The sequence below is a fragment of the Pelobates fuscus genome, chromosome 2 (genome assembly GCF_036172605.1).
Source record: "Pelobates fuscus isolate aPelFus1 chromosome 2, aPelFus1.pri, whole genome shotgun sequence".
In the NCBI taxonomy this organism is placed as follows: Eukaryota; Metazoa; Chordata; class Amphibia; order Anura; family Pelobatidae; genus Pelobates; species Pelobates fuscus.
The window spans coordinates 236,853,811-237,114,972 of record NC_086318.1 but is presented as its reverse complement, the minus strand read 5'-3'; the positions used below and the strand labels follow the sequence as shown (position 1 = coordinate 237,114,972).

The window sequence follows — 261,162 nt, the reverse complement described above, 5'->3', positions numbered from 1 at the left end:
TTCACTGACAGACACACACTCCCTCACTGACAGACACACACAGTCAGACACACACACACACACACACACACAAACACTCAATGACAGACAGACATACACTCACTCACTGACACTCTCACACACACATACACACAGACACTTACTGACATACATACACTCACTTACTGACAGACACTCACTGGCATACACACACACAGACAGACACTGACATACATACATTAACTCACTCATTGAGAGACACACACACACAGGCAGACACTCACTGACACACACACACACACACACACACACTCACTGACACTCAAACACAGTCAAACACTCACACACTCACTGACATACAGACTCAGACATCCAACCTACCAGGGAGTCCAGTGTGGGGCAGTTCCTCACTACTCCAGTGCGCTGTTTAGTATTCCGCTGGAATTACGTCATATTCTGGCTCCCAGTATCACAGAGGGCGCGCGAGGGAGGAATGGGGAGCTGCAAGAAGAGCCTCCCTTGCCGCTCACGCTGCCGCCACCTCCTCTCCTCCAGCATTCATCGGCAGAGCAGACACCTGCAATCAGGGTAAGCAGATGCCTGCTCTGCCATACTGAAGAACAGCTTCGGGGGCTTCCTGAGGTGGCCTCATTTCCTATAGGATCGGCCTGGCGCTGGGGGGGGGGGGGGGGGGGGGAATATAGCCTGGTGTGCGCCCCCAGCAGGCCAGCACCCTAGGCCCTGCATCCAATTCCGAACAATCCAGTGCTTTCTAAAAAATCTGCAATGTGTGTAGGTACAAGTTACATATGAAGAATAGGATCCACATATTAAACACTTAGAATTTAGTGAATTCACTTCAATCTGTTCTAGACGGAAATACAATAAAATAATCTGTGTTTTGCAAATAAACCTGCAGTAACTTACAATATTTACCCAGTAGCAGCAAAAGCACCCAGAGTGCAAATAGGTTAAAAAAAAAAAATAAACTGAATGAAACAATATATTATTTGCCATGGTCTTATTATATGTATATTACAGACATTTTACAAACGATTAAAATCACTATTACACCTCTCTCCCCCTCCTCTCTCAGTGTCAAATTCCTCCCTCTCTCTCCCCTACCCATGTCCCATACCCTCCCTCTCTCCCCCTCCCCTCCATGTGTCCCTTTTCTCCTCTATACCATGGTAGGTACGCCACTGGGTGTAACCATCAGGGGACACAGACGGGGACCAAATGTCCGGGTAATCATCAGGAGGGAAGCGCACACTGCTACTCCTACTGACAGTCACCCCATGTAGCGTGGCCACATGGACTGAGAGAGATGATCTTCTGTATCCTCTTACCGGTTTGACAGGAAGTGCTCCCTGAGTGAATTAAACAGCTTCCTGTCAGACCGGGTAGATGATACAAAAAATCCTTGAATGTGGACCGCATGGCCACGCTACAAAGGGGTGATAATGAGTCACACCAAAAGGGAAGACGGGGAAAGAGATCACAAAGGGACAAGGGGGTGGAAGACACAAACAAAAGGCCCTGTATGGAATTACAGAGAGGTAAAGTGATATAAACGTGTGCAATAAGCACTATATATTATTTTTAATAAATGAATAAAATATCTTTAATATATATTGACTATAAATATCTTGCTGCTACTACATTGTATGTGCAGTCCTCCAAAAAACACTTCAATAGTACAAAATAACATTAAAACACAGTGGAGGCCTATTTAACCATTAAAGTAAAAATTATGCTGGTGGTAAATTATTATTAAAAACACTTAGCTTCTCAGGGAGTTGGGGAGGATGACGTAAGTACACACGCAACTTACGTCCGTTGATGGGGAGAAGCCCGCCGAAAAGACTGAGAGAAGTGCTGCAAATGGTCATAAGCCCTATATGAGATATTCTCTTCCCCCCCCCCCTCGTCACAAGATCTACAAAGATATATATGTATTTATTTATTTATTTTCTCTCTTTCTTTTTTTCTTTTCCCCTTCTCCACTCTCCCTGTTAATATCCTTTCCCGGATCTTGTCAAATTGTAGCCTGCTGGTCTAAGGCAGGGCTTAATCCTCAAGTAACTCCACATTAGATGGAGATTGGTTTCCACATCAGAGGGAATAGGATGTGGAACTCGGTCCCCAACAAGGGAGGTTGGAGACAGGGTGTCTCATGTGTTTTGTTGAGGTTACATGTTTTTAATTGGTGTATAGTTTATGTCTGTTTTTTTGTTGATTGTGCCAAGAAAACTTTTTATGTATATGTTGTTACCCAATGGTTAAGGTCCTGACTCTTAATGTACAGGGGTTAAATAACCCACATAAAAGATCTATGGTATCGACTATATTAAAAGAGAAGGAGCAAAAATTATATTGCAGCAATAGACCCACTGGATAAAGAAAGACATAAAACGCTCTATTCCAAATAGCTTTAATATCAAAATATGCTCTTCATTAGAAGATAAAAAGAAATGTGGGGTTGCACTTCTTGTAACTAATGATTTAGATATACAGATCACATACCAGGACATAGACAAAAATGGAAGATATAGTGTCAGGATCCTATCCTGACAACCAAGATATTGCTTTATTTTATTGCTGCAATACCTGGTTCTCGCCTCTAGTGGCCTCCCTAGCCACTAGACAATTCTCACTTGCTCTCACCTGCCTCATTTGATCTTCCAAGTCTGCTATAAAAGGCCACACCCAACTCTTCTCATGGCCTTTACATTGAAGTCAGTGTTCTGACATAATACTTGTGATCCTGGCTCCTGAAAACCATCCTGGCTCCTGAAAACCATCCTGATCCTCTATTGAGACTCCATGTGTCCGGTCACTGGAATCCTTCTGAAACTTTTTTCCTCAACTACTGCAACTCTGCATAATCCTGTAAGAAAGCTGTACTATTTTATACTGAAAGTACTTACCAGCATTAACCATTTCAACCCTGTATCATTCTACAACTTGGCTGCAGTGTGACATTCCACAGACTATTAATCTACTTGGGAATAACTTCAAATTTACTTGTATAAAAGACTTTATTCATTTACTTCAAGATATCCGTTTTGGGGCATATTGCCTTTATTCTGTTTTAACTCTTGAAGTATCCTTTTTGGGGCATATTGCCTTACTTTCAAGTAAATTGTTATGTCTAAAAAGACAAAGTTTCAACCAATAACCCTGGCAATTGTCTCCTCTTTGATCCTGCTCAGGAACATGACATATAGTAATATGTAAAATACAAAATGAAAAGTTTACAATAGCTAACCTATATGCACATAATTTTTTTTTATCCCATTTGTTTTATACAAAGGGTATTAAATAAAATAGATAACATCAAATAAGGTCCTCGTGGGGACTTCAATTGCATTATGGGTGGAATGCTGGATAGAAATTCCTTGGGAGGGATCCTTCAAGATAAAAAAAAAAGCAAAAAAATTTAAAATCAATTTAAACTTTTAGTACATAAGGATTTATCATCCCCAAGAAAAGGATTTCACTTGCTTTTCTAAAGTACATTATACATATTCTAGGTTAGACTTATTTTTGGGCACAGTAGAGGTATCATAAAGGATAAAGGAGGTTCTGATTCAGGAGGTTACTTGTTCATACCATAACCCGGTTATATTGGACCTTACTATAAGCCCAGATAACAAAGTAAGGAATAGTTGGAGGTTAAATGATCTCCTACTAAAATAAATCTCAAGAAATAGAGAATATAAAAGAATTAACGAAATGCTTCTTTGAAGATAATAAAAACAAAGGTACGTCAGATGTAGTCGTATGAGGCAGTCTTTAGGGGGCATCTTATTAAAATGGGTTCAATCAGAAATAAGAATAGAGGCTCCTCCTTGACAGATTTATTATTATTATATATTATAAATAAAAGCTGTGGACATATTGACCCATACCCTAAAGTGTCAGTGTTTCATTGGTGTGGGTTGGGGAAAAGGTAATGGTCAGTTCCTCCAGCGCATATGGTGACAATGCACCTGTCATGTGCAGTATAACAAACTATTTTATAAGTGTTGTGCAAACTGTTCATTAAAAGCCAGTGGTCTAGCGAGCTATAGAACATTTATTTATTCTTTAAAGCTCTGACCTCAATCGGCAAAGCAATATTGTAATGGTGTCCATTGCAATTTGCTATCTATATACTTGCTGCTCTCAAAAACTCTGAATATGTTCAGAGATTTCTTGGGCAATAATAAATCCCCAAAAAACAACAACTTTGCATTTATACTAAACCTGCCTGTTAAACGGATTCTGTATATTTCTTGTCATAAGTACTTGTACTTAAATCTATTTAACAAAGGTGTGTTTATATTGTGACTGTTTATATTGTGGTAAAAAATAAATATATTTTTTATTATTATTCATTTATTTATTTATTTATTTTTAACATTGCCTAATTTTTAAAGATACCTGCATATTTAATTAAATATCCTTTATATGTCTTTAAGGCATAAAATATCTGCAAATTAAGATTATATACAAAAATGCATGTTCTGGGTGTTCCCGTGATTCTTTTTCTATCATTTATTTTTAAGTCTGGAATCAGATGCCTTTTTGGGATGAGCACCCCTCTCAGCCCCCAGTTTCAGAGGCTGCTTTGGAGGTGACCACAGAAAAGTATAGATTCTATAAAATATATGTGAGGGGGCTTCATATAGCAGATATGTGATATGCAATGTGATTTAATATTTCAGAGTAGTATCACTTTAATTGACACTGCATTTTTTATGCATTATTATTTTTCTTTTTTTCTTAAATTTTAATGTCTGTTTAGAATATTGCAGGCTTTGCAATATCAAATTAATTTTGCAGTATTTCAGCATTAGCACTATCTACCACTGAAATTAGTGTAGAATACACCAATATTTGGGGTACTGTAGAATATGTGGTGGAACTGAATCTCCATATATGAGATTTGAAACTGTATTTTTATTTCTACGCTGTGCCCAGGGCCGGACTGGCCCACCGGGATACCGGGAAATTTCCCGGTGGGCCGTCGGCACCTGGGGCCGGGGAGACATGTGGGTGTCCTGCGGCCACATGGAGGGCTTGGATGGCGGCCGCAGGGGAAGCTCTTCTGGCGGCCGCTGGGGGAGCAGGCTGTTCTGTCTCTGCTCCCCCTCCCTCGCGTGCAGCTTAATGAGACCGGGGCCGGAATATGATGTCATATTCTGGCCACGGTCTATTTCTAGCGTGCGAGGGAGAGGGAGCAGAGACAGAACAGCCTGCTCCCCCAGCGGCCATGTGTCTGTCTGTCATGCTGTGTGTGTGTGTGTGTCTGTCTGTGTCATGGTGTGTGTCTGTTTCATGGTGGGTGGGTGTCTGTCTGTCTGTGTCATTGTGTCGTGTGTGTGTGTGTCGTGTGTGTGTCGTGTGTGTGTGTCGTGTGTGTGTCGTGTGTCTGTGTCGTCTGTGTCGTGTGTGTGTGTGTGTGTCTGTCATGGTGTGTGTTGCGTGTGTGTGTGTGTGTGTGTCAGTCGTGGTGTCTGTGTGTGTTTTTAAAAATAGTGTTTTACTCACTTTTTTTTTTCCAACGTCTTGCTGGTCTCTGCCTCTATGACTGAGATCATCAAGCTTGATGATCTCAGCCAATCCGCACTGACACAGGAAGCGCCTCTAGTGACCGTCTGAGTGTCTGTCACTAGAGGTGTCACTAGGAAGCAATGTAAACACTGCCTTTTCTCTGAAAAGTCAGTGTTTACATTCAAAAGCCTGCAGGGACAGGCTATAGACACCAGAACCACTACATTAAGCTGTGTGCGTCTGCTAGTGAGTGAGCTTGCTTGCATGTGTGTGTGTGCCTGCTAGTGAGTGAGCTTGTGTTTTTATGTCAATGAGCTTATGTACATTAGTGAAATTGTTTGTTTATGAGGCTGTGTATCAATGAGCTTGTGTGTGTCAGTGAGATTGTCTGTGTCTGCATGTGAGTATGCTTACTGTATAATTAAATGTTTTACTCTGAAAGGACCAATATTTTATATTAGAAAAAGGTATGTGTGTGTGTGTGTGTGTGTGTGTGTGTGTGTGTGTAGAAAGGTCATTAGGCCTGAATTTGTGGGAGGAGTAAGTCCCCTACTTAAACACCCAACCCCTACTCACCCTACCTTTGACGTTCAAGTTCAAGTGTTCCTTGTACTACTTCCGGTTCGCGAGTCTTCACGTGCGCGTCATTTCCGGTCCGGACGTCCCCTGTATCAGCTGCATGGCTGAATCCTGCTACCAGCTGTCCTGCCCAAGTGCTACCGGCGGTCCCGCTCAGTACTACCGGCGGTCCGGCAGATTTCCCCGGTCTGCTTCCTGCCTAATCGTGAGTCCTCTCATTCCGGTCCCCTCCACATCGCTCGGTGGTTCAGCAGGGGACCGGAAGACTAATTACATTAAATCTTACCGGGGACCACCCACGCTCCCCTCATACCACGGTTCTTTTTCTAAACACCCGTCTGGGGGGTTCTACCAGCCCCCACCCACCCCCCCCCCCACTCACCCCCTCAGGGTCTTAAAACCAGGGAAACGTTACTTTATGCCAGGGGGATACATACATAAAACATTAAAACTCATACTGTTATAAGAAGCCATGTTTTCACTATGTGGGGAAATAAAGTCTTACCAGTTTCCATATTTTGCATTACTTATGTATTACTACGTTCATTCATTCTTTTTTCTATATATTCTGTGTAGCTGTTCACATACCTAGTTTATTGGTCTGACATCGCCACCTCGTGGTTTTTTATGCTACTTACTGTTCTGTATAAACATACAGCTTCCCTGCTAGTAATTACTATTTACATAGTATTTTTTACTATGCCTTAAACGTGCTAAATAATCTCTGCCCTGTTAAAATAAATCTCTTTGATCTCCACAGATCGCACTTTGCCACATAGTATGGCAAAAACTTGCAATTAAAAAAACTGGGGTTCTTATTCTTAATCCAGTTTCCTTTCTACGCTACTACCAACCGTTCGGTCATACTATATTTCAAACCCTGCTTCTTGTCCTTTAAACCAGGTATAGTATTTATATTTTACTTTTATTCTCTGTTTGAGGTAACTCAGGCAGCCAACAAGTTACACTTGTCAACTCACTCTGCGCTCATGCGTTATGCCCACTCAGATTTACATCTGTCTCAAACCCTTAGGTTCTACTACGATAGCATCTACAACTTGCCCCGTCTAAATTCAGAGGAATCCTCGATAATTGTACCTTATACAGGTATAGTCTTCTTTAAATCTTCAATATATTACTTCAGTTTCTCATGGAAAGGCCTCAGACAGCCTTCACGGCTCCATTAACTCATATGGCACCCTTTCGCCACGCTCACGCAGATCTACATCTGTCTCAAACCCCTTAGGCTCTGCTATGACATCACGAACCACTGGACCTCTCTCATACACTTGAAGAAACAAGTCCACGGGTATAATCTCTATCAAGGTTAGTATCCTACCAGCACATAAAACGCCAATTACCCCATAGTTTTTACGTGAACTGGCTCACAGGGTCTGAACGCCAGACCTAGCTCACTGAGGCATTTACAAATCTCCCAAACCTCAACACGGAGGTACGACCCACGCCCAAATCATAGTTAATCGCCTCATTCGCCCTTCTACAGGGCCGTAGTCAGGGCCTCACTCGTCACGGCCACACGTTTTGAAACCTGTTAAACGTCACCGAGAGGCCAACATCCCGCCACCACATCCGTGGCAACATGATCCACTTCGCCCAAATCATAGAGCCTCTCACCGCCACTTGGCATTAGCAGGGCCTCAACCGTCACTAGTCTAAGTTAAGTTTTTCGCTTCGGCAATAATCCTACAGTCCAGTTCATATAAGCTTCCCCCCCCCCCTTGAAATAGTCCTCAGACGCCCCTACTAAAACCAACTCATTTCATTCATTTCTAGAATATCACAAGACACATCTCCCATGGACGAGGTACCTGATGAGGATATTACATCAACCCCTATCAGACCAGAGTCCCCAGGAGCTTCTCTCGCCCTTTCTACCCCTACGTCTTTGAGAGCATGGACAATACCTAAAATCGTTGCCGAACTTAGGCTCAGGGGCATCCCCTTTCCGGCTACAGCCCGAAAGGCGGAATTATATAGACTGTTAACCAACCAAGCCCCAGAGCCTAGGCGAGGCACAAGCTCTCAAAGCCAAGTTTCTGGCGCTGGCATTGCTACCCAGTACACCCTCGCGGCAATCCTGGCCAACCTGCAGACCCTAAACAGCAGGTTAAGCAAGGTGGAAAGTGCCATAGCCTCCCCAGGTAACCTCCCTGTTCCTATAGCCCCAATCCCGGCTGTACCTATGGCACCAGCACCCGTACCTACACTTCCCCCTCCAGCTCCTGCTCCAGTACCGTCGCCTTTTGTGTCACCAGCTCACTCCGTCCCAGACTCCATTAGGAAAGAAATCCTAGATGGGAAGGATGTGTGTCTGGTGTCACTACTTATTGCCTCCCAAGACGTACTGGAGAACAGGGCTTATAATTTTGGCGACATCTCAGTGGTCCTAAAAACCAGAGATCCAAGGCTCAACAAAAAATTGTCTATCCCCAATTTCGTGTTGGCCTTTGGGATATACCGAGATGTTATCTGCTCGGTATATCCCCACAGGAGAGAGGAACTGGACCTCTATCTCCATAAAGTGGTGGATTTGGGCGTTAAGTACGGGGGCTCATCTTTCTACGACTATCACAAATCGATATCAGCGAAAGCGGCGACCCATCTGAAACAGTTTAATGTCGGAATTAACTGGTGTCAGATGGATACTGAACTATTCTGTCGCCATTTCGCTGGTCTGAGGCCCCCGTCCTGCGCTATATGCAACTCCTCAACCCACTTGGCTGATTTGTGCCCTTCTATGGCTGACCCAGCCACACCCTCTACCACCCCTCAATCCTCTTCCACTCCCCACCTTAAACAGGAAGGCGGCCAGAGGGACAAACTAGGGAGGCCCATCTCCTTTTTGGGGACTTCAATGCAGGTTCCTGCAGCTTTAGCGCTTGTAGATTGTTGCACGTCTGCTCGATCTGTTTCAGGGCACACACGAAGACCATGTGTCCGGCCAGGTTGTCCCCTAACAAATGACTAACCAATGTTAATATCGACAACCTGGCCTTTTACCTTAAAGACCATCCAAGCAAACATCTGGTGGAGTACCTAATAACAGGCTTTACTCAGGGTTCCTTCACGGGTCTCGTAGCCTTCCCCCCTGGGATACTGGAATGCCCTAATCTCCGATCAGCCTGTCTAGACCCAGAGGCCACGGATCTTCTCCTCTCCACTGAAATCACTCAAGGGTTCATGATCGGCCCCTTCACCTCCTCACCATTTTCCTCCTGGCGCACTAACCCTATCGGGATAGCTGTACACAAGTATTCTAATAAAAAACGTATGATTATCGATTTATCTGCACCGCACTCCTCTTTTGTTCCTAGCATCAACGCACTCATCCCCGCACACGAATTTTCACTACAATACGTTAAAATAGACGACGCCATACAATCCATCATGACAACTGGCAGCAACGCTTGGCTTAGCAAAAGAGACATTACCAACGCTTTCAAACTTCTGCCCATGCACCCATCACTTTGGCACTTGCACGGTGTTAAATGGCGAAACAGGTACTATTTTTCCACATGCCTCACTTTCGGTTCCAGAAGCAGCCCCAAACTCTTTGATATTTTCGCGGAAACGCTATGCTGGCTGCTTCTGAACATTATTAGGTGTCACACAGTCATTCACTACTTGGATGACTTCCTCATCATAGAACCAAGCACACGCACACCCACCGATATCCTCAGCACCTCTGCACTTTTCACCACCCTCGGGGTACCTTTGTCCCCCGCCAAAACAATTGGCCCCACCACTAAACTCACTTTTCTGGGCATAGAGCTAGATTCTGCTACCTTCCGCGCCAGCCTTCCCACTGAAAAACTTGTCCGCCTGAGAGGGGAAATAGACATGTTCCTGCGGAGCGATGTATGCACCAGGAAAGAACTTCAGTCCCTATTGGGGTCCCTGAATTTCGCGATGCGCATCGTTCCGCAGGGCAGATCTTTCGTGTCCAGGCTCCTTTGCCTGCTTCACGGGGTACCGGACGACTGCCCAATTGCGTTGGACCAACATGCCAAAGCGGACCTACTCATGTGGAGGCAGTTTTTATCCCTTTGGAACGGTATCTCTATGTTTATCCCCCCCCTCTCAGACTCCTCTCCCTGCATTTACACTGACGCTGCAGCCAACACGGGGTTTGCAGCTATATTTGGTAATCACTGGTTTAGGGGTCACTGGCCAGCTGAGACGGATGCCTTGCTGGGGTTTAGAGAAACTTCAGCTCTGTTTGAGATTTACCCCATTGTGGCAGCCGCACACACTTGGGGTCACCTCTGGTCCGGCAAGGCAGTAAAGTGTTATTCCGTAAGCTCGTCAGCTTGCGATATCATCAATAAAGGGTGCTCATCCTCTCTTACCATCATGCGGTTGATTCGCAAGCTGACCTGGTTGGCAGCAACCGTCCAGTTCCACCTAATTTGCCTTCACATCCCAGGTATTCACAACACGGCTGCTGACGCTTTATCTCGATCTCAATTTCAGGTGTTTTTCCAGGCACTCCCGTCAGCCCACCATCAACCATCCAGAACACCGAATTTTCACGAACTAATCTTGGACTAAACACACTTATGCACCACGCCATGACACTCACGCACCAAGCACTATCACCAAGCACTGCAATCACCTACACTAGGGCACTTAACATTTTCAATAAATTTACTGCTGAATTCGGATTACAAGGTGATTTCTCAAACCAAACCATGGTGGCTTTTGCCTCCTTTTGCCATTTACATTTAAAATTTTCACACAACACCATTAAATTATACCTCACGGGGGTACAGCACCATAGCCTCACAAATTTCCCTAACAACACCCCCTTTTTATCATCATATCCCATAAAGAAAATCTTAAAGGGGATCTCTAAAGTATCAGTTCCATCTATCACCACCAGACTACCTATAGATGGGCCTATCTTTAGATTACTAAGCAACCTCCTCGACGAATCCCAGTTTGATCCCAACACTAACCTGGTGATCAAATCTGCAATCTATTTGGCTTTTTATGGGTTCTTAAGACCTGGGGAATTTACTGTCGTTTGTCAAGGGGATACCACTCACAGCCTAAAAACCTCACAACTCACAAAAATAGACGACTATTACGTTCTCACAATCCCATCTACCAAAACAAATCAGTCCCTACACCCCACCATCATTCCTCTCTTTCCAACAGACGATGCTTGGTGTCCAGTCAAGACACTGGACACATTACGGTCAGCTTATAGCACACACCTACCAGACTCACCGCTATTACAACTACAAGGACACCCACTCACCACAGCAAAATTTACCACGCATGTAAGAAACTTACTGGAAAAATTGGGTTACAACCCAACTTCATTCTCCGGGCATTCCTTCCGTATAGGAGCCGCTTCAGCAGCTTCTAGTACTAACACCCCGGTCCACATCATAAAGAGACTGGGCCGCTGGAAGTCCTCCATTTACAACACGTATATTCCACGACCAGAAAGAGAACTTCGCCAGGCCTTCAGGAACTTGGTTATGTAATCAAATGCAATAAAGTGTTTTTTTTTTTTCGAACTTCTCTTTGCCCTCTTTATTTACAGGCCCACTCGGATGTTGGTTTTCGGCACACCACAACCAACTTTTATCTCTTACACTATCCATTACATATTAAATTCCGAGCACAAGTAGAAAGGCCATTAGGCCTGAATTTGTGGGAGGAGTAAGTCCCCTACTTAAACACCCAACCCCTACTCACCTTTGACGTTCAAGTTCAAGTGTTCCCCACCCACCAGCACCCTTAGAACATACAATTCTCCTTGGTGGGCCCTCTTTTATTTACAGGCCCACTCGGACGTTGGTTTTCGGCATACCACTTTTATCTCTTACACTATCCATTACATATTAAATTCCGAGCACAAGTAGAAAGGCCATTAGGCCTGAATTTGTGGGAGGAGTAAGTCCCCTACTTAAACACCCAACCCCTCTTCGGCAAACCAACTTTTATCTCTTACACTATCCATTACATATTAAATTCCGAGCACAAATATATATATATATATATATATACTCAATCATCTGGGGTGGCAAGACATAGCCTTACATATTACATGCGACAATATATGGCGCAATGACTTATGGGGCTGGCATAGATTTTTTTCTTCCAGGGCTGCTTTGTATCTCCAGTCCGGCCCTGGCTGTGCCCTAATCAGTATTTATATACATAACTGCGGCAGCATATAGCTTTTAAAGAACCAATTATTTCACTCATCATGTGTGGTTGACTGTGGACTTTTTAAAACCTATTTATTTTTTTATTTTTTTTATAAATCCGTTCCTGACTCTGAGACAGCATGTAAATGCTTTTATTGCCTAGTCTTTATATATTTATTTATAAACAACATTGATATATTTATATATAAACAACTTTGATCTTTAATTTTGTATTTTATGAAAACCTAGTTTATGAAATTCACTGAGATTACATGTGTCTGATCCGATTGCAGTCAGTAATACAATATAATTTTTCTAATTTCCTTACTGCTATCACTACAGGTACAGTGCGATAGTACCACTGATTTAAGTAAGCTTTCCTTTTAACAAAATGGTGGACTTTAATCCTGCCATTGCAATCGACTAAAAATTGTACCTGAGTAGTGATGTCGCGAACATAAAATTTTCTGTTTGCGAATAGCGAACTTCCGCAAACGTTCGCGAACCGGGCGAACCGCCATAGACTTCAATGGGCAGGTAAATTTAAAAACCCACAGGGACTCTTTCTGGCCACAATAGTGATGGAAAAGTTCTTTCAAGGGGACTAACACCTGGACTGTGGCATGCCGGAGGGGGATCCATGGCAAAACTCCCATGGAAAATTACACAGTTGATGCAGAGTCTGGTTTTTCTCCATAAAGGGCATAAATCACCTAACATTACTAAATCACAATGGATATGGATTGATACCTGACATAAGACATATTGACACCTTGACATATGGATTGACACTTGTCCTCAGAGACCCTGATACACACTGACACAGAGCAGAATAGGGACTGTTCCCCCCCTACATAGGGTCACTTGACAGATATTTTTAAATTGCGTCGGTTCTTATGGCTTTTTATTTGGCCTTTTTTGGGGCTGAAAAAAGAAGATTTCAGAAAAAAGAAGACGTCAAATGGTAAGTTTAATTTTTCTTTACAGGTTAGTTATTTTATTCCCCCCTCACTAGTTTTTAGGGCGAGGGGGGTAGGTAGGGAGTAACTTATTTTGGGGTGGGGGGGTGATTAGGGGCTTGGGGACCCCTAGTCACCTTTGATTGGGGGGGATTTTTATTTAGGGCCCCCACCCACCACTCAGGGGTGGGGCTGGGGGGGGACAGTAGGTCCCCCCCTTATTGTGTTTTTTTTGGGCCCCCACCCACCGCTCAGGTGTGGGGGCCAGGGGGGGAGGACAGTAGGTCCCCCCTTTATTAATTTTATGGCCCCCACCCACCGCTTAGGGGTGGGGGCCGGGTGGGAGGACAGTATGTCCCCCCCTCATTATTTTTATGGCCCCCACCCACTGCGCAGGGGTGGGGGTGGGGAGAGGACAGTAGGTCCCCCCCATTGTGATTTATGGCCCCCACCCACCGCGTAGGGGTGGAGGCGGGGGGAGGACAGTAGGTCCCCCCCTTCATTATTTTTATGGCCCCCCACCCACCCACCACGCAGGGGTGGAGGCCGGTGGGGGAGGACAGTAGATCCCCCCCCCTCATTATTTTTATGACCCCCACCCACCGCGCAGGGGTGGGGGCGGGGGGAGGACAGTAGGTCCTCCCCCCTTGTGATTTATGGCCCCCACCCACCGTGCAGGGGTGGGGGCCGGGGGGAGGACAGTAGGTCCCCCCTCATTATTTTTATGGCCCCCACACACCACGCAGGGGTGGGGGCGGGGGGAGGACAGTAGGTCCCCCCCCCAGTGTGTATCAGGGTCCCTGAGGACAGGTGTCAATCCATATCTGCCAAGTGACCCTATGTAGGGGGAACAGTCCCTATTCTGCTCTGTGTCAGTGTGGTGGGGCTGGGGGGGACAGTAGGTCCCCCCCCATATTGTTTTTTTTTTGGGGCCCCCACCCACCGCTCAGGTGTGGGGGCCAGGGGGGAGGACAGTAGGTCCCCCCTTCATTAATTTTATGGCCCCCACCCACCGCTTAGGGGTGGGGGCCGGGTGGGAGGACAGTAGGTCCCCCCCTCATTATTTTTATGGCCCCCACCCACTGCGCAGGGGTGGGGGTGGGGAGAGGACAGTAGGTCCCCCCCATTGTGATTTATGGCCCCCACCCACCGCGTAGGGGTGGGGGCGGGGGGAGGACAGTAGGTCCCCCCTTCATTATTTTTATGGCCCCCCACCCACCCACCACGCAGGGGTGGAGGCCGGTGGGGGAGGACAGTAGGTCCCCCCTCATTATTTTTATGACCCCCACCCACCGCGCAGGGGTGGGGGCGGGGGGAGGACAGTAGGTCCTCCCTCATTATTTTTATGGCCCCCACACACCACGCAGGGGTGGGGGCGGGGGGAGGACAGTAGGTCCCCCCCCCCCAGTGTGTATCAGGGTCCCTGAGGACAGGTGTCAATCCATATCTGCCAAGTGACCCTATGTAGGGGGAACAGTCCCTATTCTGCTCTGTGTCAGTGTGTATCAGGGGTTTTGAGGACAGGTGTCAATCCATGTCTGCCAAGTGACCCTATGTAGGGGGAACAGTCCCTATTCTGCTCTGTGTCAGTGTGTATCAGGGATCCTTAGGATAGGTGTCAATCCATGTCTGCCAAGTGACCCTATGTAGGGGACCCTATTCTGCTCTGTGTCAGTGGGTATCAGGGATCCTTAGGATAGGTGTCAATCCATATCTGCCAAGTGACCCTATGTAGGGGGAACAGTCCCTATTCTGCTCTGTGTCAGTGTGTATCAGGGATCCTTAGGATAGGTGTCAATCCATATCTGCCAAGTGACCCTATGTAGGGGGAACAGTCCCTATTCTGCTCTGTGTCAGTGTGTACCAGGGATCCTTAGGATAGGTGTCAATCCATATCTGCCAAGTGACCCTATGTAGGGGGAACAGTCCCTATTCTGCGCTGTGTCAGTGTGTATCAGGGATCCTTAGGATAGGTGTCAATCCATATCTGCCAAGTGACCCTATGTAGGGGGAACAGTCCCTATTCTGCTCTGTGTCAGTGTGTACCAGGGATCCTTAGGATAGGTGTCAATCCATATCTGCCAAGTGACCCTATGTAGGGGGAACAGTCCCTATTCTGCTCTGTGTCAGTGTGTATCAGGTTCTCTGAGGATAGGTGTCAATCCATATCTGCCAAGTGACCCTATGTAGGGGGAACAGTCCCTATTCTGCTCTGTGTCAGTGTGTATCAGGGATCCTTAGGATAGGTGTCAATCCATATCTGCCAAGTGACCCTATGTAGGGGGAATAGTCCCTATTCTGCTCTGTGTCAGTGTGTATCAGGGTCTCTGAGGACAGGTGTCAATCCATATGTCAGGTGTCAATCCATACCAAGCACATGACCCGCCCCAGGTGCCAAATGCTCTAGGTATGCCCCTGAGTACACCCCTAAGTGGAAATTTTCAAATTGGGCCCAATTAGCCATTTTCCCTCCCCAGTGTCATGTGACTTGTTGGTGTTACAAGGTCACAGGTGTGTTAAATGTGGTGTTATCACACTCTCTCATACTGATCACTGGAACGTCAACATGACACCTCATGGCAAATAAGTGCACGTGCTCAGCGCCATATCCAGAGGTTGTCTTAAGGAAATAGACGTATGAGTGCAGCCAGCAGAGGTTGAAGGGGTGGAGGGTCAGCCTGTCAGTGCTCAGACCATACATCGCACACTGCATCAAATTGGTCTGCATTTCTGTCGTCCCAGAAGGAAGCCTCTTCTAAAGATGATGCACAAGAAAGCCCGCAAACTGTTTGCTGAAGACAAGCACATGGATTACTGGAACCATGTCCTGTGATCCGATGAGACCAAGATAAACTTATGGTGGCCACACAAAACATGGACACTTTGGGCCCAATTTGGACATTTCCACTTAGAGGTGTACTCACATTAATGGCTGTGTGTTCAGTTATTCTGAGGGGACAGCAAATTTACACGGTTATACAGGCTTTACACTTACAACTTTACATTGTAGCAGAATGTCATTTCTTCAGTGTTGTCACATGTAAAGGGGTGTACTCACTTTTGTGAAATACTGTAAGAAGTATAGAGATCCTGTAAGAAGTTTACAGCCTAGGACTGTAAAAAGGTCATTTAACTCCTTAATGGCAGAGAATTGAGCCATGAGACTCAAGAGGCAATTTGATCTGTACACCAAAACGTCTTTATTAAGCTAAAGTTGTTTTGGTGCTGTGGCAGAAATGTCTCTGCCACGTGTTCTTGGAGGGGCCTGCTTGCCAGCCTCTTGCCAAAAGACTTTGGGCCCTTTAAAAACTTATGTGATTTATGTACTTTTGTACTCCAGAAAGAGAGACCAACCATTGGCCCTAATTCCCTGAAACTGTTTTGGGTATAGGACCATATGCACCATCAGTCAAAATTATGACTTCCATGGAAAACCCGAACCCCGATCTGGGTGATTTTTGGAAATGTTGGTCATCCAGATCGGGGCTATCAGGAGATATGACTGTTGTGGGGATTCCATGTGTTTCGTGGGTACTTTCGGGTTTTTGTAAAATATGTTTTCTGTGCCTGGACATAACTGAGTTTAGTACAGTTCCAGACTCAATTATCTCTCAGGCACAGGAAAGGGATTATCCTGCTTTGTGCGGGAGTGTCCTGGACCTGAGAGCCAATGTGATTACAGTGTGTACTTTGTCACAGTCCCCTCTCAGGTCCAGTGGGGAATGCCCCTGGAATATATTATGAAAAACCCCTTGCATGGGGACTTGCATATAAGGCCAGTTGTGGCTGCCATTAAACAGGTCAACTTCACCCTCAACACAGAGCCTCATCTCGTGATTGTGTGGAACAGCTATACCAGCTATATCACTATCTCTTGTAAGAGCTATCCTGCTATACTCTCTGGAGTAGGAGAGGTCTACCCACTGGAAGCTGGATCCCTGACTTGGGTGCAGGGTGGGTGGAGGACAGCGAGACTCCAGCCAAGCTGCAGCGGCTAAGGGTCTAAAGTGCTGATGGTGTCTGGTGGAGTGCTTGGAAGTACTCATGAGCACTAGGAAGCATCGAATGGTGGAGGCACCCAATTGGGGTGCCAGGCAGTCCATCACAGGTGCTTAAAGGGAAATTATACTGCCAGGAAAACAAAATTGTTTTCCTGGCCCTATAGCTCCCTATAGTGCCCCATTCCATGCAGAAGGGGTTAAAACAAACTCTGTCTCTTACCTGATTCCAGCATTGATGTCCCTTGGCACTGGTTTAGGCTCCAACTCCGCTCCTCCCCCACGAATGTCAGCTGGCAGGCAGGCCCGGACTGGCCATCGGGCACACCGGGCAAATGCCCGGTGGGCCACGATGGCCATGGGGCCGAGGGCGGCAGGGGAGATCACAGGATCTCCCCTGCCAGCCCCTGCAGGGCCAGCGCTACCCGAGTGCCAGCCCTGCTGTGTGCCTCCATGGGCCGGTAGGGAGATTAAAAATCTCCCTCACTGGCCCACAGGCTTGCATATAAGGCCAGTTGTGGCTGCCATTAAACAGGTCAACTTCACCCTCAACACAGAGCCTCGCTTGGGGAGGGAGGTAGGAAAAGACCCGGCGAGCTCTATCCAGCAGCTCCGCCGGGTCCTCTCGCGGGATTCTGAGCGTTGCCGCGTTTACCGCAGGCTAGAGTTCACTCTCACCACTGGACCACCAGGGAAGGAAGCACCCTCCATGGCAGCACGCCCCTCCTCATGGCAGAATGGACACCCCCCCTCCCAGAATAAAGGTAAGAAGGGAGGGGGGGACACACACAGCACCCAAACACATACAGCACCCCCAGACACACACAGCACCCAGACACACACAGCACCCAGACACACACAGCACCCAGACACACACACAGCACCCCCAGACACACACACAGCACCCCCAGACACACACACAGCACCCCCAGACACACACACAGCACCCCCAGACACACACACAGCACCCAGACACACACAGCACCCCCACACACACACACAGCACCCAGACACACACAGCACCCCCCCACACACACACAGCACCCAAACACACACAGCACCCAAACACACACAGCACCCCCAGACACACACAGCACCCAGACACACACAGCACCCCCAGACACACACAGCACCCAAACACACACAGTACCCCCAGACACACACACAGCACCCCAGACACACACACAGCTCCCCCAGACACACACAGCACCCAGACACACACAGCACCCAGACACACAGTGCATCCCCAGACACACAGCGCACCCCCAGACACACAGCGCACCCCCAGACACACAGCACACCCCCAGACACACACAGCACACCCCCAGACACACACAGCGCACCCAGACACACACAGCGCACCCAAACACACACAGCGCACCCAAACACACACAGCACACCCCCAGACACACAGCACCCAAACACGCACAGCACCCTCACTCACACACAGCACCCTCAGACAGACAGCACACACACACACACACACATATATATATATATATATATATATATATAATGTATAAAATAACCCTCAGTAAGTTAACAGACAAAGACAATTAAAAACCTAGAATGTGACGGCAGATAAAAACACCCTCACACACAGCACCCCTCTTACATACACACACACTGCGCCCCTCAAACATACAATACGTCCATATATATATATATATACACACACACTACAGCACCCCTCACACTGCACCACTACACACATTACGCTCCAGATACACGCTAGATCCCTTACCCTATATGCACTCTTAAGCCCTTACACACACACACACACACACACACACAATCTCCTATACACACTCTGGGTCCTTTACACAGTAGATCTCCTACACACACACACTGCACCACCTACACACACACTACATTCCTTGTCAGCAAACACATACAACATTCTCTAAACACACCCTCTCTACAACCCCTACACACACTACGTCACCTATACACACACACACTACAGCCCGTATGCACACACTCGCTACATCCCCTATAACACTATGCCCCCTATACACACACTCTCTACAGCCCCTAGCCACACATTATACCACAAACACAAATGAAATTGACCTATTTACACAATACCACACCACACTCTACACACACGAAATCCCACAAGCAGGCTCCAAACATATGCACCATGAACTTTCCTGGCCCTTTTGTCCTCTGGTATCCCACTTGTGGAGACACCAAAGACAATTTAAAAGCAAACACAGCGCAAGCATGTTATTACATTTGCTTGTGCTGCGCAGAACAAATTCAGGGCCTTTTTCTAATGCCAGAGCTCTTAAAGTGGGGCTCTGCGCATTGAACCAACATGCTCACTTTGAGAGGGGACGTGCTTGTCATTAGTGATGACAAAACACACCCTCTCTGGCCCCACCCCCTTCTTAGGGGGCCGCTCTGATTGAAAAATGCCCGGGCCTAAATTTTTTCCCAGTCCGGCCCTGCTGGCAGGGGAGACCTAATGCGCATGCATAGTGATGGTGCTCCCATTAGTACTTCCCCCATAGGAAAGCACATATGTTTTCCTATGGGGTTTTACATTACGCTGGATGACCTGGACGTTTCTCTAGTGTCTGTCTGCTAGACAGCCACTAGAGGTGGAGTTAATTCTCAAAGGTAATTATTGCAGTTTACTAAAACTTAAGAGTCCTGGGACACTATACCCAGACCACTTCAATGAGCTAAAGTGGTCTGGGTGCCTATAGTGTCCCTTTAAAGCAGGGGTAGGCAACCTTCGGCTCTACAGATGTTGTGGACTACATCTCCCTTGATGCTTTGCCAGCAATATGGCTGTAAAAGCATTATGGGAGATGTAGTCCAAAACATCTGTAGAGCCGAAGGTTGCCTACCCCTGCTTTAAAGTGTTTCTTTAACCCCTTAAGGACACATGACATGTGTGACATGTCATGATTCCCTTTTATTCCAGAAGTTTGGTCCTTAAGGGGTTAAGGAGGTTGACAATTAGCAGACAATGGATAGAAATGTATCCCAATGTGTCTTACAGACATATTTGCTGTTTCTAGCATGTTAGATATATTGCAGGTTAGCTAAATACTGCATGTGCAATGAAGTGCTGCAAAGACAAAGTCCATTCAACACATTTAAAATATAGATAAACTTTACTTTAATTAGCCTGGCAATAAATATATTGGCACACCTACATTACAGAAACAGATTACTAGTTCCCATCATACAATGACGCAAACTATAACTACTATGGGGATGGGCTAAAGATATTCCAGCTGAAACCCTGTAAGCATAGTTGTAGAGGTTCACCTTTTTTGCAGACAATAATTCCATTCAAATTAGTACAATTAACTGGATTCATGTCAATACAACTGTTCAGAGTAAATTCCTACAAGAATTGAGACGAGAGAGGAGTTTGTTGAAATCATAACACTAGGAAATATATCTAGAAATGTTGTATTTTACACAAGCCACAACCTAGAGGTAAGTTTGAATTGGTGGGTTCCATAGCCAATGAAGAGTGATAGTGTTGTTTCAGTATAGACAGAAATAACTGAGAGTAAAAGAAGAATCAGAGCATAGCAAACAGAACATGCAGATACATGGGAAGCTGGATTTTTGACAGAATACGTAAAGGACTAACCCCCAACATCTTATACATGACCTTGTAAAAAGTGAGCATATATTTATATATAGCACTGCATTTATGATAAGGCGCGTCAGTTTACTTACAATTTATATGTAGCACATCACTTTTTCTTTTGTTGCACAATGGGTATTTAGTCACTTAGAAACTATGGGGGATTTTTACAGACTCCTATTCTAGCAAGTTAGTGGACGTACTGTCGGATATCCTGTGGCTGAACTTGGGGATTTGTAGGGAATGGTAGTGTTTTTACACAGGTGTAAAGGGTGGCAGTAAGAAGCCTCTTTTTCATGCTATCTTTCATTATAGCCAGTGATCTGGCAATTGATATCTCCAATCAGTAGCAATAAATTTCTTTTGCTTGCTATTTTTCATCATAGCCAGTGACCTAGCAACTAATATTTTTCTAATACGCAGCAATAAGTCTCTTTCGACAATTTTTTTTCATTATAGCCAGTGATCTGGTAATTGACACTCTGTCTTCAGCTGTTACAAAGTGTGTTATTTGCAACCTATCCTGTGTAACTTGTCTTTGTAGCATCTCCTAAATGCTACACTATTAAATGGCCAACCATAAATGATATATATAGTTATACTATAGCTATAAGCTTTTTTAGGTGGTAGCCTATAGTTATTACAGGGTAATTTAAATCATTCAATTCAGATTTTCTATTATAGTTGTGTTTTTCTATTAACCTGTCTGAAGTCAATATAACTATCACACAACTATATGACATAAAGTATATTCAATATAACCCACCAGTGGATTTACCAACCCTGTTAGGGTAGCTTATTCCTATTACTACCACCCTCAGTCCACATTCCATCTAGCCCACTTAGGAGTCTGTCCCCATTTGCTATTATAGAGCCCTCTTTATGGCTCTTTTTTAATGGGTCTATGTTATGTATATATTTTTCTCAAAATACCTAATAAAATGTATCTAATTGTTGTATCTTTCGAATAATAGTTATATATTTTACAAGGAACCTTCCCTGCATTTAATGGATTAGTATCCTCTGGACACTTATATACTTCTTTGTTGTTAAATTAAGAGTTACCCCCTCACTGGTTCACTTGTACACACCAATAGTCCCGTTGAGGGACACTCTGTTTTTTCTTATTTTAAATATATACCTAATGAAATATGCATAATTTAATAACTGCATGTTAAATACATACAAAGTTTTTTTTCGGCAGTAGAGTGTCCCTTTAAGGTTCTTATTGTTATCAGGGCCGGCAGCCTTAGTGGTGTGTGAGCTGGCACAGGGGCACCAGGTGACCGCACAGCTCGCAACACTAGGTATAGGGATAATGCAGCCCCTTATGTCACATTTTTATCTAATACATTGCTGGATCAGCAACATATTGAATAAGAATGCTTCCCTGGTGGTTTGGTGGAATACTGCATTGCCTGTACCTGCCACTGCTATAGATTACCATAACCTCTCCCTCATGGTTCTAGACATACACTTAGTGAGTCAGAGTGCTGGCTGACTCAGTGTTATGTGCCGGACCACCAGTGAATGAACAGCAAGCACTAAACCATCAGGGCAGGTGTTGAACACAGACATGATGTAGCCCCACTTAGATCATGTTGAGGCCCATGTGAGGGAGGAGGAAGGCCTCCTCCTTTCAGACACCCGGTGGTAGACCGTTACAGTATGCACCGCAGGAGAAAGAGGTTAAGTGTTTCTATGTGTGTCATTGTATGTATCTGTACTTGTGTCTGTGTGTCAATCTATGTGTATCTGTGTGAATTAATCTATGTAATTTGGTGTATGTGTGTTTCTCTCTATGGCAATGTGCACCTGTGTGTGTGTGTGTATTTGTGAATACACACCTACATGCACTCGCCAATATTACACACAAACACACCACTGCATTCATACATCAACACTGTACAAAAAAGCTGTCCCGCATTTAAACACCAACACTATAACCCTACATTTAGATACCAACATTACACCGAAACACACCCCTGCATTCAAAACATCAACACTAGATAAAATTACATTCAAATACTAACACTACAAACTTCTTTGCATTTAAATGCCAACACTGCACAAAAACACACCCCCTACACAAACATTCACACAAATATACTCCATAGAAAAACACACCTATATTCACAGAAACTGCACACAAGTAAAACCCCGCAAGAATGGTTAAATGGTAGATCCAGAGCTGGCAATTCCCCTCTCCTATATACAGGGGCCCAGAAATCTTTGCAGCACCAAAGCTATCTCTTCATTAGTTCCACCACTACACCAGGGAATCTATATTAGCCAGGAACCAGGTCTGGACCACCAGCATCAGTAGCACAGACACAATACCCCCTATGCACACACTATACACCTGACCTTCTATACACTCTTACATACTATTTGCGCACACTATATGCCCAAACATGCACACTGTTCCCCCTGTACACAAACACTACAGTCCCAGTACACACATGTACACTACATCCCCTATAAACTTGCACACACTACAGCTCCCTATATATCACACACAATGCAACTCCTATACACTTATAACCATACACTAAAGCCCCTACACACAAGCACACTCTACAGTCCTGAAATATCCACACTACAGTCCCTACTGAAACACATACAGACTCTACAACCTCTAGAGACACACACACACTCTCTCTCTACAGCCCTTAGACATGCATGCACACACACACACGCGCAACATAGGCACATTTTTTCTGTATGTAGGACTGCCTTCCCAAGCTTTCAGTCAGCTAGATAGAATGCTATCTGTCTGATTGACAATATCAGTTTTATACTTTTGTGTAAATACATACGGACATACACACATACATACATACTGACATACACACAAGCAAACAAACAAACATACTGACATACACACACATACATACATACATACTGACATACACATAAATACATACTGACATGCATGCATACATACTTACTGACATAAATGCAGAAAGATAAGTCCTGCACTCACTCCCATCACTGGGCGGCAGCAATGACTAAAGTACACATTAGCCCCAATATATAGTAAAAACCAAAGAAAAACAAGTTACCTGCGCTCTCTCCTTAATCCCTATGTATTTTTAAACAAATGGAGGTTTTTAAGTTACATCCAATGGCCATGAGAGGATGAGCCCACCTGCCAACGTCAAGGCAGACCCCCTAGGTGGGTCCTAACTCTAACCATGTCACCTTACTTACTGACATACACACACACACACACCTACAGACACACACACACACCTACAGACACACACACACACCTACAGACACACACACACACCCCTACAGACACACACACACCCTTACAGACACACACACCCCCTTACAGACACACACACACCCCTACAGACACACACACACACCCCTACAGACACACACACACACCCCTACAGACACACACACACACCCCTACAGACACACACACACCCACCTACAGACACACACACACATACATACAGACACACATACATACATACAGACACACATACATACAGACACACATACAGACACACATACAGACATACAGACACACATACAGACATACTGGCATACATACATAGTTACATAGCTGAAAAGAGACTTGTGTCCCTCAAGTTCCGCCTTCCTCACATTTGGTTTTGCTGTTGATCCAAAAGAAGGCAAAAAAAAAACCAGTTTGAAGCACTAGGGGAACAAACTAGGGGAAACAATCGTTCTTGACCCCAGAATGGCAGTCAGATTTATCCTTGGATCAAGCAGCTATTACCCTACATTGAAAAATTATATCCTTGAATATTCTGGTTTTGCAAGTATGCATCTAGTTGCTGTTTGAACATCTGTATGGACTCTGATAAAACCACTTCTTCAGGCAGAGAATTCCACATCCATATTGTTCCAACAGTAAAAAAAACATTTCCTTTACCTTAGACAAAATGTTCTTTCTTCCAGTCTAAACGCATGACCTTGTGTCCTATGTAAAGTCCGGTTTGTGAATAGATTTCCACACAATGGTTTGTATTGGCCCAAATATATTTGTATAATGTTATCATATCCCCTCTCAGGTGACGTTTTTCTAAACTAAAGAGGTTTAAATTTGTTAACCTTTCTTCATAGCTGATATGTTCCATTCCTTTTTGTAGCATACGGACATACATACAGACATAAATACTAACATATATCAATAAATAAGTACATACATACATACTGACATACATAGTCATCTCATAGCAATTTTTAAAGGGGCCGGTTGCGCTATTACATGGCTGCAGAGCTGACCGGGCCCCTGAAGTTATAGGGCTCATCGGGTGGCCCATAATAATTGGGCCACTCAATGGGCCATATCAGCATGCAAACCCTGGTGCAGGTGCACCAGCGGCAGTTCACCCGCTACACATGGGGCCCGGACACATGGGGAGCCGAGACAACAGTAATGGTTGTCACCCCCTGATGGTTATGGTGATGCCAGTTCTGCAGCAAATAAAATAAACATGTTTAAGGGTTACAAAATATTCAAGCTAATTTTTGTAAACACATTTAATATGCATTTGGACATACAATTTCTCTTTTAGAATAGTTTTAGACTATCGTACGACAAAAGGGATTAACACAGTGATCTCTTTTTAGTGTTGTATGGTGAATTTTGTCTATTTTTTTTTAGCTGGGTAAAAGTTAGGAAAGTCTAGGCACTCAAATTCAGTGCAAATTATGGCTCATGAAACATACCGACAAAGTTTTGGTCACACAATGTGTTTTTAGCTGGTGATTTTCATATAATTAATTGATGGCACAGATATTTCTGACTAACTAGCAAGGTATGCATCTTAGTCCTCTGTGTTCCTCTTCTGTTGTTCCTGGATCTTCCTCTTAATTGTCTTAGGGAAAGTTAGGGGGTTAAGCATTACAGTTCCATAAATAAATTCCATTAAGCACCAGAAGTTTTAAAGGAACATTATTGTTTTAGAAATATGAACCTCTATTTGTAGGTTCCTCCCACCCCCTGTGGTGGTTGATTAACCACTTTTATAACATACCTCTCTCCAGTGCCAAGTCTCTTTTTCTCCTCCTGCAACGTCACATTGAATTTGAAGGTGTTAGATATCCTCATGCAAAGCGTGAAGACATCCAGCATTGTTTAATGAAATAAAACTCGGTTAGCAGCCCAGAAGGGCCTCTAGTGGCTGTCTGAAAGAGCCACTAGAGGTGGGTTTAACCGTAAATGCAATTATGCTTACTTGTTTACGTCTTGCAAGTTGGAAATAAGTCTTTCTTAGCATGAAGTGTTATTGAATAATTTAGACAAATAATTTAGTTTTCTTCTTTGTTGAAGATAATATAGTTGCTTAGGCAAAATAAGATAATGTAGTATCAAACAAAATAATGTTGGAGTCGAGCAGGAAAATTGCAACATGAATTGTTAGGCTGGTTGTAACAAGGAAGCACTTAGAAAGCTTAATTAGTCAATTAAATTGGCTTTAAGCAGTAGGCAAGTTAAAGGTTAAAGTCCTTGCTAGACAGCAGGCAAGAAAAGGGTTAAAGTCCTCGCAGAATGTTACTTGCAGAAGGAGAAATAACAGGGGGCAGAGAGATCAGCAGAGTCAGTTCAGGAATGGCAGAGGTTCGGTACTCAGGTAGGTAATTGGCAGGGAGCTTCAAACTCAACTTTGAATGACTCAGCTACAAATTAACTGATTCCCAAGTTTCCGAGGCTTCCCTTAATTGCGACTGAGTCTGACGTCAGACACATGGCCAGAGCTTGATCAGCTAAATCTGGAAATGTTTCTGAAGGAATCGTTGATCGATAAGTATAACACAGGGCCACTGCACCAAGACCAATTAAATAAGATTAAGTGGTCTGGGTGCTTATAGTGTCCCTTTTAAAGGATTGCTAGATGTTTACTAGAATATGCATTGACCAACGACAATATATATCTAGTTACAGTCAATGACATTTGGCAACAAAATATTCAGTTTTCTTCATCCATAATTACAGATTGTAGGAATCCTCAGGTATATCTCCACAAGATATAAAGGAAAATTGGAGATGAAGTGAAAACTATCTATTTTGTCAGCACAGCTCAGTGAAGGCAAAACTTGGTAATTAAAGCCAAAGTTAGGATGGCAAATTGTTAGTTGGCAGCAATTACTTAGAACAGGTAGGGGAGAAAGAGACACACAAAGGGGCAGGGGTAGGGGAGAAAGAGACACACAAAGGGGTAGGGGAGAAAGAGACACACAAAGGGGTAGGGGAGAAAGGGACACACAAGAGGGGCTGGGGTAGAGACACACAGAGGGGCTGGGGTAGAGACACACAGGGGGGCTGTTGGGGGGAAACACACATAGGGGCTGGAGAGCAAGAGACACACAGAGGGGCTGGAAAGGGAATAGACACACAGAGATTTTCTATCGCAGTCCATGCTGCCATGCTACAAGAAGTTAAGCAGGCATGTGGGGGGGGACCACAAAATGATGGGAAGAGAGGAAGAGACTACAAAGGGATGGTGTGACTGGAAGAGACACGCAAAAAGGGTCTGGGGAAAGACACAATGTGCTGGGGGGAAGAGACAAACAGAGGGGCTAGGAAAGTTGAGAAAGAGGCACACAGAGGCTGAGGGTTAGAGACACACAGAGAGGCTGGAGAAGGGGAGACAGACATACATAGCTGCCGGGGGTGGGGTTAAAGAGACACAAAGAGAGGCTGTAAGAGACACACAGAGGGGCTGGGAAGGGACAAGACACACAGCGATCTTCTATGTCAGTCCATGCTGCTACGCTACAAGAAGTTAAGCAGGCACGGGAGGAGGGGGGGGGGGGGGGAGAGACCACAAAAGAATGGGGGAAGAGTAGAAAAGACCTGAAAGGGATGGGGTGATTCAAACAGACACACAGAGGGACAGATAAAGGGGAGAAAGACACACAGAGGCTGGAGAAGGGGAGACAGAGACACACAGAGGCTGGAGAAGGGGAGACAGAGACACACAGAGGCTGGAGAAGGGGAGACAGACACACAGAGATGAGGGGAGGGGAGAAAGAGACACACAGAGGACTGAGAAAGGGGTTAAAGAGACACACAAAAGGGACCTGGGCAAAAGAGACACACAAAGGGGTCTAGGGGGAGAGACACAGAAAACATGCTGGGGTTCAGAGACAAAGTGCTGGGGTGAAGTGACACAAACAGGGATATGGGAAGGGAATAATAGACATACAAAAAGGACTTTGGGAGAGAGGCACATAGAGTGACTGGGGATGGGGAAAAGAAACAAACAGAGGGTCTGGAGAAGGGATAAGAAACAAAAAAGGCAGTAAGAAATTTAAAAGTGATTACAATACACAGGTAAATAAGCATTTTTCAGGGGGGCTGCATCAAAATGCATATTTGCCTGTGTAGCCAAAGATCATTGCACCGTTCCTGCCAGAAAATGTGGGTTTAAATACCCTGCCTAGATATCAGTACTCATGTGCACTGTTTTAAAGGGAATGCACTACATAAAAATTTAAAGTAACATTAAAGGAAAATAGAGTTAAACTAACTATTTAGGTTCCTTTAGATCACAGTTAAAAAGTGTTTAAACTATTCTTTTTTTTCTGTCATATGGTGGCAGTACCAGTGGGTTTTGCTCCTTCCTGTGGACAAGCATCTAACAAGCTTAATTAAATCAACAAAACCCCTCCCCCTTGCCCTATAAGAAGGGCTATCCGGCAAAACCAACCTCAGTTTCCTTTCTTGTCCCGAGAGGGAAGGACACAGCATCTGGAGGGTGAGACACACAGGCTGCTGGTCTGGGGGATTCCGGTCCGAGAGCTGCCCGGGCGGTTAGCTGAGAGACCATGCTACCTCCGTTATGGTTACGGAGCTAATGGATACATTGCCTCTTATGCCGAGAAGGTTCCGGCGAATACTTTCTGGAGGCGGTCTTGATGACCTGCGCACAGCGGTGGAACGCACGCCCGGGAGGTGATGCGTTCCACCAAAAGTTTCCGGTGGTGCGCATGCGCATGCTGAAACTTTATTAAAAAAAAAAAAAAAAAAAAGGGAAGTTTGATGCTCGGCATAGACGAAGCTGTGCAGTACCCACTGACAGCATGGATGCTTGCCAGAAGTGGTACGCCGTGTCACCAACCCCCCACACGGTTCAGAGGCATTTTGAGGTAAGGTGAATTAATCTTTCCTTCAAAATGATCTCTGTAAAAGTTTAGACACTTCATTTGCAAAGTGTGAAGCCACGTGGTAAGAAGAGGACGAAGATGACGGTATATGTTCCCACGATATGCTCTAGGAGGAGTTACTGTGAGCAGTATATGTACCCACTTTATGCACTATGATGAATTGCTGTGAGCAGTATAGGTACTCTCTATATGCTCTATGACGAATTGCTGTGAGCAGTATATGTACTCGCTATATGCACTATGACGAATTGCTGTGAGCAGTATATGTACTCACTATATGCACTATGACGAAGTGCTGTGTGCAGAAGATGTATGCAATATATGCACTACGACGTGTTGCTGTGAACAGTATATGTAATCACTATATGTTCTATGACGAGTTACTATGAGCAGTATATATACTCACTATATGCACTATGATGAATTGCTGTGAGCAGTATATGTACTTGCTATATGCACTATGACGAATTGCTGTGAGCAGTATATGTACTCACTATATGCACTATGACGACTTGCTGTGTGCAGAAGATGTATGCAATATATGCACTACGACGTGTTGCTGTGAACAGTATATGTAATCACTATATGTTCTATGACGAGTTACTATGAGCAGTATATATTCTCACTATATGCACTATGACGTGTTACTATGTGCAGTATATATTCTCACTATATGCACTATGACGTGTTGCTGTGAACAGTATATGTAATCACTATATGTTCTATGACGAGTTACTATGAGCAGTATATATTCTCACAATATGCACTGTTGTGTTGCTGTGAACAGTATATGTTACCACTATTTGTTCTATGACAAGTTACTATGAGCAGTATATGTACTCACTATAGGCACTACGGCGAGTTGATGTGAGCAATTTATGTACTCACTATATGCTATATTACGTGTTGCTGTGAGAGTAAATGTACTCACGTTATGCTCGGACGAGTTCTGTGAGCAGTGTATGCACTCACTATAGGCACTATGACGAGTTGCTGTGCACAGTATATGTACCCACTTTATGCTCTGTGTGTGAGTGTCTAAGATGACTCAGCCTCAGTAGGGGTACACACTATAAAGTCCTTGTATAAGGACAAGAACCTCTTTAGATGTATCCACTAGATGCTCTATGTCGCATTGTTTTGTTATCCACTCGACCTTAGTAGATGCACCCACTATATGCTCTATGCCGAGTTTGAAGTGTGGCCTCCGCTTCATTAGTTGTATGCACTGTATTCGTTAGGAATGAGAACTCAACCTCCGTGCATGCTCTGTTAGGACTTACTTGAGGACTCAGCCTTAGTATATGCATCTACTATATACTCTGTCGAGTTGATGTGTGGTCTCAACTTCAGTAACCACTATAGGCTATTTTAGGAGGGTTCATTTCCTTTTATATACTCTATAAAAAAAATGAAAAAAAAAATGATAAAAAGCCTCACTAGTTTCTGGGATATAGGTATACTCTATATGCCTTATGTATGAGGTACTGGGAAGACAGGGCCTCAGTATATGTCTTCACTAGTTTCTCTATGGATGAGTTACCAGGAGATGTATGCTCATTAGACGGTATAGAGATGGCATCTTCACAGTAGCTCATATATCTATATCTGTATCTATATCATCTCCACAGGAGTTGCGTAACCCTGGTATATGGCATAGGTTGTGTAGGTATGCTTTCTGTTCATACAAGATTCAGTATAGGTTACTGATATCTCTGGCAATTTGGACGGTTAACGAACACACACAATGTAGGTGTTTTTCATCAACACACTGCAGAACAGGATTAACCTCTGCCCCAATCGTTTCAGAAATTGCAGTGGTCTAATAAATTCCGTTACTTGTATCAGGTGATTAGCGTGTAACCTCGGTACTGTCTAAAGAAGTACTGTTGTGTATATTAAGGCGATTATTTTAATTTTTGGAGATCAGACGGAGCGTACAGAGGGAAAAATTTCTGAGACCGACGTTTCCCCAGCAATCCATATATTCTATTGCCTATTCATAAGAGTCCCTAGATCTCGTAACATGTTAAAAAAAAAAAAATCCCCCTGTTTTCTCTCCCCGATCATAGAAGAAGGGGTGTTGGTAGTAGCGGATCCAATTTTCAAATTAGATAGAGTTAATTTCAGGAAGTCTGTCTTCCGTCTAATGTTTTCTGGTTGGGGATCGCTACAGATGCTCTTTTTTAATCCCCTTCATGTTTCGTGGTAATGATTAAGGGAAAATCCGCAGATTCCAGGGGTTTTAAGGTGTATTGCCACCCTTCATCTCTTCATTCCGTAGATACGGCAGAAGGCTGTAAATATTCATGCGCACTCTTGTACAGGGTTGGTACATCAACCGGCAGGGAGGAACCGGTGTAGGCGCTCTCTCTCTCTCCTGCATGCGGTTATCTTGCTGAGGTGCAAATTCATCTAGTAGATATTTCGGTAGTTCCTTTCAGAGGGATTGACATAGCCGTCGAGCTCAGAGAGGGTATTTGGAATTAGGAAGTTTGGTCCTTATGTCCGTGTAATTTGACTCTCTGGAGTGGAAAATTGTTGTTCCGGCCAGGGCTCTGTTGACAAACTTTTCAACGACCAAGTCACTTCCTGTTTCAGTACAGGTCCCTCGGTGATGGATTACTCTCTTTGTAATGTGTCTTACTTCCGCTTACGTTTTTTTCTAGTTGTCTTAGAAAATTAGGTCTATCGGAGCCTTATCCTGGTTCTTATTCCATGCTGAGCATAAAGATTCTGATTCCCAAACGTTCAAAGCTCTATCGGTCTCATGATGTATAGGGATCTACCCTAGTGGTTCTGTAGAGTTTCAGGTTGATAGCCTGACTACGGCTAGGTTTCTTCTTCATCATCTAGGTCTGCGGGAAGATTTGTTTGGTTATGTTGCTTGGCAACTATATATCCTGTTTAAAGGTCTACTTTCTGATAAGGGTTAGAATTTTTTTGGGGGGATTTTGGGAACACCCCTGCTGGTGTGTTTCATTCGTCTAAAAACCCTTGCTTTAATGTCTTCTGTTTTTTTGTTCGGCGGGCTTCGGCGTTTTCTGCTTTGAGGTCCAGGCCTTCAAGCCTGAGAATCCTGCTGTTCTTAGAGCTTACATCCAGATTTTAAGCTTGAGGTTTTTTGTAATCTGCCAGGTCCAGACATCCTCCTAGAGTTCTGTTTTCCCTTCCTGGTATTTTTGTCCTTGAATTTTGATATTTTTTAATTTTTTTTAGGTAACACCCGTTCGATCCTGTTAAAGGGTTTCCCTTACAAGTTTTGTTTCTCCAGGACACCTTCTTGGGGGCCATCTTATCGGCTAATAGGTTCAGAGAGCTTCAGTCGTTTTCATCCCCAGATGATTTTTCAGTATTGCTCATGGACACGGTGGTTCTTCACGCTAAACATTTTTTTTTTTCCCTACGGGTTGGTACTAAGTGTAGCTTGAAGGAGCTTTGTAATGTCTCTTTTCCTAGGACTGAAGAGCTCAGTTATTCTGGTCCTCTGTTTGTTATCCTCCCATAAAAGGTGTAAGGATACAGTGATTCCTGCAACTCTTTTGTTTCATTTGACTCAGGCGAGTATGTTGGTTGGCCATTTTCTCCCGGTGGTCTTCAAGTTCCGGCTTCTCTCAGGACGCTTGGAGTATTGGCTGCCTCTGGGTCAGTAAGAACACTTGTTTTTTCTAGTGGCCATCTGTTAGGCACCATCTTGGGCTTCCATTCCACATTTTCATAAAGCTCTACAGGTTAGAGATGTTCTCATCCTCTGAAACTGCTTTTTAGGCGTATAAGTTGCGACCTACGGTGACATTGAACCCGCCCTAGTTAAGGATCTTGCTATATCCCACTGGTACTGCCACCATATGACAGAAAAAACAGAAATTTTTACTTACCGTAAATTCTTTTTTTCTTAATATGGTGGCAGTACAGCGTCCCTCCCTCTATATTACATTTTCTTGATTCAGTATGAGTTCTGTTTGGGATTTTTCTTGCTACTTACTGAGGTTGGTTTTGCCGGATAGCCCTTCTTATAGGGCAAGGGGGAGGGGTTTTGTTGATTTAATTAAGCTTGTTAGATGCTTGTCCACAGGAAGGAGCAAAACCCACTGGTACTGCCACCATATTAAGAAAAAAAGAATTTACGGTAAGTAAAAATTTCTGTTTTCCTCCTCCATGGCAAAATTGATGATCTCAGCCAATCCAGATAGCAACACTCTGTGCTGTACCAATCTGCATCTATTCATATAGATGCATTGAATCAATGCATTTCATCACACTGTGGTGGTACTCGGTTTCTTGGTAACGAAGAATCTGAGATTTTTTAGTTCGTGTGGAGCTGGCTTGGGCACAGTGGTCTTGTATTGTGAGTCCATAGCAGTACTAAAAGATTCTCAGCTGACAAGGACAGGACTCTTCGTCTGCAACATTTGGTGAGCCCAAACTTTGATGCGTCCAGACAACAGGTTGATAGCCGCTCTGACCCTGATGAATTCTGTGGCATATGTTCGAGGCTTTAAAGAAAACAACACCTCACATTCCATCTCATTGTATCAACAACATCTCAACAAAAACAGTTTTTACTTCAATTGGTGTCTCCAATAGTCACAAAATGTAGAACTGTGGGGGGAAAAGTATTAGGTATGTTACAATAAAATGCAAATCAAAATTTCTAACATAGAATAGGTATAAACTTAAAAATGGGAAATCACACCCAAAACAATGGTGTGATGTCCCCAGGGCCGGCCTTAGGCCTTTAGGCACCCTGTGCGAAAATTCATCACAGCGCCCCCCCCCCCCCCCCCCCCCCCCGCCAGTCATACCCCATCATCCATGTGTAGTGTGTGTCAATATGTGTTATGTTTATATATAATATTTATTAAATTAATAATTATTTAAAAACAAAAATGTATTCCCTCTTCCCTGTTACCTTGCAGGGAGGGGGGCATGATGATCTCTGGTGATTCAGTATGCTAAGAATCTGGTCGGCGCCTCTACCAGGTGCATAATAATATTATGTAGTGTGCGTGGTGTCTGTGTGCGACAGGCGTGTAGGTTGTGTGTAATATTTGTAATGGTTGTATTGTGTCATATATGTGTGTGATATTTGTGCTGCACACAGTCCCAGGGGCACAGTGGATAGGTAAGGGGGAGCAGGGGCACAGTGGGTAGGGGGGAGCAGGAGCCCAGTGGGTCGGTGGGGGGAGCAGGTGCACAGTGGGTAGGTGGGGGGGAGCAGGGGCACTGTGGTTAGGTGGGAGCAGGAGCCCAGTGGGTAGGTAAGGGGGAGCAGAGGCACAGTGGGTAGGTGAGGGGGAGCAGGGGCACAGTGATTAGGTGGGAGCAGGAGCCCAGTGGGTAGGTAAGGGGGAGCAGGGGCACAGTGGGTAGGTGGGAGCAGGAGCCCAGTGGGTAGGTGGGGGGAGCAGGGGCACAGTGGGTAGGTGGGGGGGAGCATGGGGCACTGTGGTTAGGTGGGAGCAGGAGCCCAGTGGGTAGGTAAGGGGGAGCAGGAGCCCAGTGGGTAGGTGGGGGGGAGCAGGAGCCCAGTGGGTAGGTGGGGGGGAGCAGGAGCCCAGTGGGTAGGTGGGGGGGAGCAGGGGCACTGTGGGTAGGTGGGGGGGAGCAGGGGCACTGTGGGTAGGTAAGGGGGAGCAGGGGCCCAGTGGGTAGGTGGGGGGGAGCAGGGGCCCAGTGGGTAGGTGGGGGGGAGCAGGGGCACGGTGGGTAGGTAAGGGGGAGCAGAGGCACGGTGGGTAGGTGGGGGAGCAGGGGTACAGTGGGTAGGTGGGGGGAGCAGGGGCACAGTGGGTAGGTGGGGGGAGCAGGGGCACTGTGGGTAGGTGGGAGCAGGAGCCCAGTGGGTAGGTAAGGGGGAGCAGGGGCACAGTGGGTAGGTAGGGGGGAGCAGGATCACAGTGGGTAGGTAAGGGGGAGCAGGGGCACAGTGGGTAGGTGGGGGGGGAGCAGGAGCCCAGTGGGTAGGTAAGGGGGAGCAGGATCCCAGTGGGTAGCTAAGGGGGAGCAGGGGCACAGTGGGTAGGTGGGGGTGAGCAGGAGCCCAGTGGGTAGGTAAGGGGGAGCATGGGCCCAGTGGGTAGGTGGGGGGGGAGCAGGAGCCCAGTGGGTAGGTAAGGGGGAGCAGGGGCACAGTGGGTAGGTGGGGGCAGGAGCCCAGTGGGTAGGTGGGGGGGAGCAGGGCAGTGTGAAGCTATGTGAGGGAGCAGGCACTACTTCCTGCTTCCCCCTCTCACTTACCAGGCAGAGGGTCCAGTGTGTGTAGCTCCGCCCCCGCCGGTCGTGTAGCTCCGCCCCCACCGGTCGTGTAGCTCCGCCCCCGCCGGTCGTGTAGCTCCGCCCCAGGCTCTCTAATACACTAGAGTGGAGGATAATAAAATCCGGGTGCTGTGTTAGGGGTGCTCAGAGCACTCCTATAATGCTGGTTTTGCTGTGCAGCGTGACCAGCATTAGGGGAGAGCTCTGACTGAGCATTCACTCACAGCTTTCACTGGGGCCATGTGTGAGCTGTGTCAGCAGCATGGCGCCCCCTACTGGCATGGCGCCCTGTGCGGCCGCACAGCTCGCACACCCCAAAGGCCGGCCCTGGATGTCCCAAGTTGATTCATATGAAACCTAAACTAAGCAACTATAGCCACTATTTCACTGAAAAAAACAATAGCTACCACCTTCAGCTATAAATGGAGAAAATAAAAATAAACATTTCTACTGGAAAATACCAATAGGGTGATCAGGAGTAAATGGAAATAGTGAAATAGGAATACAGGAATATAATTAAAACAGTAGGCTTAATGTCAAGAATAGTTAAAAAAAAAATACATAGACCTGGGTTAACCTAGATCTACTAAGTAGTGATATCGCTAAATAGACAAAGAATCTAAAAATCTAAACGCCTATTGCACAAGTTAAAGTCCAAATGGGTAAAACCTAAACGATAAAAATAAATAAAAAATAAATAATGGAGGTGTATCAGCTAGGTGGATCCCAGAACGATTGCCTACTATGGTATAAGTAGGGAAAAATACTGGTAAAGCTGGAGATAATATAGTATCAGTCTAATAACCTTCAATGTAATAAAAACCGATACATAAATGGTGAAATTATACAATCTATGCCAGGATATGTATCAGTTGTGACCGCAGAATGTTTGCAGTATATCAAGTCTGTGCTGGATTCTGTGATGTACAATGCAGAGACAGGGTGCTCTCTGGTAGAAATTTATTAAAAAGAAGAACACTGTTAAAAACAGATAAATAAATATGCATTTATAGAAGGGTTTAAAGTGGTGGCATGAGATGCAAGGTCGGTAGCCTACAGACCAGAAAATCCTCGTAGCTCCCTCCTGCCGGCCGGATCAGGGAAAGTGTGGATCTCTGTGAGGTGTCAGGTACTGGAAACTCGCCGCTTGCATTCCATTGTGGCTCGGGATGCATTCCACTTGGCTGCCTTATTAGAGCTTTGTGTGTGATGCTTGCCTTACGCGTTTTGTGATCGGCTGATAACTTCATCAGAGGCTAGCATCAGTTTGACCGTCCTCGGTTTATAAACCTCCCGGTCTGATTAGTACATATGGTAATTAACCCTTCGTGTTTCAACTACATTAGATTAGGGAGTCCTGATTAGAATTGAATGAAAAATAGAACAAAAAACATCACAAAAAAAAAACATCATAAAACATCAAAAAGCACACAAATCGCAATAGAGGTTGGCATTAAACAATGAGTAATATAAACAAAACAATTACAAAATATGGATTATAAATATCAAATGTATGGGTCATGACATATTGCACAACATTTTAGGGACCATATTACATAAGCTCTAGAACAGAATCATAATGTATCAACATATGTTAAAATCATTCATAGAACCATGCATCTTTAATTAACAAAAATAAACCGTAATGGTTAAAAATGGGGTAGACACATAAAATTCAATGCAAAACAAAAGATATATGAAATAGGCAACATGTAATGCAAAATTAGAAATTAAGAGAAAAATTATGGAGGAGAATCAAGAGAGGAGAGGAGTAACTTCAATATTCATAAAGATCGCCTTGCAGGGAATAGTCTATGTATTAATTAAGAAGTGGATAGATGAATATATCGAAAACCTGTTGGTTCGCTAATAGATTCTCAATTCATTGACATTATATTGACATTGAAAATTGAATGTTATAATTATAATATAAATATAATAAAGTGTAAACACTAGTGTAAACTCCACTAAAAACAAAAATACAAATAAAGATAGAAATAAAAATAAGGACTACACGCTATGAAGAACCACTAATTACTCCACTAGTACCTAATAGTTCTTTAGTAGTGATGTCCTGAACGGTTCGCTGGCGAATAGTTCCTGGCGAACATAGCTTGTTCGCGTTCGCCACAGATGGCGAACATATGCGATGTTCGGTCTGCCCCCTATTCATCATCATTGAGTAAACTTTGACCCTGTACCTCACAGTCAGCAGACACATTCCAGCCAATCAGCAGCAGACCCTCCCTCCCAGACCCTCCCACCTCCTGGACAGCATCCATTATAGATTAATTCTGAAGCTGCATTCTTAGTGAGAGGAGGGACAGTGTGCTGATGATTATTTAATAGGGAAATTGATAGCTAGGCTAGTGTATTCAGTGTCCACTACAGTCCTGAAGGACTCATCTGATCTCTGCTGTAAGGACAGAACCCCAAAAAGCCCTTTTTAGGGCTAGAACATCAGTCTGCTTTTTTTTTTTTCTGTGTAATCTAATTGCAGTTGCCTGCCTGCCAGCGTGTGTGTCAGGCTCACAGCATATACTGTGCCCACTTGCCAAGTGCCACCACTCATATCTGCTGTCACAATAGCTTGCATTTAAAAAAACAAAACTTGTTTGACTGTAATATAATAGCAGTCAGTTTCCTTCACAAGTGTGCGTTTCAGGGCCTGCCAGGGCACAGTGTCACACCAGTGCAACTCATATCTGGTGTAACAGTAGTGTACATTTAAAAAGAAAACTATAAATTTGACTGTGAAATAATAGCAGTCAGTTTCCTTCGCGCGTGTGCATTTCAGGGCCTACCAGGGCACAGTGTCACACCAGTGCAACTTATATCTGGTGTAACAGTAGTGTACATTTAAAAAAAAAACTAGAAATTTGACTGTGAAATAATAGCAGTCAGTTTCCTTCACACGTGTGCGTTTCAGGGCCTGCCAGGCCACCGTGTCACACCAGTGCAACTCATATCTGGTGTAACAGTATTGTACATTTAAAAAAAACAACACTTTTTTGACTGTGAAATAATAGCAGTCAGTTTCCTTCACGCGTGTGCGTTTCAGGGCCTGCCAGGGCACAGTGTCACACCAGTGCAACTCATATCTGGTGTAACAGTAGTGTACATTTAAAAAAAAATGTTTTGACTGTAATAGATTGAATAGCAGTTAGTTGTCTGCAAGCGTGTGTCAGGCCTACAGCGTGTACTCTGCCAACTTCTGCCAGTGCACAGTGCCACTCATATCTGTTGTCACAGTAGTTTGCACGCATAGTGCCACTAATAAAAAAAATGACAGGCAGAGGCAGGCCACCCCGCAGGGGCCGTCGTGGTGCTGTGATTCCCTTTGGCCCTAGAATAATGCCCAGTGTTCAGAGGCCACGTACCCCGAACTCGAAAAGTTCTGAGGACATAGTTGACTGGCTAACACAGGACACCCAATCTTCTACAGCTTCCGCTCAGAACCTTGACGCACCATCCTCCTCCAGCTTAGCTTCGGGCACCTCTCAAGTTACCACTCGCCCGCCTGCCGCCACCACCAACACTAGCACCACAGCCGCTTCACTTGATATGTCAGAGGAGCTATTTACACATCAGTTGGTAGAAACTGATGCATTATTGCCAGAGGTAGATAACAGGGATATGTCTCAGTCAGGCAGCATTACGCACATGGACGTATGGTGTGATGATGATGATGTTGTACCCTCTGCTGCTTACTTTGCTTTTGAGTTGTCAGATACAAGTGAAGCGGTTGACGATGACGATGCGTCCGTGGATGTCACGCCCTCTAGAAGAGAAGAAGAACAGGGGGAAAGTTCAGATGGGGAGACAGAGAGGAGGAGGAGACGAGTTGGAAGCAGGGGGAGGTCGTCGCAAGGAGCTAGTGGCACAGTCAGACAGCATGCATCGGCACCCCGGGGTCAGCCAGACAGAACGCCAATCAATGCCACCACCAGAATGCCGTCATTGCAGAGCTCAGCAGTGTGGCATTTTTTGTGTGTGTCTGCCTCTGACAACAGCGATGCCATTTGCAACCTGTGCCAAAAGAAACTCGTGGGAGTCGTGGGAAGTCCAACACCCACCTAGGTACAACTGCTTTGCGAAGGCACATGATCACACATCACAAACGCCTATGGGATCAACACATGAGTACAAGCAGCACACAAACTCAAAGCCACCATCCTCCTCCTGGTCCAGCATCTTCAGCCACGTCAACCACTGCTGTCCTCCTTGCCCCCTCTCAACCATTCGCCACTCCGTCTTTCGCCTTGAGCAGTTCCTGCTCATCTGCCCACAGTCAGGTGTCTGTCAAGGACATGTTTGAGCATAAGAAGCCAATGTCACAAAGTCACCCCCTTGCCCAGCGTCTGTCAGCTGGCTTGTCTGAACTCTTAGCCCGCCAGCTTTTACCATACAAGCTGGTGGAGTCTGAGGCGTTCCAAAAATTTGTAGCTATTGGGACACCGCAGTGGAAGGTACCCGGACGAAATTTCTTTGCACAAAAGGCAATCCCCAACCTGTACTCGATTGTGCAAAAGGAAGTAATGGCATGTCTGGCACACAGTGTTGGGGCAAGGGTCCATCTCACCACTGATACCTGGTCTGCAAAGCATGGTCAGGGCAGGTATATCACCTACACTGCCCATTGGGTAAACCTGCTGACGACTGCCAAGTATGGAATGCGTGGCTCTGCAGAGGAGTTGGTGACACCTCCACGACTTTCAGGCAGGCCTGCTGCCACCTCCTCTACTCCTCCTACCCCATCCTCTTCCATAACCTCCTCGGCTGAGTCCTCTTCTGCTGCTGCGTCTTGCTACACATCAACGGCACCCCCCCAGCTCCCGAGGTACTATTCCACATCCCGGATACGGCAGTGTCACGCCGTCTTGGGGTTGACTTGCCTGAAAGCAGAGAGTCACACCGGACCAGCACTCCTGTCCGCCCTGAGCGCACAGGTGGGTCAGTGGCTGACTCCGCACCAACTGGAGATCGGCAAAGTGGTTTGTGACAACGGAAGAAATTTGTTGGCGGCATTGAATTTGGGCAAGTTGACACATGTGCCGTGCATGGCACATGTGTGTAATCTGATCGTACGGCGCTTTGTGCATAAGTACCCAGGCTTACAGGACATCCTGAAGCAGGCCAGGAAGGTGTGTGGCCATTTCAGGCGTTCCTACACGGCCATGGCGCACTTTTCAGATATCCAGTGGCGAAAAAACATGCCAGTGAGGCGCTTGATTTGCGACAGCCCGACACGTTGGAATTCAACACTCCTAATGTTCGACCACCTGCTCCAACAATAAAAAGCCGTTAACGAGTATTTGTATGACCGGGGTGCTAGGAGAGCCTCTGCAGAGATGGGAATTTTTTTGCCACGTTACTGGACGCTCATGCGCAATGCCTGTAGGCTTATGCGTCCTTTTGAGGAGGTAACAAACCTAGTCCGTCGCAACGAAGGCACCATCAGCGACATTATACCATTTGTTTTCTTCCTGGAGCATGCCCTGCGAAGAGTGCTGGATCAGGCCGTAGATGAGCGTGAAGAGGAAGAGTTGTGGTCACCATCACCACCAGAAACAGCCTTATCAGCATCGCTTGCTGGACCTGTGGCAACGCTGGAAGAGGATTGTGAGGACGAGGAGTCAGAGGAGGAATGTGGCTTTGAGGAGGAGGAGGAAGACCAACCACAACAGGCAACCCAGGGTGCTCGTTGTCACCTATCTGGTACCCGTGGTGTTGTACGTGGCTGGGGGGAAGAACATACCTTCAGTATGTTTTAGTATAGCCTTGAAGCTTGTTTATGCATTATTGTTATTGTAATTCGTCTGGGACAAAATGGCGCAAACATATTATGCACTGAGGTTATTGCTTAAAGAAACATCTATGAAAAACAATATGTTCCATTTCTAACACCTTGTCAATTTGCAATATCTCTTAAAGACAAAGTACACAGTTTAAGAAATACAACATTTCATTCTAAAACTTGTAATATTTGCATTTGCCCATAACAACAGCTCGCTGCCAGCCTCCCCACTGCACAGCCCATCCACTGGACCACCGGGGATTAACATAGCCCTCCTCCCTGGCCAGGCAACAAGCAGGGAGGGGGGACAAAAACCAATTAAATAAAAAAATAATAATATTAAAATATAATAATAATAATAATATAAAAATAAAATATTAAAATAATATTAAAATATAATAATAAAATAACAATATTAAAATTATAATATAAAAATATAATAATATTAAAATAAAATATTATTAAAATAATAATAATACAGGGGGCGTGTCCGACTTCCAGCGAGCACGGACGCATGGCTTAAGAGCTCCGCTGTATACCCAGCCTGAAAAGCGACAACAATAGCATCAAACTGCAATTTCTCAAAATATTTACGATCCTGGAGAAGGCTCCCTGTGACTATGTCACCCCCTAAACAGCTGAAGCTTACCGACGCGGCGAAAACCCGAAAAAAAGATCGGAGAAAGGAAAATCAAGATGGCGACGAGATGCCTGGCGTGTCGGACGACCATTCAGACAGTGAGTCAATCTCCTCTAAACTCTCAGACACTATGGTTACGGAACGGAGTCTACACAGAATGCTGCAAGACCTCAGAACCACTATCAGAAAGGACTTCCTTCATATAGATAGCGAACTGAAATTTCAACGTTAGGTGACAGAACCAGCCATCTGGAGATCCAATGATCCGATGAATTATTATTCACCTGGACGTGTTGAGCTTGATATTTACTCGTATTACCCATGTGATTGTATGTACGTTATTTTTGTTATTTCTTTTTATGATAATGGTATATTATAATGTTTCCTTTACATACTCCTGATTGCAAGAACAATGTAGTTGTTTATATCTATGCAAATGAATAGATCTACTTATACTTGCATCCACTTGCTCACGCATTCCAATTGTTACGTACTGTTAGACGACTTCTAATGACTTCATTTCTTTATCATATACCTAACTAAAAGTTCTCTGATCTATCTTCCTCATCTCCCTACAAATGGCGTATGTTTCGTCTCATTTTCTCTCTTATAATCATTGAAAATTACATGACAATCCGAACATATTAGTAAAAGCGTATAATCTATTCGGCAGCAGCAACTCTCCCTATCTCCCCATAATAATACAGTATTACTCTTTCAATAGGTTGCTAACATTCCCCCATATCTCATGATACGCACAGGTATCATTCGGACGCCGATCGCACATGGAGCATCTCCTTCACACCTAGTTGTCACGCTGAATAACAACTAATAAATAATAAGGACTAGACGTCAACTGCACCTTCTACTTAATTCAAGGAATCATACAGTTCATATCCCTTTGGGTTACTTTGTAGCCTAATTGCAGCTATCCATTATGACACAACTCATATCAGGTTGTAGGAGCTCTTCCTCGTCCCCCAGGTCACGAATTGAGACACCTATAGTGCTCTCAACATGACCGAGATATATCTTCCTTCTAAAGAAGATAAATATGTACATAGTTACTTATCCCTCGTTACTTTCTTCTTCTTCTCCTTTCTTTACACCTCATACTCACATCCGAATACCTCACTTGGTGGTCTGACCTCACTCCTCTGTGTACACAATAGGACACAATATATCAGTATCCTCATCTCTGTGCTAACAAAAAATCAGCACGCCTCTCCTCTCGCAAAGACAAGGGTCTTATATACACGCATTAGTGCTACACCTAATTACTATGATGGTTAACACGATGAAAATTTTATCTCTCAACGTCAATGGCCTCAATAGCCCGTACAAAAGAAGACAAGTCTTGAAAGACATGCACGACTCCAATGCCGCCATAGTATGCCTTCAAGAAACTCATCTATGTAAAAAAAATCCACCTCAATTGCGCTCCACCAAATACCCCACAGCTTATCATGCTTATGCGCCTAACAAATCAAAAGGTGTAGCTATTCTACTACATGCAGACTGGGTGTTTACCCCTACCACACAATACGCTGATCCGACTGGAAGATTGTTAATAGTAGTGGGAGAACTCAACGGGATCCAGGTGACGATTTCATCTTTATATGCCCCAAATGATGCCCAATTCTCCTTTCTTAATAAGGCCATAAAAAAGATCTCCTCCCTAAAAAAAGGTCATGTTATAATTTGCGGCGACTGTAACTGCACTCTGGACCCTTCATTGGATATCCAACGTACCAACAATCAAAAGCCTAACAAATTAACCATTCATAATAGCAAACTATTTTTTCGCATGATCTCTATGACACATGGAGAAATTTGTTCCCGGCTACCAAGGATTTCACCTATTTTTCCCCGGTCCACTTAACATATACACGAATAGATATCTGCCTGATAGATAAATTTACATTGCCTCACCTACTAGATCAAACGATAGGGAACAGAACATGGTCTGACCATGCCCCAATAGTAATTACAATAGCAGTGCCTTATCCATCGAAAGGCCGAGGCAAATGGAGATTAAATGACTCCATTCTCGACTCACCTTCCGGTTTAGAAAAAACTGTTCGTGAATTACAGAACTATTTTGCAATCAATACTACAGATGACACTTCAATTGAAACCCAATGGCTTGCACATAAAGCAGTGATTAGAGGAGAGCTTATAAAAACAGGATCAGTCAATAAAAAGAAATTTCATAACTTACCGCATATATTGCTCCAAAAACTCACGACTTTGGAAAACTCCAACAAATCATCCCCTTCTCGAACCACGACAAAGCAAATAACAGAAATAAGAGAGGAAATTCTAAAACTTAAAGTCCAAGAATTCACTAAAAATTCAGTGAAACTTCAACAAAAGTATTACGGCTTAGGCAACAAAGCCGGCAGATTACTGGCTAATCAACTGAAATCCAAATACCTACAAACGAAAATCCCATATATTCTCTCGAAGTCACAGGTGAAAATATATAATCCTACCGACATAGTGAATGAACTGGCATCCTTTTATGAAAATCTATATAACCTAGGCAAAGATGAGAACACGCACACCCCAGACAAAAAAGAAATCCTTTCTAGAGCAATAATCATTGCCACGGATCACACAACAACAAAATGATTTACTGTCAGCACCGTTCACGGAATATGAAGTGGCTACGGCCATCAGATCCCTTCCTAAGCACAAAGCCCCTGGCCCAGATGGCCTCCCAAACTATTACTATTTTAAACTAGAACCATACCTAACTCCGCACATTACCAAACTTTTTAATAAAATAAAAGAGACTGTCTGCTTTCCCAAAACAATGTTGGAAGCATACATTATCACCCTACCCAAACCCAACAAACCGCCCACGTCGTGTGGTAATTTGCGACCAATTTCACTGTTAAACTATATGCGAAACTTATAGCCACCAGACTGAAACCCTTGTTACCTACTTTAATTTCAGAAGAACAAGCAGGCTTTGTGCCTGGTAAGCAGGTAGGAGACAACACTAGATTTTGTATGGATCTAATCGATTGGGCAATTCGTCAACGTCAATCTGGGGTCTTAATGGCCTTGGACGCAGAAAAGGCCTTTGATCGATTAAACTGGACATACATGAAGGCCAAAAAACATATAAAATATGGCGTATACTGCGCCCAAGGGTAATACGTACATACACCTCTGAGGGGAAGGTTGGTAAAATACCTCAAAATAAAAACAAAGGAAAATAATCTGGAGAGGCGAAACGCGTCAAGTGGGACCCCCTTTCCTTTTGGACTATTGGACTCATACTTATACTTTTATATGCTTTATATTTTATATAATAAAATAGTGTATTTTATATTGCATTGAGCCACTTATCCTTTATTATTTTACCTGCATTTCGATACCCTGCTGACTACCTGGTTCCATCATATCCTTAGGTGGGGATAGTACCACCCATGCTGTAATCACTAGAGCAGGTCTTGCTCTACAAATTGTAAGTACAATACCTTTATTCAACTATCCCGGATTTACAGTACTTACTACACTATCAGAGTGTCTCTCCCTCTTGTTTTTTATATATTCTCATCTGGAGGATCAAAATCATCTGTACCAGCTTGTATCCTTAGACGGGGATTATACCGTCCACGCTGAATAAAGTAGAGCTCTTTTATAGCTCTACCCTATGTGAGTGATTTTCCTAAAGTTACCCAGCACTAATACTTGCACTGTTACAAACTGTATTGCACTATTATTTTCCTTTGTTTTTATTTTGAGGTATTTTACCAACCTTCCCCTCAGAGGTGTATGTAAGTATTACCCTTGGGCGCAGTATACGCCATATTTTATATGTTTTTTGTCTCACTAATATACAAGGTTTTTGGGAATACTTGTATTGTATACAGCAGCCCTCACTGATTCACCACGTTATAGCGAGCGCCTATACACTCTGTTTTTTTCCTATACATGAAGGCCACCCTGCAAGCCTACGGATTCTCTGAACCCTTTATCACTAGCATAATGGCCCTTTACTCTTCGCCATCAGCGACAGTTTTCAATTCAGGATTTTCATCCAAAAGCTTTGATATTTCTAATGGTACGAGGCAGGGATGCCCCTTGTCCCCTCTCATATTTATTTTGTGTTTAGAGCCACTCATTCATACAATCAAACAAGATCCCTTACTTCCAGGCTTTGCCACACCGGCAGGGGAAAAGAAGCTTGCTTTATTTGCAGACGATGTTATCCTTTTTCTAGCAAACCCGAGTTCTACCATACCCCACCTCATGCATTCTCTAGTTTCATATGGCAATCTGTCATTTTATAAAAATAACATCAGTAAAACCCAAATACTTCCTCTGAACCTTGAGTCCCACGTTGCAACTACCCTAAGGTCGCAATTCCCTTTTGATTGGCGCAAAACTTCCGTTACATATCTGGGCATCAAGCTTGCCCTATCATATTCTCAAGTCATAAAGGAGAACCACGAAGCAGTCATATCGAAAATTTCCAATCAACTGAAATCGTGGGATAAACTGAACACCTCCTGGATAGGCAGAGTGAATTTTATTAAAATGATGGTGCTACCCCATATACTCTATTTATTCAGGACATTGCCCATCACTATCCCCAAATCAATTCTTACAAAATTCCAATCGACGATTAACGCACATATTTGGAAAAGAAAACCTCAGAGGGTTGCTTCTCATTCCCTATGGCGCCCCATCAATCAAGGAGGCCTAAGTGTTCCCAATATCACCAACTAGTGTTGTCGCGAACCTGAAATTTTCGGTTCGCGAACGGCGAACGCGAACTTCCGCAAATGTTCGCGAACCGGCGAACCGCCATTGACTTCAATGGGCAGGCGAATTTTAAAACCAACAGGGACTCTTTCTGGCCACAAAAGTGATGGAAAAGTTGTTTCAAGGGGACTAACACCTGGACTGTGGCATGCCGGAGGGGGATCCATGGCAAAACTCCCATGGAAAATTACACAGTTGATGCAGAGTCTGCTTTTAATCCATAAAGGGCAGAAATCACCTAACATTGACACCTGTCCTCAAAGCCCCTGATACACACTGACACAGAGCAGAATAGAGACTGTTACCCCTACATAGGGTCACTTGGCAGATATGGCGGGGTCGTGGGAGGGGGAGGATGACTTTCACCTCTTCCCCTGTTAGATTCCCGTTGTGCTGTGACATCACCCTTATATGCTGTGTAAAGCATACTATTTAATTTGATCAGCATGGCCACTTGAGTTTTTATAGTTTTCACGCTGCTTGTAGTTTATATATGGTTCACAAAAATCAAACAAACGATAAAGTAAACATGTAAGGATTCAGAATATTCTTTCAAACCCTTACACATTGTGTGTACGTATTTTTTGTCTTAAGTTTGTGGCTTTAAAGAGGTTCACGTTGTTTCTATGATGTGCATAACATGTTCTTGTAAATGTTTGTTAAATTTTTCCTGGAATTGTAATTTTTCAATCTGAATAAAGATAGTCAAATCCCTGATACACACTGACACAGAGCAGAATAGGGACTGTTCCCCCTACATAGGGTCACTTGGCAGATATGGATTGACACCAATCCTAATGATCCCTGATACACACTGACACAGAGCAGAATAGAGACTGTTCCCCCTACATAGGGTCACTTGGCAGATATGGATTGACACCTGTCCTCAAAACCCCTGATACACACTGACACAGAGCAGAATAGGGACTGTTCCCCCTACATAGGGTCACTTGGCAGATATGGATTGACACCTATCCTAATGATCCCTGATACACACTGACACAGAGCAGAATAGAGACTGTTCCCCCTACATAGGGTCACTTGGCAGATATGGATTGACACCTGTCCTCAAAACCCCTGATACACACTGACACAGAGCAGAATAGGGACTGTTCCTCCTACATAGGGTCACTTGGCAGATATGGATTGACACCTGTCCTCAAAACCCCTGATACACACTGACACAGAGCAGAATAGGGACTGTTCCCCCTACATAGGGTCACTTGGCAGGTATGGATTGACACCTGTCCTCAAAGCCCATGATACACACTGGGGGGAGCTACTGTCCTCCCCAACCCCTGCGCGGTGGGTGGGGGCCATAAATCACAATGGGGGGACCTACTGTCCTTCCCCCCTCGGCCCCCACCCCTGCGCGGTGGGTGGGGGCCATAAATCACAATGGGGGGGCCTACTTTCCTCCCCCCTGGCCCCCATCCCTGCGCGGTGGGTGGGGGGCATAAATCACAATGGGACGGACCTACTGATAGGAGTGGAGTATTGTTCATATCAGTTTAATACCTTCCGCGTCTCCTATCAGTGGACGTGTATATGGCAGCCATTTTAGGAACCGCACACCTGGGACCCGAGCAAGGTCACCTCGTTCAAGCTGCTCTGGTTCCTTAATGAGCCAGCTGCCCGTGAGTTAACATGTCCCGTGGAGAAGCACTCTGTCCTGTAAAGCCTCACCACCAAAAAATTAAATAAATAACAGCACTCGGAGTGGTGAGTTTAGTAAATGTTCATATCAGTTTAATACCTTCCGCGTCTCCTATCAGTGGACATGTATATGGCAGCCATTTTAGGAACCGCACACCTGGGACCCGAGCAAGGTCACCTCTTTCAACAGGCGACATGATTTGGCCCTGTAAAACTATCCTGGATATTCTCTACAATTTCTATGGATATGGCATTGATTTATGTAACAGGGAGATGGAAGAAGATGCTTGGTCGGTCCTCTTACTTTAAATTTGGGGCACTGCGCGGGCAAGCTAATGTGCCACCAGATAGGAGTGGTGAGTTTAGTATTGTTCATATCAGTTTAATACCTTCCGCGTCTCCTATCAGTGGATGTGTATATGGCAGCGATTTTTAATTGTGGAATCACCTCCCCTTTTTAGGCCAAGGTGGGAAGATGCTTAGACCACTGGTATATTGGTGCCATCTTGGAGGATTTCAGTCAATTGGTTGGAGCCGGGGGTGGGCTGAACTTCACTGGTGGTAAAGTGACCCATAGTAATTTTTCCCCTTTTAGAAAATGAGGGTGGTGAATTGTATGACTTAATTTACTTTAAAATATAGAGACGGCTACAGTTCTGCGTCTGTTTATTCAGTGTTTTTTGAGTGGTGGTGCTAATGTAACTTGTGAGTTTGCATGTTTCCTCCATCTGCAGTTTTGCCTCATTGACTTGGGTCAGATTACCATACACACCAGGTTTCTAGAATCGAACAAGGGTTTTTTTTTGGTGGGATCTCCTTCTCTAAAACATGGTTAATACTGAAATCCTTAGCTTTAATTAGCCATTTGTACCCTGCTTGTGATTTATTTTTTCACTAATTTTTACTAAAGGTATTACAACATTTTGTCAAATACATCTCTTCTGGAAGGATATCCTGCTGCAAAGCAATCTGACGTTATTATAACATTTAACAGGTTTTTAAATGCAAGCTATTGGGACACCGTTCAAGCTGCTCGTTAAAGCTGTTCTGGTTCCTTGATGAGCCAGCTGCCTGCGAGTTAACATGTCCCGTGGAGAAGCACTCTGTCCTGTAAAGCCTCACCACAAAAAAATTAAATAAATAACAGCACTCAGAGTGGTGAGTTTAGTAAATGTTCATATCAGTTTAATACCTTCCGCGTCTCCTATCAGTGGACGTGTATATGGCAGCCATTTTAGGAACCGCACACCTGGGACCCGAGCAAGGTCACCTCTTTCAACAGGCGACAAGATTTGGCCCTGTAAAACTCTCCTGGATATTATGTACAATTTCTATGGATATGGCATTGATTTATGTAACAGGGAGATGGAAGAAGATGCTTGGTCGGTCCTCTTACTTGAAATTTGGGGCACTGCGCGGGCAAGCTAATGTGCCACCAGATAGGAGTGGTGAGTTTAGTATTGTTCATATCAGTTTAATACCTTCCGCGTCTCCTATCAGTGGACGTGTAAATGGCAGCGATTTTTAATTGTGGAATCACCTCCCCTTTTTAGGCCAAGGTGGGAAGATGCTTAGACCACTGGTATATTGGTGCCATCTTGGAGGATTTTTTTTTGGTTTGGTTTTTGAAGCCACAGTGCTGCACCAGTGGGCCTAAAAATTAGGCATGTACACATGCCTGAAAAATTTGGTATTGTTGCAGCCGCTGCTGTAGCAGCGGCCAGAAAAATTGATGTTTGTTTCACAGGCAGAAAGTGCCCTAAAACATGGTGGCTTGAACCCTAGTTGGTGGCGGATAAGTCACGCAAGTCAAACGTCATTCAGAGCTATATTAGGAATAGGAAGATGGCTATAGAGCTAGAAAGGTCCAGCTCTGGAGCCAAGGCAAGGACTAAATGGGCAACAACTAAAGGGCTTACCCCAACGCAATAAGTATTAGAAAATAGAATAAATCCCAAGAATTTAGGTGTTCGGAGAGGAAAGCAAAATCCATCTACCAGAACACACTCGACTGAGGGTGTGCCCACAATAGGGTATTCACTCCCTTGGTGTGCAGAGTAATAGATGTACAGAGTAAGGAAAATAATAAATCTTTAATAGAAAAACGTACAGAGACTAAAAAAAAATCATGGGTTATAGGAGTGGGGGTTGGTCCATATGGCTGTACTGACGATGGGGGGGTACTGGACAGATCACTGTAGAGAGTACTGTACCACAACCCCTAGAGGCTATTTGCTCATACTAGCATACGGTAAAAGAGTATCTACCTAAATGTATAAAGCACCAGAACACAGATCAACCCTATAGTGTCAGAGTGTCTGCATAAAATGTAGCCCAACTGTATATTCTGGGGGGGATACCCCAGACCCCAGGGTGTCCTTCCCTGGAGTATATGGTAAACCATGGGGATGCTGACTGCACTGGTGAGATAAATCGGGATCAAAGGAATACAGTGTGGTGGAAAAACAATGAAGTTATAATAGAATTGGAAAACTTCCCCCTGTAGGTCGATACCCAAGTAGGTCGATTTAACTGAGTAGTAGTCAGCCCCAAATTACAAAGGTAGTGGATTGCTTATACAAAAATAATGAAGACAAAGTAGCTGGGACGATCTGTTAGTGCTTATTGATAGAATGCTAAGGTACCAGAGTAGTGCTATTAGGGAAAGATACAAAGTTACAATAGTATGAAGTTGCTAGTTTGTGAGCTTTCCCCAGAGACACAGGAGCTGCCCCTGTCTCTCAGATGCAGGGAATGTCTCCCATCCAGCCAGGACTCAGATGCCCACGTATTCCCAACCCCTTGTATTGTAAAAACAAAACAAAATACGAGCTCAGCCTAAGTCTAGGTATTGGTAGAAAAGTGGATGTCTAACTAGGCTGTTAAACTTCGCGAAATAAAAGTGGAAATCAAAAGTTCTATCCCAGCCTAAGTCTAGCTTCTAAGTAACAAAGTAGCAACCTGACTAAGCTAAGCGTCTTCTCATTCAGAACTAAAATACAGCAGCGTGTGGACCATTTTTAGCCCAAGGCCGCTCATCTCATCAGGCCTTTTATAATCGAATGTATCGCCCAGTGACAGTGTCAGTCCATTCGGGATCCATCCCTCATTCATCTTAATAAAGGTGAGGTAATCTAGACTTTTTTGACCTAGGCGACTTCTCTTCTCAGTGACAATACCTCCTGCTGCACTGAAGGTCCTTTCTGACAGGACACTTGAAGCGGGGCAGGCCAGAAGTTCTATCGCAAATTGGGATAGCTCAGGCCACAGGTCAATCCTGCACACCCAGTAGTCAAGGGGTTCATCGCTCCTCAGAGTGTCGATATCTGCAGTTAAGGCGAGGTAGTCTGCTACCTGTCGGTCGAGTCGCTCTCTGAGGGTGGATCCCGAAGGGCTGTGGCGATGCGTAGGACTTAAAAAGGTCCGCATGTCCTCCATCAACAACACGTCCTTGCCGGCGTGGTCGTGGGAGGAGGAGGATGACTTCCACCTCTCCCCCTGTTAGATTCCCGTTGTGCTGTGACATCACCCTTATACGCTGTGTAAAGCATACTTTTTAATTTATTTTGCAAATGCTGCATCCTTTCCGACTTGTTTTGTAATTCGGTAACATTTCCGCCACTTTCTGCTTATACCGGGGGTCTAGTAGCGTGGACACCCAGTACAGGTCGTTCTCCTTCAGCCTTTTTATACGAGGGTCCCTCAACAGGCAGGACAGCATGAAAGACCCCATTTGCACAAGGTTGGATGCCGAGCTACTCATTTCCTGTTCCTCCTCCTCACTGATGTCATTGAAGGTATGTTCTTCCCCCCAGCCACATACAACACCACGGGTACCACCCTGGGATGCCTGTTGTGTTTGGTCTTGCTCCTCCTCCTCCTCCTCCTCCTCAAAGCTACAATCCTCCTCTGACTCCTCTTCCTCACAATCCTCTTCCAGCGTTGCCGCAGGTCCAGCAAGCGATGCTGATAAGGCTGTTTCTGGTGGTGATGGTGACCACAACTCTTCCTCTTCCTCTTCACGCTCATCTACAGCCTGATCCAGCACTCTTCGCAGGGCACGCTCCAGGAAGAAAACAAATGGTATGATGTCGCTGATGGTGCCTTCGGTGCGACTGACTAGGCTTGTCACCTCCTCAAAAGGACGCATGAGCCTACAGGCATTGTGCATGAGCGTCCAGTAACGTGGCAAAAAAATTCCCAGCTCCCCAGAGGCTGTCCTAGCACCCCGGTCATACAAATATTCATTAACAGCTTTTTCTTGTTGAAGCAGGCGGTCGAACATTAGGAGTGTTGAATTCCAACGTGTAGGGCTGTCACAAATCAAGCGCCTCACTGGCATGTTGTTTCGCCGCTGGATATCGGCAAAGTGAACCATGGCCATGTAGGAACGCCTGAAATGGCCACACACCTTCCTGGCCTGCTTCAGGACGTACTGTAAGCCTGTGTACTTATGCACAAAGCGTTGTACGATCAGGTTACACACATGTGCCATGCACGGCACATGTGTCAACTTGCCCAACTTCAATGCCGCTATCAAATTTTTTCCGTTGTCACACACCACTTTGCCGATATCCAGTTGCTGCAGAGTCAGCCACTTTTCCACCTGTGCGTTCAGGGTGGACAGGAGTGCTTGTCCGGTGTGACTCTCTGCTTTCAAGCAAGTCAAACCCAAGACGGCGTGACACTGCCGTATCCGGGATGTGGAATAGTACCTGGGAAGCTGGGGGGGTGCCGTTGATGTGGAGCAAGACGCAGCAGCACAAGAGGACTCAGCCGAGGAGGTTATGGAAGAGGATGGAGTAGGAGGAGTAGAGGAGGTGGCAGCAGGACTGCCTGCAATTCGTGGCGGTGTCACCAACTCCTCTGCAATGCCACGCATTCCTTGCTTGTCAGCCGTCAGCAGGTTTACCCAATGTGCAGTGTAGGTGATATACCTGCCCTGACCATGCTTTGCAGACCAGGTATCAGTGGACAGATGGACCCTTGCCCCAACACTGTGTGCCAGACATGCCATGACTTCCTTTTGCACAATCGAGTACAAGTTAGGGATTGCCTTTTGTGAAAAGAAATTCCGGCCGGGTACCTTCCACTGCGTTGTCCCAATAGCTACAAATTTTTTGAATGCCTCAGACTCAACCAGATTGTATGGTAAAAGCTGGCGGGCTAATAGTTCGGACAAGCCAGCTGTCAGACGCTGGGCAAGGGGGTGACTTGGTGACATTGGCTTCTTACGCTCAAACATGTCCTTGACAGACACATGACTGTGGGCAGATGAGCGGGAACTGCTCAAGGCGGGAGACGGAGTGGCGGATGGTTGAGAGGGGGCAAGGAGGACAGCAGTGGTTGACGTGGCTGAAGATGCTGGACCAGGAGGAGGATGGCGGCTTAGAGTAGGCGTGCTGCTTGTACTCATGTGTTGATCCCATAGGCGTTTGTGATGTGAGATCATGTGCCTACGCAAAGCAGTTGTACCTAGGTGGGTGTTGGACCACCCACGACTCAGTTTCCTTTGGCACAGGTTGCAAATGGCATCGCTGTTGTCAGAGGCAGACACACAAAAAAAATGCCACACTGCTGAGCTCTGCAATGACGGCATTCTGGTGGTGGACACAGCATGCGTTGATTGGCGTGCTGTCGGGCTGACCCCGGGTGCCGATGCATGCTGTCTGACTGTGCCACTAGCTCCTTGCGACGACCCCCCCCCCTGCTTCCAACTCGTCTCCTCCTCCTCTCTGTCTCCCCATCTGAACTTTCGCCCTGTTCTTCTTCTTGCCGAGCGGGTACCCACGTGACATCCATGGACGCATCGTCATCATCAACCGCTTCGCTTGTATCTGACAACTCAGAAAAGGAAGCAGCAGTGGGTACAACATCATCATCATCACACTGTACCTCAATGTGTTTAATGCTGCCTGCCTGAGACATATCCCTGTTATCTACATCCTCTAGCAATAATGGTTGCGCATCACTCATTTCTTCAAACGGGTGTGTGAATAACTCCTCTGACATACCAAGTAAAGCGGCTGTGGTGCTAGTTTTGGTGGTGGCGGCAGGCAGGTGAGTGGTATCTTGAGAGGTGCCTGAAGCTAAGGTGGAGGAGGATGGTGCGTCAAGGTTCCGAGCGGAGTGTCCAAGATTGGGTGTCCTGTGTTAGCCAGTCAACTATGTCCTCAGAACTTTTCAAGTTCAGGGTACGTGGCTTCTGAAAACTGGGCATTATTCTAGGGCAAAAGGGAATCACAGCACCACAACCACGACGGCCCCTGCGGGGTGGCCTGCCTCTGCCTGTCATTTTTTTTTGGGATTAGTGGTACTATGCGTGCAAGCTACTGTGAGACCAGATATGGCAATGTGAACTGTAACAGTTCTGCAGAGCACACACTGTAGGCCTGACACACCCGCTTGAAGACAAGTAACTGCTATTCAATCTATAACAGTGAAAAACAAATTTTGTTTTTAAAAGCACGCTATAGAGACACCAGATATGATTGGCAATGTGCACTTGAACAGTTCTGCAGAGCACACACTGTAGGCCTGACACACCCGCTTGAAGACAAGTAACTGCTATTCAATCTATAACAGTGAAAAACAAATTTTGTTTTTAAAAGCACGCTATAGAGACACCAGATATGATTGGCAATGTGCACTGGAACAGTTCTGGAGAGCACACGCTGAAGGAAGGACTGACAGAGCCGCTTGAAGGACACTGACTGGCTGCTATTAGCTTACACTAGAAACCTTTTTTCTTTGTAAAAGCACGCTATAGAGACACCAGATATGATTGGCAATGTGCACTTGAACAGTTCTGCAGAGCACACACTGTAGGCCTGACACACCCGCTTGAAGACAAGTAACTGCTATTCAATCTATAACAGTGAAAAACAAATTTTGTTTTTAAAAGCACGCTATAGAGACACCAGATATGATTGGCAATGTGCACTGGAACAGTTCTGGAGAGCACACGCTGAAGGAAGGACTGACAGAGCCGCTTGAAGGACAATGACTGGCTGCTATTAGCTTACACTAGAAACCTTTTTTCTTTGTAAAAGCACGCTATAGAGACACCAGATATGATTGGCAATGTGCACTTGAACAGTTCTGCAGAGCACACACTGTAGGCCTGACACACCCGCTTGAAGACAAGTAACTGCTATTCAATCTATAACAGTGAAAAACAAATTTTGTTTTTAAAAGCACGCTATAGAGACACCAGATATGATTGGCAATGTGCACTGGAACAGTTCTGGAGAGCACACGCTGAAGGAAGGACTGACAGAGCCGCTTGAAGGACACTGACTGGCTGCTATTAGCTTACACTAGAAACCTTTTTTCTTTGTAAAAGCATGCTAAAGAGACACCAGATATGATTGGCAACTGTCAAAGCACGCTGGCAGTGTTGTGCAGGGCACACGCTGAAGGAAGGTCTGACAGAGCCGCTTGAAGGACACTGACTGGCTGCTATTAGCTTACACTGGAAACCTTTTCTTTGTAAAAGCACGCTAAAGAGACACCAGATATGATTGGCAACTGTCAAAGCACGCTGGCACAGGTCTGCAGAGCAAACGCTGAAGTAGGCCTGACACCCAGTCGCTTGCAGACAACTAACTGCTCTTCTATTACAGTGAAAAAAAATTATTTATTTTAAATCTAAAGCTTAAGCTATTGTAAAAACAGATATGAGTGGTGGCACTGGGCAAGAGGGCACAGTATCCACTGTGAACCTCAAACAGAAGCTGGCAGGCAGGCAACTGCTCTTCTATTACAGTGGAAACAAAATTTTGGTTTTAAAAGCACGCTATAGAGACACCAGATATGATTGGCAACTGTCAAAGCACGCTGGCACAGGTCTGCAGAGCACACGCTGAAGTAGGCCTGACACCCAGACGCTTGCAGACAACTAACTGCTCTTCTATTACAGTGAAAAAAAATTATTTCTTTTAAATCTAAAGCTTAAGCTATTGTAAAAACAGATATGAGTGGTGGCACTGGGCAAGTGGGCACAGTATCCAATGTGAACCTCACACAGAAGCTGGCAGGCAGGCAACTGCTCTTCTATTACAGTGAAAAAAAAATATTTATTTTAAATCTAAAGCTTAACCTATTGTAAAAACAGATATGAGTGGTGGCACTGACTGTGCAAATGGGCAAGGCATCCAACCTGACACAGAAGCTGGCAGGCAGGCAACTGCTCTTCTATTACAGTGAAATAAAATTATTTATTTTAAATATAAAGCTTAACCTATTGTAAAAACAGATATGAGTGGTGGCACTGACTGTGCAAATGGGCAAGGCATCCAACCTGACACAGAAGCTGGCAGGCAGGCAACTGCTCTTCTATAACAGTGAAAAAAAATTATTTCTTTTAAATCTAAAGCTTAACCTATTGTAAAAACAGATATGAGTGGTGGCACTGGGCAAGTGGGCACAGTATCCAATGTGAACCTCACACAGAAGCTGGCAGGCAGGCACCTGCAATTACATTACACAGGAAAAAACAAAAAAAAGCAGCCTGATGTTCTAGCCCTTAAAAAGGCTTTTTGGGGTGCTGTCCTTACAGCAGAGATCAGATGAGTCCTTCAGGATTGTAGTGGACACTGAATACCCTAGCCTAGCTATCAATTTCCCTATCTAATCAGCAGCAGCTAAACTTTCCCTCCTCTCACTAAGCATGCATCTTCCGAATGAATCGAAAATGGATGCTGGGAGGGAGGTTGGAGGGTGTGGAAGGGAGGGAGTGCTGCTGATTGGCTGGAATGTGTCTGCTGACCGAGAGGCACAGGGTCAAAGTTTGCCCAATGATGATGAATAGGGGGCGGATCGAACTGCGCAAGTGTCCGCCCGCCGCGGCGAACGCGAACACGCTAAGTTTGCCGGGAACTGTTCGGTACATATCACTATCACCAACTATTATAAAGCCTCTACGCTGGCACAAAGCCTGGACATAATGACAGGGAAAACCAGTCCAATTTGGCTCAATCTTGAACAGGCATGCAGTCAACTCCAGTCCCTATCTGATACTATGTGGTCTAAGAAAAGCTGCGCCACACATTCATCATTACCATGCACAAAATTTTTTCTGAACTCTTGGAAGACATGGAGCTCGGATCTTTGTCCCAACCAAGAATTGCTTTACTTAGCTCCACTGCGAGTCCTCTCCACGTTATCTCCTGACTTGTCGATACGGCACTGGCCTAAACAAGGATTAACCCATGTCTATTCCTTGTATGACTCCAATGGCCTTCGTACCTTCCCTGACCTGCAAGTCTCTCACAATTTACCACATAGAGATGTCTTCCTCTACTTGAGAATCAACTATTAAAGAGTTAAAAACATGAAGGGAGATGAGAGTTTCAAAATAAGGACCCAATTGAGTTGCAACACAGTTGGAGTTATCTGTCTTTTAATATGTCCCTGTAAGAAATATTACATAGGGAGAACGAAGATGCCTTTTAAGATAAGATAGGGGACTAATGACCCATAATCTTTCTAAATATTTCTCCACCCACCACTCAAGGGACCCTGGAGGTCTAAAGTCTTTAGCCATAGAAAGAGTCAATATACATTGGAGAGGAGGGGATTTGGAGAAAGCCCTAGATAGGACAGAGGCCACATTAATTTTTAGACTTAATAGTTTGGAACCTACAGTCCTCAATATAGATTTTGAGCTCAATATTTTTCTTTAAGTTCATGGTTTAATGCTATGGTAAGGAAGACATTTCCCCTATTCCTATTTCTATTCTTATTAGTATTTTCATTAAACTTCTACTGGACATCTTAGTCTTTGCATTAGATTTTTCTAGTTGCATCTTGTTGCAAGTTTTTTATTTATTTTTTAATTATTTATTTTTATTTTTATTTTTAGGTTTTTAGTGTGTCCCTGCATAACTCCATATAGTAAGACAAATGGACAATAGACAAAGTTTATACTAGTGTTTGCACTTTATTATATTTATAATTATAACATTCAATTTTCAATGTCAATATAGTAGATTAAATATTGGATGAATTGAGAATCTATTAGCGAACCAACGGGTTTTCGATATATTCATCTATCCACTTCTTAATTAATACATAGAATATTCCCTGCAAGATATTAGGCAATCTTTATGAATATTGCAGTTACTCCTCTCCTCTCCTATCTTGATTCTCCTCCATAATTTTTCTTATTTCTTATTTTGCATTGCTTACATGGCGATATTAACATCACCACTTGTGCCTGGAGAAGACTACTTGCCAGCCTCTTGCCATGTGATTATGGTCCAGGGAGGTTTAGCCCTTTAAATACAGTATTTGGGCATAATAGATTTGTATTGTGCTGCTGCTGGCCCTTTAAGAACCATCTGGGGACATACTGTGACTTTTGGGAACAATGCCCATTTAAGACGGTGTCCCCTGTCCCCTAAAATACTTTGTTTGTGCCCTTTTCCCACTTGGTTCAGTAAATGGGGCTTACTGAACCAAATACTACACAGGCGGACCACCCAGAAGTGGAAACGTGCAGGCAATTTACCTCCCAGGCTGGGAGCCTGTTGTAGGTAAATTGCTGACCGCTGGGGGGGCCGCCGTTCTTACAAACGAACACGTGGCGGTGGCCATCTTTTTCAGCTGAACGCGGTCAGCGCTGTGTGTAGCCAAATTCATGGAACTGAAATCGGCTACACAGTTCCACGAACACCGCTGACCCTTACCTTCTCATACACTGAGTTTGCAGCCTCAGAAACTAAGTCCCGTTCGGCGATGGCACTTAGTCATTTTTTCAGTGTGAAATTGACCGACTGCACAGCCCAAATCCATGGAACTGTTTTGGGCATGAAAATGTGCTTGCAGTCGGTCATAAAGGACTTCCAGCTAACGTTTTATCTACTGGAAGGATTTGGCTGAATTTTGGATATGTGTGTAATTAAAGTATGCTGATTATTAATATGTAACTTTATGAAGATTGAATGAAGATTTTTAAAGTTACAGTGTATGTGTAAAAAGTGTATTTTTCCTGCCTGTGATAATTACTTTAATCCATTGTGTTCAATAATTATATCACTGGCAGAGGGGAGTGTTTGTGTGTAAATGCTGGGAGTGTTTTATTGTAATGTACATATTTTATTGGTTGTTTTACAAAACCCTGTGGGCGGTATATGTTTGTAAAATGGGCATAAAAGCAGAGTGTTTGATTACAACTTCAGTTCTTCTTCACCCTCAATCTGAGTCCTGTCTCTTATTGGGGGAATCTGCTACAAGGGATTGCTATGCTCGTCATACTCTCTTGCTATAGTCACTGAGCTCTTGTAAGAGCTGTTCTGTTCCTATTACGCTCTCTGGGGAAAGAGAGGTTCACCCACTGGAAGCTGGATCCTGACCTTGGGTCCAGGGTGCATCGCTGGAAGTGGGGTCTGCAGTGCTGATGGTGTCGGTTGGAGTGCTTGGAGTCCTCAGCGACCACTAGGAGCATTGATTGGTGGAGGTACTCGGTCGGAGTGCCAGTGGTCCGTCACAGCTTATTTCCTATTTCGTATATATCTTTTATTTTGCATTGCATTTTATGTGTCTACCCTATCTTAACCATTACTGTTTATTTTTGTTAATTAAAGATGCATGGTTCTATGAATGATTTTAACATATGTTGATACATTAGGATTCTGTTCTAGAGATTATTTAATATGGTCCCTAAAATTTTGTGCAATATGTCATGACCCATACATTTGATATTTATAATCCATGTCTTGTAATTGTTTATATTGCTCATTGCACAATGCCAACCTCTATAGCGATTTGTGTGCTTTTTGATGTTTTATGATTTTTTTTGTGATGTTTTTTGTGCTATTTGAATTCAATTCTAATCAGGACTCCCTAATCTAATGTAGTTGAAACACGAAGGGTTAATTACCCTATGTACTAATCAGACCGGGAGGTTTATAAACCGAGGACAGTCGAAATGATACTAGCCTCTGATGAAGTGATCAGCCAAGCACGAAACACGTAAGGTAAGCATCACACACAAAGCTCTTATAAGGCAGCCAAGTGGAACGCATCCTGAGCCGCAGTGGAACACACGCGGCGAGTATCCAGTGACTGACACCTCACATAGATCCACACTTACCCCGATCCGGCTAGCAGGAGGGAGCTACGAGGATTTTCTGGTCTGTAGGGTACCGACCTTGCATCTCATGCCACCACTTTGAACCCTTCTATAAATGCATAAATTTCTACCAGAGAGCACCCTGTCTCTGCATTGTACAACACAGAATCCAGCACAGACTTAATATACTGCAAACACTCTGCAGTCACAACTGATACATATCCTGGCATAGATTGTATCATTTCACCATATATGTATAATTTTTTAGTACATTGAAGGTTATTAGACTGATACTATATTATCTCCAGCTTTACCAGTATTTTTTCCTACTTATACCATAGTAGGCAATTGTTCTGAGATCCACCTGGCGTTCGGGAGTTTCAGAATACCGAACACAGGGAGCATTCTCCATGAACCAGATTGACTTTACCTACTGTTTTTTTCGTACAAAACCCCAAGAACGGAGACCGGCTCTTGCTACATTTCTTCTGGAACTGTTTCTCGACTTCAACCTCGTGGCAGACCAGGCAACTCTCCATGATTTTTTAATATGTTGTTACCACAGAACCAGTCTACCCAAGGATGTGGGCTTCCCATGTATTTTGGGGGTATTTCGGGGTGTTGTGGAAAATGTAACTTTTTCTGACCAGAAGATAATTGAGTTTAGTATTTCCTCTGACTCAAGTATCTCGCTGGCTCAGCGGAGGAGTTTGTACACTGTATAAATTGAATGCCTGTTTTCCATTAAACCATTCTTGTCCCAGCATAAACCTTTGGCTAATGTGTGGGTTATTATGCAACACCAGCGATATTGGAACCTGTGGATTATTGGCGTATTATTCTTATGGGAAAAGGGTATGCAAGACGGTAATACCTTCACTGACCGTTACACTCCTGATCACCCTATTGGTCTTTTCCAGTAGAAATATTTATTTTCTCCATTTATAGCTGAAGGTGGAAGCTATTGTTTTTTTCAGTGAGATAGTGGCTATAGTTGCTTAGTTCAGTTTTCCTACAAATCAACTTGGGTGGGACATCACACCAATGTTTTGGGTGTGATTTCTCATTTTTACGTTTATACCTATTCTATGTTACAATAAAAGATTGATCATTTAAAATTAATACTTAACAGAGAAGTCCTTACCCAACCACAGGCCAAATTGCATTTTTACCATCTACAAAGTTAGATGATGATGATATTTACAGGGTTATTCACGAAAGCCCAAATGGCCTTGAACAAATGGAGCAAAACCATCTGACTACAAACAGGGCCATTCAGACTGCAAATTCAGACATTGTTGATAGAATTCGTCAATGTCCAGAGTTTGTAAAGTAGGTCTGGATTTCAGTCAGACCGAACTAGTTAATTAAATCTGGCTCAGAAGCTTTATATCCAGAACCGGATTAAATAAAAAAAAAAATAACATATATAAAAACATATATATATATAGCTGTTGGCACACTGGCAGTGCTAGCAGTTAGCTGGCAAATAATCTGAATAGTTTGGCAATGTACATGTTAATTATGTGGTGGCTAGTCAGCCCCAACGTTAATAGTAAGTAAATGTAAAAAAACAAAAAAACAAATTCAAATATTATTCCTATGGGTGACGGTAAGAGTCCCATATTACTCTAATTGAGGTATATTATCTCCATAGTCCCCATCTGCCATGAGACAGGTAGAGGCATATCCACTAAATATTTAACCCTAGTTACTGGGCAGCAATTGGGGTGGGCAACGGGGGGAAACCTATTGTCCTCTCTCTTGGCCCCCACCTACAGGTAGCAGGTAGCAGTATTCAGACCCTAATGTATTCAGACCCTAGTGGTGATCTATTGTCCCCTCAGTGACTCCCATAATTAGGGTGGGTGGGGACCTAATTATTGCCATTGTCAACCCCCCAAATAAAAATATGCTCCACAATCCCCTAATGAACCCATTAAAAACAATTCCTACCAACCCCATCACCCAACAATAGTGAGGAGGGGGACAATAAATCTAAAACCTGTTAAAATAAAAATTATACTTACCACCCATTTAATTCTTCTGTTCTTCAACCCCAAAAAAGGCCAAATAAAAATCCATAATAACAGATACCACTAATTAAAATTAAGAAAGGCCCAATCAAAAAAAAAAAAAAAAAAAAAACCTGCTGGGAAAAATAAAACCACGCTGACATTAAAAATAATCCATCTTCACCTATGGAGGGCTTGCTCCAGAATGGGTGCTCATAGTGGTAAAAGGCTTTTTATAGGCTTTCCCACAATAAGACAACTATCGCAAAGTGATGGGGCATTTTTTGACGACACTTTCTGGCTGCCCAGTCGCTAGGGTTAGATATTTAGTAGATATGCAGGGGCATATGGAGGTTTGTCCATTTGGACAAAATCTGATGTTTATTGAATAACCCTGCTAGCCTTTAATTTCCATAAGAATCAACTCACTCAAATAAAATTGTTTTGACTCTGGATCCTGTATCTTGACAGGCTTATTTTTCTTTTTCATCCATCTTGGGGTATGATCGATATTTGCAGTGGGGGAGTGGAATGTAAGGAGGGACCTTTGATATTAGAAGAAACCAAGCGACTTTGGAGGGTCTGAGACAAATTTGATATCTGTTTGTTTCTATTTAAATGGTACATCTGCTACAATTGAAGCTATTTTTTCTAACTATTACAAATGTTAGCTAGAAAGGGGCATATCAAACTTTTAGGAAGAAGACCATTTAGAAATATTCATGGTATGGTTTCCACATTACATGTGTCTATGTGTCTGTCCTCTAAGTGAGCGGTTTTCAACTTTTTTTCAGCCAAGGTATAGTTCAGTGAAATAAATAATTTAGGCACACCTACTTTTTTAAAATTATTTTTTGATTTATTATCAGTACATGAATGAAAATGTAGCTATACTATAGAGATATGCATAATTCTAATCAAATTTACATATTGTTTTATTTGCCAAATGGGAATCGCAATTTTAACGCTGCCACTTAAAAACCAATGCTGAAACTAAAAAATAAAAATACATACAACAATAAGCACAGAGTAAAATCTGTGAATGAATGAATGTTTCCTGTGGTATCTGGCACCAATACATTAGCAGCAGATCCTTTTAAGTTGTGCAAGTTGCGAGGTGGGGCCTAAATGGATCAGATTTATTGTTCCATCACATCCCATAGATGATCAATCAGATTGAGCCCTGGGGAACTTGAAAGCAAAGTCAACACCTTGAAGTCTTTGTTATGTTCCTCAAACCATTCCTGAACATTTTTTTTGCAGTGCTCACAAAAATCAATGAACAGGAAGCAGCTCCATTTTGGGGCCCCTTACACAACTCAAGGTCTGGGCCCCTCTGGCCTGACCGTGAGTATGCCTACAAGGCCCGCCCATAAGTTCACCTACATGGCCCACTGTCAGGATCGTTTCCTGACAGCTATGTTTCATCTTCCTTTTGTTTCTGTTTCTTAAAAAAGAAATTCCAGCTCTCAACCACTAGTGACCTCCCTAGCCACTAGTCACCTCAGTCCTCACCTGCCTAGGACTAATTACTTGCTTCAGCTACATAAGGCTACACCCTGCTCACAACAGGGCCTTTACATTGAAGTTAATGATCTACCTGAAAGACTTCAGTTCCTGGCTCCTGTGAACCTGATCCAAACTTACCTTCTACCCTGCTCCATACCAACCTGCTCCAGATTTACCTTCTACCCTACTCCATAGCAACCTGCTCCAGACTTGCCTTCAAACCTGCTCCACTCTCATGTATGATTTTGACCTCTGCCTCTATTACCAGCCTTCCTGTGTTACAAACCTGCCTCTGTTTACAGCCTTCCTGTGTTACAAACCTGCCTCTGTTACCAGCCTGCCTCTGTAACCAACCTGCCGTTGATACCAAACTGCCTAGTAGACGAAAATTATCTACATGATGAACTACCCTCTGACAAGGAAGATACTGGAGAAGAACTATTCATGGAAGAACCTATTATGGCTACTATGACTACGACTCCCATCATCCAATCGGCAAAGAAGAATACGGCAAAACCACCATTTGGTGCCCCTGGTCTTGAAAAAGCCAGTGATGGTACTATCTTGCCAAAAAGAGAAATCCGGGATTATGAAACCCTTCTGAAATCAATGGGGTATGTGAATAGAAAACCCCCTAAGAACAATTCTAATAAAGTCTCAACCTGCTCTTCCTCCCAACCTGTAACCTTAGGTACACTACGGATAAAAGAAAAAAGTGTAACTGAAGAAATTCCTCCTGAGTGTGTCAAAGTCTCAAATGGTACAATTGTGCGTCTAAAAGATCTCAATATGTTTGAGCAGATGCTTAAAGACAAGGAAAAGAGAAAATCCAAGAGAAAGAAATGATTTTGATTTCTGTTTATTGTGATTTGTACTTTTCTTCATTTAACACCATTTTCAGTTCCTCCACAGACCTTCGCGTCCAGAGTCCGCTCTTGAAGGGAGAGATTGTGTCAGGATCCTATCCTGACAGCTATGTTTTACCTTTTGTTTCTGTTCCTTTAAAAATAAGTTCCAGCTCTCAACCACTAGTGGCCTCCCTAGCCACCTCAGTCCTCACCTGCCTAGGACTAATGACTTACTTCAGTTACATAGGGCTACACCCTGCTCACAACGGGGCATTTACATTGAAGTTAATGATCTACCTGAAAGACTTCAGTTCCTGGCTCCTGTGAACCTGATCCAAAATTACCTTCTACCCTGCTCCATACCAACCTGCTCCAGACTTGCCTTCAAACCTGCTGCACTCTCACGTATGATTTTGACCTCTGCCTCTATTACCAGCCTTCCTGTGTTACAAACCTGCCTCTGTAACCAGCCTGCCGTTGATACCAAACTGCCTTTGTCTCAAACCTACCTGGAGATCAGAGACTTTCTTTATTTGCAAGTATCCTGTTTTGTGGCATATTGCCTAAGGTCTGTTTTTCCTCAATTTGCATAATATGTCTAAAAGCACAAATAAAGTCTCAAATAACAACCCTGGCATAAGTCTCCTATCTGACCTGCACAAGATCATGACACCCACACATGAGTTCGCTCCAGGTAATGGAGTTTATGTGTGTAGGGGATATGTTGTGTAATGTGTTTGTGTTCTTATGGAAAGTAGTGTATTGGCATACTAGTTTGTGTATGGGGTGTAGTGTTTGTGTGTGAGGAATGCATTGTGTGTTTCTGTGTGAGTGTGTGTGTTTCTGTGTATGTAAGGGATGCAGTGTGTGTCTGCAAGGGGTGCATTGAGTGTGTGTAAGATGCATTGTGTTTCTCTGTGTGTGAGGGATGCATTGTTTGTTAGGGTGAGTGTGTAAGGGAAGCATGGTGTGTGTAGGATTCACTGTGTTTTAGTGTGTGAGTAGGGATGTATTGTATGTTTCTGTTTCTCTTTATTGTTGTTATTTTATATATTTTTTGTTAATATAATTGTTTTTGTATATTTTTTTCTTTAAGTTTTTTTTTGTCTTACACCCCCTTTAGTGTATCTCTTACAAGCCCCATGTGTGTCTCTTATCACCCACCTCTCTTTTTATGTCTCCTACATCCTCCCAACCCCTTTGCTTGTCTTACTCCCCTCAGCCCCTTTGTGTTTTTTACTCATCCCAGTTCTTTTGTGTGTCTCTTTTACCCCAGGCTCTACCCCTCTGTTTGTCTTTCCCTTCCCACTCCAAGGTTCCTCTGTGTGTTTCCCTCACAAGCAACTCTGTGTGTCTCTGTCTCCCCTGCCAGCCCCTCTGTGTTTCTCTTTCACCCCTTCCTTAGCCTCTCTGTGTTTCTTACACCCCCCCCCCCGTTCCTAAGTGCTCTCCTCTTCCCCTTGTGTCCCTTAGAGGTCTCCCCCCCCCCGTCCCTTAGTGTTCTCCCCTCCTCTCCTGTCCCTTAGTGATATCCCCTCCTGTCCCTTAGTGCTCTCCCCTGCTTCTTGGTGATCTCCCCTGCCCTCCTGTCCCTTAGTGCTCTGCCATCCCTTAATGACCCCCTTCTGTCCCTTAGTGCTCTCCCCTGCCCCCAATCCCTTAGTGCTCTACCCTGCCCCTCCTGTAACTTAGTGCTCTACCCTGCGCCCATGCTCCTTGGTGATCTCCCCTGTCTCTTAGTGCTCTCCCCTGCCCTCCTGTCTATTAGTGATCTTATCTCTCTGTCTGTCTGTCTCTCTGACTCTGTGTGTGTGTGTCTCTCTCTCTCTCTGTCTCTGTGTCTCTCTCCTTCCCTTGTGTGCCTCCTCTCAATGAGCACTTCCTGTCAGTCCGGCCAGGTACAGGAAACATAAGCTCCTGTACCACAGTCCACGCCACCCGGCCATGCTACACTGAGTGACAGGTAGGAGGGAGAGCTGTGCGCTTCCCTCCTGCCAGTCCCTCAAATCTTGCGCCCCCCATGCTGGTGCACCCTAATGAACATGCCGGCCCTACCTGTGCGCTGGAAGATCAGGCGGCGGAAGCATTTGGGGCACCACCTTCAAAGCTGCACCCTAGGTGACTGCCTAAGTCGCCTATGGGAAGCAGTGGCCCTGTCTATAGGTAGGTGGTATGTGTCAAAGTAACATCCACATCAATGCCAGGATCCAAGTCATCCCAAGAGAACCTTACCCAGAACATAACACTGCCTCCTATGGCCTGCCTTCTTCCCATAGTGCATCCTGCTGCCATCTCTTCCCCTGGTAAATTACTCACATGCACCTCACCATCCACCTGATCTATAACAAAATGTGATATATCAGATCAGGCAACCTTCTTCCATTGCTCCATGCTGCAGTTATAATGCTGACATCCCCACTTTTGCCAGTGGACAGGGGTCATCATGAGCACACTGACCAGTATGCAGCTATGCAGCTCCATACACAGAAAACTGTGATGCACTATGTGTTGACACCTTTCTATCACGGCCAGCATTTGTTTTTTCAGCAATTTGAGCTACAGTAGCTCTTCTGTGAGATCACACCAGAGGTACTAGCCATCAATGAACCTAGGTCACCCTTGACCCTGATGCTGGTTCACCGGTTGTCCATCCTTGCACCACTCTTGGTAGGTACTAACCACTGCATAACAGGAATACTCAACAAGACTTGTTGTTTTGCAGATGCTCTGACCCAGTCATTTAGCCATCACAATTTGGCACTTGTCAAAGTCAGTCAGATCTTTCCACGTAACCATTTTTCCTGCTTCCAACACATGAAATTCAATAACTGACTGTTCACTTACTGTTCACTGTATGATAACATTTTACAGGAACGAGTATCCTTGATCAGTGTCTGTGTACACATGATTTATTCAAAACTAAAATAAGTGGGCGAATTTTAAAACATGGGATTATGCGGACAGTTTAATTACAATTTAATTTAATTACAACCACTACAAAAAGTTGTAATTATCATGGTGTTTGGAATGTCTCTAATATTCTAGATTTCAGTAATGACAATTACTAATGTTAGCAGGGTTATTCACTAAATTGAGAATGGCTTGAAATTCAAACTGACTTCAAAGTAAATTTCATAATTAGATCAAAATAGTCAAATTATAAATATCCTCCAGTCTACTCTGGCTATTTTGGCCTTAAAATTAAGTTTGAATTCACTTTGAACTTCCAGCAGTTCTCTCAATTATATAATTATACATCTGGAAAGGTGTGTCTTACATTCAGTTGCCATAATCTAAAATATTATAATATAATCTAGGTGATGTGCTTTAGTCAAGAATGGTTAAAACAGGAGGATTATGTTTGAAGTTAGCTATGAGTACATTCGTAAACTGACATATATTGTAGAGCATTTTACTTGGTGACTGATAACTATTTGTAAGATTAAGAGCAACCTGGAAAAAATTCCCAACTTCAGTATTGGTGGACACCTGGACATGGGGTTATGGGTTGAAATAACAGTAAGGGTATATATGTTACTTGGTTTAGAGGTCAGGGAGGTTGCATTTTGCAGGTTCATGTGTCGGTGGCTGTGTGGGTATTCATCTATGCAGAGACAAAAAGCATAGGTTGTTACTATGGGTTAATAACGGTGCATTTTTCACAAAACCAGCTCTAAATAGGAATAATTAAAGACATCAATACGTTGTTAAAAAAAAGAGTATCAAGACACTGATTGTTATTGATATTAGGACTGGTGCATTTGCTTAACACAATTATATTAAAGTTTTAGTATGCTTTGTTTAAAAAGATAGAGATTGTATTCATATTAGTCCAGTGAAGTAGATGTAAAAATCAGATACAATTTGTATCTTGTAATACCTTTTTTATTGGACTAACAGAATTTTTTTAATGACAAGCTTTCGGGAGAACCTTTCGGGAGATGACACATAGAATTCAAAGTTGAGTTTTGATACAGGGGTTAAAGCGACATGAGTGCAGATAAAACACAGGTTTGATAGAAAATAGACAACATTGTTGCAAAGGGTCATAAATATCAGAGTGAGTGGGGAGAGGGAGAAAAAGAAAAAACAAACAAGCAGATAGTGCAGAAGATGGTACACTTTATACATACACACACACAAAACTATATATAAATGTATATGCAAACACATATACATATACATACTGTGGCAAGGTCAGAGAGGCTTTCTATGTTAGTAACAGATTGAAGCGCTCTCTATTCCCAGCATGATGGGGTTAATTGGTGGGAGTCACCCCTTGAATGTTATCAACCAGGTGAATGTAATTAACCAGCACTAGGGTTTTAAAATGTTAGCCTCTGAAGACATCAGAGAGTCTAACTGTACAGCTGGGAGAGAGGAGGCAGTTAAGCCTGAGACTCTGAGAAAAAGGTACTGTGTGAAACCTGCTTAACCCTTTAAGACCAGAGGGCATACAATTACGCCCTATTTTAAGCAGCTCTAATTGTACGCCCTCCGGTCTTTTCTTACTTACCCGGTCGCCGGCGATCTCAGTTGGGGGGACTCCCAGGGAGCCCCCTGCGGCAGATCCTCCCTCCTGGGAGCCCCCCGGCCATGTGAGAGTGAGGTCCTTGCGAGGACCTCACAATCACATGGCCGGGATAGCTGGCTGAGGCATTGCTAGCAGGGGGACTAACTGTAACGACAGTTAGTCCCCCTGCTGGCTGGAAATTAAATTACCGTATATACTCGAGTATAAGCCGACCCGAATATAAGCCGAGGCCCCTAATTTTACCCCAAAAAACTGGGAAAACGTATTGACTCAAGTATAAGACTAGGGTGGGAAATGCAGCAGCTACTGGTAAATTTCTAAATAAAATTAGATTCTAAAAAAAATATATTAATTGAATATTTATTTACAGTGTGTGTATAATGAATGCAGTGTGTGTATAATGAATGCAGTGTGTGTATGCGTGCAGTGTGTGTATGTGTATGAGTGCAGTGTGCAGTGTGTGTGTGTGTGTGTGTGTGTTGCAGAGCCTTGGTGGGGGGTGGGCAATTTTATTATTATTTTTAATTATTTTAATTTTTTTATATTATGATTTTTTATATTATTATTGGTGGGGGGTGGGCAATTTTATTATTATTTTATTATATATTTTTTTCATCCCCCCTCCCTGCTTGATATATGGCAGGGAGGGGGGCTCTCCTTCCCTGGTGGTCCAGTGGCATTGGCAGTTCAGTGGGTGGGAGAGGGGGGCTGTCAGAGCTGTAACTTACCTCTCCTGCAGCTCCTGTCAGCTCTCTCCTCCTCCACGCCGTCCGGTCAGCTCTTCTGTCAGCTCCCACTGTAAGTCTCGCGAGAGCCCAGATTTACACTGGGAGCTGACCGAGGTGCTGAACGGATGGCGCGGAGGAGGAGGGAGCTGACAGGAGCTGCAGGAGAGGTAAGTTACAGCTCTGACAGTCCCCACAGCCCCTGTCTGTATTATGGCAATGCAAATTGCCATAATACAGACTATTGACTCGAGTATAAGCCGAGTTGGGGTTTTCAGCACAAAAAATGTGCTGAAAAACTCAGCTTATACTCGAGTATCTACGGTAAATTAAAATAAGTGTAAAAAAAAAAAAATATATATATATATATATATATATATAATTAGATCATATATATATATATATATATATATATATATATATATATACACACACACATACACTGTCTAGGTGTATTTTACTATTAATATATATATATATATATATATATATATATATAATTATATAAAAAACAAAATAATTCCTGCACTCACGCTATTGCATCCCTTAGTGACCGGGTGCCAGCCAAAAATAGCTAGTTTATCCAGAAAATCCAAGTAGTTGGCTGCACTCACGGTTTTGTAAAAGTCCAAAGTTTATTGAAGATTCATTAAAATATCTGCGATCAATGTTTCAGTCCTTCTAGGAGGACTTTCATCAGGATTATAAAACTTTTTATGATCCTGATGAAAGTCCTCCTAGAAGGACTGAAATGTTGATCGCAGATATTTTAATGAATCTTCAATAAACTTTAGACTTTTACAAAACCGTGAGTGCAGCCAACTACTTGGATTTTCTATATAATTATATATAATTTGATATATATATATATATATATCAAATTACACGGTTATAATTATACACAATATAATTATTGTTTTATATATATATATATATATATATATATATATATATATATATAATATAAAAAAATAAATATGTAAATACGTAAAAAAAATAATTACAAATTAATTATTAAATATATAGATGTGTGTTATTTCGTTCTAACTGTATTTTGATATTAATATATATATATTTATATCAAAATACACGTAGAACGAAATAATATATATATCTACATACATAAATATATACGTATATATCACTATATATATATATATATATATATATATATAATTAGGTTATGGTGGGGAAAAATTGTGATTGAAAACCCCTTCCACCTGAAGTCTGTGGATACTTAATACAATGTTAAACAAAAATCTGCACACCAGTCAAGCCATAAGACTTGCTTTTCCCACAGAAATCCCAAAACTGCAGCGATGTTGCAACCGCAAAGGATTCTGGGTGGGCATATGCAAATTAGTTCAACAAAGAATCACATTTTTGCCTCATTCCATTTTAAACATGGATTCCTTTTAATCTGTGTTTGCAGTATACAACTGCTTGGAACACAATTTAGGAAAAGATGCAAAACCAGTGAACCACTCATGGACAGCTGTTTCGTTGTTAATGCAACTCATCAGCATGAGGTTGGTTACTGGTTTGCTTATTGAGGCTTGGTAGTGCTTGGGAAGCAAAATCCAATTAGGTTATGGTGGGGAAAAATTGTGATTGAAAACCCCTTCCACCTGAAGTCTGTGGATACTTAATACAATGTTAAACAAAAATCTGCACACCAGTCAAGCCATAAGACTTGCTTTTCCCACAGAAATCCCAAAACTGCAGCGATGTTGCAACCGCAAAGGATTCTGGGTGGGCATATGTCCACAAAACAGCTGTCCATGAGTGGTTCACTGGTTTTGCATCTTTTCCTAAATTGTGTTCCAAGCAGTTGTATACTGCAAACACAGATTAAAAGGAATCCATGTTTAAAATGGAATGAGGCACAAATGTGATTCTTTGTTGAACTAATTTGCATATGCCCACCCAGAATCCTTTGCGGTTGCAACATCGCTGCAGTTTTGGGATTTCTGTGGGAAAAGCAAGTCTTATGGCTTGACTGGTGTGCAGATTTTTGTTTAACATTGTATTAAGTATATATATATATATATAAAAATATTTTTAAAAAATTATATATATATATATATATACATACATACATATATTAATTCTACACTAATATTTTTACATAATTAGGTATCCTAATTAATTACAATTAGCGGGACCTGCCTGACAACCCATGCCGAAAGTATAGGGAATTTAATTTGCTAGCACTATATTTAACCCTATAACTTTCCAGGACACCATAAAGCCTGTACATGGGGGGTACTGTTTTACTCGGGAGACTTCGCTGAACACAAATATTAGTGTTTCAAAACAGTAAAATGTATTACAACGATCATATCGCCAGTAAAAGTGACGGTTTTTGCATTTTTCACGCACAAACAGCACTTTCACGGACGATATTATTGCTGTGATACTTTTTACTGTTTTGAAACACAAATATTTGTATTCAGCGAAGTCTCCCGAGTACAACAGTACCCCTCATGTACAGGTTTTATGGTGTTTTCAAAAGTTACAGGGTCAAGTATAAGGCTTGTGTTTCATTTTTTTTCACATTAAAATTCGCCAGATTGCTTACATTGCATTTGTGACCCTATGGTAGCCCAAGAATGAAAATTACCCCTATGATGGCATACCATTTGCAATAGTAGAAAACCCAAGGTATTGCAAATGGGGTATGGCCAGTCTTTATAGTAGTCACAAACACTGGCCAAAATTGGCGTTTATTTGGATTTTTCACACACAAACAAATACTAACGCTAAATTTGGCCAGTGTTTGTGACCAAATGGCTACTAAAAAAGACTGGAGATACCCCATTTGCAATACCTTGGGTTGTCTACTATTGCAAATGGTATGCCATTATGGGTGTAAATTTATTTCTTAGGCTACTATACAGTCTCAAAGGCAATGTAACCAATCTGGCGAATTTCAATTTCAAATGTAACACGCTATATTTGACCCTGTAACTTCCCAAAACACCATAAAACCTGTACATAAGGGGTACTGTTTTACACGTGAGACTTTGCTGAATACAAATATGTGTATTTTATTGCAGTAAAAGCAAACAGTATTATGACATTGACAGTTAAAATGTCATGTAGAACTAAGAAAAATAACAACATTTCTTATTGTCTCCCATTGTTTTCATATTAAATTATGTTTCATAGCTAAATATTTGATATTAAATGAAAGCGCTGTTTTCCCTGAATAAAATGATATATAATAAGTGTGGGTGCATTTAATATGAGAGAGGTGAATTACGGTTGGACAGACAAATGCCAGGTTTTGTTTACGTTTTGTTCTGTTCACAACATGTACATTTGGCTCAGTCCTTAAGGGGTTAAAGTGCTGTATTTAATTTTGTTTAAAACTGGGAACCAGATTAGCTGGCCAGTTGGATAGTTAGTAATACTGTTGTTTAGTAAGTCGGAGTAAGTTGGAGTAGGATTTATTTTCTTTTTGTTTTATTTTGTGGGAGAGCACCACCTTGTATATATTGTGGAAAGTGACAATAAACTGCAGTACTATTTTATCCTGACTTGCATTTGAAGTTTATTGTGAAGAGCCTGGCCATCCTGCTACAATACATATAACACATATACATACATGCACATGAACTCATATACAGAAATATAAATGCACACTCACATATATAAGCATCCATGCATACGAGTATGGGGAAGCATATTGATAGAATAAACATATTGGAATGCGTTTTGAAGTGTTTATACATATGACAGAACAGTAAGATAACGTGGGGGAGTGTTCATGTAAAGTGTTGGTAGTGGGACAGGAAACCTAAATCTTATGTATGTATATGTGTTCATGTGTTTATTTGTTTGTGTATACACACACACACACACACACATACATACATATAGAGTAACTCTCACTCTGATCTTCAGAAAGATATTTATGGCCCTCTGCAAGAATGTTGCCTATTTTCTATCAAACCTATGTCTTATCTGCACTCCTGTCACTTTAACCCCTGTATCACAACTCAAATTTGAATTCTATGTGTTGTCTTGCTCAAAAATGCTTCAGACTTGAGAAAGGAAGGTTGTCCCGAAAGCTTGTCATTAAAAAATTCTGTTAGTCCATAGATCTAGATAGACAGAAGATAGATAGATATAGAGAGATAGAAATAGATATTTTTTTAACAAAGTAGGATTTTTTTTTTATTGTTTTTTTTTTTTTTTTAAAGACTCACAAGTACTACTTTGAGCATAATTTTTATGCTCATCAAAAAGTGCCACATCCAAGATATATTCTCTTTCTTGCTCTCTCTTTCTCGGCAGTCCATTTTTTTATTTTTAGCAGAACATTTTGACCTTATTAGTATCAATTAATACATTATACATGTACACATAATTGTTACATTGCCCATATGTAACTGTCTTTAATCAGCAATACATACATATTAACCACAGCAAGACATAATCCATCCCTTCTCCCCTCTGGAATGCTTCTTGTTCACCTGCCCTGGGTGTGAAGGCATGCTCGAGTGTTTCTGAATGCTGTCTCGATATAGCAGCCTTCCATGTAAGTGAATCAGTGTCTGTACCAAACATAGTAAAAGGGAGGGGGGATGTGGGTTGGGAGAGGCGACTGCTACAGTAAACCTTTGATGTATTTGTTGGCAGTGAATTTCCTTCCCTTGTTCAGGCTGTCAGTGTCTCCTTCCAGCGACCTGAGGCTCACTTGGCTCATTTGGAGAAGCAGATAGTGATGGGATAAGTAAATATCTGTACAGATAGAATAATTAAATATATCCGTAAAGTTTCAGGATGTGTCTGTGAAGCAGACTGTTTGTCAGAGTGGATGGTGTCATTCAGATGGTTACATTCTGTCTGTATACAAGGTGTAACTGTGAGCTGGTGAATAAGGATATTTCATTTGAGGAATGTGAATGTATCATATAGTTACATTATAGAGCTGTATATATATTTTTTTAATTCTTTATTTTTCAAGTTTAGGTGGGGTATAGGGTACAGAATAAAGGTAGGGGTAGGGTAGGGTAGTATTCAAATCTAATACATTACAGTTTCATTGAGTTTCAGTCACTAAGTCGTTGTGGTTGTCAGTGAGACCGCACGTTAGTATTCTGGGTTGAGTGGTATGTTTTTGGTTTTGGGGAGGGGATCTGTAGAGGGTTAGGGGAATTGGGGACAGGTGAGTGTGGCCCCAGTGTGTTATTGGTAAGGGATCTTTTTTGTGGGGAGGGGGGAGGGGGGAGGAGAATCACTTCACGTCCCCGGGTCCTCCGTTCATAGTGCTGGTAGGTGGTGTAGGACCCAAGGGTCCCATATCTTATGGTAGTGTTGTGTTGTATCATGTAGTAGGGCTGACAATTTATCCATTTCCATAGTTTCTTGTGTTTTGGTGATCATCCTGGTTAGTTGAGGTGTATTCTGATTGCCCCATTGTTCTGCTATTGTACGTCTGGTGGCCAGCGCTAGTCTAGCCACCAATTTGTTCTGTGCTCTGGTGAGGGGAAGGTGAGGTCTAGAGAGCAGCCAAATCCAAGGATCTCTGGGTATGTCTACTTCTAGTATATCGGATGTGAGTGCGACCACTCCTTCCCACATTTGTGAGATTTGGGGGCACTCCCACCAGAGGTGGATGTAGGTGCCCTTCTGTCCGCATCCTTTCCAGCATGTGTCCGTGGTGGTACAGCCCATTTGTTTTAGTCTAAGGGGTGTGAGGTACCATCTGAGCAAGGTTTTGTAGGCCTGTTCTTTATGGTTTACACATATGGTGAGTGAAGCCGTGGCTTCCCATATGTCCGCCCAGTCTGAGGGGTCTGCAGGGGGGCCTATATCTCTTTCCCATGCCTTGGTATAGAATAAAGCGTCCTCTGGGGGATTGGAGTTTAAGAGTAGGTATATGGTTGAGATTTGCCCTTTCTGTATGGGTGCATGGAGGCATGTTTTTTCAAATTGTATTGGTCTTTTAGTGGCGGTCGCTCTATTATGTGGTTCGTTGAGAAAGCTGCGAATCTGTATGTAGCGAAAGTGGTCGAATGTGGTCAGGGGTGTCTGGTTGGGGAGGTCTTGGAATCGGCGAAGTTGTTGGCCTTGGAAAAAGTGGAGGAATCGGAATAATCCGTTATCTTCAAACCTTGAGAAGTCTTTGGGTGTTAGGCATGGGGGGAATTGATTGTTTCTCAGAATAGGTGTGAGGGGCGATGGTGTGTTCGTTATAGGGTGTTTTGTTGTAATTTTGTCCCAAATGAGGAAAGATGTTGTTAATGTAGGGGTAGTCTGTGGGGTGGGTGGTCTGTCTGTCTTAGGTAGCCAAAAAAGTAGTGATGGGTGGTCTCGTCCCAGGAGGTCGTGCTCCAGGTCTACCCAGAGTTTAAGTCCCGGTGGTGCGTGTAGGTGTTGTATTTGGGCCATTTGGGCCGCTTGGTAATAGTGGTAGAAGTTCGGGAGGCCCAGGCCTCCCGTTTTTGTGGTTTTGTACATTGCGGATCTTTTAATGCGTGGTCTCCTGTTTGACCATATGAATCTGTCTATGTGTACTTGGAGCGTTTTAAAGTCGGAAATGGGTATTGGTAGCGCTTGAAAGAGAGAGAGAAATCGGGGGAGGAGATTCATTTTTATTGAGGCTATGCGCCCTAGCCATGATATGGACATGGGTCCCCATTTTTTGCAGGTCTTGCTGCGCTTGGCGTAGTAACGGTGTGTAGTTCAGAGCATGTTGTGTTCAGATCTGCAGGAAGATATGTTCCTAGGTAGTGTATATTGTTCGAGTTGTATCTAAATGGGTGGGCTGCTTTTAGTTGTTCCAGGGTGTGTTGTGGTGTTGCTATTGGGAGGGCCTCTGTTTTCTCCAGGTTGAGTTTATACCCAGAGAGAGTTGCGTATTGTTGTAGGGGTGGTAGGGATTGGGTGGGGTCCGAGATTGTGAGGAGGATATCGTCAGCGTATGCCGCTATTTTGTATTCCTCAGACCTAATTTTAATGCCCTGTATCGCCTTTACATTTCGTATGTTTTGAAGGAGAGGTTCGAGCGAGAGGGCAAATAAGAGTGGGGAGAGTGGGCATCTTTGTCTCATCCCATTTTTGATTGTGAATTCTGGGTGTTTGGTGTTGGGGAGGAGGAGTGCGGCCGTGGGTTGGTTGTAGAGGGTCCTTAGGGCTTCAAGGATGGGTGTCGGAAACTTGAATTTCCGGAGGGTGGCAAACAGGAATGGCCAGAGTAGGCGGTCGAATGCTTTTTCGGCATCCATTGATAGGAGGAGGGTTGGGGTCTGTCTCCTGTGTGCCACCCATATCAGGTCGAGTGCTCGTCTCGTGTTGTCTGCTGCCTGTCTTGTAGGGATGAAGCCCACTTGGTCAGGGTGTATTAGTTTCAGTAGGAGTGGTTGGATCCGGTTGGCGAGGGTTTTAGTGAAAATTTTAGTGTCTACGTTGAGTAGGGAAATGGGTCTAAAGTGGCCTGGGTCTAGATACGTTTTGTCCGGTTTTGGAATGAGGCAGATGTTTGTCCTGAGCATTTCCTTTGGGAGTGGGTTTCCTTGGAGTAGTGAGTTTCCTAATGCTGTAAGATGTGGTATTAATGTGTTTGCATATGTCTTATAGTAGAGGCCCGTGAATCCATCTGGTCCTGGGCTTTTGTTGGGTTTAATTGTTTTTAGTGTGTTTGCTATTTCCTCCGTCGTGATTGGGGCTGATAGCATTTCTATCGCCGTGTTTGTTAACGAGGGGAGGGGGGTGTTCCGGAGGTATGTTTCGATTCGTGTTTTAGGGTTGGCGTTGGGTCAGGATTGTGGTTATATAGCGTTGCGAAATATTGGGAGAAAATCCTTGCTATGCTATCTGGGCTATTGTGTGTGTTTCCTCCCGGAGAGTTTATTTTGTGAATCCGTTTGTTATATGTTTTTTGGCGTAGTTTGTGGGCTAAGAGGGTATCTGCCTTGTTCGATTTCTCGTAGAAGAGCTGTTTGCTCCATTGGAGTGCTCTTTGTGAGTCTTTAGCCATATAGGATTTGATGGCTTGTCGGTGAGTGTTGATCTGTGCTAGAATTGGTGGGGTGGGGTGTTGTTTATGTTGGATCTCTAGGGCCCTCAGTGAGAGGAGGTGGTCCTTCAGTTCCTCTAATTTTAGTTTTTTGTGTTTTGTGGCTTCTGCTATCAGTTTGCATCTTATAACTGCTTCATGTGCTGCCCACAATATGCCTGTGGATTCTACCGAGTCTATGTTTAGGTCGAAGTTTACTGTGAGCGCCGTTTGGATGGATGCCCTTATTTTAGGGATATGCAGGAGTGTTGGGTTTAGTCGCCATGACCATGTTCTAGCTGTTTGTGGGATTGAGAGTGTAAGGGATATCTCTGCGTGGTCAGACCACGTGATCGAACCTATAGAGGTTGTGATGTCCTGGGTTAGGAGGGAAGGGGATATCAGGAACATGTCGATCCTGGAGTAGGAGAGATGAGGATGGGGGTAAAAAGTGAAGTCTTGGGTTGTGGGGTTTTGCATTCTCCAGATGTCATAGAGACCTGAATGGAGTAGAAAGTTCGAGAGTAATTTGTCAGTTCTGGTCGTTGGGATTGTTTTGCAGTGTGTGTGGTTTGGCGTTGTCGGTCTGTTTGGGGGTTGAGAACCGCGTTAAAGTCTCCCCCAATGATCAGGTGGTGGGAGGGGAACAGCTTGAGGTGTGCCTGGAAGGTTATCCAGAAGGTTGGGTCTGGGTTGTTGGGGGCGTATATCGTGGTGATTGCGTATTTGTGAGTGCCTTGCTGTCCTGTTATAGTAAGGAATCTGCCCTGGGGGTCGGCTATGTTGTTTGTGAAGCTAATGGGGCAAGTGTTCCGGATGAGTATCGCTACCCCGTTATGTTTTCCGGTCGGGGAATTTGCTAGGTGACATTCTTTGTAGTGTCTGTTTTTAAGTGGGAATGGCCTTGAGGTCTCAAAGTGCGTTTCCTGGAGGAGTATTAAATCAGCTCCTGTTCTATTGGCCCATCGCATCAGCTGTTGGCGTTTGGCCGGGTTGTTTAGACCTTTGCAGTTGAGTGAAATACATTTCATTGTTGTCCTGTTAATTACGAGTATGGGCTTGGTTTATGCGTCAGTATGCGGAGGACCTGGGGTTTTACGCTCCTTGGGGTGGGTGGTTTGGGGGTGTGGGTTTGTGGTGGGTAGAGGTGGGGGGTGTGAGGTGTAGGTGCCTAATGGAGGGGAGGAGGGGGTATCGGTCTTACTATAGGATTGCCAGGTGGTGTTAGGGGGGTGTGTGTGGTGCCTTTGGGGTGGGGTGCGTGTAGTGTGGTCCCCTAGTGGGGGTACTGTGGGTTGTGGTGAGGGAGAGAGGAGGAAGGTTTTTCACATTCCCGTCTCCCCCTCTCCCCCTGCACGTATGGCAGTGTATCACTCACGGTTGTTGGGTGATGTCTTTGTCGTTTCGCCATATCTATTGTCGTGGTGGTTTGTGGTTTGTCGGTGCTGGATAGGGTGTTTCGTTTTCTGTCTGTCGTCCTTTTGTGATGTTTGTAGGTTTGTATCGTCTGTTGTGTGATGCGCTGGAAGAAAAAGGAACATTTTAACATATATACAAAAGAAACATTAACATCATTAATTGTCAGCAGTTTTTAACTCGGTTTATCCTGTTTGTGTTTTTTTTTTTTTTCTGGGAAGTTAACTGTCAGGGTTCGGTGACGAGATCTGCCAGAATTAGATCTGCCATTTAAATTCTCCCCCCCCCTTCTTTGTGGTTCTGTCCGTATTGTTCTAGTACATTCTTCCTCTCTCCTTTCCCCTTCCCCCCCTCTTTGTTCTCCGTCCCCTTTGTGAGAGTGGGGTATGTTGGCAGTCTTGTCCGGTGTGTGCTAGGGGCGGTCAGGTGAAGGTGTCGGGGGCGGGTTTGAGTCACTATGATGCCTGTAGGTCATTTGTGAGTGTTTTCAGCACTTCGTGTAAGTGTCGTTTATGTGTCTGTGTCCATCCGTCCATCCGTCCATCCGGTCTGGGGAGTAAACCTCCCTCCTCCCTCTTCCCTGTTGGTTCCGTACCCCCTTTGGTCAGTTTCTCCCCTTCCTCCCCGCGTTTCCCTGTTACCCCTATGGTGATCAGAGTATTCATTTAATAAAATTGTAAGAGTAGTGTCTATTCAGTTCGTATGTGTGTCTCTCTCTTCAGGAGTATTCCAAGACGGTTTCGGAGTGTGGGGTGTCCTTTGTCTTGGATCGAATTAGTCTTGTTAGGGTTGGAGAAATGTGATTGGGGTCAGTCCTGGGGAAGAAGGTGTGGTGCCATTGCTGCCTTCATTCTTTGTGTCGTCTCTCTTCCTTCCTTATATAGACGGGGTCAGGGCTTGCTGGTGTGCGTTGGTGCTTTCCTTTCTGGTGTTGTCTTGAAGTTTGGGTTGTAGCCAGAGTGACGTCGCAGATGTATAAGTCCAGTCAGGTGAACGGGGTCTGTTACTCTTTTGGAGGGTTTGAAATTCCCGGGGAGGTAGTATTTGGTACTCCCTTAACAGTGTGTTGGGGGTTCGTAATCCTTTTGGGTTTAGATCCATCGGGCAGTCTCTTTGTGGTACAGTTTTTATTATTTGTCACCTTTGTTGCGGCTTCTTAGTAGTGTGGGCGGTGCGGTGGGGGTTTTCCCCCTTGACCTCCCGTAATGGTGTCTCCTGTGGGGTGATGGGGTCTTTTTTGTTTAGCCGGGTGAGGGGATTTAGCTCTGTCTCTGGAGCGGTCCCTCCCCCTGTATCCCATTAGAGGAGTGGGGTTCAGGAGCTGGATACCTAGGGAATCAGCCATGGGGCCCATTTCTGCGGCTGTGGTGAGGATATGGGTTTGATCGCCTTGTTTAACCAGCAGTTTAAAGGGATGACCCCATGTGTATTTTATCCCCTGTTCCTGGAGGGCCAAGGTGAGGGGTTTTAAATCTTGTCTCTTCTTTAATGTAGTTGGGGCCAGGTCCTGGAAGAAGGTTAGGCGGGAATCTTTATATTTGGGAGGGTGGTCTCTGGCTAATTGCATTAGCTTTTCTTTGGTTTGAAAGTAGTGGAGGCGAATTATAACGTCTCTCGGGGTAGAGAGATTCAGGTTAGGGGGGCGTAGTGCCCTGTGGGCCCGGTCCATTTCCAGGAGTGGTAGCGGCAGTACGGGCGCCATTGTGGAAAAGATACTTTTCAGGGTGGCGTTTAAGGTATCTGGTTGGACTGTTTCGGGTAGGCCGCGGAGCCTGATATTATTTCTCCGCGACCTATTATTAAGATCCTCCAGGCTGTCCTCCATGGCGGTCAAGCGGCCGTGGAGGTAGGAGATGTCCTGGGACTGTGAGGTGGAGGCTGCTGTCAGTGATGTAAGACGTACCTCCATCTGGTAGGTGCGGGTGTCCAGTGCCTTCACATCCGCCCTGAGGCCTGCTAGGTGTTTGCTGATCTCCTCTGCCACGTGGCATTTGATGTCCGACGTGACTTCCCTCAGCATGTTGCGGAGGATCCCGATAGTGAGGGGAGCTGAGGGGTCTGATGTGGGGTCGGTCCCAGTGCCATGGTCGTCCGTGTGGTTGGAGTAGGTAGGTCTCTGGGTCTCCAGGCATGCGGAACAAGGAGGCTACCGACGGGGTGAGTTCTTCTTTTTTTTTTTTTCGCCGCCCATCTTGTGAAGCCTTGTGTTGGGGACTCGTTTGGAGGCAATTTGGTGAGTGCTGGGGCCGTGAGTGATGTGAGTGGTAGCTGATTTTGTGCTTGGGGGAGAGGGAGCTATGGAACTAGGCGTCCATCTTCCTCCGAGGTTAGGCTCCACCCCATAGAGCTGTATATTTTATAAGCAACGTGTGAGTGAATTCTAGATCTTCACCACAATGTGTAATTTGTACATATAAATATCACAAAGTTCCATAGACTTGTTTAGGTATTATTATATTGTGCAATGAAATTGTAATTTGGAACAAGAACAATGTATCTTCTTTACAAAGACTTATTTTATAAACACATTTATTGTAGTTTCAAGACACATTACTATGAGTATTATTGATGTGGAGCTCTGTTATACACTCAGATACACCAACAGTATGGAGCTTCTAAAAAAGAGGGACATTAGAGGTTGATTGATCACTCACACAACCTGCCTGCACACAACATGAGGGACAGTGTCTGCATGCAGGCTGGTCTGATGGGGACCACGTCACTAAGTCAACCTCATTCTCGTACTTTCTGATTTCGCAGAAGTGATGTGAACCAATGAGTCTGCACACTAGCATATTTAAAAGAGACCCTGTAAGCACCCAGACCACTTCATCTCATTGAAGTTGTCTGGGTGAAGTGTCCCTGTTCCCTTAACCATGAAATGTAAAACATTGCAGTTTCAGAGAAACTGCAATGTTTAAATTGCAGTGTATGTGGGAGCTCTAATGTGTGTGCCTTGCTCTCCTTGCATTCGCGTTAGGTTCTCCATTGGTATGAGATTGCTGGAGGAAGAGACCAAGCCAGTTCCAGGGAAGCCTTGGCACTGGAAAGAGGTAGTTTTTTTAAAAAGGGTTTTAAACCTTTTAATGCTCCCGGGTAAGGAGGACAGGGGTAAACCATAGCATTAGGAATAAAGATTTTAAAGAAACTTCTTTCTTATTGCTCTATCAGGATTTCTGTTCAAGTACCAATACGCGTATAATTATTATTCTTGTTACTTGCTTTTATGGTTTGACCTTGGCTTATTTCTAGATTTTGTGTACCTTTGTAGCCCAGACTAGTTTATATGATATTCTGAATTTCTGTGATCATGACTTGACTAGTTATTCCATTTATCTGTAATGCTAACCTTGGCTTACATACCAACTCCGATTTCTCTCTTTTATGCTTTAAGTACTCATTAAATCCCCCAAAAAGGAATGAGGATGTGCAAGGGGTAAATATATATAGAGATAGATAGATAGATAGATAGATAGATAGATAGATAGATAGATAGAAGCGGGGATAAGATAAGGTGCAAAGATAATAAAATGAATTTCACAGAATACATTTAGTGTTATATAATTAAAAACAAGTAATTTATAAAATCAATCAACAATTAATAAAATAAATGCTGAAACTGTTATTTATGATTGCTGCTGTTTGTGTGTACTGCTATTTCTATTCATTTGTCTATGTATTATCATGTGCACATGTTCTATTGATATGAATTTTATAGATTATTGGTTGTTGTCATGTATTACCTGAATTTGATCGATTATTGATTGATTTTGTCTATTACTTGTTTTTAATTATATAGTCAATTCTATTTTGCAATATCATATTAGTTTTATTATCTTTGCACCTTATCTTATTCCCTCTCCCATATTTTTATTTTTTCCTTTGAACATCATCATTCCTTATTATTTGATATTGTTCTATTGAGTAGGTTTAAGGTTATCCTACTGAGGATTTCTGACACTTTTCACTCCTTTTTTTCTCTTATCTGTGTTCACACCCCATCCACTCTTAAGTCCAGTAATACCGGTACATCAGTTCTGTCTTCTCTGCCTGTTGTTGACATTTCTGCGTTTGTCCTATGCTCACCTTGACAATAGTACAATCAGCCCACATACAACTGCTTAACATCACAAACAGCCCACACACATGCATAACACAACAGACAGTGCACTAACCCATACAAAACCACAAGCAGTCCACATCCATACCAATTTGTCACAAATACACACTACTCCCTGCATGCTTGAGACTCAGTTCTGGTAGTGAAAGGGCTAAAAATCCATATTTGTCTGCATCACGCTTAATTATAATAATATAACTAATATCATAATACTGTCACCACCAAGAAAATATATAAATGGTGTGCCTTGGTCTGCCAAGCACATTAGACTAACAACCCACAAAATGGAATTTTGCACAATATCCGTGCAATTTCAATTTACATTGGTCTCATCAGATAATGTGAGTCTGTACCAGACAAAGGCAGAACCTTTAGCATGGGCGTGGGATGGGGGGACGCATCCCCCCAGCAAATCATGCGGGGGGGACAGGTTATGGGGAAATCCCCCCCAGCTCCACCGGCCCCCCTCATGCTGCAGCCGGCCGAGCGCTCTGTAGAGAGCCTCAGGCGGCTGCAGCTTTGCCAGGGCTGGTGCGTCCATGAGGGCGCACCGCCCGGGCGCAGCATGAGGAGAGGGGCTGACAGGAGGGAAGGGCTCAGCGCTCCCTCCTGTCACTCCCTCACTGTAGCGTGGCCGAGCCCTGTATGGTCCACAGGTACAGGGAGCATCTGTCTCCTGTACCCGGCCGGACTAACAGGAAGTGCACACTGAGTGTGCACTTCCTTTTAGTCCGGCCGGGTACAGAAAACAAAAGCTCCCTGTACCCGCGGACCATACAGGGAGGAAGAGAGGAGGGAGGGAGGGGGGGGGGGGGGGGAGAAAAAAGAGAGTGACAAGGGAGGGAGGGGGGGGGAGAAAAAAGAGAGTAACAAGGGAGGGAGAGGGAGAAAAAAGAGAGTGACAAGGGAGGGAGGGAGAGGGAGAAAAAAGAGAGTGACAAGGGAGGGAGGGAGGGAGGGAGGGAGGGGGAGAAAAAAGAGAGTGACAAGGGAGGGAGGGAGGGAGGGAGGGGGAGAAAGAGAGTGACAAGGGAGGGGGAGAAAGAGAGTGACAAGGGAGGGGGAGAAAGAGAGTGACAAGGGAGGGGGAGAAAGAGAGTGACAAGGGAGGGGGAGAAAGAGAGTGACAAGGGAGGGGGAGATAGAGAGTGACAAGGGAGGGGGAGATAGAGAGTGACAAGGGAGGGGGAGATAGAGAGTGACAAGGGAGGGGGAGATAGAGAGTGACAAGGGAGGGGGAGATAGAGAGTGACAAGGGAGGGGGAGATAGAGAGTGACAAGGGAGGGGGAGATAGAGAGTGACAAGGGAGGGGGAGATAGAGAGTGACAAGGGAGGGGGAGATAGAGAGTGACAAGGGAGGGGGAGATAGAGAGTGACAAGGGAGGGGGAGAAAGAGAGTGACAAGGGAGGGGGAGAAAGAGAGTGACAAGGGAGGGGGAGAAAGAGAGTGACAAGGGAGGGGGAGAAAGAGAGTGACAAGGGAGGGGGAGAAAGAGAGTGACAAGGGAGGGGGAGAAAGAGAGTGACAAGGGAGGGGGAGAAAGAGAGTGACAAGGGAGGGGGAGAAAGAGAGTGACAAGGGAGGGGGAGAAAGAGAGTGACAAGGGAGGGGGAGAAAGAGAGTGACAAGGGAGGGGGAGAAAGAGAGTGACAAGGGAGGGGGAGAAAGAGAGTGACAAGGGAGGGAGAAAAAGAGAGTGACAAGGGAGGGGGAGAAAGAGAGTGACAAGGGAGGGGGAGAAAGAGAGTGACAAGGGAGGGGGAGAAAGAGAGTGACAAGGGAGGGGGAGAAAGAGAGTGACAAGGGAGGGGGAGAAAGAGAGTGACAAGGGAGGGGGAGAAAGAGAGTGACAAGGGAGGGGGAGAAAGAGAGTGACAAGGGAGGGGGAGAAAGAGAGTGACAAGGGAGGGAGAAAAAGAGAGTGACAAGGGAGGGGGAGAAAGAGAGTGACAAGGGAGGGGGAGAAAGAGTGACAAGGGAGGGGGAGAAAGAGTGACAAGGGAGGGGGAGAAAGAGAGTGAAAAGGGAGGGAGGAAGAGGGAGAAAGAGAGTGACAAGGGAGGGAGGGAGGGAGGGAGGGGGAGAAAGAGTGACAAGGGAGGGAGGGAGGGGGAAAAAGAGTGACAAGGGAGGGAGGGAGGGGGAAAAAGAGTGACAAGGGAGGGAGGGAGGGGGAGAAAGAGTGACAAGGGAGGGAGGGAGGGGGAGAAAGAGTGACAAGGGAGGGAGGGAGGGGGAGAAAGAGTGACAAGGGAGGGAGGGAGGGGGAGAAAGAGTGACAAGGGAGGGAGGGAGGGGGAGAAAGAGTGACAAGGGAGGGAGGGAGGGGGAGAAAGAGTGACAAGGGAGGGAGGGAGGGGGAGAAAGAGTGACCAGGGAGGGAGGGAGGGAGGGGGAGAAAGAGTGACCAGGGAGGGAGGGAGGGAGGGAGGGGGAGAAAGAGTGACCAGGGAGGGAGGGAGGGAGGGAGGGGGAGAAAGAGTGACCAGGGAGGGAGGGAGGGAGGGAGGGGGAGAAAGAGTGACCAGGGAGGGAGGGAGGGAGGGAGGGGGAGAAAGAGTGACCAGGGAGGGAGGGAGGGAGGGAGGGGGAGAAAGAGTGACCAGGGAGGGAGGGAGGGAGGGAGGGGGAGAAAGAGTGACCAGGGAGGGAGGGAGGGAGGGAGGGGGAGAAAGAGTGACCAGGGAGGGAGGGAGGGAGGGAGGGGGAGAAAGAGTGACCAGGGAGGGAGGGAGGGAGGGAGGGGGAGAAAGAGTGACCAGGGAGGGAGGGAGGGAGGGAGGGGGAGAAAGAGTGACCAGGGAGGGAGGGAGGGAGGGAGGGGGAGAAAGAGTGACCAGGGAGGGAGGGAGGGAGGGAGGGGGAGAAAGAGTGACCAGGGAGGGAGGGAGGGAGGGAGGGGGAGAAAGAGTGACCAGGGAGGGAGGGAGGGAGGGAGGGGGAGAAAGAGTGACCAGGGAGGGAGGGAGGGAGGGAGGGGGAGAAAGAGTGACCAGGGAGGGAGGGAGGGAGGGAGGGGGAGAAAGAGTGACCAGGGAGGGAGGGAGGGAGGGAGGGGGAGAAAGAGTGACCAGGGAGGGAGGGAGGGAGGGAGGGGGAGAAAGAGTGACCAGGGAGGGAGGGAGGGAGGGAGGGGGAGAAAGAGTGACCAGGGAGGGAGGGAGGGAGGGAGGGGGAGAAAGAGTGACCAGGGAGGGAGGGAGGGAGGGAGGGGGAGAAAGAGTGACCAGGGAGGGAGGGAGGGAGGGAGGGAGGGGGAGAAAGAGTGACCAGGGAGGGAGGGAGGGAGGGAGGGAGGGGGAGAAAGAGTGACCAGGGAGGGAGGGAGGGAGGGAGGGAGGGGGAGAAAGAGTGACCAGGGAGGGAGGGAGGGAGGGAGGGAGGGGGAGAAAGAGTGACCAGGGAGGGAGGGAGGGAGGGAGGGAGGGGGAGAAAGAGTGACCAGGGAGGGAGGGAGGGAGGGAGGGAGGGGGAGAAAGAGTGACCAGGGAGGGAGGGAGGGAGGGAGGGAGGGGGAGAAAGAGTGACCAGGGAGGGAGGGAGGGAGGGAGGGAGGGGGAGAAAGAGTGACCAGGGAGGGAGGGAGGGAGGGAGGGAGGGGGAGAAAGAGTGACCAGGGAGGGAGGGAGGGAGGGAGGGAGGGGGAGAAAGAGTGACCAGGGAGGGAGGGAGGGAGGGAGGGAGGGGGAGAAAGAGTGACCAGGGAGGGAGGGAGGGAGGGAGGGAGGGGGAGAAAGAGTGACCAGGGAGGGAGGGAGGGAGGGAGGGAGGGGGAGAAAGAGTGACCAGGGAGGGAGGGAGGGAGGGAGGGAGGGGGAGAAAGAGTGACCAGGGAGGGAGGGAGGGAGGGAGGGGGAGAAAGAGTGACCAGGGAGGGAGGGAGGGAGGGAGGGGGAGAAAGAGTGACCAGGGAGGGAGGGAGGGAGGGAGGGGGAGAAAGAGTGACCAGGGAGGGAGGGAGGGAGGGAGGGGGAGAAAGAGTGACCAGGGAGGGAGGGAGGGAGGGAGGGGGAGAAAGAGTGACCAGGGAGGGAGGGAGGGAGGGAGGGGGAGAAAGAGTGACCAGGGAGGGAGGGAGGGAGGGAGGGGGAGAAAGAGTGACCAGGGAGGGAGGGAGGGAGGGAGGGGGAGAAAGAGTGACCAGGGAGGGAGGGAGGGAGGGAGGGGGAGAAAGAGTGACCAGGGAGGGAGGGAGGGAGGGAGGGGGAGAAAGAGTGACCAGGGAGGGAGGGAGGGAGGGAGGGGGAGAAAGAGTGACCAGGGAGGGAGGGAGGGAGGGAGGGAGGGGGAGAAAGAGTGACCAGGGAGGGAGGGAGGGAGGGAGGGAGGGGGAGAAAGAGTGACCAGGGAGGGAGGGAGGGAGGGAGGGAGGGGGAGAAAGAGTGACCAGGGAGGGAGGGAGGGAGGGAGGGGGAGAAAGAGTGACCAGGGAGGGAGGGAGGGAGGGAGGGAGGGGGAGAAAGAGTGACCAGGGAGGGAGGGAGGGAGGGAGGGGGAGAAAGAGTGACCAGGGAGGGAGGGAGGGAGGGAGGGGGAGAAAGAGTGACCAGGGAGGGAGGGAGGGAGGGAGGGGGAGAAAGAGTGACCAGGGAGGGAGGGAGGGAGGGAGGGGGAGAAAGAGTGACCAGGGAGGGAGGGAGGGAGGGAGGGGGAGAAAGAGTGACCAGGGAGGGAGGGAGGGAGGGGGAGAAAGAGTGACCAGGGAGGGAGGGAGGGAGGGAGGGGGAGAAAGAGTGACCAGGGAGGGAGGGAGGGAGGGAGGGGGAGAAAGAGTGACCAGGGAGGGAGGGAGGGAGGGAGGGGGAGAAAGAGTGACCAGGGAGGGAGGGAGGGAGGGAGGGGGAGAAAGAGTGACCAGGGAGGGAGGGAGGGAGGGAGGGGGAGAAAGAGTGACCAGGGAGGGAGGGAGGGAGGGAGGGGGAGAAAGAGTGACCAGGGAGGGAGGGAGGGAGGGAGGGGGAGAAAGAGTGACCAGGGAGGGAGGGAGGGAGGGAGGGGGAGAAAGAGTGACCAGGGAGGGAGGGAGGGAGGGAGGGGGAGAAAGAGTGACCAGGGAGGGAGGGAGGGAGGGAGGGGGAGAAAGAGTGACCAGGGAGGGAGGGAGGGAGGGAGGGGGAGAAAGAGTGACCAGGGAGGGAGGGAGGGAGGGAGGGGGAGAAAGAGTGACCAGGGAGGGAGGGAGGGAGGGAGGGGGAGAAAGAGTGACCAGGGAGGGAGGGAGGGAGGGAGGGGGAGAAAGAGTGACCAGGGAGGGAGGGAGGGGGAGAAAGAGTGACCAGGGAGGGAGGGAGGGGGAGAAAGAGTGACCAGGGAGGGAGGGAGGGGGAGAAAGAGTGACCAGGGAGGGAGGGAGGGGGAGAAAGAGTGACCAGGGAGGGAGGGAGGGGGAGAAAGAGTGACCAGGGAGGGAGGGAGGGGGAGAAAGAGTGACCAGGGAGGGAGGGAGGGAGAGAAAGAGTGACCAGGGAGGGAGGGAGGGAGGGAGGGGGAGAAAGAGTGACCAGGGAGGGAGGGAGGGAGGGAGGGGGAGAAAGAGTGACCAGGGAGGGAGGGAGGGAGGGAGGGGGAGAAAGAGAGTGACGAGGGGGGGAGGGGGAGAAAGAGAGTGAGGAGGGAGGGAAGGAGGGGGAGAAAGGGAGGGAGGGGGAGAAAGAGAGTGACGAGGGAGGGGGAGAAAGAGAGTGACGAGGGGGGGAGGGGGAGAAAGAGAGTGAGGAGGGAGGGAAGGAGGGGGAGAAAGAGAGTGACGAGGGAGGGGGAGAAAGAGAGTGAGGAGGGAGGGAGGGGGGGAGGGGGAGAAAGAGAGTGAGGAGGGAGGGAAGGAGGGGGAGAAAGGGAGGGAGGGGGAGAAAGAGAGTGACGAGGGAGGGGGAGAAAGAGAGTGACGAGGGAGGGGGAGAAAGAGAGTGACGAGGGAGGGGGAGAAAGAGAGTGACGAGGGGGGGAGGGGGAGAAAGAGAGTGAGGAGGGAGGGAAGGAGGGGGAGAAAGGGAGGGAGGGGGAGAAAGAGAGTGACAAGGGAGGGGGAGAAAGAGAGTGACGAGGGAGGGTGGGAGGGGGAGAAAGAGGGTGACGAGGGAGGGAGGGGGAGAAAGAGTGACGAGGGAGGGAGGGGGAGAAAGAGAGTGACAAGGGGGGATGGAGGGGGAGAAAGAGATATACAAGGGGGGGCAGCGGGGGAGAAAGAGAGTGACAAGGGAGGGAGGGGGAGAAAGAAAGTGACAAGGGAGGGAGGGGGAGAAAGAAAGTGACAAGGGAGGGAGCGGGAGAAAGAGTGACAAGGGAGGGAGGGAGGGAGGGGGAGAAAGAGTGACAAGGGAGGGGGAGGAAGAGAGTGACACGGGAGGGAGGGAGGGAGGGAGGGGGAGAAAGAGAGTGACAAGGGAGGGAGAGAGATTGACATCCATCACACACTCACACACACACACACAATCACACAATCATGCAACCCTTACACACACAGAAACACACAATGCATTCCTTACACACACTCAATGCACCCTGTACACACACACACACTGCATCCCGTACATACACAGAAACATACCTTGCAGCCCTTACACATACAAACACAGATTCACACAATGCATTCCTTATACACATATCAGGACATCCCCTACACACTCCCTGTGAACAAACTCATTGGTGGAACATGAAGGTGGTCCCTGGGACCCAGACCTTGAGCTGTGTAAAGGGCCCCCCAAAAATGGAGCTGCTTCCCGTTCTCCCAGAACATTGATTTTTGTGACCACCGTTACAAACAGCCTCCAGAGAGCCTGTTCTACACCAGACCAGTGGAGCCAGACTGCAGCTAGAGCCCATCATCATCCTCATCTGGTTGTAAGTAGGCAATCTAGCATATTATTCGTGGCACTAATCTCTAATTTACCTCACATTAAAGAAACACTATAGTCCCCATAACCACTGCAGCTTAAAGGACCACTATAGTGCCAGGAAAACATACGAGTGCACTGAGGGTGAATTAGGGGTGGTTCTAATATTCATGGGAAGGGTAGGGGTGGTTCTAATCAGGAGGATCCCGGCGCTGTATCCGGGTAAGTAAAACCCCTTCCCTGTAGTGACCCTTTAATGTTATTATTTAATCATTTATATAGCGACTGCAAAGTCCGTATTCCTGTACAATGGGATAAACAACTCCTAGTTTACGGAATAAGAATATACCCGACGAGTAAAAATGCTATCCCCCCAGATTTTTTGGGGTTCCTACGCCCATGTTATAAAGGAATATATATTATGAACAAAACAATGGTCACAATGCATACATAAAAACAGATGACAAACAAATATTTATACAAATAGTTGAAAATAAAAATGAAAATTAATAGAAGTCCTAATTACTTTTAAAAGTAATGGCATCCATAAAGCCCCTATACATACACAACCAATTGCAAAGCTTACATATACACAAATAAAACCTCACACAGCAGCCACCACATCCATATAACATAAAATATTCTATGATTTCCTAAAATATGAAACACATGAAACACACAAATAAAAGTGTGTGATTGTTTTGTAACAATTTGTCATTGATGGCCTTCATGGGTATAACATTTCATTCGAAATGTGTTGCTAACAATATTATCAGTAACTGAATTTAGTATTCCTACATAGCATATCTCAGTCAAGATAAAATATAGACATGCATTTAAATAATCAAGAAGTAGAATAAATTCCACAGATGCAAACATTATACCAAGCTCCACGCACACCAGCTGTGAATAGTATTCAAAGTAACATTACGCAAATTATAAGTATTTATTTTTTTTACTGTTACATAAAAATGTATCTCTTAAAAACAGCTTATTTTTCTACTGCTTTTAGTAGCTCTATAAAGCTAATGGAACTGGCAGGTGTGCTGGGTACAGCGCACCTGCCTTCTCCCTTCTCAGTGAGCTGTACTACAACTCATTGAGAAGCCTTGAAAAGCCAAAACAGTATGTACGTGCATTCTCAATGAGAAGCCTCTGATTGGTTAATTCTCCAGCAGGTTACAGATAGTTGGTCTGCAGCATTTGTAAGCAATTACAAAAAAACATATGTAGGAACACTCCTGGCACCATAACAACTTATTATTGTAAATAAGATGTTTTGGTGACAGGAGGTCCACGGCTGTTCTAGGCAGTGGAAGGACAGGGGGCAGGAACCGGATGTTGGACTTTGTTGTAAAACCATTTTTGAATGGTTTAACCCCTAAAGGTAAACCAGCTCCAGGAACCCCTTGGCACCACAACAACTCAATTCCAGTTAGTGTTCATTTAAATAAGATTTTTTTTTTGCAGTTTCCATATTTACTTTGCTGTGTTTAACATTCTTAAAATTGTAGTGACTCGTTGCTGCTTCTTGTCTTATAAATAGTCATACTGACTGCCATTGTTTTAACAGGTGTACCACCACATGTCACACTATGGCAGCGATATGGAATCCATCATTCGTTCCATTAGTTCTAGCTATCGCATTCTTCTTAGGATTGGTTTGGCACCAGAACATACTAAAGGTGAGAATTATGGGGGGGTTACTCTGTAAAGATCTAAATCATATTTTCAGTACAAACTATAGAGATGTCAATTACTAAAAAAAAATAGTAGTAGCAAATGAATCCAAATCTTCATTTAGTATGTCAATTTTAGACATTATCCATTGGCTGAGAGTATTAGCTTTATCATATCATTGCAGATGTAAATAGTAAATAGTTTGACAGTTTGAAAGCAAAGAATGGACAGTTTGTGGTCCGATAGCAGAGGACACCTGACCTGGCACCATAACTACTACAGTGCACTGTCATGGTTATCTTGCTTAGAGTATCCCTTTAACAAACCAAGAATTGAATCCTCTCTTAAAGGGAAATTGTAGTGTTAGGAATACAAAGCTGTATTCCTAACTGTAGACTATTACACACTAACACTGTCTCTCTGCCCCCGCAACCTGTCTAGTCCCCCCAGCCATGTAAGGGATAAAAATAGTTTTTATCAAGTGGAAAATGCACCTCCTCTTTATCAAGTGTTATTCTGACCAGCCGTTGACATTAATAACAGTCTGAGAGTGCGGGGGTGTATTAGAATTCATTAGAGCAGTCGAGAGTCTTTCACTTTCATACTTACATTTTAAAAGCACCTTCCACCTTTATTATGAATTGCAAGCTTTTAGAACACTCAATAAGATCATTGAAGTTACAATTTTGCCAGTTTTTTTTCAGGACAGAAACACCATCACTTCTCTTTTTTTATTTTTTTTATTTTTTTATTTTTTTTTATTATTATTATTATTATTATTTCCATTTATATAGCACCAACAAATTCCATTGCGCTTTGCAATATTATGAGAGGGGGATTTAACTATAAATAGAACAATTACATAAAACTTACAGGAACAATAGGTTGAAGAGGACCCTGCTCAATCCATACTTACATTCTATTGGATTTTTAATTTTCAAAATGCTTTTCACAAACAGTATGTAATAATGAATTTTTTAAATAATTTTTACAAACAGTGTGATTAATGAGAATATAGAAAATAACGTGACAGATATGCATTTAATTCGTGTTACAAATTTCTTTCATCCTCTCTTCTTTTCATTTCTTGGTGTTAAGCGTGCATTTCCGTTCTGGTACCTTATCAATAGTTTTCGTATAGCATAGCCATATATTTAGTATAAGCTCACATACAACATAATCCCATCTTCTACATATACTTGTCAATAGTAATGGTACGTATCCTCATGTAGCTGATATACCATAACAAAATTCTTACACAATTTAGTAACTATATGAGTGCTAAGATTATATTCAGTAATATCTCAAGTTTCTTTTCCTCGTTTATGATACAGTAAGAAACAGCCCCTTGTATGCTATGCTGCATGCTACCTTACAACCTGTCATCCTAGTGGTAGCGTTAAGGGAGCATGCCTAAAACGTAATCTTTCAGAGTCTAAGTGGTTTATTGTCTTAGGGCTCACTCTGAGGTATTGACTTTATCTAAGTTGTGTCTAAAGCCCCTACTTCCTCTGATGTCAGGTTAAGATCATTCGTATCCTCTATTTAATGGTTTAATCGGTTTAATGGTTTGAGAATCTCCCTGCATAAAGGAGTTTGACTAAATGTCATGTAAATTTTCAAAATGGAATAAGATATTTCCTCCATCTGTTTTATCCCCTCTAACAGAAGGAGGATCAGCCTGTTTCCATTTGACTGGGATTAGCTGATTGGCTGCCATAAGTAGTTGTGAGGTCAGGCACCCTTCTATCTTTTTGTGGTTAGGCGTTGGTAGTAGGAAGATCAAATACTCTGGTGAAAATGGAATCTGTGTGTTTGAGATGATCTGTATAAGTCTATGTATACGTATCCAAAATTTCCTTCTAGTTGGGCACAGCCACCAGTTATGCGCTGGATTTGCCTCTGGTTGCTGGCTTCTCCAGCATGTGTCTTGTGCTCCTGTATGTATTTTATGGATTTTAGTTGGGGTATAGTGCCAGCGTGTGAGATGTTTAGAATTACTCTGCTGTGTGATTGTGGACGTGGAAGCTTTGTGCGTCCTAATGAAAATCTGCTGCCACTGGTCGACTGATATGTCGATCTACATTTTGTTCGTCCACTTCATGGCTAACTTAGGAGGATCCACCCCCCACCCCCCACCCCCCACCCCCTGGATTTTTCAGCTTGTGCTGTTATTTTTTTGTTTTAGTGTAATACCGTAATACACTGCAATACCGGCGCCGGCTAGTAGGTGGCGCTGTGAATGGAGAAAGGCAGGGATAGGAAGCTACTACTTATCCCTGATTCTCTCTCCTGACTGCATCCGCAGGGGAGCAGCACAGAGTGCAGCCAGCAACTCCCAGCCTGCAGAGATAGCGTACAGATCAGGTAAGTGAGGGATGGGGGGCAGTCTACAGATCAGGTAAGTGAGGCATGGGGGAGGCAGCCTACAGATCAAGTATGTGAGGCATGGGGGCAGGGGCGGACTGACAGGTCGGGCAGATCGGTCATGGACCGAGGGCCCGAGGCAGTCAGGGGCCCAGCAGCACAACCATGCTCTGGCTGAGGAGATCAGAGATCTCCTCAGCCAGAACAACATGATTTTTTCCTTATTCCAGTGATATGCTGCAGGCCCCCAGTACCCACCTCTGCTCCCACTTCAGCCCCCCTCTACCCACCTTAGCCCCCCAGTACCCACCTCAGTCCCCCTGCTCCTACCTGAACCCCCCTGAACCCACCTCAGCCCCTTAGTACCCACCTCTGCTCCCACCTCAGCCCCCCTGTACCCACCTCAGACCCCCAGCTCCTACCTAAGCCCCCAGTACCCACCTCAGCCCCCAGTACTCACCTCAGCCCCCAGTACTCACCTCAGCCCCCCAGTACCCACCTCAGCCCCCAGTACCCACCTCAGCCCCCCAGTACCCACCTCAGCCTTCCAGTACCCACCTCAGTTTTCCAGTACCCACCTCAGTTTTCCAGTACCCACCTCAGCCCCCCTGTACCCACATCAGCCCCGAGTACCCACCTCTGCTCCCACCTCAGCCCCCCTGTACCCACCCCAGCCCCCCTGTACCCACCTCAGCCCCGCTGTACCCACCTCAGCCCCCCAGTACCCACCTCTGCTCCCACCTCAGCCCCCCTGTACCCACCATAACCCCCCAGTACCTACAGACCCCCTGCTCCTACCTCAGATCCCCAGTACCCACCTCAGCCCCAGTACTCACCTCAGCCGCCCAGTACCAACCTCAGCCCCCCTGTACCCACCTCAGACCCCAGTACCCACCTCTGCTCCAACCTCAGACCCCCAGTACCCACCTCTGCTCCCACCTCAGCCCCCCTGTACCCACCTCTGCTCCCACCCCAGACCCCAGTTCCCACCTCAGCCCCCAGTACCCACCTCAGCCCCCAGTGCCCACCTCAGCCCCCTGTGCCCACCTCAGCCCCCTGTGCCCACCTCAGCCCCCTGTGCCCACATCTGCTCCCAGTACCCACCTCTGCTCCCAGTACCCACCTCTGCTCCCAGTACCCACCTCTGCTCCCAGTACCCACCTCAGCCCCCTGTACCCACCTCAGCTCCTCCTCCACACACCACATCTCCCCTTGCACCCACCTCAGCCCCCTTGTACTAACCACAGCTCCCCCTGCACCCACCTCAGCCCCCCTGTACTAACCACAGCTACCCCTGCACCTACCTCAGTTCCCATGCATTTACCTCAGCCACCATTGCTCCTTACACTCAGCCCAGGATCTACCTGCCCTGTACCCACCTATACACCCACCACAGCCCCTATGCAATCTCCATCTACAATAGCTCCTATGCCTTCCAGTACCCACCACAGCCACTATGTCCCTCCCTGTGCCCACTACAGCCTCTATGTCCATCCTGTGCCCACAACAGCCCCTTGTCTAACCGCACCCACCACAGCTCCTTCTGCACACATCACATCTCCCGCTGCACCCACCTCAGCTCTCCCTTTACCCACTTTAGCCTCCTGTCTCCCTGCACCAACCTCAGCCCCCCTGAAACCACCACAGCTCTCCCTGCACCCACCTCAGCCCTGTCTGCACCCACCACATCCACCCTGAACCCACCTCAGTCCCCCTGCACTCACCTCAGCCACCATTCCTCCCAACACTCACCCCAGGATCTACCTATTCATGTTCCCACCACATCCCTTCTGCCACCTCCAACTACCATAGCCCCTATCCCTTTCAGTACTCACCACAGCTCCTATGTCCCCTCCTGCGCTCACCACAACCTCTATGTCCCACATCATACTCTGTCCAGTCCCACCCCCACCTAAGTGCCCGAGCCTCCCCATGCCCACCTCAGTCCCTGTGCCTCACCGTGCCCACCACAGCCCCTGTGCCTCCCTGCACATTTCAGCATCTATCCCCCACGCACACACTACAGCCACTATCCAACTTATACACAGTTGAGCCTCTATTATCCAAACATGCACACACTACAGCCCCAGTAACCACCAGATGCCTACTACAGATTCTATCCCACAGACACTGCAACACAACCAGCCATCTCCACTCACATAATGCACTGCAAATCGCCCCATTCACACACAAAAAAACCACAAGGAGCCTCCCCACACATACAAAACCACATGCTGCCTCCCTACACATACACATCACAAACAGCATACCCACCATTGCAATACTGCACACAGCCTCCACACACACATCACTTATATAGCACCAACATATTCTGCAGTGCTGTACAATAGGTAAAACAAGAGAAACGATTAATCTAACACAACACTTTGACATACAGGAACACAACATCACTAGCAACATCCCCACACATGCAACCCCACAAGTAGACTCCAAACACATGTGGCTACTTGTATGGTTGTACATGTGGGAGTTGCTGCTTGTGATGGCCTCAGCAAAATCAGTGGAAGTGTGTTATTAAATTTGCTTTATTTCTTTATTTTCAAGGGACACTATAGTCACGCAGACCACTTCAGCTAAATGAAGTGGTCTGGGTGCCAGGTCCCTCAGGTTTTAACCCTTCAGATGCAAACATAGCAGTTTCAGAGAAACAGCTATGTTTACATTTGGGGATAATCCAGCCCCTAGTGGCTGTCTTCCGGACAGCCACTAGAGGCACATCTGCGACGCTGGGGCGCATTCCGCCTCCATCACGCAGAGCGTCCATAGGAAAGCATTGAGAAATGCTTTCCTATGGATACTTTGAATGCGCGCCATCCAAAACACAGTCTGTGCCAGGCTTTTAAATCTTTTGAGAGGGCTTCCAGCAATGGTGGGAAATTTAATTCATAGATTTGCCTTATCTGTCTGGGCAAGTGTATCCCTAAATATTTGATGGACTTGGTGGCCCAAGTGAAGTGAAATGTTTGCCTCAAGTGTTCATCTATGTCTGGCCTGGTGTATAAGGGAAGTAACTTGAATTTGATTAGATTGGCTTGAAAGTTAGATATCCCACTATAGGTACTCATTTCATCTAGTATATGTGGAAGTGTGTGGATCAGGTCCGAAATTGTAAAGAGCAGGTCATCAACGCAGATATTTTGAATTCCTCCCCTCTTATATTAAAGCCTTGGATCTGTTGGTTGTCTCTGATTCCTATAAAATATAGAGCTCAATTTAAAATTCTGGTTCTTGCTTTCAAATCGCTAAATAATGCTGCTCCCACCTATCTATCCTCCCTTATACACAAGTATGTCCCGTCTAGGCCCTTACGATCTGCTGAAGACTTATGTCTATCTCCTGTCCGTACTCCTACCTCTGATGCTCGCCTTCAAGATTTCTCAATGGCTGCACCGTTCCTGTGGAACTCGCTTCCCTCCTCCGTTAGATGCTCACCCAGTCTCCACTCCTTCAAAAAATCTTTAAAAACCCACTTCTTCATAAAAGCGTGTCATTAAACTGTTAATAGCTCCTGACTGATTCCTCTTCTGCAACTGTCACTAGTCTAATACTATCCTTACCTTTTTGTGTCATTTTACCCCACTCCCTCTAGCATGTAAGCTCATTGAGCAGGGCCCTCAACCCCTCTGTTCTTGTGTGTCCTACTTGTCTGGTTACAACTACATGTCTGTTAGTCCACCCATTGTAAAGCGCTGCGGAATTTGATGGCGCTATATAAATAACATAATAATAATACTAATTCCCTGTAACAATGGCTCCAAAACTAAAATAAATATGAGGGGTGAGAGTGGGCACCCCTGCCCCATGCCGTTAGTGATTCGTACCGCATCAGAAAGTTGGCGATTGATGCGCAGTCGGGCAGTGGGCAATGAGTATATCTCTTCTCGCCATGCTATCCAATGAGGCCCAAAGCCCACGTGCCGCACTGTTGTCAACATTATGGGCCAGTTCACCCGATCGAATGCCTTTTCGGCGTTGAACGCTAATAGGACAGTTTTGGTCAGTGCATTAAGTTTATGATTTTGGTGGTATTGTTTTTCCCTTCCCTGCCATTAACAAAGCCCAATTGGGCAGGGGTGCCGCTGATTGGCTAGAGTGGTCAGTGGTCAGTGTATTAGCCCCGGAAGCAAAGGCTTTAATCTAGTGGCCAATATTTTAGTAAAGAGTTTAAGGTCAACATTGATTAATGAGATAGGCCTGTAGCTCCCGCAGCTCATTGGGTCCTTACCGGGTTTGGGGATTAAAGCTATGGTTGCTTCCAGTGCCGCCCGTGGCATGGAGTTTGATATGTTCCTGGAGTTAAAAGCATTCGTAAATGGCTGGGCTAAGATCTGTGACATTTCTTTGTAATATTTGCCCATGAATCCATCTGGTCCAAGGCTCTTGCCCACTGGGATTTGTCTAACTGTCTGACAGAACTCATCGATTGATATGGGACTGTACAGGAACTCCGTGTTTTGCGTTAAAGTGTTTTTGATTCTCTTCGATAGGAAGTCCTGAATGTCCCCAGCTGGAGACGGTGTGTCCCTTAGGTTATATAATTCAGAGAAATATTCATGGAAGACTGTTATAATGTCTGGTATTAAGTTAGTCTGTGAGCTGTCTACTATTTTAATCAGTTCACCCCTTAGGATGCATTTGTGAGCTTCCCATAGCATGTCTGGTGTAGTAGAATACAATTTTGTCCGAAAATTTGTTTTTTTTCGTATTCGTAGCCCTACAAACAAAATATAAGCGAATCGAAACGGCAAATGCTGAATGCATTACCTTTTCTTTTCGTTTGTTTAATAGACTCTGTGCTGCAGGGGAATTAACCCCCACAGCACAGAGAAGTAACAGTGTGCATGCGTGAAAAAAAAACACAAAAACAAGGAAGGAGCCGGCAGCGCTACCTGCTCCCTCCTTGTAATAAATAAAAATTCCAACCACCCCTCCTGCATTAAAACCTATGGGGTCACTATGAACCCCATATTAATAAAAGGGAGGTTAAATCCACCCGCATGCCTCTACTCAGATCTGCCGCGAGTAGGGGCATGTTGCCAAACAGCGAGGAGCCAGTGGCTGCTTGCTGTCATTTAAAATTTAATATAAATCAGTATGGGGGTCACTATGACCCACATATGGATAAAAGGGAGGATTAAATTCTCCCACATGCGTCCTACTCGCGGCTATTAATATAAACTGAGGGACGGATGTCCCCTCTGGTCCCTACCCATGAGCGGTGTGGGGGACCTTAATACATAATTAATGGGGGGTCCTAATGTGAGCAGTGGGTGGGAATCCTAATAATTTAAAGGGGGGACCTAATGTCCCCGCTGGTCCCCACCCATGAGCGGCGGGTGGGGACCCTAAATAAATAAATAATGGTGGGAACCTAATGTCCCACCCAGGTCCTCACCCATGAGTAAAAACCCAAAAAAATTAATGCAGAATGAGCTCTGCAGGGTGGCTTATAAAGCCTTCCCACGCCCTGCAATTAGGCTCAGAGCACTCTGATTGGTTGGTTTAAGCCAACCAATCAGAGTGCTCTGACCGGTAAATTAAGAGACTACCAGGTAAGTGTCTACCTTTACCTGTCACAGCACTCTGATTTGTTGGCTTGAAATCCAACCAATCAGAGTGCTCTGTGTCATTATACACAGCGTGGGAAAGTTCTTTGGAATTTTCCCATGCTGTGTAATTTGACTCATAACTCTCTGATTGTTTGCTTTCTTGCGGGAGGCACGAGGGTGGATTTAACCGCCCTTTTATCAATATGGGGTCATAGTGACCCCCAACTGATTTATATTTAGTTTTACGACAGCGAGCAGCCACTGGCTGCTCGCTGTCATTTAAAACTGGATATAAATGTATCTTGTATAGAAGTGTAAAGAGTACAGTAAGAGTACGTGTAAAAAGTAGCTATTTAGATCTAAATGGCTATTTTGTCATATTGCAAATGCATTGTTGCCGGCTCCCTCCTTGCTTTTTTTTTTTTTTTTGCACATGCGCCGTGCTGTTTTCAGGTGGGGGCAAAAACAAATACGTTTTTTAACGAATTTAGTTCGATAACGAATGGTTTGCGGACGAAATTCGGGATTGACTAATTCAAAATCATTTGTGCGAAACAAAATATTCACTGGTGCACATGTCTATGGTGTAGTTTCCTGGTGTGTGTGTTCCTCATAATGTCTCTAGGCACATTCCTTTAACCTTGCAACTACGCTAGGATTATTCAAAAGGAGATCATTCAGTTTCCACTGAGGTGAAGTGTTAATCAGTGATGGTATGGTCGTTTCTAGGGCCAGGGGCGCGTATACTGACCACGTGATCTTCCCATATGAAGTCGACTTAATTAGAGGGAGACATTTGTGGTGGAGAAAGAGCATGTGGAGGGTGAGGAGGGTGAGAAAAATGAATAATCCCTACTTGATGGTTGTACAGCTCTCCAACTGTCGTACAGTTTAGCTTCATGGAAGTTGCTGATGGGCTGAAAGAAGGTAATCACTCAAGGTGGAGTAAGTGTATAGATCCCCATCTAAGGATATATTTAGATCTCTCCTATTATTAGTATCCCTTCTATGAACTGGGATCATTTATGTAAAATATTTGTAATCACCTGACATTGCTTCTTGTGTGGAAGATATATATTCATGAGTGATATATGTGTAACCCAGATTCCCATTGACAAATATAAATAGTTTGACAGTTGTTACCCAAATGTGAATGGCACCCTCTCCCCCTTTAAAATTGCCAACCCTCTAGATTTTGCCTCTGAGTAGATCGGCGATCTCGTAGACTTGGGGCTGATCTTTTGCGGAAATGGGTTTCCTGCACAAAGACAATGTTTGCCCTGTGCCTGTGTGTCACATCATGCCATGTTCTGCAGAGATGTCTGGCCTTGGCTTCTGGTATCCAGTACTCTTTTTACAATTCTTGTTTAGCTTTTCTTGTTTTTATTTTGGTTTTCTATTCTATGTCTGGTTTTCTTTATGCTGGGTTTTTCTGGGTTCATTCCTGTATTCCGTCCCAGGAATTCCCAGTCTCCAGGGTTCCTTTAAATGTTTGCTTTATGTTGCCACACCTGTTCCTTTTCCATGATTCCTTTTGTTTTAGTTGGAGCCTGCAGGCAGTTGCTCAAGCCTTCTGTCCTTTCTTGCAGGTAAGTGCTATATGTGTTTCTCATGGTTCTTTTGGTATACATTAGGCAGAGTAGGACCTGCCAGATATGGGGTACATTGGCGTTGTTGGCAGGCTTATACAATGTATGATCATATAATGTGACTAAATCCCCATGATTTTCATATATAGTACTTGGTTATTTCTCCTCTTGTTTTGCCTATCATTCCTTGTCTTGTTTTAGTTTGTATTCCCAGTCCATGTACAGTCCTGTCTTGTCCTGCCCATGTTCTGTTAATGTTTTCCTTATGTATTGTGTAAATGTTCTGGGTTTAGCTTCCTATCCTTCTCTGGTTCTGGGTTCTACTAGTTCTATATTGTTTTCATGTTTGGTGACTATCCTAGCCTTGTCTTGTTTCTGTACTGGATACATTCTTGCTGCAGATCCTCCCTATTCAGCCCGTGGGAGGTCTGCTTACTTCCTAGCTTCAAGTTCCTGGGATCCGCTGTAGCTGCATCAGGGTTCTGGTATGTGGCTGCACAAACGCTGGTGCTCAGCACCAGAGGGCGTGTGGTTACCCTGCACCAGGCTCTGATAATCCACTTCCACGCTGAAGACTCCAATTTCATCAACAGGCACTCAGGGGTCCCGGTTTCCGTAGCGCCACCCGTGACACTGTTGAAGTCTGTCAATGCTAACAACCTTTTTTCCAGGGTGTTCAAACACCATGTATTTTGTGAATGAATTTGAATATTGCTGTTGTTTGTGGTTTGTGTATCTACCATGCTATTTCTATATTTCTCTCCTAGTACCCGTATGTACTTTGCTATAGCACTTCTCTGCAAACTCTGAATCAGTTTGTGGACCCCCTACTAGGGTACTGAATGATATACCGAAAAGAAAAATAACTATATACAATTTTAAAGAAAGTTTCTAATTCTGTGCGAGGTTGTTGCAAGAGTCACTCGGCCGGAACCCTCCGTAGTGGATGGTTACCATAACCAAGCAACTAGTGACCACCTGTATAACTCATAAATTACAATCCCCTGGTCCTAATGGGTTTTAAAATTGCAAGAGACATAACACAAATAAATTGGTTGCACGACTGGATAGGGCCTGAACCATGCCAATCCATCTTATGCTTGTGGTGTGTTAGGGAGGCACCAATGTTATGGGGGCGGGGAGAGGATGGAAAGGGGGGAAGGAGGGGAGTGGGATGAGTTGGGGGAGAAGGGGGAAAGGGGGGTAATGATGTATCTATGCCCAACTTCTAGTGTAGCAAACAACAATTGATCAATGCCTAACATATCTCTCAGACCGGGGGATATCAAAAGTGTGACAAGGATTTGCATGGTGGCCCCTCCTGCTATAGATAACCACCCGGGCTGTACTTGCAATAATATGATATATAACCTGTGGAATGTCCTCTGTGCTCAACTTGTCTCGGATGAAAAATTAATGGCTTCCTACATAGTTGAGCAAGTCTCTTGAGTTCTGTGTGGGATTGCATAGAATAGGTAGTCCCCAGCTGTCCTTCAGTGTTTAAGACCTCCCAGTCCTTAGATATCCAGGTACATCCCTAGGTATGGGTTGTTGAGATCACTTGAATTGCGTAATAGGTGTCTGACTGGCATATAAGGGTATTAGTACAGTACCAATAGTTGTCAAGATTCAGGCCCTGTAGGCTCTGGCACCCTCCCCAGGAAGTTCCTTAATCAGAAACATCAGCAGTGCTATTTATCAACGAGCACTGCCTCCTTGGCTCTGTGATGGTCTCCGATGTAGGGAGAATAGAGTTTTCCACTGCTGTTCTCCTCTTCTTGGCTGGAGTATTCCATCTTTGGAGCTGAGGAAGGCTGATTGCGTCCTGAATTGGTTGCGGAGAATACCAGTCCATTATTTGCATATCGGGTACCGATTCCATATCTGCCTTTGCTAGTAAGGCCCCCAGACCACTGCCCATATCAAGCCAAAGGATGCATAGGACACCCAACAGTCCTGCCGAAAAGTAGTCAAGCACCAAACCCCCAAGAGGGTACTGTCACGTATTCATCCACACATAAAAATTTGGTTAAAGGCATTTACTTTCCTGACAGGAAAAGTTGTGCCAAGCAACATTACTGTCCTGACAGGAAAAGTTGTGCCATGCAGCCTGGTAATTGCCTTTGGGGTCAAAGGCCAGTTACAGCCAATCAGATCGACAGGAAGGGTATTTAAGCCCAGTTCTCCTCTTGCTCAGTGCCCTGTCGTGGTTTCATGTGTATGGATATCCGAGAGTGCGTTCCTGATCTTGATTTTCTGGTATTTGACTTTGGCTTTGTTTTGACTTCCCTGATATCTGGTAAACTTGACTTTTGGCTTTCCCTCATCTTGGTGTCTGATTCTGTGTCCCTGACCTCGGCTAGTATTTTGACTATTCTTGGAGACGTTAAGTCCGGCCATTCTAAGGTCTGGTTATACATTATCCTTAGTCCTTGGGTGTGACACAGAACTGCGTGCTGGATCAACTTGCAATCCTGAGAGGTCCAACCTCTGGATCCAGGACTGTGTGGGAAGGACCTCTCCTCTGGGAGAGTATAGCTGTATAGCTGATTACAAGAGCGAGCAGTGATATAGCAGTTATAGCTGTTCCCTACAACACGAGACAAGGCTGCGAGTTGAGGGTAAGAAGGTCTGGTTTATTGAGCAAAAGGCATTTCTTTTATACACATTTTCAGGCCAGATGCACACCCCCTGGACCTGATGGAACACAGGGACAAAAGGAACAATAGGAACAATAATTATTACTGTAACATAATAATAACCAATAGGAACAATAATTATTACTGTAACACATACAATCAGCAAGCCCTCCCCTCTGCCTGTGATATAATTAAGATAGCTAATGGAATAACTTAACCCCTTAAAGACACATGACATGTGTGACATGTCATGATTCCCTTTTATTCCAGAAGTTTGGTCCTTAAGTGGTTAATTATCAACAGGCAGAAAATATAAATTTTTACCCAAAGTTCAGAAACACCCCAAAACTCAAACATATCCCCATAGATTAAGATAACATAAATCCCTGGATAACCCTGATCTGGGTGAATAACATATCAAAAGCAGGGATTCAAAAGTTCCATGGAAGTATCTTTTGACCGACCGCACGCATGGTTTCATGCCCAAAACAGTTCCAGAGAATTTGGCTGTGCGGCCGGTCAATTTCCAATACTAATTTCCGTTCGAATGCACGAATGGGGGTCGTTCATGCAAATAACCAAGTTTGAAATGGCGTTTGAATTGTAGAACACTGTTCGACTCCTGTCGACGTTCCGGAGAAGTTTAAGTTCAGCAGTGTTTGTGCCATCGCATGTCCGATTTGAGTTCCATGAACTTGATGACAAAACACCGCTGAGCACGTTCGACTAAACAAGATGGCCGCCGCCACATATTCGACTATACGAACGGTGACCACCCAGCCGTTCGTTAATTAGCTGCGGTTAACCACAGCTTCTGGGGGGTAAACAAGCAGCGCACTCTACTTGCGGGTGGTTCGACAGTTTGTTCGGTAAACGCCATTTACCGAATCACATAGAAAAAAGGCACAAACAAGCATTTTCACAGTCTTGGGACAATGTTTTAGACAGGGCCCATAGTCCTGGGGCAAGAAGCTGGCAATCAGGCCCCTCTAAAAGTGGTGAAGGGTAGTTCATCACAGCTGCGCTGTATGAACACAATATGAATCTATAATGGAGAAAGTCTGCCTGGGTGTGAGACTTCCTCCAACACAACGGGAGCATCTTTGCAGGTAGCGTGTTGATTTAGTATGCCACAGTCTAGGTCCATGTTTGGAGCAGTGCTGCAGCGTTCAGTGCAGAGATGAGGGTAGTGTTATATGTGGAGATGGCCAGTGAGGGATAGGAGAGGGAAGGGATGGATTGCAGTTGTAAATCAATATCAGCTCACAACTGCTGGAGGTCAATAGAATTAAGGTTCCTCCTAAGTTGAGGGGGGTTAGACTGAGGTTGTTGTGTAAAGGGGTACTCGAGAGCAAACGATAAGAGGTGGTGAGAGAGGAAATTGAGTATTGGAGATATAGATACTGTACATGCATACGAGAAAATAAGGTTGAGGGTATTGCCAGCTACATGGGTGGGAGAATTAGCCCACTGTCATAGCCCGAGGGAGGAAGTAATTTAAAGTTGTTTAGATTCTGTTGAGGTCAAAGGTGGGTTACAGGGAATATTAAAGTCCCCGAGAATTAAGGATGGAATATTAGAAGAGAGGGCGTAGTGTGGCCAGGCAGCAAAGTGGTCAAGGAAGAGGAGAGGGGAACCAGGGTGTGATTAAAAACAGTAATGTTAGCAGAGAAGGGTTTGAAGAGGCGAATTCATTTTAAATTATGGTAAAGAGAGGGAAGGGGGGTTGGGTAGAGGTTTGAAGGATCAGTGAGGTGAGAGAAGGAACCCTACACCACCACCTTTACAGTCAGAGTGTCTTGGGTTGTGGGTAAGTTGACCACCAAAGGATAAAGATGCAGGGGTTGCAGTGTCAGAGAGCTATGTTTCTGTTAAGGCTAGTAAATCTAGGGAACGAGAGATGAAGCAGTGGATTTTGTAATTTTGCAAACAACACGTGCATTCAAGAGTGCAGTATTGAAGGAGGTTTTAGAGGAAGAGTAACATGAGATGGGTATGAGTTAATACATGGTGGGTTTGCTGAGATGGGACCGGAGTTTGGAGAGACGTCACCAGCTGTTAGAAGCAGAAGGATAGAAAGGAAGTGAAGGTTGGAGTAGGATTTTAAAGTTTTGTAGGAGGCTATGCAAATAGAGGATTTGGGAGGAGATAGGCTGGAAAGGTATATATGGATGAATAGAGAGGGGAAGGGAGTGGAAGTAATGAAGATGGTTGTAGCGGAGTTGCAGTATTTACATCAATAGCTCCGCGTAGCTCGGCAATCCCATCCCAATTCCCCATCAACTGTACGATACACAGCTTTGGGAGTCAACTGTTTTTTATTGAGCCACAGCTGGCTTTTATACAATTCCCCATGCAAGGGGTTTCCTTAATTACATTGCAGGAGTTTTCCACTGCTGGGCCTTGGTAGGGACAGGGAACAAAGACACATTTCCCAGACTCCTTTTTTGTACTTGGAAGATAATTGCGTAAGGACAATTCTTTGATAAGATTATCTCCCAAGTACAGAAAATTAAACAATATTTTAAACCATCATAACTCCTATAATATTAGTCAGAACTCCACGAAAGACACCGAATAGCAGGGGTCTGAGCGCCCAATCTGTTGAAATACCGATCAGTTCTGTTCGGTAGAACAGGATCGCCATTCGAGTGAATGGAGCCATGCCAGGCTCTATGTGAATAGCCTGAAGGTGCCAGTACTGGCTTCGGTAGGTGTCCACAGGTAAGGCAGGCAGGTGGAATGTATAATTCAAAAACAATTTATTGAAAAATATAACATTTGGACATAAATAAAGCAGTGTGCAATAAACAAATATACATTACTGCACAAAGTCCTTGTAATACAGCAATAAAAAATACAGCATACCCGTTTCGACATTAAAGTCTTCCTCAGTGCCATGTTGATAGATGTTCTGTGTTCACAATTTATGTGATCAAGTTGATTGCTGGAGTTAGTTCACCTGTCGACAGGGTGGTCACGTCAGTGCTTCACATTGGCGTCATGATGTTGTGACTTCCTGTCCGTTATACAACTAATCTCTCTAATGGGAAGTGCAGCAATGTCCATATTGAAAGTGGGCAAATTTGCCCTTACCTGGAGTAATGCAATGTTTACAGTGTTCTGTTGACTTAGAAACACTTAGATTAGATATTTTAAGCATATTAAAGGTACATAATAATGAATAAACCAATATATACAAGTCAATACATATAAAACATAATGAATATAGTTACTTCATCATAATGATAAGTACTGCTGGAAATATTAAAATTAAGCAAGATAGAATGATATTGCTTATAATTAAAATTGCCTATCATGAATATATAATTGTTAAAAATTAATAACAAAATAATTAATTGAATTTGTTTTTATTATCAATTAAAAAATTATCTTCTAAAAAATTTGAAAATTCTAAATTCAAGCCATAAAGGCTTAATGTCTCCAACTCAAATATCCATTTTGTTTCAATCTTGCTTAATTCTTTAACATTTTCCTCTCCAATTATGTTTTTTCTTTTGAATGGCTGTAAAACTTAAACACTTTGGATCATTATTATGGACTTTGGAGAAGTGGGCTGATACACTATGTTTTGTGTACCCCCTCTGGATATTGCCTATGAGTTCAAGGATGTGAATTTTGAGGGTTCTGGTCATCATCCCTATATAAACCACACGGGCACCAGAGGAGGTACACAACATTCTTTGATTGACAGGTCAATACATTTTGAATTGAATACTTTTTCTTAGTGAGATTTGAACAAAATTAAACCTGTTCAGATTTATTAAAATGTGTGCGTTTACACGCTGTATATATTTTGCATGGAAACCTTCAGACACATTAAACATGTTCTGTTTACGTTGGTCTTTAATAAAGCTTCTAACTAGTCTATTTTTCATATTCTTTGCTCCCCTGAAGACTATGTTGAGTTTATCTCCTAGAAATTCACTTAAGTCTTTGTCGGCCTCTAATACATGCCAATGTTTCTTAATAATGTGCCTGATATGTTTGGAATATTCATTAAAATCCAAAACAATTGGGATCCCTTTTTTGGTTGTATCTTTTTCATTATTGGTCGGTAAATCACTTTTATAGGTAAGGAGATTCTCTATTTAGTGATCTAACCTCTAATTTTTGTTTTTCAAGGGTTTGAATTTTGTAATGTTTATCTATAAAATGATTAGTTAAAATATTGGCTTTGGTATCACCTGGTCAACGTCACTACAGTTACTCAACATTCTTATGTATTGTCCTTTAGGGATGTTATTTAGCAATGGTGGGTAATGGCAACTCGATAGGTCAATATAACTGTTGACGTCGACCTTCTTAAAAAAAAAGTCTTTGTCTTTAAAAGATAATTTTCTATATAAATTTCCAGGTCTAAAAAGTGTATCTTATCACAACTATATTCATAAGTTAAAATTACACCTCTCTCATTAGAATTTAAAAACAAACTAAAATCCTTTAAAAGGTCCTCGCTACCCTTCAAAATAAAGAAAATATTGTTTATATCTGCGATAGAGAACCAAGTTCGCACTTCAGTTGCCCTGTGTCCCTGGGAAAGATTCTACCCAAAATTACATAAACAGATTAGCGTAATTGGGTGCGAACTTGGTCCCCATCGCATTACCCACCAATTGCAGAAAGAAATTACTATCAAACCAAAAATAATTATTACGGAGAATAAGATTAATACTGTCCATAATAAAATCAATCTATAGTTGAGAGAATAGTTGTTTGGTTAAAAAGTATCTCAATGCTTCACAGCCTACTTTATGAGCAATGATGGTGTATAAACTGGTAGCGATGCAGGTTACTAAAATGAGGTTCTCCTCCCACATAATTTGGTTCAGATCCCATAGGATTTGTGTGAAATCCCTCAGATATGTCAGCTGCGACGTAACCAATGGCTGCAATTGCCTATCAACATACTCTGATAGACGACTTAATAAAGAACTAACCCCGGAGACTAAAGGTCTTCCTGGGGGTTAATAGGGTATTTATGGACTTTAGGAATAGACTGGTATCTTGCATATTTGAACATTAACATTTTGCAATTCCTTAATTTTAAGGATTCCAACCAGTTTTCCTCTCTCCAGGAGGTTAAGATAATGTTTTCATTTGATCTGTTGGGTCCCCCTGTAGTTTTTGGTAGGTGACATTGCCACTGAGTTGTCTATAGATCTCTTTGATGTACTGATCTCTATTTTGAAGGAATATACCTCCCTCCCCCCCCTTATCTGCTGGTTTGATAATCAACTCAGGATTATTACTAAGTTCTTTAAGTGCATTTATTTGTGCTAAATTTAAATTAAATTTCCCTGATTGTTTTTTCTTCCCATCTAAAATATTTTTAACATCTTTTATCACCAGTGTTTCAAACACTTGCATCGATCCACTTTTATGATGTTTTGGAAAGAATTTGGACCTTTCTTTTAAATTAGTATGTTTAAAATTAGAGTTCTCAATATGCTCTCCAGGGGGTGAATGTTTTCATAACTTTTTCAAGCATAATTTTCTTGTAAATGTATTAAAACCTATGAAAGTAGTAAAAGGGTGATTAAAACATGTAGGTGCAAATTTGAAACCATTATTTAAAACTTGCATATGTTAATTGTTTTAAAAAAGTATTTGATAAGTTAAAGATGCCTATTGGTGTAGTCTTCCCTTTTTCCTTTCTATCCAAGTGTTTTCCTGCTCTGGTTCCCCTTCTTCCAGTGCCCAGCCTCTGTTTCCCACTCTCTTTCTGAAGTGGTTGAAGTTGCCGGGTTCTAAAAAAGGGGATGAGGGTGATGGTTTGGTATTTCTTTTATTTTTATGTTCACCCCCACTGTCTCCTCTGATAGAAAACAATATCTGTTTTTTGGGGGAACTGGACTCTCCATTATTTTGTTACTGTGGTAATCATTCTTAAATTGTGCTTGTCCATTCGATTTCTGATGGACTTTGTTTTCAAACTTGGGTGTAAAACTCTTTTGGCTTGGGCCATCAAACCTATTTTTGGGTTGATATGGTGGAAAATGAGCATGATATGTGTTTCCCTTATGGTTGTTAGTTTGGACTTTATAACGCCCATTAAATTATGTTGTAAAATTATTATATGATTTTTGGGCAAAATATCTAACCTGGGTGGTGGCATAATCATGTTTATCTCTGATACACTTATTTTTCTTGCCTTACCTGTGGACACCTACCAAAGCCAGTACTGGCACCTTGAGGCTATTCACATAGAGCCTGGCACGGCTCCATACTTGTGAGTTAAACCATACATCCACACACTGAATATTGTATTGAAATAGATTACACTGTGTATTTTTTTTTATCTATTTCTTTTTTTAGAAACAGTATTCTTGTACTATTGAATATTGTCTGATACTGTTAAGTATATGTAAAACAATATTCTTTCCTTCCACTCTAACACAGAGTGCTGTGCATATTAATAGTGGTTTTTACTTCTATTTGCTTTTGTTTATTTATGTCTTAAGGTGACAGGGAAAACACCTTAATTGCACGTTAACCTACTGTGTGATACCTAAAAGCACCTATACACATACTGGCTTCCAGTAATAGCTTGTTTTAAACACCGCTGTATGTTCGTGAGCAAAGATCAATCGGCCAATCATCCAACCATTTAGAACCTTATGGTTTTCTGGTGTGAAGATAGTCAATTGGAGGCACATGACTCCCTTGGGTGGTCTCCCCGTTCGGTGGTTGGTTTGACTGACGAACAATATATCTGTTTTCTGTTCAGGAACCTAAAATAGTAGAACCAACCCAGTCTTGCATACAATAAGTGGCTAGTTTTGCCACAATGGTATTGCCAGGGACAGGTAAGCAGAAATATAGGGATATTTTAGTAATGAGAGAAGTTGGTGTGAAAGTGAAAAATAGAAGGGAGAACATTATTTAGAGTAAATGTATTTTGTTATATAGATATAAAAATTATACATATGCACTTATATACTCATAGACATATATATACACACACACATACCTATGAGTGTTTTAACCATGGTTAAGGATGCAGTTTGTTAACACTGGGATTTCAGGTGAGGAGAGGTTTAGTGACTTGATTGGTGTGTTTTGAAAATCAGCTGCTCTGCACTATCCATAAGTATGATAATGACCATGGGGTGGGGTGGTTGGGGAGGGTAGGGTGGGCAGCCTTCCAGAGATGATACCTCTGCTTTGGCTGCTTAGGCGGAAGCAGAGGGTATGTTTAGTGATGCTTAGGCAGATGCAGAGTCTGTGTTTGTGTAGTAGATGTAGTGTGTGTATAGTAAGTGCAGTGTGTTATGCAGTGGATGTAGAGTGTGTATAGTGACTGCACAGTGTGTGTTTGTGTAAGGATAGTCTGTGCAGTGACCACAGAGTGTGTTTGTGTAAGGATGTAGTGTGTGTAATGAATGCTGAGTGTGTTTGTGTAAGAATGTAGTGTGTGTAGTGACGGCAGAGTGTGTGGTTGTGTAAAAATGTAGTGTGTGTAGTGACTGCAGAGTGCATGTTTGTGTAAGGATATAGTCAGGGGCGTATTAGCCGCGAGGCAAACAAGGCATTTGCCTTGGGCGGCATTTTCCAGGGGGCGGCAAAAAACGCCGCCCCCAAATGCCCAAGGCAAATGTCTTGTTAGCCTTGCGGCTAACAGACATGCTGGGCTGGTTGCTGGGCGGCCGGCGAGGGAGCTCTTCCCCTGAGCTCTCTGCTCAGCTCCCTCGCGCGCCGCCTGCAGAGTGAGACTGGGAGCCGGAATATGACGTCATATTCCGGCTCCGCCTCCCAGCCTCACTCTGCAGGCGGCGCGCGAGGGAGCTGAGCAGAGAGCTCAGGGGAAGAGCTCCCTCGCCGGCCGCCCAGCCTGCCCGCCAGTGCCGCCCTGCAGCCACTGGACCACCAGGGAATGGGAGAACCTCCCCACCCCCAGCATTCCCAAAGGTAAGGAGGCTGGGGGGGGGGGGAGTAAATAAAAAAAAAAAAAAATGTGTTAATGTGAGTGTGTGTGTGTGTCTCTGACTGTGTGTGTCTGATAGTGTATTTGTGTGTCTGATAGTGTGTGTGTGTGTGTCCGTGACTGTGTGTGTCTGATAGTGTGTGTGTGTCTGTTAGTGTGTGTCTCTGACTGTGTGTGTCTGATAGTGTATTTGTGTGTCTGATAGTGTGTGTGTGTATGTTAGTGTGTGTGTGTCTGTTAGTGTGTGTGTGTGTCTGTTAGTGTGTGTCTGTGACTGTGTGTGTGTGTCTGTTAGTGTGTGTGTCTGACTGTGTGTCTGACTGTGTGTCCGACAGTGTGTGTCTCACTGTGTGTGTCTGTTAGTGTGTGTGTGTCCGACTGTGTGTGTTTGTTAGTGTGTGTGTGTCTGATAGTGTATTTGTGTGTCTGATAGTGTGTGTGTGTATGTTAGTGTGTGTGTCTGTTAGTGTGTGTGTGTGTGTCTGTTAGTGTGTGTGTCTGACTGTGTGTCTGACTGTGTGTCTGACTGTGTGTCCGACAGTGTGTGTCTCACTGTGTGTGTCTGTTAGTGTGTGTGTGTCCGACTGTGTGTGTTTGTTAGTGTGTGTGTGTCTGTTAGTGTGTGTGTCCCCGACTGTGTGTGTTTGTTAGTGTGTGTGTCCCCGACTGTGTGTGTTTGTTAGTGTGTGTCCGACTGTGTGTGTTTGTTAGTGTGTGTGTCTCACTGTGTGTGTGTCTGTTAGTGTGTGTGTGTCCGACTGTGTGTGTTTGTTAGTGTGTGTGTCTCACTGTGTGTGTCTGTTAGTATGTGTCCCCCCGACTGTGTGTGTTTGTTAGTGTGTGTCCCCGACTGTGTGTGTTTGTTAGTGTGTGTGTCTCACTGTGTGTGTCTGTTAGTGTGTGTGTGTCCGACTGTGTGTGTTTGTTAGTGTGTGTCCGACTGTGTGTGTTTGTTAGTGTGTGTCCGACTGTGTGTGTTTGTTAGTGTGTGTCCGACTGTGTGTGTCTGACTGTGTGTGTCTGACTGTGTGTGTGTCTGACTGTGTGTGTGTCTGACTGTGTGTGTGTCTGACTGTGTGTGTGTCCGACTGTGTGTGTGTCCGACTGTGTGTGTGTCCGACTGTGTGTGTGTCCGACTGTGTGTGTCTGTTAGCTAGTGTATGCGTATCTGTCAGTGAATGTGTGTGTATTTAGAAGGCGGGGCAGGGGGGAAGGGTTGGGTGGGGGTGGCGCGCGCGCGCGCGGGGGGGGGGTGTCTGAGTTTTGTCCTGCCTAGGGCAGCACAAAACCAAGATACACCACTGGATATAGTGTGTGTAGTGACTACAGAGTGTGTGTTTGTATAATAATGTAGTGATTGCACAGTGTGTGTTTGTGTAAGAATGTAGTGAATGCAGAGTAGTTGTTTGTGTAAGAATGTAGTGTGTGTACATGTTAGTGTATAGTGTGTGTAAATGTATGTGAATGCCTACTGTCGGGGGAAGGGGGCAAAGAGCATACATTATTTTTTTTCTTTTTCCATTTATTGTAAAACATTTTAAGATTTTTTTTTATTTTTATAAAAAAAATATTTAACACATTACACTGCAGACACTACATTAAAGAGTCATCATCACATACATAAAAAATACCTTAAAAATGTATACTGGGAAAACATACATATCTAAATTGAATTCTCTTTAAAGGGAAACTCCAGTGCCAGGAAAACGATCCGTTTTCCTGGCACTGGAGGGTCCCTCTCCCTCTCCCTCCCACCCCCCAATCCCCAGTTACTGAAGGGGTGAAAACCCCTTCAGTCACTTACCTGGGACAGCGGCGATGTCCCTCGTCGCTGTCTCCGCCTCCGCGACGCTCCTCCTCTTCATTGCGTCGGCCGGTGGGCGAGACTGATCTCGCCCACCGGCCGAGGGGACCTAATGCGCATGCGCGGCAACGCCGCGCATGCGCATTTCGTCTCCACATAGGAGAGCATTGAAAAATCATTTCAATGCTTTCCTATGGGGTTTTGAGCGACGCTGGAGGTCCTCACACAGCGTGAGGATGTCCAGCGACGCTCTAGCACAGGTTTCCTGTGCTAGAACCCAGGAAGTGACCTCTAGTGGCTGTCTAATAGACAGCCACTAGAGGTGGAGTTAACCCTGCACTTGCAGGGTTAGGAGTAGTGGGAGTTGGCACCCAGACCACTCCAATGAGCAGAGGTGGTCTGGGTGCCTAGAGTGTCCCTTTAATAATATTATTATAACAACAATGTCAGATGGTTCTAACAATATTATATAGTTCATATCTTTAAGTTTTATAATATTTAAGTTGCCCTATAATTTTACATACGTTAAATTGCAACGTCAAATTAAGCTGTTGGAACCATTACAGATATCTCTTAAAAGTAACAAAACATTACATATGTGAAACTACACAGACATAAATATGGTCATATTTCAAATGCTGTATCAATTCTAAACATCTTAGCAGGACCAGGCCAGGAGACACAGTATTTTAAATAGAAGATATTGACCCTTCCCTTCCTCTCTTCAGAGAATTTAGTAGAGGAGATAAATAAATAGAAATAAAATATAAATACCATAATGAAAGTCCTCTTATAGACACATACATGTGTAATTAGAGCAAATAGTAAGTGCTATATAAATATTAACTATTTTCTATCCCTTCTAGCCAGAGTCCATATTTCTGCTGTAGCCCTTTGTGCAAACCCCATTCCATTTTTATTGAAATTTCAGTTGTTCTTTAACTGTGGGTCAAACTGGGACCAAAGGTAGCTTCCAATGTTTTCCGATAACGATCTTGGCAACCATTAATATGTGGATTACAAAAGGTGCTACATTTTCACATAATTGTCCAATATTAATTTGCAGGAGAAATGTTTGAGGAAGAAACTCTAATTTTTTACAGGTTACCGTTTTAATCTTGGACAATATCACCTTCCAAAATAGCTGAAGTGGACCACAATCCCACCATATATGTGGATAATCCCTCTCTGTATACCAAAGCACCAGCACATATGATTCTGATTAAAAGAAAATGTACTCAGTCTACTGGGGATCATATACCATCAAAGACATCAAATATTTTTAGAGACTAAAAATAGCTCGCAGCTAATATTTAAGACAGATTGCAACTTATTAATATTCAATTCGATAGGTTTATCCAGATCCTTTGCAATAAGTTGTAAGCATTCTGCTATTAATTATGTTTGAGTTGATTTGTGTAATAACTTTTCAAGCAAAATTATTTTTTTATATTTCTCTCTTGAAACAAATTCTTGACAAAAACCTTTTAATCCTTATATAATTAAAAACTTTGTTGCAGTCTAATTTGTAGTTAATACTTAACGAGTAAAAATCGGAACAGGCCCTATTACCTATTAAATTATATATTCCTATAACACCATACTCCAACCAGTTGTGTATCTTTAAGTCTTGTGTATATTTAAGGCATATACACTGCTCAACAAAAATAAAGGGAACACTTAAACAACACAATGTAACTCCAAGTCAATCTCACTTCTGTGAAATCAAACTGTCCACTTAGGAAGCAACACTGAGTGACAATCAATTTCACATGCTGTTGTGCAAATGGGATAGACAACAGGTGGAAATTATAGGCAATTAGCAAGACACCACCAATAAAGGAGTGGTCCTGCAGTCGACCACAGACCACTTATCAGTTCCTATGCTTCCTGGCTGATGTTTTGGTCACTTTTGAATGCTGGCGGTGTTTTCACTCTAGTGGTAGCATGAGATGGAGTCTACAACCCACACAAGTGGCTCAGGTAGTGCAGCTCATCCAGGATGGCACATCAATGCGAGCTGTGGCAAGAAGGTTTGCTGTGTCTGTCAGCGTAGTGTCCAGAGCATGGTAGCACTACCAGGAGACAGTACATCAGGAGACGTGGAGGAGGCCGTAGGAGGGCAACAACCCAGCAGCAGGACCGCTACCTCTGCCTTTGTGCAAGGAGGAAGAGGAGGAGCACTGCAAGAGCCCTGCAAAATGACCTCCAGCAGGCCACACATGTGCATGTGTCTGCTCAAACGGTCAGAAACAGACTCCATGAGGGTGGTATGAGGGCCCGACATCCACAGGTGGGGGTTGTGCTTACAGTCCAACACCATGCAGGACATTTGGCATTTGCCAGAGAACACCAAGATTGGCAAATTTGCCACTGGCGCCCTGTGCTCTTCACAGATGAAAGCAGGTTCACACTGAGCACATGTGACAGACGTGACAGAGTATGTAGATGCCGTGGAGAACGTTCTGCTGCCTGCAACATCCTCCAGCATGACCGGTTTGGCAGTGGGTCAGTAATGGTGGGTGGCATTTCTTTGGGGGGCCGCACAGCCCTCCATGTGCTCGCCAGAGGTAGCCTGACTGCCATTAGGTACCGAGATGAAATCCTCAGACCCCTTGTGAGACCATATGCTGGTGCAGTTGGCCCTGGGTTCCTCCTAATGCAAGACAATGCAAGACCTCATGTGGCTTGAGTGTGTCAGCAGTTCCTGCAAGACAAAGGCATTGATGCTATGGACTGGCCCGCCCGTTCCCCAGACCTGAATCCAATTGAGCACATCTGGGATATCATGTCTCACTCCATCCACCAACGTCACATTGCACCACAGACTGTCCAGGAGTTGGCAGATGCATTAGTCCAGGTCTGGGAGGAGATCCCTCAGGAGACTATCCGCCACCTCATCAGTGGCGCCACCTCACAGGCATTGTAGGGAGGTCATACAGGCACGTGGAGGCCACACACACTACTGAGCCTCATTTTGACTTGTTTTACGGACATTACATCAAAGTTGGATCAGCCTGTAGTGTGTTTCCGCTTTAATTTTGAGTGTGACTCCAAATCCAGACCTCCATGGGTTGAAAAATTTGATTTCCATTTTTTAATTTTTGTGTGATTTTTGTTGTTAGCACATTCAACTATGTAAAGATCAAAGTATTTCAGAAGAATATTTAATTCATTCAGATCTAGGATGTGTTATTTTTGTGTTCCCTTTATTTTTTTGAGCAGTGTAGTATAAAATATATGACAGCAGAAAAGTGGGGATTAACCTATTATACAAATGAAGCTCTTTTCTACATTTCTCCAAACAAGCCAAGATTTAATTTAGAGTAGCTATTAGAGCAGAATTTCAGTAAACTACCCTGTTTTACCTGACCATTACAAAATATGGGTCCTAATTCTGCCTGGGGACCATCAGTTTGAATTAAAGATTGTTCAATTTTACACCAAATCTCAACTGTAGAGATCTTTAACTGAGTAATAAAAGCATGTGATAAACTACAGGCCTTTTGATATTCTTTTAGAATAGGAACCCCCAGACCACCCAATTTGACTTTTAAAGATAAATGATTTGAGCTTATTCGTGGGGTTTTCCCCATCCATATACATTTATTAATGAGAGATTGTGCTAAAGTCACCAAGCTATCTGGGCATGACAACTTTACCATCCGAAATAGATATAACCATTTCGGTACAATATAGGATTTTACTACATTAATCCTGCCCCACCAAGATATGTCAAGATTTTTCCATTCATTTAGTTTTTTTAGCAGTTTTTTAGTGTGTATATAAGGAGTGGTATGAAATTAAGTTCCATTATTTTACTTGCGTCATTAGCAATTTCAGTCCCCGAACAGCTAAATGATTCACCAGCGCAACAAAATCCAAATCCATTCTTTAAAGCCCCAACAACATCCTGAGACAAATTAATAGGTAACGCTGACTGATTTACTAATATTAAATTTGTACCTTGAATACACTGAAAACTCATCCATATATGGCTATAGAGTATTAAGAGAATTCAAGGGATCTTTAAGAGTAAGTACTACATCTGCCTACATTGTCAGTTTAACACAGTCGTCCTTCACTTTCTTGATCATTGTTCCTTATTGCCACTGCTAAAGGTTTAATTGTCAATAAATATAAAAGTGGTGAAAGTGGGCACCCATGTCTCATCCCGTTTTTAATGGGAACCAATCTAAGGTAAACCCACCACCTTCTACTCTGGCTGTCAGGGAAGTATATAAAGCCATTATAAAGACCCTCTTTAAATTCTCCGATAGCCCAAATGGGTCCAGAACTGCATCCAAAAAATCCCACCTGACCTTATAAATAAGTCATCTGACGTTATACACTGATGATCGTTTAGACACAAAACCGACTTGGTCTCGGTGAATATGACATTATTCTGATATGACATTATTCAATCTAGCAGCAATTATTGATGAATAGAATTTCATATCTACATTCAATAAAGAAATGGGTCTATAGTTTAAAATCAGCTCTGGATTTTTATGCTGTTTAGGAATGGTACTATAGGAGCCTTTAACAGTTCCCCTGGAACCTTCCCACCTCCCATAAATTAATTAAATGTATTAGTTAAACTATTAATTATATTTTCATTCAACAATTTATAAAAATCATTACTGAAACCATCCGGACCTGGAGATTTATGAGACTTTAGTTTTTTGATATCTAGGTTAACCTCTGCTGTTGATATCGGCTCGTTCAAACTGCTCAAACGATCTCGAGGTATTTTAGGAAGTTTTATTTTTCCCAAATTGGTAAATGTCTGTCAGGTAAATTATAAAGATTATAATAAAATTCCTGGAAAGCTTGGTCTATTTTACAGGGGGGCAGGTTGTATTTCCTTGAGTGATCTTAGCTACAATTTTTTTTTGCAGTTTCTTTCTTTAATCTACTAGAAAGTAGCCTATCCGTCTTGTTGCCTCTATAGTACCATGATCTTTTTAGTCTATTCTGGGCAATATTGGCTTTTAGAATTAATAAGCCTGATTTTTTTGTTTGACTAATTTCAATCTATTACTTAACTCTAGGCTGAGTCCAGCTTTGTTTTCTTGTTTAACCTTATCCAATTCGTTCTATGATTGGGCTAAATGTTTAAAACATGTATTTTTCTCTAGATGGCCTAATTTTAATTAAATGACCACGAATCGTGCACTTATACGCACACCAGATTACTGGAAGTGATACCTCATTATTATAATTATTTTTCAAGAAGAGATCTATTGTTACATTAAATTAATTTCAATTTTTAGAATTTTTAAACAAACGTTCATTTAGACGCCAGTTAGATCTATCTTTAAACATGTCGTCTTTAACTAGAGTAATTATTGCATTATGATCTAAACAAAATGTTTGTAATGAATATTTAGCAATAATAAAATCAATCCTTGAGTAAACCTGGTGTGCATAAGAAAAGCATGTAAAATCCCTTTCCATAGGATAATATATTCACCACAAGTCAAGAAGGCCTCCCTTTCTCAGAATGTCGTTGAAGCACCTAGCTGAGTTTTTCAGATGCAGATTGTTCTGATCCTTTATTAAACTATTCCTATCCATAGATGGATCTAGGATACAATTAAAATCCCCCAGGTAAATAATCCTACCTTGTCTAATTCGCTCAACCTTATCCAATAGTTTACAAATTCATTTTATAGGAGATTGATTTGGAACATAGATATGAACAATAGTAAAGATTTGATTATTGATTTCACAAATTAATATGTGAAATCTGCCTTCAGTATCAACTTCCTGATGTATCAGATTAAAAGCTTCCTTGGCCGAAATAAACGTGGCCACATTTCCTTTCTTATTATTAGACATAGATGAAGAGAAGAAACATGGATAGTCTTTAGAATTACATTGTTTGTCAGTTGAACGCCAATGCGTCTCTTGAACTCCACAAATGGTAAGGATTTTTTTTTGCTTCTGTGAGGAGTTCAATTACCTAACATTTAAGGAGGTTAATCTTATCATGAAAAACCCTTAACCCACCTTGTTAGATTGATCCACCTGAGGACCAAGATGTAAAAATGACCATTAAAAACAATTTGACAAAACAACCGCACGTAACACATAACATGAACCCCCCCTGACCCACACGCCCAGAGAGAAGATAGTCCTCCCATATATTGTGCATCACATTGTATTAGTTATGCACCTAAATTTATATAGCCGCCTTTAGTGGTTAAAAAAAAGCAATATATTATTGTGAATTCCTTGGCCCAATTAAGATACCTTTTTCTAAAAAACGGAAAGAGAGAAACAAACAAACAAACAAACAGCTATTGCATACATATAGCTATAGACCCCATCATGAATAAGACACAATTAACCTAATTGATGGATAAGTAATATGGGGACCAACACATTAATCCAAAAAGTGTTGTCTATAGCTACATTGCTGCTCAGAATGCATTGCTTTCACCATCTGCACTTATCCATCAACATAATCATGTCATTAGCTAGAAAGCACCCCTTCATATAATTAAAAGTGCACAAACTTACAAAAAATGAATCTTTTTGGTGATCCTGTAATATGATCACATGTCCTATTTTTCAGCTTCAAATTTTATATTACCGTACATACTCGAGTATAAGCCAAGTTTTTCAGCACATTTTTTGTGCTGAAAAACCCCAACTCGGCTTATACTCGAGTCAATAGTCTGTATTATGGCAATTTGCATTGCCATAATACAGACAGGGGCTATCAGAGCTGTAACTTACCTCTCCTGCAGCTCCTGTCAGCTCCCTCCTCCTCCGCGCTGTCCGTTCAGCACCTCGGTCAGCTCTCGCGAGACTTACAGTGGGAGCTGACAGAAGAGCTGACCGGACGGCGTGGAGGAGGAGGGAGCTGACAGGAGCTGCAGGAGAGGTAAGTTACAGCTCTGACAGCCCCCCTCTCCCCCCCCACTGAACTGCCAATGCCACTGGACCACCAGGGAAGGAGAGCCCCCCTCCCTGCCATATATCAAGCAGGGAGGGGGGAGGGGGCAAAAACAATATAATAATAATAAAATAATAATTAAATTAAATGAAAAATAATAAGACATAATAATATAAAAAAATTAAAATAATTAAAAAAAATAATAAAATTGCCCACCCCCACCAAGGCTCTGCAACACACACACACACACACACACTGCACTCATTCACATACACACACTGCATTCATACACACACTGCATTCATACACACACTGCACTCATACATACACTGCACTCATACACACACTGCATTCATACATACACACACTGCATTCATACATACACACACTGCATTCATACACACACACACTGCACTCATACACACACACTGCACTCATACACACACACTGCACTCATACACACACACTGCACTCATACACACACTGCATTCATACACACACTGCATTCATACACACGCTGCATTCATACACACACTGCACTCATACACACACTGCATTCATACACACACTGCATTCATACTCATACACACACTGCACTCATACACACACACTGCACTCATACACACACTGCATTCATACACACACTGCATTCATACACACACGCTGCACTCATACGCACACGCTGCATTCATTATACACACACTGTAAATAAATATTCAATTAATATATATTTTTTAGGATCTAATTTTATTTAGAAATTTACCAGTAGCTGCTGCATTTCCCACCCTAGTCTTGTACTCGAGTCAATAAGTTTTCCCAGTTTTTTGGGGTAAAATTAGGGGCCTCGGCTTATATTCGGGTCGGCTTATACTCGAGTATATACGGTATTTCATCTACCATTAGGTATACAATAAGAAAAAAACACAAAGCGCCCATGTATTTAAGTTATTACTATATTAAGACATAAAAAATTTGAAGTGCTATTGCTTTGCTTTTAGACACCCAAGTGAAACTCCAATGATCTCTCTACTAGAAAATCACTGTACTTTAATTCTATTATTTCAACTCAGAAAATTTAGAAATTACGTTACTTTTAGAGTACTATAAGACAAATAATAAATGTGCAAATAAACTAAAACAATCAACCTTCCAAGTGGTTAAAGTGTTAAAAATTATAAAGCATAAATCTTTTTATACGTTACTAATATATCTGCCAATTTTTTTTAGAACTACTCTTTCTATATTATTTCACATAACCATAAGATTAAAAATAAACAAATACAATGATGCATTTATACTTAGTTTAATGTGACAATGAAAACATTAGAAATGTGAAATATTATTGATGTGTCATTGCACACAAGTTGAAACATCAACTATGTTATCTATCAGTAAATCTCCAATAATTGAACCCCTGCAAATCGGTGTACTTTAATCTTCAATTATTTAATCTTTAAAAATTAATAAATTACCATGCTTATTAAAGCGCTATTAATAAAAAAAGTGTACCGCAAAAAAATAATTTACAACATCCTTTCCATGTGATTTGAAGAGCTAACAATTTTTTAAACTATGCGTTTTATATTATTTCAAACACCAAGAGGTTAATTGTAAAGAAAAATTGGAACAATTGTTATTATTAGAGATGTCCCGAATAGTTCGCTGGCGAATAGTTCCTGGCGAACATAGCTTGTTCGTGTTCACCACGGCAGGCGTACATATGCGATGTTCGGTCGCCCCCTATTCGTCATCATTGAGTAAACTTTGACCCTGTACCTCACAGTCAGCAGACACATTCCAGCCAATCAGCAGCAGACCCTCCCTCCCAGACCCTCCCATCTCCTGGACAGCATCCATTTTAGATTCATTTGGAAGCTGCATTCTTAGTGAGAGGAGGGACAGTGTAGCTGCTGCTGATTTAATAGGGAAATCGATAGCTAGGCTAGTGTATTCAGTGTCCACTACAGTCCTGAAGGACTCATCTGATCTCTGCTGTAAGGACAGCACCCCAAAAAGCCCTTTTTAGGGCTAGAACATCAGTCTGCTTTTTTTTCCCCCTGTGTAATCTAATTGCAGTTGCCTGCCTGCCAGCGTGTGTGTCAGGCTCACAGCGTATACTGTGCCCACTTGCCCAGTGCCACCACTCATATCTGGTGTCACAATAGCTTGCATTTAACATTTTTTACCTTTTTGACTGTAATATAATAGCAGTCCGTTTCCTTCACACGTGTGCGTTTCAGGGCCTGCCTGGGCACAGTGTCTCACCAGTGCAACTCATATCTGGTGTAACAGTAGTGTACATTTAAAAAAAAAACTAGAAATTTGACTGTGAAATAATAGCAATCAGTTTCTTTCCCACGTGGGCGTTTCAGGGCCTGCCAGGGCACAGTGTCACACCAGTGCAATTCATATCTGGTGTAACAGTAGTGTACATTTAAAAAAAAAAAAAAAAACTAGAAATTTGACTGTGAAATAATAGCAGTCAGTTTCCTTCACACGTGTGCGTTTCAGGGCCTGCCAGGGCACAGTGTCCCACCAGTGCAACTCATATCTGGTGTAACAGTAGTGTACATTACAAAAAAACTAGAAATTTGACTGTGAAATAATAGCAGTCAGTTTCCTTCACACGTGTGCGTTTCAGGGCCTGCCAGGGCACAGTGTCACAATAGTGCAACTCATATCTGGTGTAACAGTAGTGTACAGCAGTTAGTTGTCTGCAAACGTGTGTGTCAGGCCTACAGCGTCTACTCTGCCAACTTCTGCCAGTGCACAGTGCCACTCATATCTGTTGTCACAGTAGCTTGCACGCATAGTACCACTAATCGAAAAAAAAAAATGACAGGCAGAGGCAGGCCACCCCGCAGGGGCCGTCATGGTCGTAGTGCTGTGATTCCCTTTGGCCCAGTGTTCAGAGGCCACGTACCCTGAACTCGAAAAGTTCTGAGGACATAGTTGACTGGCTAACACAGGACACCCAATCTTCTACAGCTTCCGCTCGGAACTTTGACGCACCATCCTCCTCCAGCTTAGCTTCGGGCACCTCTCAAGTTACCACTCGCCCGTCTGCCGCCACCACCAACACTAGCACCACAGCTGCTTCACTTGATCTGTCAGAGGAGTTATTTACACATCAGTTGGAAGAAATGAGTGATGCACAACCATTATTGCCAGAGAATGTAGATAACAGGGATATGTCTCAGTAAGGCAGCATTACACACATGGACGTACGGTGTGATGATGATGATGTTGTACCCGCTGCTGCTTCCTTTGCTGAGTTGTCACATACAAGTGAAGCGGTTGATGATGACGATGCGTCCGTGGATGTCATGTGGGTGCCCGCTAGAAGAGAAGAAGAACAGGGGGAAAGTTCAGATGGGGAGACAGAGAGGAGGAGGAGACGAGTTGGAAGCAGGGGGAGGTCGTCGCAAGGAGCTAGTGGCACAGTCAGGCAGCATGCATCGGCACCCCGGGTCAGCCAGACAGCACGCCAATCAACGCATGCTTTTGCCACCACCAGAATGCCGTCATTGCAGAGCTCAGCAGTGTGGTATTTTTTTTGTGTGTCTGCCTCTGACAACAGCGATGCCATTTTCAACCTGTGCCAAAAGAAACTGAGTCGTGGGAAGTCCAACACCCACCTACGTACAACTGCTTTGCGAATGCACATGATCGCACATCACAAACACCTATGGGATTAACACATGAGTACAAGCAGCACACAAACTCAAAGCCGCCATCCTCCTCCTGGTCCAGCATCTTCAGCCACGTCAACCACTGCTGTCCTCCTTGCCCCCTCTCAACCATCCGCCACTCTGTCTCTCGCCTTGAGCAGTTCCTGCTCATCTGCCCACAGTCAGGTGTCTGTCATGGACATGTTTGAGCATAAGAAGCCAATGTCCCAAAGTCACCCCATTGCCCGGCTTCTGACAGCTGGCTTGTCTGAACTCTTAGCCCGCCAGCTTTTACCATACAAGCTGGTGGAGTCTGAGGCGTTCCAAAAATTTGTAGCTATTGGGACACCGCAATGGAAGGTACCCGGCTAAAATTTCTTTGCACAAAAGGCAATCCCCAACCTGTACTCGATTGTGCAAAAGGAAGTAATGGCATGTCTGGCACACATTGTTAGGGCAAGGGTCCATCTGACCAGTGATACCTGGTCTGCAAAGCATGGTCAGGGCAGGTATATCACCTACACTGTGCATTGGGTAAACCTGCTGACGGCTGCCAAGCATGGAATGCGTGGCTCTGCAGAGGAGTTGGTGACACCGCCACGACTTGCAGGCAGGCCTGCTGCCACCTCCTCTACTCCTCCTACTCCATCCTCTTCCATAACCTCCTTTGCGGAGTCCTCTTCTGCTGCTGCGTCTTGCTCCACATCTACGGCACCCCCCAGCTCCCCAGGTACTATTCCACATTCCGGATACGGCAGTGTCACGCCGTCTTGGGATTGACTTGCCTGAAAGCAGAGAGTCACACCGGACCAGCACTCCTGTCCGCCCTGAACGCACAGGTGGATCAGTGACTGACTCAGCACCAACTGGAGTTCGGCAAAGTGGTTTGTGACAACGGAAGAAATTTGTTGGCGGCATTGAATTTTTTTCAGATATCCAGCGGCGAAACAACATGCCAGTGAGGCGCTTGATTTGCGACAGCCCGACACGTTGGAATTCATCACTCCTAATGTTTGACCGCCTGCTCCAACAAGAAAAAGCCGTTAACGACTATTTGTATGACCGGGGTGCTAGGATAGCCTCTGCAGAGCTGGGAATTTTTTCACCATGTTACTGGACGCTCATGCTCAATGCCTGTAGGCTCATGCGTCCTTTTGAGGAGGTGACAAACCTAGTCAGTCCCACTGAAGGCATCATCAGTGACATCATACCATTTGTTTTCTTCCTGGAGCGTGCCCTGCGAAGAGTGGTGGATCAGGCCGTAGATGACCTGTGGCCTGAGCTATCCCAATTTGCGATAGAACTTCTGGCCTGCCCCGCTTCAAGTGTCCAATCAGAAAGGACCTTCAGTGCAGCAGGAGGTATTATCACTGAGAAGAGAAGTCGCTTAGGTCAAAAAAGTCTAGATTACCTCACCTTTATTAAGATGAATGAGGGATGGATCCTGAAGGGACTGACAGTGGGCGATACATTTGACTAAAAAAGGCCTGATGAGGGGGACCTAACAGGGATTAAACTGATAAGAATAGTACTACTTAACACACCACTCCTATCTGGTGGCACATTAGATTGCACGCGCAGTGCCCCAAATTTGAAGTAGGAGGACCGACCAAGCATCTTTTTCCATCTCCTGGTTCCTAAAATCGATGCCATATACATGTCCCCTGATAGGGGACTTAACAGGGATTAAACTGATCAGAATAGTACTACTTAACACACCTTATAATAACGCAGAGAGAGGCAACGCAGAGAGAGGAGTCTGAAGAAGAGTCAGAGGAGGAAGGTGGCTTTGAGGAGGTGGAAGACCAAACACAGCAGGCATCCCAGGGGGCTTGTTGTCACCTTTCGGGGACCCTTGGTGTTGTATGTGGCTGGGTGGAGGAAGAGACCTTAAATAACATCAGTGAGGACAAGGAACGGGACATGGCTAGCTTGGTATCCAACCTTGTGCAAATGGGGAGTTTGCAGTTGTGCAAATGGACTGTTTGCGGTGCGTTAAACGGGGAGTTTGGTCTGTCACTGTGAAGCGGGCGTAACCCTTACACTACCTGATCGATACAACATCATACCTGATGTTTTATAGCACTTTTTTTTCCAAACAATTTAGGAATGTTAGGTGATTTATGCTCTTTATGGATTAAAAACAGGTTCTACATCAACTATGTAATTTTCCATGGGAGTTTTGCCATGGATCCCCCTCCGGCATGCCACAGTCCAAGTGTTGGTCCCCTTGAAACAACTTTTCCATCACTATTGTGGCCAGAAAGAGTCCCTGTAGGTTTTAAAATTTGCCTGCCTATTGAAGTCTATGGCGGTTCGCCCGGTTCGCCCGTTCGCGTTCGCCGTTCGCAAACGGAAAATATTATGTTCGCGACATCTCTAGGTATTATACATTAATACCTTAGAGATAAGAATACTATTTAAATCTTTTAAATCCATAGCTGAAACTCCACATAAGTAACATTCGTGGATCACCATAGATTTTTCTTTTGCATTATCATTATATACCATATATCAATATGCTGACTAAAAAAAAATCTTCTTTTCCATTTCCAATCCTTTATTCAGACAATTTAATTGGTCAAGAGCCATTGATGTAAACTTTTTGGATCCTTGATCAGCTCCGTTTTTTCTCTGAAAAATATTCTTATCCCTATAGAAAATACCCATGCATATTTTATACTATTGTTCCTTAATTTAAGAGTATGAGCCATAAAAGGCTAGGATTCCTAGAGATATATCATTATACATTTTTATCTCTTCGAATTTAGAGTCCTTTAAAGACTTCATTTTAACGCTGTAGTGATCTTAGCCTTAAATGAAAAGGAATGCAAACACGCTATCACTTCTCTTGGTATGTGGTCCGTTAGGCCGCTTTGGGGATCCTATGAACTCTCTTGATGTATGAGATGTTATCCAGTTGTAGACCCAGGAATTTAAAGAAGTCTTCCAAATATTGCTTATTTTATGGGATTCCCCTTATCCTGATGTTATTTCTACGTGCTCTATCCCTGCTATCTACAGCCTTCGATTCCAAGTGATCTATTCTTTGTTCCAGTGTTTTTATTTTTTCTTCTAATAAGCTGTTTTGTAATAAAGAGTGTTCAAGTTTATCCTCCGAGGACGAAAATGTAATATTCAATTTAGATATTTCTTCTTTAAAGGTTAAAGGCATTGTAAATTTCGTTTTAATTTTTTTCCAATTGTGCTTTAAAACATGTGTTTAGCACTTCCCTGTTTATACTTAACGAATCCCTAAAAGAACAATCAGGAATCTGTTTGTCATAAGGTTTGTCCATTTGAGGCAAACTAGCAGAATCATCATCTCCGTATTTTGCTAGATCAAGTTGGCTCATTCTTCTTATCGAATTATCTTTATCTTGTGGCGAGAAGAAGTTGGAAAGGCGTTTGTCCACCTTTGGGTCAATCTTCTGGTCCATTTTTTTTTATCTCTTTCCTTCTTGGTCCCTTGTTTAGCATCACTTTTTTATTTGCCATTTTATATCGAAATTGGGATTGAGTAGGGAGTATGGTAACCCGTGGCAATGCTCTGACGACTACGGCACTCGCAAGACTTATGGAAGAACAAAGAAGCTGGGAAGTGGAGATGGAGTGTGCTGGGCCTCCCAGGACCCCCCGGACCCATGACAACTGTCATGGTTGTCATGCCCTGATGGCGGCCCTGCAAGTAAGCACATCGGCTCCAAGAAAAGAGGGACATTAGGAAAGAAAAGGGAGCTGAGAGATTTGGGCACAAAATAATGAAAGTTTCTTCTAAATAGCAACAATTAACAATCGCTCCAAATGAGTGTTGTCACATCCCAATAAAACAATGTGGCCGAGCATTGTGTGTTCTGAGATACTGAAAGTAACTCTGTAACATACTCTGTGAGCTGTCACTCAACTCTCCCTTAACCCCTTAACGACGAGTGACGGACGAGGTCCGTCACTCTGGGGATTGCCTTAACGACGAGTGACGGACCTCGTCCGTCACCCGTTAAAATTAACCCCAGATCGCCGCAATCGCGGCGATCGTGGGGTTAATGGTGCTCCGGTCTGCCTCTGCATTAGAGGCAGACCGGGAGCACCGGATCGGGCTGTCAGAGTACATGTGCCCGCTCTGACAGCATGCCAGAGCGGGCACATGTGCTCTCTATACTCACCTCCGCCTCCCTGCACTTCCTGGTTCTGTGTGAAGTGCAGGGAGCCGGATCTTCAGTGATCCTGCCCCCTGGTGACAAAACAATAAAGTTAAATTAAAATCCCACCCCCCTTTACCCATTTTAATATAAAATTAACCCCTTCCCTGCCAATTGATCACTGACTACAGTGATCAATTGGCAGGGATTACATTTTACTATGATCTGATTTTTTTTTTTTAACCCCTGAGGGTTAATTATTATTTTTTTTTAACCCTCAGGGGTTAAATTTATTTTATTAATTAATTAAAAAAATTTAAAGTTATAAATTTAGCTAGCTGGGGAGGGTGGAAGTTAGTGGGGAATTGGGGGATTTAGTATTAGGCTAACTAGGGGTTAATGTTAAAAAAAGTTTAAAAATAAGCTTTAAAAAGTTAAAAAATTAAGTTAAAAAAAAAGTTTTAATAACGTTTAAGTAAAAAATTTAAAAAAATAAACCCTTTACCAGTCCAAATAAAAATTAACCCCTTCCCTGCCAGTCGATCACTGCCTACAGTGATCAAAATACAGATCACAGTATTATACTGTGATCTAATTTTTTTTTAACCCCTGACGATTAACTTTTATTTATTTTTTAACCCTCAGGGGTTACATTTATTTAATTAACTAATTTAAATACTGTATAATTAAATATTTTGCTAGCTGGGGTGGGTGGGAGTTATGGGAAAATGGGGAATTTACTGTTAGTGCTGCTTACTGCTAGTTAGGGGTTAACGTAAAAAAAAAGCTTAGAAAAATGTTAAATCTGTAAAAAAAAGTTTTACGAAAGTTTAGGAAACTTTAAAAAAATTAATAAGCAAAACAAAAGTTTAAAAAATAGTTTTAAAAAGTAAAAAAAGTTTTAAAAAGTAAAAAAATACATTTAATAACGCTCATTACCACTACACCTGGTACAAGCTAGCGGAAAAATGAGCCCACGCTAAGGTTCAAAATATGCCTTTTAAAATACCCTGGGATGTCTTCTTTAAGAAATGGTATGGCTTTATGGGGTATTTGGTTTATATAGCCTGGTAAAATACTCTAAAATGGGACATGGGCACAGCGTAAAAATGTAAAGTTTGAAAAAAAATGGAATGGCTGTGTCCCAAATGTGCCCCTCCGATGTCCACATATACCTGGCAAAGGTACATACGGGGGTATTTTTGTACTCAGCAGACATAGCTGAGCAACATATGAAGTATTATACAGTGGTAGTACACATAAGGTTTGCAAAATATACTGTGCAAACTCACTTTGTGTGTCAAAAAGGCAGAAAAAACGCTTATTACCACTACACCTGGTACAAGCTAGCGGAAAAATGATCCCACGCTAAGGTTCAAAATATGCCTTTTGAAATACCCTGGGATGTCTTCTTTAAGAAATGGTATGGCTTTATGGGGTATTTGGATTATATAGCCTGGTAAAATACTCTAAAATGGGACATGGGCACAGCGTAAAAATTGAAAGTTGGAAAAAAAAATGGAATGGCTGTGTCCCAAATGTGCCCCTCTGATGTCCACATATACCTGGCAAAGGTACATACGGGGGTGTTTTTGTACTCAGCAGACATAGCTGAGCAACATATGAAGTATTATACAGTGGTAGTACACATAAGGTTTGCAAAATATACTGTGCAAACTCACTTTGTGTGTCAAAAAGGCAGAAAAAAACGCTTATTACCACTACACCTGGTACACGCTAGCGGAAAAATGATCCCACGCTAAGGTTCAAAATATGCCTTTTGAAATACCCTGGGGTGTCTACTTTAAGAAATGGTAGGCCTTTGTGGGGTAGTTTGAATTTAAAACCTGCGAAGATGCTTGGAAATTGCACTTAGGCCCGGCGTCAAAATTCAAAGTTCGGTAAAAACTGATATGGCTTGGTCTCCTATATGGCACTGTAGCTTCACGAAATAGTGCCATAGACATACAATGGGGGTGTCCTTTTACTCAGAAGACTTAGCTGAGCATAATTTGGGGGGTTTGAGCTTAGTGGCACATATGCAATATACAAAATGCCCAGCAAAAATGCAATCCGTATGTAAAAAATGCACAAAATTATTTTTACCACATACTTTGGCATGTAATGGTAAAAAAATGGGGGCATGTTAAGGCACAATATGCACCTTATGACATACCCTGGGGTGTCTACTTTTACAAATGGTAGGCCTTTGTGGGGTTTTTTTGAACAGTCAAACTGTTATAATACCCCAAATGGAAGCATAGGCTCATTAAATCCGTCTCTCAAAATTCTACTGTGAATACTGAAAAGGACATGTCTCCTATATGGCACTGTAGCTTCACGAAATAGTGCCATAGACATACAATGGGGGTGTCCTTTTACTCAGAAGACTTAGCTGAGCATAATTTGGGGGGTTTGAACTTAGTGGCACATATGAAATATACAAAATGCCCAGCAAAAATGCAATCCGTATGTAAAAAATGCACAAAATTATTTTTTACCACATACTTTGGCATGTAATGGTAAAAAAATGGGGGCATGTTAAGGCACAATATGCACCTTATGACATACCCTGGGGTGTCTACTTTTACAAATGGTAGGCCTTTGTGGGTTTTTTTTGAACAGTCAAACTGTTATAATACCCCAAATGGAAGCATAGGCTCATTAAATCCGTCTCTCAAAATTCTACTGTGAATACTGAAAAGGACAGGTCTCCTATATGGCACCGTAGCTTCACGAAATAGTGCCAAAGACATACAATGGGGGTACCGTTGTACTCAGTAGAAGTAACTGAACACATAATAAAACTTTGTACAGGAATAGCACACACCAACTTTACAAAATACACATGAGAAGTTCTTTGTTATAAGTTTGTGTGCGAAAACCCCCAAAAAACACAATTTTACTCCAATATTTAGCAGAGGTTGGCGGTAAAATGGCTACGTAGAAAGTGTCAAAACAACCTTAGGTAAATAGCCTGTGGTGTCTACTTTATATAAATATATACTTTTGTGTGGCAATTTTGTTTTCTTTTATGGCTATTAGGCTTACAAGACAAACATACCAAATTCTAAAATCGCTCCACATAAAAAGTGTATTTTACTCCTTGTGCTTTGTGACCTGTAACTACCAAAAAAAACTTAAAATCCCAGACACATTATATATTCTGTAATTCAGAACAACTAAATGAATTTATTTTTAATTACTTTCCTTAACCTGCACTAATTATGTACACATTATTATTGCAAAAACTGTAAAAAAAACACACAAAAAATAATTTTTTTGCATATTTCTGTATTTTTTTTAATAATAAATAAGCATTTATATATATATGTGTTACATCAAATTAAAGCCCTTTCTGTCCTTTAAAAAACGGTATATAATATGTGTCGGTGCAATGAATAAGTAAAAAGCAAATTGCAGTTGAACGCAAATAGCAAAAAATGCAAAAAATGCCGTTGTCATTAAGTGAAAGACAAGCTTCTGAAGCTCTGTCCTTAAGGGGTTAAGTTGCACAGGAGAAGTTTATCAAGTATACATGGCTAAAAGGAAATCCAAGGGACCCAGAAAATTTGCAAACATAAATAAATATATTTTGATATTTATTTCTTTAGTTGCTTAAGTTGTGAAAAAATGATGCACAAAAAAATTAAAAACGTTACTTTTCATATTAAATGATTAGTTATATATACACGTTAGGTATCAAAAGAAAGTATAATCTTTACCTTCTTCACCATTAAAATCAGATACAATGGAGGCACTTATGCCTTGATTTAATATTTTTGGATACACTTTTCAAATGATCTAATATTTTTTCAAAACCGCATATCAAAAATATAATGTATGGAAATAAATGCAATTTTACTCACCGTAAATTCCTTTTTCCTTAATATGGTGGCAGTACAATAGGGATGTACTCTTCCCATAGGCAAGCATGAAATCAAGTCAGATACCCTGTCAATTCATCTTTAGAAATCAATTAACATAAAAAGTTCCTCCCCTTACCAGGTATAAGAGACCCTGCAGCCTTAGGACCTCAGTACGTGTCAAGAAAACCACAGTGGAACCACAAAAACCTCAAAAAACTTTTTATTAATTAGATAAAGGGAGGGTGTGCTGTACTGCCACCATATTAAGGAAAAAGGAATTTACGGTGAGTAAAATTGCAGTTTTTCCTGGCATATGGTGGCAGTACAATAGGGATATATCGAGATCCCAAGTAAGGGTGGGAATTAGTCCAAAACAGCTTGTAACACCTTGTGCCCGAATTCAGCGTCAGTGGCAGAGAATACGTCTAGTCTGTAATGCTTCACAAAGGTGTTGAAAGAAGACCAGGTAGCTGCTTTACATATCTCTTCCGGAGATGCACATGCTTTTTTGGCCCAAGACGTAGCCATGGCTCTAGTGGAATGTGCTTTCAAGGAAGCAGGTATAGGAAGGCTCGATGAAGAATAAGCCAACTTTATAACCTCTACCAACCATGTTGCCAAAGTGGCTTTGGATGCTACTTGACCATTGAATTTTCCAAAGAAATTCACAAAAAAATGATCAGTTTTTCTATATGTAGAGGAGCGTTCTAAGTAGATTTTAAGCGACCTCCCTACATCCAGTAGGTTCCAATCAAATTCCCAATCCGGCTTAGCCGGACCAATGAAGGAAGGCAGACAAATTGGTTGGTTGATAACTTTGGAGGAGATGACTTTCGGAAGAAATGAAGGCTTAGGGAACATAAAACTTAGTAAAGTCAGGCGAAGAGGACAGCGCCTGCAGTTCCCCAATTCTCTTAGCTGAAGTAATTGCTACTAGAAACGCGGATTTTAGGGACACATTCTTCAAAGAGGCATTTTCTAGCGGCTCAAAAGGTTGAGAACAAAGAAATTTTAAAACTAAGGACAAATCCCAAGAGGGAAACCAGACTTTTATAGGAGGCCTTAAGATCCTTACTGCTTTAAAAAATCTCCTTATGAGAGGATTAGAAGCCCAATTCTTTACCAAAAAATGACTTAGAGCAGAAACTTGGACCTTGAGGGTAGATCGACTAAAACCCTGTTCAAGACCATCTTGCAAAAAATGAAGGATTGTGTCAGCAGACGGATGGGATCTAATGCAATCTTTAGTAATGCACCAGTGAATAAATCTTGTCCAAATCTTCAAGTATATAGAAGAGGTAGAGCTCCTAGTGGAGTTTAAAAGCAATTGAAACCTCTATTTTTTAATACCCTTATGATGCAGAATCAGCCTTGTCAATTTGAACATCTCCAATACTTCCACTGGGACATCCGCGGTTTCCAGAAGATCCGGCATAACCGGAAGAGTCCAGTACTTTAAAGTCATATTCCTCAAACCCGAGAACTAGCTGCGATTGGCCAGTATGGCAGTATGGCCAGGAGACGTGCCTGATCCGAAGACACTTTGTGTAGAATTCTCGGAATTAAGCTTACCGGGGGAAAAATGTAAGCAAGCATAGGCGTGCGCAGCCTGTTGCATTAGGGTGTGCACCCTAAAGCACAAACACACACGCCGCGTGTATATGTATTTTTATATACACATACACACACACATACATACATACATACATACATATATATATATAGGTCTTGAAAAAAGTCCTACGAGGACTGAAACGTCGACTTGTATGTCTTTAAAGTTTGGCACAATAAATTGTTTATATTTTTACGAAGACCTTTCGAGTGCACTCTTTCCATTTGTATATATATATATATATATATATATATATATATATACAAATATACATAGGTGCAGTGTGTGATTGTGAGCGGTGCAGCGTGTAAGGGGTGCAGTGTGTGTGATTGCGAGGAGTACAGTGTGGTGTAATTGTGAAGGGTGCAGTGTGTGATTGTGAGGGGTACAGTGTATGTAATTGTAAGGGGTACAGTTTGTGTAATTGTGAGGGATTCAGTGTGTGTGGGGTACAGTGTGTATGATTGTGAGGGGTGCACTGTGTGGGCGACAGGGGTTAGGAGGGTGGAGGGGCAAAGACAGGGGTTGGGGGTAGAGGGACAGGAGGTAGGGGGGTGGAGGGGCAGTGACAGGAGGTAGCGGGAGTAGACGGTTAGTGACAGGGGTTAGGGGGTAGAGGGGGAGTAACGGGTTAGGGGGATAGAGGAGTAGTGACAGGGGTTAGGGGGATAGAGGGGTAGTGACAGGGGTTAGGGGGATAGAGGGGTAGTGACAGGGGGTGGGGGAGTGGAAGGGCAGTAACAGGGGTTAAGGGGGTGGAGAGGCAGTGACATGGGTTAGGGAGGTAGAGGGGCAGTGACAGGTGTTAGGGGTAGAGGGTTATTGACGGGATAGAGGGGTAGTGACAGGGGTTAGGGGGGTAGTGACAGGAGTTAGGGGTAGAGGGGCAGTGACAGGGGGTGGGGGGGAGTGGAGAGGCAGTGACAGGTGCTGGGGGTGGAGAGGCAGTGACATGGGTTAGGGGGTAGAGGGCAGTGACAGGGGTTAGGGGGGCAGTGACAGGGGTTAGGGGGGTAGTGACAGGGGTTAGGGGGTAGTGACAGGGGTTAGGGGGTTAGAGGGGTAGTGACAGGGGTTAGGGGGTAGTGACAGGGGTTAGGGGGTAGTGACAGGGGTTAGGGGGGTAGTGACAGGGGTTAGGGGGGTAGTGACGGGGGTTAGAGGGGTAGTGACAGGGGTTAGAGGGGTAGTGACAGGGGTTAGGGGGGTAGTCACAGGGGTTAGGGGGTAGTGACAGGGGTTAGGGGGTTAGAGGGGTAGTGACAGGGGTTAGAGGGTAGTGACAGGGGTTAGAGGGGTAGAGGGGTAGTGACAGGGGTTAGGGGGTAGTGACAGGGGTTAGGGGGGTAGTGACAGGGGTTAGAGGGGTAGTGACAGGGGTTAGGGGGGTAGTCACAGGGGTTAGGGGGTAGTGACAGGGGTTAGGGGGTTAGAGGGGTAGTGACAGGGGTTAGAGGGGTAGTGACAGGGATTAGAGGGGTAGTGACAGGGGTTAGGGGGTAGTGACAGGGGTTAGAGGGGTAGTGACAGGGGTTAGAGGGGTAGTGACAGGGATTAGAGGGGTAGAGGGGTAGTGACAGGGGTTAGGGGGTAGTGACAGGGGTTAGGGGGGTAGTGACAGGGGTTAGGGGGGGTATGGGGGCAGAGGCAGGGTGGGGGGGCAGTGAGTGACAGGGGACAGAGGGGGGTTTAAATACCTGCCCTGGTGGTCCAGTGGGTGCCCTCTCTCTTCAGTCTGCAGCTCCGCCGGGAGTGAGCTGCAGACCACATGGTGAGTCTCGCGATCTCCAGTCAGGGCGTTGCCGCGGCAACGCTCTGACAGGCTGGAGATCGCGAGACACCTCAGTCTGCAGCTCACTCCCGGTGGAGCTGCAGACTGAGGATCAGGGCAGATGGACAGGAGGGGCCTCGCACCCGGCGGCATTGTGGGCAAGCCGCCGGGCCCCCTCCTGTGTCGGGTCCTCGGTCATAGACCGAGGACCCGACATGTCAGTCTGCCCAGAGGCAGTGCAGCACGGAGGTGTGATTAGGGTGTGCCCAGGCACACCCGGCACACCCCGTGCGCACGCCTATGTAAGCAAGGGGAAATTCCCACCGGATTGAAAGACCGTCTATTACCAGAGGCCTGTCTACCCTGAAAAGGGAGGCAAACGCTCTTACTTTTGCATTTGATCTTCTTGCCATTAGGTCTATAACTGGAAGGCCGAATCTCCCCACCAGCTGAGCAAAGACTACTTGATTGAGCAACCACTCGTTCTGGGACCATTTTGATCTGCTCAAATCGTCTGCAACAATGTTGTCTACCCCCCCCCCCCCCCGAATGTGAACGGCTGAAATGTCTTCCAGATGGTACTGAGCCCAGGACATAATTCGAGAGCAAAGAAGGTACAATGTTTTTACTTTTGTACCGCCTTGTTTGTTCAGGTAGGACACGGTAGTCTAATTGTCCGACTGGATCTTTACAGCTTTCCCGAAAATGAAAACTTCGAACTGTTGAAGGGCGTAGAGGACTGCTAACATTTCTCTGAAATTTGACAATTCCTTTGTTTCGTCTTTTGACCAAACACCCTGTCTTAAGTGATAACCTAGGTGAGCTCCCCAACCAGTTTTTGATGCATCTGTTGAAATTACTACCCAGGATATTAGGTGAAAGGACCGGCCTTTTGTAAGGATTTTTTCCTGCAGCCACCAAGAGATTCTTTCTTTTGTATGATTTGATATACACATGATTGCATCCAAGTCTTCTTCCATTTTTGACCACTGCGTAAGTATTTCCCGTTGTAAGGGCCTTGATTCCGCTCTGGCCCATTTTACTGCTGGAATCGTAGAGGTCAGATGACCCAAAACCTGCATGGCTTTTCTTACGGAACATTCTGATACCTGAAGAAGTTTCGTTATCAACCTCTTTATCTTTGTCTTCTTCTTGCTTGAAAGATGAATTGACAGGGTATCTGACTTGATCAAAAACCTTAAAAATAGGATGGACTTTGAAGGGGTAAGATGTGACTTTTCTAGATTTATAATCCACCAATGTTCTTCCAGGATTTTTAGAGTGTAGGCCTGAATTCAGCGTGGTTCTTGTATCTGCTTTTATCCACCAGTCGTCCAAATAGGGTACGATTGTGATACCTTATAGCCTTAAAAGTGCAGTGATTGGCGTGAGGATCTTTGCAAATGTAAACAATATTTGAATTCTACTTTAATCATTCTATCTAGAAAGCTTTAAAGAATAGAAGCCATCAGGATCCTACCTCTAAAACCTCTGACCAGTGTGGGGGGGGCTGGTGACACGGGAGATCTTCAATGTCAAGCATCCATGCTGACAGACAGATCTGCACAGCATATATAGGCAGCTCATTTTAAATTTGGCGCCATTTTTTGGGGGAGTTCAGACCGCGCATGCGCTATAGCGCGGTCGGAACTCCGGTGGAACGCAAAACCACCCGGGCGTGCGTTCCACCGCTGTGTGCATGCTCCTCCGATGGGCAGGGATTCGCTGCCCTAAAGGACCGCCTCCTTGTTTAGCCGGTGACCTCACATGGCATGAAAGCAGGCTTTTCATACCTGCCTCCGTAATTGCAGGATGTCCAATGGCCGTTCAGCGCTCCACCCAGGAGGCTATCAGGCCGGATCCCTGGCAGCAACCCATGTGCCTCACCACTGCTCTCCATCTTCCAGATGCTGACCGTTCCTGTTGGAACAAGAAAGAGAACTGAGGTCCTAAGGCTGCAGGGTCTCTTATACCTGGTAAGGGGAGGAACTTTTTATGTGAATTGTTTTTCTTTCAGATTCTTGCCTATGGGAAGAGTACATCCCTTTTTGTACTGCCACCATATGCCAGGAAAATTTCAGTGCATTAAAAAAAATAAAAAACTATTACAAAATTAAAATATTGTTCATAATATTAAATCATTTTAAAAGATTATCCAAAAATATTAGATTGATTGAAAAGCTTATTCAACCTTATTAAATTGAGGACTTCATATAAAATATGAAAAATAAAATTTTAGGTTTTGTTTTAATTATGTACTTAAAGGACCACTCTAGGCACCCAGACGACTTCAGCTTAATGAAGTGGTCTGGGTGCCAGGTACCTCTAGGATTAACCCTTTTTTTTATAAACATAGCAGTTTCAGAGAAACTGCTATGTTTATAATGAGGGTTAATCCAGCCTCCAAATCCTCTAGTGGCTGTCTCACTGACAGCCGCTAGAGGCGCTTGCGTGATTCTCACTGTGAAAATCACAGTGAGAGCACGCAAGCGTCCATAGGAAAGCATTGTAAATGCTTTCCTATGCGACCGGCTGAATGCGAGCGCGGCTCCTGCCGCGCATGCGCATTCAGCCGATGACGTCGCGATCAAGATGGAGAGGAGGAGGAAAGCTCCCCGCCCGGCGCTGGAAAAAGAGGTAAGTTTAACCCCTTCCTCTCTCCAGAGCCCGGCGGGAGGGGGTCCCTGAGGGTGGGGGCACCCTCAGGGTACTCTAGTACCAGGAAAACGAGTATGTTTTCCTGGCACTAGAGTGGTCCTTTAATAATTGCCTTAGTCTTAATAGGGTAAAATATTTGAAAGGGGCACGCCAGACATCTAAAGCACTTTATCTTGCTGAATTATTTTGTGTGAAGAGTGTGTCCTCTTTTCACAAAAAGTGGCGATTTCAATAGAAATTGGTACCTTTTGTCACAATACCCATCCCTTGCGGTGCAATGCGATCACAGATATTATTGATTTTCTGAGTTCTGATTAACACCCACTCATTCTTAGCTTCCTGGTGCCTGATTATGACATCATACATGACTTAGACCCCTCCCATTAGTCTCCTTTTATCATAGACATAGAATAAATAGACACACACACACACAGTGTTAATACCCCTTTCCCTAGTCCTTAATACCCCATACCCCTACTGTGTTAATACCCCTGTGCTGGGGTAGGGGTATTAAGGACTATGTGTGCTGGGATAGGGGTATTAACACTGTGTGTGTAGGGGTATTAAGGATTTGGGGTAGGGGCATTAATGACATGGGGTACCTTTAGTGAGATGGGCTTTCCAAGGGTTCTTCAATTGCTTCAGTAGAGCGGCGACCGGTCCAAGATGGCTGCCGCATTTCTCGCCTCTCAGCACAGAATTCGGCGTCTGGGTATTCTATGTCTATGCCTTTTATAATGTCAGCCCATGTGTCGCTTTTTGATGATGCATACACACTTGTGACCTCATGGTCTTCTATGACCAATCACAGCCCAGTATAGAGTATATATACTTCCTGGTTGTCTTTGTTTCTTTGCCCTTTAGTGGTTCTTGCTATCTGAGAGTGTGTTTATACTGTGTATTGGATTTCATATATTCTAGCATTGGCTTGTTGACTATTTGTGCTCTCTGTTATCTTGCTCTTGGCCTGGCTATCGATTCTGTGTATTGCTATTATGCTGACTTCGGCCTAAGAGCAGCTGGCTGGCCGACTGAGGAAGCTTGGATGCAAGCAAAATGCGTTTGGGCAAAGGAGCTATACCAACTGGGACTGCAACCAGCATTAATTGTATAACTATTTTTTTTTCTTTCAAATTCGTATTTTATTGAGTTTTCAAAGTATTCATTTGAGGGGGGTACAGAAAGGAAGAAGGGGAGGGGGGTATCCACAAATATAAATATCCAAGTTTTGTACTATGATAGATACAGATAGTTCGTTACAATTACAACACTTTACAAGCATAATATAGTATACACATAATATATTGTGTGATTGTTGATACAGAAACACTTTAGATCCAGTTTGGACTAAGGCAAAGAACAAATTATAAGTTGCTAAAACTCTGATTAGCCACAATTGAACAAATCGGGGAGATTATGGAGAGAACCCATGGTTAGACTTAATCTAACACCTAACATCTCACAGTATTCAGTTTATTAGATAGAGAATGAGAACATAACTTTCTAACTAGCTGCTCCGTCCTCTACAGGTCTGATGTGGGTACGTTGCGGTCATGTAATAAAGATAATGCATTTTAACATAAAATAGAAATTTATATACATAAGATTGTGGTCAGGAAAATACAACTTTCTTGAAGCGCCATGTGCATTCAACATTACAAATGGTACTTAATGGCGTAATTGAAACAAACATGGGTGATCAACCCTTTGTTATCAGTTATGTGTCGTATGCCATGTTTATGTATAAAGCTTACCCTATATGTAGAATCATCTATGCCTGCATGGCAGATTATTTTGAGCTTTGATTGTCGGTTATGCAACGACTCCATCTTAGCCAATTATTATGTGCGATGTCTCTACGTTTGGTCGTAGAGGAGGTTAATGTTTCATGTTTCAAGTATTGTTGTATTTTGTGGTGTAATTGTTTTGGTGTCGGGCAAAACTGTTGCTTCCAGTGGCAGGCAATAAGGTTCCGTGCAGCTAGAATTAGCATAGTTAACAGGTGTTTGTCCTGCGCAGGAACCTGAGCAGGAAATAGTAGGAATATAGCGTTGGTGGGTGTGAGCATTTCCTCTAGAAGTCCTAGAGAGTTACCCAGATGTTGGACCTCTGTCCACAGTGGTAGGATAGTAGGACATTCCCACCAGATGTGACTCATGGTCCCTATACCATTAGTGCATCGCCAGCATGTTAGTGGGCTATTCGGATAAATCTTATGTAGCTTGTGCGGAGTGAGATACCATCGATACACCAATTTTTTATGTGCCTCTAAGTGTGTATAGCATGATGTTACGCCTTTGAGTGCACCAAGTGACCTCAACCATTGGTCATTAGTGAATTGTGGGTGACCTTCTTTATGCCATTGAATCGCAAAAGCAAAACTTGTCAGAGAAGGATGCTGCTGTAAGGCGGCGTATCCTAAGGATAGAGCCTTGGTCTTGAGTGGTGTTTTGTGGCACCTATTGTACATGGCTATAAGCTCTGTGTTCGGAGTGGCAGCATCTTGGATAGGGTTATGTACCATTTCTATAATTATGCTTTTAAGTTGGAGGTACGGGAATATATAGTTTGACGGTAAAGCATATTTGAGTTGGAGATCAGGGAACGGCATTATGGTCCCATGTCGGTATACATCAGTTATATGTAAGATGCCCTTTTCTTTCCATTTGTGGAAAAATAACCATGGAGATATGGACTGTAGCGCTGTTATTGGGGCCCACGGGGAAAATTTTGCAGTGTTCGTATGTTTTTTATGGAGGTAATCCCATATCTGTATCGTGAGTTTAGATGTAGGGAGTATCGAGATATTTTTCTCCCTGAGGTGTTTGGGCGTCCATAGTATATCTGCCACTGAGGAGCTTGGGGAGTACCCGTTTTCCATATCTACCCATTGAAATGTATGTGAAGGGGTGTGCAGTTTTATTGCTGCTTCTAGTATCGCAGCTTTGTGGTAAAGTGCGATGTTAGGGAGGCCTAACCCCCCCTTGTTTGCCTGAATTTGCAGAAGCACGCATGGGAGGCGTGGTCTCTTGTTATTCCATATGTAGTTGTTTATAAGACGTTGGAGTTGTTTGCTTAGTGATGTGGACAAAGGGAGATGCAGCATCCTAAATACATATAGAAGTTTGGGAAGAACCACCATTTTTACTGCATTAATTTTCCCGAGCCAAGACAACCTCACATCTTTCCATTTGCGTAATGTTTGCAGGCAGAGGTGTGGGAGTTGGGAGTAGTTGAGAGTGTTGATTCCTCTAAGTGTGGGTGCAATTTTTACTCCTAAGTACGTAATATGTGTAGTTCTCCAGTCAAATTTGTGTTGCTGCTTTAGCGACTGTACCAACTCGTGCTGCAGCCTAATTGGTAGGGCTTGGGTCTTTAATTGGTTTAGTCTATAGTACGAAACTCTGCTATATTCCTCGAGGGCAGTTATGAGATGGGACAGAGATTTATCGGGGTCTGCTAGGGTTATGAAGATGTCATCAGCGAACATAGCCAGTTTGAATTCGTCTGTTCCCACCCGTATCCCTTTAATTTGGGCATGGTTCCTTATTATGTGTGCTAAGGGCTCGAGGGAGAGCACAAATAGTAATGGTGATAATGGGCAACCTTGCCTCGTCCCATTTGTGATGGTGAAGGGGCTCGAGACAAAGCCTGCATTTGTGACTCTGGCTGAAGGTTGTTGATACAGTGCCATGATCCCCCCTATAAAGGATGTTGGGAAACCATACTTAAGCAGCACCTGTTCCATGTAATACCAGTTCAGTCTATCGAAGGCCTTCTCCGCGTCCAGCGCTAGGAGAAGACCTTCCAATCGGTTTGTGTCCATATGGGCTAAAATATTTAGAATTTTTCTAGTGTTATCTGACCCTTGCCTTGATTTAATAAATCCTGATTGGTCATTATGTACAATACGTGTTAAGATTCCTTTCAGTCTCTCCGCTATTAGTTTTGCATATATCTTAGTGTCGCAATTCAAAAGGGATATGGGTAGAAAATTTGGGCATACATCTGCAGGTTTGCCTGGCTTCGGTAATGTGGAGATATGTGCCTGAAGCATCTCCTTTGGCATACATCCATTAGTGTAGCAATGATTTATGAGCAAGGTCATATGTGGGAGTAATGCTTTCGCAAATGTTTGATAGTACAGGTTTGTAAACCCGTCTGGACCCGGAGATTTATGTGTGGGCAGATTATTTATCACTGCCGCTACCTCTGATTCTGTGAATTCGCTCGTGATCTTTGCTATTTCTTCGTCTGTGAGAGTAGGTAGGTTCATTTTGGACAAAAAATCTTGAACTTGGGCGGGGGTGGGGACATATGTACCCTCTGAGTCTTTGAGATTGTATAACGTACTATAATACTTAGCAAATTCATCCACAATATTTTGTGGATGCAGTATTTTCTGTTTGTCGGCTGTCAGGAGGTAGGCTATTTTGGCATTCGGTGAACGCTCTTTGAGTTTCGCCGCCAGCGTAGCGCCGGATCTATTACCATGCGCAAAAAATTTATGCCGGTATTTGTGCAAAATGTAATTGGTTTTCTCTGTCTCTATATCACTTAGTTGGGTTTGTAGAGATTTAAGAGTTTCGTAGTGGTCTTGTGAAGGGTTTAACTTGTTCGCGTGAGTCAACTCCGTTATTCGTCTTATGAGGCCTGTATATTTAGCAGTTCTCTGTTTATTCCTATAGCTAGCATGTTTAATCAAGTTACCTCTGATTACGGCCTTATGGGCCTGCCAGTTCGTGGCTATGGAAGTCTCTCTTGTGTCATTTAGGTCAAAGAAGGTGTGGATATCTTCTTCAATGCTTTTAACTATGTGTGGGTCGTGCAGTAACGTTTCATTGAGTCTCCATGTGCCTTGACCCTTGTGTGGGAAATGTTCCTGTATTGTGAGTAGTACAGGTGCATGGTCTGACCATGTCATTATCCCTATCTGGGAGCTGACAATTTTCCGGGTCATAGCAGTGGGTATTAAAAACCTGTCCATTCTGGAGTATGAATTATATACTTGCGAATGAAAAGTAAAATCCTTTTCAGAGGGATGTAATATCCTCCATATGTCTATGAGGCCCGCACCATTTATTGTCTGTCGTATTTGCTGTGTAAGGAGAGTGCGTTTTCGTGAGGTCGTCCGATTTACACTGTGAGTGGAGGTTGTATCGGCAGTGCTGTCAAGAATGAAGTTAGTGTCACCTCCTATGATTAGGTTATTACAAGTAAATTTATGGGCTAAGGATATGATTTTGGATAGAAAGTCTTTTTGATTGTCATGCGGGCCATATACATTTATCAGTGTGTATGGGTCCTCATTTATAGTGCAATATAGTAAAAGGAACCTGCCGTCCTTGTCTTTAACTTTTTTCTGGAGCTTAAAGGAAACATCCTTGTGTATCAGAATAGATACGCCTCTTTTTTTCTTCGTGTATCCTGTATGGAACCCTAGGGGGAATTGTGTTGATGTGAATTTGGGCATTTTGGCATTAAGGAAGTGGGTTTCTTGAAAAAACGCAATTTGGGCTTTAAACTTAGTAGCTTCAGTCAGAGCCAGTCTCCTTTTATGAGGGGAGTTAAGGCCTTTAGCGTTTAGCGAAAATATATTTAGGGTCATCATCTGTGGGCGTTATAGGTTGCTAAAGGTATATTAATGCGTCGTTGGAGATTGTGGAGCATACACCAGTCATAGGTGATAGCGTAACTATGTGTTGCCACTGCATTTATGTTACCTGTCATGCTGGGCATTGTACGAGAAATTCCAAAATTAGCTGTTATATGGTTTCCCCACCATGGGGTATTATTATGTGCATGCTTATAGCGTGTGTAAATCAAGCGTGGTTGATGCGGTTGAGCATCGTATTTCGTTCTTACTGTTTGTCGCCTGGCTTGGAAGTCTAAAGTCACATTTGGATACCTCGGGGGATACAGGGAGGGGGGGAAGGGTGTAGGTTAAACCAGTGCTCGAAAGCAACTATATACAATACAGTTTGCAGATCTGAAGCGTCTGCCGTCTGTTAGAGATATGCGGCTCTGTAGAGCCAAGTGGGGGGAGGGTATTCGTTATACATGTTTTACCCTACTTTCTCAAGCCCACTATGTTCCCGGACTTAAGTCACTTATCACAACCCTTATTATATCATCAACAGAACATACAAAATCAAAACATAGAGCAACAAAACTATACAATAAATCAATACGATTTCTAAGTGTATATACTGCTATCAAGCAGTTGCATACGCTCACGTATCCTCAGGCGATGTTTGCGAGAATACAGGTTAGCTGTACTGGAGAATACAGGAAATGTCCTTCACTTGTGATTGGATATTGTGAGCCAGTCTTTGGATACCATCTTTGGTGGTTGTCGCTGAGTCCCGTCTTCGGCGTCCCGTCTTTGTGCAGGTATAGGGAGATTCCATTCTTCGAGAAGATGGAGACTTTCTTGTTCCGTGCGGACTTGATGTTCCACTCCATTCTTCCTTATTATGAGGCGGGTGGGGTACCCCCATTTATATTGGATTCCTGCATTCCGCAGAGCTGCTGTGAAGGGCATAAATGCCTTTCGCTTCGCCAATGTGGCCGCTGACAGGTCGGTAAACAGCTGAATACCTGCAAATTTTTCTGGTATCGTGCCTGGGTTCCTCGCTGCTCTCATAATTTTTTCTTTGGCCACAAAATAGTGTACCCGCGTTAGCACGTCTCGTGGAGCGGTGGAGGCCAGAAACTTAGGGCGCGGTAGGCGGTGTATCCTGTCTAGATGCAGTTCTTCCTCCTTGAGATCTGGACACAAAGTCTTGAAAAGTTCCGTGGTGAAGTTTTGGAGCTCAGTGGGATTAATCTCTTCCGGTATACCGCGCAGGCGGACATTGTTTCGTCTGTCGCGGTCTTCATGATCCGCTATTTTCGCCGCGAGTGCATTCAGTCTTGTGTCAAATGCTTCATATCCTGAGGCCAGGTTGTTGTGTGCAGCGATTATTTCTTCCGTCTTTTCTTCTAATTGGGAAGTGCGCTCGCATATCACTTTAATGTCCATGCGGACATCTCTGGCCAATTTAGAAAATTCAGCCTGCAGGTTATTCTGTAGGTCTTGCATCATTCTTTGCATGGCTGTCTCTGATGCCGGTATCGTGGGATCCAGAGAAATTGAGGTGCTGTCACTCCGTTCGGAGTAAGCTGTAGGGGAGTTAGGGCCTTCGGCGCCATTTTGAGGCTTACCGCACGGTGGTGTGAGTGCCGCGATTCGCAGTTCCGCCGGTCGGATTTTCGTTTTTTTTGCTGAGCGGTGTGACATGGTCGGTGTAGAGCTCACCAGTGCTGGTATGTGTGGGTCTCTTCTTCGGGTATGCTATTATAATCGCTGTTTTTCGGTTACCCCCGACGGAGCTGATCTCTCACGCGTCCAGTCTCGTGAGTAGCCAGGCCACGCCCCAATTGTATAACTATTTTTAATTGCTTTTATTTTATATACTATACATTGTTTGTGTTGGATTCACCTGACATCCAGTTTTGGTCTTGTGGATTCTGTACATCTCAAGAGGATGTGTCACCTCATACAGTGACACCCAGCCTTCTTACCTCAGAGCCAGGATTGTAAGGCTCTGTCAAAGGTGAGCTTAACATTTATAAATAGGTTAAGTGAATAAGCCCCAGACTATCTACATTATTGCATGTTTATCTCTTTCCTCATATATATCTGGAGTATATCTGTCCCTAATCCAGGAGAGGTGTTATGCTTCCCTTAAGAGCATAAATGTGCTCTCTAGTGAGCCAGTTGTATACAGGCTCATGTCCATGCAAGTTGTTATAAATCACTATCTACAACACAAGATTTTTTTACCATCTGCACTATATATATTTCTTATGCTCTTATATTTGATATACTCCGTTTAATTACATACTCCCTGTTGTATTATATTATCGAGGGGTAAGTGTTGTCCACAAGTTTTATCTTTTTAAATGCTCCACTCCAATATAGGCTCACCACCTATATAACACCTTTTTGTATTTTCAGATAAACCCAATTTAAAAAATGTACAATTAAATGAATGCATGATTTTCATATGGGTATATCTAAACTCAACCATAATATTTGTATTTTTATTTTTGGCTGTGAAGTGTTCCTTTAAGATTGCAACAATAACAATTTAGATTGGATGTTTCTACCATATAAAGATCTTATGATAAATGCAAACAATTCAACAATTAGGAGAAAACCAAATGTGTAAATAAAATATCAAAGCATTCAGAAAAATATTAAAACCAGCAAGCCTTATTGTCCATGATGAAGTATTTCTTAAATAACTTCCCAGAAGTTAACTTACTATATTTTACTTTAGTAATCATTTTTCCCTGGAGATACTCTGTAGATTTCTTTGGGGACAGGAAATTTAGTGACGATATAAGGTTTATCTAGATTTAACCCCTTAAAGACACAACTTCTGGAATAAAAGGGAATCATGACGGAATATTTCTGTCATGTGTCCTTAAGGGGATAAAGAAGTTCATAATTCTGGGAGGGGAACAGAGATAAATCCCCACTACTCACCCAGAGAAAAAATAAATGAATTGGAGGCCAAGGGCTAATTTGATCTAAAATGTTAAATTCACTTTGAATAAATACTTTAGTAAATTCACGCTTTCTGAGAATATTAACTTCTATTCTTACCTGAAGAGGTCTTCATAACTGGTTCATTTAGATACCTGTGCCTAATGCCTTTCCTTCCTTCACCAAAAAAACAATTCATGTTACTCTACACGTTTCCATCTGGAAGCATTTGAATATTTCCGTACCTATTTTATTCCAATTTCTTGAGAAAATTGTATTTTATGACACTGAGTTAAATTTGAAAAAAATGTAAACTGCAATTTCCATTGTATAGTAACATTTTGGAATTTGAAGATATATTTAAACATGTTTTCCTTGTCTAAATAATTTGCAGATTAATCTGGAAGATAAGTTTCAAAGGTGTGCTGCAGCAGCTCTAAAAATAAAGAAAGAACCAGTGAAGGAAGAGAAAGAATTACCGGTTATAAGTGCACTCCAAAGCAAAATAAATAACATCTTTCATAACATTGAAAAACATATTCCCACTGTCAGATTGACTTCCTTCAATAGAAGTACAAGTGCGAGGAATAGTAAAGCTTTTATATCAAACCCTAGAGCACAGTATTGCATCGGGGAAGACCTTGTGGTCCAGCTTGACATGTATGACTACATCAACAAAAGGAAGACATATGGAGGAGACTTTATTAGATCAAGACTCTTTTCTCAAGAGCTTGGAGCCTCTGTGTCTGGAAAAGTGGAAGACTTGAATAATGGATCCTACTTTGTCCACTTCCCTTTATACTGGGAAGGCAATGTACAGGTGTCTTCTATGTTATTTCACCCAAGTGAAGGCATCTCAGCTCTATGGAGGTCTAGACATTCAAGTTTAGGTGTTTTAGGGTTCCAAGGAAAATTTGAAAACTTTACTCAAAATGCAGTAACTGAGTGTCACTTCAAACTTAATACAACAAAGGAGGTTTGTGAGTACCTGGATCCAGATGACGAAGAGGCATTTTACTGCATCAAACCGTCTGATCTACCATGTGACTCTTTGACAGATATGAAGGCAGTTAACCTTTTTTCTTCATATCTCACTAAAGAGGAAGCAAAACTGTTTCAAAGGTAAAATTGTCTCCTTTAAACAAGTGTTCTTGAATTTTCAGTTTCCTTTATGCAGCATCATATTTTTTGCAAAATGTTTCTAATTATGAATTTGAGCATGATCTTTATTGTGGCTTAATCTTAGACAGATTACTGGATTTGCATATTTGAAACAATACAGAATACGTAAAAATAACAGAAGCCAAGCAAGTAGGAGAGTGTTTGAGCTATGACATTCAGCCACATCCTATACCCCCTCCCCGCACTCATACTGTTAGTTAGAAGCCTGGAACCAGGTACAGCTCTCTAATTAGGCTATTTACCCCTGTCCTGTCATACCAGTAGCACTGTTCCCTCTCCTCCTGTCTTTCACCGGGGCCCAGATATTGCGGCCCCAGAGCTGGGGCTGCTGCATGTGCTGCCTTATGGTAGTGCCAGCCATGACTATCCCCAATAAACCTGCTGTTACTTGAGGCTTTTAGGGCAGTGCCTGTGTGACCACGATAACAGGCCTGCTGCTGTCTGAAATGCAATGGCCCGGATTTCAGTAAATAATATATACACACACATTAACATAAACTGCCTAGTAGAAACACTGCATATTAGACACACACTGCCAAATAGAAACACACTGCCAAATAGAAACACACTGCCCAATAGACACACAACTGCCTAACAGACACACACACTGCCCAATAGACACACAACTGCCTAATAGACACACAAACTGCCTAAAAGAAACACTACATAATAGACACACACTCACACTGCCAAATAGAAACACACTGCCAAATAGAAACACACTGCCCAATAGACACACAACTGCCTAACAGACACACACACTGCCCAATAGACACACAACTGCCTAATAGATACACAAACTGCCTAAAAGAAACACTACATAATAGACACACACACACACTGCCTAATAGACACACTGCCCAATAGATACATACACTGCCCAATAGACACACACACTGCCTAATAGACACACACACTGTCTAAAAGACACATTGCCTAATAGACAGACAAAACTGCCAAATAGACACACACTGCCCAATAGACGCACAACTGCCTAACAGACACACACACTGCCCAATAGAAACACTGCATAATAGACATACACACTGCCTAATAGACACACTCCCAAATAGACAAACACACAGCCCAATAGACACACAACTGCCTAATAGAAACACTGCCCAATAGACACACACACTGCCCAATAGACACACACACTGCCCAATAGACACACACACTGCCTAATAGACACACACACTGCCTAATAGAAACACTGCATAATAGACTCACACACTGCCCAATAGACACACACACTGCCTAATAGACACACACACTGCGTAATAGAAACATTGCCTAATAGAAACACTGCCTAATAGAAACACTGCCTAATAGACATACACAAGTGTCTAATAGACACACACACACACTGCCTAATAGACACATTGCCTAATAGACACATACAACTGCCTAATAGACACATACAACTGCCTAATAGACACACACAACTGTATAATAGACACACACTGCCTAATAGAAACACTGCATAATAGACTCACACACTGCCCAATAGACACACACACTGCCCAATAGACACACACACTGCCTAATAGACACACACACTGCGTAATAGACACATTGCCTAATAGAAACACTGCCTAATAGACACACTGCCAATAGAAACACACACGTGTCTAATAGACACACACTGCCTAATAGACACGTTGCCTAATAGACACATACAACTGCATAATAGACACACACAACTGTATAATAGACACACACACTGCCCATTACATACGCTGCCTAATAGACACATACACTGCCCAATGGACAAACACTGCCTAATACATACATACACTGCATAATAGATAGACACACTGCCTAGTACACACTCACTGCTCAATACATACACACTGCCCAATAGGCACACACTGCCTAAGAGACACACACAGTGCCTAATAGAAACACACACTGCCTAACACATACATACACTACTAGAGATGTCCCGAATAGTTCACTGGCGAACATAGCTTGATCGCGTTCGCCACGGCGGGTGAACATATACGATGTTCGGTCCGCCCCCTATTCGTCATCATTGAGTAAACTTTGACCCTGTACCTCACAGTCAGCAGACACATTCCAGCCAATCAGCAGCAGACCCTCCCTCCCAGACCTTCCCACCTCCTGGACAGCATCCATTTTAGATTCATTCGAAGCTGCATTCTTAGTGAGAGGAGGGACAGTGTAGCTGCTGCTGATTTAATAGGGAAATCGATAGCTAGGCTAGTGTATTCAGTGGCAACTACAGTCCTGAAGGACTCATCTTATCTCTGCTGTAAGGACAGCACCCCAAAAAGCCCTTTTTAGGGCGAGAAAATCAGTCTGCTTTTTTTTTTATGTGTAATCTAATTGCAGTTGCCTGCCTGCCAGCGTGTGTGTCAGGCTCACAGCGTATACTGTGCCCACTTGCCCAGTGCCACCACTATATCTGGTGTCACAATAGCTTGCATTTAAAAAAACCAAAAACTTTTTTGACTGTGATATAATAGCAGTCAGTTTCCTTCCCACGTGTGCGTTTCAGGGCCTGCCAGGGCACAGTGTCACACCAGTGCAACTCATATCTGGTGTAACAGTAGTGTACATAAAAAAAAAAAATAGAAATTTGACTGTGAAATAATAGAAGTCAGTTTCCTTCACACGTGTGCGTTTCAGGGCCAGCCAGGGCACAGTGTCACACCAGTGCAACTCATATCTGGTGTAACAGTAGTGTACATTTAAAAAAAAATACAATTTTGACTGTAATAGATTGAATAGCAGTTAGTTGTCTGCAAGCGTGTGTGTCAGGCCTACAGCGTCTAATCTGCCAACTTCTGCCAGTGCACAGTGCCACTCATATCTGTTGTCACAGTAGCTTGCACGCATAGTACCACTAATTGGAAAAAAAATTACAGGCAGACGCACGCCACCCCGCAGGGGCCGTTGTGGTCGTGGTGCTGTGATTCCCTTTGGCCCTAGAATAATGCCCAGTGTTCAGAGGCTATGTACCCTGAACTCAAAAAGTTCTGAGGACATAGTTGACTGGCTAACACAGGACACCCAATTTTCGACAGCTTCCGCTTGGAACCTTGACGCACCATCCTCCTCCAGCTTAGCTTCGGGCACCTCTCAAGTTACCACTCGTCCGCCTGCCGCCACCACCAACACTAGCACCACAGCCGCTTCACTTGATATGTCAGAGGAGCTATTTACACATCAGTTGGAAGAAATGAGTGATGCGCAACCATTATTGCCAGAGGATGTAGATAACAGGGATATGTCACAGTCAGGAAGCATTACACACATGGACGTACGGTGTGATGATGATGATGTTGTACCCGCTGCTGCTTCCTTTGCTGAGTTGTCAGATACAAACAAAGCGGTTGATGATGACGATGCGTCTGTGGGTGTCACGTGGGTGTCCGCTAGAAGAGAAGAAGAACAGGGGGAAGGTTCAGATGGGGAGACAGAGAGGAGGAGGAGACGAGTTGGAAGCAGGGGGAGGATGTCGCAAGGAGCTAGTGGCACAGTCAGACAGCATGCATCGGCACCCGGGGTCAGCAAGACAGCGCGCCAATAAACGCATGCTGTTGCCACCACCAGAATGCCGTCATTGCAGAGCTCAGCAGTGTGGCATTTTTTTGTGTGTCTGCCTCTGACAACAGCAATGCCATTTGCAACCTGTGCCAAAAGAAAGTCGTGGGAAGTCCAACACCCACCTAGGAACAACTGCTTTGCGAAAGCACATGATCACACATCACAAACGCCTATGGGATCAACACATGAGTACAAGCAGCTCGCAAACTCAAAGCCACCATCCTCCTCCTGGTCCAGCATCTTCAGCCACGTCAACCACTGCTGTCCTCCTTGCCCCCTCTCAACCATCCGCCACTCCGTCTCTCGCCTTGAGCAGTTCCTGCTCATCTGCCCACAGTCAGGTGTCTGTCAAGGACATGTTTGAGCGTAAGAAGCCAATGTCACAAAGTCACCCGCTTGCCCAGCATCTGACAGCTGGCTTGTCTGAACTCTTAGCCCGCCAGCTTTTACCATACAAGCTGGTGGAGTCTGAGGCATTCCAAAAATTTGTAACTATTGGGACAACGCAGTGGAAGGTACCCGGCCGAAATTTCTATGCACAAAAGGCAATCCCCAACCTGTACTCGATTGTGCAAAAGGAAGTAATGGCATGTCTGGCACACAGTGTTGGGGCAAGGGTCCATCTGACTACTGATACCTGGTCTGCAAAGCATGGTCAGGGCAGGTATATCACCTACACTGCGCATTGGGTAAACCTGCTGACGGCTGCCAAGCATGGAATGCGTGGCTCTGCAGAGGAGTTGGTGACACTGCCACGACTTGCAGGCAGGCCTGCTGCCACCTCCTCTACTCCTCCTACTCCATCCTCTTCCATAACCTCCTCGGCTGAGTCCTCTTCTGCTGCTGCGTCTTGCTCCAAATCAACGGCACACCCCCAGCTCCCCAGGTACTATTCCACATCCCGGATACGGCAGTGTCACGCCGTCTTGGGGTTGACTTGCCTGAAAGCAGAGAGTCACACCGGACCAGCACTCCTGTCCGCCCTGAACGCACAGGTGGATCAGTGGCTGACTCCGCACCAACTGGAGATCGGCAAAGTGGTTTGTGACAACGGAAGAAATTTGTTGGCGGCATTGAATTTGGGCAAGTTGACACATGTGCCGTGCATGGCACATGTGTGTAATCTGATCGTACAACGCTTTGTGCATAAGTACCCAGGCTTACAGGATGTCCTGAAGCAGGCCAGGAAGGTGTGTGGCCATTTCAGGCGTTCCTACACGGCCATGGCACACTTTTCAGATATCGAGTGGCGAAACAACATGCCAGTGAGGCGCTTGATTAGCGACAGCCCGACACCTTGGAATTCAACACTCCTAATGTTCGACCGCCTGCTCCAACAAGAAAAAGCCGTTAACGACTATTTGTATGACCGGGGTGCTAGGACAGCCTCTGCAGAGCTGGGAATTTTTTTGCCACGTTACTGGACGCTCATGCGCAATGCCTGTAGGCTCATGCGTCCTTTTGAGGAGCTGACAAACCTAGTCAGTCGCACCGAAGGCACCATCAGCGACATCATACCATTTGTTTTCTTCCTGGAGTGTGCCCTGCGAAGAGTGCTGGATCAGGCCGTAGATGAGCGTGAAGAGGAAGAGGAAGAGTTGTGGTCACCATCACCACCAGAAACAGCCTTATCAGCATCGCTTGCTGGACCTGTGGCAACGCTGGAAGAGGATTGTGAGGAAGAGGAGTCAGAGGAGGAATGTGGCTTTGAGGAGGAGGAGGAAGACCAACCACAACAGGCATCCCAGGGTGCTCGTTGTCACCTATCTGGTACCTGTGGTGTTGTACGTGGCTGTGGGGAAGAACATACCTTCAGTGAGATCACTGAGGACGAGGAATGGGACATGAGTAGCTCGGCATCCAATCTTGTGCAAATGGGGTCTTTCATGCTGTCGTGCCTGTTGAGGGACCCTCGTATAAAAAGGCTGAAGGAGAACGACCTGTACTGGGTATACACGCTACTAAACCCCCAGTATAAGCAGAAAGTGCCTGAAATGTTACCGAATTACCGCAAGTCGGAAAGGATGCTGCAGTTCCAAAATCAATTAAAAAGTATGCTTTACACAGCGTATAAGGGTGATGTCACAGCACAACGGGAATCTAACAGGGGAAGAGGTGAAAGTAATCCTCCCACGACCACGCCGACAAGGACAGGACGCTTTACAGACGTGTTGTTGATGGAGGACATGCAGAGCTTTTTAAGTACTACGCATCGCCACAGCCCTTCGGGGTCCACCCTCAGAGAACGACTCGACCGACAGGTAGCAGACTACCTCGCCTTAACTCCAGATATCGACACTCTGAGGAGCGATGAACCCCTTGACTACTGGGTGTGCAGGCTTTACCTGTGGCCTGAGCTATCCCAATTTGCGATAGAACTTCTGGCCTGCCCCGCTTCAAGTGTCCTGTTAGAAAGGACCTTCAGTGCAGCAGGAGGTATTGTCACTGAGAAGAGAAGTCGCCCAGGTCAAAAAAGTCTAGATTACCTCACCTTGATTAAAATGAATGAGGGATGGATCACGAAGGGACTGACAGTGGGCGATACATTCGACTAAAAAAGGCCTGATGAGGGGGACGTAACAGGGATTAAACTGATAAGAATAGTACTACTTAACACACCACTCCTATCTGGTGGCACATTAGATTGCACGCGCAGTGCCCCAAATTTGAAGTAGGAGGACCGACCAAGCATCTTTTTCCATCTCCCGGTTCCTAAAATCGATGCCATATACACGTCCCCTGATAGGGGACGTAACAGGGATTACGCTGATAGGAATAGTACTACTTAACACACCTTATAATAATGCAGAGAGAGGCAACGCAGAGAGAGGAGTCTGGAGAAGAGGAGTCAGAGGAGGAAGGTGGCTTTGAGGAGGTGGAAGACCAAACACAGCAGGCGTCCCAGGGGGCTTGTTGTCACCTTTCGGGGACCCTTGGTGTTGTACGTGGCTGGGTGGAGGAAGAGACCTTCAATGACATCAGTGAGGACAAGGAACGGGACATGGCTAGCTTGGTATCCAACCTTGTGCAAATGGGGAGTTTGCGGTTGTGCAAATGGACTGTTTGCGGTTGTTTGCGGTGCGTTAAACGGGGAGTTTGGTCTGTCACTGTGAAGCGGGCGTAACCCTTACACTACCTGATCGATGCCTCATCATACCTGATGTTTAAAGCACGTTATTCCAAACAATTTAGGAATGTTAGGTGATTTATGCCCTTTATGGATTAAAACCAGACTCTGCATCAACTGTGTAATTTTCCATGGGAGTTTTGCCATGGATCCCCCTCCGGCATGCCACAGTCCAGGTGTTAGTCCCCTTGAAACAACTTTTCCACCACTATTGTGGCCAGAAAGAGTCCCTGTGGGTTTTAAAATTTGCCTGCCTATTGAAGTCTATGGCGGTTCGCCCGTTCGCGAACATTTGCGGAAATTCGCGCTTGCCGTTCACAAACAGAAAATTTTATGTTTGCGACATCTCTATACACTACCTAAAACACACACACTGCCTAATACACACACTCACTGCCTAAAACATACATACACTGTCTAATATGCACACAAACACACACACAAACACACACACAGCAAGCAGCACTCCATTACATACACTGGTGGGGGTTTGAAGAACTCCAAGCAGCCCATTAGAAATACCTCTCTCAGACAGGAGACGGCAGCTCCTGGATGCTGAGCCCTTGTGGTACCCTGCTCTTCAGGAGCCGGCTGTCTATATCTTGCCTGAAGCCGACTGTTCACATCTTGCTGCGGGGGCAGGAGATGAGCAGTGTAGTTACTACTTCCGCCTGGCAGTGCTTTTCCGCTGACATATGTTTACGTGGGGGCATTCCAGAAATCTAGCAAAGCTGCTGAGAGTGCCCCCTCGAGCTTATTGGTCGCGGGCAATTACCAATTAAGCATGGGGAAATGCACGGAGGGGAGGTAGGGAATAATTTAGGGGCACCTGTCTCCCTTTAGCGGCCCCCATGGGAGGACTGTGATAAGCAGCATAGGAGCATGCTTTGACAGGAGCAGCAAAATGCAGCCCCTGTCAAAGTGCTGCCTGGAGCCATGGCCCCACCGGGATCTATGGACGGGCGAACCCTAAGCTTCGCCATAAACTCAGTGCTTAAAGGCCACAGGCAGCACATCCCCCCCATTTACACAACACTGCAAACAGCTACCACACACACAATCCATCCCAGACAAAACATACACATGCTCAGAGAAACATACATACAGATACATGGATACTCACTGTCAGACACACACTCTCAGGCACACACAGGTAGACAATGCAAGATACACTGAGCAATACACACAGCCAGATAAATACACATTGTGACTGATTTTTTTTAAACGCCCAACCAAAATGAAAATGTCTGTTCCAATAACCCCTTAACACCAGCACTTATGTGTACACAACTGCCAGGCTACTCAATCAACATAATTGCAAATTTAAACTTGTTTATATCAAATTATGCTATAACTACAGTCAGAGAGCTCACAACACAGCGGCATACTGAGCTTCAACAATGTAAGACTCTAAACGATGAATACAGAGAGTAGCTCTCTATATCCAATGCTGCAAACCTGCCCTTCAATATATCTACATCTTCTTATACACACACAAGTAAAAAAATTTTCACTAATGGTGTTAGTGGGGGCCTCATGTTTGAGCTTCGCTTAAGGCCTCGCCAAGTCTAGAGCTGCCGCTGCATGGAATTTCATAGACAAACTGGGCCGAGGAGCATGCAGCCATTCTACCATTAATGGTAGGTTGAGAAGGAAGTCCTCTGTGCATCTCCATCCCACATGTTACTTAATTCTTCATTTACAAACCAAATTTGATTGCAATAATCTAATTTAGCTTGCAATTGTCAAAATCATCTATACATAATTCAGGGATATGGGAGTATACTTTGAAGATTGTGTACTGTTAGTGGAGTTAAAGTAATACTCCAAGCACCATGACCACTGCAGTACACTGTTGGCGCAAGGAGTGCCATCTTCTGGATAGAGAGAGGACTGGCTAGGGTAAAGGATAGGACTGGCGCCAGAAGACACAAACACATACCGTACACATACTGTTACGCACACACTCCAACTCATACACAAATACACACTGTTAGCCACACTAATACACGCACCACTACACCTGCGGCTACCTACACTGTTACAAACACACATTGCTGCACATACTCTACACACTGACACACAGACATACATACACACAGGCATGCAATCGGACATTTCATGCCCACCTCCTATAGAATGTAAGCTCGTTTGAGCAGGGTCCTCTTCAACCTATTGTTCCTGTAAGTTTATTTGTAATTGTCCTATTTATATTTAAATCCCCCTCTCATAATATTGTAAAGCACTACGGAATCTGTTGGCGCTATATAAATGGCAATAATAAATAAATAAAAATAAATTTACAAACGCTACTACACATGCACACATTACACATACATATGCATACACACATGCATGCACTCATTCTGTATGTGTGTATTCCTAACACTATAGAGCCATCCTTCATACCCTTTAATCACGTACCCGATTCCAGCGCCTCAAAAAATGCAAAGATTTACATTGCAGGGCTAAGTGGGACAGGGACACTGCACCCAGGCCACTTCAATGAGCTGAAGTGGTCTGGGTGCCTATAGTATCCCTTTAACCAGCCTTTTTTAGTATTAGTTTTGGGAGGGAGAATTTGGGGCATCTGAGAATTTTGTGCCTAGAAGTGCTTGTGATGTAAATCTGGCTATGCAATGGACAGCACAAGGACACTCCTTGCACAAGCTGTAGTGGTTATGGAGTGTTTCTTTATTAGTAAAAAGTATGCAAATGTTTCTGTGAGATAGTATAAAATAGAGCAAAGTTCAAATGGTTGTGTTTTGGAGGGTTTAATTTAGAGTTTAATTTGTTTAGGAAATATGGTTTATTCTTGTTTCTCTGAAGCAGTTACATATGTAATGGAAATTTTGTTTTTATTTTCCTTATTTGTTTTATTCAGATTATTTTGAATGTTGAGTTGTTTATTTAAGCAATATGGCACTTCATAGCACTTTATAGATCTTTGAGCACTTTTTTGCTTTTTAATAAAAGCTACCAATATAGAGTTGGATTTACCTATTTGTTGGTAATGATTAACCTGCTATAGCATGTGTATTGTAAGCATGTGCAAAATACTGCAATTTAAAATGATGTCTAACTATATTACAATATTATCTAAAATATATTGTAAATAAGTACAACGTTTGTTCACACATAAAGTACGTCAGCTTGTTGTATACATTATTTTGGATATGGGAGTGTACCTTAGAGATCAAGTATGCACACTTTTTCTATGAAATATATTTAATATATATTTTAATTTAACTGGATACTTCTCCAGTTTTTGGCTGCCATTCAATATTTTTGGATAAGCTTTTCAAATGAATTTATATTTTGAAAAATATTTTAATAATTAGATTTATTTAATATATACAAACATATTTTTTTTCAAATAATTAATATAATATATGTATATATAATATATATGCTACATTTTTGATATATTAAAATAATTTTAAAAGTTTATACAACAATATTAAATTATTTGAAAAGATTAAACAAAAATATTAAATAAAAGCATATGAATGTAACAAGAAAACAGAACTTACCCCTATAAAGTAAAATTAAAAGTATAATGTCAGCTAAAGGGACACTGTAGTCACTATAATCATTTCATCTCATATAGTTTCTGGAGTGCCCTAATACTGTCTCTCCATTCAGTGTTAAACCGTTTTTAAACACTGTATAATGCTCTGTGTCCACAGTCAACACAGCATCCACTGGCGGTATGGCGAATACAGATAGTACATGTAGTGAAACATTGAACATACAGACTCCAAGCACCATGACCATTTAAAATCACTGAAGTGATTGTGTGCCTGGAGTAACTTTTTTTTTATAGAGATGTTACCAATCAGTATGTTATTCTAGTCAATAGAATCCCCCTCCTTTGCGCCCTTCCTCCCTGGTAAAATAAAGGGTTAAAACCCCTTTATTTACTTACCTTTTCCCAGTGCCGATATCCCTTGGCGCTGGGTCAATGCTCCATCCCCTCTTCCGTCCCGCGACGAGCGGGTCTAATGCACTGCAAATGCCGCACCCTCATTAGACCTCCCCATAGGAAAGCATTAAATCAATGCTTTCCTATGGAGGAAAATCTGATGCTGGAGGTCCTCATGCAGAGCGTGAGGACGTCCAGCATCAGATACCAAGAGCAAAGATCTGTTTCAATTCAGAAAGCCCTCTTATGGCTGCCTGGTAGAAAGCCACTGAGGGCAGACAGTTACTATGGATCTGCAATGTTTTACATTGCAGCACTAAGTGCAAAAGGAACATTGCACTCAGACCACTTCAATGAGCTGAAGTGGTCTGGGTGCCTACACTGTCCTTTTAATCATTAAAAAAAGACACAAAAAGGGACCATATAGATCATGCTCAATATAGATTAAACTCATCTCATTGTGGGCTGATATTTTTTTTGTACCAAAATTGATATTTTGATTAAATGCATGACATAGAGTTCATAACTTAACACAGTGTAAAAATCAGAATATCGGGGAGTGTTATATTATAAATAATTGCACAGTCACAGTAACCAGAGGTTATTGGGGTGTAGGTAAACTGTATAGATGTAGAGAGAAACATTTTCAAACCACTCATATTTAGTTTGGCAGTATAACATTATACTGTATCAATTGACAAATGCCTTTGGATTTGTTGAAGTAAGCTTCTGATCAGGGCCGGACTGGGGATACAAAGCAGCCCTGGAAAAAAAAAATCTATGCCAGCCCCATAAGTCATTGCCCCATATATTGCCGTATGTAATATGTAAGGCAATGTCTTGCCACCCCAGATGGTTGAGTAATATATATATATATATATATATATATATATATTTCTTTTTCTAATATATAATATTGGTCCTTTTAATTTAATAATACATTACGCATACTCACATGCAGTGTTTACATTGCTTCCTAGTGACACCTCTAGTGACAGTCACTCAGACAGTCACTAGAGGTGCTTCCTGTGTCAGTGCTGCACAGCGTGATTGCACAGTGTGCAGCACCTTTGCAGCCAATCCTATGGCAGAGCATTGGATTGGCTCAGATCATCATGCTTGATGATCTCAGCCATAGAGGCAGGGCCAGTCGAGGGGAGACCAGCACAGCGTGGGGAGAAAAAAAAAGGTGAGTAAAAACACTTTTTAAATACACACAGACACACGGATACACCATGACACAGACACACAATGACACAGACACACACACAATGACACACGCACACACACAATGACACACACACACAATGACACAGACACACACAATGACACAGACACACACACACACCATGACACAGACACACACACACACCATGACACAAACACATACACACACACACACCATGACACAGACACACAATGACACAGACACACACACACAATGACACAGACACACCATGACACAGACACACACACACACAATGACACAGACACACATAATGACACAGACTCACACATAATGACACAGACACACACAAAATGACACAGACACACACAAAATGACACAGACACACACACAATGACACACACATAATGACACACACACAATGACACAGACACACACACACACAGTGTTTTAGTAAAATGTGTTTGCAATTCAAATAAATTGTATAAAGCTGCACTTTTTTCATTTTATGAAATAAATCTGTCATGTACAGTACACATATTTTGAGTTATTAATGAAAATATTAAAAACGTTTATGTTATTTTTGTTGAAGGTCCAATATTGCTGTTGAAATTCCTAAAAATTTCAAGGTCATTAATGTTGAAAATTGTAAAAGTAAGTATTTTTAAAATTCCTCTTCTTTTTGTTTTCTATTTTAATTATGTACTTACAAAAATGTATTTACATTAATGTGCTGCCTATTACACTGGATTGCCTCTAAAAAATTCCAAGACAAGCAAAATAATCAAAAGGTGTCTCAAACACAAAAATTACATTAAGTGCACGTGCAATGTGATAAATACACCAATCAGCCACAACATTAAAACCACTGACAGATGAAGTGAATAACAGTGATTATATTGTTACAATGACACCTATTAAGGAGTATGATATCTCAGTTAGCAAATTAATAGCCAGTTCTTGAATGTTATGTGTTAAAAGCAGGCAAAATGGTCAAGGAAAAGATCTGGCAAGTCAGAAATTAGCACCTACCAAAAGTGGTGCAAGGAAGGACAAGCGGTGATCCAGCGTTACAGTCATGGGTGCCCAAGGCTCATTGAGGCACAAGGGGAACATAACCTAGCCCATCAGAGTTACTGTAACTCAAATTGTTAAACAAAAAAAAGCGTATTTCTGGCCATGATAGAAAGGTGTCAAAACAGTGTATCACGGTTTGCTGGGCATGGGCTGCATGGCCGCAAACAGGTCAGAGAGCCCATGATGACCCTTGTCCACCACCGAAAGCGCCTTCAAAGGGGAAATGAGTGTCAGAACTGAACCATGAAGAAACGGAAGAAGGTTGCCTAGCCTTACAAAAGTATTCTCCCCCTTGACTTTTTACCTATTTTGTTACATTACAGCCCTAAATTCAATGTTTTATTAATCTGAATTTTAAGTGATGGATCAGAACACAATAGTCTAAGTTGGTGAAGTGAAATGAGAAAAAATATATACATAAAACTATTTTTTAGAAATAGAAAACAGAAAAGTGGCATGTGCGTATGTATTTACCCCCTTTGCTATGAAACCCATAACAAGCTCTGGTGCAATTACCTTCAGAAGTCACATAATTAGTGAATTGATGTCCACCTGTGTGCAATCTAAGTGTCACATGATCACATACACATACGCACTTTTTTGGAAAGGCTCCAGAGGCTGCAACACCTAAGCAAGAGGCACCACTAACCAAAAACTGCCATGAAGACCAAGGAACCCTCCAAACAAGCAAGGGACAGTGTTGTTAAGAAGTACAAGTCAGGGTTAGGTTATAAAAAAATATCCAAATCTTTGATGATCCCCAGGAGCACCATCAATTCTATCATAACCAAATGGAAAGAACATGGCACAACAGCAAACCTGCCAAGAGACAGCCCCCCACCAAAACTCACGGACCGGGCAAGGAGGGCATTAATCAGCGAGGTAGCACAGAGACCTAAGGTAACCCTGGAGGAGCTGCAGAGTTCCACAGCAGAAACTGGAGTATCTGTACATAGGATGACAATAAGTCGTACGCTCCATAGAGTTGGGCTTTATGGCAGAGTGGCCAGAAGAAAGACATTACTTTCAGCAAAAAACAAAATGGCATGTTTTGAGTTTGCGAAAAGGCATGTGGGAGACACCCAAAATGTATGGAGGAAGGTGCTCTGGTCTGATGAGACTAAAATTTTACTTTTCAACCATCAAAGAAAACGCTATGTCTGGTGCAAACCAAACACATCACATCACCCAAAGAACACCATCCCCACAGTGAAACATGGTGGTGGCAGCATCATGCTGTGGGGATGTTTTTCAGCAGCCGGGACTTGGAAACTTGTCAGAGTTGAGGGAAAGATGGATGGTGCTAAATACAGGGATATTCTTGAGCAAAACCTGTACCACCCTGTGCGTGATTTGAGGCTAGGATGGAGGTTCACCTTCCAGCAGGACAATGACCCCAAACACACTGCTAAAACAACATTTGGGTGGTTTAAGGGGAAAAATTTAAATGTGTTGGAATGGCCTAGGCAAAGCCCAGACCTCAATCCAATAGAAAATCTGTGGTCAGACTTAAACATTGCAAACAAGTGCAAACCATCCAACTTGAAGGAGCTGGAGCAGTTTTGCAAGGAGGAATGGGCAAAAATCCCAGTGGTAAGATGTGGCAAGCTCATAGAGACTTATCCAAAGAGACTTGGAGTTGTGATTGCAGCAAAAGGTGGCTCTATAAAGTATTGACTTTAGGAGGGTGAATAGTTAAATGATGCAAATCCTCAAACAATCCATTTTAATTCCAGATTGTGAGGCAACAAAACACAAAAAATGCCAAGGGGGGTGAATACTTTTGCAAGGCACTGTATGTGTGTTGTTTACCTGTGTAAGAAATGGCATGAGGATGCACTATGGCAGTGATGGCGAACCTATGGCACACGCGGCCACAGGTTCGCCATCCATGCAGAGTAGGCACCTGCCTGCCCGAAACAGCAGGCGCCTACTCTGCTTCCGGGTCGGGAGGCAGGGGGAGGGATCTGTGAAGCAGCTCCCCAGTCCTCCCGCACGATGCTGTGTGGAGCGTTGCTGAGCGTTACCATGGCAACGCTCCACACAGCATCGCGCTTGAGGACAGGGGAGCTGCTTCATAGATCCCTCCCCCTGCAGTGCTTACCACCACCGGACCACCAGGGATGGCTGCCCCCCCCCCTACTTCATTAAAGGTAAGAAGGACGGGGGGGGGGGATACTGACACACAGCACCCCTACCCCCCAGCAGTACCCCTACCGCCCACAGCACCCCTACCCCCACCAGTACCGCTACCCCCCACACACAGTACCCCTACCCCCCAGCAGTCTGTCTGTATGTGTATTCAGCAGACTGTGTGTGTGTATTCATCAGTCTCTGTATTCAGCAGTCTTGTGTGTGTATTCAGCAGACTGTGTGTATGTATTCAGCAGTCTGTGTGTGTATGTATTGCATTTGTTGGAGATACTAATAAACATAAACTTAATTTTATCTATTTATATAATTATTTAAAATTTGTATCATTGAACTCTCTGTGTTCTTTTAACCCCTTAAGGACACATGACGGAAATATTCCGTCATGATTCCCTAAATATTCCAGAAGTTGTGTCCTTAAGGGGTTAAAACAAAAGTTATTAGTTCGGACAACAGTACGAGTTGCTTTTTCTAAACTTAAACCTCAGTATTTGGGTTTAATTGCCATATTGGCACTTTAAGGAAAAAAAAGTTGGTATGTATTGCGGTTTGGGCACTCGGCTCAAAAAGGTTCGCCATCACTGCACTATGGGAAGAAGGCAGACCAGCGGAGGAAGCGTTATGCTTTTAGGCAATGTTCTGCCAGGAAACCTTGGGTCCTGACATTCATGTGGATGTTACTTTGACATGTACTACCTACTTAGAAATTGCAGCAGACCACGTACACCCTTCCATGACCATGGTGTACCCTGATTGCAGAGGCATCTTTTAGCAGGGTAATGCACTCAGCCACACTGCAACAATTCTTCTTGGGGGACCTACACAATCTAAGTGTTAGGTTGGAAATCACAACAGGGTCTGGAAACCCTTATGCTGCTATGGTCTTATGCACCACAAATATTAATTCTGCTTTCCTTTGTCTCTATAATCAGCTGCTGGGAAAACCATAATGAAGTCACAAGACTCAGATATAAGTATTCGAAAGTTTTAATGTGTATTACATCGTATATATAAAACACAGTTTGTCTGAAACTGCTATGTTTATATAAAAAAGGGTTAATCCTAGAGGGACCTGGCACCCAGACCACTTCATTAAGCTGAAGTGGTCTGGGTGCCTAGAGTGGTCCTTTAACCAATTATGGGAGTCTCAGAACCGAAAGTGTAATTTTTCATATAACATTTGGAAATGCTGTTAGTTAGTCTCATGTTCACTGATGCTAGAGCCAGTCTTAGTTTTAAGAACCCAATTAAGAATTGCAGGTGCTAGAAAGAATGCTTTTTTTTTTGTCAAGTGCAGGATGTTTATTAAAAAGATAGCGAAAGCTGGAGTCAGGCGCAAGACACAAGAACAGAAAGATATTGTATGTTTCAAAAATGCGATTTTAACCCTTTCAAAGCATGAGTATCTTGTATTATATTCAGACCTACTGACCATATGGTCTTTCAAGCTATGCATACAGTAATACTCTAGCTACGTAAGATGTGGATTTTTACCACAATGCTCTGTGCAACACCTCAATTATTGAAGTTATGGGTTATTACAGAACTTGCGGCATTAGACAGCACTTTCCCAGTATTTGCGTGCAAAGTTTATGCTCTCATAAGCAAGTACCTCAGTTTCTTCAGCCTGCATGGCTTTTGGATAAACAGACGCAATTGCAAAATAGTTGGTGAGCAGGTCCCAAGAATCTGGTGGCACAAACACTCCAGGACGGTCTCTACAATCATAATAACACAAAGATCAATATGACATGAACAATTCCTAATAGGATACATTTATCATAATCAATTAATTAATTACCTGGGCTAAAAGTCAAATCAAAGCCTAAAGTTAAACACTTAACTAGTGTATCATGTATTTCTCTCAGCTTTGCTTATATTTCATGCAGTTTGTCTACAAAAAAAAAAAAGTTGACATCTTTTCCCTTTGGAACACTTTCGTATTGATTAAGAGAAGCATTCACTGTAAATAATTGGACAGATAAGTACTAAAACACTTTCTCAAGCAAGTGACTAACATACTAATTCTATACAGAATCTTAACATATACTTATGGGGTTAATTCCCAATTAAAACTTGATTCCTAAACGTAAACCTTGATTAAATTATCCCAATTAAAGCGGCACTGTCATGCCGAATGTACCTTTCCCCAATTACTTCCTCTTCTCTCCCTCTCTCAGGATCTGTTCTTATACTCTAGCCATCTGCTCTAGTTTTCTTTAAAACATAAGACAAAGTAGGGACTATTTTGTCTTATGTATTGTTCCTATGCTTGACCAGCTTTGACCCAGGGTAGGAACTAACTCCACTCCATGACCTGTGGTCAAAGCAATTTTCCCACTATTCTCACCTTGCTCCTGCTGCTTCATTTGGTGTTCGAACGTCAGCGAAACTACCAAATTTTGTCCTAAGAGAATGAGAACAGTTTGTCCATTTGTGTTAGGATGCAATTCGGGACTTTTGTTCAGGATCATAAATTTCATAAGAATGAATGAAATACTGATACTATTCGTGCAGCGGCAGCATCTTGCAGCCGCTTAGTAAATAGCTCCCTATTTCCCACGGTATCAGGGAACTATTTACTAAAAGGCTGAAAGACCTAAATTGATTTTTCAGCCAAATTTACAAATAGTAAGTAAAGATCACTTAGTATTAGTAATTAATCTGCCCCTACGCGTGGTATAGCTAGTGGCTTCTCACTGTTGTAAAAAAGACCCCCCGCTACTTTAATCAAGTGCCCCTTAGTGGGGCACCTATAAAAATAATTAATGGGGGGGACACTTTGTCCCAAGAGTGGGGGCCACTAAACTAAAGGGGGGACCTAATGTCCTCCCTCGGCCCCCACCCATAAGCGGCAAGTGGGGGCCACAAGATACAATAGGTTGAAGGACATAGTGCCTCCCCCCTTGCCATGGTACCTATTTGTTACGGACACTCCACAGACCAGTATTGGATTACATTATTTTAAGTTACTGAAGCCGGTTCCTTCGGTATTATTGTTACCTATACCCAATTACACGAACAACTAGGATTACATATTCATGTATACGAACTCAGACCACCCGGCCCTTGGCGTGTGCCGCCACTTAACCTTTTTCACCTTTGAAACAACCGAACGGATGACCACCGGGAAGCTGCGGTTTGCGGTTAACCACAACCTTAATTGACTGCCTCAGGGTGGCTTCGTTCGTCGTCTATTTTCACCGTACTCAAACTCCCGAACAATGACCACCTACGCTCCGGCGTGTGTCTTCAATCAGAACGTTGAGGCTGCGGTTAACCTAATTTCAGGGCGGTCTATGTTCAGTTCACGAAGGGCTGGGACAACCGGCCAGAGAGCGGTATTCGCACAGCATGTTACCCGAGTCCCGCTCACCTATTCACGGATAGAAAACATGGCCGCCATCTCGTGTTCAGGACAAAGAAACACGAAAGGACTTATATACAAGAGACTAGCTATACCGTTCGTGAGGTCTGAGCACTATTCGTCTATATGATGCGCTCAGACCTGAGCTATCCAATGAATGGTAGAATGTAAGGGATGCCTAGTAAAATGTTATAAATATGTATTTTATGCTATTTTTACATGTTGGAAATACACGTGGGATTCTGGACACTTGGAGATAATTGAATTGCCATAACCGTTGGAATCATTATCTCCAAGCTGGGCGGGGACTATTTCAAACGATGCAGGGTACTGTCATTGGTCAACTGTGTGTATTGTCCCTGTATCCCATCAGGTCCAGAGGGGGCTGTCCCTGGACCTGGGACTTTGCATAAATAACGCTGTCCCTGTGCCATTAAAGCCAGTTCGTGTTTGACCCTCAAATCGCAGCCTCGACTCGTTTTGTGGGAACCAGGGTATCCTAGCTATACCAGAGCTAGTGGGATTGCTTTATATTCACAGGATTCTGGTGGTCTGCTGAACGGAACAGCGCTTCTCTCTCTCCACACTTGGGAACCAGGACATCCAAGCGGTCCAGCCTTCAGCTAGCTTGGAGGTAACCGTAACACTGTTGTTGCCAATAGTGAGGAGATTGGGCATCTGGAAGTCCAGTCTCAGGGGGGCACACAGGCACCCTTCATCTCCAGCAATTTCGGCACTTTAGACGCCGGCCGCGGTAGCCCCGCCCCCTTTTATGACGCAGCGCAATTTCGGCGACGTCATGATGAAGTCACGGCCCGCCGAAAAAGTCAAACCAGGAAGTTTTGGGGGTGTGGACATCAATTGAAGTGGCAGGGTATAAAAGGTACTCACAGTGCAGTGAGTCATTGCCCTGTCGTGGTCTCAGCTTGTCTGTTCCCTCAGTGCATTTTCTGTAATTGTTTTTTGGTTATTGACTTGGCTTGTATTCTGACTTTGCTTCTCTCTCCTACCCTTGGACTCGGCTTGGCTTTCGCTTACCTGTCTTCTCGTTCCCTCGACCTCGGCTTGTTCCTGACCATTCTTTGTTTGTGTGACGTTAGTCCGGCCACTCTAAGGTCCAGTATACATCTTTATAGTTGTTAGTACTCTGCGTGTTGGATCCCTGTCTTGATCCTGACACCCCTAGCCCCCACCCCTTGTGCGGTGGGGGGGGGGTGATCTACTGTCCCATTCACCCCCAGCCCCCACCCATGTGCGGCGGGTAGGGACCCTAAGATACAATAGGGGGGTAGGACCTACTGTGCTGTTCCCCCCGGCTCATACGCATGAGTGGCAGGTGGGGGCCCTTAAGTTACAATGGGGGTTACCTGTTGTCTACCCCCTGGCCCCCACCCATGAGCGGTGGGTGGGGGCCCCTAAGTTACAATAGGTTACTATTGCCCACCCCCCCAGCCCTCACCCATGGGCAGCTAAGTTACAATAGGGGGAGGACCTATTGTCTCCCCTCAGCACCCACCCATGGATAGTGGGTGGGGGCCCAAGTGACAATGGGGGTATACCTATTGCCCCCCACACAGCACCCACTTATGGTTAATGGTTGGGGGTTAAATGTAAAAATTACCCCCCAGGTCACTAGGCGTTCCCCCTAGTCACCCCCTAAATTTAAAGCCTACCTACCCCCTCAGCCAAATAATTGTGAGGGGGGAACCAATACACCTAAGTACCTGAAAAAATAAATGAAATCATACTTACCATCAGAAGTTTTCTTTCTTTGAAAACCTTCTTTTTTCAGACCCAAAAAAAGGCCAAATAGGGGAGGATCCCACTAGCCGCACACAAGAGCGGTCGCAGTCACCAAGGCTCCGACAGCCTAGAGCTGAAAACTGCAGATATCAGCTGACCCACAACCCGCCTATAGACCTGCCGAACCCGCAGATTCCTTTCTTCCACACATAAGGCACGAAACGCAACAAGAGAGGCATCGCGGCCTACCACACAGGTGCACAACTAGGAGACCTCGCAGGAGAGCTGGCCACATGGCTGGAGACCAGTGTTCTATCAAATTCCCCTACCTCATGAAAATCCCCTACCCTCCTCGTCACTTCCGGTGAGGGAAATCATCTGGATCCTGTGCTGCACATGCGTGCTAGCACTCCTGCTACTCCTCCACAGCAAGGTCCTGTAAGGTAAGTAAAACTAGTTTTACACTTTCATTATAGTTAGTGCATTCACTAAGCTTAGGCACACGGGACATTTAGGGTTAAGTGAGGGTTTAAATTAGGGTTAGGTAAGTTATTTTAACCTCTCTCACACTCTATTGTTACCCTAACCCTTGGGGTAAGGGTTAAGATAAAGTGTGAAAAATCACTATTTAGAGATATTCCCCTAATGTGAACTATCACTAAATATGAACAAGTCCCTAATCCTAACCCTAATTTGAGCCCTAATATTCACCCTAAATGTCCCATGTCCTAAGCTTAGTGAATGCACTAACTATAATGAAAGTGTAAAACTAGTTTTACTTACCTTACAGGACCTTGCTGTGGAGGAGTAGCAGGAGTGATAGCACACATGTGCAGCACAGGATCCAGCTGATTTCCCTCACCGGAAGTGACGAGGGTAGGGGATTTTCACGGGTAAGGAAATTTGATAGAACACCGGCGCACAGCTTGATACCTCAGACTACTACACCCCCGAGGAGATGGGATGGAGGTCTCAAAAACCTGCCCCACACACACCCAAACTGCAGCGTGACATATGCCTCATGCTCCAAACTCCACCACCAGCATGTGCCCAGACCACCCAAGAGGCCTCACCAACAAAGTTAGTGGAAGAAGTATCTCTACAAAGCTTGGCAACAGCCAAAATAGAAAGGGAGGCCCCTGAGACCAGGGGGACAGGTACCCCAATGTCCAAACAGGATATTCAAGATATGCTGGCAGGAGTCCAGCGTAACCTCCATCAAATGTGGCAGGCAGACCTGAAGGGGACTCGCAGCTGAAGCGCAAACGGACACAGTCTGTACCCAGGCCACAGTGAAAGAGGAAAAAAGAAAACAGTATAAACCGTGGCGCTAGATAAAGCTGCTAGAACACACTAAGTGGGAATAATCCCACAAAATCCCACAGAGAAGTGGATGCAAACGGTAAAAGATAGTGTGCAGCGCAAATGTAAAATACCACAGAATAAAATGTGATGCATGCGCTGTGGTGGTATATATACCCAATAGATAACACACAAAATACCGCAGATATTTAACCAGAGATCAAATGCTGGAGGTTCCAATGGTATAACCCTTTTCTGACAGTCTGTTTTTCGGGTAGTGGTGTGTTGTGGCAAAGAAAAATCCAAGGGGTGTTCCTCTGTATGAAGCTTGTTCCTCAAAATGAAGAATGTAGAACAGGCACACCAATTACAAAGGTAAGTATTCTTATTTATTCATAAAAAATATAAAAGCTCTTACATGAAAGTTGTAATGATGCTGTGATGCTGTGATAATTGGCGACGGGGGCGGGTTGGAAGTACCCATTTCCCGCGCTAAAATGTACATTTAAATGTACGTGAAGCTTGTGTATGGTTACTGCACCTGAGGAAGACGACTTCGTTCGTCGAAACGCGTTGTGCTACTGAACAGCATCATTACAACTTTCATGTAAGAGCTTTTATATTTTTTATGAATAAATAAGAATACTTACCTTTGTAATTGGTGTGCCTGTTCTACATTCTTCATTTTGAGGAACAAGCTTCATACAGAGGAACACCCCTTGGATTTTTCCTTGCCACAACACACCACTACCCGAAAAACAGACTGTCAGAAAAGGGTTATACCATTGGAACCTCCAGCATTTGATCTCTGGTTAAATATCTGCCTCTGTTCATATATCTTGGGTATTTTGTGTGTTATCTATTGGGTATATATACCACCACAGTGCATGCATCACATTTTATTCTGTGGTATTTTACACAGCGAAAGAGGTGCAGACCCTACAACAAGGCCTGAACGACCTGAGAGAAACAGTACAACAGATGCAGGCCTCACACAACACCCTCAACAGGCAAGTCAATGTGCTTGATGACAGTGGGAGGAGGAATCGATACCCCTGGAAGAACTGCCTCATTTTATAATGCGCCTGGTAGCATCACTGTTACCGACAAGACAAGTAAAAAATGTCTCCTTCATGCACGCGGTCACCGCGACCTCATCTTAAGGTGCCAGACGCTAACAGACAAAATAGCCCTAATGGTCGCCATCAAGGGCAAAATGCTATATGAATTTGAAAAGTGCCCCATTGCCTTTTTTCAGAACTAAAGCAGGGCCACACTTGTATGAGCCTAAATCTTGAGCCTTGCAAGTCACCATTGGTGGGGGCTGGGGGGGGAGACAATAGGTCCCCCCCATTGTCACTTGGGTGCCCACCCACCACCTATGGGTGAGGGCTGGGGGGTGGACAATATGTCCCACCCCTATTGTCATTTAAAGACCCCCACCTGCCACTCATGGAAGGGGGAAAATTTTAACTTATTGCCCTCACTCTCCAACCATGGGTGGGGGCCAGGGTGGTGGACAATAGGTCCTCCCCTACTGTAACTTGAGGGCCCCCACCCACTACTCATGAATGAGGGCCTGGGGGTGGACAATAGGTCCCCCCCACTATTGTAACTTAAGGCCCCCATCCGCCGCTCATGGGTGGGGGATGGGATGGGAAAGTAGCTCCTCCCCCCATTGTATTTTAGTGTCCCCACCCACGGCTAATAGGTGGAGGCAGGTGGTGTGGACAATAGGACCCCCCTATTGTAACTTAAGGGCCCCCACCTGCTGCTCATAGAGAGGCCGGGGGTGTTAGGACAGTAGGTCCTCCCCCCTTTTGTATATTATGATCCCCACCTACCACGCATTGGCCACGGGGGAGGCAGTAGGTTCCCCATTATTGTTTCTTGGGGTCCCCAACAGCCGCTCATAGGTGTGGGCCGAGGGATGACACTAGGTTTAGTGGCCCCCACTCTTGGTGCATGATTAATTATTTTTGTAGGTGCCCCACTAAGGTTCACTTTATTAAATTAGTGGGGGTCTTTTTTACATCAGTAAGCAGCCACTGGCAGCTCAACGTTTAGTAGACATGCCCCTACTCTCGGCATTGCGCGTAGGGGCAGATTAATTACTAACACTAAGTGATCATTACTTTAGTATTAGTAAATTTGTCTGAAAGATAGCTCCCTGGTAATTAGGGAGCGATTTACTAAGCGGCTGCAAGATGCAGCCGCTGCATGAATAGGATCAGTATTTCATTCATTCAAATTAAATTCCGATCTAAACAAAAGTCCTGAATTGCGTCCTAACACGAATGGACGAAATTCTGTAGTTTCGCCAGCGTTCAAATGCCGAATGAAGCAACAGGGAAAAGGTGGGAATTGTGGGGAAATTGCTTTGACCACAGGAAATGAAGTGGACTTTGCTCCTCCCCTGGGTCAAAGCTTGGCAAGCGTAGGAAAAATACATAAGACAAAATAATCCCTACTTTGTCTTGGGTTCTAAAGAAAACTAGAGCATATAGGAAGAAATGAAGAACAGATCATGAGAGAGGTAGAGAAGAGGAAGCTATTCGGGAAATGTAAGTTCGACATGACCATGCCATTTTAATGAATTTAATACTCTTGGATTAACGTCTACAATTATAAGTTTTCAAAAGACTCATATATCAAATGTTAAAAAAATAAAAACATCTAAATATTAAAATATTAAAACATTTTCTACACTATTAAACCTCATAAAATTCAGAAAATCTTCAACAATTGATTCATCTCTTACTACAAAATCCTAACTTCAGGCCTTTGTTCCCAATAATGATTAGTGCTACGGCAAGATTACCTAAACAACACACTCCCCCCTTTTTAAATGAGTATATAATTTGTTTATTTTTATCCTCTTCTGGGTCAGTTTGCTGAAATATCATTTAATAAGGTGGTGATGGAGCTCCTGTAATAACGCTGAATACCTCCGCCCAATCCACTTCCTAACCGCTTGCCGGGACCATGGAACGCCCAAAAGCTTGCCAAAGCTTGACTGGGGTGTCATGAACGCACCCTACTTCAAGAGTGTGCGTGATGTAGTTGTGGTGGTGAAAGGGTTAAAGTTTCCTATTTGTCAGCACTACATCGTAAATAATGACAAAATCCCCCTTAACATCCACCCACACTTAAACATAATAATATAACTATTACTATTTTAACGCTGCCACCACCAAGACAATTTATAAATGGGGTGCCTTGGTCCCCCAGGTAAATCAATAATAAAAACCCACCAAATACAACTTCGTACAATATCTAAGCAATTGCAAAATACTAATTAGTTTCTTCAGGTAACATGATTTTTAACCAGAAAAAGGCAGAACTTAATAAAGGAATATTTATTATGAGCAAAAAAATAGTTACAGTGCTTGCAAAAAATAGATTAAAAAACAAATTATTGGCGGGGCGGGGCCTGACCGCGGAGCTGAATGGACATGGGGCACCTCGGCTCCACGATGAAACACTGACATTCAGCCCAAAACTACCTTATCTCCCCCCCTAAAAAACACCCAACGGCTGTTGGAAGGCAGAGGGGAGCCGAGCTACAACTCTCGGAGGAACTATCGGCCCAGTCCTGCCGGCGATGCTAACTGTTGGGCGGACAGGATTGCGGCCTGCCGCAAGGCTCTGGCGGGAGAAGCGGACGATCTCCCGCGCTTAGTCCGGCGGGTCGTCCCACACACCTACAGAGGGCCCCGATTTCCCCCCCCTGTGGTCCGGGGGGGATATCCCGGACCCCACCAGGGAAGCAGTGACCTACTGGAGCAATCCGGGCGGTGAAACAATCAACAGGGACCGCGTGGAAAAATCAAAAGATGGCCGCCGCTTCCATTAAAAGCCGGAGAACGTATTTGAAGGGCTCGGCACATACCTGCAATATTTGAGGCTCCATCCTCCACTATTATCAGCGGATCTGCGGGACACTGACCCTGCCTAAACTGGAGGCTTTATTCACACCCCTGGCCGGCACATACCGAAGCACTCAAGCAACCAGCGGGAAATGCCAGGGACTTGCTGATGGCCAGGATGCCAGCCGACCCAGTGCAGCTGCAGGAGTAACTAAGATATATATAACTATGTGTGTAACTATACCTCTAGCAGAGCACTGTATATTGTTTAGTATAGCATACTCCTCTTATTACTCTCCTTGATTTTAAAACAATTGGTAATAGTACTGCTAACTTACTAAAATTGCCTAAGCCTACATGAAAGCTCAAACTGGCTAGCTCAGTGACTCGCTGCCCCCTGGTGGTCAATATTAAGCAGTGTGGAGGAATCTGCACATGACACTCTTTCACATAAGCCTGAAACTTAATCGTCTCATACCTTCTCAAATAAGCATGTATAGCTCAGCTATAAAGTTTTGTCAACATGTATCTAACCTGTTATACCTAAAACTTCAGAGGTGCTGTTTACTCTACCATGACTTTGTATAACACTATTGTTCAACCTCTTTTACCAAAAATGTATGCATACCCAACTTGCCACAATACTGCTATCATATGTCTATGAAACTCGAGCCTGTCTATGCTGTTGTGGCGACACAGGCACTGTTGTAACTACCTGCATACCAAAAATAAAGAATTTAAAAAAAAAAAAAAAAAAATTATTTACACCAACAACAGATAAAAACAATAGGGGTAAAATAACAGTAGTTCAAAACACTTACTCACTTTTTTTTTTCAAAGTAAAACTTCTGCCCAGGGGGTCTCTGGCAAGGAAGATGGTGACTTACTCAAAATTAGATTTTGGCCCCAAGCAAATACACAGACATTGGATATATACCCTGTGGATTACCACTCCTTGCTAGAGGTGGAGCTAAGGCGTATCTATAGAGATAATGAGTGGCCACCCCTTCTGTTCCAGACAAACATCAATCCAAATGTAAACATCTTCTCTCATGTACTAAACAAAATATACAATTGTTGGGACTCGTGAAATATGGTGCTACTATCACCTGTGTGGATCACTCAACACACACAAAAAGTGCAACAAAGTGGAATAATAAAAATGGTGAGAGCACTCAATAGATATAAAATTTACCAATAGTTTAAATGGATACAATCCTAAAAGATAAGAATAGAGACCATAGGATAATATAGTTAAAACATATATTAAAACCACATTTTACTGGTTCAACTCACATGTTTCTGAGCCACTTAAAAAAGCTGACTCAGACTAGAAGTATAACGCGGAGGAAAACAGCTGATGTAGTGGATTCCTGTTGTAGTCAGGGTGTCTCCTGTTCGTGTCAGTGTTGGTTACCTTCAAAAACCCAGGATGCAGGATCAAGGTAAAAAGCATGTTTTTATTTAACATAAAAATTAAAAATAGAATAAAAACAGGATAAGTCCACTTATTTCTTGCCACTTGACACGTTTCGGCATAAAGCCTTCCTCAGAAGTGGTAGTTCTGTATTCCTTCACAGTTCTGCTTTTAAATGGATGTTTTGGGCCCTTCTTGATGGGTTCCAGTTTTTATTTCCACTTTCGTCATCATTGCACGTCCGGCGCCTGTATTCTGCATCCTTGCGATGTGATATCATGACGGTATCTGAGTGATGACGTAATAGCTGGAAATCCTCAAATCGCCATCTTTGAAAGTCCATTGTAAATAGCTATTGTCCATATGGTATAATTTTGTTATGCACATTTATGTCATAAGACTAGTATAATGGATTAAAAATACATTAGATTTATTGAACACAAATAAAAAAGGGAAATAAAAAATAAAGTTAATAAGAAAGGGAAGATATTCCGATAATTTCCATTAAAAGTATTTAAAAAAACACAAGATTTCAAAATTACAAAAATATTATTAAAAGGGACCATAAAATTTCCAAAAGGGATCAATATAGAAAAGTGGGAAACAAAACAGGAAACAGATAAAACACTTCAAAAACAACATTTATATACAGGAATTGATCTCAAAATCTGCATTCAAGCCATAAGATAATAATGTATCAATGTTAAAGATCCACCTCATTTCGGATTTTCTGAGGAGACTCTCAATGTCTCTTCCCCTCCAGTGTGTTTTAACCCCTTCTATTCCCATAAATTCCAATCCACTGGCATTCCCATCATGGACTTCCAAAAATTGTCTAAATACACTATGTGACGGACCGCCGGCACTCCGACCGAGTACCTCCGCCAATCGATGCTCCTAGTGCTTTCCGAGGGCTCCAGCCTCTCCACCAGACACCATAAGTACTGCAGACCCCATTTCCAGCAATGCAGCTGCGCCGGGGTCTTGCTGCTTCTAGTGGGAAGACCTCTCCTACTGCGGAGAGTGTAGCAGGAACAAGCTCTTACAAGGGTTAGTGATTATACCCTGGGGAGTATAGGGATTACACCAATCCCCAGAGTGTAGCTTTCCAATCCCCCAAACATGAGCCAAGACTTCATGAAGGGGTAAAGCAGGTCTGTTTAATGCAAGCCAGCACTTACAATTTATACACACATTTAAACCCCCAACAGCCTAATTTACATACAATAGGTTACATAGAGCACTATAGTACAAGGAAGGGCGAGGTCAGACAATAGCAAGGGCTGATGCGAGATTGAGGAGGAACAAAGCAGCCAGTTTAAACGTGTCTGGCAGTGTCCCTGGGACAACGCCCTGCTGGGGAAACAATAGGACAGGAAAAAGGGGGAGTGGAAGAGGCACAGACAAGCAATACATTCAACATACTCCTCCTCTGTGTCTGAGAGATAATTAATTATCTCCAGGTACAGAATAACACACAATTTACAAACACCCCAAAAGTACCCACAAGAGTCACATCCTCGGATAGCCCTGATCTGGGTGACCAACATATCCAAAAATCACCCAGATCGGTTCAGTGGTTTGGTTTTTCCATGAAAGTCACTTTTTTAAATGTCTTTTTGCAGGGCCTATAATCCTGGGGCAGGAGGCTGGCAAGCAGGCCCCTCCAAGTACCAGTGGTGAGGTTACTTTCTCTTGGTTCTTTTTCAATTTGTTCGCATATTTTTTGTAAAGAATCACGATTATTTCCTTTCTCCACAAATTGATCTATTAAAATCCTTGACTAGCACTTATATTGTTCTATTTTGGTACAATTCCGTCTCACTCTTAGGAATTGTCCTTTCGGTATATTGACCAGCCAAGGTTTAAAATTACAGCTCCTAAGATCTATAAAACTATTCACATCTACTTTTTTTTTTAAAAAAAAAATGTTTTACTTTTTATTTGGTTATTTTCAACATAAATACATAGATCTAAACAATTAATTATATGGGAACTGATCTCCTAAGTCAATTTTATATAACAGTCATTTTTTTAAGACCATTTAAAAAAAATTAAAAGCGATTCTTCCGTTCCCTTCCAAATAATAAAAATATCATCTATGTATCGTTTATAGAGGACCCCAATGTCATCTCTGGAAAAAACTTCCAGTACTTCTCAGTGAGCCATAAATAGATTTGCATAACCATTGTATTTAATTTTGTCTGTAGGTAAAATTTGTTTTTAAACCAAAAAAAATTATTTGAAAGAATAATTTCAATAGCTTCAATTAAAAAAAACTATTTTCTCTGGATTCACATTGTCCTATTTGTTTAAAAAATATCTAGTAGCCTCACAACCTCTCTCATGTTGGATAATGGTGTAGAGGCTACTAACATCACAGGTTGCCATGATAAAATCTTCTTCCCATTTAAAATCAATACAAATCTGTAATAAAGTCATTGTATCTTTTAAATATGAGGGAAATGTTTTGACAGAATCTTGTAAGAATTCGTCTAAAAATTGGGACAACAATGTTTGGGCTTGTTTAGAAGATGGTGCTTGTCACATTCCAAATATAACAAAAATGAGGCTTAAGTATTATTCTGTGGGAAAATATATATATATTTTCTTTTGGATATGATACTGGAACAAGGCTAGTGGCCATTAACATATCAAAGAGATTGACTAATCAATTAAGAGGTACATGCCATATGCCTGAAGCCAGACCTTCAGGCTTTTCGGGTTTAGAATCTCACACCTTGCAGCTTTCACATTCCTATGCAAGTTATATTACCCCTTCTGTTATCTGACCTCTGTGGGGGTCCCAGCTTCAAAAGGAATTAAGGGTATAAACCTTTTTTTGACATTGACAATACCACCTTTACCAGGCAAGCAGATTATCTATGCACTGCACAAATTATATTAAAGGACAATATTCCATAGTGCAATAATGAGCTTTGCACCCTTGCCGTAACAAGGGACTCTCAGGAGCTCTTCTAACCGACCAGGCTGCACCTCTCTTCCAGGCAGGTATCATCCTCTGCCTATTCTACTGCAGCTCTTCTTCCAGGCAGGTAACGTCCCCTCTGCCTATTCCGCTGCAGCCCTTGTTTCAGGCAGGTATCTACATCCGCCTGCAATGTTATAGCTCTTGTCTTTATAAAGTCACAGGCCTAGCTCTCTTGCTTTAACCCAGGGCTAGAGGGATCCTGCAAACCACAAACGGGTCCGAAGAATCTATCACTGGGATCCCTACAACTCAATTAAAATACAAACAGTCAAATCATACAGCACCCACAATGGACACAGGGTGACTTAAACATAGGAATCATTCAGATAACTAATTGAATTGTCCATCTTAAGCTCTTGGTGATGGGGACTACTGCCACAAAGGTCTTCCAGCAAAATTCTTTCAATTTACCAATACAAATATAATACATTAGTTCCATAGATTAAAATTGCCTCACTAATCAACCTACTAATTTCAACATAAATTTCTTCTGATCATTATTAAAAAAAATAATTTCACTATTGCTATGATCAGTGAGGTACACTAAATAAACATTACTTCGGATAAACCATACTACCCACTCTCTCTCTCTCTCTCTCTCTCTCTTTTTTTTAAAGAAAAAGTCAACTCTTAGCTGTACAATACTCCCCTAATAGTATTCTCTTCTTTATAAGAGAGAACTATTTCATTGGATTGCCAGTCTTTTCCCAATGAAACAATCATGTTTAGGACTAGTTACTTTGCAATGGGAAATGTGGACCAACGATTTGATCAGCTGCATTTTGTGGGGCCCCTTTTCAGAAGTAACAAGCGCTTTTCTTGCAAAGTCTTATATCATCAAAAAATCTCCAGGAGTGATAGTATGCAATGGTTTAATTCTTGCTGGCTGTACAGCATGTGACCTGTATTAAAAACACTAGAGGTTTGCATTAATGAGGTGCAAATATTCCTCACTGTACTATTTAACCTCATAGACAATGGTCATATACACATAACACACCAATTCATTACAAAACATAGAATTCATACTCAACAATCATTGCAATAGGATTCATGTTGTCATCCAACAAAACAGAAAACAAAAGAGGTCTTAGATACTAGGGATGTGCATGGGCAAAACATTTGTTTGGTTCGGTTCAGTAATTGGGTAAAGTAAAAAAAATTGTCTGCTTCGGCACTTCCGAAATTTGGGACTTCTTCAATTTGGGACTGCGGCAACTCGGAACTTCAGCAATCCGGTTCGGTTTGGCACTTTGGAAATTCGGCACTTCGGCAATTTGGAAATTTGAACTTTAGACATTTGTAAGCATCCGAATGTACGAATTGCATGAAATTTGTCTGAATGTACATTAAGAATGAAACAAATTGCACATGTCTAGTAGATATACACTATGGACAACCAGCAGAGGTGCCAATACAAAAATCACATTCATGGATATGCATATAAACCATAACCAATACAGAATAAGTTAGTAAAATAAGTAAATACATTTCCCACTCTTTGTACCTCAGAAAAAAACACGGTAAAACAAAAGATATGTTTCGATGCTTAGGGCATATTCATTTTTACAAATGGTAGGTAACAAACAGACAAAGGTCACCGATTACAAATGCAATCTGAAACTAACACCTCCAGTTAAATACTATACTCCATTTCCTATCTTGGGCAAAAAACAGCCACAATTTAGGAATAATACTTTTATACAACTTACAGAGATCAACTTGAACAAGCTCTAGCATATTTAGAATTACAAACAGCTATTTCACCTTTACAGAGACAGGCAATACTTAAAGGACCACTATAGGCACCCAGACCACTTCAGCTTAATGAAGTGGTCTGGGTGCCAGGTCCATCTAGGGTTAACCCTGCCTGCTGTAAGGGTTAACCGTGCCTGCCTGCAGAGCAACTGCTATGTTTACATTAGGGTTCATCCAGCCTCTAGTGGCTGTCTCATTGAAAGCCACTAGAGGTGTTTCTGCGCTTCTCACTGTGATTTCCACAGTGAGAAGAAGCCAGCGTCCATAGGAAAGCATTGAGAAATGCTTTCCTATGGACTGATTGAATGCGCGCGCGGTTCTTGCCACGCATGCGCATTCAGCAGATGATGTCGGAAGAGGGAGTAGAGTCCCCAGTGCTGAGGGAGCCCGGCACTGGAGAAAGGTAAGTGTTTTAACCCCTTTCTCCCCCCTCAGCCCAGCGGGAGGGGACCCAGAGGGTGGGGGGGGGGGGGGGGGAGTTGTTTTCCTGGCACTATAGTGGTCCTTTAAGATATAACATTACTCAGCAAAAGAAACAATTTAACAGCTACAAATTATTATATAGTCAATTTATACTGTATGTTACTCAATTCCATACAATGGAACTTTGCAAAACCTGGTTCTCCATTCGGTAAACAACAATGCAGATTATGTTAAAACTGATAAAACAGACTATAATAACCAAATCATCCCATCACCAACTATTCCAAATAACATACTTTAACCTTCACAAATATCTTGTTTCATTTCTAGCAAAAACATAATCTTTTATAAACCATGCCTCAAATATATTCTCCTACTTACTATTTTCCTTCTAATTGCATCCTTTATTCTGCACAATTAAATAAAACAGATAAGAACTGAATACAAAACATGAAAAATCTGTACAGGATGAGACCGAGAAATGTGAAACTCCTTGACACAATATGTTATTACAGATAGAATGAAGCTCTGCACTCCAGCTCCCATCAATCTTTAGCGGCAACATTGGCATGGTATTTAACAGCCCATAAAACAGTTGTTCAACAGGCTATTAGGCAGGAATTTCAATCTACATCCACAGATTGATTCAAACTGATTCAAATATAATTTTTAAACAACACAGTAACAGGAATACTCAAATATTCTAAATGTCAGTTACGTTGCGCACTCCATATTTAAGTGTTCTTGCATAGCAAGACCACTTACTCTTATCTCACATATATATTATTATTCTTATTATAGCCAAATTTACCACCCTAACTCCTCCCACAGTTTTTACACTACATAGACAGTAATATACCAAAACGTGCGGATTGTTCCCGATTGGTGTGCTATCAAAACTTCTGCTTAAGCAATGGGCACTCAAATCACACATTAACACACTGCATCCACACAGAATAAACTTGTAACAGCTGTAGTATTTGTAACATATTTTAAGGTATACTATTTTATTTTCTCCCATTTTCTACCTATGTTTAATTGTATTTTCTTAATCACCTTATTATACTTAAAGCACCTTAGTATGTTTTAGAAAGGAGGGGTCATCTTATATAGCACGCTCTTTCTCAGATATTATGTAGAAGAAATGCAGAAGTAGAAAGCAGAACATGAGACTGACACCCTGTAACATCAAATATATAGCTCTGTATGTCTAGGGTAATTTATTACTAAGCATTGCATACAATAAGGCAGTTGATTTTAATGTTGCGGCTGATCAGTGTATATGTAAACTCTTAATATTTATGTATATAATATGGAAATGATACAGTATTGCTTTAAAATTTATAAGTCAGCAGTAGATACTCAAATATACGTAAAATGAGAGGGACAAAAAAATAAATAATATAATGTTAATGTAATGGTATATATGCAAATGTGTGCCAATAGCTCATTGTCCACAAAGGCTGACTCAAAACAATTCAACTATATTTCCTCAGCATGCTAATAGACATGTGCATTTATTACAATCTTCCTCAAACTAATCAATTTAATTTGACAATGAATCAATTCATCCACCATAGAAACCCTTTCGATTAATTTTCAAGCTGAATGATCATACATCAAAGTAATTGATTTGTTTAAGAGTGAAACTAATGCAGATGTCTATTAGCTATGTCTTTTACTGGAACAAGCAAATAAATGAGTGTGAACAAAATCAATAGTATAATAGCTGTCTAATAAATCACAACACAGCTGCAGCATTGTCCCTTATTTCCCCATTTATTGGCAAAACGCGTGTCAGGACAGTTGTGCTTGTGGTCGACTTTGAGATAAGGGACGATGCTGCAGCAACATGTGATTTATTAGACAGCCACCACGTAGCGATTATCTAATATTGACTCTATTGGTTTTTATCTACTTTTTTCAATGCATTTATTAGTTAGCAGTTATTTAGAGTGGTGGGTGTTTAGTTTATCCACAGATATTCTATCCTTAATTTAGGAGGGAAAGTGGGCTTAGATGTTTTAAGGGGTGCCCATGAAGGCACATTAGGAGCAATATATAGTTCCTCCCTCTTCTACCTGCCGTTCCCTTTTCTTTCCCCCTTTTTTACTGCAGTATTTCTGACATTTGTCTGGCTTATATCCAGGCTTCCCGTTTACCTTCCCCCTCTATTTCATGTTATTCCACTGCTACAATTTACTTTAATAGCGGTTACTACTTTTTCTTTTTCTTATAAAGGATATATAACCAACATAACAGTTAACTATGTGCATCTATTTCTGTTGGAACATATGCTAGATTCTTTAACCCCTTAAGGACCAAACTTCTGGAATAAAAGGGAATCATGACGTGTCACACACGTCATGTGTCCTTAAGGCGTTAACCAAATTCTTTATCCTTTGCTTTTCTAACTAGCTTTTTAATCCAATGGTTTTTCCTAGGACGCTAATAGCTTTATCTAGGCTATTATTTATATGATTTTTGCATATTTTTTCCTCTAATTTTTATATTGAGTCTATAAAAAGTTATGTTTCATCCACTTATGGGTTTCTTTTATCTACAGAGGGTTAGGTTTGAGAGGTATGTATTACTGTTCACCTTTTACTTTAACTCTCCCTTGATTTTCCGCTTAGTTTTCTTAAATCATAATTAGGGGCTACCCCCCACATAACGTTTTAGAAACACTACACGCTCTCCCTGAATATATAAGTTTGTAGTAATATGAAACAATAGACTACGGCACAATTTGGTATTCACTTAGTGGTATGATGGATTCAAGAGTTTTAAAAATGTCCTTTAATGCTATGCTCAAACATGAGGATCACACTAACAAGCATAGTGAAAAAATAAATAGGAGTTGCATTTATTGTATTGAAGGGAGGATTTGCAGCACTGGATACAGAGAGCTAGTCTCTGTATTCATTGTTCAGAAGCTTGCAGTGTCACAAGCTCTCTGTCTGTAGCTATAATGTGAAATATGAAGCCTCCTGTCGTGTTATAAAATTCATGGCATGGGATGGCCTTTGTGTTAAATGATTTTTATTTTTAGTCGCAAATAAGGCAGTCGAACAGTGATGTAATAATGCATATGTACGTGTGCCTACGCAGAGGCTAAATAATGCAAAATCATACATCAGTACATAGTGAGCATACAGGATAAGAGTTGCTTACAAGAATGGCATATTATTTAGAAGGATTACAAATAGCCATATGTAAATCAAATATCTGACATGTGAGAGGTATGTATTACGAAGCAAACAAATAGGAAAAAGCGTTGTTGCAATGAGTAAGCATATAAGAGCAGGACCGGTGCTAGGATTTCTAGTTACACAGGCGAAGATGCATTTTGGTGCCCCCCCACCCTCGTTTAAAATAAGGTTCATACAAACACAGAAATAATCATACAGAGACATACAGACACAGACAGAGACATACATGCAGGCATATAGACATACATACAGAGGCATACCGTCATACAGACACATACATACATACATACATACATAGACAGACATACAGAAACATACATACAGAGACATCCAGGCATACAGACACATACACGCATACAGAGACATACCGTCATACAGACACATACATATATACAGGTATACAGAGACATACAGGCATACAGACACATACGTACAAAGACATACAGTCATACAGACACATACATTTGTACATACAGAGACATACAGGCATACGGACACATACATTTGTACATACAGAGACATACAGGTATACAGAAACATACAGACACATACATGCATACAGAAACATACATACAAAGACATACAGGCATACAGAGACCTACATACATACATACATACATACATACATGCATACATACAGAGACATACACAATTACATACTTACATCAGTTCAATCTTGTCCCCTGGATGCATGCTGTCTGGCTCCTTGGAATCCTGTCCTGCAGCCCAGCCCCATCACAGGGCGCCAGCCGCGCTGTGTGGTACACAGGGAGCAGGGATATGATGTCATTCATATCCTCGCCCCCTCCAACACATGGCGGCGGGCACCTGGTCGCAGGGGTTGCAGGGCTGTGACCCCTGCGACCGCGGTATGTACGCCAGTGCATGCAGATGCACACACAATTAAAGGACCACTACAGACACCCAGATCACATCAGCTCAATGAAGTGGTCTGTGTGTCAGGTCCCTCTAGTTTTAACCCTGCAGCTGAAAACATAGCAGTTTCAGAGAAACTGCTATGTTTCACCGAGGGTTAATCCAGCCTCTAGTGGATGTCTCACTGACAGCCGCTAGAGGAGCTTCCGCTATTCTAAAATACTGAACGTCCATAGGAAAGCATTGAGTAATGCTTTCCTATGGGCGGTTTGAATGCGTGCGCTGCAAGAGCATTCGGAGCTGAGAGGCGGAGGGATCCCCAGCGCCAAGGGAGTCCGGCGCTAGAGAAAGGTAAGTGCTGAAGACACACACACACTCTCACGAACAGATGCATACACACCAGCTAACAGACACACACATTTACTGACAGAGACACACTCAGCGACAGACATACATACACACTCACTTACAAAACATACACTCTCACTGACAAACACACACTCACTAACAGACATCAAACAGACTCACTAATACACACACAAACACACTCAGTAAGAGACACACAGTAACACACTTACTGACACTCACTAGCAGACACACACTGACACTCACTAGCAGACACACTCACTGACACTCACTAGCAGACACACTCACTGACACTCACTAGCAGACACACTCACTGACACTCACTAGCAGACACTCACTGACACACTAGCAGACACACTCACTGACACACTAGCAGACACACTCACTGACACACTAGCAGACACACTCACTAGCAGACACACTCACTGACACTCACTAGCAGACACACTCACTGACACACTAGCAGACACACTCACTGACACACTAGCAGACACACTCACTAGCAGACACACTCACTGACACTCACTAGCAGACACACTCACTGACACTCACTAGCAGACACACTCACTGACACTCACTAGCAGACACACTCACTGACACTCACTGACACTCACTAGCAGACACACTCACTGACACTCACTAGCAGACACACTCACTGACACACTAGCAGACACACTCACTGACACACTAGCAGACACACTCACTGACACTCACTAGCAGACACACACTGACACTCACTAGCAGACACACTCACTGACACACTAGCAGACACACTCACTGACACACTAGCAGACACACACTGACACACTAGCAGACACACACTGACACTCACCAGCAGACACACTCACTGACACTAGCAGACACACTCACTGACACTCACTAGCAAACACACACTGACACTCACTAGCAGACACACACACTGACACTCACTAGCAGACACACACACACACTAACACTCACACTAACACATGGTTTTTTTTTTAATTTAATCCCTCAGCCTCCTTACCTTTTTGGAGTGCTGAAGGGATTCCCTGGGGTCCAGTGGTGCTGCTGGGCTCCTGGGCTGGCTGGCTCCCTCCCTGGCTGGCTAGCTGGCTGGCTGGCTGGCTAGCTAGCTGGCTGGCTGGCTGACTGACTTGCTGACTGGCTCCCGGGCGGGCACGAGGGAGCACTCTCCCATGTGTGCTTCCTCTTCAGCTCCCTCGCACACCGCGTAGGGATGCCGGCGCCGGAAGATGACGTCATCTTCCGGCTCCGGTATCAGTATGCGGCGCGCGAGGGAGCTGAAGAGGAAGCACACATGGGAGAGTGCTCCCTCGCGCGCCCGCAGAACCAGGCGCTCGGCCACGCTACAACAGGTCGTCGGTTGGAGGGGAGCGCAGTGTGCTTCCCTCCTTCCGGTAAGCCTGATTTTGCGCCCCCAGGGCCGGTGCGCCCTAAGGCGGCCGCCTGGGCCGCCTTATGGTAGCGCCGGCCCTGTATAAGAGCATAACCTATTTAACCCATTAAGGACAGAGGCAGTTGTACAAGTTCAGATCAAAGCAAAACGTAAACAAAACTTTGAATTTTCCGCTATATGTCTGTTCAACCATAATTCACCTCTTTCATATTAAATGCACCCACAGTGCTTTCATTTCATATCAAATATTAATATATGAAACATAATTTATTATGAATAAAATATTTTTAAAAATGAAAAGTTAAGAAGTTTTATTTTTTTAGTTCTGCATGGCATTTTAACTGTGAATGTCATAATACTGTTAGCTGTTACTGCAACAAAGTACACATATTTGTTTTCAGCGATGTTTCATGAGTAAAACAGTACCCCTCATGTATAGGTTTTTTGTTGATTTGGAAAGTAATAGGGTCAAATAAAGCACTTTACTTTTTTCAGTTTATACACATTGAAATTCGCCAGACTGGCTATGGTGCCTTTGTGTCAGGATCATAGTTGATCCAGCATGCAGATGAGGAAAGCCAGAAGTCAAGGATACCTGAAATCAGGGAAGTCAAAATGAAGCCAAAGTCAAATACCAGAAAAACGCAATCAGGAACACACTCTCGGACAACCAGCTAGTGGAAACCACGACAGGGCACTAACAAAAAGTTAATTTGGGTTTAAATAACCCTCCTTAGGCTGTAATTGGCTGTCTCTGACCTCTGACCCTAAAACAGTGTGCACGTATGTCGCACGCACATTGGCGCCATCTTTGATGTGGGTGGAGGTAAGTCTCCTATTAAAACCGGAACCGCAGTGGACAGCGTCTCTATAAACGCCGTACTCACTGGGGACCAGAATAGAAGGAGGTCAGGCAACAGTTTGCCGCGACCAAGGTAAAAGTATAAGATTTTTCTGTCGGCGGAGCTATGTTTCAGTGCTGCCACGCCGTGACACTTTGAGACCAAATGGTAGCCCAGGAATGAGAATTTTCCCCATGATATACCAGTTGTAAAAGTAGACAACCCAAGGTATTACAAAGGGGGTATGTCCAGTCTTTTTTAGTAGCCACTTAGTCACAAACATACCGCATTTGTAATACCTTGGGTTGTCTACTTTTGTAAATGGTATGCCATCCTGGGGGTAATTCTCATTCCTGAGCTACCATACGGTCTCAAAGGCAACATAACCAATCTTGCAAATTTCAATGTAAATAAACAGAAATGCAAGGAAAGTATTTGACTCTGTCACCTTTGAAAACACCCTAAAACCTGTACATTGGGGGTACTGTGATACTCGAGCGACTTCGCTGAACATAAATATTAGTGTTTCAAAACAGAAAAACGTATCACAACAATGATATTGTCAGTGAAAGTGCCGTTTGTGTGTGAAAAATGCAGAAAATGGCCCTTTCACTGACATCATCAATGGCCATTTCACTGACGTATCATCATTGTGATACGTTTTACTGTTATGAAACTCTTGTGGCAAAACCAACCTCGCCACTGGGCCCTGGAGAAGCCTGTTTGCTAGCCTCCTACCTACTGACTATGGCCCCTGGGTTATTTGGGGCATATTGTACTTTATATGGCGGCTACTGGCCCTTTAAGCACAGTGAATGGTATTTTATTGTACTGCTGCTGGCCCTTTAAGAACTGTCTGGGGACATATTGAGACTTTGGGTAACAATACCCTTTAAGACTATGGCCCCTGAAAACGTCTGGACTTTTATTTGGTGTGTATGGCCCTTTAAGAACCGGCTGGGGACATCTTGTAACTTTGGTGAACAATGTCCCTTTAAGACTATGTCCCCAGACCTGTAAAATAACTTGTTCCTGGCTTTCCCCCACTTGGTTCAGTAAATAGGGATTACTGAACCAAGTACCACACAGGCGGACCACCCAGAAGTTAAAGTGTGCAGGCAATTTACCTCCCAGGCTGTGAGGTTACTGCAGGTTAATTGCCGAACGCTGGGTGGCCGCCATTCGGCAGCCGAACACGTGGCGGCGGCCATTTTGGTCATTCGAATGCGGTCAGCGGTGTATGTTAAAGATTCTGTGGAACTAAAATCGGCTACACATTCTGCCGAACACCGCTGACCCTTACCTTCTCCCATACTGAACTTGCAGCTCCAGAGACTAAGTCCCGTTCGAAATGGAACTTAGTCGTTTTTTCGCATGAAATTGACCGACCGCACAGCCCAAATCTATGGAACTGTTTTGGGCAGGAAATTGTGCTTGCGGTCGGTCATAAAGGACTTCCAGCTAACTTTTGATCCACTGGAGGGATTTGGCTGATTTTTGGAAGGGTTTATGTTTGATGTATGCTGAGTATGCAACTTTTATTGAAATTGGATGTATGGTTTTAAAGTTACAGGGTGTATGTGAAAACTGTATTTTTATTGTATGTAATAATTGGTTTAACTGTTTATCTGAGGGGAGGGAATGTGTGGGTTGCACCAGATGTGTGATTGGTTCTTTTATGCCTCCCCCTGGGTGTGGCCTGTATGTGGATTATTGTAATAAAAGCCAGGCTGGATGAGCCAGTCCTGAGTTCCTGTTTTACCCTCAAAGTGATGTGTCGTCTCATTATTGGGGGAAGGATTTATTGTATGCTGTTCCAGTTGACTGCTAGGAGTACAAGCCTATTCGTATGGTTCCTATTCAATGGTCTACAGCATTCATACGCTTGGGAGAATTTAAAGGTTTCTCGGATTCGGTGATTATGGTGTCTGCCAGAGTGCTTGGAGTCCTCAGGAAGCACTAGGAGCATCCATTAACGGAGGTACCAAGTCGGGGTGCCAGGTGATCCGTTACAACTCTAATATTTGTATTATTTAGCAAAGTCTTCTGAGTAAAACAGTACCCCCCATGTACAGGTTTTCAGGTGTCTTGGAAAGTTACAGGGTTAAATATAGGGCTTGCGAACTAAATTATGTGGACTTTATGCCTGGGTTGTCAAATCGTAATTAATAAAATGACTTAATTAAGTAAAAATATTACTTATTATATATACATAGAATTTATATATATATATATATATATATATATATATATATATATATATATATAAATACGTATGTGTATATATATATATATATATATATATATATATACAGTATGTGTGTGGATTTTTTTACAATTATTTTTATATATAATATATATATATATATATATATATATATATATATACGTCCCAGGTCCCAGCACTCAATGCTCCCGGTCTTTTAATGCTCCGGTGCTGTCTCCAACCAAATTGTATATGATACCAGTAGAGAGCACTCAGGAGTCTTTCAAGGTAAATGTCATCTGTTGCTTTATTGAGCAATTACAAATTCACACAACGTTCCAGTCGACGTTTCAGTCTGTAAAAGTCTTTTACAGACTGAAACGTCGACTGGAACGTTGTGTGAATTTGTAATTGCTCAATAAAGCAACAGATGAAATTTACCTTGAAAGACTCCTGAGTGCTCTCTACTGGTATCGTGTATATATATATATATATATATATATATATATATATATATATAGATATATATATAATTTTGTTCTAAGTGTATTTTGATATCAATATATATATATTAATATCAAAATACAGTTAGAATGAAATTACACATGTGTGTATATATAATTTTTATTTTATTTATTATTTTTTTGTTTTTTTTATTTTTTACTTATTTCTGTATTTATTTTATTATATATATATTTGTGTGAGGGGCAAATAAGGCCGTATAGGAAGTAAAAGGGGAAATAAGTCAGTTGAGGTGTGCCGGAACCGACGACGTGGTAGGCCTGTTATAAAAGAGGGCCCACCCATGAGGTGTAATGAAAGTATAGATAGAGGGAGTGGAGGGTGGGGACATGCGAGTCGCTAAGAAAAACGGACGGGACGGAGGAAGGTGAGTAGGGGGGTTTAAATAGGAACCATGCCCCTCCCACAACTGCAGGCCAAGCCTTTACATTTGTGTGAGGGGCAAATAAGGCCGTATAGGAAGTAAAAGGGGAAATAAGTCGGTTGAGGTGTGCCGGAACCGACGACGTGGTAGGCCTGTTATAAAAGAGGGCAAAAAAAAGGGCCAGAAATGAAAAACAATCAACAAAACTTAATTGCTTGATAAATGCTGAGCGGGGAAATAGTTGCCCAGCACTTTAACCGGCACTCTTAATTGTGCCAGGGGAAGCAAGGTATATCAAAACGTGTTGACCCCCTAGGATAGACTAAATATGGGGGAGAGAAGGTGGTCAATAGATTGCATGAATAGGTGAGACTTCCTAAGATAATGCTGCAAGGAGGACGTGGTGGCTGGGGGAAGGTATGTGAGACCCAAGAAACTTTGGTAGTTGGAATAGCGGCTCAACAACTAGATTACAAAGTTAAAGTGACTAGTGCCCATCAAATACAGCCTACCTCACATTTGCGTCTAAACGATTGATCCAAAAGAAGGTGAAAAACCCAATTTGAAGCGCTGCCAATTTGCAACAAGTTGGGAAAAAAATTCCTTCTTGACCCCAGAATGGCAGTCAGATTTACCTTGGATCAAGCAGTTATTGCCCTACATTAAAGATTGATGCCCGGTTCGTAGTGACAGGCATTTAAGTCTGATCGTGAATGAGATACTTGGATGACGATGTGAAATCTGTAAATTTGAAAAGCCTTGAGTATGCTAAATAGTCTGGTATGAGGACATGAAAACTGCGAATGAATGGTAAACCAGTACAACATGTGGAGTTGTGTACCGGATATGTAGAGTTGATGCAAGTAGAGGTGGCAAAAAAAACCCAAAAGCAGACAACATAGCTACAGAAACAGTATCGGCATATGCGAAGAAGGAGCCTCAAAGGGGAAGAAGGCCCGAACACATGAACCGCGAGCAGTGGAGAGAACCAGACGTGAGAGATGATGACCACGAGCTAACCAGGCTGGCCACCCGTGGTTGGTGCAGGAAGTCTGGATCGGAACCAGCCAAAGTGGCAGATGCCAGATACCCCAAACTGCCATCCGGCACGTCCCATAGACGACAGCAGCGAAGACAACCAGGAGGCGGAACAGAGTAGCCGCAAGCACCACAGCGTGATGGGCACCCGACCCAACCAGAGAGCCCGGACGGACAATACCCCGCCAACGCCTAGCAGCGGAGACCCGCTAGAAAAAAAGACGAATAACAGCGCCCAAGCGACCCAATGTGCGTATGAGTGTTAAAGTGTGTGAGTGTGCGTGTGAGTGTGAGTGTGCATGCTGGCATACTAGCTAATGCCCAAAAGGCGAAACAATTAAGACTAGGTTTGGTGACAGGTGAGGCCCTACTAGATGCCAAGCGGCGTGAGAGGCTCTATCTATCGAGGGGATAACGTGGCCACTGAACGTTGTGGCGGGGTGTTGGCCTCTCGGTGACAGTTAAACATAAGATAGAATGGGAGTGACAGGTGAGGCCCTCTCTATGCCACATGCGAGGCGACTAACTATGATTTGGCCCGAGGGGCGTAGTACCTCCGAGTATGAGGATGGGTGTTGGCCTCGCGGGACCACTAACCTAAGGCGAAGAAGCCAGGGGGAATTACCACTAGTGGACACCTAGGACCCTGACAGCCAGCCACAGCTAACTAAGAGGGGAGGGTAGGGAGTGAGAGAAGGAACGTACCTGAGGAAACGTGTATCGAAAGGTGGGGGTGTAAAAGGAAGTACCGTAGGGCCGACCATAACTGGAGTGCAGAGTAAGCACGTCAGAGTCCAGCCGGGCGTCCGTAAGGTGGAAAAAAGGAAAATAATGTGCAGTGTATATGAGCCCCAATGTGTGCGGGTGCGTGTGCGTGCTGGCTCACTAGCTAATGCCAAAGGCGAAACAATTAAAACTAGGTTTGGTAACAGGTGAGGCCCTGCTAGATGCCAAGCGGCGTGAGAGGCTCTATCTATGCGTTGGCACGAGGGGATAACGTGGCCACTGACGTTGTGGCGGGGTGTTGGCCTCTCGGTGACAGTTAATCATAAGATAGAATGGGAGTGACAGGTGAGGCCCTCTCTATGCCACATGCGAGGCGACTAACTATGATTTTGCCCGAGGGGTGTAGTACCTCCGAGTATGAGGATGGGTGTTGGCCTCGCGGGGCCACTAACCTAAGGCGAAGAAGCCAGGGGGTAATTACCAGCTAGTGGACCCTAGGACCCTGATAGCCAGCCACAACTAACTAAGAGGGGAGGGAAGGTAGTGTGAGAGGACAGATGTGCAGAACGTGTATTGAAACGTGAGGGTGAACGAGGAAATACCGCAGGGCCGACCGAAACCGATAGAGAAGCACGGCAGAGTCCAGGCGGACAGGCTGAAAGGAGCGAACTTAGCAGTACGCAACAGAAACCGTGATGGCGTAAACCCCACGGGGTCACGAGACCCGGTGTGAGCGAGCAGGGGGGAAATTACCACTATTGGACACCTAGTACCCTGACAACCAGCACCAGCTACCTAAGAGGGGAGGGCGAAGCGTGAGAGAGGGGACGTACCGTGGGAAAATGAAAAGAAAAAGGGGGGGCGGGATAAGAGGGGGAATCGTAGGGGCTGACCGTAACTGGAGAGCAGAGTGAGCCTGGCGGAGACGAGGTGGTCAGGCTGTAGGAGGACACCAGGGAGAGAGGAACAGGAAGCACATGCGCGTGTATAGCCCACAAGTCTCGCGAGGCCGGAACACGTACCCGGTAACAAAACATAACGGTTCTGGAAAAATAACATGGTAATGGCGGGCAGACATAGCCCATCCAAGCTAAGAAACGAAAGCCTGAAGTAAAACGCAGGACAGAGCCCGTGACGGAACCATAACCGCTCGTTAGCAGCAATCACGTAGCTTAAGCGTATCTAAACGACGGTAATGCAGTTTACATAGACTGAAGAAAAGGGGACATTGTCCGATACGGATCTAAAATCCCAGAAATCGTACTAAGCAGGGATTGGCACATAAGGCATTAAGAGGGTATCCATCATCACTGGAGAAGCAAAGGCTATTTAAACTATTTACATAGCTTCTTACTACATGTTCAGTGTGGATTTGTGGCAGGAACATGAATAGTATGTATGTCTCACATTGTGTAATGTAACTAGACATGTTCCTCTTTATGAATAAAGTATGATAATAAATGGGACACCTCAAAGTGTAAGTGTTACCAAGAGGTTAGACGAGGAGTGACTAAATAGCAGAACACATTCAGTATTCAATGAAAGCAGATTAACAACATAGTCCCAATATTGTATCAAAAACAGCAAAGGGAGTAGACGCCCAGAAGGGATATGAAACCGGCTATTGATTTCCAAACATATCATCGTGCTTTGTTTAGCAAGTCACAATAGAGATATAAGCCTCCAAGCTCCAAGAGCAAGCCCAGCCAGCCCAGCCGAAAAACCGCGGGGCCAGCAGAGCCGCAACCTCCCCCCAGAGTCACGTCGGAGGGAGCAGCGTGGAGGGCGAGAACAATCTGTCGCTACCCACCCGCCAGACAGCATGAGCAGAATGCCTGAGGAGGCCACCAGAAACACCCGGACGGCAAGAGAGGGAGCCGAGCCTCAGGAGGACTGCGGACAAACAAGCAGCTGGGAAAAACAGAAATGGACCCACGAGGACCAGGTAAGTGGGAGGTAGAGACGGCCGGAAATAGCGACATGCGAGTCGCTAAGAAAAACGGACGGGACGGAGGAAGGTAAGTAGGGGGGTTTAAATATGGACCATGCCCCTCCCACAACTGCAGGCCAAGCCTTTATATATATATATATAGTCTACTTTATATATAAAAAAATAAATACAGAAATAAGTAAAAAAAAAATTAAAAATAATAAATACATTTTAAAAATGATATATACATGTGTCGTCTTGCTCAGAAATGCTTCAGACTTGAGAAAGGGAGGTTCTCCCGAAAGCTTGTCATTAAAAAATTCTGTTAGTCCAATAAAAAAGGTATTACAAGATACAAATTGTATCTGTTTTTTACATCTACATCACTAATACGGCTACAATCTCTCTCTCTCTCTCTCTATATATATATATATATATATATATATATATAAACAAGCAATAAAGGGAGCACACTAGGTCTTGATTCAAGTGCAAAGATTACCGTATTTATCGGCGTATAACACGCACCGGCATATAACACGCACCTCATTTTCAGAAGGAAATTCCAGGAAATTTCCACCCCTCCCATAGTATTCCCCCCCTCTCATCCCATAGTCCCCCCCCTTTCCATAGTATTCTCCACCCCCTCCCATAGTATTCACCCCCCTCCCATAGTATTCTCCCCCCCTCCCATAGTATTCTCCCCCCTCCCATAGTATTCTCCCCCCTCCCATAGTATTCTCCCCCCCTCCCATAGTGTTCCCCCCTCATCCCATAGTGTTCCCCCCCTCATCCCATAGTGTTCCCCCCATTTCCATAGTATTCTTCCCCCCCTCCCATAGTGCCCCCCCCTTTCCATAGTATTCTCCACTCCCTCCCATAGTGTGTCCCCCCCTTTCCATAGTATTCTCCCCCCCCTCCCATAGTGTTACCCCCCCCCCCTCCCATAGTGTCCCCTAGTGCACTTTCCCTCTTGTCCCATAATAACTTACCTGTCTTGAAGCATGGGCCGGCTTCACAGTGCGCACCGCGGTACTGGAACTTAAATTTCAGGTTTCGGTTTCCGGCGGGACTGAAAGGAAGTGTGCACACAATAGTGTGCACACTTCCTTTCAGTCCCGTCGGAAACCAGAACCTGAAATTTAAGTTCCAGTACCCCGGTGCTCGCTGTGAAGCCGGCCCACGTTTCAAGACAGGTAAGTAAATATGGGATATCGGCGTATAACACGCACCCATCATTTTCCCCCTATTTTCAGGGAGAAAAAGTGCGTGTTATACGCCGATAAATATGGTATTTACTGCATTCACAACGAATACATAAACTGTGGTTTAAGCAAAAATCTACGTTTCGACCCTCCTGGGTCTTTATCAAGATCACCATCATCTTGATAAAGACCCAGGAGGGTCGAAACGTGTGCTCCCTTTATTGCTCTTTTCTATATACAACGCGGGATTGCACCTAGGCTTATTTACTATTTTGAAGACTTTTTGTTAAGGAGGAGTGCCTTGCTTTGTATTTTGTTCATATATATATATATATATATATATATATATATATATATATATATATATATATATATATATATATATATATATATATATATAGACAAAGCAGAAATGACCGCACTCCAAGGACTTTATAAAAAAAAATCTCTATAAAGTCCTTGGAGTATGGTCATTTCTGCTATGTCTACATGATGCTTGCCAGACCAGCACCGGGCACCACAGGATTACACCAGGAGTGCAAGCCCTCGCTATTTATATATATATATATATATATATATATATATATATATGTATATATATATATATAATTAAGTGTATTTTAATATATAATTATATATAAATATATTAATATTAAAATACACTTAGAGACATAGTGTATGTGTATGTATATGTGTATGTATGTGTACATATACAGTATATACTATATACAGTCTATTATATATATATTATCTAAGTATATATTTTTTAATTACTAATAGAGTTGAGCGGACACCTGGATGTTCGGGTCCAGCGGGTTCAGCCGAACTTTGAAAAAAGTCCGGGTTCGGTCTCGAACTTGACCCCGAACCCAAACCCCATTGAAGTCACTGGGGACCCGAACTTTTGGTCACAAAAATGCCTCTAAAAAACTCCTGGAAAGGGCTAGAGAGCTGCAAAGGCAAGTAAAATGGGGGTAAGAGTAGGACAAGTGCCCTGCAAACAAATGTGGATAGGGAAATCACTTAAAATAACATAAAAACTAAAAATACAGATGAGCCATAAAATAGCACTAGATGGAATCTTTGATTTTAGCTTTGGAAGAACATAAATCAAAATCTAAAGCATGGCTGTCAGGAGGATCACCATAATTATCCATTTGAGAGAGGGCTGGAGTGCAGGGTATTCTCTTTCATTGTTCAAACTGAGCTCAACTCCTGATGCATGGAGAAAAGGCCTTCACAAGCCTCTGCTATTGTGTACATAGTTTATACTATGTGACCCATAGGTTGAAGAGGTGGTGACCGTGGCGGTGTAGCTGGAAGCAGCGGTGGAGGAGGAGGAGGTAGCCAACACTGTTTATATATATATATATATATATTTTTTTTTTTTAATTGGGGTAGCCCCCAAAATATTGGGACATATAAAAAAAGACAATTCTGTTCTGCAGAGTAGCTTTTGACATTATAGTTGCGCAGGCACTTTGTTGACTCTAGAGAACCTCGGGCCAATCGCACATCCCCGTGGTGGCGACTTTGCATGCGGATGTCATCCATATCAACTTTCGATGCCAGTTTCTGCGCCTACCATGGTGACCATGGGTAACGGGGAATCAGGGTTCCATTACGTACAGGGACCCTGCGAAAAGGCTACCACATGCAAGGAAGGCAGCAGGTGCGCAAATGACCCACTCCCAACGCGGGAAGGTAGTGACGACAAATAACAATACAGGACTCTTTGGAGGCCCTGTAATTGTAATGAGTCCACTTAAATCCTTTAACGCTGATCAATTGGAGGGAAGTCGGGTGCAAAGCCACTGACCCGTGCGTGCTGCAGCTGAAACTCCACTATCGCCTGCTGCTGCTCGCACAGTGTCATGAGGCGGTGAGCGGGAAGGCAGAAGTTACGCTGCAGCGCAGACAGGCGAGCAGCAGCATGGTGACAACATCAAAAGCGCGCACAGCCGCTACAGTGATGTCACATCCTGTTAAAAGTTGCGGATCAGTCTGGTGATGGCTTATGGTATCCAGTACTCTTTTTACTGAAGCTGCATCAATGGATTAGCAGGGTCTGGTGCAGGGTAACCGCACACCCCCTGGTGTTGAGCGCCAGCGTTTGTGCAGCCACCCTGCACCAGACCCTGCTAATCCATTCCACACTGTGACTCTTAACTTCAACATCAGGCATACTGGATCCTGGTCGTCCGACCACCGCCCAGACAGTGTCTGGGTCCTGGTCACCTGACTGAAACTACGAATGGATTGTTAAATCTGGTACGAACCCGAACTTTGCAGTTCGGGTTCGCTCAACTCTATTATGGATCCTTTGATTGCTACATGTATTACTTGGATAACTGGTAATTCTCAAGCTAATACATGCCAACGAGCGCTAGGAGGCGGCCGCTCCGCTTTTGCACCCTGCTCCCTCTTATGCTGTGCTGGTGCCTCTGTGTGACCAGCGCCTCTTCCTCCAAACTGCACACATCACTCGCATGACCTTGATTCCATGTGGGGTCTAGGACCTCATCATCCTCCACATCATCTTCCACCCACTCCTCAACCCTGCCCTCGTTGCCGGTATGCACACTGCAGAAAGCCACAGCAGTTGGCACCTGTGTTTTTCCAGTATGTAAAGTCTGCAAAGGACATATGGAAATTGTTTTAGAATTGTATCCAGGCAACAGTTTTCCCTATAAACTGACCTCTAAGTTTGACTTGTGAGGGTATTGCCCCAGAATTACAATATTGTTTAAGTACCTCTTAGCTATTGATAACTGGTTTACATATAGCAGCTTGTTATCTGGTAGTTTTAGGTGTAGAAAATATAAATCTGTTTTCTATCACTTAGATCTGTGTAACAAGTGTTGTAGGTGTGAAACAATTTTACAAGTGACCAATGTAGTAAATTCGAATCAAAGTTACGCTTCGATTTGACTCTCAGATATGAAGTGAACACCCCAAATATACTATGTAGCACCAAAAAAAATTTACTTTTTAAAACTCCAATGTAAGCAGCAGATTAGCATCACAACAATTAGAATTGTTACAACTGTGCAGTAAGCGCACTATTAGACGCCTCTATTTGACTCTCAGATATGAAGAGCAGGCCCCAAAATGTACTATTTAGCAGATTAGCACCCAGAAAATAAGAATGTTTACCACTGCGCTGTAAGCACACTATTAGACCCTTCCATTTGACTCTCAGATATGAAGTGCACCACAGGCCGCAAATGTACTATTTAGCAGATTAGCAGCAAAACAATTAGAATTTTTACAACTGCGCTGTAAGCGCACTATTAGACGCTTCTATTTGACTCTCAGATATGAAGTGCACACCCCAAAATGTACTATTTAGCAGATTAGCACCCAGAAAAATTGAATTTTTACAACTTCACTGTAAGCACACTATCAGACGCTTCGATTTGACTCTCAGATACAAAGTGAACACCCCAAATATACTAATTAGCACCAAAAAAAAAATGGACTTTTGAAAATTCCAATGTAAGCAGCAGATTGGCAGCAAAACAATTAGAATGTTTACAACTGCGCAGTAAGCGCACTATTAGACGCTTCTATTTGACTCTCAGATATGAAGTGCACGCCCCAAAATTGACTATTTAGCAGATTAGCACCAAGAAAATTAGAATTTTTACCACTGCGCTGTATTAGACGCTTCTATTTGACACTCAGATATGAAGAGCAGGCCACAAAATGTACTATTTAGCAGATTAACACCCAGAAAATAAGAATGTTTACCACTGCTCTGTAAGCACACTATTAGACACTTCGATTTGACTCTCAGATATAAAGTGCACTGCAGGCCACAAATGTACTATTTAGCAGATAAGCAGCAAAACAATTAGAATTTTTACAACCAGGGCCTGTGCTAGGATTTTTAGTTACACAGGCGAAGATGCATTTTGGCGCCCCAACCCTCATTAAAAAAAAAAAAATGCATCTTCACCTGTGTGTCTTTCCTCCCAAGCCACAGGCACACAGGCATCATTTTTCAGTCACACAGACATACAGACACATACAGTCAGAGACATACAAGCAGAGATATACATGCATACAGAGACATGCAGGCATATAAAGACATACATGCATACAGAGGCATACCGTCATACAGACACATACATACAGACAGGCATACAGAAACATACATACAAAGACATTCAGGCACATACATACAGACATACAGGCATAAAGAAACATACATACAGAAACATTCAGGCATGCAGACACATACATACATACAGAGGCATACCGTCATACAGACACATACAGAGGCATACCGTCATACAGACACATACAGAGGCATACCGTCATACAGACACATACATACATACAGAAACATGCATACAAAGACATACAGGCATACAGAGACACACACATACGTACATACAGAGACATAAAGGCATACAGTTACATACATGCATACAGAGACATATATACAGACATTCAGAGACAACCATACATCCAGTTACATACATGCATACAGAGACATACAGAAACATACGTACAAGACATACAGACACATACATACATACAGAGGCATACCGTCATACAGATACATGCATACAGACAGGCTTACAGAAAAATACATGCTCACACACACACACAAACTCACAGACACATACTCGAACACACACACACTGACAGACACACATACTCACATGCACACACACACTGACAGACACACACACACACACACACACACACACTGACAGACACACACACACACTCACTGACAGACACACACACACACTGACAGACACACACACACACACTGACAGACACACACACACACACTGACAGACACACACAAACTCACAGACACATACTCGAACACACACACACACTGACAGACACACACACATGCACACACACATACACACACAGTAATTAATTATCTAAATTAAATGTAAATTTCCCACCCAGCCTCCCTACCTGGAGTGCTGGCGTGGGTCTTTCATTGGTGGTCCAGTGGGGCTGCTGGGAGGCGTGCGGCTGAAGTGGATTAGGAGGCGGCGAGGGAGCTCTCTGATCTCTCTGACCGGCTCCCTCGCAGGCTGTTTTCTGATGCCGCGGGAGCCGGAATATGACGTCATATTCCGGCTCCCGCGACATCAGCAAAAGGCGCGCGAGGGAGCCGGTCAGAGAGATCAGAGAGCTCCCTCGCCGCCTCCTAATGAACTTCAGCGCCGCTCCGGGGATCCAGGAGGTGACCAGGCAGGAGGGAGCACTTCCCTCCTGCTGGTCACTGGAATTTTGCGCCCCCAGAGCCGGTGCGCCCTAAGGCGGCCGCCTGTGCTGCCTTATGGACGCGCCGGCCCTGTTTACAACTGCATTGTAAGCACACTATTAGACGCTTCTATTTGAATTCTTTCCTAAGCTGTCCCTATCAGCGGCAGCATCCTCTCCCTACACTGTGCGTGCAGCGCTGTGTGACTCCAGCTTATATATAGAGGCTGGGTCACATGCTGCACTGGCCAATCACAGCCATGCCATGAGTAGGCATGGCTGTGATGGCTCCTAAGTGCACACGAGTCAAACGCGCCATTAAATCGCCGAATACCGAACTCCAACCTGAACATACAGTGATATGTCCGTGTTCGGGTCCAGGATCCAAAAAACCTAATGTTCGGTACGAACCCGAACTTTACAGTCCGGGTTCGCTCAACTCTAATTACTAACTGTTTAAAACTTTCTTACAGGCACTGGGGAACTGCCTGTCATTCCAGTCAGGCTCCCTGCAGGCTGTGTTGTGGACAGCTATTCCGTCCATGTGATCGCGATGTCATCGCAATCACATAGCCCGGGAGGGCTCGATCAGCCGCAGTGGGATTCCCTGGGATATCAGGTAAGTCCACCCATCGCGATTGCCAGGGGGGGATCAACAGTGATCCGTTAAGTGGGAAGGATGGCATGGATATACTATGCTGCCAGCCGGCGTTTAGAGTAGGTGGTGAGTATTCAGGCTCTGTGACTTATGCCTCACTGCGAGCTGCCTCCACCGCCTGGGGTGGGGGAGCCAGCAAAGCAGCTGGAAATGGCTGTCAGCTGGCTCGGCGGCCCGGCCCGGCCTGGCCCCGCCCGCCTTTGTAAAAGTTATTTTTTGTTTTTAACTGTTTTGTCGGGTGATGATGACTTTGGATTAGGAAGTATTCTAGCTTCAGTGACCGAATAATCTTAATTTTATTAAAGACAGAAGGTGAATATTTGCTTAACCATCTTCACTGAAACTTCCCAGAAGCAAAGGAACAGTTACCTAAAATTAATTCAACCAATCAGAATGCATATGAGATGAACTGTAGGACTGTGAAGTTCCTCCCAAACGCTTCTTTCATAATGCAGCCGACAGAATGACTTTCCACAAATAACAATAATGTCCAAGAAATAGACTGCTGAAACAAAGAAGTGATGAATATTAATGGAAATGAAGACAAAAGAAAAGTTTTCACACTAGGCGAGAAGAAAAACAACATGTAAGTAACAGAAAAAAATCCCCTGTATATGACTTTTTGCAACCATCTGACAAAAGCTACAGTTTTGCTTTGGAAGATATCGCCAATAATTTAATTCACTCAAAGTCATAATCCATGTCAGGTTGTCATATAGTTGACTAGATTAATCAAGAAACCCCCAAGCAAATCACCAGGCGCAGCTGGTCTCCCCAACTCCTATTACAAGAAATTTGCGGAGATGCAAATTCCACAACTACTAAAAGTCTACTGCCATGCCACTGCTACAGGATCACTCCCACTGGAAACTTTTTGTCACTATCACCAAACCAGATAAATCCCGGGATGCTTGCAAAAACTACAGACCTATATCTCTGCTCAATACAGATGCTAAAATATATGCAAAAATTCTAGCCAATCGCATAGGTCCAATCCTACCCACCATTATTAATGACGCCCAAACTGGCTTTGTAGGGGGGAGACAGGGACTACACAATACAGGCAAATTGTCCTTAGTGATGGAGAGTCTCAGAGGCTCCTGTCAAGGCAGACTCTTCTTATCTCTTGATGCAGAAAACGTTTTTCCCCTTGGCTGGACCTTCTTGAGAGAGGCTCTGCTGAAATATGGGTTCCCAAGCCAGATATTACAACTAATTTTTGGGTTATATGCTGACCCCACCGCACAAGTAATGTAAACAGGTTTTCTCTCTCCTAATTTCACGATCACCAACAGTATCTCCCTTACTATCATTTTTGCTGACAATATACTTATCTACCTTACTGACCCTGTAGACACTCTCCACACCCCTCCATATGGAACTTAATCAAAGAATATGGAAAGGTATCTTAACTCTAGTAAAACAGAAGCATTCATACACCTTAGATAACCTTAGATGCCTCTACCCATTTGACTGGAAAAGAGAACATTTCAAATACTTAGGAGTGACATTTACAGAAAACATAACAGACCTACTCCCAGCTAATTACATCAAAGTTTGGAATGATTGTAAGCATCTCCTATGCAACTGGACCACATTGTTTCTGTCCTGGACAGAGAGAAATGTAGCAATAAAAATGTATCTTCTCCCGAAACTGCAATATTTGTTTCGCTCTCTCCCAATCCCGCCCTTCTTTTTCAAATCCATACATAAAGACCTTCTCCAATTTGTATGGCAGGATCATGGCCCAGAGCTGCAGCTAAACTACTTACTGCTCCAACCTGACTGGGAGGCTTTACGTTCCCAGATGTGAAAATTTGCTATCATTCTGCTATCCTAGCCTCGGCCCACACGTACTTCTCTTACAACTCCCCTCCACAATGGGTCTCTTTAGAAAAAACCCTAGTGAAACAACTTGATCTACCAAGCTTTTTGTGGCTGCCGAAATGCTTTATACCACCTACTCCAACAATGCCCACACAGGTGAGATTGATTCTTCATGTGTGGAATATACACAGGACCAAATTAAGCAACTCCCCCTCACTCTCCCTAAAAACCCCAACTATGGCCTTCCTCTAATGTATACCCACATTCCATGCAAAACCATGGGACACTGGGGGTGCCACACACCTGCATCATCTGTTTCAACAGACACAACTTATGAAGTACTCGACGATGAGGTCGACATATAACCTCCCCCAGCCCTCAAATTCTCGTATACACAATTAAAGTCCTTTCTAACTCTAGATCGACCTTAGGGAGCTCTACTGAAAAACATAAAGGTGGCCAGGTGGCAACGCTAGCTGAGCGTGCATAGCTGATGCTTTCAGTCAATGAACTAGCCCTGCAATGCAGGTGAACTAATAAAAGCTTCTGTTTAAGAACTTCAGCTCTCCATAAGAAGTAATAGAGGCAGGAAGTGGCACTTGGCAGATCCCTGACCCCTGTCTAACCATTCTAAGATGGTTCAACTAATTATAATTGTGGCAACAGCCGTGGTTATTGTGCTGTTATTATGGAGTGTTCCTTTAAAAAAAATGTGACTTGTCATAATTATACCCTTTTGGCTAGCTATTAAAATAAGGTTTTTCTTTATTTTCCAGAATACAATGACACAGCAAAGCCAAAGTGTGAGACAGGAATGACCTCTCCTTTTCCAAGTGGATACTTTTATAAGAACATCTGGAACCCTGTTTATTGCAACATGACCCTCTACACAACAAAGGAGCACTTTATTAAATGCCTACAAAGGAAGAAACTGTTTCTGATTGGGGATTCAACCCTTCGTCAGTTCATTATGCATTTTACAGAAGGCGTCAAAAGTATGTGTTTATCAGTATATCTATTCACCTGTTACTGAATATATATATATATATATATATATATATATATATATATATATATATATATAATCTAGCAACCTGGTCTGTACGTAATGATTCACAAGTGTGATTATGTAACATTCTGACCTCTTGTCATTATCATCCATTGAATTCATTAAGGGGTTTACACACATGGGTGCTGCTAGAGGTATCCTATTGCAATGTTATTCTTCCTAATAGGTTTGGATCAATGCATGACCATGTAAGTACTATCAATAAGTGTGATGCAGCAAGTTTACCCACCTCACTGTTTAATGGAGCACCCTCATCACCAAAATACTTGAGCTTAATGAAGTGGTTTTGGTGTACAAAATATTCCCCTGCAGTTTCTCTGCTCAATTCTTTGCACTTAAGGAGGTGAATCACTTTGCTGATGCGGTTCTGGTCACAACTAATCTGCTGTTACTGCTGTTACTTAAACAGTCTCCCCACACTGTTATTGCACATTGTGTTTAATTTAGAATTTCTTATCTCCTGCTCTGTTAATAACCTGTTAGGTTTCGCGGGAATCTCTTATGTGTGCTTTGAACTTCAATTAACCAATTAACAAAGCAGGAGAAAGGTAATAGAATAAATTCAGTAAAATGGTTTGGCTTGGTTACATTAATACAATAATTTAACTCTTAAATAGCAGAGAATTGAGCAGTGTGACTGCAGACGCATGATGGACACACCCAATACCCCATCATTAGGTTAAAGTTGTTTTGGTGATTAGAGTACCAGGATCAGAACAAAATAGATTATTAAAAGACTAACATATCAGATGGGAACCCTAATCTGTATCATTCTGAACATGATGCAAAACTTGTAGAAAGATATTCATCTTTACTACATGAATTTTTCCAAACCAGGAAACATATGAACAGAACCATGTTTTCAAATCCCTCATGAACGTTTCTGCTGAGAGAGTCCTATTTTTGTGAAAAAGGTGTTCAGGATGCCCCATCAATCACATCACCAGGTCTTTATGATCTTTTTAACTCCTAAATGAATAAGTGTCTCTCTCGTATGTTGACATCTCACATGTGAAACTGATCATCTCTAATTTATTATAATTATGTATATATTGATCTCTAACAGTATCACTATCAGTATCAGGATATGGGTTGGGTCCACAATCACAAACAGTCTAAATCATTTTTTGTTCATCTCCTCTCCACAGTAAAACCCGCCACATTTGTATTTTTCTGATTAGATCATACAACTAATTCTAATGTGAACTGCAAAAGGGAGATGGGTCACCCCTGTATTGTTTCATAATTTATTGAAAAGCTGTCCAAGAGGGCTCTGTATAGTTGCCTTAAGCAAAAGGTAGAATTAACAATGAGTCAACCCAAATGCAGAAATATATTTCATCCCCTTAGTTCTCATGGTGCTAAGTTCTAGTCCACTTTATATATACAAGATAGAAAAGAAAGGAAAAGCGCTGGAAGTTCTAGTGCAGGCAGACTGAAGGCAGCAAACTCTGAAACTAGGGAATCCTCTAAGCTCCAACACGAAGTAAACAAATAGTACAAACAGGCTGTGCCAATACAAAAAAGACTAATAAAATAAATTACTAAATAAAAAAGGGAACAAAAAGAAGATACTATAGAATATATACAATGAAGTAAAGTAAAATACAATACAAAAACAAAAATAAGGAATAATACAAAGTCAAGGAATTCTTCTAATGAATTAAAAATCAGTTATTTTGCAGTCTATTCTGTCCTAATTGGGTGTATATGTGGATAGAAGAGAGAGAATGAGCAATGCTAATAGTGTTACGTTTAGTATACTTCATATATGATATACAACAAAGTGCTTAAATACCCACTCACATTGTTTGGAGTTAATGTACAAGCTCCACTAATATCTGCATGTGGCAGTACTATTTCCACTATTTGATATGGGCGTAGGTAGAGTCAGTCTTGTAGGCCACAGTAGAATATGAAATGACAGAATAAAATCCAATAGTGCAATATTATAAATACAGGGTACATAAAATGTCAAAGAATATAAATAGTTCACTAACAAGTGTAGAGTTTTGTATTAAAGATCAATAGTTCAGGTATAAGGTGGTATAATCTCCACCCAGGGATATAGTTGATACACTTGTCCTCCAGAGTTGTTCATATACAGTTGTGCTCAAAATTAGATACCCTAGAAGAATTGGTAATATATGTACAATTTTTAAAGAAAACATGAGTGAGCAGGCAAAACACATTTCTTTTATTTCCTATGGGATTCATATTCAACTGTAGGTTTTAACAGAATGTCACAATCCTAAAAATAAAACATGAAAACAAAGAAAAAAATTAAATGGCCCCTGTTCAAAAGTCTGCATACCGTTAGTTCTTAATACTGTGTTACCGCCTTTAGCATTATTGACAGCATGCAGTCTTTTGTAATAGTTTTCTATGAGGCCCCTAATTCTTGCAGGTGGTATAGTTTGATCCTGTCCCACCTCACCTTATCAGATCTCTCTCCTCTTGTCTTGTGCCCTCCTTAATCTTGTCTTGTGCCCTCCTTAACACACATCTTCAACTGCTCTCTTTCTTCTGGCACTGTCCCTGCTGTCCTTAAACATGCTACTGTAGTACCCATATTAAAAAAACCAAAAAGCATGTCTTGACGCATCCTCCCCTTCTAACTACAGGGAGTGCAGAATTATTATGCAAATGAGTATTTTGACCACATCATCCTCTTTATGCATGTTGTCTTACTCCAAGCTGTATAGGCTTGAAAGCCTACTACCAATTAAGCATATTAGGTGATGTGCATCTCTGTAATGAGAAGGGGTGTGGTCTAATGACATCAACACCCTATATCAGGTGTGCATAATTATTAGGCAACTTCCTTTCCTTTGGCAAAATGGGTCAAAAGAAGGACTTGACAGGCTCAGAAAAGTTAAAAATAGTGAGATATCTTGCAGAGGGATGCAGCACTCTTAAAATTGCAAAGCTTCTGAAGCGTGATCATCGAACAATCAAGCGTTTCATTCAAAATAGTCAACAGGGTCGCAAGAAGCGTGTGGAGAAACCAAGGCGCAAAATAACTGCCCATGAACTGAGAAAAGTCAAGCGTGCAGCTGCCAAGATGCCACTTGCCACCAGTTTGGCCATATTTCAGAGCTGCAACATCACTGGAGTGCCCAAAAGCACAAGGTGTGCAATACTCAGAGACATGGCCAAGGTAAGAAAGGCTGAAAGACGACCACCACTGAACAAGACACACAAGCTGAAACGTCAAGACTGGGCCAAGAAATATCTCAAGACTGATTTTTCTATGGTTTTATGGACTGATGAAATGAGAGTGAGTCTTGATGGGACAGATGGATGGGCCCGTGGCTGGATTGGTAAAGGGCAGAGAGCTCCAGTCCGACTCAGACGCCAGCAAGGTGGAGGTGGAGTACTGGTTTGGGCTGGTATCATCAAAGATGAGCTTGTGGGGCCTTTTCGGGTTGAGAATGGAGTCAAGCTCAACTCCCAGTCCTATTGCCAGTTTCTGGAAGACACCTTCTTCAAGCAGTGGTACAGGAAGAAGTCTGCATCCTTCAAGAAAAACATGATTTTCATGCAGGACAATGCTCCATCACACGCGTCCAAGTACTCCACAGCGTGGCTGGCAAGAAAGGGTATAAAAGAAGAAGATCTAATGACATGGCCTCCTTGTTCACCTGATCTGAACCCCATTGAGAACCTGTGGTCCATCATCAAATGTGAGATTTACAAGGAGGGAAAACAGTACACCTCTCTGAACAGTGTCTGGGAGGCTGTGATTGCTGCTGCACGCAATGTTGATGGTGAACAGATCAAAACACTGACAGAATCCATGGATGGCAGGCTTTTGAGTGTCCTTGCAAAGAAAGGTGGCTATATTGGTCACTGATTTGTTTTTGTTATGTTTTTGAATGTCAGAAATGTATATTTGTGAATGTTGAGATGTTATATTGGTTTCACTGGTAAAAATAAATAATTGAAATGGGTATATATTTGTTTTTTGTTAAGTTGCCTAATAATTATGCACAGTAATAGTCACCTGCACACACAGATATCCCCCTAAAATAGCTATAACTAAAAACAAACTAAGAATTACTTCCAAAAATATTCAGCTTTGATATTAATGAGTTTTTTGGGTTCATTGAGAACATGGTTGTTGTTCAATAATAAAATTAATCCTCAAAAATACAACTTGCCTAATAATTCTGCACTCCCTGTATCGTCCTATATCCCTGCTCCCTTTTTCATTAAAGCTTCTTGAAAGACTAGTCTTTACCAGGGCCGGTGCAAGGAATTTTGTCTACACAGGCGAAGGAGCATTTTGCCGCCCCCCCAATACATTTTTCTTGCAGTTTCTAAAATGTTTTAGAGGTGTGACAAAACACTAGATTGTAAAGATATTTAGATAGATAGATACACACTTTGTTTTTGTTTTTTTTCAGAGATAAAGCCATTTGACAGCCACTAGAGATGTCCTTAGAAGCAAATGTAAACGCTGCCTTTTCTTATGAAAGGCAATATTTACATCTGTCAGACTGCAGGGACAAGCTCTTTTCACCAAAATCACTTCATTACGTTATAGTTATGTTATATATTTAACATGTGTTTTTTTGTTTGTTTTTATTGACAAAAATTATAAAACAGAACAAAAATAATTAATGAATTCAAGTGCATGTAAACTGCAGTAACTATTACTCACACTGCATGACGTAGTGCAACTAGTATCAAGGTGCTTTAAAATTAACATAATTACTATAAATAACTTTTATACAATGAATAAAACTGTACGCTTTAGGTTTCTGCAAGTGCAAATTCACCTAAAGTGTAAAGTGCTTTAACAGATATTGCACGCAAACAAAGTGAGAATGGTAGCCTACAAAAACGTAACCCTTCTTGCTTTCGCATTTACAAAATCATGAAGCAGAGTTTTAAAGTCAATCTCTTTTGCAATCTGATTTTCAATGTAAATCATTGCAAGTCCCACCAATCTCTCTTGAGACATAGAGGACCGAAGATAATTTTTGATTAACTTCAGCTTTGAAAAGCTTCGCTCCCCAGAGGCAACAGATATCGGCAATGTCAACAATATGCGAAGTGCAATAGACACATTGGGAGCAAAGCCATTTTTAAGTGCATAGGCTAGAATCTGACTGGGTGTCATTGTAGGCTTCAAGATAGGAGCCAATATTATAAGTTCCTCGCAAAGTTGTGCTCCATCCAGATCAGCATCTCCTGATTTATCATCAGTCAAAATATTCTGCAAGTCTGTACAGTACTCCATAACTGCTTCCCTTGGTACATCCTTAAGTTTTTGTATAGTATAAAGAAACTGGAAGTGCTTACTGTGGTGCTTAATTTGCTCAAATCTCTCATCAAGAGAATTAATACATGCATCCAAAATGCTGTAAAAGCACTCAATTTTAAATTTTTTAGCAGGATCACAAATCGGATCATCCGGTGCTTCATAACAAAACATCCTCTTTTTCTTAATTTGTCGCACAAAAGGAGGAAACACAGGATCTATTTCCATTTCTAATGATAGGTCTTTTGCCTCTACCAGTAAATCTTCAAACCCTTTATCTGACCGATAATGCTTCAAAAAAGTGGTTGTGGATTCCAGAATATCTATAACATCTGGAAGATACATACTTCTACTTTGGAGAAGTTTGATAACAAAGTTTATTCTATTTAAGATGTTGTACCACAACACAATAAGACACAAAAATGTAAAGTTATTCAGTTCTTTTGGAAGCGATTCAGCATCAGACCGTGCCATTGCCGTGTGAGAGTTCTCTCTTGAAATTTCAGAGAGCGCATCAAAAATGTCTCCAACCTGGAACCTAAATGGGCGAATAGCATCTATTCTTGAAGACCATCTGGTGTCAGACAAAGGTTTTAGCGTAAGTCTGCCAATGTGCTTCTTCAAGACATTCCATCGAACTGTGGATCCTGGCAAAAACACATAGATTTTCTGTACAATAGAAAAGAAGGTTGCAGCATCCCTGCATGACATGGCTGCATCATTCACAACTAGATTTAATGTATGAGCGCTGCAGGGAATATAAAAGGCACGCAAGTTTAAATCCAGGATTCTTTTCTGAACACCTTGGTGTTTGCCCTTCATATTGGATCCATTATCGTATCCTTGTCCTCTCATATCACCAACTGGGATCTTAAGTTTTTCAAGTTCAGACAAAATTGTCTCAGTTAAACCTTCCCCAGTTGAACTTTGGATTTAGATAAAACCTAGAAATTTTTCTTCTATACAGATCTCTGGTTCAGCAGTTGGAAACTTGCCTTCCTTGATGGACACAAATCAAACAATTATAGTCATTTGTTCAATTAATGTAATGTCTAGTGTGCAATCAAGTATTATAGAATAATACTTTGCATTTTTCAACAACTGCAGAATGTGTTTTGTGATTTCTTTCGCTATAAGGCTGATGAGTTCGTTTTGAATGTCTTTCCCCAGATAATGTTGGAAAATTTCCTTATTTTGTATTCTTTTCAAATGTTCCTGCATAACGGTGTCGAATGTGGCCAGCATTTCCACAAGTTGCAGATAATTCCCATTATTGTCACTGTATAATGTATCTCTGCTACCTCGGAAAGCCAAGCACTGGCGACCAAGATATTTTACTATGCCTATAAGGCGCTTAACAACATCTTGCCAATGTTGTGTTTCAGTTGCCAACAATCTCTGGGAAGCTGCATCTATTGTTTTTCCACAACCAAATCTTCTCGAGAGTTCATTCCAGTCTCTTACAGCGACAAGATGAGAGTTAGACTTTTCATGAATGGAAAGATTTTGAGATAAGTTTTTCCAATCATCATAACCTCCACGTGTCAAACTTGTAGTGACTTTAGTTGCAAATAGCTTACAACAAAAACTAAATACTTTGTTCAATTTGACAGAATAAACCAACCAGTTTCTAAAGGTTTCTTCACCGTTTGGCAGCCGTCGCTTGTAATTTGCTTTAGTGAAACGTCTATTCGCCACATCTTTGGGGAAAATTAAATTAGTTTTTTGCTTTGCAGGACCTTTCCTGACAAGAGCATCCCTTAGTGAGATGGTGAGAACAGCTGGCCAATTAGCTGGATCAGACAAATCCAGTATTGCCAAAGAAGTAGATTGTTCCTCCTGCTGCAGTTCCTCTCTTTCTTCTTCTTCGTCATTGGATCCTTCTGTGTCAATAGTCTTCTCAAGGTAGACAGAGTGTGATGATGTGGAAGGTTGCTCATCATCTTGTTGTTCTGGTATTTTTCCAGTATTTGCATCATCTACATTAACAGCCTTTTGGATTGTGATGGACTGTTTGTATGATGATGTTGAAGATTCATCAATATCTATTTGTACAGGTTCGCTTGCAACATTGGAAACTGGTTCTGATGCAGCAGTATCTTGCTTTCTCCTTTTGTGAGAAGTCAAGTACTCCTTTAAAGCTTCAGACATCCGCTTCCCAGCTTTCTCTTTTTCTGCTCGTCTTTGTCTGAACACTGCCCCTGATGATTTATTTTCCTTAAATAGTTTCGGCATTTTAAATATACTTTTCCAGCTATGTAAAGAATAAGAATGAAGTTTAATTTCACGCACAATTAGGAATTTTAACATTATAAGGAAAAGTGAAATTTCATCCATGTCTCCATCCACAGCTCAACCTGCCTTCCTACCAGAGCTCATTGATGCTGATTTTTTCCTTCACTGCAGCAGCCAGAACAGGCCAGTCTGGTCCAAACAGTTCCTTCCTTTATGGTGTTCCTCTCAGAGTACCCACTTTGCTTCTCCACCAACCAGGGCCGGACTGGGAACTAAAATCAGCCCTGGAAAAAAATTCTATACCAGCCCAATAATGCGTCGCGACAGCATAGCGTGCTGATATAGAGGGTGAAAAAATAACTTGAAATTGAAAACTCTTACTCCAACGAAGGAACGCATATAGGGCTTCAAAATAAACAAAATAGCGCCTTTTTTTTTAAGTAGACGTACATTTGCTTGTAATCAATGTTTCAGTACAACTACTTTGGCCTATTAAGGACATTTTAGTAATGGTACTGAAATGCTAAATGTCTGCAGTTGCACAACTACAAAAAATAAAGTGATCTGGTTAATTTTGAAGTTCTATGGGTGCGCTCTTCACTTTGAATATGTTATTGTGCATGAGTATGCAACTAGCAACAAGACAGGGCCAATACGTGCTCATTACACACACACACACATATATATAAATTACATTTATGTGTGTATTATGCATATATAAATGTAAATTACTATATGTGTAAATATTATAGGCATAGTTATATGTTACTAATACACACATCAATATACATGCATATATATATATATGTGTGTATTACTGTCAGGATTACATCAATTTACGTCTATTACCTTTACCTCGTTTAGTGTATCTTGGCTCCAATTGTCTCCTTTTTTTTCTCTTACAGCGACCCTTGTGCATCTTTTACTTCATCCCAGTCCATGTGTGTTTCTTTTTACCCTTCTCCAGCCTCTGTATTTCTCTTTCCCCCAGCCCCTTTTGTGTTGTTCTTATCCCCAGACACTTTGTCTCTTTCTCCCCTTCCAAATCTCATCTGTGTGTCTCTTTCTAACTCCAGACTGTGTGCCTCTTTCTCTTCTCCCAGCCACTCTCTGTCTCTTTTTCCCCAGCCCAGCATTGCCTCCCACAAATCTTGTCACTTTGTCCCCCTTCCCTACTGTATGTCTCTTTGTCCCCCCAACAAACCTTCTGTGTGTCTCTCTTCCCCATCTCCTCCCTGTGTCTCTCTCTTACCCCTCTGTCTCTTTGTACCCCCATCCCCTGTGTCTCTCTATTACCCCATCTGCCTCTGTGTCCCCCTTCTCCTGTGTCTCTCTATTACCCCTCTCTTGTCCCCCATCCCCTGTTTCTCTATTACCCCTCTGTCTCTTTGTCCCCCCTTGCCCTATGTCTCTCTATTACCCCTCTGTCTCTTTGTCCCCCCTCTCCCCCAACCTGGTGTCTTTCTATTACCCCTCAGTCTCTGTCCCCCCCCCCCTCTCCCTGTGTTTCTATAACGTAAACTGTATTAAAGTACAATAATGCAAAGTTTTTTTCTCCGTAATTGTGGTAAAAAGTTGTGATATTTAATAAATATAAATGTACAAAATGAAACAATTGTCTCCCCCCCTTCCCCTCTATTTGCCTACCCCATCTCCTCTATTTGCCTCTCCCCTTCCCCTCTATTAGTCTCCCCCTTCCCTTCTATTTGCCCCTTCCCCTCTATTTGTCTACCCCCCTTCCCCTCTATTTGCCTCTCCCCTCCCCCTCTATTTGTCCCCCCCTTCTCCTCTACACTGCGTGCAGAATTATTAGGCAAATGAGTATTTTGACCACATCATCCTCTTTATGCATGTTGTCTTACTCCAAGCTGTATAGGCTCGAAGGCCTACTACCAATTAAGCATATTAGGTGATGTGCATCTCTGTAATGAGAAGGGGTGTGGTCTAATGACATCAACACCCTATATCAGGTGTGCATAATTATTAGGCAACCTCCTTTCCTTCGGCAAAATGGGTCAAAAGAAGGACTTGACAGGCTCAGAAAAGTTAAAAATAGTGAGATATCTTGCAGAGGGATGCAGCACTCTTAAAATTGCAAAGCTTATGAAGCGTGATCATCGAACAATCAAGCGTTTCATTCAAAATAGTCAACAGGGTCGCAAGAAGCGTGTGGAGAAACCAAGGCGCAAAATAACTGCCCATGAACTGAGAAAAGTCAAGCGTGCAGCTGCCAAGATGCCACTTGCCACCAGTTTGGCCATATTTCAGAGCTGCAACATCACTGGAGTGCCCAAAAGCACAAGGTGTGCAATACTCAGAGACATGGCCAAGGTAAGAAAGGCTGAAAGACGACCACCACTGAACAAGACACACAAGCTGAAACGTCAAGACTGGGCCAAGAAATATCTCAAGACTGATTTTTCTAAGGTTTTATGGACTGATGAAATGAGAGTGAGTCTTGATGGGCCAGATGGATGGATTGGTAAAGGGCAGAGAGCTCCAGTCCGACTCAGACGCCAGCAAGGTGGAGGTGGAGTACTGGTTTGGGCTGGTATCATCAAAGATGAGCTTATGGGGCCTTTTCGGGTTGAGGATGGAGTCAAGCTCAACTCCCAGTTTCTGGAAGACACCTTCTTCAAGCAGTGGTACAGGAAGAAGTCTGCATCCTTCAAGAAAAACATGATTGTCATGCAGGACAATGCTCCATCACACGCATCCAAGTACTCCACAGCGTGGCTGGCAAGAAAGGGTATAAAAGAAGAAAATCTAATGACATGGCCTCCTTGTTCACCTGATCTGAACCCCATTGAGAACCTGTTGTCCATCGTCAAATGTGAGATTTACAAGGAGGGAAAACAGTACACCTCTCTGAACAGTGTCTGGGAGGCTGTGGTTGCTGCTGCTGCACGCAATGTTGATGGTGAACAGATCAAAACACTGACAGAATCCATGGATGGCAGGCTTTTGAGTGTCCTTGCAAAGAAAGGTGGCTATATTTGTCACTGATTTGTTTTTGTTATGTTTTTGAATGTCAGAAATGTATATTTGTGAATGTTGAGATGTTATATTGGTTTCACTGGTAAAAATAAATAATTGAAATGGGTATATATTTGTTTTTTGTTAAGTTGCCTAATAATTATGCACAGTAATAGTCACCTGCACACACAGATATCCCCCTAAAATAGCTATAACTAAAAACAAACTAAAAACTACTTCCAAAAATATTCAGCTTTGATATTAATGAGTTTTTTGGGTTCATTGAGAACATGGTTGTTGTTCAATAATAAAATTAATCCTCAAAAATACAACTTGCCTAATAATTCTGCACTCCCTGTATTTACCCCCCTTATCCCTCTATTTGTCTTACCCTATATTTGCCCCCCCTTCCCCTCTATTTACCCCCCTTCCCCTCTATTTGTCTTACCCTCTATTTGCCCCCCTTCCCCTTCTGTGTGCCTCCTTAACTTGTCACAGGAGGACTGAGGGAGGGGGCGGGGCTAACTACCATGTTCCCTCACGGTTCCCATAATTCCCAGCATCTACACATCATAGGGTAGTGATTACTCTATGATGTGTAGATGCTAGGAATTATGGGAACCGCGAGGGAGCATGGTAGTTAGCTCCGCCCCCTCCCTCAGTCCTCCTCTGCTGACAGCTGCACGGCTGTAAGTATCAGTGAGTGTGCCGCCGGATCGCCTAGGCGGCCGCCCGGCTCACTAACTGATACTGACAGCAGGTATAGCTGTCAGCACAGGAGATGGGGCCGCCGGCTGCAAGGTAAGTATAAATCCTCAGAGTGTGCCGCCGGACCGGCCACCTGGCGGCACCGACAATGCGGCTGGCGGCCGCAATATTATTAAAATATAGGGAGCAGGGCTCCCTCTCTCCCTCCAACCCCCCAGGTGCCGCGGCCCACCGGGAAATTTCCCGGTATCCCGGTGGGCCAGTCCGGCCCTGCCACCAACTCAATAATTTCTCAAAGTTCAAACCTGGTTGTTGCAGGGTTTGACAAATTTGTTTGCGATTTAGGAGCCAGGGTTTCCAAAAAAACTTTTTTTTTTTTTTTTTTTATTCTTTATTTTTGTAGTGCAAGGATGAACGTACATGTTGAAGAAGACATGGAGTAAAATTACATTGATACAATATTGCATATTCAGTTATGGTTTGTGAAAACATTGCACTCTTTTTGGGGGGAGGTTAACTTGTGTGAATACCAATAAGAGTTCACTTTTACAGTGGGTTTCTCACATGTTTGAAGCAGTATCGATGGTAGGTCAGGTAAGGTAGTGTGGGCTTTGTTTGTCCAAACAACTATTTTTAAAGGGACACTATAGTCACCAGAACCACTATAGCTTAATATTCTGGTGTCTAAAGCCTGCCCATGCAGGGCTTTAAATGTAAACACTGCCTTTTCAGAGAAAAGGCAGTGTTTACATTGCTGCCTAATACCACCTCTAGTGACAGTCACTCAGATAGCCAGTAGAGGTGATTCCTAGTTCAGTGCTGCACTGTGTGCATCTTTACGAGTAGATTGTTGCAGTGCAACGTTTTGCAGCACATTTACAATAGACTTCCAATGCTTTCTTACGAGAAAGCATTGGCTTGGCTGAAATCAAGATTGATTAACTCAGCCATGGAGGCAAGGCCAACCATGGTGAGACCAGCACGGTGTTGGAAAAAAGTTGATTAAAAATACCTGTTCCATGAGATCGGAGGAGGGTCGTGAACCTAAACACACACACACATATTTTTGTCATACACTCACAAATTATTATTATTTTTTTTCATTTAAGCACACCCAGCCTCCCTACCATTGGGAGAGCAGGAGTGGATTATTTCACTAGTATGTGTGGCTGCTCTCTATTCTTCTTGCCCTTCTTGCTCTGCTCCATTGCGTGCTGTTTAGTGATGCGGTGGCCGGAGTGACGTCATAATCCAGATGCATGCATCACTAACCAGCATGGGAAGAAACAGAGCAAGCACTGCAGGAAGATTACTGCTCCATGCTCTTCGGTCAGCCGCCAGGACAAAATTCCTAGTCTAGTCCTAGGATTTGTCGAGCCCTGCACTAAGTGATGTACTATTTCCTGACATGTTTTGTGTTGTGATTACAATGTAAAATCATTAAACATTTACAAAAAAAAAATTAAAAAAAAATACAATTACAGATATAAACATACTAAATAAATCCCTGTGCTCAAATTCTCACTTATCCTGGGCAGTATCAATGACCATAGTACACATCAGCCCCAATACAGACAATAAAAAAGAAAAAATTACTTGAGCACTATCCTAAATCACTATGTACATTTAATATAATTTTAACAGGCAGATGAGCTAAAATGCTCACACTAAAAAAACATTTTAATGTACATAGGGGTTTTGGAATTATACGCAAGTGATTTTTTATTTTTTTTTATTGTAAATTACACACACATTTACTGCAATTTTCACAGTGGAATTAATAGCTTAGCTATGTGTAAAGTACATACACATTAAACAACCTACCCACCCTGAGAATACAGCGAACAGAGTGGCAAAGGATTGGGGGATAAGGGATTACATTGAAAGACTGACACAGGTTGTGGACAGAGTAACTAGCGGGACAGGGTATTAGTGGCAGAGGCTAAGAGAGGCATGGGATTACTGCAGCACTGTCGTCATCCCCCCCTGGACCACCCGCCACCAAGAAATGAGTATTTCATAAAGATAGAATCTTTATAAAATATTCTCACTGTGTTGGAATTCCACTGAAATTCCAACTCAGTCGAGAGATTAACAGAGACAAAGAATTGACTACTTTGCCTATGTATTTCTCCTCCTCCTGACTTTCTTAGACTCAGGGTGGAGTCTAATCGTTTATCCTAAAAGCAGTCACCAGTAACAGCGGCAGGGAATTGGCATAAACTTCAACGCAGTACTCTTGCGCAGGGACATCGGAGCAGACTGAACAAGATTGCTGCACAAATGAGAGACAGGTTAATGTAAGTAAATCTCACTCTTACCTGGGTCTTTGCAAATTCGGCAAAGTCCCCAGATGGTGACAGTGCTGCTTTAAAGGGACACTGTAGGCACCCAGACCACTTCAGCTCATTGAACTGGTCTCGGTGCTGTGTCCCTTTTGCACGTAGTGCTGCAATTTAAACTATTGCAGTTCCAAAGAACTGCAATGTTTACATTGCATCACTAAGTCTGCCCTCAGTGGCTGTCTACCAAAGGGGACGCTTCTGGAATTGAAACAGACTTTTGGTCCGTTATCTGATGCTGGACGTCCTCAAGCTCTGCGGTCAGATTTTTACCCATAGGAAAGCATTGATTCAATAATTTCCTGTGGGGAGGTCTAATGTGCACTCGGCATTTGCTGTGCACATGCGCATTAGACCCCACTAGGCGCTGCGCTAAGATAAGGCAAGTAAAGGGTTTGTTAACCCTTTATTTACAGGTGGGGGGGGGGGGGCAGGAGGGAAAGGGTAGGCAGTGGGTCAGTAGTGCTAGGAACACAGCTTTGTATTCCTGGTACTACAGTATCCCTTTAAGGAGATACAGCGAATTATGACTAAATTAGGGAACCAAGTGAAAAGGGGCTTGTTGTGGGATATAGTGAGAAATGGGATGCCGAGAAACAAATGATAGTGGATTTGGGGACAAAATGGTTTAGGATTAGGAGCCTGTAACCCCCTGTCACTCTGACCCCTTAGTGCCCTGACAGGGGGTTACAGACAGTGTACAATTAAAAAATTAAATATAAAACAAATTTCAAACATACCCCCTTCAAGTGCTGGCAGCCAGGTCTAAAGTGAGTGGGATCTGAGGAGACTGCAGGCACTCCAACACTATGGGGAGCAGTCTTGCAGAAGAGGCAGTTCTTCCAAGGTGTGTCTGCTGCCTGCAGTACCTGGACAATATGGAGTCAGGGGGAGGAGGAGGGGGAGGGCGGCGGAAGTCAGGCCACCTACTCGCCATATTAAACTGAAGTCCGCCTGGGCCTATCTGCCTCCCTCCCCTCCTTGTCTCCCTCCCCTTCCCTTCCCTTACCTTCCTGTTACAGTTTTCTCCCAGCTGGCCTGGCTCCAAACGCGGGCGGGCTCCAATGTACATGGGCGCCGCCATAATGGAGCCCGCAGAGGTAGCCCGACACTGTGGACCGCAGGGGACCCTGGGGGAGGTGTAAGTCGCGCCCTCCTCCTGACGTCATCAGGAGTGGGCGGCGGCAGACAGAGACTTCACCTCCATCAAGGGAGGGAGCCAAAAGGAGTCGGAGAGCAGCCTCAGCAGGGCAAGGTAGGCTGCGGCATTATAAAAATCTGAATCCCTAGCCGATGGCTGGAGATACGGATTTTTGCGCCCCCCCTGCTCGGGCGCCCTAAGGCGGCCGCCCTGGTCTTTACCCATCTGGCCTGCTTCCTCAACTCCAACTCTCTCCTTGACCCTCTTCAGTCTGGCTTCCGCCCCCTCCACTCTACTGAGACTGCCCTTATTAAAGTCATGAACGACATTATCACAGCTGAATCCAAAGGTCACATGTGCTTTATACCCCACCTCCTATAGACTGTAAGCTCGTTTGAGCATGGCCCTCTTCAACCTATTGTTCCTGTAAATTTTCTTGTAATTGTCCTATTTATAGTTAAATCCCCCCTCTAATAATATTGTAAAATGCTACGGAATCTGTTTGCACTATATAAATAGCGATGATAATAATAATAATAATAATAATAATAATAATAGCTGCCCATTTTTCTTGGATCTTTGGTCGCCTTGCATGAACCGTAGGTTTGAGATCTCCCCAGAGTGGCTCAATGATATAAAAGTCAGGAGACTGTGATGGCCACTCCAGAGCCTTTACCTTTTTCTGCTGTAACCACTGGAGGGTCATCTTGTGCTTATGGTCATTGACATGCTGGAAAGTCCAAGAGCATCCCATGCGCAGAAGAATGCAAATTGTCTGCCAGTATTTTCTGATAACATGCTGCATCTTTGCCATCAATTTTCACAAGAATCCTCGTGCCTTTAGAGCTCACCCCCCCCCCCCCACTCCCATCCAAACACCAGTGAGCCACCAACATGCTTCACAGTGGGGATGTATTCTTTTAACTATAGACCTTGACCCCTCTCTAAACATAGCGCTTATGTTTGTGACCAAAAAGCTCTATTTTTGGTCTCACCACTCCAAATTACAGTGTGCCAGAAGCTGTGAGGCGTGTCATGATGTTGTCAGGCATATTGCAACCAGGCTTTTTTTGTGGCATTGGTGCAGTAAAGGCTTCTTTCTGACAACTCAACCATGCAGCTCATTTTTGTTCAAGTATTGTCGTATTGTGCTCCATGAAACAACCACACCGCCAAACTAATCTTATTGAGCCAAACTAATCTTATTGAGCCAAACTAATCTTATTGATTATTGTTTTTTTTTGATTGTGTAACTAAAATAAGAGATCAGGGTGGTGCAGTAGACATTTCTTACCTAGATTTCAGTAAGGCTTTTGACACTGTTGCACATAGAAGGCTTATCAATAAACTGCAATCTTTAAGTTTGGATTCCAATATTGTTGAACAGGTAAGGCAGTGGCTGAGTGACAGAAGGTTATTGTCAAAGGAGTATATTTGAAGCATGGGCTTGTCATCAGTGGGGTACCTCAGGGATCTGCACTTGGACCCAGTCCCTTTAATATTTTTATTAGTGATATTGCAGAAAGTCTTGATCAGGGCCAGCCTTAGGGGTGTGCGAGCTGTGCGGCCGCACAGGGCTCCATGGGAGCAGGGTGCGCGCCATGCGGCCGACACAATTCACACATGGACAACCGGGATAAAAAAAGAATAGTGCAGAGGGGCGGAGCTTACTGTGCGGCAGAGGTGGAGCTTACCGTGCAGCGGGGGTGGAGCTAAACGTGGCGGGTAACTGCTGCAGGGGAAGCAGGAAGGAGTCCCTGCTTACCCAACAACCAGCCTGCACTGCCTCGACAATGAACAGAGGCAACTGTGTGATTGTCTGCGTGTGTGTGTGTGACTGTCTGCCTGTGTGTGTGTGTGGCTGTTTGTGTGTGGTGTGACTGTCTGCCTGTGTGTATGTGTGTGGCTGCCTGTGTGTGTGGTTGTCTGCCTTTGTGTGTGTGTGGATGTCTGCCTGTGTGGCTTCTGCATGTAAGTATGTGTGTGTAAGTCAGACTGTGTGTGTGGCTGTGTGTCTGGGACTGTCTGCCTGTGTGTGTGTGTGTGGCTGTCTTTCTGTAATTGTGTGTGAGTGTGTTTATCTGCCTGTAACTGTGTATGTGTGTTACTGCCTGTAGTTGTGTGTTTCTGCGACTATCTGCCTGCGACTGTGTACAAGTGGTGTATTTGACAATTGTATATGTATAAATGTGCATCTGACTGTGGGATTGTGTGCACATAACTCTGCAAAAATATACATCAGTATTTACACACAGGCTTAAATGCATATTTTTATCTGAATTAAATACCCATCACACACAGCAAATAAACCCAGCACAAATATCACATACAACCAATACACGTATATCACACACAGTTAATACACCCATTACAATTATCACACACAGCCAACACATAGCATACATATCACACACAGTCATCACACTTATTACATACACAGACAACACAAACATTACATCATATTATAGTGAGATGTATTACAGTGGAGCTCTGGTATATAAAATGCACTTTACTCTGTTTTATAGTTAGGGAGCTCGGTGATACACTAATAGACACATTACTTAGAGTTGTATTGTGGTGTAGTAACATAGAAACATAGAACATAGAATGTGACGGCAGATAAGAACCATTTGGCCCATCTAGTCTGCCCAGTTTTCTAAATACTTTCATTAGTCCCTGGCATTATCTTATAGTTAGGATAGCCTTATGCCTATCCCACGCATGCTTAAACTCCTTTACTGTGTTAACCTCTCCCACTTCGGCTGGAAGGCTATTCCATGCATCCACTACTCTCTCAGTAAAGTAATACTTCCTGATATTATTTTTAAACCTTTGTCCCTCTAATTTTAGACTATGTCCTCTTGTTGTGGTAGTTTTGCTTCTTTTAAATATAGTCTCCTCCTTTACTGTGTTGATTCCCTTTATGTATTTAAATGTTTCTATCACATCCCCCCTGTCTCGTCTTTCCACCAAGCTATACATGTTAAGATCCTTTAACCTTTCCTGGTAAGTTTTATCCTGCAATCCATGAACCAGTTTAGTAGCCCTTCTTTGAACTCTCTCTAAGGTATCAATATCCTTCTGAAGATATGGTCTCCAGTACTGTGTACAGTACTCCAAGTGAGGTCTCACCAGTGTTCTGTACAATGGCATGAGCACTTCCCTCTTTCTACTGCTAATACCTCTACCTATACAACCAAGCATTATGCTAGCATTTCCTGCTGCTCTATTACATTGTCTGCCTACCTTTAAGTCCTCAGAAATAATCACCCCTAAATCCCTTTCCTCAGATGTTGAGGTTAGGACTCTATCAAATATTCTGTACTCTGCCCTTGGGTTTTTACGTCCAAGATGCATTATCTTGCACTTATCCACATTAAATGTCAGTTGCCACAACTCTGAACATTTTTCTAGTTTACCTAAATCATTTGCCATTTGGCTTATCCCTCCTGGAACATCAACCCTGTTACATATCTTAGTATCATCCGCAAAAAGACACACCTTACCATCAAGACCTTCTGCAATATCACTAATAAAAATATTAAAGAGAATGGGTCCAAGTACAGATCCCTGAGGTACCCCACTGGTGACAAGCCCAAGCTTCGAATATACTCCATTGACTACAACCCTCTGTTGCCTGTCACTCAGCCACTGCCTTACCCATTCAACAATATTGGAATCCAAACTCAAAGATTGCAGTTTATTGATAATCCTTCTATGTGCAACAGTGTCAAAAGCCTTACTGAAATCTAGGTAAGCAATGTCTACTGCACCACCCTGATCTATAATTTTAGTTACCCAATCAAAAAAATCAATAAGATTAGTTTGGCATGATCTCCCTGAAGTAAACCCATGTTGTCTCTGATCTTGAAATCCATGTGTTTTTAGATGTTCAACAATCCTATCCTTTAACATGGTGTCCATCACTTTCCCCACTACTGAAGTAAGGCTTACTGGCCTATAGTTGCCCGACTCCTCCCTATTACCTTTCTTGTGAATGGGCACAACATTCGCTAACTTCCAATCTTCTGGGACTACTCCTGTTAACAATGATTGGTTAAATAAATCTGTTAATGGTTTTGCTAGTACACCACTAAGCTCTTTTAATAGCTTTGGGTGTATTCCATCAGGTCCCATTGACTTATTTGTCTTTACTTTTGACAGTTGAAATAGAACCTCTTCCTCTGTAAACTCACGTGTAATAAATGACTCATTTATCCTTTTTTTTAACAGAGGTCCCTTTCCTTCATTTTCAGCTGTAAATACCGAACAAAAATATTCATTGAGGCAGTCAGCTAGACCTTTATCCTCATCTACATACCTTCCTTCTTTTGTTTTTAATCTAACTAATCCTTGTTTTACTTTTCTTTTCTCATTTATGTATCTAAAAAAAGTTTTGTCCCCCTTTTATGTGACATACTTAGTCTGCTCCTCTGTAATGTAGGGGAGGCAGTCTGGCACTTCTGGCCTGCACTTTTGTTGGCTGCAGACCATAGGTAGCTGTCTTCCTAGCTCGAGATAAACAGAGTGCTGCCGCAGATTACCAGAGGACACTGCAAGTCCCTGAGCTTGCGAGACAGTTACGCATGGTGTGTACCCAGTGGAGGGGCAGACCAGATTCAGATCAGCGTGCCCCTCTCCCAACTAGGTAACAGGAAAGGAGGAATGAATATTTGTTTTTAAATCTTTATTAATTTAATAAATCCCCTATACAATCACTTCACTCCTATACACACACACACTATACATGGATGATGGGAGGGCGGGGGTGGCGCTGTGAAAATTTTTCACACAGGGCGCCTAAAGGTTTAAGGCCGGCCCTGGTCTTGATGGTAAGGTATGTCTTTTTGCTGATGATACTAAGATGTAACAGGGTTGATGTTCCAGGAGGGATCAGCCAAATGGCAAATGATTTAGGTAAACTAGAAAAATGGTCAGAGTTGTGGCAACTGACATTTAATGTGGATAAGTGCAAGATAATGCATCTTGGAAGTAAAAATCCAAGGGCAGAGTACAGAATATTTGCTAGAGTCCTAACCTCAACATCTGAGGAAAGGGATTTAGGGGTGATTATTTCTGATGATTTAAAGGTAGGCAGACAATGTAACAGAGCAGCAAATGCTATCAGAATGCTTGGTTGTATATGGAGAGGTATTAGCAGTAGAAAGAGGGAAGTTCTCATGCCTCACCTCACTTGGAGTATTGTACACAGTACTGGAGACCGTGTCTCCAGAAGGATATTGATACCTTAGAGAGAGTTCAGAGAAGGGCTATTAAACTGGTTCATGGGTTGCAGGATAAAACTTACAAGGAAAGGTTAAATTAACTTAACATGTATAGCTTGGAGGAAAGACGAGACAGGGGGGATATGATAGAAACATTTAAATACATAAAGGGAATCAACACAGTAAAGGAGACTATATTTTAAAGAAGAAAAACTACCACAACAAGAGGACATAGTCTTAAATTAGAGGAGCAAAGCTTTAAAAACAATATCAGGAATTATTACTTTAGTGAGAGGGTAGTGGATGCAATGAATAGCCTTCCAGCTGAAATGGTAGAGGTTAACAAAGTAAAGGAGTTTAAGCATGCGTGGGATATGCATAAGGCTATCCTAACTGTAAGATAAGGCCAGAGACTAATGAAAGCAATTAAAAAATTGGGCAGACTAGATGGGCCAAATGGTTCTTATCTGCCGTCATATTCTATGTTTCCATGTCTTCTCCCAGAGCAGCCTGTATTTCTCCTGAGGTTGCCTGTGGGTTTTTCTTTTTATCCTGAACAATTCTACTAGCAAATTGTGGCTGAAATCTTTTTTGGTCTACCTGACCTTGGCTTGGTATCAAGAAATCCCTGAATTTTTTTCTTCTTATTAAGTGATTGAACATTACTGACTGGCATTTTCAAGGCTTTTGATATCTTTTATATCCTTTTCCATCTTTATAAAATTCTATTACCTTGTTACTCAGGTCTTTTGACAGTTCTTTTCTGCTCCCCATGGCTCAGTATCTAGCCTGCTCAGTGCACCAACCAGTGACGTACATACCAGGGTCGCAGGGGTCGCGGCTGCGACCGGGCCCGGCCCACCAGGGGGCCAGGCCGCCCTGCGACCCAGGTATGTAGGTCACTGGGCCAGCCTCTTCTGCTGGGGGGCCCAGGAGCCGGCCACCTCCGGGCCCCCCGAGGCTGGCCCTGCTGTCACCCGGCTGGCTGGCGGGCGCGCGAGGGAGCACTGTCCCCTGGGTGCTCCCTCTTCAGCTCCCTCGCGCACCGCACTGAAACCGGAGCCGGAACATGACGTCATCTTCCGGCTCCGGCATCAGTACGCGGCGCGCGAGGGAGCTGAAGAGGGAGCACCCAGGGGACAGTGCTCCCTCGCGCGCCCGCCAGCCAGCCGGGTGACAGCCTGGCCAGCAACACCACTGGACCCCAGGGAATCCCCCCAGCTCTCCCACAGGTAAGGAGGCTGGGGGGATTTAAAAACAAAAAGTTTGAGTGTGTTAGTGAGTGTGTGTGTTAGTGAGTGTGAGTTAGTGTTAGTGAGTGTGTGTGTTAGTGAGTGTGTTAGTGTTAGTGAGTGTGTGTTAGTGAGTGTGTTAGTGTTAGTGAGTGTGTGTGTGTGTTAGTGAGTGTGTGTGTGTTAGTGAGTGTGTGTGTTAGTGTTAGTGAGTGTGTGTGTTAGTGTTAGTGAGTGTGTGTGTTAGTGTTAGAGAGTGTGTGTGTTAGTGTTAGAGTGTGTGTGTTAGTGAGTGTGTGTGTGTTAGTGTTAGTGTGTGTGTGTTAGTGTTAGAGTGTGTGTGCTAGTGTTAGTGAGTGTGTGTGTGTTAGTGTTAGTGAGTGTGTGTGTGTTAGTGTTAGTGAGTGTGTGTGTTAGTGTAAGTGAGTGTGTTAGTGTTAGTGAGTGTGTGTGTTAGTGTTAGTGAGTGTGTGTGTTAGTGAGTGTGTGTGTGTTAGTGAGTGTGTGTGTTAGTGTTAGTGAGTGTGTGTGTTACTGTTAGTGAGTGTGTGTGTTAGTGTTAGTGAGTGTGTGTTAGTGTTAGAGAGTGTGTGTGTTAGTGTTAGAGTGTGTTAGTGTTAGTGAGTGTTAGTGAGTGTGTGTGTGTTAGTGTTAGTGTGTGTGTGTTAGTGCTAGAGTGTGTGTGTTAGTGTTAGTGTGTGTGTTAGTGTTAGAGTGTTAGGGTTAGTGAGTGTGTGTGTGTGTGTGTGTGTGTGTTAGTGAGTGTGTGTGTTAGTGTTAGTGAGTGTGTTAGTGTTAGTGAGTGTGTGTGTTAGTGTTAGTGAGTGTGTGTTAGTGTTAGTGAGTGTATGTTAGTGTTAGTGAGTGTGTGTGTGTGTGTGTGTTAGTGTGTGTGTGTGTGTTAGTGTTAGAGTGTGTGTGTTAGTGTTAGTGAGTGTGTGTGTTAGTGTTAGTGAGTGTGTGTGTTAGTGTTAGTGAGTGTGTGTGTGTGTGTGTTAGTGAGTGTGTGTGTGTGTTAGTGAGTGTAAGTGTGTTAGTGTTAGAGTGTGTGTGTTAGTGTTAGAGAGTGTGTGTGTTAGTGTTAGAGAGTGTGTGTTTTAGTGTTAGTAAGTGTGTGTTAGTGTTAGTGAGTGTGTGTGTTAGTGTTAGTGAGTGTGTGTGTTAGTGTTAGTGAGTGTGTTAGTGTTAGTGAGTGTGTTAGTGTTAGTGAGTGTGTTAGTGTTAGTGAGTGTTAGTGAGTGTGTGTGTGTTAGTGTTAGAGTGTGTGTGTTAGTGAGTGTGTTAGTGTGTGTGTTAGAGTGAGTGTGTGTGTGTGTTAGTGTGTGTGTGTGTGTTAGTGTGTGTGTGTGTGTGTTAGTGTGTGTGTCTGTTACTGAGTATGTTTGTGTGTGTCTGTCAGTAAATGTGTGCGTCTGTTCATGAGAGTGTGTGTGTGTGTGTCTTAAGCACTTGCCTTTCTCCAGCGCCGGACTCCCTTAACGCTGGGGATCTCTCCGTCCCCATCCGCCTCTCAGCTCCGAATGCACATGCGTGGCAAGAGCCACGCGCGCATTCAAACCGCCCATAGGAAAGTATTACTCAATGCTTTCCTATGGACGTTCAGCGTCTTCTCACTGTGATTTTCACAGTGAGAATCGCAGAAAATCCTCTAGCGGCTGTCAATGAGACAGCCACTAGAGGCTGGATTAACCTTCAGTGAAACATAGCAGTTTCTCTGAAACTGCTATGTTTTCAGCTGCAGGGTTAAAACTAGAGAGACCTGGCACCCAGACCACTTCATTGAGCTGATGTGATCTGGGTGTCTGTAGTGGTCCTTTAAGTGTATGTGTTTATGCACATACTCTTCAGCTCCCTCGCGCACCGCACTGAAACCGGAGCCGGAAGATGACGTCATCTTCCGGCTCCGGCATCAGTACGCGGCGCGCGAGGGAGCTGAAGAGGGAGCACCCAGGGGACAGTGCTCCCTCGCGCGCCCGCCAGCCAGCCGGGTGACAGCCTGCCCAGCAACACCACTGGACCCCAGGGAATCCCCCCAGCTCTCCCACAGGTAAGGAGGCTGGGGGGATTTAAAAAAAAAAGTTTGAGTGTGTTAGTGAGTGTGTGTGTTAGTGAGTGTGTGTTAGTGTTAGTGAGTGTGTGTGTTAGTGAGTGTGTTAGTGTTAGTGAGTGTGTGTGTGTTAGTGAGTGTGTTAGTGTTAGTGAGTGTGTGTGTGTTAGTGAGTGTGTGTGTTAGTGTTAGTGAGTGTGTTAGTGTTAGTGTGTGTGTGTGTGTTAGTGTTAGTGAGTGTGTGTGTTAGTGTTAGAGAGTGTGTGTGTTAGTGTTAGAGTGTGTGTGTTAGTGAGTGTGTGTGTGTTAGTGTTAGTGTGTGTGTGTTAGTGTTAGTGTGTGTGTGTTAGTGTTAGAGTGTGTGTGTTAGTGTTAGTGAGTGTGTGTGTGTTAGTGTTAGTGAGTGTGTGTGTGTGTTAGTGTTAGTGAGTGTGTGTGTGTTAGTGTTAGTGAGTGTGTGTTAGTGTTAGTGAGTGTGTTAGTGTTAGTGAGTGTGTGTTAGTGTTAGTGAGTGTGTGTGTTAGTGTTAGTGAGTGTGTGTGTGTTAGTGAGTGTGTGTGTTAGTGTTAGTGAGTGTGTGTGTTAGTGAGTGTGTGTGTTAGTGTTAGTGAGTGTGTGTTAGTGTTAGAGAGTGTGTGTGTTAGTGTTAGAGTGTGTGTTAGTGTTAGTGAGTGTTAGTGAGTGTGTGTGTGTGTTAGTGTTAGTGTGTGTGTTAGTGCTAGAGTGTGTGTGTTAGTGTTAGTGTGTGTGTTAGTGTTAGAGTGTTAGGGTTAGTGAGTGTGTGTGTGTGTGTGTTAGTCAGTGTGTGTGTGTTAGTGTTAGTGAGTGTGTTAGTGTTAGTGAGTGTGTGTGTTAGTGTTAGTGAGTGTGTGTTAGTGTTAGTGAGTGTGTGTGTGTGTGTGTGTTAGTGAGTGTGTGTGTGTGTGTGTTAGTGTTAGAGTGTGTGTGTTAGTGTTAGTGAGTGTGTGTGTTAGTGTTAGTGAGTGTGTGTGTGTGTGTGTGTGTGTTAGTGAGTGTGTGTGTGTGTTAGTGAGTGTAAGTGTGTTAGTGTTAGAGAGTGTGTGTGTTAGTGTTAGAGAGTGTGTGTGTTAGTGTTAGAGAGTGTGTGTGTTAGTGTTAGTAAGTGTGTGTTAGTGTTAGTGAGTGTGTGTGTGTTAGTGTTAGTGAGTGTGTGTGTTAGTGTTAGTGAGTGTGTTAGTGTTAGTGAGTGTGTTAGTGTTAGTGTGTGTTAGTGAGTGTGCTAGTGTGTGTGTTAGAGTGAGTGTGTGTGTGTGTGTGTGTTAGTGTGTGTGTTAGTGTGTGTGTGTGTGTGTGTTAGTGTGTGTGTCTGTTACTGAGTATGTTTGTGTGTGTCTGTCAGTAAATGTGTGCGTCTGTTCATGAGAGTGTGTGCGTGTGTGTCTTAAGCACTTGCCTTTCTCCAGCGCCGGACTCCCTTAACGCTGGGGATCTCTCCGTCCCCATCCGCCTCTCAGCTCCGAATGCACATGCGTGGCAAGAGCCACGCGCGCATTCAAACCGCCCATAGGAAAGTATTACTCAATGCTTTCCTATGGACGTTCAGCGTCTTCTCACTGTGATTTTCACAGTGAGAATCGCAGAAAATCCTCTAGCGGCTGTCAATGAGACAGCCACTAGAGGCTGGATTAACCCTCAGTGAAACATAGCAGTTTCTCTGAAACTGCTATGTTTTCAGCTGCAGGGTTAAAACTAGAGAGACCTGGCACCCAGACCACTTCATTGAGCTGATGTGATCTGGGTGTCTGTAGCGGTCCTTTAAGTGTATGTGTTTATGCACATACTCTTCAGCTCCCTCGCGCACCGCACTGAAACCGGAGCCGGAAGATGACGTCATCTTCCGGCTCCGGCATCAGTACGCGGCGCGCGAGGGAGCTGAAGAGGGAGCACCCAGGGGACAGTGCTCCCTCGCGCGCCCGCCAGCCAGCCGGGTGACAGCCTGGCCAGCAACACCACTGGACCCCAGGGAATCCCCCCAGCTCTCCCACAGGTAAGGAGGCTGGGGGGATTTAAAAAAAAAAAGTTTGAGTGTGTTAGTGAGTGTGTGTGTTAGTGAGTGTGTGTTAGTGTTAGTGAGTGTGTGTGTTAGTGAATGTGTTAGTGTTAGTGAGTGTGTGTGTTAGTGAGTGTGTTAGTGTTAGTGAGTGTGTGTGTGTGTGTGTGTGTGTGTGTGTTAGTGAGTGTGTGTGTTAGTGTTAGTGAGTGTGTTAGTGTTAGTGAGTGTGTATGTTAGTGTTAGTGAGTGTGTGTGTTAGTGTTAGAGAGTGTGTGTGTTAGTGTTAGAGTGTGTGTGTTAGTGAGTGTGTGTGTGTTAGTGTTAGTGTGTGTGTGTTAGTGTTAGTGTGTGTGTGTGTTAGTGTTAGAGTGTGTGTGTTAGTGTTAGTGAGTGTGTGTGTGTTAGTGTTAGTGAGTGTGTGTGTGTTAGTGTTAGTGAGTGGGTGTGTTAGTGTTAGTGAGTGTGTTAGTGTTAGTGAGTGTGTGTGTTAGTGTTAGTGAGTGTGTGTGTTAGTGTTAGTGAGTGTGTGTGTTAGTGTTAGTGAGTGTGTGTTAGTGTTAGTGAGTGTGTGTGTTAGTGTTAGTGAGTGTGTGTGTTAGTGTTAGTGAGTGTGTGTTAGTGTTAGTGAGTGTGTGTGTGTGTGTGTGTTAGTGAGTGTGTGTGTGTGTGTGTGTTAGTGTTAGAGTGTGTGTGTTAGTGTTAGTGAGTGTGTGTGTTAGTGTTAGTGAGTGTGTGTGTTAGTGTTAGTGAGTGTGTGTGTGTGTGTGTGTGTGTGTTAGTGAGTGTGTGTGTGTGTTAGTGAGTGTAAGTGTGTTAGTGTTAGAGTGTGTGTGTTAGTGTTAGAGAGTGTGTGTGTTAGTGTTAGAGAGTGTGTGTGTTAGTGTTAGTAAGTGTGTGTTAGTGTTAGTGAGTGTGTGTGTGTTAGTGTTAGTGAATGTGTGTGTTAGTGTTAGTGAGTGTGTTAGTGTTAGTGAGTGTGTTAGTGTTAGTGAGTGTGTTAGTGTTAGTGAGTGTTAGTGAGTGTGTTTGTGTGTTAGTGTTAGAGTGTGTGTGTGTGTGTGTTAGTGAGTGTGCTAGTGTGTGTGTTAGAGTGAGTGTGTGTGTGTGTGTGTGTTAGTGTGTGTTAGTGTGTGTGTGTGTGTTAGTGTGTGTGTCTGTTACTGAGTATGTTTGTGTGTGTCTGTCAGTAAATGTGTGCGTCTGTTCATGAGAGTGTGTGCGTGTGTGTCTTAAGCACTTGCCTTTCTCCAGCGCCGGACTCCCTTAACGCTGGGGATCTCTCCGTCCCCATCCGCCTCTCAGCTCCGAATGCACATGCGTGGCAAGAGCCACGCGCGCATTCAAACCGCCCATAGGAAAGTATTACTCAATGCTTTCCTATGGACGTTCAGCGTCTTCTCACTGTGATTTTCACAGTGAGAATCGCAGAAAATCCTCTAGCGGCTGTCAATGAGACAGCCATTAGAGGCTGGATTAACCCTCAGTGAAACATAGCAGTTTCTCTGAAACTGCTATGTTTTCAGCTGCAGGGTTAAAACTAGAGAGACCTGGCACCCAGACCACTTCATTGAGCTGATGTGATCTGGGTGTCTGTAGCGGTCCTTTAAGTGTATGTGTTTATGCACATACTCTTCAGCTCCCTCGCGCACCGCACTGAAACCGGAGCCGGAAGATGACGTCATCTTCCGGCTCCGGCATCAGTACGCGGCGCGCGAGGGAGCTGAAGAGGGAGCACCCAGGGGACAGTGCTCCCTCGCGCGCCCGCCAGCCAGCCGGGTGACAGCCTGGCCAGCAACACCACTGGACCCCAGGGAATCCCCCCAGCTCTCCCACAGGTAAGGAGGCTGGGGGGATTTAAAAAAAAAAGTTTGAGTGTGTTAGTGAGTGTGTGTGTTAGTGAGTGTGTGTTAGTGTTAGTGAGTGTGTGTGTTAGTGAGTGTGTTAGTGTTAGTGAGTGTGTGTGTTAGTGAGTGTGTTAGTGTTAGTGAGTGTGTGTGTTAGTGAGTGTGTGTGTTAGTGTTAGTGAGTGTGTTAGTGTTAGTGAGTGTGTATGTTAGTGTTAGTGAGTGTGTGTGTTAGTGTTAGAGAGTGTGTGTGTTAGTGTTAGAGTGTGTGTGTTAGTGAGTGTGTGTGTGTTAGTGTTAGTGTGTGTGTGTTAGTGTTAGTGTGTGTGTGTGTTAGTGTTAGAGTGTGTGTGTTAGTGTTAGTGAGTGTGTGTGTGTTAGTGTTAGTGAGTGTGTGTGTGTTAGTGTTAGTGAGTGGGTGTGTTAGTGTTAGTGAGTGTGTTAGTGTTAGTGAGTGTGTGTGTTAGTGTTAGTGAGTGTGTGTGTTAGTGTTAGTGAGTGTGTGTGTGTTAGTGAGTGTGTGTGTTAGTGTTAGTGAGTGTGTGTGTTAGTGTTAGTGAGTGTGTGTGTTAGTGTTAGTGAGTGTGTGTGTTAGTGTTAGAGAGTGTGTGTGTTAGTGTTAGAGTGTGTGTTAGTGTTAGTGAGTGTTAGTGAGTGTGTGTGTGTGTTAGTGTTAGTGTGTGTGTGTTAGTGCTAGAGTGTGTGTGTTAGTGTTAGTGTGTGTGTTAGTGTTAGAGTGTTAGGGTTAGTGAGTGTGTGTGTGTGTGTGTTAGTGAGTGTGTGTGTGTGTGTTAGTGAGTGTGTGTGTTAGTGTTAGTGAGTGTGTGTGTTAGTGTTAGTGAGTGTGTGTGTTAGTGTTAGTGAGTGTGTGTGTGTGTGTGTGTGTTAGTGAGTGTGTGTGTGTGTGTTAGTGTTAGAGTGTGTGTGTTAGTGTTAGTGAGTGTGTGTGTTAGTGTTAGTGAGTGTGTGTGTTAGTGTTAGTGAGTGTGTGTGTGTGTGTGTGTGTGTGTGTGTGTTAGTGAGTGTGTGTGTGTGTTAGTGAGTGTAAGTGTGTTAGTGTTAGAGTGTGTGTGTTAGTGTTAGAGAGTGTGTGTGTTAGTGTTAGAGAGTGTGTGTGTTAGTGTTAGTAAGTGTGTGTTAGTGTTAGTGAAAGTGTGTGTTAGTGTTAGTGAGTGTGTGTGTTAGTGTTAGTGAGTGTGTTAGTGTTAGTGAGTGTGTTAGTGAGTGTGTTAGTGTTAGTGAGTGTTAGTGAGTGTGTGTGTGTGTGTGTTAGTGTTAGAATGTGTGTGTTAGTGAGTGTGTTAGTGTGTGTGTTAGAGTGAGTGTTTGTGTGTGTTAGTGTGTGTGTGTGTGTGTGTGTTAGTGTGTGTGTGTGTGTGTGTTAGTGTGTGTGTCTGTTACTGAGTATGTTTGTGTGTGTCTGTCAGTAAATGTGTGCGTCTGTTCATGAGAGTGTGTGCGTGTGTGTCTTAAGCACTTGCCTTTCTCCAGCGCCGGACTCCCTTAACGCTGGGGATCTCTCCGTCCCCATCCGCCTCTCAGCTCCGAATGCACATGCGTGGCAAGAGCCACGCGCGCATTCAAACCGCCCATAGGAAAGTATTACTCAATGCTTTCCTATGGACGTTCAGCGTCTTCTCACTGTGATTTTCACAGTGAGAATCGCAGAAAATCCTCTAGCGGCTGTCAATGAGACAGCCACTAGAGGCTGGATTAACCCTCAGTGAAACATAGCAGTTTCTCTGAAACTGCTATGTTTTCAGCTGCAGGGTTAAAACTAGAGAGACCTGGCACCCAGACCACTTCATTGAGCTGATGTGATCTGGGTGTCTGTAGTGGTCCTTTAAGTGTATGTGTTTATGCATGCACTGGCATACATACCGCGGTCGCACGGGTCGCAGCCCTGCGACCAGGTGCCCGCCGCCATGTGTTGCGGCCCCAGCCTGCGCAGAGTAAGCGCTCGCGCGGGGGGAGGGGGGGGCCCCGGATCAGTTTTCGCACCGGGGCCCCATGGGTTGTGTGTACGCCACTGGCACCAACATGAGAGCTAACAAACTAATTGACTATTTATACACAGACAGTAATTGTAAACTTTTGATCTGGCCATTTGGGTGATTACTGTTATCATTATGATTTAAAAAAGAAGCCAAACCACTATGTCATAATAAATGGCTTTATATGATCACTATCCTTCAATAAAATATTTTCTAAATCAATGCCAAAATTTCACAATTTCTGCCAGGGTATGCAAACTTTTGAGCATAACTATATACATGCACACAATTAATAACATGGACCTAATTAATAAGATATGTGGAGACTAACCAAGTATGAACAAACAAATAGATCATTTAAAAAATTATACTGTTATATAAAAAAAAATGTATTAAAAATGTATTTAAAAAAAAAAAAGGAGAGAGGAGATTACAAAACATGTAATAAATCAAAATCGGATTCTGATTGTTGGACTGTGTGTACGCGACTTTGCAAAAATATACACCTGCATTCATGCATGGGCCTATGTTCATTTTTTCATCTGAATTAAGTACCCATCACACACAGCCAATAAACCCAGCACAAATATCACACACAGCTAATAGACACATATATCACACACAGTTAATACACTCATTACAAATATCACACACAGCCAACATATAGCATACATCATACTTATTGCACACACAAACAATACACACAGTACATCATATTACGGTGAGCTCTGGCTTACCAAATTCACATTACTGTGTGTTATAGTTGGGGATGCTCTGTGATACACTGATAGGCACATTACAGGGAGTTGTATTGTTGCGGAGCTCTGTGACATACTCACATGCTACACATTACTGTGAGTGTTATTGTTGTGGAGTTCTGTGATAAACTGGCAGGGCCGGACTGGCCCACCGGGATACTGGGAAATTTCCCAGTGGGCCGTCGGCATCTGGGGCCGCACAGAGAGCTGGCTGACCTGCGGCTGCAGAGGAAGCTGGCTGTTCCGGCGGCCTCAAGGGGGAGCTGGCTGTGCTGGCTCTGCTCCTGTGCCCGCGTGTGCTACTTAATAAGACCGGGGCCATAATATCCGGTCTCATTAAGCTGCGCGCTGGGGAGCAGAGCCAGCACAGCCAGCTCCCACCTGCAGCCTCCGGAACAGCCAGCTTCCCCTGCGGCCACCAGCACACCTGGTCCAGCTGTCTGCCCTGCAAGACTCCTCTCCGGTCGCCCTCAGGTAGCTATATTATGTGTCAGTCTGTCAGTGTGTGTGTGTGTGTGTGTGTGTGTCATGGTGTGTGTGTGTGTGTGTGTGTGTGTCTGTCTGTCATGGTGTGTGTCTGTCTGTCATGGTGTGTGTGTGTGTCTGTTTCTGTCTGTCATGGTGTGTGTGTGTGTGTGTGTGTGTGTGTCAAGGTGTGTGTATGTCATGGTGTGTCTGTGTGTCTGTCTGCCATGGTATGTATCTGTCTGTCATGGTGTGTGTGTGTGTCAATGTGTGTGTGTGTGTGTCATGGTGTGTGCCTGTGTCATGATGTGTGTGTGTCTGTCTGTGTCATGATGTGTGTGTGTCTGTCTGTGTCAAGGTGTATGTGTCTGTGTCATGGTCTGTCTGTGTCATGGTGTGTGTCTGCCAAGGTGTGTGTGGGTTTATAATGGTGTGTGTGTGTGTGTCTGTCAAGAAATGTGTGTGAATTTAGTATGTTTTGCAGGTCGCAGGCATATCATGGTTCAATTACAAAGCAACACATAATATTTTTTTTTTTTTTTTAAATTCTATGTTTTTATTGTGCAGGTAGGTACATAACATTTCTATACGCCACAACAGCGTTCATATAGATATGCATACAATCTTATTCGTGGCATTAATCTGTGCACATTTTTAAAGTATAAACAGTCGGGTTGTTACAGAGTTGAAACAATCAATGGTAAATCGTAGCTTAAGTCCCGTTTCCAGTGAGTTGACATCTAGCTGTACACACTAAAAATACTATGTCTGCTTAAACGTTGGCTGTTCTTTTCCTAGATGTTTGTGCATACATATCAGATAAAAAATGTAATAGTCGCTGAGTTTTAGCTTTTAAGAGGAAACCTGAACAGTAGGTAAACATAGCTCAATACCTGTTCCTATCCAATAAGCAGCAATATAATGGCTGTGCACATAGTTTAGCATATTACCAGTGCTATATCTGTATGCGTGGTCTCACATCCTATGCATCAGCTCCTGTGGGTGTATATGCTAAGTGCGGGATATAGCATGTGCATTAATATGAATGAAGTATACTTGTATCCTCTAACCAAAAATCAAGATGAGAGAACAGGTGCATGTTAAGCTGGCGAAACAGTGGCATTGACAGTAGTGCATTTTTACGTAATGCTTATAACTTTAACCAATTTAGTACTGCACAGTTTTTATATTAAACATGCATGCAAGGAACTGTACATAGGGTATGTACTTTAAAGAAAAACAATATACAAGTAAGTGCTGTCTGTGAATGTGAATGTTTGATTAGCCTATAATGCGTACTGAAGGCAGCATGGGCTGAGCGCATTTATGATTGAGCAGGTACTGCCGTAAATTACGGGTAATATGGACCTGCATAGCAGTGTCCTCAGTTGCACGCTCAGTAATAGGGGGGTGAGGGCATGCTGTAGGCATGAGGTGACATAAAAGGTGAAAAATAATGCTATCAAACATTCACTGTAGGTAATTGTCACGCCAGTCGCCTTTTTACGTTGAGTTGTTACGACTGGTAGGCAAGATGTGGGTTTTCAACTAGGGACATGAATAGGTATATTCAGGTGCATTGAAAATAGTGAGCTAATGCCTTGGCATCAGTATGTATGTTAGTTGAGTAAACTTTGCTGCCACTAGTGTGGAGTGTGGTTGAGTCAGCATTAAAGCATGAACAGAAGCAATTGGCATGCGATAAAATTTTGAAGCATAACCGAAAATACGATAAACTAACCTAACCATTCAACAGTACATGCCTTACTGCGGCCCCTGAGGCCATGCCTGGAGGGGAGCTAGTGCTCTAATCAGAGACTAATTTCAATTTTTACAGTAAGTGTACCTACTATAGTCTGTGGGAGCGCAAGCTACTGACCGGGGTGTCAATATAAAAAGTGTAAGTCATGAGAGCCGCAGTGGCAGTGGATGGGGGCAAATGAGGGCGCCCAGGTTACGCAGCTGTATGTTGGTACATGGTTAAATAGACCTGTGCGGGTCATGTGATGACGTGAGGTTTGGTTCTCGATGCCCACCTGGACGAATTAAGCATGCATACAGGCTAAACCTAGCTAATGAGTTGCAGGATAAGAACCAGAAAGTAAAAAGTGAAAAGCAAGGAATTAAAATTGAAATTAAAACAGTTGAGAAGACGAATAAATTGCAAGGAGACAGCTATATGGGGCAAGCAAACCGTGGGGGCTGTACTCAAGTCTAACTATATATGGCTGTGTGAATTCACTAGGAGCCTACATGTACACTTCACTGAGCATACGAGAGGTGCATACTTAGAGATTAAAATACAACATTTACGTAAAGTTATACCAGTGGGTATCACGGTAAGTATAGTTAAAAGCAAAAATGACAGGCAGTTCGCGGTGGTCAGAGCCTCACGCTGTAAGCCTGATTCAGGTATGCCCCGGTGTGCCCTGCTTGTGCATTAACCACTGTCTCCTAGGTCCCAGCTTGTATGGTTGTCCCTGGTACTCTTACTGTCGTTGTTGTCCCCATGAGGCAGCCGCCTGCACGGAATAAGTTCCGGAAAAGAAAAAACATGAAATGCGTAACATAATATAAACATCCAAACTAGCGGCTTTGCCTGAGTCTCTAAGTCGTGATCGCAGCGTATGTCTCCGGCGTGGAACTCAGGGGGACGAATGGGACACTCTTGTCCGGGTCCCATACATGGGTGCGGTTGGGAGAGCTGCGACTGTCTGTTGTAGTTGGGTTTGCCGAGGTCATCAACTCTTGTGGCAAGTTCAGGAGCTGGAGGAACGCCGGGGTGTCTTTGGCGTCCTGTATAGTGTGATGTTCCGTTCCTCGTGCAACAGATAGTGTCCTGTGGGGGCGCCAGCGGTACTCCACCTTGTGGGCACGCAGTACCGTGGTAAGTGGCCTCATCGTTCTTCGCCAAGCTAGGGTGCTGTTCGAGAGATCCGGGTAGAGCGATATGTCCATATTCTCAAATCGGAAGGGGGATTTGGTTCGAAAAGCGGACAGAATCGCCGTCCTGTGCCCACTGCTGCGGAGGCTCAGAATAATATCCCGTGTGGCCGTAGCCGGTGCGGTCGTTGGCTTAGGGATTCTGAAAACCCTTTCTGGGGTGATCTTTGCCCGGTTCCCTTGCGGAAAAATTGCGAGCAGCAGCCGATCAATTAAAGGAGGTAGATCTGCCTCGGCAATGTTCTCACTTACACCCCTTACTTTTACGTTGGACGCCCGTTTAGCGTCCTCAAGCGCCGCGAGGCGCTGGTCGAGTTGCCGGTTCAGTGCATCCAGGCCTTGTAATGCGTGTTGTACCGTTGTTAGGTCTTGAGTATGGGTCATGGACGAGCCCTCTAGTTTAGAGATGCGGCCTGTCAGGCCCTGCAGGTCTGCTCGGAGCGTCTTAATCTCTTCATGGAAGCTGACTTTTAAATCCGCCATGAGCGCTTTCATGACCGAAACCGTGACCGGCCCTTCATCCTCCGCGGTGCCCCTTTGTCGTGCCTTCTGAGGCGGGTTTGGGGTCATCAGATATCCCTCTTCGTTGTCGGAGATGTCGTCGGAAAAATCCGAACACCCGCCATGTTGGGCCGCCATGTTGGCCTCGGTTGCGCCTCGTGCCTGCAGCCACATCTCTCCGATTGTGAGACTCGGTGGGGGTTTGTGTGGCACCGATTTCTTCCCCTTTCTCCCCATGTTGTCTCGGGGTGTCTGCTGGCAGGTAAGGGTAGAAATGGGGTAAGTTTGGGGAAGTTTGTCCCGCTTTTTCGCCGTTTTGAGAGCGGAGCTCCCTGTGTATGCGACTAGCCTCTTCAGCGTCCAGCAGCAACACATAATATTTAAATATATATGACCCTATTTACCTTGCACTGTTGTGGTTTCTGTTCCAAGTACCCTTTAGCGCATTCCCTAAATCAGGGTGTTTTCTGGTATTTGCAACACCTAATGCCTAATATGCCGAATAAGTCCTTCTGTATAACATTAAGTCCCTCTGTATAAAATTATGTCCCTCTGTATTTTTTTGTATAACAAAAAAAAAAAATTAAAAAAAATTAATATATCCAAAATAATAATAGTAAGAAGAACTGTGCTTTTGTCTGGGCTCAGAACCAAACAGATGGTAAGGGTATATATGTTGTTTTTGAACTTCAGTGAGCCAATCACAAGAAGGAGGGGGGCATAACCAAACAAGGCGCTCTATGTATTACAGAGGCTTCCAATGAGCAAAAGGTGAATGAAGAAACACCATCAAAATACTATTAACCAATTTCCCATCAGAGGGGTGGTATCGCTAAAATACACCACACTCTCAGCTCCCAAATTATAATGGCTGGTCCAGAGGGTGGTAGCCTGTTATATAGCGCCACCCACCGATCATCAATGAGTAGAATGGAAGTGAACCCACATCCCTAGTACACTGCCAATCCTGAAATAGAGGGGTGGTACCATTGATGTAAACAACACTATCCATCCCCAGCCATGAGAAAATAGGAAATTACCTTGCTACATGAAGCAATGTGCAATCATGAGTAAATTTATTGGAGCATAACATTTTGCCCGAACAGGCCTTAAGCTTGTGTAGTGACATGTTGTGAAATACATACCAGTATTTTTTGTTTTTGTTTATAATAACCTTTATTCAATTTTTTTTTCCAAAAGACAAAAAATACAAACACGTGAGACTTATATACAAAGAGAAAAAAATCACATTACACAAACAACAATAAATGAATAAACATAATATTTTGCTGCCAAGCCGGGTATACAGCATTGAGTAATAAATACGAACTTAACAGGGACTGAGATAGTTATGTGGTAATTCAAGAGAAGTATTACAGGTAATGTTTGTTTCTTTCAAAATCCCCATAAACCATTTTCTGCTTTTTTCCATTTTTAATTGCCAAAGGAGTTAACTAGAGAAAGCTGGTCTTGAGAAGCTATGTTTCTGTTTCAAGACTCTTGCAATTAAGCTCTTCATTGCTGTGCACTAGTGATGTCGCGAACCCGAAATTTTCAGTTTGCGAACGGTGAACGCGAACTTCCTCAAATGTTCGCGAACCGGGACTCTTTCTGGCCACAAAAGTGATGGAAAAGTTGTTTCAAGGGGACTAACACCTGGACTGTGGCATGCCGGAGGGGGATCCATGGCAAAACTCCCATGGAAAATTACACAGTTGATGTAGAGTCTGGTTTTAATCCATAAAGGGCAGAAATCACCTAACATTCCTAAATCACAATGGATATGGATTGACACCTGACATATGACATATTGAAACCTTGACATATGGATTGACACCTGTCCTCAGAGCCCCTGATGCACACGGACACAGAGCATAATAGGGACTGTTCCCCCTACATAGGGTCACTTGGGAGATATGGATTGACACCTGTCCTCAGAGACCATGATACACACTGACACAGAGCAGAACAGAGACTGTTCCCCCTACATAGGGTCACTTGGCAGATATGGATTGACACCTGTCCTCAGAGACCATGATACACACTGACACAGAGCAGAATAGAGACTGTTCCCCCTACATAGGGTCACTTGGCAGGTATGGATTGACACCTGTCCTCAGAGCCCCTGATGCACACGGACACAGAGCAGAATAGGGACTGTTCCCCCTACATAGGGTCACTTGGCAGATATGGATTGACACCTGTCCTCAGAGACCATGATACACACTGACACAGAGCAGAATAGAGACTGTTCCCCCTACATAGGGTCACTTGGCAGATATGGATTGACACCTGTCCTCAGAGACCCTGGTACACACTGACACAGAGCAGAATAGAGACTGTTCCCCCTACATAGGGTCACTTGGCAGATATGGATTGACACCTGTCCTCAGAGACCATGATACACACTGACACAGAGCAGAATAGAGACTGTTCCCCCTACATAGGGTCACTTGGCAGGTATGGATTGACACCTGTCCTCAGAGCCCCTGATGCACACGGACACAGAACAGAATAGGGACTGTTCCCCCTACATAGGGTCACTTGGGAGATATGGATTGACACCTGTCCTCAGAGACCATGATAAACACTGACACAGAGCAGAATAGAGACTGTTCCCCCTACATAGGGTCACTTGGCAGATATGGCATGGTTGTGGGAGGAGGAGGAGGATGACTTTCACCTCTTCCCCTGTTAGATTCCCGTTGTGCTGTGACATCACCCTTATACGCTGTGTAAAGCATACTTTTTAATTTATTTTGCAAATGCTGCATCCTTTCCGACTTGTAATTCGGTAACATTTCCGCCACTGTCTGCTTATACCGGGGGTCTAGTAGCGTGGACACCCAGTACAGGTCGTTCTCCTTCAGCCTTTTTATACGAGGGTCCCTCAACAGGCACGATAGCATGAAAGACCCCATTTGCACAAGGTTGGATGCCAAGCTACTCATTTCCCGTTCCTCCTCCTCATACAGAGCAGAATAGGGACTGTTCCTCCTACATAGGGTCACTTGGCAGATATGGATTGACACCTGTCCTAAGGATCCCTGTATTGGGGAACATTGTCGCCCAAACTAATTTATATGCCCATCAATTCCGAGCTACAAATCCGGACTCTTTTTTGGCAAAGATACACACTGTGCCAGAATTTAAAAGATTCTGGGCATTGACTATGCTGATGGGCATCATAAAGAAGCCCTCCATCCGCTCCTACTGGAGCAGTAGCCCCATCTGCTCTTCCCCCATTTACTCCCAATGTATGTCGAGGAAGAGGTATGAAATTATTCTGCATTTCATGCACTTCAGCGACAACAGCCTTTGTCCCCCTAGGGAGCATCCCCAGTTTGACAGGCTGTATAAAATCCGCCCCCTGATTACCCACTTTGCTGCCAGGTTTGCAGAGGTTTATACACCTGAAAGGAATATATGCGTGGATGAATCCCTGATGAAGTATAAGGGAAGGCTGGGATTCAAGCAGTATGTTCCTTCCAAGCGCTCTAGGTATGGTGTAAAGATGTATAAGCTCTGTGATAGCGAGACTGGGTATACTCAGGCCTTCCGGGTGTACGAGGGAAAGGATAGCCACCTTGACCCTCCAGGTTGCCCAGAACATATGGGAACCAGTGGCAAGATTGTCTGGGACCTGATATTCCCCCTGATGAAGATAGGGTACCACTTGTATACTGACAATTTTTATACAAGTGTCCCTTTGTTCAAGCTACTGTACTGTTTTGATACAGTAGCTTGCGGCACAATTAAAAAGAACAGCACAGGTTTCCCAGGACAACTTGCACGCACCCAGCTACGAAGGGGGGAGACCTCAGCTCTGCGCCAAGAGGAGCTGTTGTCAGTTAAGTACAGAGACAAGAAGGACGTCCTGTAAGCCTGTGTACTTATGCACAAAGCATTGTACGATCAGATTACACACATGTGCCATGCACGGCACATGTGTCAACTTGCCCAACTTCAATGCCGCTAACAAATTTGTTCCGTTGTCACAAACCACTTTGTCGATATCCAGCTGCTGCGGAGTCAGCCACTTTTCCACCTGTGCGTTCAGGGCAGACAGGAGTGCTTGTCCGGTGTGACTCTCTGCTTTCAAGCAAGTCAAACACAAGACGGCGTGACACTGCCGTATCCAGGATGTGGAATAGTACCTGGGGAGCCGTTGATGTGGAGCAAGACGCAGCAGCAGAAGAGGACTCAGCCGAGAAGGTTATGGAAGAGGATGGAGTAGGAGGAGTAGAGGAGGTGGCAGCAGGCCTGCCTGCAAGTCGCGGCGGTGTCACCAACTCCTCTGCAGAGCCACGCATTCCATGCTTGGCAGCCGTCAGCAGGTTTACCCAATGCGCAGTGTAGGTGATATACCTGCCCTGACCATGCTTTGCAGACCAGGTACCAGTGGTCAGATGGACCCTTGCCCCAACACTGTGTGCCAGACATGCCATTACTTCCTTTTGCACAATCGAGTACAGGTTGGGGATTGCCTTTTGTGAAAATAAATTTTGGCCGGGTACCTTCCACTGCGGTGTCCCAATAGCTAAAAAATTTTTGAACGCCTCAGACTCCACCAGCTTGTATGGTAAAAGCTGGCGGGCTAATAGTACAGACAAGCCAGCTGTCAGACGCCGGGCAAGGGGGTGACTTTCTGACATTGGCTTCTTACGCTCAAACATGTCCTTGACAGACACATGACTGTGGGCAGATGAGCGGGAACTGCTCAAGGCGGGAGACGGAGTGGCGGATGGTTGAGAGGGGGCAAGGAGGACAGCAGTGGTTGACGTGGCTGAAGATGCTGGACCAGGAGGAGGATGGCGGCTTAGAGTAGGCTGCTTGTACTCATGTGTTGATCCCATAGGCGTTTGTGATGTGAGATCATGTGCCTACGCAAAGCAGTTGTACCTAGGTGCGTGTTGGACCTCCCACGACTCAGTTTCCTTTGGCACAGGTTGCAAATGGCATCGCTGTTGTCAGAGGCAGACACACAAAAAAAATTCCACACTGCTGAGCTCTGCAATGACGGCATTCTGGTGGTGGACTGTCGGGCTGACCCCGGGTGCCGATGCATGCTGTCTGACTGTGCCACTAGCTCCTTGCGACGACCTCCCCCTGCTTCCAACTAGTCTCCTCCTCCGCTCTGTCTCCCCACCTGAACTTTCGCCCTGTTCTTCTTCTTGCCGAGCGGGCACCCACGTGACATCCATGGACGCATCGTCATCATCAACCGCTTCACTTGTATCTGACAACTCAGAAAAGGAAGCAGCAGCGGGTACAACATCATCATCATCACACCTTACCTCCATGTGTTTAATGCTGCCTGCCTGAGACATATCCCTGTTATCTACATCCTCTGGCAATAATGGTTGCGCATCACTCATTTCTTCAAACGGATGTGTGAATAACTCCTCTGACATACCAAGTAAAGCGTCTGTGGTGCTAGTTTTGGTGGTGGCGGCAGGTGGGTGAGTGGAATCTTGAGAGGTGCCTGAAGCTAAGCTGGAGGAGGATGGTGCGTCAAGGTTCCGAGCGGAGGCTGCAGAAGATTGGGTGTCCTGTGTTAGCCAGTCAACTATGTCCTCAGAACTTTTGAAGTTCAGGGTACGTGGCCTCTGAAAACTGGGCATTATTCTAGGGCAAAAGGGAATCACAGCACCACGACCACGACGGCCCCTGCGGGGTGGCCTGCCTCTGCCTGTCATTTTTTGGGGGATTAGTGGTACTATGCATGCAAGCTACTGTGAGACCAGATATGAGTGGCAAATTGGCAATGTGCACTGGCACAGGTCTGCAGAGCACAGGCTGTAGGCCTGACACACCCGCTTGAAGACAAGTAGCTGCTATTCAATCTATAACAGTGAAACAATTTTTTTGGTTTTAAATGCACGCTATAGAGACACCAGATATGAGTGGCAATGTGTATGGCACTGGTCTGCAGAGCACACGCTGAAGGAAGGCCTGACACAGCCGCTTGAAGGACACTGACTGGCTGCTACTAGGTTACACTGGAAACCTTTTTTCTTTGTAAATGCACGCTATAGAGACACCAGATATGAGTGGCAATGAGCACTGGCACAGTTCTGCAGAGCACACGCTGAAGGAAGGCCTGACAGAGCCGCTTGAAGTACACTGACTGGCTGCTATTAGCTTACACTGGAAACCTTTTTTCTTTGTAAAAGCACGCTACAGAGACACCAGATATCTGTAAATGTGCACTGGAGCAGTTCTGCAGAGCACACACTGTAGGCCTGACAGAGCCGCTTGAAGGACACTGACTGGCTGCTATTAGCTTACACTGGAAACCTTTTTTCTTTGTAAATGCACGCTATAGAGACACCAGATATGAGTGGCAATGTGCACTGGAACAGTTCTGCAGAGCACACACTGTAGGCTTGACAGAGCCGCTTGAATGACACTGACTGGCTGCTATTAGCTTACACTGGAAACCTTTTTTCTTTGTAAAAGCACGCTACAGAGACACCAGATATCTGTCAATGTGCACTGGAACAGTTCTGCAGAGCACACACTGTAGGCCTGACAGAGCCGCTTGAAGGACACTGACTGGCTGCTATTAGCTTACACTGGAAACCTTTTTTCTTTGTAAATGCACGCTATAGAGACCCCAGATATGAGTGGCAATGTGCACTGGAACAGTTCTGCAGAGCACACGCTGACGGAATGCCTGACACAGCCAGTGTTAGCCAGTCAACTATGTCCTCAGAACTTTTTAAGTTCAGGGTACGTGGCCTCTGAAAACTGGGCATTATTCTAGGGCAAAAGGGAATCACAGCACCACGACCACGACGGCCCCTGCGGGGTGGCCTGCCTCTGCCTGTCATTTTTTGGGGGATTAGTGGTACTATGCGTGCAAGCTACTGTGAGACCAGATATGAGTGGCAAACTGGCAATGTGCACTGGCACAGGTCTGCAGAGCACAGGCTGTAGGCCTGACACACCCGCTTGAAGACAAGTAACTGCTATTCAATCTATAACAGTGAAACAATTTTTTTGGTTTTAAATGCATGCTATAGAGACACCAGATATGAGTGGCAATGTGCACTGGCACCGGTCTGCAGAGCACACGCTGAAGGAAGGCCTGACACAGCCGCTTGAAGGACACTGACTGGCTGCTATTAGCTTACACTGGAAACCTTTTTTCTTTGTAAATGCACGCTATAGAGACACCAGATATGAGTGGCAATGTGCACTGGCACAGTTCTGCAGAGCACATGCTGAAGGAAGGCCTGACAGAGCCGCTTGAAGGACACTGACTGGCTGCTATTAGCTTACACTGGAAACCTTTTTTCTTTGTAAATGCACGCTATAGAGACACCAGATATGAGTGGCAATGTGCACTGGCACAGTTCTGCAGAGCACACGCTGAAGGAAGGCCTGACAGAGCCGCTTGAAGGACACTGGCTGGCTGCTATTAGCTTACACTGGAAACCTTTTTTCTTTGTAAATGCACGCTATAGAGACACCAGATATGAGTGGCAATGTGCACTGGCACAGTTCTGCAGAGCACACGCTGAAGGAAGGCCTGACAGAGCCGCTTGAAGGACACTGACTGGCTGCTATTAGCTTACACTGGAAACCTTTTTTATTTGTAAAAGCACGCTACAGAGACACCAGATATCTGTCAATGTGCACTGGAACAGTTCTGCAGAGCACACACTGTAGGCCTGACAGAGCCGCTTGAAGGACACTGACTTGCTGCTATTAGCTTACACTGGAAACCTTTTTTCTTTGTAAATGCACGCCATAGAGACACCAGATATGAGTGGCAATGTGCACTGGAACCGTTCTGCAGAGCACACACTGTAGGCCTGACAGAGCCGCTTGAAGGACACTGACTGGCTGCTATTAGCTTACACTGGAAACCTTTTTTCTTTGTAAAAGCACGCTACAGAGACACCATATGAGTGGCAACTGTCAAAGTACGCTGGCACAGGTCTACAGAGCACACGCTGAAGGAGGCCTGACACCCAGACGCTTGCAGACAACTGCTCTTCTATTACAGTGAAATTTTTTTTATTTTTTTTTAAATGTAAAGCTTAAGCTATTGTGACAACAGATATGAGTGGTGGCACTGACTGTGCAAATGGGCACAGCATCCAGCCTGACACAGAAGATGGCAGGCAGGCAACTGCTCTTCCATTATAGTGAAAAAATATATATTTTTTTTAAAATCTAAAGCTTAAGCTATTGTGACAACAGATATGAGCGGTGGCACTGACTGTGCAAATGGGCACAGCATCCAGCCTGACACAGAAGCTGGCAGGCAGGCAGGCAGGCAACTGCTCTTCTATTACAGTGATTTTTTTTTATTTTTTTTAAATATAAAGCTTAAGCTATTGTAAAAACAGATATGAGTGGTGGCACTGACTGTGCAAATGGGCACAGCATCCAGCCTGACACAGAAGCTGACAGGCAGGCAACTGGTCTTCTATTACAGTGAAAATGTTATTTATTTTTTAAATGTAAAGCTTAAGCTATTGTAAAAACAGATATGAGTGGTGGCACTGACTGTGCAAATGGGCACAGCATCCAGCCTGACACAGAAGCTGGCAGGCAGGCAACTGCAATTACATTACACAGAAATTTAAAAAAAAAAAAGCAGACTGATGTTCTAGCCCTAAAAAGGGCTTTTTGGGGTGCTGTCCTTACATCAGATCAGATGAGTCCTTCAGGATTGTAGTGGACACTGAATACCCTAGCCTAGTTATCAATTTCCCTATCTAATCAGCAGCAGCTAAACTTTCCCTCCTCTCACTAAGCATGCAGCTTCAGAATGAATCGAAAATGGATGCAGGGAGGGAGGTGGGAGGTTGTGGAAGGGAGGGTGTGCTGCTGATTGGCTGGAATGTGTCTGCTGACCGAGAGGCACAGGGTCAAAGTTTGCTCAATGATGACGAATAGGGGGTGGATCGAACCGCGCATGTGTCCGCCCGCCGTGGCGAACGCGCTGGGAACTATTCGCCGGCGAACAGTTCGGTACATCACTACTGTGCACGTATGCATTATAATATGTGCCTGCTTTTTTTGGATGTTTGGTCAAATTCATATTTAGCAGGGCAATCTCTAGGGTGATTTTGTTATCAGTATTTTTACTAATTTTTCAATAAAATCAAAGGCCCATGACAATAAAGTTTTGACAGTTGTGCACTTCCAAAAAATATGCAGAAATTATCTAATCTCTTCTTTACATATCCAACATCTATTATTCTTATCAGTATATATGCTAGCCAACCTCGTTGGAATGAAGTACCATTTGTTAATGCACTTAACCCCTTAAGGACACATGACGTGCCTGACATGTCATGATTCCCTTTTATTCCAGAAGTTTGGTCCTTAAGGGGTTAAAGCGGCACTGTCGCGCCAAACTTACCTTTCTCCAATCGCTTCCTCTTCTCTCCTTCTCTCATGATCTGTTCTTTTCTTACTATCTGAACTAGTTTTCTTTAAAACATAGGACAAAGTATGGAGTATTTTCTCCTATGTATTTTTCCTACGCTTGCCCAGCTTTGACTCAGCTAAGTCTGCTCCATTTCCTGTGGTGAAAGCAATTTTCCCACAAATCTCACGTTACTCCTCCTGCTTCATTTGGCGTTCGAACGCCGACGGAACTACCAAATTTCATCCTAACAGAATGAGAACAGTTTGTCCATTCTATTAGGATGCAATTCGGGACTTTATGTTCGGATCGGAATTTCATTTGAATGAATGAAATACCGATCCTATACATGCCGCGGCTGCATTTTGTAGCCGCTTAGTAAATATCTACTAAAAGACTAAAAGACCTAAATTGGTCTTTCAGCCAAATTTAATAATATGAAGCAAAGATTACTTAGTATTTGCCCCTATTTGCTATATCGCGGGTAAAGGCATGTCTACTAACAGTGGCTGCTCACTGTTGTAAAATAGACGCCCCCAACTACTGTAGTGTTCTCCCTCGGCCCCCACCCATGATTGGTGGGTGGGGACCCAAGATACAATAGGGGGGGACCTACTGCCTCCTCCCGGCTCCTATGAGTGGCGGGTGGGGGCAATACATTACTGTCCACCCCTCCCTAGCCACCACCCATCAGTTGCGGGTGGGGGCCCTAAAGTTACTATAGTGGGGAGGACCTACTCTCACGTCCCTGCAGCCCCGACCCATAAGTGGCGGGTATGGCCAATAATTTACAATAGGGAGGAGGGAGGACCTATAGTTCCCCCCCTCCCCGGCCCCCACCCATAGGGGCCCCTAAGTTACAATAGGTGGGACCTATTGTCCACGCCCTGGCCCCCACCCATGAGCGGCAGGGGGGGGCAATAAGTTACAACAGGGGTGAGGACCTATTGTCCCCCCTCCCCTGCCCCACCCATGGGTGACAGGCAGGGGCATATTAGCCGCGAGGCAAACAAGGCATTTGCCTTGGGCGGCATTTTCCAGGGGGTGGCAAAAAACGCCGCCCCCAAATGCCCAAGGCAAATGTCTTGTTAGCCTTGCGGCTAACAGACATGCTGGGCTGGTTGCTCGTTGCTGGGCGGCCGGCGAGGGAGCATTTCCCCTGATCTCTCTGCTCAGCTCCCTCGCGCGCCGCCCGCAGAGTGAGACTGGGAGCCGGAATATGACGTCATATTCCGGCTCCGCCTCCCAGCCTCACTCTGCGGGCGGCGCGCGAGGGAGCTGAGCAGAGAGCTCAGGGGAAGTGCTCCCTCGACGGCCGCCCAGCCTGCCCGCCAGTGCCGCCCTGCAGCCACTGGACCTCCAGGGAATGGGAGAACCCCCCCACCCCCAGCATTCCCAAAGGTAAGGAGGCTGGGGGGGGGGGAGTAAATAAAAAAAAGTGTGTGTGTGTGTGTGTGTGTCTGTGTGTGTGTGCGTGTGTGTCTGTTAGTGTGTGTCTGTGTGTGTGTGTGTGTGTGTGTCTGTGTGTGTGTGTGTGTCTGTGTGTGTGTGTCTGTTAGTGTGTGTGTTAGTGTGTGTGTGTCTGTTAGTGTGTGTCTGTGACTGTGTGTGTTAGTGTGTGTCTGTTAGTGTGTGTGTCTGACTGTGTGTGTCTGACTGTGTGTGTCTCACTGTGTGTCCAACAGTGTGTGTCTGTTAGTGTGTGTGTCTCACTGTGTGTGTCTGTTAGTGTGTGTGTGTCCGACTGTGTGTGTTTGTTAGTGTGTGTGTCTCACTGTGTGTGTCTGTTAGTGTGTGTGTGTCCAACTGTGTGTGTTTGTTAGTGTGTGTGTCCGACTGTGTGTGTTTGTTAGTGTGTGTGTCTCACTGTGTGTGTTTGTTAGTGTGTGTGTCCGACTGTGTGTGTTTGTTAGTGTGTGTGTGTGTTTGTTAGTGTGTGTGTCCGACTGTGTGTGTTTGTTAGTGTGTGTGTCCGATTGTGTGTGTCTGACTGTGTGTGTCTGTTAGCTAGTGTATGCGTATCTGCCAGTGAATGTGTGTGTATTTAGAAGGCGGGGCAGGGGGGAAGGGTTGGGTGGGGGTGGCGCGCGCGGGGGGGGGGGTGTCTGAGTTTTGTCCTGCCTAGGGCAGCACAAAACCAAGATACACCACTGGTGACAGGTGGGGGCTGAATGTAAAAATTACATCCCCCCAAGGTGACTAGTGGTCCCCAAGCCCCTAGTCATCCCCTTAATTAAAATAAAAGTCTACCTACTATGTTTAGGGTGAGGGGGAACCAATAAACCTAAATACCTGGAAAAAAAATTAAATCATATTTACCATTAGAACTTTTCCTTCTTCTAAAACCCCAAAAGATGCCAAGTAAAAATCAAATTTTCTTTCGAATTTATAAAATAAAATAAAAAAACACCTGAGCACAAAATAAAAAATTACTAGTTGTAGTGGAGCTCTAGTCCTAGCAGGGACTCTTCTCCGCTGGATCCACAAAAGTATACTCAGGAACAAGAAAAACACCAAAGGAATATCCCACCTCCTCCCCAGTAACTGGACGACACACAGTTCTGGGAGTACAACTGAACTTTATTGAGTCGCACACGACTTTTATGCCCGGTCCCATACAAGGGGCTTTCAACACAATAATACAAGGGTTTTAATCCCAGGATCCTCTGTGCCTGAGAGATAATTGCATGAGAAAAAACTATAACTCAATTATCTTATGCGTTCGTACAAGTGCGTCCCGTATTGCTGTAACTGGGCTTGAGAAACCACGAGGGAAATTCTTCTGGTAAAACCGAAAGTAACCCATTGACGTCAGCCCGGTATGGAGGTAGGTTTGGGTTTATATAGGCCGAATCAACCCCTCCCACAACTCCAGGCTCTGCCTATATATATATATATATATATATGTGTATGAAGGTGAGTGCACTCTGGAGACTGTAGTAGTAAAGTAGAAATGGTTTTATTTAGCAAAAATTTTAGCACAAAACAATGTTTCAGTCCTCCTGGACTTTTCTCAAGACCTTGAGGTCCTGGACTTTTCTTGAGGTCTTGAGAAAAGTCCAGGAGGACTGAAACGTTGATGTTTATTTGTGCTAAATAAAACCATTTCAGGGATTGTGGAAATATGTATGTAGAAAGGCCATAAGGCCTGAATTTGTGGGAGGAGTTATGTCCCTTATTTAAACCTTAAGCTCCTACTTACCTATGCCGTTCACGCTGATTGGCCATCCCCATAGCAACCAGCACTTTCAGTTCGAGATACCCACCTAATCTAAGGCATCCACTGCTCCGACCTCCGGTCGTTCCATCCGGCTTCTCTACAAGCATTTCACCCGGCATCCGCACATGAGACCCAGCACGTACACGTAGGTTCGACGGGTATTATGGTTTTTTATTTGGCCTTTTTTGGAGCTGAAAAATGAAGATTTTAGAAGAAAAGACATCAAATAGTAAGTTTTTTTTTTTTTTTCTTTACAGGTTAGTTATTTTATTCCCCCTCACTATTTTTAGAGTGAGGGGCGGTAGGTAGGGGATAGTTTTATTTTGGGTGGGGGGGTGACTAGGGGGGGGGGATTGGTCACTTAGGGCCCCCACCTGCCAACCAGGGGTGGGGGCCGGCAGGAGGACAGTAGGTTCCCCCTCATTATCTTTAAAGGCCCCACCCACCGCTCAGGGGTGGGGGGCAGGGGGGTGGACAGTAGTGCTTTATGGCCCCCACCCACTGTGCAGGGGTGGGGGTGGGGGAGGACAGTAGGTCCCCCCCATTATCCTTTATGGCCTCCACCCACCGCTCAGGGGTAGGGGACGGGGGGAGGACAGTAGGTCTCCCCCCCATTTTCCTGTATGGCCCCCACCCACTGCTCAGGGGTAAGGGCCGGGGGGAGGACAGTAGGTCCCCCCATTATCCTTTATGACCCCCACCCACCGTGCAGGGTGGGGGCTGGGGGGGAGGACAGTAGGTTCCCCCCCTCATTTTCCTGTATGGCCCCCACCCACTGCTCAGAGTTGGGGGCGGGGGGGAGGACAATAGGTTATTATCCTTTAGGGTACTAGGGCTTTTTTGTTTTTTTTAAACTGTTTACTAGACATGCCCCTACTCGCGATATAGCGAGTAGGGGCTTAATTTACTAATACTAAGCAATCTTTACTTAGTATTAGTAAATGTGGCTAAAAGACCAATTTAGATCTTTCAGCCTTTTGGTAGATAGCTCCCTAATACCGTGGGAATTAGGGAGTTATCTACTAAGCGACTGCAAGATGCAGCCGCGGCAATGCATAGGATCCGAGTTTCATTCATTCGAATGAAATTCCGATACGAACAAACTCCCGAAATGCGTCCTAACACAAATGGAGAAACTGTTGTCATTCTGTTATGAAACACATTCTCTAAACTGCTGTCATTCATACAGTTTTGATAACACAAAAGTGAGCACTATCACATTTAATAAATACTAAAGGAGGATGAAATTCTGGGTAGAATAATTTCTGACAAACCAAAAGTAATATTTAGAGGAGCACCTAATCTCAAAATGCACTTAACAAAAAAAATTTCAAAAAATAGCCCTAATAAAATTAATAATTTTATGGATAAAAAAGGTTTTTATAAATGTAACTGCTGCATGGCCTGCAAGAAAACAAAAACCACCAAAAGAATTATTACTGATTTTAAATCAAATAATACAAATAAAATATATAATATAAAAGAGGTCATAACATGTAACAGTAAGAACGTAATTTATCTATTGGAATGTTCGTGCGGTCTGCAATACGTAGGTAGAACGATTAGACCATTAAGAACCAGAATTGCAGAACATTGCAGAAACATAGAAAAAGGTTTACAGAACCACTCAATACCAGCCCACTTCTGCTTGCACAATAATGACCCTAAACATATCACGTTCACTGGGATCAAAATAGTTAAGAACCACTGGAGAGGAGGAGATGTTATAAAAAAGATTGGCCAAACCGAAATGCAGTGGGTATACCAGTTGGACACCCAGCACCCGAAAGGACTGAATGTTGATTTTGATCTTTTCAATTTTTTATAATTTTTTATAATTTTTTATAATTCTTCACTTCATATATTTATATATATTTTTCTTTTTTTAATTTTTCAGTCCTTTCTTTTTATTTTTTTAATGTATTCCATCTTTTTTATAACTGTCCTCAATATATGTATGTTTATTTTTTATTTTTTTTACTTATTTATCTATTGGGACCACTTATATTTTATTGATATCCTTAATATTAATTATGTACTGCAGATTCCCTTGTACATATTCTTTTTCCTTCATCATTTTATTATGTACTAATGCTGCAGTTTTTTAATATTAGCATGTTATTGTTATTTTCATTTAGTATGTGTCATGAGCATTAGCTATTTTCCATATTGACCCATTATTAATATACTCCCTACTATATGACAGTCTCCTCTGTATATATCACCTTTACTATCTTAATTATGTTATAGTATACCCTTATAGCTGTGTATCTTTTTATACTTTTTATTTGTATGTATATTATTATATCAATTACTATCCTTAACTTATTTTCTATACTCCAATATGTATGATGATCGCTGCCCATAACAAAGATGGCCGCCAAGCCTTATGCATAGTACTATATGCCCACACTTAATTTTGTTGGTGATTAGAGTGGGCAGCGCTCAAAACGCTATGCACACCATATATTGGTGATGCATGCGTCCTAATACACCAGACTATTACATTTATTGTTATTTTTAACCTATTTTTCATGTTTTAATATATATGATCATTGCTGCCCATAATAAATATGGCCGCCAAGCCTCATGTATTACATTACATGCCCACATTCTATTTCATTGGTGATTGAAGTGGGCGGCGCTCGGAACGCTACGCACACCATATATTGGTGTTGCGTGCGTTCTAATGCGCCAGAATATTACATTCATTTTCAATTTCGGAGCCGCGATCATTTCCGGTATGACGCAAGCACCGCGTCATTTCCGGTATGACGCGCGTGCCGCGTCATTTCCGGTATGACGCGTGCGTGTCAACACCAGACCGGAACCCGGAACCAGGAAGCAACACACCAGGAAATTGTTATTTCATCAAACAAGGATATAAAAACTGACTATACCACACTTCTGAAGAAGCCTACCAGGCGAAACGCGTTAAGTGGGACTTTATTTTATATATTTTATCCTTTATTATATTAAAGTATACTTTTTTAAAGTTACTTTTTATATTCATTATTTTACTTTATTTCCTGGTTCCTGCATATCCTTGGTGGGGATTATACCACCTAAGCTGTCTATACTAGAGCAAGTCATATGCTCTAGAAAGTGTAAGTACAATACTACTTATATTTTTCATATTATTAGTACTTACTTCACCATATTGCTACTGTCTCTCTTTTACATCCATTATGCATACTGCACTTTGAGAACATCCGTGGCAACTACTCCAAATCCAAAGACGGGGATTGTACCGTCCAAGCGCTTCACAGCAGAGCTCTGTTATAGCTCATTCGAATGTGAGTGGACTGTACACAGCCTATATTGTCTGTTTTTAAGATAAAATCTTACTGTATTGCACTATTATTTTTTATCTTAATTTTTTCCGAGGTAACGTCTGATTTGAAAATTCAAGGATATATGTATGTATATTTCTGTGCATATATAATTCACTAGGCGCGGTATACGCCTCCTTTCCTGTTTTTCTATCATCTATTCACAAGGTTGGGGAATCCTTGTTTTGTATACTGCTGCCTGACTACTATAGCGAGCGCCTATCACTCTCCTTTTCTAACCTATATTCTTTATAGGTCTAGTTATCTTGACCTTTGTTCATACCTGGCACTATATTTTTCATGGAAATATCCTGAATTTGAATACCATAGGGCACAAAAGGTTGTCTGAGTGGATATTATGAAGATATCGTAGTGATTACTTGTTTGGATTTTTGAATATGAATATTAGGTTTGTGCAGCTCAATATTGTTTTTTATATTTAATAGCTCTATTTGAACTCTTTCACTATGTATACTGATATGGTATAAACCATATGTAAATGCTGCCATGTTTTATCAGGAATAAAAAAAAAAAAGTTTCATATTTACCATAATGGTTTTTTCCTGATTACTATACATTCATTTTTTACATTCCTAATCATATACTGTGAGTGGTGTGATGTTAGTTACAAAGACTACTTTTTTTTCTATAAATAATGGTTTCAATATATATTTATTTTTAAATCATACAGATCATTTTTTCTTTTCTTTTTTTAGTACTTGATTACTTTGGTAACCATGAGAAGGGATGGAGCAGTTGGCCTCGGACACGTTTGGCTTTGAGCATGGAAAAAGATATTTTTGTGTTATACAAAAGACATGGATTCCCCCTGGAATGTTCCGCCTTCTACTATTTTAAAGAGGACATGTACACAAGTCGCCAAATTGATCTGCAAGGTGGAGGAAAAGACACCATAATTGTGATTACCATGGGACAGCACTTCAGACAATTCCCTCTTCAACTCTATATTAGAAGAGCTCTGAACATTCGTCGAGCCATAGAACGGCTTTTCCTGAGAAGTCCAGACACTAAAGTCATCATCAAAACAGAGAACACTAGAGAGATGACTGCTCCAGTGGAGAGAATTGGGGACTTTCATGGGTACACACAATATCTGGTACTTAGAGAGGTTTTCCAGGGAATTAATGTTGGCTTTGTTGATGCCTGGGACATGTCAGTTTCATCAGCAACTGCAAATGTTCACCCACCAGGATATACACTTCAGGGTATCATGAGCTTGACTTTCACATTTGCTTGTTATTAAAAATGCATGCGCAGACAGACAAAACACTAGGGCCCTTATTTGCTAATTGTTTTTCAGAGTGTATATGCAGGGCCGGCGCATCCTATAGGTGACTTAGGCAATTGCCTAGGGTGCACCGGCTCGGGGGGCGCCAGATTTGAATGACCGGCAGGAGGATAGAGCATAGCGCTCTCTCCTGCCAGTCACTCAATGTAGCGTGGCTGGGCGACGCGGACCACGGTACAGGAGCTTCTGTTTCCTGTACCCGGATGCTGGCGGACTGACAGGAAGCGCTCCTTTTAGTCCGCAGGTGGCCAGGTACAGGAAACAGAAGTTCCTGTACCGCGGTCTGTGCCACCCGGCCGCGCTACATAGGTAGGAGGCACAAAAGGGTGGGGGGACCACCGGGGGGGGGAGAGAGGAAAAGGACCACCAAAGGGGAGGGGAAGGAGGGGTGGGACCACCAAAGGGGGGGGGGGTAAGGAGGGGAAGGACCACTAATGGTGAGAGGGTAGTTAAGGGGTTTGGACCACTAGAGGGAGGACCACTAAGCTGTGGGGGGAGAGTATGACCACTAAGGGGTTTTAGGGCGGAGTGAGAAGAACACTAAGGTGAGAGTGAGAAGACCACCAAGAGGGGACTGCAGAGGGACAGGAGGGGATGAGATAGCACTAAGGGACAGGAGGGGAGAACACTGAGGCACAGGAGGTAAGGGGAGATCACTAATTGACAGGAGGGGAGAGAACTATAAAAAATAAAGAGCTGCTCCCCTCTCAGTCCCTATCCTACCCCACAAACCCTCTATTTTACACTACACACATTCACAATGCATCCCTACACACCGAAACACACAATGCATCCCTTACGCGCACACACACACACTGCTTCTCTTACACACACAGAGACAAAATTCCTTGCACCTTGCATCCCTTACACACACACTGTCACGGTGACAGAAATAACAGATACTTATCTTACCCGCGGCAGATCATAGCCCGACCTCCTTCCATCCCGGTCCCCAACTTATGTGCGTTACTAGAGACACTGACCGCTGCGGTTTTGATTTTAATAGGGAAATAGCCTTTGCCCATATCAAAGATGGTGCTTACGTGCATGCGATGTCACGTCATAGACATGCACGCACGCACGTTTTGGGGTCAGAGGCCACATACAGCCAATTACAGCTTTAGTAAGGGTTATTTAAACCCAAATTACCTTTTAATCAGTGCCTTGTCGTGGTTTCCCTTAAGTGGTTATCCAAGAGTGTGTTCCTTATCGTGTATTTCTGTTTTTTGACTTTGGCTTTGTTTTGACTTCCCTGACTTCTGGTATCCTTGACTATTGGCTTTTCCTATTTGCTGTGTCTCATTCTGTGTCCCTGACCTTGGCTAGTATATTGACTATTCTCGGGTACGTTAAGTCCAGCCACTCTAAGGTCCGGTTACACGTTACCCTTAGTCTTAGGTGTGATACAATTCTGCGTGCTGGATCAACTAATCCTGACACACACACACACAAACACACAATGCATTCCTTACACACAAACACACACTGCATCCCCTATACACACACTACATCCCTTAGACAAATTGGTATCCCTATACACTACATTTCATAAGAACACACACACACATTACATCCTCTACAATAACACATAATACATCCCCTACACGCATACACTCTACTCCCTGTGAGAGAACTCATGGGTGGGCCATGTAGGTGGATTTATGGGTGGGCCTTGTAACCATACTCATGGTCAGGCCCTGGGGGCCCAGACCTTGAGCTGTATAAGGGGCCCCAAAAAATTGAACTGCTTAATTGTTTGTTAATTGTTGTGAGCACTGTTACAAACAGTCTCCAGAGAGCCTCTTCTACACCAGACCTGCAGAGCCAGACTGCAGCCTGAGCCCACCATCATCCTCGTATGGTGGTAAGTAGGCAATCCAATATATTATTAGTGGCACAAATCTCTAATTTACCTCACATTAAAGGGCCACTATAGCCACCAGAAGCACTACAGCTCAATGTAGTGGTTCTGGTGTCTATAGCCTGTGCCTGCAGGCCTTTTAATGTAAACACACTGCCTTTTCAGATAAAAGACACTTTGTGCAGAACTGGCATTGGCCCTTATGGCAGAGCATATGGGTGGGAAATTGTGATGTCAAGTGGTGGGCAGGACATATGGGGGGGACGCAAATCTTTGCACCGGCCCTGTGTATATGTCATATTGTTATTTTATCCACTTACGCACTAAGGTTTTTTTTTTATATATATCCTGTGTGTAATTGAATAAAATATTATTTAAAAAAATAAAACCCCTTTTTTCTGTTTTGTTTTTCTATACAATAGTGCAACTAAAGAAAAATAGCTCAACACATATTCACTTGAACAATGAATATCTGGAAGGTATATCTCAAACAAAACCAAGTCAGGGAGAATGTGTCAGGCTGCTCAGAAAAATTGGGGGTAACCCATGAAAGTTCATAAACATTAAAAAAAAAAAGGAAAGGAAAAAGCCATGTAAAAGGAGAAACCCTTGACAATAGGCAACCCCATATATAAAGCTTAACTTTTATTGAAAAAGCGTTATTAAAATAGTATTGCAATTATCTATGAAAACATGTTTTTAAAACTTTGCAGAGTGAAAAGAAAAAAATAAAGGGAATCTAAAAACAGGTTTAGTCACTCTAATTCATAATTACTATCTCTATAAGTATAAGACAAGTTCTATAAGGTTTCTGTGACAATTATGTCATACATTAATAAAGGTTGAATGGGCAAAGTGTTTAATAAAGGATAATATGCGGTTTAGGAAGGTAATATAAATAATGCATGCTGGGGAAGAGCAGAGTGTGTAAATATCTCAGAGAAGAACAGAAAAATGGAGTATAAGACCTCTAGATGTAGAAAGGTAGCCAAAAAAAAGTGATTACTTGGGTGGAAAGGTTTAAGAGATGTGAGATTTTAGTTTCCCTGCTTTACTCTACACTGTTTGTATGCATATATCTGCTGATCTTTCCCTGTCCCTTAGTCTATTATTAGGGGCGGACTGACCACTCGGACAGATCTGTCATGGACCAATGGCCCAAGGGAGTCAAGGGCCCAGCCAGTTGAACAGCCATTTTCTTACTGGGGAGATCAGATCATAGATCTCCCCAGCCAGAATAACATAAGTAATCACATATGACAGTGATAGGATTAGGAATCACTGAACCATAGCACCCTCTGATGTACCTGAGTTATATTTATGTGGTGGTTGAGTGTTTTAGGTATTTGTGGATTGGCTGCGTGTAATTGTGTGTGAGGGCTAGCTGAGTGTAATTGTGTATGGAGTTGTCGAAGTGTGATTATGGGGTTTGGCCCCTGCAACCAACATATTGCAGTTTAAGTGACTCCCCTTTCTCTCCATTCTCAGTGTCACCTGGTTCCATCAGAGTTCTGGCTGCCAGGTCTCCTTCCTCTTTGCAGTGCTCTCTGTGAGGGGAAAGAGGCAGCCTGGAAGAGGGGAAGTGACATAGGCGTGCGCAGCCTATTGCATTAGGGTGTGCACCCTAAAGCACAAGCCGTATATATATATATATATATATATATATATATATATATATATACACACACACATACACACACACACACACACACTGCTGTGTGTGAGCTGTGTGAGTGTGCTGTTAGTGGGATGTGTATGTGAGGGTGCTGGTAGTGTACTATGTGGGTGAGGGTGTTTGTGTGTGCGTGCTTGTGAGGGTGCTGTGAATGTACTGTGTGTCAGGGTGCTGTTTGTGTGTGTGCACTTGTGAGGGTGCTGTAAATGTACTGTGTGTGAGGGTGCTGTTTGTGTGTGAGGGTACTGGTAGTGTGCTGTTTGTGTGTTTGTTAGGGTCCTGTTTGTGTTTGTGAGGGTGCGGTTTGTGTAATGTGTGTGAGGGTGCGGTTTGTGTAATGTGTGTGAGGGTGCTGTGTGTTTGTGAGGGTGCTGTGTGTGTGTGTGTGTGTGTGTGTGTGTGCTGTATGTGTGTAGTGCTGTGAATGTATGTGGGTGCTGTGAATGTCTGTGGGTGCTGTGAATGTATATGGGTGCTGTGTGTCTGTGGGTGCTGTGTGTCTGTGGGTGCTGTGTGTCTGTGGGTGCTGTGTGTCTGTGGGTGCTGTGTGTGTGTAGGTGCTGTGTATGTCTGTGGGTGCTGTATGTCTGTGGGTGCTGTATGTGTGTGGGTGCTTTATGTGTGTTGGTGCTGTATGTGTGTTGGTGCTGTGTATGTCTGTGGGTGCTGTGTATGTCTGTGGGTGCTGTGTATGTCTGTGGGTGCTCTGTATGTGTTTAGGTGCTGTGTATGTCTGTGGGTGCTCTGTATGTGTTTAGGTGCTGTGTATATGTGTAGGTGCTGTGTATGTCTATGGGTGCTGTGTATTTGTGTGGGTGCTGTATGTGTGTTGGTGCTGTGTATGTGTGTGTGTGGGTGATTGTGGGGGGTGGAGGTGGGGGTACATTACTTAATATCCCCCCTCCCTTCTTACTTTATGTAGGGAGGGGGATCCTTCCTTGCTACATTCCCTGGTGGTCCAGTGGAGGTGGGGGCAGATCCCCCCTCCCTTCTTACCTTATGCCTGGGAGGGGGGATCCTGCTGCTGCCATCCTTCCCTGGTGGTCCAGTGGAGAGTGAACTCTAGCCCCGCAGGGCTAGAGTTCACTCACGCGAGATCTGAGCGTTGCCGCGGCAACGCTCAGATCTCGCGAGAGGAACCCGGCGGAGCTGCTGGCAATAGCTCCGCCGGTCCTCTCCTGCCTCCCTCCCTGCATGTGGGTCGGTGGGGAGGGAGGCTGAGAGCAGAGCCGGCGCTCAGATAGCGCCGGCTCTGCATGGACCGACAGGGGGGATCCTGAGATCTCCCCTGCCGGTATCACTCCATAGGCGTGCCGCGGGGATTAGGGTGTGCCCAGGCACACCCGGTACACCCCGTGCGCACGCCTATGGGAAGTGATTTCAGTTCCTGCCCTCTCCTCCAGAGCACTTAGAAGAAGCTGCAGCAGAAAGAAGTGGTGATCTCATTTTAGATTTTCTTTTATACTACCCCTCAGTCCCCCCTGCACCAACCTTAGCCCCCTATCTTGGAGTTGGGGGACAGAGCTGCTGACCCTTCTAGTGATTGTCTTTTGGACAGTCTAATCTGCATGTTCCGCTCGGCTTGTGCGGTCAGGTATGCATTGACTTCCGTTATTGTTTGTCTGAAAGGTGTCCCCTGATGGATGAGCCCCATAAAAGTTCAGCTGGGTTCTTACTTCCCTTTGGAAGTCTGCCTCATCCATGGATGAGTAGGATGAAGCGCTGCTTGTTCTGTAAACCTCCATGAGTTCAGTGACAAGGGGAGCATTGGGATTGTTGCTTGCTATCTGTCCGCTTGCCTCTAGTAATTCCTTGAGGGAGCCTTTGTTTTAGCGTTGAATAGTTCATCTTCATCCATCCGCTGTTCTGTTACCTTCCGCTGCGAGGTACCATCCCACCGCTGCCACCAAATGTAGTGGAGCTACGATATTTCGACTGGATATCACTGCTGAAATTCCCTATAGCTGGAAGGAGAGCATTTTGAGTGTTTATAGCCCAATTCCCCAAACGTTGACAATACATAATGCTGTGGAGAACAACAACCTTTATTGGTAACAATAAGAGCTTTTATACACAGACCTCCTGCATGGGACTGCAGTTAGGTATAGGTAATCCTTCTGTGTCTGGGAGAAAATTGTGACATCCACTGCTTAATTTCATTATCTCCCAGGCACAGAAAGCCTAACACAATAAATCCCCCCAAAATAAAATTTTGCAGTAAAGAACCCCCACACATTATTTATCCCTAGATAGTACATAGTTGAGCGCCCAATTAAATAAACACCTAAATTGTCCAAAGATTAGCCAGATTGGAGGTGTCAAGCCAAAGGGAACATTGAATATAGTTTAGACCGGTTGTTGAGTACTTCTCGATCCGGCGTGGAGTTCCAGGCCATTGTGGCTATGTGTGGGTCTCCAAACGGGAGGCCCCTATAGACTTGAAAAGGAGGCACTCCCTGGCTCTTTGGTAGTGGGGCAAATATTTAAAAATAATATCAGGAAGTAATACTTTACTGAGAGGGTAGTGGATGCACGGAATAGCATTCCAGCTGAAGTGGTAGAGGTTTACATGACAGGTGTATAGTCGCCATATGGGCAGTCGGAACCTAGGACAAAAACCCCACATCCCTAACCCAATAATACGCTGACACTAGGGTATATGGGTAAAATTGTCCACAGCTTTTATTAACCATTATAACCATTAATTTAATAAGTTATCATTAATAATAACAATCATAACAATATAATAATATTTTAACATATAAATATGGGTCATTGCCCCCATACTCCGCCCTCGCAACCGCATCCTTCTTTTAATATAACGGGCAATGACCCCCAACATACTAACACCTATATATATCTTTAACAATTTTCAACCTTACTCCAACATAACAATTTAAGTGCCAACCATAAATAACCACGGTAGGGGTATACCCGGATACCCCTACCCCACCAGGTTATGAGCCACCTCCAGGACTTGAAACCTACCAACCACCAGTGACCACAATTTCCATGTCCGTGACGTTCCTCATGGGAGCCTATTTCCTCCTCCTCGGCTCCCTAACCCGCCACGGGCTCAGACCTTGACCCCTTAAGCTGTCTGAGCTCCCCCAC

At 43.9% G+C, this 261,162-nt stretch overlaps 1 protein-coding gene across 3 annotated transcripts; it reads left to right on the top strand.

The window, feature by feature from the left end:
- Positions 1-20,533: 20,533 nt before the first annotated feature.
- Positions 20,534-254,475, top strand: LOC134585740 (NXPE family member 2-like). Of its 3 annotated transcripts, none has more exons than XM_063441203.1 (6): positions 20,534-20,700; positions 91,807-91,918; positions 147,388-148,115; positions 160,579-160,640; positions 203,274-203,492; positions 253,920-254,475. In XM_063441203.1, the coding sequence occupies exons 2-6, from the start codon at positions 91,829-91,831 to the stop codon at positions 254,465-254,467; spliced, it is 1,647 nt and encodes a 548-aa protein (XP_063297273.1). In that variant the 5' UTR covers positions 20,534-20,700; positions 91,807-91,828; the 3' UTR covers positions 254,468-254,475. The 3 variants fall into 3 exon arrangements, with proteins under 3 accessions (XP_063297273.1, XP_063297271.1, XP_063297272.1); XM_063441201.1 differs by lacking the exon at positions 20,534-20,700 and adding an exon at positions 82,256-82,331; XM_063441202.1 differs by lacking the exon at positions 20,534-20,700 and having other exon boundaries at positions 91,717-91,918.
- Positions 254,476-261,162: the final 6,687 nt, after the last annotated feature.

Excerpts from the sequence above, each read along its gene's own strand:
- LOC134585740 (XM_063441203.1), top strand. The coding sequence starts at position 91,829 with ATGGCAGCGATATGGAATCCATCATTCGTTCCATTAGTTCTAGCTATC. Across the intron at positions 91,919-147,387 it reads GGCACCAGAACATACTAAAG|ATTAATCTGGAAGATAAGTT; the intron begins GTGAGAATTATG and ends AATAATTTGCAG. Across the intron at positions 203,493-253,919 it reads TTTTACAGAAGGCGTCAAAA|TACTTGATTACTTTGGTAAC; the intron begins GTATGTGTTTAT and ends TTCTTTTTTTAG.